Below are 288,358 nucleotides of genomic sequence, written 5' to 3' on the forward strand. Positions count from 1 at the left end.
CTTTTCCGCCTGCTCCAATTTAGTCCGCGCATAAATGTGACGCTTCAGGACTTGGGCATATTTCCCGATCAGTCCTCCGTACTTTGTGCGCGTCTCATTTCAGTCCCCTAGCCTTTAAATATCTCATGTTTCGGCCCCGAATTATTTTATTTGTTTGCGATTCGCCCTCAAATTTTAGTTTAGTCTTCAAATTTAATCCCTTATTTGTTTTTTTAGTTATTTTATCATTAAATTAGTTATTTAATATTATTATTACTATTATTACTACAATTATTATTGTTATCTATTTATTTATATTTATAGTTAAAATTTCGGTACATACATATTTTCATGCGCCTACTTTATATATGCATTTCATTATTTTTATATTCTATAATTTTACATACTTATATATTTATATACATATTTTCATTTTTATATATGTATACACGTACATATTCTCTATTTTATTTTAAATATTTTTATATATTTCATATTTTCTACATGCATATATATGTACTTATCTATTTATATATTTAATTCATATACTTATACATGTATACATATTTACATATATTTTTACATTTAATAATCTCACAATACGTATACATACATAGATTTTTTTCATATTTTCATAATTTTGTGTACATTCATGTATATACGTTCTTTACATCTACTCATTATTTATTTATTTATCTTCATTTTCATTATTATTTACATTTAATAATCTTATTTCCTTTGCTATTATTCGTGTTGTTTTTATACCATCATACTCATTATTGTTTTGCTATGCATATTAACACCAAACATCAAAAAGAAAATTTTTCTAAATGAGGCAATATTTCGCGTTTGGAAAATCGAGAAAACGTGCCCTAACGTGCTGGGTTTCGATTTCTTGTTCGACTAAATAGCCAAATATCCTCTTAAAGCTTCAAAGTATGGCTTCAATAAACTATAAGGTGATCTTGGTTTCGATGGTATAGAGTATCGTGTCCTAACGTGCTGGATGTGATATTCCTTCGGAATAAGGAAGTCTTATATTTCGATTCACCTTATCAGAGTTTCTTTTAAGGATCGTATTTTTAAAATTCTTCAAATTTTCAATTTTTGGCACTAAGACACTGATTAATCAACTAGGTACCAATTTTGGGCGTATCGAGGGTGCTAATCCTTCCTCGTACGTAATCGACTCCCGAACCCATTTTTCTGATTTCCGTAGACCAAAATCGTTGTTTAATAAAATCTAAATCGTTTATTAAAAACAACCATTTTACGAGGTGACCCGATCACACCTCATGAAAAAGGATTGGTGGCGACTCCCATTTTTAGTTTTATTTTCGAAATCCAAATTGACCCCGTTTTCAACCAAAAATGGTGTCAACACTCTACATATATCCTCAAATCTAGTTTATCATGAAAGAACCAAAACCATTGAGGTTGATTATCACTTTATTTCAGAAGAAAAATTTGGATAACTCAATCTTTGCGAATTATGTGAAGACAGAAGAGCAACTTGTTGATTTGATCACAAAGGCGCTGAATGAGAATCATATTAACTACTTATGTAACAAGATGAACATGATCAACATATATATGCTCTAGCTTGAGGAGGAGTGTTACATATTCTTAGGCTTAATTCTAGGATTTTATTTTATTTCATTATTTAGACTATGTAAACTTAAATACAAACAAGCTAACCCTAGAGATGAAATACAAGTAACTTCTTCCATTAGTTTATTCTTATATATGTTATTTTCTTTGTTTTTTTTATTACAATTTCTAAAAAAGCAATTCTAATTGAAAATATTAATAAGGAAGTGGCTTCAATTTACATGTAATTAAGCTCCTTGGACAAGCAAATTAAACTAAACCAGAAGAGTTGAGCTCTTCCTTACAAAGGTGACCTTCTTGCTCGTCGGACTTGAATAGGCTTTAAATTTTTTTATTAGAAAATGAGAGATATAAGAGTTAACCGGATGGGCTGATGGTTTGTTTGTTAATATTTGTAATACCTTAAACTCGGCCTAGATGGAAAGACCAAGTCTAGGATGTCAAACAAACTTTTCAGAAAACAGATGCACTTAAAGCCAGTTTAATCAATACATAGATAAGTCTTAAAACCATTAACCATTCAACATGATTCAATCTTAAGACTTAAAGTCGGAAAACAATAACAATTTTAAACACATACACATATATATTTAAAATAGGACTATTAGATGACCAAGTCCTGCGTCCTCCGACCGCTTAATTTTGGAAGGTTCCTGAAATTCGTTCAGTGTAGTTAGTACGTTGCAACTTGATGTGGAATACAAATACTCAACGTATGTAAAATAACTCAGATATCATTAAGAATTCATATAGCACACTTGGTCTTATTCGATCAGATTAATAATTCACAATAGTTTCGGATACCGAGTAGTTTAGATACACAGTAGATCAGATACAGAAATAGATTCAGATGTAAATATAGATACAGACACAATTATCCTACCCCCATTTGTTACACACCATTTTCGACTAACCCAACACACCTGTAGGTATATAATACCCATCCAACCCTACACACCTTATAGTGTTGGCACAACACGTTGTAATGTTTACAGTCTCACTAGCAGGTTAGATATAATTTCGGGTGGTTTGACCACCAAATCAATACAGAACACTTCCTTTAATTCATAATTTCGGCCCTATGCAAATGTAGAGAACAAACGACCAATATATATATTCTTATACAGATACAATCATACAGTTCCAATATAAGAGAAGGTTGAAATTCTTATGAATTGTTTCATACAGGTATGTAGAACCAATTTATAATCATAATAAAGCAGATCATACAGTCTAGCTTAGTTTATACATATCCTAAACACGACTTACACCCGCTTTGTACAGAAATCATTGCATTAATAAAAATTTGGCGATTCAGGCTCACATGCCCATGTGGGTGCCCGTATGACTTCATACGGCCTGGCACACGATTGTGTGGCTGCCCGTATGCCCCTATTCACCAAGTCAATGAGTTACATAGTCTGGGCACACGCTCGTGTGTTGCTCATGTACCTCACACGATCCGGCACACACCTATGTTCCTTGCCTGTATGTCCCTAACACATAAATAATGAGTCACAATGTCTGGACACACGCCTATGTGCCAGCTTATGTGACCACTGCACCATAACATCTCACACACAACCTACCACACACCCGTGTAACTTGTCTGTGTGTCATAAATCCAAAGTAAGTCAATTACACGATCCACCACACGGTTTTCCACATGCCCGTTTGGTAGTTCATGTGCTGTCAATTGTCCCATTTTCGACGACAAAAAACATAGAGAAAAAGGGTTTCGATACCCTACCTAAAATAATGACGACCTAGAAGATATCCTAAGACTCCCAAAGCCTAGAAACCAAATCCAATTACTCAATTAACGGAGATTCAAAGGAATTTGCTAAATTAAAACAACAATCAACGTCTGAAACTTCAACATACAAACTCAAAATAAAGAAAACTTGCTTACCGAAAGTTCAACAGCGCACACTCGAGTTCTAGACGATGAGAGAAGCATTAGACGTCTCTTGACCTTTCCCTAACTTTTCGTAACCATGAGCAAACAAAGTAAAACAAAACTGATCAACACCTTCACTTAGAGATTTCAAAGAAAATTTTCAATTCATACGTAACAACCAAAATTACTACGGTTTAATCTTACCTTTAAGCATCGAAACAACCAACAGAACGATATGATTCAACAATTAACCCAACGAAATGTTATACGAAGGGAAATTCTAGAACAATGACAAAAAGAAGAAGAAAATAAAAATAAAAAGAACAGTGAAGGCCGAAAAGAAAAAAGAGGAAGTTAAACATATAAAGAATTCATTTAAAATTCTAAGATCGGTATTTACAGAGAAGTGAAAAAATAATACTATTTGCAAGCATAGAAACTTGAACACAAGACTAAATGGAATATAGATGTTTAACCATCAAACCAATAGACTCATTCTTGAAATATTAACGCACATAATTTAACTTATGTGACATATGCAAGTCAAAAATTCAATTAAAGCAAAACTTCAAAAAAATGTGACTTGAACCTTAGACCTTCAATGAGCAACCAAAGCACATTACCACAAAAACACTCACATTTTCATTGATATAACCTAATAAGAAAACTCACATTTTTGAGGCGTTACAATATTCTACTCTTTTGATGGTTTATTTTATGGTTGATTAATAAAATTCTTATATTTGGTATGTACTTAACTAAGTAATTAATGCTTTTATGCTAGTGTTTGGATGATATTTTTTTTTCTTATTGATGTTATGATATTTGTTGTATTAATCATTGAATTCATAGTTTAATTTCATAGCTATTGATTGGTTGGTTGATTAAGTTTTTAAAGGGACATCGTTCTGAAGACTGGCTTACTTTGCTTGAAATTACTATTGTGTTTTTGGTAAAAAATGTCAAAAGACGAGAATGCATGTTTCAGTTCCATTTAGAATTGGATGGTTATGCAACTTACCGTATATATGTCAAATTATGAAAAAAAAGTAAGTATTATTTCTTACATCTCCTTGAGAATTTTAAGCAGTAATTATATGAATTTAATCATGTTGATATTGAGTCATGCAAAGACTTTATTTGAAGACTTTATATTCGATCCAGTTATCATATTTAAAGAGATTTGGTTTTTTCTTTTTATAAAAGTGCAAATGGAGAAGATCTCTACCTATTTGATTCCACATAGAAGGCTAATTGACGCACAATTCAAATATCTTGTTTACACAAGTTAAAGATTACAAGTCTACAATACCTATTTAAAGAAGACTTGTTTATTTTACTACATAATCAAAGAGGACTTATTTTATTCATTGAAAGGAACATGTTTTAGTGCTTCTAAACAAATTGTTTTAATGATCATTTTGTACCTAAGCTTTCAAGGGGAAAGTCTTAGTGGGGAGTGTGATCTTAGTTGATGTATAGGTGTAAGGTTGCAACTTGGTGAATGAGTTGAAGTTAAATCACAACTTGCACTTTCTAAATAAGACACAACAAGCATAAAAAAGGTTTTGAACCGTGTAATCAATTACTGTGTCCATCTATACCTTTTACTCTTTTAGTTCTTACTCTAATTGCAACTTAACTTACAATTCACAAGACACTCAACACTAACAAAAATAATTTAACTATGCATATAATCTTTTAATTTTACGTTTATTTTGAAATATATATGATAAATTTTATTAATTAATATAAAATATAATTCTCTCCACATAAAATTATATCAACATTAATACTTAATAAAAAGGTTTCATGTTTATTATTAATTTCAAATTATTAATATTAAAGATAAAAATATATACAATAATTACAATTATATTTATGTTATTAATAATGTTTTCATTATTAGTATCATACTAATTATAATTTAAATAAACTTTAAATTCATATTAAATTATAATTATTATTTTAAATAATTACTATTTAATTAGGTTTAAAATTATATACAAATTAAAAAAATTAACATTATATATAGATGTATTAGCAATCATTTCATTCAATAAAAATTACTTTTTACTATTATTTAATAGGTTTTATTTTTATCATAAAAAATTGATTGTTATTATTATTTAATATGTTAAGCTTTTATTATTGTTTATTATTTGATACTTTTATTATTTAATATCTAATAATACTTTGAAATACGTCTATTTTGTGTGCTAAGAAACATACACGTGAAGATTGAAATATTAGTAAGCCGCAATAATTTTTTCTCTATCTTCTTAACCTTTGCCACATGAAGAAATTTTTTGATACATTAGGTCACAATCCAAAATTTTTGGTTTAATTATTCTTTTGTCTCTATATTTTTACACATTTAAAATTTAATTTCTTTATTTGTAATCTTAAAAATTTATTCCTTTTACTTTGTTAAATTGGATTAAGTGACATTTTTAACTTAAAAAATGCTCACATGACAAATATTACACAAGTGCAAGACCAGATAAGCAAATAAGACTAATTTAGAGATATTAAATTTCTAGAATTAAAAGTTGAGAAATTAAATTTAAAATATACAAAAAGTATAGGGGTTGGAAGCACAATTAGACTAATTTAGCCCCATGTATTTGACATGGATATAATTAAATTAGCTTAAGCTAATTTGACTATGGACTATCTTCTGTAATCATCATCTAATAGTAATTTAGAGATGGTCTATGTGGTCGACTATATCTACCCATTTCAAATGGCTTAAGAATTATTTACTATTTTGGTCCAATCATGGCCATCTTAGTAAATTATTCTATGGAGTTAAGAAAGTTTGACGTTTTTTTTTCTTAATTGGAAAAAAAGAGAGAGAAAAGTAAAAATAAGAAAAATGAATGGAGAAATTTATAATTTATATTTAGAAAAAGCTTTTTTCAATAAATACAAATTTTTAAAAAAAAGAACTACTCCTATTATAAGTTTTGGTTATATCTGCTATTTTTGATATAATACCAAGAACTACTCATAAACCCTCCCTAACCAATAAATAGGAGTATAATGTGCTTCAGCGTATTCAACCTACGTCCTCCTACATTGACAACAATGCCTATGCCAATCGAGTTAAGCCACAATTGGCAAATGTTAGTAATTTTAACAATACAACTTTAATAAAAAACCGCGTTACTTAATATTTGATATTTAAGTTTTTTTATCCTATTTGTCTGCTTGAATTATTGTTTTAGTCTTATTTTATCAAACAAAAATATTTTTAATAAGAACGTGACACTTGGCACAATTTTTTATTGGATGTAGGTAATTTTTAAGGGTAAAATGAGACGAAAATTATGGTATAAGCAGGAGTGAAGTGGAAAATATTTTTCGAGGATCGGGTTAGAATTATGATTTTACAAGAAAGCTAAAATCAATTTAAATACTTTGAAAATTTTCAACTTGGAAATGCTTTTCCTGGTAAATAACATGTTTGTTGTTGCAAAGTGAACCCAAAATCAGAGTTTGTGGGCATGAAAAGTTGAAACAAATTCAAACTGTGAGTCAACTGTATTGAATGTTAGATTTATTTTTTTTTATTTTCCAATAAAGAAAGGTAAGTTCAACACATTTTATAAATGAAAAATACATTAGACATGGTTTCAAAATTTCCTTCTCAATTGTGGATGTTGAAGTCGACAAATCAGTCCACTGATTTTTCTTTTTTAATTTTAGTAGAGAGCATAGCAGCCATTATGTGATTTATATAAGAATAATTAGGAAAAGGAAAAGGTAAAGCAGCCCATGCACCGTCAAAAAACAGCAAAATATTTTTTTACTTGCTAATTGTATTATGATTACTAATATAATTTGAATTTTGAACAAATTAATATGTTATAATACATCAATTTTTTTTACAAATTTAATTCAAACCTAGTTATTTTAAAGAAAATTGAACACTCAATCAATAGATATAATTTGGGATTCTTTAATAATATTTTTTAATCAATTAGAATATGATTCAAAGGTAAGAAAGTTGTATGGAAATTTTTGAAGTTTTAAGTTCAAATTCTATTATGTGAGATTCTTTTTCCCGATTTATTGTGATTTTTTAGTGGTATGTTTAAATATATACTTATTATTATATCTAGTTACTAATTCAATAGTTTTTTTTTTGAAATTATTGATTATATTGATTGTAAGTGTAACTTCTAAAATAAATAATTTTTTTCTACATAAACAACCATGATTTTAGGATTTAAATTGAGGGGAGATAATCTTATATCCAATAACTAAATATTAGGTTATGATTTTTGTTATAAATAATCACTTTATATAAGGAATCTCGTCAGGTTAACCAATTTGATTAAGGAAGGATTTACCCATATAAAAGCTCTCCTAACTGAAGAATCCTAAATGTTTTCCATGTGGACCATCATCAAATCACACCAAAATCTACTTGAAAATTCTTCCTCTTATATCTAAGCCCATTGGCAATAAAGTTCCTATAACTTTACCACCAACTTTCTAAGTTCTAATTAAGTTACATCCTATTACATCATAATAAAGCACTATAATCTAACTACTAAACCTACATAGTAGGACACTTATTTAGAAGGATCTAAACCAAGCTCCTTCTCTATATAAACCTCATCCATCACTAAGAAGCTTACAAGCTACTATTCAACTATTGATACTTTATCGAAACCTCTCCAAAATTGTCTAAACACTCTTAAATCACTAATGATGGTTCTTTGCACACCGTGTGAACTGCCTCCAACACCACATTTTGTATCAACAATTGGCGTTGTCTATCGAAACTAAAGAAAAAAACCATGTATCCAACCAATGATAACAACCCCAAAATGTAGAATCAAGACACCCCAATAGGCTTTCAACAACAATACAACCTTGTCGCTTCTTCTATGTAATTCATTGTCTTTAACCAACATCAACAAGAAGACAAAGGGTACCAAACTAGGCCACCATACAACCAATATGGTTACTATGATGGTTACTCTTATAACAACACTTATTATTTTGGTTACCACCAACTTTTTAAGCAAAACTACATGCATCCTCATCCCAAATATTACTTTCACCACCAAAACTATCCACTGCTATTGTCACAGGAAAACCCCACAATGCAAAACAACTTAAACTTACAACAATATTCAGAGTTGCAAGTCCAAATTAAATTCCTTCAAATACAACTCCAACATCAACAAGAGATAATAAAAAAAGAAAATGCTTTGTCTATTCAAGATCTTAGAGTAAACCAAACCCCCTTAAACCAGCTAACACTAAGGAAGAAAGATGTTAGCTACTCTAGGTTAGGCCGTTGACTTAATTAGAAGAAGGAGAATAGGTCAACTAGGTAAAATATGAAGAACACCAACTTTTAGTGGTTGCTCCCCAAAACTAGAATGTGTCCTTAGAGGGTCAAATATGTTAGCTCCAAAAATACTAAGAGTAGGGCTAGATTGGTGTTTAAAAATTCTCAAATAAAATCTAAAACAATTGAAAATAAATAGACACAATGATTCAGCCTCAATTGCCTACCTCCATTACCTTAGGTCCTTTTGATAATGATTTTCCCAACTCTTTCTTTTAGAATATATACTTTTCATTTAAAAGGTATAACCTTTACAAGTACCTATCTTTTACAAAGGCTAAAATAGAAACCTTTCCCCTTGTCTTTTACAATGACTAACATGTTGGAAAAATTCCGTTTGAAAATGATTTTCCTGTACAATAGAAAAATAAAATTTTGAAAACTAAGCCGAGTTGTGATATTTATAGCAATAAACTCTTTACTGAAATCATACTTGTGTTTTTTTAATAGATAGATCCTTTTCGCTCCTGACTTTCAACTGAACGGTCTTCTCCGTTATTCTCATACTATGAACTACTTCGAGTGTGGGCTCGAACTAATTAGAATCAAATATAGAACCATAAATATTTTCTTTACTTTCAGTGGGAAGAAAAATGCTCTTTTTAATAAAAACTGGTAGGATTGTTATTCCAGAAAATATAATTTATACTTAGAAAATAAATTCTCACTATTTTCGGGAAGAATAACAATATCTCAAAGTTGTATATTTAGCCCTATTAGTGCAATCTATTTATAGGGAGAATAAGTGAAACCCTTGTTGAATTGTAAAGTTTATTTCAATAGAAAAACTAAATCCCAGTCTAAATAGGATTAACGGGGCGGTAACCCCAGTTAAATAAACAAGGGTTTGCCATCCTATGTATCAATATGAGAGGCTTTGAGGCCTCTCCTGTATTTAATTTAATTATAAGTGTTTCTTAGAGTTTTAACCCAATATTTTTTAATTTTCAGATCATTTCCATTTAGAGAAAACTACATTAATTTTTAAATGCTTTTCATTTCTCTAACTTTACCCTTTCTAACCATTTTAATGGTTTCTATTTGATTGGACACATGTGATTAGGACTCAAATGATTTATAATTAAGTTCTAACTTTTCGTCTATTAATTATAAACTTTGTAACACCTTCCCTTGACTCGATCACTGGATCCAGGTACAGGCGTCATAGTTGAATCAGGTTATTTTGCATACTTTAAATTTACTAACTGTAAAAAAAATATGTTATATCTCTTATTTACTTAACAGCCTGTACAATAGTCTATAACATTTAAAGTAAATATTTACTATCTTAAATCCAGTCTCTAAAGAAGCTATCAAATTACAACATGTTTGTCCCCTTGGTAAAGTCTCTAAAGCTACCTTCATTTTATGTGCATGACTCTACTCTATTAAATCCTGGATTCCACCTGATTTGGCTTGGCTCCTCCCTGAGTTCCTTAGTTTACAATTCTTGCAACCACAAATCCAACGTTTGTAAGTTCGAAAGTACTTAGTGAATTTCTTATTTACACTAAATACACCCTACATTGTCAGGGTTTCAGTAAATGATATTAAAATTTAAATAAACTCATTGCTCGTTTTGGGAAAATGTCTCTTAATCCATCAATGCAGTATTTATTTTATTCTCGTTCCTAACCTTTAGCGGATAGATCGTTGAGAAATTACTTACTAGCCATACTATCATATTTCCTTGATTGTTTCTCCGAATGTTTCGCCATTCTCGTGGATTCTATCATTTCTTTTACTTATATTCGATGTGTATTCATCTTTCTATCATGTACTTATAAGGTAGTTCCTTAAGCCTACCTTCCCAAAAGTTCTTGAGGATATTTCCCTTAGCAATCATTCCAGATTAGAATAGTCCATGAAGAACTCTTTCCTCATCAGAATCTTGTCGACTTACTGACTTTCTGTCCACTGGAAAACTAACATGGTCCCACGCCACCCAGGCGGACTTACTTAGTTTAAGTAGTGATCAGATTAATTTTCCATAATCCACTTCAGCCACATGTCATTACCTCTAATCGTAACACGCCTATCTATTACAACCATTATGACTTATAATATTCAGCCACTATCGTTAAGTGATCATTTGGGTTCACGATTTCTTTCTCATACTGTATCCCCACATAACTAGTTATTTGATAGATACTTCCTCAATATTTTTCTCCTTTAAGAGAAATAATCTTGACAAACACTTCTGTTATCCCGTGTATCCTTCTTTATCAATGGGTTCTAATCACCTCTTCCCTTTTTAGGGACTAATCGATGCACATATGATACACCACTATTCTATACAGATTCTCTAAGCGCCCTCGGCGTTCCTTAGTGGCAGATCCTTATCCACGATCTTTGGTTAAACTATTTTTTATTCGCTTGAATATTAGGCACAACTGGTACGTCAACTTCCATGACTACTTCTTAATTAACATCTTTATGCCCCACTGGGTTACATGACTGCTATTCCCACAGTCCTTTCGCATTGCGATAGGTACCAAATAGCTCAAATTTTACCAAAAATAGAATCCACGTCCCAATGAGTAATCTTCTTCACTGCAACGTTGGTCGACAATGAGTCATGTCACAACATCGAGTGGCCTGAGGCCACAACATGAAAAATTGTTTGGCGACATATTGATGTCACGATGTCATCTCTAAGATTTTAAAACTTTACAATTTGGTCTTATTTCATACTTGGGTCAACAACAGAGCTTTCGCAAGCTCGATTAAGACTTAAATTTGATTATGTATCATAATGTAAATTTGGCAGTGGTTGCTCTGGCAACGAATATAGCATCCCGTGGCTCAGACCCCGCGAATGGGTCGAACAAGGGATGTTAAATAAATCTTTTCCTCCAAATCATCATGAAGGAAAATAGTTTTTACATCCATTTGTTCAACCTCTAAACCCTTTTTCTTTTTGTCGTAACCTTCAACAACCAATCTAGCTTTATATTGTGGAGTTGAATTCTCTTGTTTCAACCTATAAATCCATGATTTCTCAAAGCTCTGTTACTCTTTAGCAATTTCATCAACTTAAAGGTATGGTTGTCATACAAGGACTGAAGTTCATCCTCTATAGCTTCAACCCACTTATCTTTGCATTCACTCTCCATAGCCTCTTCATATAGTTTGTACCCAAGCTCATCATGATCATTACAAATGAAGATACATTGTCGATTTTTTGTATCCAATTTAGATTTCTTATATTTTGAAACATGAACAAATTCCTTACAACTGAACACACACAAGTGATTATATGACACATCTTTGCCAAACCAAACGTTATCTGGCACATCACCTTGCAAAGGAACATTAAGAGACAAATTAATCACATGTGTAACTATAAAAAGATTCACCCCAAAAAGATCAAGGCAACTTTGCATCTGAAAGCAAACATCTGACTCCCTCAATCAATGTTTGGTTCATTCTATCTGTCAACTCATTCAATTGTGGCATCTTTGACGATGTCTTCTATTGTCTGATTCCTTGTAACCAACAATAAACATCAAATGGTCCTTTTTACTCACCACCATTATCAATAAAGATGAGTTTTAACTTCTTCCCATTTTCTCTCTCAGTTGAAGCTTTAAATTGCTTAAACATATAAAATTCATGGTTCTTTCTTTTAAAAGTATAGACCCAAAGCTTCATTAAACAGTCATCAACTAAAGTCACAAAGTAAAGTGCACCATTATGTGACCTAACCTTCAACCAACCTCAAACGTCGAAATGAACTAACTAGCAAATTTGACTTTCTTGAAGAAGGATAACGCTTAAACGAAACTCTTTTTTGCTTCCCAGCTACATAATTAACACAATTCTTCAGCATAGCATTCTTTAAACCCAAAAGTTTATTCTTTTTAACCAAACAATTAAACCCTTTCTCGCTCATCTGACTAAGTTGTCTATGCCACAACTTCGTTGAGCCATTATTTTCTGTCATGTTTACCATACCTTAGGAAGTCAAAGCCTGCATAAAAAAAAGGTTGAAATCTTTTGCCCTTGAGCCACAACCAATGAGGTTTTAATTAATTTCCACTGACCCACATTAAAAGTGTTATAAAAACCATTATCATCGAGCTTTCCTGCATAAATCAAATTCAAATGAATATCTGATACATGTCTAACATCTTTAAGTGTCAAGTTGGTTTCATTATTAATGACCAAGCTAACATCTCCCATGCCAACAACTTGTACCAAGCCATCATTACCCATCTTCAACACCCTAAAGTCACTAGAAGTATAAGATGTGAAGAACTCCTTTTGTGACGTAACATGAAGCAAATCACTATTGTCTATCACCCAAATAGTCTCATCACATGCTAGGTTGATCAAATTTTCATTACCAATGATTAACAAATCATCAGTAATAACGACAGTAATATGTTCAAATTTCTTATTGTCCTTTCTCTCTTGTTTATTACCACCATCTCTGTTCTCTCGTTTCTGCTTGTAGCAACACCTTTTGATATGGTCTTTCTTACAGCAATGATGGCATTCAAGATTTTTTTATCTCGATCTCGACTTACTTTGACTTTTGTCTCTACCCTTTTCACCTTTGTCTTTGCTTCTCCCCCTATTTTCAGTAACTAGAACCTTGGATTGTAATGAAAAACCTTAAGACCTTCTTCTCACCTCTTCATTCAACACGCCACTGTTAACAATTTCCATTGTCATAAAACCCTTCGGAGCATCAATAATAAACAAAATTCAATATTTCCTAAGAGTCCGATAAAGTAGTAAGCAACCAAAGCCTCGTAATATCATAATCAAATTTAATTCCCATATCAAGTAGTTGAGCCAACAAACATTGAAATTTAATTCCCATATCAAGTTAATGTCATCATTCTTTTAAGCATAAGCAACTTGTTGTTTTAGACTTTGAAGCATATATGTTTTCAAGTTTGTTCCACCGCGTGTCTACATGTGTCTTTTGGTCAATGTGGTTATAGAAATTCTCTTCAACAAATTGTCGAATAAAACTGTACACCTACTGATGCTCAAATTCCCACTCTTCATCAGTTTTTGACTTGGGTTTTCAAGTAGCAAAAACAGGAAGATGCAAAGCTTTAACAAACATAAGATCTTTCATTTTGTTCCGCCAAAGTTGATAATTTGTGTCATTCAACATAATCATGTTACTACTGCTAATGTCCATTATTATCAAACTCGAGAACCAAGCTTTGATACCATTTTGTTGGGACGAAACCAAACTCGATGAAACAACGCGAAAGCAGAACCAGTGTTCTTTCACTCTCAATAAATCAATTCAATATTTATGACAATCCCAATAACATAATATATCAACAATCAATACAAATAAACCACAATATCGCAAGCAAAAATAATAAATCAAGATACAATTTTTATGTGAAAAACCCCTTTAAAGTAAAGGGTAAAAACCAAAGGACTTGGAAAGTCCACCAAAAATTCCAATATAATCAAATTCTTGATATAAGATCACAACCAAGCCACAACATAGAATGCAGAACTCAAAGAAAGCTCTCAATAAATAATCTCAAGCAAATTTAAGAGAAAAATTTAGAAGTTTACCAAAAAGAAGCTAACTTTGAAAGTCAAAATCCCAAAGTTATAGTACTCCAAACGAAAATTTAGACCATACACATTAAAGATTTTCAAGTCTACTAGTTATTATATATATAACAACGCCAACAGACACTAGAGGTGTTCATGGGCTGGGCTACCCGGCCTGGCCCAAAGGCCCCCCAAAATGTGGGAGGTTTTGGGCAAAAATATAGGCCCGAAAACTAGGCTTGAACAAAAAAATAAGGCCCATTTAAAAAATGAGCCGGGCCTTGAGTAAGATATTTTCAGCCCAAGCCCGGGCTGGCCCGGCCCGAATTCACTATATAAACCTCGTCCATCACTAAGAAGTTACAAACTACTATTCAACTATCGATACTTTATCGAAACCTCTCCAAAATTATCCAAACACTCTTAAATCACTAATGATGGTTCTTTGCATATTGTGTGAACTGCCTCCAACATCACATTTTGTATCAATAATTGACATTGTCTATCGAAACTGAAGCAAAAAACCATGTCTCCAACCGATGATAACAACCTCAAAATGTAGAATCAAGACACCCCGACAGACTTTCAACAACAATACAATCTTGTCGCTTCTTCTATGTCATTTATTGTCTTTAACCAACATCAACAAGAAGACAAAGGGTACCAAACTAGGCCACCATACAACCAATATGGTTACTATAATGGTTACTCTTATAACAACACTTATTATTTTGGTTACCACCAACTTTTTAAGCAAAACTACATGCATCCTCATCCAAAATATTACTTTTGCCGCCAAAACTGTCCACTGCTACCGTCACAGGAAAACCCTACAATACAAAACAATTTAAACTTACAACAATATTCAGAGTTGCAAGTCCAAATTAAATTCCTTAAAATACAACTCCAACATCAACAATAGATAATAAAAAAAATGCTTTGTCTATTCAAGATCTTAGAGCAAACCAAACCCCCTTAAACCACCTAACACTAAAGAAGAAAGATGTTAGCTCCTCTATGTTAGGCCGTTGACTTAATTAAAAGAAGGAGAATAGGTCAACTAGGTAAAACATAAAGAACACCAACTTTTAGTGGTTGCTCCCCAAAACTAGAATGTGTCCTTAGAGGGTCAAATATGTTAGCTCCAAAAATACTAAGAGTAGGGCTAGATTGGTGTTTAAAAATTCTCAAATGAAATCTAAAACAATTACAAATAAATAGACACATTGATTCAGCCTCAATTGCCTACCTCCATTACCTTAGGTCCTTTTGATAATGATTTTCCCCAACTCTTTCTTTTAGAATATATACTTTTCATTTAAAAGGTATAACCTTTACAAGTACCTATCTTTTACAAACGCTAAAATAGAAACCTTTCCCCTTATCTTTTACATTGACTAACATGTTGGAAAAATTCCGTTTGAAAATGATTTTCTTGTATAGTGGAAAAATAAAATTTTGAAAACTGAGCCGAGTTGTGATATTTATAGCAATAAACTCTTTATTGAAATCATACTTGTGTTTTTTAATAGATAGATCCTTCTCGTTCCCGACTTTCAACTGAATGGTCTTCTTCGTTATTCTCATACTATGAAGTATTTCGAGTGTGGGCTCGAACGAATTCGAATCAAATATAGAACCATAAATATTTTCTTTACTTTAAGTGGGATGACAAATGCTCTTTTTAATACAAACTGGTAGGATTGTTATTCCGGAAAATGTAATTTATAATTAGAAAATAAATTCTCACTCTTTTCGGGAAGAATAACAATATCTCAAAGTTGTATATTAAGCCCTACTATTGCAATCTGTTTATAGGGAGAAGAAATGAAACCCTTATTGAATTGTAAAGTTTATTTCAATAGAAAAACTAAATCCTAGTCTAAATAGGATTAACGGGGCGGTAACCCTAGTTAAATAAACTAGGGTTTGCCATTCCATGTAATAATATGAGAAGCTTTGAGGCCTTTCCCGTATTTAATTTAATTATAAGTGTTTCCTAGAGTTTTAACCCAATATTTTTTAATTTTTAGATCATTTCCATTTAGAGAAAACTACATTAATTTCTAAATGCTTTTCATTTCTCTAACTTTACCCTTTCTAACCATTTTAATGGTTTCTATTTGACTGGACACATGTCATTAGAACTCAAATGATTTATAATTAAGTTCCGAATTTTCGTCTATTAATTATAAACTTTGTAACCCATTCCCTTGACCCGATCACTGGATCCAGGTATAGGCGTCATAGTTGAATTAGTTTATTTTGCATACCTTAAATTTACTAACTGTAAAAAAAATGTTATATCTCTTATTTACTTAAAAGCCTGTACAATAGTCTATAACATTTAAAGTAAAGATTTACTGTCTTAAATCTAGTCTCTAAAGATGCTATTTGATTACAACATGTTCGTCCCCTTGGTAAAGTCTCTAAAGCTACCTTCGTCTTATGTGCATGACTCTACTCTATTAAATCCTCGATTCCACCCGATTTGGCTTGGCTTCTCCCTGAGTTCCTTAGTTCACAATTTTTGCAACCACAAATCCAACGTTTGTAAGTTCGAATGTACTTAGTGAATTTATTATTTACACTAAATACACCCCACCTTGTTGAGATTTCAAAAAATGATATTAAAATTTAAATAAACTCACTGCTCGTTTTGGGAAAATGTATCTTAATCCATCAATGCAGTATTTATTTTATTCTCGTTCCTATCCTTTGGCAGATAAATCGTTGAGAAATTACTTACCAGTCATACTATCATCTTTCCTTGTTTGTTTCTCCAAATGTTTGGCCATTTTTGTGGATTCTATCATTTCTTTTACTTATATTTGATGTGTATTCATCTTTCCATCATGTACTTATAAGGTAGTTCCTTAAGCCTACTTGCCCAAAAGTTCTTGAGGATATTTCCCTTAGCATTTATTCCAGATTAGAATAGTCCATGGAGAACTCTTTTCTCATCATAATCTCGTATGACTTACTGACTTTCTGTCCACTGGCAAACTAACATGGTCCCACGCCACCCAGGCGAACTTGCTTAGTTTAAGTAGTGATCAGATTAATTTTTCATAAACCACTTCAGCCATATGTCATTACCTCTAATCGTAACATGCCTATCTATTACAACCATTATGGCTTATAATATTCAGCCACTGTCGTTAAGTGACCATTTGGGTTCACGATTTCTTTCTTATACTGTATCCCTATATAACTAGTCATTTGACTGATACTTCCTCATTATTTTTCTCCTTTAAGAGAAATAATCTTGATAAACACTTCTGTTATCCCGTGTATCCTTCTTTATCAATGGGTTCTAATCACCTCTCCCTTGCTTAGGGACTAATCGATGCACATATGATACACCACTATTCTATACAGATTCTCTGAGCACCCTCGGCGTTCATTAATGGCAGATCCTTATCCACGATCTTTGGTTAATCCATTTTTATTCCCTTGAATATTAGGCACAATTGGTACGTCAACTTCCATGACTACTTCCTAATTAACACCCTTATACCCCACTGGGTTACATGGCTACTATTCCCGCAGTCCTTTCTCATTTCCGTTATGTTCTCATTCATTGGCAGATTCCTTCGACCGTTACAAATCTATACTTCTATTTTCCTTTCAATCCTTTTTCTTTGTTTGCAAGTTTTCCCACAATTATCATTCTAAACGAACACTCGTGTTTACTATCCCAACGAATTACTCTATGTTTAGTGTCCCAATAGATATGTATGTGGCATATGAAATAGAATATTTGGATATGGAATTGGTATTAAAAAAAGTTAGTATATGCTTAATTGTTGACATGTATGCATTGGTAATGATGTGATATGTCTAATGGCTAAATAGATGTTATAAGTTTATATGAATTAGATTGTGGTAATTTGCACTTGGAATAGTGTGTATTAGAAGTCTTTCGATGTAGGTATGGTTAACCATTTATGCTATAGTTGATGAATTGTGAGGTAGCATTGGGATAGGTACCAAATAGCTCAAATTTTACCAAAAATAGATCCACGTCCCAATGAGTAATCTTCCTCACTGCAACGTTGGTCAATAGTGAGTCACGTCACAACATCGAGTGGCCTGAGGCCACGACTGACAAATTGTTTGGTGACATTCTGATGTCACGATGTCAGCTCTAAGATTTTAAAACTTTACAATTTGGTCTTATTTCATGCTTGGGTCAACAACAGAGCTTTCGCAAGCTTGATTAAGACTTAGATTTGATTATGTATCAGAATGTAAATGTGTTTAAAACCTAGTTGCTTGTTTAAATGATTATTTTTCTGTAAATTTGGTAGTGGTTGCTCTGGCAACTAATATAGCATCCCGTGGCTTAGACCCCGCGAACGGGTCGAACAAGGGGTGTTAAATAATTCTTTTCCTCTAGATTACCATGATGGAAAAAAAATTTTACATTCATTTGTTCAACCTCTAAATCATAATAAGCCACCAAACACAAAATATTTCTGATAGTGGACATCTTCACAACTTAGAAAATATTTCCTCAGAGTCAATCCCTTTTTCTTTTTACCGTAACCCTCAACAACCAATCTAGTTTTGTATTGTGGAGTTGAATTCTCTTGCTTCAACCTATAAATCCATGATTTCTTAAAGCTCTGTTACCCTTTAGCAATTTCATCAATTCAAACATATAGTTGTCATACAAGGACTGAAGTTCATCCTTTATAGCTTTAACCCATTTATCTTTGCATTCACTCTCCATAGCCTCTTCATACAGTTTGTACCCAAGCTCATCATGATCATTACCAATGAAGATACATTGTTGATTTTTTGTATCCAACTTAGATCTCTCATCTTTTGGAACATGAACAAATTCTTTACAACCGAACACACGCAAGTAATCATATGACACATCTTTGCCAAACCAAACCGTATCTGGCACATCACCTTACAAAGGAACATTAGGAGACATTAATCACATGTGCAACTATATAAAAAACTTCACCCCAGAAAGATCGAGGTAACTTTGTATCTGAAAGCAAACATCTGACTCTCTCAATCAATGTTTGGTTCATTCTATCTGTCAACTCATTCAACTGTGGCATCTTTGACGATGTCTTCTAATGTCTGATTCCTTGTAACCAACAACAAACATCAAATGGTCCTCTGTACTCACCACTATATCAATAAAGATGTGTTTTAACTTCTTCCCAGTCTCTCTCTCAGTTGAAGCTTTAAATTGCTTAAACAGATAAAGTTCATGGTTCTTTCTTTTAAAAGTATAAACCCAAAGCTTCCTTAAACAGTCATCAACGAAAGTCACAAAGTAAAGTGCACCATTATGTGACCTAACCTTCAACTAACCTCAAACGTCGAAATGAACTAACTAGCAAATTTGACTTTCTCGAAGAAGGATAACGCTTAAACGAAACTTTTTTTTGCTTCCCAGCTACATAATTAACACAATTCTTCTGCATAGGGTTCTTTAAACCCAAAAGTTTATTCTTCTTGACCAAACAATTAAACCCTTTTCTCGCTCATGTGACTAAGTTGTCTATGCCACAACTCCATTGAGCCATTATTTTCTGTCATTTTCACCATACCTCAGGAAGTCGAAGCCTGCATCAAAAGAAATGTTGAACTCTTTTGCCCTTGAGCTACAACCAAGGAGGTTTTAATCAATTTCCACTGACTCTCACTAAAAGTGTTACAAAAACCATCATCATCGAGTTTTCCTGCATAAATCAAATTCAAACGAATATCTGATATACGTCTAACATCTTTAAGTGTCAAGTTGGTTCCATTATTAATGACCAAGCTACCATCTCCCATGCCAACAACTTGTACCAAGCCATCATTACCCATCTTCAACACGCTAAAATCACTAGAAGTATAAGATGTGAAGAACTCCTTTCATGACGTAACATGAAGCAAATCACTAGTGTCTATCACCCAACTAGTCTTATCGCATGCTAGGTTGATCAAATTTTTATTACCAAGAATTAAAAAATCATCAGTAATAGCGACAATAATATGTTCAAATTTCTTATTATCCCTTCTCTCTTGTTTATTACCACCACCTCTATTCTCTCGTTTCCACTTGTAGCAACACTTTTTGATATGGTCTTTCTTACCGCAAGAATGGCATTCAAGATTATTTTATCTCGATCTCGACTTGCTTCGACTTTTATCTTTACTCTTTTCACCTTTTTCTTTGCTTCTCCCTCTATTTTCGGTAACTACAACCTCGGATTGTATAAAAAACCTTAAGACCTTCTTCTTACCTCTTCATTCAACACGCCACTGTTAATAATTTCCATTGTCATAAAACCCTTCGGAGCACCATTAATAAACAAAACTCAATATTTCCTAAGAGTCCGATAAAGTAGCAAGCAACCAAAGCCTTGTAATCTCATAATCAAATTTAATTCCCATATCAAGTAGTTGAGCCAAAAAACATTGAAACTCATTCAAGTGGTTGGCTATAGAAGCGATTTCCTTGTAAGTTAATGTCATCATTCTTTTAAGCATAAGCAACTTGTTGTTGTTAGACTTCGAAGCATATATGTTTTCAAGCTTGTTCCATCGCATGTCTACATGTGTCTTTTGGTCAATGTGGTTATAGAAATTCTCTTCAACAAATTGTCGAATAAAACTGTACACCTAGTAATGCTCAAATTCCCACTTCTCATCAGTTTTTGACTAGGGTTTTCGAGTAGCAAAAACAGGAAGATGCAAAGCTTTAACAAATATAAGATCTTTCATTTTGTTCCGCCAAAGTTGATAATTTGTGTCATTCAACAGAATCATGTTACTACTGCTAATTTCCATTATTATCGAACTTGAGAACCAAGCTTTGATACCATTTTGTTGGGACGAAACCAAACTCGACGAAACCAAACTCGATGAAACAACGCATGCTATGTTGCTACTATTTTGTTGTTATTGTTTGGATATTGTATAAAACTTATTTTATTGTTAATTTTGTTATTATTTTAAAGGCATTTGTTAATTATTATTATTTTAGAGACATTTACTTGTTAATTGCATCTATCTTAGTGTTATTTAAGTCTACATATTTTTTAAATTTTATTTTCAATTTGTTGGGAAATATTTATTTTGATAGTTCTAGTATTTTTGATGTATTATATATATTTAAAAATAATATATAAAATTAATACGGGCAGGTCGAGCCGGGGCTGAATTTTAGTGTTTTTATCTGGGTCGGGTTTGGGCAAAATTTTAGGCCCGTTTTTTGGGTCTGGCACCTTCCGAGCACAAAAAATAGCATGATTTTTTAGTTGAGCCTGGCCCGAACTCAGCCCGGCCCATGAACACCTCTAACGGACACCAAATAGACCTGCAATCGGAAAAAAATATGACGACTAATCTACGTAAAAATATATTTTTCCTTCCATTTTTCTTTTTTAACTTGCAGCACACAAACACTATTTTTTTTATTCAGCAACCTCACAAACTTACAAAGATTGTGGGCCTTGCCACACATAGTGGGACATATGGAGCCCACACCCAACAACCTCCAAGATCACTTTTTTTTTTCAACAATTAAAAAAAGAGTTTTTCTTAAACACAGTCATAAATGTAAGTCCCTAAATCTTAGAATAGACCGTAGTTTCTACCCAAATATTGAGGGCTTATATTGAGGAAGAATTGATCCGATATGGCCATATATTATAGCCAACGAATAGGATACGTATAAAACAAGGTCCATTTCTTCATCGAGATGTATTTAAAAAAAATAGAAATGTAAGTATTTAAACTTTTTCTATAAACAATTTTTTAGGAGTATGATCCAATAATTTTCACTTGAATAATTTTGATAGGTTGCATCAATAATGGTAAACACAAGATGACAACAACTTTTATTAAATATCTCAAGGATAGTGTTTATAAGAATATGTATGTTACAATTTGACTTTACTTGGCCTAGTGTCTTAAGCCTGTAATTTTTTTAAGGTTTAGAAAATGATAGCCTAATGTCTCACTTTGTCAACCATAGACTTCAGTGCATGCATGCTCCATATGTGGAACAGTTTTTACCTATTTCGTCAAATACAAGTGTTAAGTCCATTTTTTTCATGCAATACATGTGAGACTTCATCAAGTTTAGGTGAATTTTGTATGATTATTGACACTGTAAAAAAGAAATTCTTATTTAAAAATACACTTGTAGATAGTAGTGAGTAGGTTTGAATCTGCAAAGGTTAATGATAATTTTATATTTTTTAAATAAAAATAAACAAAATAAAGATAAGGGGGATTGTTTTAGAAAATTAAATTTAAAACTTAGCAAAGAAAACAATAGTTATAAGTTGAGGAAAAATCAGTAATATGAAGTTCAAGCCAAAGGTAAAAATCTCGTTTGACTCATGAGCTTGATCAATAATGCAAGGATCGATGTTTTTTCATAACTTGGTTATAGTTATCGACGAACGTCTAACAACCAATCTCTTTTTACCTTCTCGATAATCAAGACGAACATCATTAATTATTTCACTTATTGATAAATAACCTTATAACTAACGCTTAAGATTTAATCTAGTGATAGCAATAAAAATGAAACAGACCTAAGTTTAATCAACAAAAAATGTTTATTTAAGTTAGATTGAATGCCCATAAAACATAAAATACATATCTCCATTATATCCAACCATATCAAAAGTACTAGAATAAATTAAACAATTACAGATTTAAGAATAATAATACTTAAGCCATATATACTAATCAATTAAATATTTATAATTGAATCAGAAGACAAGCAAATATTTAAAAGCAAAGAAAAATATGAAAAGCAATTATGTCTCACAAATTATTTAGATCAAATTTCGAAGTTAATTATATTAGAAAAGTAATTAAACTCTTCACTTATGTTTTATCTTACTTTTTTGCAGCTCTCATCACCTCAACAATACACATTACTATTATTTTTAGTAATATATCTCACAAATTATATATAAATTTTATTTTAATGTACAATTTAATTCAAGAATTTTAATTTGATACAATTATGTATATGAAACTTTAATTGTGATTTAAACGTACACAATAAATTTTGATTTTGATTTAATATAATAATTTGTATATATAATATATCAACGTAAAATAATACTAATTTAATTAATTTATATATAATTTTGATATTTTTGAATAGTAAAACTTATCCAACAACGCGTTAAAAAAATATGACAAAAGTTGGCTACCACGTGTCTTTATATTATATGTTCCCTTCATACAACTTTCTTCCAGGAACCTTCCAAACAAATTGATAAATTGTCGACATGACAGCACATGAATTAGACCAAATTCCTATTTGGTCACATTTTTTTTGCCGTATATATATTTTGTTGTATTACGGTGGTATTTGAAATATTTTATTATTTATATAAATTTTTTATATATGAATTATTTATATTAAATAAATTTTTAAATATTATGTTTTTTTATCCTATAATATTTAATGTCTATGCCTTATTTATATTAATAATTACTAATATTTAGTATTTATGTTCATAGGCAATTTTACTTTACTGAAAAAGATTATATGAAATAGTGACATCATATTATTTGTATCTTTTTTTCTATAATTTAATGTTATATTAATATTTTCATCCTGAATTTTAAGATAAAAATACTGATATTACATTAAACTATTAAAAAATACAAATAATATAACATCACTGTTTGATTTAATTTTTTCCCGAATTTATTAGTTTTTAACACAAACTTTTGAAAAAAGCCAAACAATTCCTAAATATGGATACTTGAGTTCAATTAAGTAATCATATTCCCAAATTAGCATGTTTCTAATCTAGGATATGAATGCTTGCTAGCTTCAATCCCACCAAACCTATTATCACAAAAGAGGAAAAACAATTTAAAACCATCTTCTTTTTTCGGCTATCACTTGACAAAAATGAATGTAAATTCTATAATTTTGACAAAATTATATAATATCAACATAATAAATTTAATAATTATATCCCATTTTTAATTTATACGAGATTATGGTATTGTGACAATATGAGTGAGAAAAACATATAATAAATACTTATTAAATGTTTATATAAAAATCAAATAAAATTTTAACTGAAATAATAAATTGAAAGTTTGATGTTTATAGTGTTCTTAATTTAAATATCAGTCTATTTAATTTTTTTTAATTTATGAAAATGTAAAAGGATAAAAAATACTATCATAAAAATATAGTTTTGTAAAAAAAAAGAAAAATTGATAGTTTTCTATCTGAATTAAAACTTAATTGATGGGTGACATCAATTTAATCGATTATTTAAATAATAGTATAAATATATGTACATAAAATTTTGACATGTAATGATTTAAAAATATATAAAATATGATATTTTGCCATGTTTATGAGACATTACATTTAATAATATATTCTTATCATATCTACTCTTTTTATATAATACTTAAAATCATCTATAGTCTCTCTCCAACTCTTAAATAAGAGAATAATGGGCTTTAACGCACTCGAACCTACATCCTTCTATACTAACAATAATTTTAATGCTAATTAAGTTAAAATTCAACTTGCTCGTGTTTACATAATTATTTATTAACGACGATGATGTATTGTAGGCGTGTTTCAAACCTTTTTAGCAGTCGAAATTCTGGAATATGAGAAGTTAGGCAATCACCTAATAAGGAATTCGTATTTAATTAATTGCTTTAAAAGGCAATAGGTGCCTAATCTAAAAAAAAATCAATATTTAATTAGTCAATGTTCTTTATGTGGTCATTTCTGGTCAGTTTCTGGGTTGACTATAAAACAATTTTTAATTAATTCCAAATCAACTGGCTTAGACTTAATTTTTAATAAGAATGGGAAAATTGTATTTCATCATCTAACTAAGCAACTAAGTATAATAAATCACAAATTCTTTTCTTTTTTTTACAATTATTATTATAGATTTAAGGCATAATGATTTATTTGACTCTCTAAATTTATGAAAAAGTCATTTCAACCCTCAATTTAAATTTTGTTTCTTTTAACTATTAAACTTGTATTGTTTGTCAAATCACTCTTGAAATAGATGGAAAAGTTAACGCATATTAACTTTATTGATATGATATCCACGCGATAATCTATGTGTATGCTATGTAAGCAATTAATTAAATTTTTTAAAATTAAGATTAAAAATATATATTTTTATACTTTTAATCATTTTTAATTTTTAAAATATTTTTTATTTGTTTTATTTTAAATATTTTGAATAACTCACATAAGTATACTGATGAATTTATGCATTATACCCTTTAATTACCTTTTATTAGAGAACCCCGTCATCAAACTCTGAATAATGCTCAATTTGCACCCACAAATTGGATCTTAATTAGCCTTTTCCAATGTGCTAAAAAACAAGGTGGGCAAATTGATAATAGGTGTAGGAGTCCATGTATAGATATTGTAGCTTAGATTTTTTGTTTATTTGTTTGGTTAGGGATAGTGAAAGATATTGTTTAAATTCGAAGGCCTATAGCAATAAATATCTAGCTTAAATTATTTGTCATTATAGCAATGGTTAGTTAATAAATAAATTTGTGATAATTCAAAGATTATATGGGTTCAGATTTTATTATTTAATTTTATATTTTACGCTAAATTGTGAATTTAGTATTTGTATTCAGTTTGATCAAATTTATTTCTTATATTTTATTAACTGATCAATTTTAGTCCTAATCAAAAGATAATAATTAAATTTTTTTAGTTAATTTTTTTAGAAAAAAAAAAGAGAAAAAAGAGTGCGATTTAAAACCCAAATTCGATGCAAAAACTTCTTGCATGCTCCTATGAAATATCATGCAATTGTGGCTACAAATGTATGGCACAAATACAAGACATACAAGATAAAAGCAATGACTGAAACCTGCCTGGCTTGGTTTGGTTTGGTTTGGTTTGGGTGCATTTGATACAGCCATGAGGAGAAAGTAACATGGCATTTTTCCACGTTTGGCCTTGGCTTTGCCTGCCCAGTTTTGTCCACCAGCACCCCCTACATTTGGCTGGCTATTCTAGCTAACACATTCATGGAATTAAATAGCTAATATTTAGTTGGAATTGGAATTTCATTTCCGATAAAACATACATTGTTGCATAAATTATAAGTTTTGTTGATGGAATTCAGGTTGGGAACAGAGTTTATCTATTCATATTGTTTAGGATAAGATGAAGGGTTGATAATACGGATGATCAAAGTATGATGGAGAAAAATGGGTTCTCTTGCAATAGAGAGGAAACCCCTTTTCCTTAGCCCTTTTAGCATACATACATAGAGTTTTTTTTTGACCCATGCAATGGTATAAAATATATTTATGTATAAAAAGTTTGAAATTTAAGTTTAAGTATAAATAAGGGGAGTTTGGTTTCGGAAGTGTTTTTTAAAAGATTGATTTTAAAATAGTATTTTTGAGAAGAACTATGAGAAATTGTCATAAAAAAAAGCGTGGTTTAGTAATTTCAAGTATTTAGCATTGATTTCAAAAATTAAAGTGAAAAGTTAAAATTTTTATTTTAAACTTTGCTTTTCCAAAGGGGGACATAAGGTCGAATTTTAAAAATGACATTGATGGGGAGAGGCAACATCAAATATTGATCGTAAAATGAACATTGAGAATGAAATATATATATTAATTTAACTAATTTATACATAAAACATATATTTTAAATCCATTTTTAGGGCTTTTTTAGAAGTAACCTAAAATTTTTGATTAATTATGAAAATGACCCAACTTAAAAATCATGTACGTAAATAACCCAATTTCTACAGTACTTGTTGGTGTTGCCAGACGCATCAGCGACACCGGCTCCCCATCGTTGACCAATGATTGCATTAGAAAAATAATTTTTAGTGGTGCCACTAGATAAATTGGTTGTACTGGACTAAAATGTGATTATATAAAACCTTTGGGGACCTGATGAAGTAATTACCCTTTAGATTGGCTAAAAAAAGGGTGTTCTCAGCATGGCGGCAACAAATTAAATATAACTTTTGGTCTATTTGCATGTTAAGTCTGTTCCTTTTTTAAATTAAATTTAAATAGCCCTTAAAAATAGAAGAATAAAAAAAATAAACCCTTCTTTTTTAAAAAAAAAAACAAAAGTTTTAAAATTATATAAAAAATTATTTAAATTACCTAAATATAATCCTAAAACAATTTCTCAAGTTTATCTAAATTTAAACATTTTAAATTCATTCCTAGCATATTTGAAATTGGATAAACTTGAGGAAATTTTTCAGGGATATATTTGGATAATTTAAATAAGAATTTTATATATTTTTTAAGTTTATTGTTTTTAAAAAATAAAAAAATAAGAAGGGTTTATTTTTATTATTCTTATATTTTTCACGATTATTTAAATTTAATTTAAAAAAAAGGACAAACTTAACATGCAAATATACTAAAAATTTGGAAAGCATTCCACCATACTCTCTAGGCTGCACCTTTTCTTATCCAATCTAAAAGGGCAATTGCTTCATCAGGTCCCCAAAAATTTTATATAATCACAATTCAAAAAATAAAATTTTTAAAAACTGATGATTGCTCAATGATGACGGGATGGTGCCACCAATAAGAATAGCAACACCGACGTGCACTATAAGAAACAAGTCATTTTCGTAATTAATCAATTTTTTAGTCAGTTTAAAAAATCACATTTTTAGTAATTAATAAATTATTTTTAAATTTTATGATACATGAAATATTTTATAATTTTAAATATAATAATAAATAATATTTAAATAATCTAATATGATAATACATCAAATTTAATATAATGATACATAAAATATAAATTAATCTAATTTTTAAATATATTTTAAATAATTAATAAAAATATTGCAAAAACTAAAACTACGTAAATTTTAATTTTTATGTTTGGATGAAAAGGCAAAGAGGTGAAAAGGGCCTTTTAAATCGCACTTTCAACTAAAAAATTAGGTGTTCGACATTGCCATTAGGATTGATAAGAGAATCAAACTTATTTTTATTGGAAAAATAATCTTAATTGAGCTCAAATAATTCAATATTTATATGATTTGATTTTATGCACTTACACCCTATTTGAGATCCTACTAAAAGTTAGGCCTAAAGGGCTATCAAGCCACTAAATTGCAAAAGAAAAAAAAAAAGAAGATTAAAAGACAACAAAAACTTTTCTAATTCTATTCATCCTAATCCCCTTTCTTGATTTTATGCATAACAATGCAGAAAAGGGTTAATCTAATTCTCTAATTTTTTAGTGACCCCAATTCTCATGAGGGCCAAATAAGCAATCAATCGGTACATAACAAGCATAATAGCCAATGCAACGGCAGACACAACTTGCCCATTGAGGCCAACAGATTTTATACCTTGAAAATCACCAATCAAGCAAGTCTTCGAATGATCACCACAAGGGTATGTTTCATTTGGCTTGTATTGAGACCCCAACAAGAGTTTGTATGTGTGATGGCTAATGGACATGTATTTGATCCATGCTATGAATGGTGGGACATGTTGGATGTAGTAACCCCCGGCAAGGAAGAAAGTGAGCATGATGACCGAACCCAGAATGGTGGCCGATTTTAAGTCCATAACCATGGCACCAAGGGCTAGTCCTAGGCCTTGTGAGACTAGGACACTAAAAAGAAGTACAAATAATGTGTGGAAGAAATTGGTTGCTGTGGGTTTAAGCCCTGCCATCCAATATGTTATGGTGAGGAAAACTGTGGGAAGAATAAGTTCCATAGGGAGATCAGCTGTGATCCTTGAAATGAAATACGAAGAGAGCCGATATGTGCCCGAAGATCGTTCTTTTTCGAGCATCATACGTTCTCGAGGGAAGGTGAATATGGCTTGAAATAGAGGGTAAAAACCCCAAAATCCTGAAGTAAAGAAGAGGAGTCCAATCTGCATGTTTGCAAATCTCGATATCAGCATAATAGAGGGACTAAACCATAATTAGACCAATAACTTGCACACATTAAATTACCTGGTCTTGCAAGTGAGAAATATCAATTTTCCACCATAATAAACCTGAAAGCACAGCTACAATAAGGACCTCAGCAATGTTCAAACCAGAGAATGATTCATGTTTCCTTTCTTTTACACCCCTTTGAAGCAATACAATGAATTGTTGCCACCAAGTTGTGGGCCACATTGCAAGCTTCTTGTTTTCCAATTCATCAGGAGCTGGTTCATTGCTTATATCTTGAAGCTCTTCCTTTAGTTTGTCTGCAATTTTCATCCCATAAGCACCAATCAATGTTTTCTTCACCAGGGTTTGCTCCTTCATTGACTCATTTGGTGAATCACCTACAATGAAAATACGTCACATTGGGGTTCTTTAATTAAAGTTAGTACTCGTGTTCAATATTCATATACGATATTTGAATATGAGAATATAATATATATATTTTACACTCACATCTAAATCTAAGTAATATAGGACTAATATTAATTACTGAAAATGGTCATACATAGGTAAATATATCATAAAAGTACTTATATTAAAAGTCAAATTATATTTTATCTCTTTTACTAAAAAAATAAATAAATTAATTTCTGTACTATTTACTTTTTAATTTAATGTATAAAGACTAATTTACTTTTTTTAGATAAAAAAATAAAATACAATCTAAATTCTATTACAAAACTTGCACAATACTTTTACCTAAAACTTATTAAAACAAAGTTAAGTGAATTTAATATTTAGAATTTAGGGATGCATTTTACTTTTGTTGGGAATTGAAATCATTTTCCAAGGCATTAAAGATTTCCCACGCATTTCCTAGATTGTTTATCAAAACATTAAACCGACATTGGTATTTGGAATTCATTAAAATAAATAGACTGACTCAAAAGAGAAAAAGCCTTAATTATGGTCATACTTATTAATTACAAAATTCAATTTGGTTTCAATGCAATATAAGGAAATTAACGAAGATTCATGCAAAAGATCAAAAAAACATACCGTTTGCAAGATCGAGAAGGAAATCTGAAGGGTTCATAGCAACTGATGGTACATATCCAATGCTTGAAAAATAATCCATGGTAGCCGATCCTTGTCCAAAATACAAAGGGTTGCCATCACATAACAGCAAAACCTTATGAAACATGTAAAATATCCTACTCGATGGTTGGTGTATCGTTAGCACAACTGTTCTTCCACCTTCAGTAAGCTCCAACAATGTAGAGACGATCCGTTGAGCCGTGGTCGAATCCAGACCCGACGTTGGCTCGTCTAAGAACAACAAGCTCGGGTTTATAAGCATTTCTTGACCTATACTAACCCTTTTACGTTCCCCACCAGAAACACCTCTCAAGAATGGTTCACCAATGATGCTATTTTTGCACTTTGTTAGTCCGAGTTGATCGATCACTGCTTCAGCATGCATGATCTTGTCTTGTTTGGTGAAACTATTCGGTAATCGAAGTAGAGCGGTGAAAATGAGGGTTTCGGTCACGGTTAAATGAGGGTAAAGGACATCATCTTGAGTTACGAATCCGGTTTTTCGCTTCATTGAATTGCTGAACGGCTTGCCATTGTAAGTTATGGTGCCATTTAGGTGACCTCCTAGACGACCTCCCAATGCTGTTAATAGAGTTGTTTTCCCACTACCTGATGGACCAAGCATGGCTAACATTTCCCCTGGTTGAACCATCCCACTGATCCCATTTAAGATCACTTTATTATCATCAGAACTCGGATTTTTTTCGAATAATTTACCTACTTTCCGTAATTTGATCGTATACACCACATCGATGAACTGCAAAATATTGAATCAAAAATAAAATGAGAAACACTACAAAGACAATAGGTGCCGATTCTATCAAAAGCCATGATGGGTTCACAGAGTAAAAGTGCTTCAGGTTGTTTAAACAAGCAAAAGCCATCCCTAAAGTGCAAGAGCATGCCCCCATTGTTGCTGAAAAGCAAGCAAGACTCAAATTCAAGATTCTCCATGCTAGACTCAAATTCAAGATTCTCCATCTTTAAACAAATAAAGGTCATGACAAGACTCGAACCCAAAATAGAAGATATCCTAAATATTACGCATACCTTTAGAACAACCTGTTGATTTGTAACCTTAAATATTGCGTTGGCTTTGAACTGATCTTCAGGCCGAGTTTCAGCTGCTTCAATATCCGACACTTCCTCCATTGTTACCAATCCAATCAATACTTCACTATATAAACAGAAAAAGAAAAAGGCTTATAATCTTTTATGCTTTTCAATTCACATTCAAGCATTAAAACTATATATATACATACACACGAAAAGGAGAGGTTCAAAAAATTTGCATGTTTGATGAACAAAAAAAAACAAAGATAAATCGAATAAAAAAAGAACTTGATATGAATGCAAAGAAAGTGAAGATAGGTTAGTGCATTATGGGTCATAGATGATTTGCTTTTGGGGTTTACCTGTAAAACAATTCTGCCTTTTTAGTGTCCTTCATCCTTTTAACTTGTTTAACATATTTATAAGTGTTTGAGACGGGTAAATTACTTCCACTTTTATCATAATTTCCGAAATTTAATTAAACTGTTTTAATTAAAGTTCTAGCTTATATAGCAATATGAAACTAACTTTAGGATATATTCTATGTCAATACAATAATTATAAACTAAGTTTAAACTTTTACGCATATACAAACATTCCATTATAATATTATTAATATAAAAAAAATAACAAGTAATGAATTATAAGTAAATAAACTTTAGAGGTTGATTATGTAACATTCATCAAATTTGAGAAATACAATGTCTTATCTATAATCTATAAATTCGGAGAAATTTTTTAAGGGGTTAATATATTTTTTTATGTTCATTATATTTTAAATTTTTTATTATTTATCAAATTTATGAATAAAAAATTAATTTTAATAAAATATTTGATTAAATAAAGTTACTTGATAACTTATTTATATGATTCTATTAAAAGACTTTTATTAAATGAATTTATATAATAAATAAAGTATGTTTTATATTAAATTACTTTATATTTAATATATATATATATAAAGCTACTTTATATTTAAACAATTATATTTTCATTAACCACAAACGTAAAAAGAAAAAAAAATATCACTTTTGTTTCAAATAGCCAAATTTTCCAATTATATTAATTATGTTGATTAATTATTATCTCGAATAATATTATTTTGTATTAATTATATGAATTAAAACAATGTTGCAAATTGAATATGATAAAAATGATGTAATTACCAGGGGCGAAGTCAGAACAAATTTTTAGGGAGGGCGAATGAAATTTTAATTTTTATAGTCTATATCTTTATAATTTTTAAAGGATTAAATCAAATTTTTATAATTTTAGGGGGGACAAAGTACAATTTTACCTTTACCAATTTAAAATTTTAAAAAACTTTCAAGGGCCTACATAAAAATTTTTCATTTTAGGGGGTACAGGACCTCTACCAGCCCCCTTGTATCCGCCACTAGTAATTACCATTTAATTTTTTACAATTATATTTTTTTAAGTTAATTATTGTAATTAAAAATGTATTATTTGAAAAATTAATAAAATTAAACATAAAATGACATGTAACCATTATAAACTAGTATAATAGTGAAGAGTATAGCTAGGAAACCAAAACTTTTAGAGTAAAATTAGTGTATAATTATGACAAGTTAGTTATTAAAGAAAAAAAAATACTATTTTTGTTAGAAAGGAACGAATTATCAGTAAGCTCATTAATTTGATAGAAATTATAGACAGGACTGAAAAAGAAAAATAAGTTGTGGCATTTGAAACCTAATTTTTATCCCTCTTTCGCTACCTATTTTCATATGTTTTTAAAAAAAAATAAAAAATTTATAGCTAAGCTTTCATTGCTGGAAATCAGTTTAACTTCTTATATCAAAGATTGCTTTAATCAAAATTTTTGATGAGTTTTTTTTTCTTAGGCCAAGAAAAATTCTTAATGATAAATCAATCAAGAAGGGAAGCGTAAAAGAAAAATTCCTTATCAAATTAAAAAATAATACATAAATATAAAAAAAAAATTAAATTGGCAATTAACAAATTGCAATCAACAAACACTTAGTGTTATTTCCAGCAAAATTCTTCAAATTAGGGAATATAATTTAATTTGGTTCTCAAACTTCAAAATATTCTAATTGAATCCTCAAAATATGAGGCTTCGTTTATTTCATGTAAAAGATTTTACTGAAAATATTTTCATTGTTTTCCTACATTTGTTTGGTGGAGAATGAGTTACCAAAAGTATGTCATTTTCCAAGACACGTTAGAATGAAGTTTTTCTTTTGAAAAAAATGTCTTACGCTTTGTAATCTCGTAAGATATTTTTCAACATTTACTTCTCTAAGCCCTTACCCTCAAAACATCTTAGATTGGCTTTTGATCAAGAACCATTATTGACGTTGGTTCTTCTCCCTCTCCGAAAACAAGAACTCAGGCGAGATATATTTGACTTTGGATTTATGGGTTTTTTTTTTTCCATTTCCAATTTCTTTTCTTGATTTTCCATTTTCATCTCATTCCTTACTTTACTATATTCATTTTCTTTCCTTTAGCTTTGATGGGTTTCCATCTTATGTAGAATATCTTTGATATCTTATTGTTTCTAGTTAAAAGCTCACCTTGAACCTCTTTTTCCTTTTATTTTTGTTTTTCTCCTTTGTCTAATATACCTAAAAATTATTCTATTTGATTTTTACCACCTTTTTTAAGCTCAATTTTCTTTTTAAGGGATGTTGCATTTTCTTACAATACATTTTGTCTCTCGAGTAAATCAAGGTAGATCTTTATGCTATATGTCATTTATGCTTCTAGATTAAGAACAATTTATAATGGTAGAAACTTTCATTAGGCATCCTTTTTAAAGTGGAAGCTTTTTAGTTTTCAATTGTTGTTTTATACGCATTGTTAGTCACATTATACATACCTTAGATGCTTAGTTGTCAAAGGGATGTTCCACTGTAGTTATGTTTCCATGGTATCATAGGCTTTGGATTATTCAGAATATAACAATTTTTTTTCCAAGAAGACCATTTGGAGCAATCATCATAACTTGGAAAGAAGTGAACATCACTTGTGAACTTCATTATAATAAACACATTCTTTTGGAATGAAGAAAAAAAAAAACTTGGTGAAATATTAGGGGTTGCGCCATAGAGGTAGAGGCTAGCACATTGAACATACCTTTTCTTTAAAAAAAAAAATTAGGTGAAATATTATGTTAGAAAAAGCATCCTAATCATATAGGATATCAACATATGCATTAGTTTGATGACATGGTAAGATAAGAAATAGTCATAGTAACTAAGTTATAAAGTAAATTATGGTTAAAAGTTCACTATCTTTAATCCACCTTCAAGAAAGCCATTACGTGAAAAAGGAACTTGAGTTACTATGATGAAGATACTATAAATAGAAAACCAAGAATTAGAAAATATAAATATGACATCCATCTTTTGATTGAGGGCATTCATAAAACTAATAGAAAACCAAGAATTAGAAAATATAAATATGGCATCCATCTTTTGAATGAGAGCATTCATAAAACTAACATATGATATTTTTCAGTATTAGCCAACTAACATTTTTGATCGTGCATTTTACTTTATGACCTGTATTGCATCTTCTTCTTCTTTTTTTTGTATTATTGAATTTTTTTTTGTCTGTTAATACCATAAATACCATAAGTACATATTGAATTTACCGGATCTGAATATAGGATGTCACTATAGGGTTGAATTTTTTTTTGTCTGTTAATACCATAAGTACGTAAACTATGTAAGCACTTAACAAAAATTTTAAAATGGGTAAAGATTTTACTGAACATACTTCTTACTTATTTATTTTTATTATAATTCAAAGATTTGGAAGGTAAACATATGTTTAATTACAACTAATCAACACAACCAGAATTATGGGCGACACAGGACATCAAAGAAAAGAAAGATGATGAAGAAAATAGAACAAAAAAAAAACAAAGGAAAAAAGAAAAGAAATGGAAAAGAAAACACGAAACTTTTGGGTATGATAAAGCCTTACCACCAAATCAACAAACTCATTCTTGTTAACAATTGAACAAAAATGATATATAAGCTAGATTTTCAAAGTCAGGGGTTGGAACAAAAATAACAAAAATTCAAGGGAAATGATTTGAACATAGGACCTCACACACACATCCAAAACACTTAACCACTGAAACAAGTCAAATTATTTTACACAACCCCTGCATCCTTAAATAAAAACAAGGCATGTCCACTTTGGATTCACTAAGCCCAATTCCTATTAACCTAATTTTTGGGATGTGACATATTTCATGTCCACTTATCCAACTTTAAGTATGGTGTATAATTGCACAACCTTACTTACATTAAATCATACCAAAACATATTCCAAACATTGCATTTAACTATTTCCCAATCAATCAATCCAATATAACTTAATTTGGCCTCAAAACTTATCAATCTAACTTAATCAAATTTAACCTAATCAATTATACATTTGGCCATTCAATATCATCGTTTAAATATACCATTTCATACTCATCATGCCGTTCACACAACTTATTCCATTTAACCAAAAGCATATCATATCAACAAGCTTTACTATATTGCAAATCATACCTAACATAGATTCAAGTTATGTCACCTACGTACATGCCACATAAATGAGCCTTTAAATAATTGAAAGACTATCAAATCAATAATCAGATAGTGTGAGCTTATCGATGATCTGATAGACACATTCCTCAAGTCAGCAATTTACAAAGAAAAAGTGAGACAACAGAGTAAGCATATTGAATGCTTAGTAAGCCCATATGAAATTTACTTATCTTACCTTCACATTTCAACAATTAAGCAATTAAAACACATTGGAATAGAGAATTGTGATCCTTTGGCATCCTTATACTTTCATATGCAATTCAAAAAATACATCCACTAGGTTAGTTCATTTACATGTCATGAATTTATAACACAATCATATACATATGTAACAATTCATCTTATATCATATACTAACCAAATCATATTCAATTTGCAAGCATATATAATTCCATTCGTATTCAATCATTTCGACCATTTCATTTCCATTTATTTACCATTTTCTCACTTGAAAGAACCTTAGTAAGCCGAAATAGGATATAAAAGATTATAATGCTCACACAAGCTGACATTTATAACTCAAGAATTTGAAACAAATGTTAGATTTCAAATCACCATGTAAATCATTGATCGTATTCATATTTGACCCTAATGGCATACCATATGCATCCTAATCCTTTACTCAATTCACACGAGCATTATTATTGTAATCGTATCATTTCAATACCTGTAACAACATATATATATATCATTCTATCATATGAACATTTCATTTTCATGCAGTACCTTGTACCTATTCGTAATCACCATATATTTCATACCTTATGATTTGGTCCATTTGATGCCAAAAATCAATCTATTCTCATTTATATAACTAATGAACTAATCAGATACAATTAAAGAAAAACATTACTAAAATAGGAAGTTCCATATGAACTTATCTGGTTAAAAAAGCAATGAAATCTTTAAGGACCATTCAACAAATTTACCTTTTCCCCGATTATCTTCAGTTTGGTTCATTTCTCGATCCATACAATAATTAAATTTAATTTATCAATTCCAAACATCTTATATCATCCTATTATATGCACGTATCAATTCAATTTTATTATTTGAGGGCCCCCTAAATTTTTGTATTTTATTCAATTTAGTCCTTAAAACTGAAATTGCCATAACTTTCAAATTTGAGCTTCGATTTCAAAACTGATCTCAATTACATCCTTATAGGATCCTACTATCAATAATTATAGGAATTTATCATCAATTTTGAAATTTATACACTTTAGTCCCTATGTTCAAAAACTAGCATTTGAACTTTACAAACTAGTCTTTTTTCACTTCTAAGCTTAAAATCTAACAATTTAGTGCCAATTTATTCAAGCATTCATCAATGAAAACTTTGAGAAACTTTAAAAATTTTACAAATTGGTACATGGGCTAGCTAAATCAAGCTCTCACGACCTCAAAAACATAAAATTACAAAAAAAAAGGAAGACTAAATTGAACTCACCTATTAATCACTGAAAGTTTGAGCTTCCCAAACCCTATTTTTTTCTCTTTTTCTTGTGAAGAAGAAATTGAACATGAACATGAAAAATGTTTTGTTTATTTTATTTTATTTTGTCTTTTATACTTGTTTAATAATTAACTAATCAAGATTAACTTAATTAATTATAATTATTTAACCTTAAGCATGCTTAGTTCAACGTTGGTGGATTACAATTCACATCCACCACTCAATGTCAAATCAAAAAGTGCCAAATTGCTCAATTGGTCCTTTAGTTATAAAAAAATCCATAACGATAAATTTTTATCACTTTTACAATTTAATCGTTATACCTTAATTAACTATTAATATGACAAAATTATAGAACCAAACTTTAATAAAATTTAATACCAACCTAGTAAATATTAAATAATAATATTTATGAACTCAAACATCAGAAATGAGGTTCTAAAACCATTTAAAAACGGGTTGTTACATGTATTTTGGTTCAAAGAGTTAATGCATGGATTTGGTTAGTTGATTATGGCTTGTAAAAAGATTTAATTTTGGTTTTAAATGGTATGATATGCTGAAATATTTATGGCCTTGATGAAATAGGTATAAATGTATATAAATTGAATGTATTTCAATAGGTATTAAACTCACAAGTGATTTACTATTTGCATTTTGTTGAGTAAGACATTAAAGTACATGAACTGAAGTTAGAGTGTTACATATGTTAGCTAAATATGAATTGATTAGCTAAATACGAATTGATTGTTTTTAGATATTGTTAGGAAGAAAATTGGAGGTCGATGTGTATTAAAATTACAGAAGCAGTATGTGACGTCGTGACGTTGCTCGAACATCATCACGATGAGATTTGAATACCATGTCACGGTGCAACGTCGAAATTTGGTCATTGCAACGAGGGTAGACACTATGTTGCTGTAACAGCCCGGTTTAGACCCTAGTCGAAATAGTAGTTTCGGGACCACAAATCCAAGTCAAAAAATATCTTAATATTATTTTAAGTGCTTATTATATTTGAATTAGTATGTGTGAAAATTCCGTACAAAAATTTAATCGTTTGTGTGCTTAATTTGATAAAAGGACCTAATCGCGTAAAATGTAAAAGTTGTCTGTTGTTTGTTAAAGTGCCTTTTTGTTATGTCTTTTTAAATGAGAGGTCCTTGTTATGTTATTAGACCATTGATATATTAAATGGACATTTTTGGACATTCATTATAAGTTTAAATGTTTATTTTATTAAGGGCAAAATTGGTATTTGGTAATTTAAGCTATATTAAATAAAAGAAAAACATGGATTAGTGATATATTCATCTATTTGGCCGAATATATCAAATAAAAAGAAAGAAAAATACAAGCTTAGGGTTTGACTAAGAGATTTGGTGATTAAGGTATGTGTTTTGATTCGTTTTTGATGATTTCTATGTTTTTGTGATCGTTGCTTTGTGTTTTACTAAGCCCATGCCTCAATTTTTGATTTTGTTGATGATTTTGAGTTATGCCATTGATGTAACTATGATTTTTATGAAGTTTGATGATAGTATATGAAAGCTTGATGTTGGGTTAATATGTTTTGTCTTTGAATTTTTGATAAATTTGAGTAATTAGGACTAAATTGTAAAAATGATATTTTTAGGGACTAAAATGTAAAATAAATGAAATATGTGGGCTTATATGAACACTATGAAAATTCGACTAAGCTTGTGTAAAAGAGAATTTTGTGTATTTTGTGATTTTATGAATTAGGGACTAAAGTGTTAAAATATGAAAATGTGAGGGTTAATTTGTAAAATGCCCTAATTATGTGTTTTTGGATTGAATTGAATGAATTTTTGAATAAAAGAGTTAAATTTGAATATATATAGATCAAGAACCAAAGAAAAAAGAATTAGACCGGGGAAAGTCGAAAGTCGTCAAATAGCCGATTTCGTTCATTCGAATCTGTGCGAAGTAGGTCAATAGAAAAATAAATGTGTTTTGAATTGAATTATTATTGTTTATATGATCTTGAACAATGATGAATGATTATATGAGTTGAGTTTGAGATATTCGAGAAAGTGTCGACAAAGTTTCGACGTCCGAAAAGTCCCGTACGAACCATAGGAATAGTTAGGATACATGTGTCAACTTATTCAATTGACGGTAGTCGATACACATCCTCATTGTACCATCCTTCTTCTTTACGAACAGAACAGATGCTCCCCACGGAGACACACTGGGACGAATAAACCCAAGATCTAACAGCTCCTGAATTTGAGCCTTAAGTTCTGTCAGCTCATTCGGTGCCATTCGGTAAGGGGCGATAGACACCGGAGCTGTGCCAGGAATCAACTTAATCCCAAATTCTACCTTACGGCTTGGAGGCAATCCTGATAATACCTCTGAAAAAACATCTGGAAAGTCCCTCACCGTTCGGATGTCCTTAACCGAAGAGTTCTCAGAATCAGCAACACTGATATACGCCAAGTACGCCTCGCGCCCCTTCCTTACCAACTTTTCTTCCACTAATGCAGATATCACATTAGTCAGATAATCTCATCGTTCCCCAACCACGACTATCTCAGTATCATCCTCGGTCCTCAGAACAACCCCTTTTCTAGCACAATCTAGACTTACACGATGGTTCACCAATCAGTCCATACCCAGAATTAAGTTGAACTCCCCAAACGGAAGTTCCATCAGATCAGCCAGGAATATAATCCCTTGGACTTCCAACGGAACGTCTTTGAATAGTTTGCTAACCCTAATAGACTGCACCAATAGACTCACCACTAAAATCTCACTAGAAGCGCTCTCATACGGTATTCCCAAAGTCCTAGACACAGAACATGCAACGTAGGAATGTGTAGAGCCTATGTCTATCAGAGCAACATAAGGTACATTAAGAATTAAGAACATACCCGTGATGACGTCTAGAGCATTTCCATCATCACGACGACGTGAAGCATACACAATCGCAGGTTTCCTTGCCTCAGTCGACCCAGCACCTCGGCCTGGTGTTCTCTGTCCTCGACCTATACTGTTATCACCCCTAACTTGACCTCGGCCCTTAGGTGGCTGCTGAACTACCCTCGGTGGCTGTGTAGTCTCAGTAGCCAAAGCTTGCATCTGATTAGTCCTCAATGGACAGTCTTTAACACGATGCTCAGAAGACCCACATCTAAAACAAGCTCCAGTAGACCTCCAACATTCGCCCGGATGGAGTCTATTACAAAGCTGACAAATCTCCACCCCAGCAGGTGCAACAGTAGGCCCAACTCTCACGGACCCATCAGATCTGGCCTTTTTCCTAGGCCTTACCCCAGCATTCGAAGACTCTACATCCCTTTTAGCCTTCCCTCTATCACGGTTCTGGCACTCAACGCGCTTAACCTCCTCCACAATCTTGGCCTTCTCGACCAACACGGCAAACTCACGCTCCCTCTGCGGAGCTATTAGGACCCTCAAGTTATCCCTAAGGCCGTCCTCAAAATGAACACAGTGCTCATACTCAATCACCACCATGCCTTGTGCATAACGGCTCAGCTTCAGAAAGTCAGCCTCATACTTGGCCACTGAACGATCTCCCTGAGTAAGATTCAAGAACTCACGCCTCCTAGCGTCGATGTAACTGGACTCTACATATTTACTCTAGAAAGTCGTCTTAAACAAATCTCATGTCAGACTATCAAGCTGAGTGCCATCCCTAACCGTCAGCCACCACTGATATGCTTCATCGCGAAGCAATGAAACAACCCCCTTGAGCTTCTACTCGGCAGTAAAATCCAGATTATCCATAATACACTCCGTGGCCTCCACCCAGTACTCAACCACATTAGGAGCAACTCCAGTAATGCCCCTGAATACCTCAGCCCCATTGGATCGGAGTCGTTCCGTAATTGTTCCATGGCCTCCAGATCCAGCATTAGCCCCAACAACCCTCTCCAGGATTCGCAGTATGGCCTGAGACAATGCATCGTCTCCAACTGCACGGTCCTGAGACTCAGCACCAGTCTTAGTAACAGATGACACCGGTGTCTCACTAGTGTCCAGAGTAGGGATCGTATCAGATGCAAAGGACTCAGCTCAAATCCTTCTACGGCCTCTACCTCGGCCTCCAATACCCCATCCACGAGTACCACGTGTGCTCATCGTAATTTCAAATTAATCTGTATTAAAAATTTTATGCAAGTCAGTTTACAGTTTCGATAGTTGTTATCGGGTATTTTATGCTGAAAAGTTATCAGAGTACTCAGAGTCTGTTATCACAAATCGTAGTTTACTACGGTTTCCAATTTACACTACCTAGAGTGTTTCAGTAAGCATACTACCTACAGTAGTTTCACAGCAAACATTAGTATTTACAAACAGGAATTCAGTATATTCTAAGCATGCTTTCAAACAATTTTATACAAAGTTTTAAAAACTTATAAGATCGACGCCGGAGACTCGATGAACCACATATTTAATCAGAGTATTTGAAAACATTCGAAAGTGTTTCTTTAAAACCAATTTTGGAACCCAAAATTTATAGCCGAGTTTTAAACCTGGCTCTGATACCACTAAATGTATTACCCTCAAACCCGGCCTAGACGCTATGGCTGAATCTGGCGGTGACACATGTGAGTGTTTTTTTAAAAAACCTTAGCAAGTTAAAAACCGTCTAATTTGTTATCTTTACTTAAGTTGTGAAATCTCAATTCCAAATATTAAGTGAAAACATTTCATTAACGCTGAAGCTAAAACATCATTAATTCATAAATCAATAATTTAACAATTTAAAATTCCAAAACAACCCAAGGCTAGTTCGAGTCCAAATACATATTAATCCCAAAATAAATATTTAAATAAAGCAGACAAAATAAAGTATTACTCAAAAATCCGTAAATGTCTACCAGTGGTCACCATCGAGCCCTCCATCACACCGATCCATCTACTATTGAGGATTACCTGACAATACAATAAAATAAACAAAGGGTTATTTTTTGCAAACTCAGTGTGTACATCCCCACAAACACATGCATACAAACAGATAACAGAATACAGTTATTTGACCTTAGCCATACAGATATCGCATGCATAACAGATCAGATATTAGAAATATCATGTCCACTAACCCTGCACACCATCTCCGTCCAACCCATCACACCATGTGGGGATAAAATTGACCCACCCAACCCTACACATCAAGTATGGGGATATAATCGACCCATCCAACCCTACACACCAACTGGTACCATAAAAACAATACATAACAAATATACGTAGCATGGCTACCAGATAACAAGCTAATCGCCTCTCAGACTTCCTTCTTTTCGCAACAATCCCAACCCAATGCAATGCAACACAAATATTATGGCATGCTTATATGCAGATATCAGATCATACGTCATGTCAGAATAGATATACGAAATCAGGCAGATATACATGCTGGTATTATCATACTTCCGCATACAATGTAGTAGTCAAATAGAGTATAAGGTCTAAGTAACACTTACATCCCTTACAGTCAGGTCACAGTCAACTTAGGCGACCTGTGCAACTTTATAGAACATTTCAAACAAATTGGGCTCACACGCCCGTGTGCCCTGCCCGTGTGGTCCACACACTCATGTGGCTCACATGGCCCAGGCTGGCCTTGCCCGTGTGGATCACACGGCCTGGCCCAAACTTCCATACGCCCGTGTAGACCACATGGCCTCACCAGTCTCATACGCTCGAGTCCGTCGCGCTCGTGTGGCGTGCACACAGCCTAGCTCGTCAGTGACACACCCATGTGGCGTCAACAGGCCACTTTTTGACTTTTGTCAAAACTCATTTTCTGCGTAATCGGAGTACATACCTGGTTCATTTTCGCTGCTAATCCAACCATGAGCATTCCAAAACCTAAAATTGACAAAACCGAGCCCAATATCAATCACTTAAATCGACTTCCTTAAGAACTGCCAAATCTTGAAAGAGAGATCTACTTACCTTCAATGAATACGGCGATTCCTCGTTGTTTAAGACCCCGATTAATGACCCACAGAACCTTGAATATCCCCTAAGTAGCAAACAAAACCCTCTTAAACGATCTCCAAATAAAATCACGCAACTTAATAAAACGATACTTACCGAATCGAAAGAACCGCTAGCAATACACCCAAGCTTATTGAAAAAGAAGAAAAACAAAGAAGAAGGGGAATAAGAGAAGAGAATTTTCGACATCAAGGGGAATTTAGGGAAAAGAAAAAAGAAAAGACTGCCGAGAATCAAAAGAATGAAATAAGCCCTAATCTTCCCTAAAGCCCCCAACTCAGAATTCTGATAAAGCCCAACTCTTAGCCAAAACTTCCAGCAAAATAATTCCAAAGCCACTGCAAGGATTTGAACTCAGGACCTTGAGCACCCTGACACTTCTCTTAACCATTAGACCAACAGGCCCATTCTATTAAATTTTACCAACAATTCCTTAAAAGCCCACTGACCTAAAGTCAGGCTTTATTCAAATAAAAAACCAAAATTTAGCCCAAGTTAAAGCTTGAACTTGGGACCCCCCCAAACACACCCCAGAGCACATAACCACCTAAACCAACAAATCTTTTAAGCCAAAATATCACAAAACAAGAGTTCAAATACTTCCATGCTTAGCCATCACAAAAGCCGAAACTATAGAAATTTAGGGCGTTACATAAATACTTAGACATTATATTAATTTGATCCTAATTCTAAGCAATTCAATCAATTTAACCATCCAAATTTACAAATTCTATCAATTTGATCCTTAAACAAATATAATTATTCAAACACATATAATTAAATACTGATAAACTTATATGTAAATATGCGATTTTGATAAACCAAAAAACTCAAACCCCCCTAAAACTTAATAAACCTGTGATTTTTATAAACTTCATTCATGATCGTGCTAATAGCATCATGAATAAAACCCAATTTTTCCTATGAAACCTAACAAATAATTAACAAATAAAACAAAATAAAAACTTCCTATAAGTGTTTTTCAAATCATCATCTTTTGCATTCTTGTCAACTTGAAGAATTGTATAATATCCGCACCCATCTCTAAGCATAAAATTTATTGTAAAATTCATTTCATCTAATTTGTTTACAATTTATTTAGAAAGAGATTTTAGTTTTCCGGGTTTTCATTTTTTCTAACTTGAATTTTAGATTTTTTTATTTGTATAATATTTTTAATTTTTTAAATACATATATGTTTATCATTTATAATTTATTTCATATTTTTTAAAAATATATAATTTTTATATATTTTCTTTTACATTTTTAAACATTTTTATAAAAAAAAAGATTATGACATCTTTGGTGCTATGTGTCACAACAAAATAGTGCCATGTGTCCTATATTTAACATCGTTACAACAAAAATTACTAAAACCCTTGAAGGAATGAAAATTCGGGTACCAACTTAGGACAAAAAAATCATATGTACCAACTCGGGAGAAGGTGTCAAGTTCGGGGGAAGGGGTAAATGCATATTTGAGCCTTAGAATTATAAATAAATATAAACACATATAATATTATTTATATAAATATAAATAAATAATATTATTTTTGTATTTTTCATAATATATAATTTATTTTTAATTATGTGTTTTAGGTTCTAATTAATAGATATTAAATTTGATTATAATAAATCATCTCTTTCACAAACTTAAATATTAAAATAATGTGAAAATTAATTTTTTTTTAATGATGAAATAACGAATTATAGGAATGAAATCTTGTTATAAAATTTTAGTACTCAAAAATGAAATTTTTATGATGAAGATAGAGTAGAAAAAAATGGATAGTTTTTTTATAATTCTTGCATTTGGAGAAGAAAGAGTAAAAAAGAAAAAGAAACTTTTACAATTCAAGTTCTTGTTTTACACATTTAAAAATATATATATATATATATATACTGTAACACTCTAAACCTAGCCTAGACTTTATGGCTAGATCTAAAAAAATTACTGCAATTTATTTGACAAACTCATAATCCATTTGATTTGTAAATAAAATATAGCTCATGCTAAGTAAAAATTCAATTTGTTTGGGAAAATATCTTCCTTACCTATTACGATGAAATTGTTACTTACCTATACTTTCAAAACATTTAAGTTTGCAATGGAATTCTCGATCTAATTCGAGTTTTGAAGAATACAATTTGTTGTTAGAAAACCGTGATTTTGCAAATAAAGTGAAAGTCATAAGGATTATGTTAAACCAATTAAGAACGGAAAAATAACAAAATAAAATCCAAACCTTTAAAATAATTCGAAAAACAACCAAATTAAATACAAATAGTTTAAAGTTATGCAACAGTAATAAGTAACCAAGCTCCCGTCGCACTGACTCACCTAAATCTTAGGATTACTTGAGAATCAAACAAACTGAGAATGAGCTTACAAGCTCAGTGTGTAACAACTTATAATGAAATCAACAGATATGAATTCAGACATGCTTTCATATTTCAACAGACATATTTCATATATGGAATCAGAATTGGAACATAACAGATGCAGATATACAATCCTACCCCCATCCGCTATACACCATCTCTGACCATCCTTACATACCATATAGGGTATTAAATACTCATTCAGCCCTACACACCGCTTAGTAATTGTATATTACTTTTAAGAATGTTTGTAGTTTAGCTGCCAAATCATTAGGCAATAATTCGCCCGAACAAATATATATGTGGTTGAGCCACTATATACGGCAAATAGATTAAATTGCCCACACCTCTTTCATAACCAAATATCCCATCCTAGATGCACATGCAGAACTAACAAATGTTATAAATGTATATGATATACATGCTTTTAAACAGACTCAGATCATGCATAGCAAATAATAGATCAGATCATTTTACATAATATAGATCATACCTAACAAAATACAAATAAAAGCTAACATATAACTCATTAATCATGCGTAAATAACTCATATTTTGTGCTAACAGAACATCAAAAGTCATGGTTTATAACCTAATTTGTATCATTCAAACCCTACGAGAGTCCAACATTTGACTCGTACAACAAATACGGCCCTAAGAAAAAAATTCAGAATTTGGGTCCATACGCCACTGTGGTCCATGCGGCCTACTTGGCCAACCCGTGCATCCCACACGGCCTGGCACACGATCTCACACATGTTCGTGTGGCCCACATAGCCCAATTGGCCTAGACAATGTGGTTCACACAGTCTAGCACATGGCCTACCACACGGTCTGGCACACGACCGTGTGGCTTCAATAGTTTCAAATTTCAGCTTTCGTCGTTCACTATTTTCTCGGCTAGAATTCATCGCCAATGACCATAAACATTTACAAACTTATTCATTGGTATAAATACAAGTCAAAGACACATCAAGACATAAGAGATGAACATCCGAGCATAGAAATCAAGAGAAAAACTTTCAATTATTTTTTTTTCATTTACTCTTGTATTTATATTCATTGAGAGCTTATTATAATATATTTTCTTACCCCAAATCTTTGTATTTAAAGCTCTAATTTGTAGAGATTAGCAGAGAACTCTTTTTTTGGAGGGTGTGCGTTTAGTTTCTGGGTTTCTTTTTTCCCTGTTTTTAATGGATCTTAATTTTTGTAGTAAAGTTTTGATGGTGAACTCAAAACATGGTGAATTGAACAGTTGTCTTCTTTTCTTTTCTTTTTCTCTCTTTTAGTCTCTGATTTTTTACCATTATTTTACGTTAAAAATTTAGTATGAGTTTAACAATTTTATTTTGGGCAGGACTTGTACAATCTTTTAGTCTCATATTTTGGATCGGGTCTAAATTTAAAATTAGGCTCAGCTCAGCCCATGATTAACTCTAGTTTAGACTTATCCATGATCAGACCTCAGTTCGAATTTTAAAAAATTTTAAGGCTTAAGCTTGACATGGCCCAACCTGCCCAAATAACCCATATCACTATTTAAAAATAATAAAATATTTAATATTAATATTTTATACTTAATTTTAAATAAAAATATTAAAAATATATAATTTAAGATCAGGCCAAACCGACCCAAAAGCAAAAAGAAAAAAATTGTTGACCGAAGTCAACCTAAGCCAGAGCAAGTTGACTAGGTTGTGTGGCCACTTGGTCCATGGACATATGTACATGAGTAGTCCTTATTAGGTGAGTAAAATTTGATTCAAGTTGAAAAAATTAAAAAAAATAATTGAATTTCTAGAATCGAGTAATTTGAGTTCTTAGTTCGAGTAGAGTTGAATTATTCAATTCAAATAACTCAAATAATTTGAATAACAGATTGATATAAATACCCTTTGGTTCCTGTTAATTTTAAAAATGAACAAATTGATCTCTCTCAACAAAAATTACATATAAAAATTAAAATAATTTTCAAATATTTAAAATAATTTTTAAAATTCAAAATATTTATAAAATTTTCAAAATTTACTTTTTAAAAATTATAAAAATATTTTAAAATATATAAAGAAAATAAAAAATCAAAAAAAAATTTAAAACAATAATTTTAAGGACATAAATAAGTTAATTAATGATTCAAGTTTATCATACTAAAGTATCTTTCATTTTTTTTTTGCTTTAAAAAGGTTTTTTAATATATATGGTTTCAAATTTATGTGCTCTAACATGTAATTAATTATACGATAACAATATTTTAATTTGACATGTTTAATTTTTTAATTTAACTTGAACAATTTCAATTGATTCGACTCGACATGAATTTTATTTCACTCAATTCGATTCGAAAAAATTTCAAATCGAGCTAGGTTGATAAAATAGGATACGTCAACTCGAAATTTTTTTACTCAATTCAACTCGATTCGATAGAATGCTCATCCATAACTCTTATCTTAAGTAGGGATTGTAACACCCCCTACCCATATCTATTGCCGAAATAGGGTACGAGGCATTACCGGAGTTTACTAAATATTTTCAGATAATTCTGAGTCATTTATTATTCATATTTTGAAAATAATCATAACGTCTCTCTATTGGGCCCTCGAAGCCCAAAACATACATTAGAAACCAACCAGAATAAAATCGGGATCATAAAAAAAAATTGATTGAATGAAGTCAATTAGAAAAAAAAACATAATTTATATGAATTTAAGATTATACTATAATATGTTTGTTAAATAAATAATTGTTTAATTATTTATTTATTAAGAATTATCCGTAATTTGTCTAATTTATTTGGTAATGCCCCGTAACCCTATTCCGGCTACAGTTGTGGGTATCAGAGCTACGGTTTAGTCGGTTCTTGGACCAAGTATAGTATATGTGAAGTCTAGAAATACATGCCATTATAAAACCTGTGATAGTGTGATATCTCTTGACCTTGACGAGAATTGTTTTACTAATAGATAGAAATGTTTCCAACTAAGCTACTTCCAACAATGATAAAAGTGATATTTGAGTATTTGATAGAAAAAGGGGATTGCCTATGATGAGTAAAGATTTATATAGGTATGAAATGAATGTTTTAATGAATATATTGACGATAAAAGTCGTGTTATGTGTGTATATATGAAAGCTAAAGTTTAAGGCTTTATGTCCTCTGTCCCCCCTCATAAGTATAGTTTATTATAATGAAATTTACCAGATTTGTAACGTCCCCTAACCCTATACCGTTGCCGGAACAGGGTTACGAGACATTACCAGCCAGTACAATCCAATTCCGGTCATTAATTAAAATAAATATTCACACTCATCCTAATTTTAAGATGTCGTCCCTTTAATGGGCCCTTATGGTCCAATATGAACAGTAAATTTAATTTGGAACTAATTTAGAATCACTACGAATTTTCAATAAATTTCAAAATTCATACTATATACCGTTGCCAACAATAATTTACTTATTTCATCAATACTTTTACAACCTAAATGACTCTCATTAAACATCCTAGGTACATGCCATTATCAATACTCAACATACTTTACCTCATTGAATTCGGGATCGGCCTGGGATGCTGATTCAACAGTCTAGCCTTAACTTAACCTGCGCACGGAAACAAATCGTACGCTGAGTATACACTCAGTGGTATTTCTATAATCTGAACACTTAAACAATTATAAAACTTATTATTTTATATATATATCGAACTATTCAAACTCAGTGAGTATTCAAACATTCACTTTCCAACCAATGTTTTGGTTTACTTTAAATTTCAAATCATTTATTAATTTCAATAGCAATTAATCAATCAGTAATGTTCATTAACAATCAGAATAATTATTTATTCAGTAACAGTCAGTTATTCGGTAACAATCAATTATTCAATAATAACCAGTTATTCAGTATCGATCAATTGATCGGTTATCCAGTAATAGTCAATTATTTAGTAAAATCAGGTATTCAGTAACAACTAAGTTATTCAGTAACAGTCATTCATTCAGTGACAATCAGTTATTCAGTAATGATCAATTATTCAGTAATATTCAGTTATTCAGTAACAGTCTAATATCCAGTAACAGTCAATTATCCGGTAACAGTTAATTATTCAGTAATAATCAGTTATTTTATACCTTTATTTACCCCTATTAACATGACTCGGACTTAGACGGATACACGGATCCAACCAACACACCAGTATGGCACATAGTGCCTCATCGGCCGAAGCCGGAACAGTAACAGTAACAGTAACAGTAGCAGTACGGTACACAGAGCACCTCATCGGAACAAATTCGAAACAGTAACAGTAACGGTAACAGTAACAATATCCGACACACAAAGTGCTGAATCGGTAACAGTAACGGTAACAGTAATAGTAGTCGGTACATAAGTGACTGATTAGTAAGCCGGCAAAACCCGTACTCTTCCATATCCTATGGCATGCCAGCTATATCCGACTAGTCCGACTAGTTAATAGGGTATTTAATTCATTTTTCAGTTTTCAATTAATTCATATTTTAATCAATTAACTATATATTTTCAATTCAATATAATTCAATTCACTTTTCACTAATAAATATTTAATTTCACAATAATCACAATTTTCTATCAATTTCATCACACTTTCAACTACATATATTTTCCAATATAACAAATATTTATTATTCAATTTTCACATCAATATTCATTTCAATTCAAACATTCATATATATATATATATATTCATAAATCAATTCAATATAATCAATATTCAATCCAATTCAAATAATCATCTCAAAACACCTACTACATATATATTAAATAATAAATCCAACAATTTAAGTATTAAATTCGGATTATAGAAATACAAACCATAGTTTCTGAGCTAACTCCCGTTGACTTTGTCTTGTCCTTTCTTAGCCGAGATTTCCGGTACCACATTGACTACGAAAGTAATACAATTCATAATCATTAATACATTACTAATTTATATCTTGAGTTACAGAATTCTAAATTAAGATCCACTAATTTCTCCTGAAACTAGACTCACAAATCTTCTTACCATAAAATTTTCAGAATTTTTCGTTTAGCCATTAAGTACAATTTATTCTTTAAATTCACCCCTATTCTACTGTCTGACAGTTTCAACCCTTCTTCACTAAAAGTTAATTATCTCACAGTACAGAACTCGGATAATATTCCCGTTGATTTCTCCTGAAAATAGACTCATTATGGATTATAAACATGTAACTTTAAGCCTCTAATTATTTTTCTTCAATTTTTTGTGATTTTCCAAACTTAGAACAGGGGAACCCGAATTCATTCTGACCTTGTCTCACAAAATTCATTATATCTCATAATTTACAATTCACTTGCTTATACCGTTTCTTCTATAAGAAACTAGACTCAATAAGCTTTAATTCCATATTTTATTCATCCTCTAATTAAATTTCTAAAATTTTTGGTGATTTTTCAAACTTAGACTACTGCTGCTGTCCAAAATAGTCTTAGTGCAAAATGTTGATTTTCTACTTTTAATTTCAATTTAATCCTAACTAAATTCACTTACTTTTCTATCTTAATTCATACTTTATTTCTACTCAATTTTTAACCAAAATTAGACATAATTATCTATTTTTCATCATAAAACCATAATTTCAAAATTCTTTCAATTTAGTCCTTAAAGCATAAAACTTATGAATCACTTTACAATTCAATCCTTATTTCATTTCTAACTTGAATTTCTATCAATTTATCCCTTAATTCATCATTTTACTCAACATGAACATTATCTAGAAATCTAATAACTTTCAAAATATCAACTTAATTTCATCAAAATCTTGTTCCAAAGCTTCTAAAACATCAAAATTAAGTAAAAAGGGCTAAATTGACTTACCAATTAAACTTTCAAACCTTGAAATCTAAAATTTCCCTTTTCTCCCTTTCTTTCTTTTCTTTCCTTCCTTGCTCTCTGTTTCGTTTCATTCTGTTTCTTTTCTATCTCTTTTTTTTTTCATTTCTTTTTCTTTTGTTTTACTTTATATATATATAATATGTTAACTTAATAAATATCTAATTAATATCAAATATTTATTTTACATTTGTATCCATTTATTATCTACACACTTGTCATAATTTAATATATTTATTACATAAAAATCTTATAATATAATTATTTAATTAATAAATATCTTTTATAAATAATAAATATCTACTAATAATTAAATATACATATTACAAATGTATGTATTCAATTTATTACACATGTATTTTATAATTACCACACATTTGTCACTATTTTAATTTATTTCATAATATAATATAATATTAATATTAATTAATAATTATAGCAATAATTTAATATTTAAATAAATATCTATTTATTATCAAATACTTGTATTACAAATGTGTATATTTTTATTTCTACACTTATATGAAATTATTTTCATACACTTGTCTTTCTTTTATTTATTTATCATATAATATCAATTTAATAATAATAAATACATTAATACTTACTTAAGTAATAAATATAATATCAATTTAATAATAATATCAAATACATGTATTACAAATGTATGTACATTATTTATCACACATGTATTTTATTTTTATCACACACTTGGCACTCACTTTGGCTTATTTGCTTATTTAATCCCCTCAATTTTCTTTATTCTATAATTAAATTTTCACACTTCATTCAATTTAATCATTTTATCCATTTATCCTTAATTAAGCTAAATTTACTTCATTAAACTCTAATTAACCACTCGACTAACTTCATAAATATTTTTAATAATTATTTACTAATCCATTTTTCAGAAACGGAGACCCGAAAATATATTTTTCTGATAACCTTAAAATTCGGGTCATTACAAGATTTATATTTATTAAGTTTACAAGTGTGAAATTGAAGAGTTTAATGGTTAAATGATTACTAATGCAGTTAGAGTTGTGAATGAGTTAATAAGTAAAGATGATTGTGATTGAGATACTGGATAATTTTTCTAGAAATTATTCTGAATACATAATATCACTATTAAGAAGAAAGTTATTCTTGAGCAATCGATTTATGATGATATAGTATATGCAGAATGAATTAATTGAGAATTACTTCTGAATTAGTTTCTTTAGTGAACCTAATAATATGAAGTTATTGATGATTTTAATAATCAGTTAAAACAACGATGAAAGGGAGAAGATATCTGAATGTAGCAGTTATAATTGTATATCTTATTACAATTCTTTTTGGATATCTTATATGTTTGCTATTTACAGAGGTATATATATAAATGTTCATTTTTAAATGTGATTCTTATTATATAAACAGAGTGGTTAATTATGATATTAGACGGAATTATTGAAAGTCTGGTTGGTTCATGAACAGTATTGCTCTATTGTTCTTTGGCTTCTAATTAATTATGTTTAAAAGAAGACTTGAATGATCTGATAAATGTTCGTAAAGTTTTAACCAGATAAGAGTTCTGTCGACCAAAGCATCAATTCTGGTTAGTTTGAATCGAGTAAGAAATTTGTGATCTATAGTAAAATACTATTGAATGAGTTAAATTGTGCTTTGATACAGTAAAATAAAGAAATATTTGAACCTCTCTACTGGTGGAATTTCGAGGACGAAATTTATTAAGGGGGAGAGAAATGTAATAACCTGAATTTTACGGTTATCGGAAAAGTGTATTTTCGAGTCGCCGTTACTAAAAAATGGATCCGTAAATATTTATCAAAAATATTTTAAAAAGTTAATTGAGTGGTTAATTAGAGTTTAATTAAGTGAATTTAGCTTAACTAAGGATAATTGGATAAAAAGATTAAATTGAATAAAGTGTAAAAGTTTAATTATAGATTAAAAGAAAATAAAAAGGACCAAAATGGCAATTATGCCATTTAGCATAAGTGAGGCGGCATATGAAGTAAAAATCTAAGATTTTTACTTAGATTTTAATTATAATATATATATTTATTAGTAATAAATGATATTAAATTAATTTATTATAATTATATTATAAGATATTTATATGATAAATAAATTAGTATAAAGACAAATGTATAGTAAATAAAATATACAAGTGTATGGATAAAAATACATACATTTGTAATACATGTATTAGATATTAAATAAATATTTATTATTTTATAAAAGATATTTATTAATTAAATCATTATATTATAAGATTTTATATGATAAATATATTAAATAATGACAAATGTATGGTTATAAATGAATACAAATGTACTAATAATATACACATGAATAAATAAATACTACTTATTATTTAAGTATAAATACATATGTGTATATATATATATAAAAAGAAATAAAGAGCAAACGAAACAAAGCAAACGAAAGAAAAAGAGAAAAGAAAGAAGAGAAAAGAAAGAAGAAAAGGGAAATTCAAAGTGTGAAGCTTGAAAGTTTAATAGGTAAGTCAATTTAGCTCTTTTTACTTAATTTTGATGTTTTAGAAGCTTTGGAATAAGATTTTGATGAAATTAAGTTGATATTTTGAAAGTTATTAGATTTCTAGATAATGTTCATGTTGAGTAAAATGATGAAATAAGGGTTAAGTTGATAGAAATTCAAGTTAGAAATGAAATAAGGATTGAATTGTAAAGTAATTCATAAGTTTTATGTTGAAGGGCTAATTTGAGGAAATTTCGAAACTAGTTAAATAAGCTGAAAATTTAGTAGTTAAATTTGAGTTGGGATGGAACTTGAATAGAAATAGAGTATGAATTAAGTTAGTAAAGTGAATGAATTAGTTAGGACCTAATTGAAAAAGGTGTAAAAGTTGCTAAAAGGATTAAATAGCTCAATTGTCAAATGAGGAAGGACCTAAAGTGCAAATAACCCCAAAGGAGATATTTTGAGCGGCAATAGCTGAGAAAATCAGGAAAAAGGTGAAATAAGGGCAAAATTGGAAAATTACCAAAATTAGCTAAATAAAAATGGGACTAAATTGGAATATCTAGAATTCTCTTCATTTTCCCTTATTTTCAATAGCTTAAAAACAGTCATGGAAGAGGGTTCAAGCTGGTTTTCATTATCTAGCTACATGTAAGTTTAATTCTTGCTTTCTCCTTTAAATTTCTATGTTTTTGGACTTTTACAATTGGGTCCTACTTACTTTTTCATTAGTTTTTAATTTCATGGCTAATTTTTAAAGCTATTATGGATGAGTGCTGGAAGCATATGATGAATAAACATAGAATTGAAGCTTTAATTTTGATATATGATAATTTTATCAAGTAAAATTAATGGAAATTGATTTTAGGACTTAACTGTGAAAATATTTGGAATTAAAGTCTAGTGCTGAAATTATGATTTCCAAAAGTTGTAAAGTAGTTTAAAGTGATAGAATAAAGTGTAAATTGAGAAAAATTAGCTCAATTGAGAGGCTAATTGAGTAGGGATGAAATTGTTATTTATTAAAGCTTAAGGGAAAAATGGTAATAAACAGCTTGCACTAAAACAATATTGGACAGCAGCAGTAGACTAACTTTGAAAAATCACCATAAATTGTAAAAATCAAATTAGAAGATGAAAAAAGTATGAAATTAAAACTTATCGAGTCTAGTTTCTCATAGAAGAAACGGTGTAAATAATGGATTTGTAAATCATGAGATATAATGAATTTTGTGAGACAAAGTGAGAATGAATTCGGGTCCCCCTGCTCTGACTTTGGAAAATCATCAAAAATTGGATAAAAATAATTAGGGGCTTAAATTTATATGTTTAAAATCCTTAATGAACCTATTTTCAAGGTAATCAAACGGAAACATCGTCCAAATCTTGTACAAGGAGATAATGAATTTCTCGTTTTAATCCTCGATAGCTTTCTCCTTCCCTTTGTGCGCCGATGTCTTGGGTTCTTTGTTAACTACGAAAATAATAATAATTTATAATCATCAATACAACACAATTCAATTTAATTCATGAGCCTAAACATGCAAATTTAACCATTTTTTTTGTACATATAATTCCACTATTTACTTAAGATCCGCTAATTTTTCCTGAAATTAGACTCACAAATCTTCTTACCATAAAATTTCTAGAATTTTTGGTTTAGCCAATAAGTACAGTTTATTCTTTAAATTTGTCTCTGTTCTGCTGTCAAACAGTTTCGACCATTCTTCACTAAAAATTAATTATCTCATTGTGCAAGATTGGGACGATGTTTCTGTTTGATTATTTTGAAAATAGGTTCATTAAGGATTTTAAACATATAAATTTAAGCCATTAATTATTTTTATCCAATTTTTGATGATTTTCCAAAGTCAAAACAGGGGGACCCGAATTCATTCTAACTCTGTCTCACAAAATTCATTATATCTCATGATTTACAAATTCATTGCTTACACCGTTTCTTCTATGAGAAACTAGACCAATAAGTTTTAATTTCATACTTTTTTCATCTTCTAATTCGATTTTTACAATTTATGATGATTTTTCAAAGTTAGTCTACTACTGCTGTCCAATATTGTTTTAGTGCAACCCTTAAGCTTTAATAAGCTTAATAAGCTGTTTATTACCATTTTCCCTTAAGCTTTAATAAATAACAATTTCGTCCCTACTCAATTAGCCTCTCAACTGAGCTAATTTTTCTTAATTTACACTTTATTCTATCACTTTAAACTACTTTACAACTTTTGGAAATCATAATTTCAGCACTAGACTTTAATTCCAAACATTTTCACAATTAGGTCCTAAAATCAATTTCCATTAATTTTACTTGATAAAATTATCATATATCAAAATTAAAGCTTCAATTCTATGTTTATTCATCATATGATTCCAGCACTCATCCATAATAGCTTTAAAAATTAGCCATGAAATTAAAAACTAATGAAAAAGTAAGTTGGACCCAATTGTAAAAGTCCAAAAACATAGAAATTTAAAGGAGAAAGCAAGAATTAAACTTACATGTAGCTAGATAATGAAAACCAGCTTGAACCCTCTTCCATGAATATTTTTAAGCTATTGAAAATAAAGAAAAATGAAGAGAATTCTAGATATTCCAATTTAGTCCCATTTTTATTTAGCTAATTTTGGTAATTTTCCAATTTTGCCCTTATTTGACCTTTTTCCTGATTTTCTCAGCTATTGCCGCTCAAAATATCTCCTTTGGGATTATTTGCACTTTAGGTCCTTCCTCATTTGACAATTGAGCTATTTAATCCTTTTAGCAACTTTTACACGTTTTTCAATGAGGTCCCAACTAATTCATTCACTTTACTAACTTAATTCATACTCTATTTCTATTCAAGTTCCATCCCAACTCAAATTTAACTACTAAATTTTTAACTTATTTAACTAGTTTCAAAATTTCCTCAAATTAGCCCTTCAACATAAAACTTATGAATTACTTTACAATTCAATCCTTATTTCATTTGTAACTTGAATTTCTATCAATTTAACCCTTATTTCATCATTTTACTCAACATGAACATTATCTAGAAATCTAATAACTTTCAAAATATCAACTTAATTTCATCAAAATCTGATTCCAAAGCTTCTAAAACATCAAAATTAAGTAAAAAGAGCTAAATTGACTTACCTATTAAACTTCCAAGCTTCACACCTTCAATTTTCCCTTTTCTTCTTTCTTTTCTCTTTTTCTTTCTTTCCTTCCCCTGCTTTCTGTTTCGTTTGCTTTGTTTCTTCATTTCTATCCTTTTTTCTTTCTTTATTTCTTTTTATATATATATATACACATATGTATTTATACTTAAATAATAAGTAGTATTTATTTATTCATGTGTATATTATTAGTACATTTGTATTCATCTATAACCATACATTTGTCATTATTTAATATATTTATCATATAAAATCTTATAATATAATTATTTAATTAATAAATATCTTTTATAAAATAATAATATCTAATACATGTATTACAAATGTATGTATTTTTATCCATACACTTGTATAGTTTATTTATTATATATTTGTCTTTATACTAATTTATTTATCATATAAATATCTTATAATATAATTATAATAAATTAATTTAATATCATTTATTACTAATAAGTATATATATTATAATTAAAATCTAAGTAAAAATCTTTATATGCCGCCTCACTTATGCTAAATGGCATAATTTCCATTTTGGTACTTTTTATTTTCTTTTAATCTATAATTAAACTTTTACACTTTATTCAATTTAATCTTTTTATCCAATTATCCTTAGCTCAGCTAAATTCACTTAATTAAACTCTAATTAACCACTCAATTAACTTTTTAAATATTTTTGATAACTATTTACGGATCCATTTTTTAGTAACGGAGACTCGAAAATACACTTTTTCAATAACCGTAAAATTCGGGTTATTACATTGGAGAAAGCTATCGAGGATTAAAAAGAGAAATTCACGGTTTGTATTACTATAATTCAAATTAATTTTTATTAGATGTTTTATATAAATTCTATATTTATTAAGTGAGTTATAAGGTAAGTATTGATATTTGAGTTGAATGAAAATTGAATTGACTGGTGAATGTGTATGTATAATTGAATTGTAAATTTATTTGAATGTGAAAATTGTAATTGAAAAGTGATCTTGGATTGGAAATGAAAGTGAATTGAGAATTGAAATACCCTATTAACTAGTCGGGCTAAGTTGGATATAATTGGCATGCCATAGGATCTGGAAGTGTACGGGATTTGCCGGCTTTACTAATCAGGCACTTTATGTGTCATATTTTAGGCACCTCGTGTGTCGTATCAACCACCTCGTGTGTCGTTTTAGGCACTTTATGTGTTGTATTCTGATCAGGTACTATGTATCGTTTTAGGCACAATGTGCCGTACTGGTGTGTTTGGGTTGGAATCCGTGTATCCGTCAAAGTCCGGGTTTGTTAATAGGGTGAACATCTAAAATGAGAAATTTAAAATAAATTGATTGATTATATTATTGAAATATTGAAAGAAATGAGAAAGTTGAATTACTAATTGAAATGAAGATTGAAAATGAAAGGCATGAATTTAATATTCATGTAGTGATTGAAATTGTTTCATGTGATATGTGATGAAAATTGAAGAATAGTTAAAAATTGTATTGTTATTATTAATTAATGAAGTTTAAGAATGAATTGATATTTGAGAAATTGGATAGTTACATGTTCGGTAATTATAATTCTTTATTGCTATAATAATTTGAATTATGGTAATACCACTGAGTATAGAAAACTCAGCATGCGGTTGTTTCCGTGCGCAGGTTAATAGGAGTCTATTGTCCCTGTCCAACATCCAAACGATCCTGACTCCAGCAAAAAGATTTTTTGTGATGATTTTTTCCTTAATTGGAAGTGGCATGTACTAGGTGTTGTATAGGTTACATTCATATGCTTGTAATGTTGGTTGTAAGAATGGTATACCATATTTTGTTATTATTTTGATAAAATGGTAAAGATTATATTATATAATTTGGTATTAAGTTAGAATGAAAAATGAATGAAGTTATTAGTTAATTTTGATTAATATTATGAATGTTTAGTTATTAAATTACTATGTTAATGAATTGGTTATGATTTAGGTGTATTTAGATTTAAATTGTTTTTTTATTGTGCCATTGGTCTTGGATTAGTTGGTTTCTGGTTTGAACTTGCAGGGGGTTTTATGTAAAAATAAGAAGAAATGCTGTGAAAATTTTTATTAAATTTTTTTAATGAATGAAGTCAATTAGAAATAAAAACATAATTTATATGAATTTATGATTATACTATAATATGTTTGTTAAATAAATAATTGTTTAATTATTTATTTATTAAGAATTATCCGTAATTTGTCTGATTTATCTGGTAATACCCCGTAACCCTGTTCCGGCGACGGTTTAGGGTTGAAGGGTATTACAGGAATGACAAAACTCAAACTATCCTATGGATTCCGAATCGGTCCATTCCATATGGAGTGATATTTTTATGTTGAAAAGTGAATGAGGGCGGGGCGAAGTGAATTTTTTCTTTTAGACAATGAGTATGGAAAAATTAAGGTAATTGTTTGCCTCGTCCCACTCCACTCCACCATAGAAAATTACTATTTTACCTTTTGTATATATAACTATTAAAAGGATAAAAATAGAATAATATATAATAGAATAATTCATATATTTTATATTTAAATAGTTTTAAAAAAAATAATATTTAAATATTTACTTAACTTTAAAAATATTAAAAACAAATAATAAAAATTAAATTAAAATAAAGCGAAATATAATAAAAATGCATACATCTAACATCCATAAATATAATATTCATTTCAAGATTATAAAATGGTAGATGAAATTAGGTTGAATTTAGTAACATTTACTCGTTGCGGTTGCCTAACTCATTTGAAATGTCTTCAATAGGGTACAGATGCTGCTTCGCGCAACCCAATAAGTTTTAAAGCTACAAGAAATGCAGTTAGGTGGCGTTACCTAACCATGTAAATAAGTGATTGGCCAAAATTTTTAAGGTTACTGCACAACAGTAGTAAACTTTAGTGTTTAAATTATACTTATTACCATTTAAAATCACTTTCAAGTTGAAATCCTAGGAATATGAATAATCTAATCCAATCTTTCAGGTTTAGGCTATTAATGCCCTCGCTTGGTCACAAGCAATGCTCCTTGACTCATTAGAGGGTAATCAATATTCAATCATAGGAAATCTAGAAAATAAATTTTTAAAATGTGTATGCATTAATTTATAATTTTATAATTTTTAATAGAAATAAATAAAATTTATTTTATATATATTTTCTAAGGTCAAAGTTACAGTTTTCCAATTTCGGGAACCAGGCCCCTGCCTGCTTAATCCTCCAAATTTCCCACCGAATATTTTGTTTCGTTTGAAAGACGAGTAGTTTAGAATGTTTGGTTGTTGACGTTGTCTATATTTCGAAAACCTACAGCTACAAACTTGACAATAACCTTTGGATAACACCAAAATGTAAGTCTTCAAAACCAAGAGAAGAAACTGTAAAGCAGTAGTAATGCAAATGCTTAGACACTCAAATATAAGTAGCAAACTAACCTATGGGTTATTTGGCTGATTTTGAAGGGTTCATGGTGTATTTTGGTGCGTGTCTGTTAAGAATCCGAGTTGTTGTCCCGTGGTATTAGCTTCTCTGTCTTGCTGGTTGCGATTGGGCAGTTGTGACGTCTATAATCAAGTGATTCAAGGAAACCGTTAGCTTCATTTTACTTGGAGAAGACAAAGAAGCTATTGTTGTGCTGGACTTGTTCTTGCTTTTTCTCTTTGTATGGTGTGGTTTATGGTTTGTATTATGAGTTTTATATGAATAGAACTTTGAATTTGGTGAGAAAATTAAGAATGAGCTTGGGAGGAGCAGAAGTGTTGATGGCAATAGCAGGGTTGTGGGCAGTGGTTTTGAGGCCATTGATGATAAGGTATGCCGTAGAGATGAGTCAAATGATTGGAATTTCCGTTAGGAGATTTTTCAGTAATCCTCTTTCCCCTTCCGTATCGTTTTTTTATTGGTACTGATATAGAAATTCTATGAAATGAGCACAATATGAGACACCATTTTTTGCTAGCCAAGAAGTTAGATGAGTAGTAGACTTTGGTTTAAGCTTATCATAATTGAAATTGTTAGACTGTAACCCTTTTGTCTCCTTTCTCTAATTTCAAATCCAAATTCCCATCAATAATTAATTATCTTTTGTTTTTTGTTCTTTGTATTAATTATATTGTGCACTTAATGATCAACTTAGTTAAATTTTTAAAAAAAGTTTTAAGTTATTTTTTTTCCTAAAATAGGCAACTACTCAGATTTGATTTTTTTTTATTTAAGTTGGTTCTTGAATTTGATATATGTTTTTATATTAGGGTCTAAACTTTTTTTTTTCAAGTCAGTCCTTTATATTCCCTTAAAAACCTTTAAGTTCAAACTCTAATATGAAAACAATTGTCTAATTCATACCCAAATATGAAAACAATTACTAAGTTCATAAATTAATTTGGACAAAACAATGTTCAGATCTTATTGTGGGAGTTGTTGCCAATCTTATGCCCCAAATAGTGATTTAATTCATTAATATATATATATTAAACACACACTAATCCTATTGTATCTATACTATATATATTAAATATTTGATTAGGTTGATGTTGCCCATCAATCAAATTTCAACTCAATTAGTAAATTACTAAATATTCAAATATTTTACAAAATAACAAATATATTATTAAGGCTTTTTTTATCTTTTTATAAATATATATAGTTTTAAAAATCTAGAATAATACATATATATATATATATAACATAATTAAAACTCAAAGCCTTATAATCTTCAATATTCTAACTTAATTATTTCAATTAAACATCAAAAGTTTTTAAGTGAATTTTTTATAGATATATTTCCTACATGATTATTTTTTATCGACATTGTGTAATTTAGTACTCAAAATGTGGATGAAAAATAAAAAATAATATAAAAATTATTTAAGTAATATTTTTTTTAAAAAAATAATTGATAAAATAATAAAAAATGCAAATTATATGCAAGAGCACCATGAAAGAATTATTTATTACATATGTATTGCAATAGTTAATACAAATTTAAACTTGAAATTAAAAAGATCTTGTAAAAAAATAAGACTGTTAAAATAAGTCTGATTCGCCCAAAAAAATTGATTGAATTATCAAAAATTTGTAGCGTGAAGTGCAATTAGAGATCCATTTCAATTTTTTTGGGTATCTAGATTAATATTTTCAATTAAAATGATTTATGGTTGGCTTGGTTGGACCAAAAAATGAAGCATCCAGGCTCCGTTTAGAAAAAACTCAATTGGTAATACATTTATTTACAAATTCAAAATAGAAATAAGAACGATTTCAAACTATTAATCAATCGAATAATATGAGAAATACGTTGAATATTTGGCTGAAAACATGAAAGAAAAAAGAATTAAATTAAAATAAAAAAGGAAATGAAATCATAGCAAAAAGATGTGGTATTGGGTCATTTGTCTTATATGCGCAAATCAAAATCGGGTGGATCTTTACTTGGAGTAGAGCATAAACCTAAAAAATAAATGAATAAAAAATTGATGAAACCCATTCAAGAACAAGAAAATGACATCGTGATTTGGATTGAATCCCAATGAAAAAAAATAGATCAATGAAAAGTTTGTGCGATAAGTCTAGCGAATTTTTTTCTATATTATAGATTATAGGAAAACGGGCCAGAACTTATTTTTCTTTAATTTCATTCTGAATTTCACTTTATTTAAAAAAGTAAGAAAAAACCCCTTCATTAGAAATTAGAACTTAGAAAAGGCACACTAGAAAAAACAAGGATGGCTAGAATCTACACATTGATTTTTTTTCGCAATTTTTGTTGAACTATATGCATCAAAAAGGTGCCTCTATGGCTACTAAGGGATACAATTTTATCCTAATCAACCGAATTTTATCGAAAAAAATTACTTTTTTTAGGCCAAGAGGTTGATAGCGAGATTTTGAATCAACTTATTAGTCTTATGGCATATCTCAGTATAGAGAATGATACCAAAGATCTGTATTTGTTTATAAACTCTCCTGACAAATGGGTAATACCCGGAGTAGCTATTTATGATACTATGCAATTTGTGCAACCAGATGTGCATAAATATGCATGGGATTGGCTGCTTCAATGTGATCTTTTCTCCTGGCCGGAGGAGAAATTGCCAAACATCTAGCATCCCCTCACGCTTGATGCCAATGAGTTTTATTTTATTTGATGGAAAGAAAAAAGAAGACTATGCCTTCACCATATGAAATATGAATTAGTAAGTAATAATACCATGACACTTCGAATTTGATATGAATTTTTTCTTTCTTTTTTATTTTTTCAAAACACTAGATTATGTATAGAAAGAGTAGTATGAGAGAAAGGGCATTTTCAATTTTTTCTTAGCTGTCATAGGCCCATCTTAGCGTCACAATTTTTTTTTTCTTTTCACACCAGAGGCTATTAACAATATTTATGTTATAAGATAAAATAGTACGAAAAAAAAAGATTATCTTTCTCTTTTTTTTGAAAAAATGGGATTGCTGAATCATAGACAAAATAAATATATAAAGCAACGAAGCCGTCATAGTATTTTTGAACTTTTTTTTAAAAAAAAGGGTTATAATTGGATTATTTAGTGATCTAAGTCTAATAGACGCTCTCTATATCCTTTTTTTTTCTTTTTTTTGATGAAAGAATAAAGAGAATTCTATTGTAAAGCCATATGCAATGCACAAAAAATGCATGTACAATTGTTCAATTCTATCTTTTTTTTTCTTATTATTCTTTAGCTATTTTCAACTATTCTTCTCAACTCATTATGTGAGTTAGAAGAACCTTTTATTATGTTATATCATCAAGGTAATGATCTATCAACGTGCTAGTTCTTTTTATGAGGCACAAATAGAGAATTTATGCTAGAAGCAAAAGAACTATTGAAACTTTGCGAAAGCCTCACAAGGGTTTATGTACAAAGAACGGGCAAGCCCCTATGGGTTGTATCCGAAGATATGGAAAGAGATGTTTTTATGTCAGCAACAAAAGCCCAAGCTCATGGAATTGTGGATCTTGTAACAGTTAAATAAGTTAAATAACAAATAGCAATAGCAATGATTTAACACAAATCCACAATTTAATTAAGATTGATTTAATCCCTCTTCTTCCTTTCCTTCTTAACTTAAGCCTAAGGGGTTAATATTTTATTAATCTATTAAATAGAAAAAGAAGTAATTCAGGATTATCTAGTTAGGATCGATCTAAACTAGTCTATTATTTATATGATTCAGAAGGCTATGGCTAAATATTACAAACTGAACTAGTTTATCGCTAACTTATATAGTAAAACATGCGCAAAAAATAATACTCCTACCAGTGAAGCATAAGTGCATAGGATTAACTCTTATCAAATTTGTGGAAATGATCTCATCTAAAGTATAATATTTTTTTATACAAAGCCTAATTTTACTCATAATCTTCCCCATTCTTTTAATAAGAGGAAGAGTCACGGTTAAACGCGTTTAAACACGTCATTCTAATTGTTGCAATAGTAACGATGCCAACTAAATTAAAGCTATATAATATTTAAATTGCCTATATAATTCTACTAATATATCACTTTTATTTTATTTAAATATAATAGACTGGAAAAATATTAATGTAATAAATATATTTATTAAAAATATATATAAAAATTAAATCAACCTTTAGTTGAAATTATAAAATTAAAGGTACGTACAAATATTATCATTTGTGATTTTTTGTTAGCCTATAAAAAAGTAGAAACATCGTTAATAATATAATTTATTTAATTGAATGGTTTTTAGTCATTTCCTAAATGAGTTTATGTTTGATTGATTTATGACACTAATTTAATCAATGATTTAAATATAAATCCATATTTTCTTCTCGAAGAATGTTGAACATGATTTGAAGGTGAATATTAGTGGTGGTCTTGGATTTTCTCATGTGGACAACTTGGGAAATATCTTGGGGTTCCGCTGTTGCACCAGAGAGTTACGAATGAGACCTTTCAGTATATTGTTGATAATAAGAGGAAAAAACTAGCAGAATGGAAGTCTAAATTGTTTTCTCTAGCCGATTGAATTACGTTGGCTAAAGGAGTTTTAGCTACTATTCCTATCTATGCTATGCAGTCAAAAAAAATTCCTAAGGGTGTGTGTCATGAGATGGAAAAGATAATCTGTAACTTCGTTTGAGGAAATACAGAGGAGAAGAAAGGATTGAATCTAGTGAATTGGGACTATTTGTGCAAAGAAATGAAGAATGGTGGTCTTGGATTCAAGAAATTTGACTGTCTGAACAATGCTTTTCTCATGAAAATTGGATTTAGTCTTGTTAAAAAAACTGATCATCTTTGGGTGCAAGTGCTTAGAGTAAAATATAGATGGAAAGGTAAATTGCCTATTTCTTTATATGAAGGAAACACCTCATGTCTGTGGAAGAGAGCGTGTGGATTTTGGAGTATGGTCCGGGATAGTGTAATATGGAATATCGGAAATGGTGCAAGTGTTGATATTTGGAGGGATAACTGGATTAAAGATTGGGGCCCCCTGATTAACAGTTGTACAAAGCCCAAATGCATTCTTAAGCAGCATGTCCCTGTGAAGGATTTTGTTTCACCGAGTGGGGATTGGAATTGGCCTATATTTAACTCGGTTCTACCACGCCCAATCATCCTAAGCATCTCAGCTTATAAGCCTCCATCAGTTCATGATCCTGTTGACTCTATAGGTTGGGTTCATGACAAAAAAGGTGTGTTTTCGGTGAAATCTGCCTACGCTACAAATTGTGGGATGGAATTGAGTAAGAGTGATGGAATTTGACATCAGATTTGGCACATTCTGGTTCCTCAAAAGCTGCGTGTTTTCATTTGGCTTGCACTTTTAGATAGAATTCTAACCAATGAAAACAGAGTGAGAAGACAATTAGCTACTGATGCAAGCTGCATGATTTGTGGAAGTTCGTTGGAAAATATTGACCATGTGCTGCGATTTTGTACCCTAGTTGTGGCAATATGGATTTATGTTATTAAGGTCGAAATGAGATGGGAATTTTTCAATTTCAATTTTAAAGATTGGTTGGGAAAAAATCTCACTAATCTTGAATATTTCACTTGTGAGTCAAGCGGGTGGTTATCACTAATTATGGTTATCACTTGTGAAAAGTTGTTGGATGAGAGACAATTTTCCTATGGCTAACCATAGAGGAGCATAAAAGGTGATTCTCATAAAGACATAAGATGGAAACCATTAAAAGATGGATGGAAAAATGTGAATACTAACAGTACTGTGTGCAAGTTTTCAAGAAGTGCTACTGCATGAGGAATAACCCGTGATCAGGATAGAGTATGGATTGCAGGATTCACAAGAAACATTGGAAGTTTTTCGGTGCTCATGCCTTATAACCAAGTTGCATCAAATCACATAACCAACCTAACAAGGGAAACCATCTACATGACCTTAATAGCTGCCTTCCAACCAAAAGAGGATATGTAACCTATGAACTTCCCCCTTGAATATCTCATTGAAGGTCAATCAAGGAAGAATAACTACTCACGCTTATACCTCTCTCTAAGTTTTCAACTCTTATTTTTCCCATTAGAATCTCTACTATACTCTCAACCCATCGAGTGAACCATCTCTCTAGCCTCTTTTAAGTTTAGTCAATCAACAATTAGTGCAATGAGAAAATAACATGTATCACTCCATCGTTGGTATTAGTACCAACGAAGATGAAGATCAAAGACAAACCCTAACCCTAGCCTCAAATTCAAACAACTTAGGACCATTCCCAATCATCCTACAAGCAACAGACCAGCTACCCTATGACTAGTACAACCCCTACAGTCAATATTATCCATATGATGTGGCGTATTCAAACTACCTGCAACACCCTCTTACCCGTACCCAGGACCGAGATAAGGTACGAGGCATTACCGGACGAACATACAAACATCCAACAAAAATGCGAGTTATAAAATTTCAATTCCATCATTTTGTCCCTTATATGGGCTTACGAAGCCCGAAGCATACATTTGAAGTGGTCTAGGACTGAACCGGGAACGTATGAAAAAATTAAGAAAATTTTTGTGCTCTGGCCTCACACTCTCGTGTGTGTGGAACACGCCCGTGTCCCTAGCCCATGTGGGATCCTGAAATTTATTTAATTCTGTTCAAGGTGCAGTGGTTTTCACACGACCTAGACACACGCCCGTGTTGTCACCCGTGTTCAAAAACCTGGACATTTTGTTTATGACGTCATATTCATTTAGGGGCACACGGCCAAAGCACACGCCCGTGTGGTCTGCAAGTGTGCCACACACGGATGAGATGCATGGCCGTGTCTCCAACTCGTGTAATTACTACAAAGCATGCAACATGGAAATTTTGGGTTGCAGGGGACACACGGCTGAATGACACACCCGTGTGGGCTATCCGTGTGTCACACACGATTTAGACACCTATCCATGTGTCTATTCATGTGGACCATTTGGAGGCTATATTCCAAGCCATTGGTCACCCAAGATCCTTCATGTACTCCAACATGCTTAACATCCTACTATCTAGCATAGACCACAATCACATACATTATTTGGCATGCAATCAAGAGATAATTATAAGAAAACACTCCAATTAACTATATGGACCAATTCACTTGGCCATATACAAAATAATCATACCAATTAGGGAACCATTACTTTGGGCTAGCCACATGACATGGCACATATACAAAATAACAATCCCTATAGATGCCATGACTCAAAATAATCAAATGTATTATACCCAAAGTTTAGTTGATAGTGTGACCCAAGCCCGAACGTTCTCGATCCTTTGAGCTAGCTTGACGAACCTAAAAGAAATAGAAAAGGGAGGAGTAAGTTATGAAGCTTAGTAAGTACACATACAATTAAAGTAAATCTTAATTAAACCATATAATATTATTTACACCTTTGTCACTTTTTCATACCTTTCATCAAACATGTGATCTAAATTTTCTTTATAAGCATAATACATAAAAAAACATATATTGCCATGGATGATCGTAGCCGTAGAAATACACAGATTAAACACATACCTTTGCTTCCCTGTACACATATGCATTTTACTTAGTTTACGTTCGAACCTTGTATACATTACCTGTTGAACATTTGGAATAACGGATAGGATACTTGGATATAAACGCACCGAAGTGCCATAATCATGACATAGCACGCCTCTCAATGGGACTACATATGAGCACTCGAACCTAGCATGCATCACATTACCACGCCTCTCAACAGGGCTATATAAGCTCCCAGACCTGGCGTGTACCACATAATTACATGCCTCTCAACGAGGCTACACAAGCTCCCAGACCTAGCATGTATCATGTCATCAAATGAGCTCATACTAACATAGCTATCCTAGTGACATGTCACTTGTATCCTTACCTATTCCTAAGTTCAAACGAGATTTTCAGACTTACGTCTCTTTGTCAAACATTCTTGGAATGTTGGCCTTATAACATATGACCTTATCATATACAAATGCTAACATGGCAACACTTATAACATAAGAATAAAACATCAAAACATATTATAGCAACAAGGTAACCAAATAATATATTAATTACCCATATGTGATTTAAACATTTAAAACATTAATTAAGGTATTTTTTGTACATGTACTTACCTCGGTACAAAATATTCAAAATAGTGCCTATGCCTCGTACACTTTGTTCTTGCCTTTATCAAGACTCGGTTCTCGTCTTTCTTGATCTATCATAACAAATTTAGCTCATTAACTCATACATTACTCAAATCGACCCTAAATTCATGCTTTGATAAAATTAACCTTTTTACCCTAAAACTTTCACTTATTTACAAATTAGTCCTTAGGCTCGTCTGAAGAAATGCAAGTGATTTTTCGGTTGCCCAAGCCTAGCCGAATACCTCTTGTACTTAAAGCAGCCCATACTTTCCTTCATTTTCACATTTTTCTACCCATTTTCATAACTTTTACAAATAAGTTCTTTTTAAGGTTTCCACGTAAAATCTCTTAACAAAAGTTGTTCTCTATACCTTAAACTATCATATTCTTCCATAATCCACCAAAATACATCTAACTCATGCATGGGTAATTTTCTAAAAATAAACTCTAGCATGAAATATGAGTAGAAATGAAGAGAGCAAGTTGCAAGGATGTAAAAAATACAAATAACATTAAAAATAGGGCTAGGATTGACTTACTATCAAGCTTGAAAGTTGAAGAAACCCTAGCTATGGTACCTTTGAATTTTTGGCAGAAACATGAGAAAGATGACCTAATTTTTAGCTCTTTTTCCCTTTTTAATTCATTTAATATCTAAATGACCAAAATGCCCTTACTCATTAAACTTACAAAAAATTCCATAGATGTCCATATTTGTCTAAAAATTTAGAAATTTGGAAAATTTCTCTTCAGGACCTTCTAATTCATATTTCAAAACATTTTCTTACAAATTGCACCTAAAACCCAAGTTTTGCATCGTATTCAATTTAGTCCTTATTTTGTAATTGGACACTTTATTCTAAAAGTTTCCTCATGAAACTTTACCACATACATAATCTTATATTATAAATCTCATAATGATCAAAATCTAAATATTTTAACGTCAAATTTATGGTCTTGAAACCATTATTCCAACTAGACCATATTTTGGGATGTTACACTACCCACCACCTAGGTAGTACACCACTTACCCAAACCAACAATTGCATTCACTTCCCCTTAAAGCTCACATTTATTCTACCCTTAAGGAATAGGCTTCCCAAAACCCCCAAAATCAATTCCTAAATTTTCAAAAAATATGCAAAAGAAATTGAAAAGTTTTAAATAACAAAATTTGACTCAACATATCACCAATAATAGTAAACCGTTTTCAAATCGGGTTTTTTCCAACAATTGGCATCATAGCCAAGTTGTGCTATGTTTATGGTGTAAACCAAGACTGAATCCCTCTCTTCATCTTATTTGACTAATATTTGATAAGGTATGACATTCTTGTAATTATTCTCATGTTTTTGGAAATGTATGTGAATGAATGTGATATTCTATATATTTGTTATATAATTATTATTTTTTACCAAGGTTGTGGTTCTTAAAAAATAGATCGTAGACTTGGTTCTTACGAAATAGATCGTAGACTATCATCTCTATATAGGATTATTTTTTATTTTTAGAATTCTTGTAAGAAGGTAATGGGCATAGGACATAAATGTAATTTTTCCAAAAGAAGAGTCCATGACAAGGAGAAGATAGAGCAATGGCAATCGAAGACACAAAGAATGTCTTGTGATGAAAAGTCATGTAATTTTTTTGTTTTCATTTATTTTCTAGAAATAGAACCATGGAAACCTTGGCTGGTAATTTTATTTTATTACTCATCTCTAATAATTTTTTATGATATAATTGTGATATATATGTATGAGATGATCCACAGTTGATCTATCAAAGATAATAAGTGTGGTAATGAGAAAATACACGTGTTGTATTGTTTCATTCACTTCTTTAGGCTATTCGATTACTGTGAGAAGTGTGGTAATGATAGGGTGCATGTCTAAGATTGGATCTGGCAAGGAAAGACTTGGTTTTTAAGTGGTCAAATACGACACACCTTTCTTTCCTGAGAACTTACCTAGTGCACGGTTCACATTCACTTCTTCAATTTTTTCCTTAAAAGAAAAATTGTAGAGACTCAAAATTGTTTGATTGACTCTTGTGAATAATTGAATGTGAATATTATAAAATTTTCATAGCATGTCATGCATACATGAGATAAGCATGTCATATAGTTTAGGAAAGAATATCACATATACTTGTCATGCATATATTGATCATACATGATTGAAACCTGAAATTAAAAGCCTTGCATGTTTTTTAAAATATTGATTGAGAGAAGGTCCCTAAACAAGACCTACAACCTCAATCAATGGTCTCTTGTGATGGCATGAAATGGACTTGCCACAAGGTAGACATTGTCATGTGGATTTCACTGATGAGACTTCTTGAAAGTAAGCAGAATTTTCTTATGATCATATGATAGTTGGATTGGGCCCTTGTGGTAGGTATTATCATACGATACATTAAGAAATTCTATCTTCAAAGAGGACAACTAGTTGTAGTATGCTACTTGGTGAGATTGTCCCAAGATGACTCATTTGTGGTGCATGATGCGATAGGTGTTGAGTTGATGGTTATACACTTAAGATCATCTAGTTAAGTAACTCCCCAATGAGCTATGCTTAAGTTAGAATGATGGTCAAACATTACACGATTATTAGTACATGTGAATGCCTAAGGAATTAGGTTCATGTACTACCTGGATGGAAATCCATGTTCTTACTAGTTGATCATGAAGAGGAGAGGTCTATTGAATCCCTGTAGAGAAACACAAGACAACCTAAAACAACCAAATTTGGCTGAAGAGGAGAGAGACACACATTGGCTTAGTTTTAGGTTTAGTTTTCTCTTAGTTTTTTTGTATGTTTTCTAGGGCTTTCAATTTCTTTTCTTCTTTATTAGTTTAGAGTTTATTTTTCTTCATTTACTTCTTGTTCTTGATGTTCTTAGTGTTAGTTAAGTTAGTCATCACTGTAGTTTAGGTTTATTTGCATTTTCAGTCCCTGTACCTTGATTGTAAGACATTTCTAGCTTTAGTAAAAAGATAAATAATCTAAAAGAAAATAAAAGAATTAAATCTTATTTTTTAAAATTTTATATGATGTGACAATTTATTATTGACTAGAATTCTTTTTAATAGATATAACATTTTGGTGTAAAATGGTTAATGGAAGAATAATGTATGCATCACTTGTGAGCCAAAAAAAAAAGGTTTAAATACCAACTTGGGAAATAGAGTATTGTTTAGGTAGTAATTTGTGGGTTAAGTATTTTTTTCTTATAAATAGACTTAATGATTTGGCTACTGAAGGTACCAACTTGGGAGAAAAAATAATTTAAGTGCCACTTATGATGAAAAAATTAAATATTAAAATAGAAAAAATAACATAATTTAGGTACAATTTTTGAGTTAAACCTCTAACTTATATTAGTCTTATTTGTAGATAACACAAATGCTAGTTCTCAATCATATATAATTGCCAAAATCAAAGTAAAATGGAACCATTAATGTATATTTATTACGAAATAAAACCAAAACAATTTGTATTATGAAGGGAAGAGGTTTGAACTTTGAATATGATATTACTAAAAGGATAACCACGAACTCTAAATATGAAAAATAAAATGGACATGAAAGTACTAAAAAACCAAAATCAAATTGAAATTTTACCAAAAAAATGGATTCATTATGCATTGGAGTAATTGCCAAAACAAATGCCAATTTTCTAATCATCAAAATTATTAGGAAATTGAAAAAAAAATCTTATTAACCTCAATCTTATTGCAATTAGGTTGACATATGATTCTACAAAAGAACCAAAATTTAACATCAATGCTTGTTATTTCAATTACAAAGTATACAAGTAAAATAAAAAAATTAACAAAAGAAAGAATCTTTAGGCTTATGCAAGGACTAATGCAGATGTAAATAATGAATAAAAAGATTAATATCAAAGAGCCATTGGAGTATTCCTTGAGCTCTTAATCAGCTTTTGCTCGCTTTCCATCTCAATCAAGCTTTCGATAACAATTTCGGAAGCATTTTTCACGACATCAGACAAATTCCTACATAAAATTGAGACCAAAAAAAAAGTTAGTAATAAGATTTCAGAAAGTTTATGAAATTAATCAAGGAAAAAAGATTAAATTTGATTATAAATTGAAGAGTCTCACCCTTTTGAAGAGTCGAACGTGAGTCCTACGGTATATTTAGCTTCCTCAAGAGCCAAATTGAACCTTTCTAAATCTTTCGAAGGAACATTGCCATTGTTCACAATACGGAGTTCCGAAGGTTTAATGTCGCAAAAGATTGGAATAACCTTCTTCTTGGACTCCATGAATAGAGCCAATTCATGAAGACAAAAGTAGGATTTGCAATAATTAGGCGAGAAAACCGAGACCCCGATCTTACAATTCCGTGTCGCGTTGTCGATGTTGTCGAACAACTTATCTCTGGGTTTCATGTTCTTGTTGTCCAAGAAAGGTTGTAGGTTTAGCCATGAAAGGTGGTCGTAGAGTAAGGTGGCTATAGTTCTCTTGGTGTCGATCCCTCTATGGTTAATGAAAACATCACAAGCATTTTTGCTTTCCATAAAGGGATTCACCATCTTGGTCTTCATCGGTGTTTGGCGAGCAAGAAAATTTCGGTGGAGATTCATTATGGCAGCGGAGGAATAACGTTGCATATGCATGGTTTTGGATGAAGAAGGAAAATGGAAAACCCTGAACTTTTTTTTTTCTTTTGTATATCAACTTTCGTTTTCGGTGGCTTCTCTCTTAAGAATGTTGATCTCTATGATGCTCTATATATAAGGAGTCTCTAAGTGAATGATTTTGGCCCCACTATTTTAGAATATTGTTTTCAAGCTTTATTTTTAATCAAAACTAATTTTGAAAAAGAAAATGTTGATGTTGAAATTTAAAAGTTAAAGTTATTGAATTCTCTTTACAAGTATTTCTTTTATAGAATAAATATTTTTATCAATAATTTTTTCTTAATTTTTAAATTAAAAAAAAAGAGTTTAAACTTACATCTTTCTAAATTTTAATTTAAAATATAAGATAAAAATCTAAATTCAAATTTATTTTCAAGTTTCTCTACAGTTGAATTGAAAGGAGAATATACAGGAGGAGGAAATGGGTATCAACCTTGACCAAATCTAAGCTGAAAGATCTTGGAAATTTTCATGTACCTTCAAACAAGTTACGTTGCACTTCTTTTTGGGCATATTTTATGCTTTAAATACCAAAAAGAGGGCGACAATTTGACGACAAACAGTCTACTTTTTTTACCATATCTTGAAAAAGAAAGTCCAAAAAAACACATGTGAAATCAGTACTAGTCTGCTTTGACTATTTGGTCAAACAAAGGTATTTATCTAATATACTATAAAAATAAATATTTAATATTTGGTGTTTTAATTTGATTTTTTTCTAATGTAATCTTTTATGATATTTTTTAATATTTGTATTAAACAAAAGTTATATGTTTTGGTGTCTAAAGATAATTGTGTTAATATTTTAGTGTTTAATTCAGGTTTTAAGGTTGATTTTGATGAAAATTAATTGATAATATTTTAGATTTGAATTTTCATGATTTTGTTAATTAAATTAGTGTTAATTGCGAATTTATTTAATTTAATGTTTAATTTTCAAATACAATCTAGTGGATGGAATTTAATTCGAGTTTTAGAGTTAACTAGAAGAAAATTAATTACAAATATTATTAGCTAATTATAAATTTTTAAAAAATCAACTCTAAAATCCGAATTAAACATTAAAAAGGTAACACTATTATCTTCAAGTACCAAAATGTATAACTTTTGTCAAATACAAGTACCACATTAGATAAAAAAACTATGGAAGAAAAACCCAGATAACACATTTAAAAAGAGTGTCAAATTCAAGTACCAGCGTATGTATTAAGCCAACATGATATGATATAAATATTAAATAAATAGTGAATATTTCTTTTGGGAGGGACATTATGTCTAAAGAGAGACATAAATAAAGGCTTACCATTCACTCCCCATAGATTTAAACCTGGGTAAATTCTATAACCACCAAATCACAGATCGAATATGAAAAGTTTATAAATATGTGAATATCAAAATTCATTTAATATAAATTATTTATATATAAATATAAAATACTTTAAATACAATTAAAAGTATATAAATATATAGAAGGAATTTCACAGTAGGAAAAGGGTTACTTCACTCATATTTGAGGACTTGGGTTTTGACAAGCACCGATCAAAACTAAGAAGAAGAATCATTATTTAAATAGAAAGAAAATGGAAGGAAAAGGAATAAGGAGGACTTGTATTTTCTTTATTTCAGAAAAGAACAAATAGTATGGTCGACGAACATTAGGCCACCGCGCCCTTAATTTGACTACATATATTTTTTGTTGTTAACTATCAAATTATAAATTAGGGGTGTTCAATCGGTTAATCGATCGGCTAATCGACCTTAATTAGCATTAATCGAATTAATCAAATTTTTTAAACATTTAACTATTAATCGAATCGAAATTTTTTCAAAAAAATTAACCGAACCGAATTTTTTTATTATTTTCATCAATTAACCTAATTAATCAGGATTTTTTTTTGTTAAAACAAGTATAAAATATATAAAAAATTAAACGAATAAACCGAATATAATATATGTAAAATGTATATAAAAATATAAATTTTCGGTTAATTCGGTTAATTAACTGATTTTAAACTGAATTAACCGTTAACCGAACTTCTAAAAAATTATTTCGATTAACCAACTAATTAACCGAATTAATTCAATCCGATTGGTTAAATCGGTTTTACCCGAAATTTGCACACCCCTAGTATAAATCATAATTTAAATATATATTTTCTATTTTTATTTATTTGCTAACTATTTCTTTTTCAAAATAATTAATTACTTTATTTTCTTCTCTTTTTTTTTCCTCTTTTATTATTGCTAAGATTCTTTTTCTCTTATCAAAGCTAATTAAGTAACTTTCAATATTTTTAATCTTATAGTAATGTTTAAGATTTTTATGTATTGTTTTTTTTATGTTAATAATTTATGTTATATAGATTTTTACACATTTATATATTCCTTTTGTCTTTGTTCATTTTATATATATATATATATTAAGATTTGATATTTTTTGAGTCCAACACTATAGTTAAATTATCACTTTGATACCTATAAAATATTTTATCAATTTAGACCCTGTGTTATTATTTTGTCATACCCCTTACCCCACTCCAATTTTAGTTAAAAATTTGTTAGAAGTTTTGTTTTTATCATTTTGTAACCAATGACATGCTGCCATGTGTCAAGAAAAAGTAAAAATAATACTTACTTTTTTATAAAAAATTTAGAAAAATTAAAAATCATTAAAAATAAAAAAGACCCCAAAATATCTCAAAGAAAATTATAAAAACTAAAAAAGGGTTAATAGCACACATCCCCTAAACTATGGATCTCATTCTAAATTGGTCCCTAAACTTCAAAACATTCTAATTACATCCTCAAACTATGATATTATATCAACCAGATCCTTCCATTATTGAAACAATTTAATTAACCTTTAAATGACATATAAAATCTTATGTGATGTGATTTAAAATGATTTTTTTAAAGTAAAATGTTGCCACATAACTTTTAAAATTAAAAACTAAAAACAAAGTAAAATAAAAAGAAAGAAAGAGAGATTGAATGGTAGTTTCTATAAAAGCTTCGAAAACCTCAAAACCAATATTCTTTACAACTCTATTTTTACAATATTCATTTTTCTTTAAATTTTTCATTTTAAATTATGTCACATAAGACCAAATGTCTCATTTAATGTCAAATTAACAATTTTAGTAACGGAAGGACCTTATTGATATAACATCGATAATTTGAAGATGTAATTACAATGCTTTTAAGTTTGAGGACCACTTTAGAATGAGAAATATATTTTGGGGATGCTTCATGCAATTATCACTAAAAAATCATAATTTATTTTTGAAAATTATAAAAAATATTTTAAATTAACAGATAAATTAGAGAATAATTATTTTTAAATTCCTAAAAAATTACTTCATCCAATCAAATGTTGCCACATGTAAAAAACTCAAAATTCCTTAAATATATATAATTCATAAAAATTGCAAAAGCTTTCTTTTAAAAAATTAAAATTTAAAACAAACAATTATTTTATAAAAAGCTTTTCTTGATACGTGACAACCTTTCATTGGTTACAAAATGATAAAATGGACTTTTAACAGTTTTTTAATGAAAAATCAAATTTGGGTAATAGACTGATAATACAGGGACTAAACTAATTAAAATTTTGTACAAATGTCAAAGTGACAATTTAACTATAGTACAAAAGCCAAAAAAGTATTTAATCATTTTTCTAAGATGTTATTTCATCATTTCATATCCAAAATTATCAAATAAATAGAGCTAATAGTTAATCTCTAGGAGTATCTCATACAAAATCTTAATATATTCATTCTACTTTTATTAAAGGCTTAATATATCAAAAAGTTCTCTTCACCTCCACCTTTCTCACCCTTGACCCTAACACCCCATACCCGACCCAATCGTTGGGTGTGAGCTACAGGATGCTACATTCGTTGCCGAAGCAACTACAATTAAATACAATTCAATTTAACCATATATACACACTACTAATTATATTACTCATTTACAATATATTATACAATCATTTTTAGGCCTTATATAAGTTTACGAAAGCTTTTAAGATGATTCGAGGTCGAATAAGGACCAATTTGTAAAGTTTTCAAATTATCAGGACATCGCCACTTCGGGGTTCCTCGTCGAACGTAACTCACTGATTTGATCTTGTTGCGACGTTGAGAGTACGTCGTCACGACGTAACTCACTATTTCCAAAAGGGCCATATGGTACCAAGTTAAAACACCTGAAACAATTGTGTAAAAGCCTCAATTCAACCATTTCAAATGACATACCAATTCCATACATGCCAAAGTATACCAAAATCTTGATTCAAGTTAATGTTAATTGACCAAACTTACACTCTGACCATTTTTATACAAAATCGGCTAAAAACCTAGGTACATACTATTTCTCGAAACGAAAGGAACTATAACCAAAGTAAAATCTGAAGTATATAAATTGCGCCCAATGCTCATCGATATAACCAAAGTAAACGGTATGCCCAACACTCATGGGAACATCTAAAGAAATATAACGCTATCGACTTATAATCGAAATATAACCTGCACACAATCTATCCAACAACGTGCCAACTATATTTGACTCTGCCCAAACAGTTAATAAAGTATCAATGTTCCAACTGCATTATACAATGCAATTCATATATCATTTCACATTCAATAGCATAGCCTCATTTCAATTAATTATCAATTCATAAATATCTCATATCACATAGCATGTTTCATTCCATTTTCATATCACATATAATGTATTATTTATATCATAATATTTTCTATTTCATTCAATCTAGTCTAATCTCCCAATATTCAATACAAATCAATTCATACGACAAGCATAAGTTTACCTCGATAGTCAACCACGCATTCAATATGTATATGCATATAAATATAATGATCTCGAATCATAAAATTACAACTCAAATTCTCTTGTCACTTGTCAAAAACTCTCAATTTTTCTTTGCCTCTTGACAACCCGACATCTTCTTTAGCTACGTTCAAAAATTCAATAAATAAAATAATATCATATTCCATTCAATTCACATTCAAATATAATATCATATTTCGAACTCTCTGGAGAAGAAGAGGATGTAGATGAAGAAAGCTCTGCATGTTGCAGTCGTTGAGCAAATTGAAGTCTGAAAATAGTGAAATTGGGAAATTTTTAAGCTTTTCAACCATTTTGTGCTAGAGATTTTGAGAAAATGAGAACTAGAACTCCTAATAAGTTTCTATAAATTTGGTTCTGGATTTAAGGTTGAATACCTTCAAATTAATTGATGAATGATTGTCATGTTTAACTGTCAGGACGAAAGAGGCTCTAGTAGCTGAACAAGCTAAGTTGACTAGTTTAAGGAAGCAAGATGAGTCTCTGCACTTGACTTTTGGGTGGTTGTTGGTGTTGTGTTGTTAGCTTAAACCACATTCTTGATTACTTTGAGCTGTGTTTTAAAGCATGGTTGTTTATAAATATAGAGGTTAAGTAAGTTGTACATGCATAGGTTTGCAAGCATATTTGTTGAATGTAATATGATTGCGAATAGACAATTAGATACATGACGAATCATAGGTGATAGTCACTAGCTCATTGAATCGTATGTAATATACGATTATATTATATGTGGAGCATGGAGGTAATTTATTTTGACGAGGTAGAGGAAGTTAGGAAGAATCAGCGGAGTTGGAGGAATTAGCAGATGGATGGGGGAAATGGAATTTTCGTTAAATTTCACAATCTGGTGTTGTTAGGTGCAAACTGTGATGTACGAAGATCCAGGACTTGTGAATGGACACCGCGGTGTTTGATCATCAAGGTTAAATGTGAGATGGAATGGTGTTAACTGGCTTGCTAGAATAAAATTTTGACGACGGTTATTGAATGATCCTTCAAAGCCACTGCAGTTAGTAGGCTCTATAGAGTGACATCACAATGGTGGTAAGGTCCTACAAGGCGCCATCTCAAAAAAGGTTTAATGAGCAAGACCATAGCTCGACTATGACAACCAGTGTAGTCCGCTAAGACAGTAGACACGTGGTAATCTGTTCGGACAGTAAACATGTGGTAATTTGTCAGGACAGTAAACACGGAATAGTCCGTCGAGACAGTAAACACAGGGTAGCCCTCCGCAACAGTAAACACGAGGTAGTTTGTCAGGACAGTAAACTCGGAGTAGTCTTCCGTAATAGTAAACTTAGGGTAGTCCGTCGGGATAGTAAACATGGGGTAGTCCACTAGGACATTAAACATGGGGTACACTGTGTGAGACCATAGCTGGGCTATGGCGTCAAATAAAGTAAGGTAGGAGGGTGAATCAGGAAACATACAAGGCAAAGAAAGAAGGGTCGTTCTAAGGCTAGTGTGGAAAACAACATAGTTGAATAGTTATAAAACATCTAAAATTGTGAGTAAACGGATTAGTAAGAGAATTTGCCATATTATAAAGAGGAGAATAGCTGGTAGAAATACCTGAAGATGCGGGTAAGGTTGCTAGGATATCCGCCAAATTGTGACGGAAAAAGTCGTAGCTCTCTAGTAGTTAAGCATGTAATATAACGTCAAGTATGATAGGTGAGACAATAAAGTAAGACCTAAGCTAATGGTTTTGGAGCAGTAAGTCCACTAGTGGCTTATTGAGAAAGAAAGGGATAGGGTAAGACCTTATGGGTCTACCATTGGTGTGGACCGCCAGGAATACTTGGATGGAAAAGTCTATTAGAAGGACTAGAAATAAATGGGGCAATTACAAGAAGTCTGGACCCAAGAGAGTAAAAACTCTAGGGGTTTCCTTTTTGGATATGAGTCCACCAGGAAATGTGGGGGTTCTAACCCATTCAGTCAACTGACTTCTTGAGTCCACAACTAAGATGGGGTTCCGATCAAAAAGTTAGGAGGGTCACTCGACCCGTGTTAGCATCTACGAGAAATTTGTGATGAGGCATATTCTATTGAGCTCAATGGAGCTTGAGATGACGTCAGACAGAATTAAGACCTATAAGGAAAAATGTTTGAAAATGGTTTAGTGAGCAGTAATGCCTCAAATAGTATGTTCGGAGGAAAACAAGTCAATGGCTATGATAAAGGAGATGTCGGATCCTCTTACGGATTTCAGGGAGTTTATAGTTTGTCTCTTAAATTTTATAACCCTAAATTTTCTAATAAAATATTCCATAAAAATAAAAGCGCAGGATCTCACTAAGTTCTCTTGAACTTATAAAGTTCACTGCTGGTATGCAGGGTAAATGATGACTCAGGGATCGAGTGCAGGGCCTAAGCTAGACACTGCTAGATTCCAGTAATGGCACACTAGTTGTTTCATGTATACAAAGGGGCACCCTTAGAGGTCACGCCTCGAGGATTAAGTCAAATAAGTCTGTGTTAGAATCTAAGCTTTAAATCTATAAACATCTATTAAAAGTATTAAAGGAATAAAGTTGTAAGAATTTGTTACTCGCATGATATGAAGCTTAGTAGAAATAAAATTTTGAGATTTGTCTGAGTACGTATTTAAATCAGATTAGAAACATGTTTAGATATTTGGGTTGAATTGTGGCATTTGGTACCCAGACCTAGCGATCGGGTCGGGTATTGGGTGTTATAGCCATAGTCGTTGCTGTAACACCCCCTACTCGTATCCATTGCCGGAATAGGGTACGAGGCATTACCAGAGTTTACTGAACATTTTCAGATAATTCTGAGTCATTTATTATTCATATTTTAGAAATAATCATAACGTCTCTCTATTGGGCCCTCGAAGCCCCAAACATACATTAGAAAACAACCGGAATTAAATCGGGATTATAAAAAAATCGCAAAATCTTAAATTTTATTTTCATCTAAGTACTTACTATTTCAATGCTCCTTATAATTAAACATGTTACCGTTCAATCAATAGTTTGGCACTTGTCTAAGCGTCAAACAACATCATTGTTAGTATACTTGCACACATTTCATCTAAATTCAACATTGATATACTTATTTTCTCTACATATCGCACTTGAGTTTAATAATAGTCTCAACTTACATAATTTCCTTGTATCAACATATCAAAGATAATCATATATGTACATGTCATGAAACATATCATGCTCTTACCGTTTCTTCATAAGCATATATCATTCATTTCATTATATCAATATTTCATGCTCCATCATTTCCATATATTTTATGTATATTTATTCCAGTAATAGTTTATATCAAACTTGACATAAATTATATTCCATGTACTTATACTTATTTCGTTTATTTATCTTCATAATTATTTCATACAACTATTTTGTACATATATTTCCATATGGCCAGTTCTTGTAAACATTTCACACAACCATTTCATATAACCATTCGTCATCTGATAAGTATTACCTGAATATCAATTGTTCAATAGATGTCATAGCATCTCCCATCCACAGTCTTATTTATCTTTGACATGATGCCATAGTGTCTTTCAACTATGGTCTTACTCATTCATTTTCTGTCACGTTGCCATAGTATCTTTCAACCATGGTCATACACATTTCATATCATGTTGCCATAGTGTCTTTCAACTATGGTCTTACACATTTCATATCACGTTGCCATGGTATCTTTCAACCATGGTCTTATACATTTCATATCAGGTTGTCATGGTATCTTTCAACCATGGTCTTACACATTTCATATCAGAGAGCACACTCCCGCGAACCTCATCCTTACAGTGGGATTACCAGTCCAGGCTAAATCCCCTGCAATGACAATTACTCTAATGAGCTTGGATCTGAATTACCAGTCCAGGCTAAATTCAGACCCTAATTTGGATTACCCGTCCAGGCTAAATCCATTTTACACGTATTCTTCGGGAGGGCTGTATCAGAATAGGATCACCCGTCCGGGCTAGATCCTTTTACCGTCAATTCCTTTTTAGAGATCCATCGAATTTTCCTTTCATTCAGCCGGGCTTTATTTTCAATTTATATCGAGTATTAGCAATATTTCATCAATTATCATGAATTGAACATTCAAATCATATTTTCATCATATAACCACATATTTCAAGTATTTAAAATACAATTCAAGTTACACAAACTTACCTCATTGCTTGTTGTGTTTATAATTTCATTAATCCGATATCTTTTATTTTCCACGATCAAGTCTCATTTTTGAGTCGTCTGGATCTTTATAAATAAATTTGATCATCATTTTCATTCATTTCATATCTAATGCATTTAATTAATGCTCTAGGAAAATTACCATTTTACCCTTAAACTTTTAATTAATGACGATTTCATCCTTAGGGTCAGGAAAATAAAATTATTGCAATTTAATCCTTATTTCTAGATATTATTCTCATACATATTGATAACAATCCATGAATTCTATAAAATATCAGAATTTTCCATAATTTCAACACTTTTCAATTTAATCCCTAAAACATGTTTTCCCCCGATCTTGAACTAAATTAATAATTTCATTTAATTTTGTAATTTAAATAATAAAATAATCCATTTCATGCAATTTGGTCATTTCTGATATTTTTACAAAATTACCCATAAAGTTTTACTTTTATTCAATTTAGTCCCTGAGCCTAAAACATGCAAATTAGCCATGCTAGATGAATATTCATACATATTTTTCCTCCTCCTCCTCTCCATTCCACATCCTTAGTGTATATAACACACTTGTAAGTAACATTATCTATAATTTTTATTATTTACTTTTATGAATATTCAAGCTGTCCATCTGTGTCATAGTCACTAAATTATTTATAACTCGAGCTACTGAACTCCAAATTAAGATCCGTTAATTTTTCATGAAACTAGACTCATATATATTCTTAACATAAAATTTTCAGAATTTTTAGTTTAGCCATTAGGTACAGTTTATTCTTTAAATTCACCTCTATTCTGCTGTCTGACAGTTCCGACCCTTCTTCACTAAAAATGAATTATCTCACAGTACAGAACTCGGATAATATTCCCGTTGATTTCTTATGAAAATTTACTCATTATGAATTCTAAAAATATACTTTAAGCCTCTAATTATTTTTCTTCAATTTTTGGTGATTTTTCAAAGTCAGAACAGGGGAACCCGAATTCATTCTGACCTTGTCTCACAAAATTTAGTATATCTCATAATTTACAATTCAATTGCTTACACCGTTTCTTTTATAAGAAACTAGACTCAATAAGCTTTAATTCCATATTTTATTAATCCTATAATTCAATTTATAAAATTTTTGGTGATTTTTAAAACTTAGACTACTGCTGCTGTCCAAAATAGTCTTAGTGCAAAATGTTAATTTTCTACTTTTAATTTCAATTTAATCCTAACTAAATTCACTTACTTTTCTATCTTAATTCATACTTTATTTCTACTCAATTTTTAACTAAACTCATACTTAACTATTAAATTTCCAGCATATTTTCCTAATTTTGAAATTTCATCAATTTAGTCCCTACAACATAAAACTTATGAATTAATTTACAATTCAATCCTTATTTCATTTCTAACTTGAATTCCTATCAATCTAACCCCTAATTCATCTTTTATTTCAACATGAACAATATTTAAAAATCTAATAACTTTCAAAATATTCACTTAATTTCATCAAAACCTTGTCCCAAGGCTTCCAAAACATCAAAATTAAGTAAAAAGGGCTAAATTGACTTACCTATTTAACTTTCAAGCCTTGAAATCCCAATTTTTCTCTTTTTCCTTCTTTCCTTTTTTTCCTTCTTTCTTTCCCCTGCTCTCTGTTTCGTTTCATCCTTTCTTTCTTTTTCTATTCTTTTTTTTTTATTTCTTTTACTTTATATATATAATAGCTATAATAAAATATCTATTTAATATCCAATATCTATTTTACATTTGTATACACATATATTATTACATTTGTCTTTCTTTAATCTATTTATTATATAAATATCTTTTATTTAATAATATATAATTTAATAATATACTTATATAATAAGTAAATATACATGTATTTTACAAATATATGTATATTAGTATCACACATGTCACTATACATACCATACATTTGTCAAATTTTTATTTATTTATCATATAATATTAATTTAATAATAATAAATACATTAATATTTACTTAAATAATAAGCAAATAATTTTATTTTTGCCATACACTTGGCACTTTTTTTGGGTTATTTCTTATTTAGTCATTTTAATTTTCTTTATTCTATAATTAAACTTTCACACCTCATTCAATTTAATCCTTTTATCTAATTATCCTTTATTTAAGCTAATTTGCTTCATTAAACTTTAATTAATCACTCTCTTAACTTCGTAAATATTTTTAATAAATATTTATAAATCTATTTTTCAGAAACGGAGACCCGAAAATGCACTTTTTTGATAACTGTAAAAATTCAGGTCATTACAGTGGTCGTGGGGTTGTCGTTGTTGTCACTACTGGATTGTCGCCAGCCTCCACCGACCACTGCCATTGACCACCATTATCAATTAATCCTAGATGCGTCTCGATTCTTCGGGATTTGTCAAAAAATTTGGTTACATAATACTTATGTTCGTTTCCGGCTCACATGAATTACCAAAAAATATATATATAATTCCTACTGGATATGATAGTCCATGATCTAATTATAAATCTTGAAAAAGTATTAAAATAATAATTACAACCACTTTAATTACTAGGAATCACAACTTTGATAAAATTACTTTATCATATAAATAATAATAAAAAAATAGATCCACTTACACCCAAAACATGTTAATATTTATAAGAATGTCACATCTCATAAAAAAATAATCAAACATGAAGAAGAGAGAAAATTACAATACCGATTTGTATTATAAACATAATACAACTTGGCTTAGATACCAATTTTTGGAAAAGAAATTTGTTTAAAAATGGTTTTCTATCACAATGAAAAAAATGAAAACTTAAAAATTGAGTCAGTTTGTGATATTTGTAGTAGGCCAATTTTGGCCCACTAATACCAAACCCATTTCCCCCTCTTACAACCCAAACCCGATTGATCCATTTCAATACACTAAAACCCCTGCCCAAACCTTAGCCCAACTACCCAAAACCCAACACTTGACCCAGGCCCAGAAGCCCAAACTCCAGACTTAGGGTTTCAGAAACCTTAGCCTACTCAGCCGCAACCCTCCCCACTTGTACTTAGCCCCATACACTGCTCCACTATAGCAGCCCCATACCCCCACGCGTCTGACACCATCTGCCGCTGCATGCTCCTCCTCCACCACCAGCTCCTCCATACCCTGCAAAGACAGAAGCAGACCAAACAGAATAGGACAAAAGATAAACAATATTTTCCTAGTTTTGTAGTCGGCTATAAAGCTGAGAAATAAGCATTTGTAAAAGGGGGGATTTTTGCGATGAAAACAAAGATTTTCTTTCAATATTAACAGATTGAATACAAGAACCATTCGAAATATACATATACAATCAGGGGCTCTAACACCAAATCGGAGAATCAAATCTAAAACCTAAGGTGACTTTTTTTTTCTTTTTTTCTTTACTATTTTGAGTTTGTTTTTTACATAAAAATACTAAAAAATATCAAAACATAAAAACATATGTATTATTAAGCAAAAAAAAAAGAAATTTTACCTTTCCGGCCACCGCGTGCGGTGCCCGGCGCCGGCGCCGGCGAGCCTCCGGTGGCCGTCCGGTGACCGGCCCCTGGCCGGAGCTCTCCCCTTTCCCCGCTCCCTCTTTTCTCTCCCTCCTCTTCCCCTTTTTTTTCTTTCTTCTGTTTCAAAAGAAAAAAATAAAAATTTTTAACTTATATAGGGGACCAAAACGGTGCGTTTTGGTCCCCCCTTTAACCAATAAAACGACACCGTTTCAAGGGTGGGTCGGGTCGACCCGACCCGCCCCAGCAAGGATCCGCGTGTTTTTAAGAGCGGAAGGGCTATTTGTGCAATCAGCCCTTCTGCATTTTTGGTGTTTTAAACTAGGTTTATGTTTGTTTCTAAATTGACCCCAGAATTTTGCTCAGTTTTTAATTTAACCCCCGTATATGCGCAGCGTTTTAGAAAGTTTGAAATTTTGCACTTTTAATACCCCATGGTTTTACCCGCATTCAAATAGGTCCTTTCCCCTTTAATTTTTTTTTAAAATTCGCCCCAAAGCTTTGTTTTTAGTTCATTTTTGGTCCTTTTTTTGTTTCCTTATTTAATATGATTATTGTTATTTCCAATATTATAGTATTATTATTATTATTACTATATATTAGTATACATTTTTCTTTTACATGTGAATATTGTATATATTTATATATAATATTATTTTTAATTATTGTATTTTAACATTATTATTATATTATATATACTTCTTCGTGTTTTATTATTATTATTAGTATTATTATCATTATTCATATTAGCATACATATGTTATTATATATATACACATTTCATATAGTATTATCTTTTTTACTATTATATTTATTATTATATTCATTGTTAATACATCTATTTTTTATACATGTATACATACCCTTTTTGTAATATTATTTTTTACACCTATATGTATATATTTTATTTTATTGTTGCTAGTTATGTACTTTTTTACTATCTTATACGTACTTCAAACACTATACGTATAGTATATTTCTAACACTACTACTATTTATATAAATATTTTACGTATATACTCTTAATTATCTTCATATGTGTATTCATTGTATCCTTGTTACGTTCTCGTATTCAATGCTAACATTGCATTTGATCTTGCATGCATGGTTATTATTTTCTAATATTATGGTTATGTTTGTTATTCGTTTCAAATGTATCAAGTCGTTTCATTTGCTTATTTTCATTTCGTATCAATTATGTCTTGCATTCTCTTGAAAATTACGTTCCGGTGTTCTAATTAATTTCAATAGTCAAGGCAATATATCGATTTAACATTAAGTCATCAAGTTCATCGCTATGTTGGGTGAACGTCAATTGACTCGTGTTAAAGCGATATACCCTTCTAAAAGAAAAAACGGAATAAACTAAAGTTTCTTTTTTTTAATCGGATCACGACTAAATTTTACATTGAACCGTATTTTTGAAAATTAAGACAACATGTGTTTATGAGATACCAATTTTTGGGCGTCGCGAGGGTGCTAATACCTTCCTTGCGCGTAACCGACTCCCGAACCCTAATTTTCCTCTGGCTTTTAACATAGACCTAAATTCAGCCTTCCTTTTGTTTTAAAAAAAAAGAAGTCTAACAGGTGTCCGGTCACACCTAGTAAAAAGGATCGGTGGCGACTCCCTCTTTATTTTAAAATCGAACTTCAGTTTCCAAACTTTTTCACTAGATCGCCACAATTAGCGACCCCGGAACCAATTTTTACGTCGCTACAGCTGGCGACTCCACTGGGGAAAGCCTTGTTGAGAGTCGTGTCTGGAATTAAACACATTTTGTCAAAATTTTCAAATTTCCTTGTTCAAAGTAAATATTTGGTCATGATCCGAAAAATCTCGTTTTCAAAATTCATGCATTTGTATCGTGCTATAAATATTTCTTCTAACTTGCTTATTTGGTTGTTTTTCAGTTTTTAATTTTTATGGTTTTCATTTTGGTTTAGTTTCTTTAAATAAAACGTAAAGGTTTACAAGTTTCTCCCCACACACCGTGCACGTGCATTTTTGTTGCATAACATGAGCTCTATACCCGGGCTCCATCCCTGTTAAGAGAAAGTAAACGCTACGCCTTCGTGAGTTAACTCGTTCTTCTGCACAGGCTAGTGAATACTTTCGGGTTACATATGACTTATGCTTTCGTGAGTTAACTTGTCCTTCCGCATAGGCATAAGTAAATGTAATCCCTCGAATTGATCTCGTAAGCCTGTGATAGGCTATGACCGAGGCTCCGTGTTAATCTTAGCAGATGATAGTACGGGCAATTCGAGTACCTATCTAGAACCAAAACCGCATATAATGAACCATACGAGCTATCCAATTAGAGCCATGCCGAACCTCTGTCCGCTTATAGTCATCAAAATAAGTACACGGGAAAATGCATTTTGCCTTTCATTTACACTGTTTATGCAAAATAATTAGATTGGGTAGTTTAATTTGTTTTGCAAATTATATTTGTCGTGTTTACTAACCAAGTTTGTTTGTTTTCACTTTTATTTTCATCATGCATCATAGGCATCATATTAAGAAGGTGTTGACTAAAGGTTGGTTGCCAAAAAACGGGTTTCTGATGGAGGAGTCAATTACACAAATAACCGAGAAGAGTGCCGTGGTTCGGGACTGGTCTCTAAAAATTCAGAAAGAAAAGGGGGATAGTCTAGTGGAAGGGTGTGTCGCCAATTTGCCCGAACATATAACTATAAATGTTCGCCAAAATAACTTCGAAGATTTGGTTTGAATTTGGAATCAGTGGGATTCAGACACTAGAGACATTTTCACTGAGAGGTATGGAGATATAGCTCACCTGATCACCATCCGTGTAGACGAACAGTTGATTCAAGCCATGGTTCGGTTCTGGGACCCAGCTTATCAGTGTTTCACCTTCAATCAAGAAGACATGACTCCAACCATAGAAGAGTATGCTGCTTTACTCCGCATCGACAATGTACAATTCGGCAAAATATATGTGAAGGAGCCTAAGCCGATGACCTTCAAGAAAAAGTTAGTGAGACTGACAGACATGACTGATGCATGGGCCGAAAAACAGATAAAGAAGAAGAATGAAACCATTTGCATTCCATGGTCCTCCCTACGAGATTTGGCTCTGAACCATCCCAACATGCTGAAAAGGGTAAATCTATTCGCTTTGGCCATTTACGGTTTGGTCATTTTCCCAAAAGTTCTCGGACATCTCGAAGTTGCAGTAGTTGATTTCTTCGAAAGGTTAAAACAAGGAATCAACCCTGTCCCGACCATCCTAGCCGAGACCTTCAGGTCCCTGAGTAGTTGTCGAAGAAAAGGGGAGGGACGATTTATCGGATGCGCGCAGTTGCTCAATGTTTGGATTTTGAGTCACTTCTGGAAGGTAGAGCGCACTCTGTTTCATATGTTTTCTAAAACATTCTCCCCGCTAGAAGCTTACCTCAATAAAGAATGGCCGAAGGAAGTCACCGAGCAATATTGGGTATCAGTTTTTCAGAATCTTCACGCCGAGAATATAACATGGAGAGCACCCTGGATCCGTCCTTCAGTTCTGCTATACAAATGTGGAAGCCAAGATTGGGTACCTTTACTCGGGTTATGGGGAGGAGTTGGATATGCTCCGCTATTAGTCCAAAGGCAATTTTCTTCGCGACAATTCCTCTCCGCAACTGGAGGATTAGCACAGTTCGAGTTCGCTTTCGCGGGTGAAGGATATATGAACAGAGTCCGAGACACTGCAAAGTATTGGAAGGAAATTCATTTCATGGAATTAGCTTTGTATGTTGATACCCTTACCCAAGATTACGACATATGGAGGAAGCAACGGGTAAATAGTCAGCAAATCTCATCAACAAACTACACCATCCAGAATCCTTTCTCGGAGGAAACGCCGTCTGAGCTAGAAATGGCAAGACAAGAATTCGAACGAGAAAAGGCCAAGATGTCTCGGGACCTTAGTGCCCTTCAAGAAGAAAACTATCAACTAAAGATTGAGGTTCAGGTTGAAAGGTCCAGGACTGAAAAAGTACAAAGAGAAGCTGAGATTGTGAGAAACGACTTAAGGGACCTTCATTTGGAAAACAAGAAATTAAGAAACACTATAAAGAATAGCGGGTTGGGCAAGTCGACAACAGAATAGAAGGAAGAAATTAGCAATATCAAGGGAGGAATGGAGTTTTGGAAGGGAAAAGAAAAGAAAGAGGAGGAAAAGGCTGCGCGTGCTGTGATAGAGTTAAGAAGGAAGAACGCTGAGTATGAAATAGTGACTGCAAAATTGGCGAATAGTCAGTCTGAACATCAAGAATTAAAAAGGTAAACACAAGATCTAGAAAATATGCTGCAATCTCGTCAACAACAATTAGATAACCTCTTGAAGGCTCTAGAAGAAAAGAGTGAGCAGTACGATAGGGACATTCAAAGAAAAAGAAATGCAACTTGACTTCTTGATCAATGAAATTCGTAAAGCGGCTATGCAAGTTGTTCAATTATTAGATGAAGCCAAAGTTCTCAGTTGCCAATTCCCTCCGAGCCAAAGATCGAGCATATCAGAGTTTTTAGAGCAAGTGAAGAAACAAGGCAATGTGGCTAGGAAATTTGTGTAACTGTTGGAAAAATGAAAACTTTGTGTAATAGACTATGTTGATAAATGAAATGCCTAAATATCGGGCTATCTTGAAATCAACACCAATTTCTTGCATTTCATTCATGACTGACATTCATTTGACATTCATGCATTTATTCATGCATCAATTCATTCATTGCATATCCCATACTCGTTCGCTGAGGTTAAAACGTACAATTCGCAGTTGCAAGACTTCAAGACTGGAACCACGTCATCCGTATAAAACGCGCCGACAAGCTAGAGTAATGGAGAATGAATTCAATAAGAGAATTGAAAGGATGGAAAGGGCTCAAAAGGAGTTACAAGAGCAACTGGCCAAATCGCAACAAGAGACGATAGACCTAATGGTGAGATCTCGAGAGGAATCGCTCGAGCAAAGAGATCAGATGGCTAAAATGATGGAGATGATGACAACTTTGGTCAAAGGAAAAGGACCCATGCAGAACTCTGATGTTATGGAACCTCGGTCAAGAATTCACCATGATCAGGATCCACTCTATCCCCCGGGATTCACTCCATCGCCCGCATATACAATACAAAGAGGGTATACTCAAGAGGAACCCACTGGCTTGGAACATCGACCTATGCCACCTGCTCCACCCACTAATTTGGGGCAAGGAATGTTAGCGTCGAACCCAGGGGCTAGTCCTGCTAATCCACTAGTTATAGATCTGGATGACCCAGCAGAGGTAGCCAAGTTGAAATTGGATAACCATGACGCAAAATATAGGAGTCTAGAGGAAAGACTCAAAGCAATAGAAGGCACTGAAGTCTTCTCCGCACTAGGTGCCAAGGAACTCAGATTGGTACCTGATCTAATTTTGCCTCCGAAGTTCAAAGTGCCTGATTTTGAGAAGTATGATGGGACAAGGTGCCCAAAAGCACATCTCATTATGTTCTGTCGAAAAATGACCGGTTATGTGAACGAGGATAAACTACTCATACATTGCTTTCAAGATAGTCTAACAGGGTCAGCTCTTCGGTGGTACAATCAACTTAGTAGAGAAAAGATTCGATCTTGGAAGGACTTGGAGTCAGCATTTTGCGAGCAGTACAAGCATGTATCGGATATGGTGCCAGACCGTATGACCTTGCAAATGATGGAGAAAAAGCCATCAGAGACCTTTAGACAGTATGCGCAGAGATGGAGAGACGTCTCAGCTCAAGTGGAACCCCTACTAACAAAAACGGAGATAACCGTTCTCTTTATCAATAGTTTAAAGGCACCGTTTTATGACAAATTAGTGGGAAGGGCCACGAAAGATTTCGCGGATATTGTAATATCCGGTGAACTCATAGAGAATGCCGTCAAGAGCGGTAGAATGGAAGGATCAGAAGGCTCAAGAAAAGCAGCACCCTTAAGGAAGAAAGAGCCAGAAGCCCACATGGTGGGAACTGGGAGTCGTTACATTCCCAATTCGTATCCTAACCAACCCCGACCTCGAAATTATCCACCCCTGAATTCCTATTATCCCCCTCAAACCCCTTACTACCAAGCACCACATCCGTCCTACCCTGTATACGCCACGAACAACCAAAGACCCGTCACCACTTTCCCACAAAACACGGTACCCGCCCAAAGCCAATCAAGGCATAATCCTGAAAGACCGCAATTTACCCCCATCCCTGTGTCGTATGGGGAATTGTACCCAAAACTTTTAGAAAAACAGCTAATTTCTCCCCATTACATGGCACCCCTTAAACCTCCATACCCAAAGTGGTACGATCCAAACGCTAGTTGTGCATACCATGCAAGGAACCAAGGGCACTCTACTGAGAACTGTCTCACTTTCAAAAGGAGAGTTCAAGGACTCATTGACGCGGGTATCCTACGATTCGATAGTGCCAGTAACACCACGGGGAACCCGTTCCCTAACCATACCGAAAGGAATGTGAGCACAGTGGGGAAAGAGGATGAATGGAAGGTCAGAAGATGTGTGGCAGAAATAAGGACGCCTCTGCAGAAAATCTGGGAGATACTGGTTAAGAAAGGATTGCTCTGTCACTCTGATAGAGTTTTTGGAGAAGAAGGTCAAAGTTTTTGCAATTTTCATGGGATTGTTGGGCACGACATTCAGTCATGCGAGGACTTTAAAAGGTTACTTCAAGACCGGATGGATAATAAGGAGATCAAGGTCCTTAACAAGAGTGAAGATGCCAACGAAAGAAAAGTATGCGTCTCTGATAGCCAATCATCAGGGCCCCCTTATAGTGTTGATCGACCGTTAGTAATTTATTACGACGCGATGAGAGAGCCATTGAAACCACAGATGGTAATTGAAGTACCATCTCCTTTCCCGTATAAGGACAACAAAACAGTACCGTGGAAATATGATGTTAATATCGTTACACCGGAAGTTGAAAAGTCCAAAGCCATAACTGAAGATGTTGGGGAGGTAGGTCATTTTACTCGAAGTGGACGATGCTATTCTAAAGAAGTTGAACCGGTAAAGAAAAGTAGCGACTCGAAGCAAAAAGGGAAAGCAGTGATGTACGAGGTCGAAGTCGAGCAAGAAATTCCACCCGTGCAAGAAACTAAAAAGTCTGTGAATGAGGAAGAAGCTCAAGAATTCTTGAAATTTATTAAGCACAGCGAATATAGTATGGTGGAACAATTGAGCAAGCAGCCAGCACGAATCTCAGTTCTATCTCTACTGTTAAATTCAGAGCCACACCGGAACGCTTTATTGAAGGTGTTAAATCAAGCTTATGTGGCCAACAACATATCTGTCGAAAAGCTTGATAGGTGGGTAAACAATCTGAATACGGACAATTTCATCTCTTTTAGTGATGATGAGATACCGCCAAATGGTTGAGGCTCGGTGAAAGCGTTGCATATCACGACCCGCTGCAAGGGCTACATAATACCGAACGTACTCATCGATAATGGGTCAGCGATAAATGTTATGCCATTGGCTACACTTTCTAGAATACCAATGGATTTGTCCTACTTAAAGCCCTGTCATTCCATGGTAAGGGCATTCGACGGGACGAAGCGCAAAGTCATGGGAAAGATCGAAATCCCTTTGGAAGTGGGCCCCTACATCTATGAGGTCGAATTCCAAGTCATGGACATTACACCCTCTTATAACTGCCTTTTGGGAAGACCTTGGATTCATTCTGCTGGAGCAGTCCCATCATCCCTCCATCAAAAGGTGAAATTCATCATGGATGGCTGTTTGGTCACAGTCGAGGGCGAAGAAGACATCGTCGCATCTATCTCTACTGATGCGCCATACCTGGAAGTAAGCAAGGGCGCAGTGGAATGTTCCTTTCGATCCATTGAATTCATTAATGCCACTTTCGTCGCTGAGGGAAATAGAATTCCGATGCCAAAACTGTCGAGAAATACCAGAATGGGTGTCAAGTTGACCGTAGGAAGGGGAGCTCGTGCGAGAAGAGGTTTAGGGAGACATCTGCAAGGAATAAGTGAGGGCTTTAAAGCCAGTGCACCACAAGGCCTGATACGGTTTGGGGTTCCAGCCTGACATGCACCAAAGAAGAAGACAGTGGAAGAAGGATCAAGAGAGAAGAATTGCAAGAACTTTGGCCCGAGAACCAGAATGGGAACCAATAGAGTACCCTCCTTTGTCAAAAACATTTACATCTGCGGGAATGATGTACCCTGGACAAGATGATCCACGAAACATGCTGGGATTAATTGAAAGGGATTTTCAGAATGTCAGTATAAATGTTATTGACAAAGAAGCTGGTTCAAGTAAAGATGTCTCGAGGATACGCCCTTGCCCTCCTGGTTTCATGTTGAACAATTGGATTGCTGAGAAGCTTCTTGTAGTTTATAAGCCTTCAGAGTAATGCTAAACATCAACCTTCTATTGTGTCCTTAGATATAATAGAATTCTTTTGTAAGAGTTTGCATTCGCTCTTTATCATTTAAATGAATATCAATGAAGATGCATTTTGTCACGATTTTTCGCATTATCACTAATTTCATAATCATTTTCTCATTTCATAGCCTATCCTTACATTTGCCTCATTGCCATGACATAACATTTGTTTGTTGTTTCCAATACTTGGATGCCCCCTATAGTTTCCTTTTCCATTCAACTTTCAGGTGCTCAGATATTGACGACATGAATAAGCCCGTTACGAATCTTGAAATTGATTTTGAGAAGGCTGTTTGCTTAGGAGAATTTGAAGCCGAAGAAAATGCTGAAGATTATGTCTCGTCTCCTGAATTGTTAAGAATGGTGGAACAAGAGGATAAACAGGTTCTACCTCATGAAGAATCTGTGGAAACAATAAATTTGGGCACTGAAGAGAGGAAACAAGAAGTGAAGATTGGGACTTCTATTTCAGAAAGTACTAGGCATAGTTTGATCACTTTACTCCGCGAATACAAAGATGTTTTCGCGTGGTCATACCAGGACATGCCAGGGCTAGATGAAGATTTAGTGGTCCATAAGCTCCCATTAAAGCCAGAATGCAAGCCCATCCAGCAAAAATTAAGACGGATGAGGCCCGAAATGCTGTTGAAAATAAAAGAGGAAGTCAAGAAGCAATTTGACGCTGGCTTTCTACAAGCCTCCAAATATCCAGAATGGGTGGCTAACATAGTCCCGGTACCAAAGAAAGATGGAAAAGTACGAATGTGCGTGGATTACCGTGACCTGAATCGAGCAAGCCCAAAAGATAATTTTCCCTTGCCACATATTGACACGTTGGTGGACAACACAACAAAACATTCATTGTTTTCTTTCATGGATGGATTCTCGGGGTATAATCAGATCAAGATGGCCCTTGAGGATATGGAGAAAACTACCTTCATAACAATGTGGGGAACGTTCTGCTACAAGGTGATGCCATTCGGGTTAAAGAATGCTGGGGCAACATATCAGAGGGCTATGGTGACGTTATTCCATGACATGATGCATAAAGAAATAGAGGTCTACGTCGATGATATGATTGCTAAATCTCGAGGAGAAGAAGAGCATGTAATGAACCTCAAGAAGTTGTTCGAAAGGCTGAGAAAGTTTCAGCTAAAGCTTAATCCCACCAAATGTACATTCGGGGCTACTTCGGGAAAGTTGCTAGGCTTCATTGTCAGTGAAAGGGGTATCGAAGTTGATCCAGATAAAATAAAAGCCATCCAAGAATTACCACCTCCGCGCACGCAAAAGGAAGTTAGAGGATTTTTAGGGAGATTAAATTACATCGCCCGATTTATCACTCAACTTACCAACCAATGCGACCCAATCTTTCGGCTTCTTCGAAAACATAACCCGGGAGAATGGAACGAGGAATGCCAAGTGACCTTTGATAAGATAAAATAATATTTGTCCAGTCCTCCAGTGCTAGTACCGCCAACTCCAGGAAGACTATTAATTTTGTATCTGACAGTGTTCGAAAGTTCAATGGGTTGCGTACTGGGACAACATGACGAGTCAGGAAAGAAAGAAAAGGTGATCTACTACCTCAGCAAAAAGTTCACTGAATATGAGGCAAAATATTCGTCCATTGAGAAATATTGTTGCGCTCTGGTTTGGGTAGCTCGGAGACTCAGACAATATATGTTGTATCACACGACATGGCTAATTTCAAAGCTGGACCCAATAAAATACATGATGGAATCGCCGGCACTATCAGGAAGAATGGCACGATGGCAGATCCTCCTTTCGAAATATGACATTGCCTATGTAAGTCAGAAGTCGATAAAAGGGAGCGCAATAGCTGACTTCTTAGCAACTCGAACGACAGAGGAATATGAGCCTTTAAGATTTGATTTCCCAGAAGAAGACTTAATATGCATCACAAAAATAGAATCCGAGTCATCAAAAGAGAAGTCATGGAAGATGTGCTTTGATGGTGCGTCAAATGCTTTAGGGCATGGAATTGGAGCAATCCTGGTATCACCAGACGGGAATCATTATCCGTTCACTGCAAGACTGAACTTCTTCTATACCAATAATATCGCAGAATATGAGGCCTGTATCATGGGGCTTCGTGCAGCTATCGAAAGAAACATCGAGATCTTAGAGGTGTACGGGGACTCAGCCCTAGTGATTTACCAAATCCGTGGAGAATGGGAAGTGAGGGACTCAAAATTGATTAAGTACAGCGATTTAGTGGCTGGATTGATCAAGGAATTCAAAGAAATAACTTTTCATTACTTCCCACGAGAAGAGAACCAACTGGCTGATGCCTAGCCACTTTGGCTTCAATGTTCAAAGCAAGTAGAGAAGCAGAAATAATGCCCCTCAAAATGAGCATATACGAGGTCCCTGCACACTGTTGTAGCATTGAGAAAGAAGTAGACGGACGGCCTTGGTTCCATGATATCTTAGAATATATCAAGAATCAAAGGTATCCCGAACAAGCGAATGAGAACGATAAAAGAACAATTAGAAGAATGGCAGCGGGATTTGTTCTTGATGGGGATATCCTGTATAAAAGAGGAAAGGATCAGATGCTTTTGAGATGTGTGGATGATGTTGAAGCCAGAAAAATACTTGAAGAGGTCCATGAGGGAATTTGCGGAACGCACGCCAATGGTTTCAATATGGCCAGAAAGATCATGAGACTCGGTTATTATTGGCTGACAATGGAAAGTGACTGCATCAATTTTGCCAGAAAATGCCACAAATGTCAAATCTACGGCGATAAAATTCATGTAGCCCCTTCACCCCTTCATGTCATGACTTTTCCGTGGCCTTTTTCTATGTGGGGCATGGATGTCATAGGGCCAATTTCTCCAAAAGCTTCAAATGGACATCGATTCATTTTTGTGGTTATCGATTACTTCACAAAATGGATTGAAGCCGCTTCGTTTGCCAATGTGACGAAGACTGCAGTGTGCAAGTTTTTGAAAAAAGAAATCATTTGCCGATATGGTTTGCCTGAAAGAATCATCTCAGATAATGCCACGAATCTGAACAATAAGATGATGAAAGAAGTGTGCGAGCAGTTCCAAATAAAGCATCATAATTCCTCGCCCTATCGCCCAAAGATGAACGGGGCTGTTGAAGCAGCTAACAAGAACATTAAGAGGATCATTGGGAAAATGACTGAGACATATAAAGATTGGCACGAGAAACTTCCATTTGCTTTGTTTGCATATCGTACATCTGTGCGAACATCTACGGGAGCAACTCCTTTCTCTCTAGTCTATGGAATGGAAGCTGTGCTACCTATCGAGGTTGAGATCCCCTCTCTGCGAGTATTGATGGAATCAAAGTTAGAAGAAGCAGAATGGGTTCGAGCTCGATATGATCAGTTGAACCTCATTGAAGAAAAACGTCTAAGGGCAATTTGTCATGGGCAAATGTACCAAAAGAGAATGATCGCAGCCCATGACAAGAAGGTATGACCAAGAGAGTTCCATGAAGGAGAACTCGTTCTGAGAAAGATTCTCCCAATATAAAAAGACTTGCGAGGAAAATGGGCACCAAATTGGGAAGGACCATACGTTGTAAAAAAGGCATTCTCGGGAGGAGCTTTGATCCTTACCGAGATGGATGGGAAGGAGTTACCGAATCTGATGAATTCAGATACGGTGAAGAAATATTATGCTTAAGATGAAAACCCGAAAAGGGCATCTTAAAAAAAAGAAGAAAAAAAAGGAAAAAGGGATCAGGGCGAAAACCCGAAAAGGGCGTCTTGATTAGTACAAAAAGATCAGGATGAAAACCCGAGAGGGCGTCCTAATGAAACAAACCTGGCGGTCGAACGATAAGTCAAGTAGTGAGACTACAGTATTTGAAGCACTTCTGAAAGCTCGAAATTTTCTACGCAAGAAGCCATGCTCGAAAAGATTATTGATTGAGGAACGTGGAAGAGTTCATGTGTTGAATATCTAGAGCATTTGTATCCGTTGAATACGACCTTTTCTTTCTTTTTGACATTTTTACTCTCATTGGTTAACTTTCTTTGTTTTCCGCATTTGAAATAAAGGAATATGAGATATCCTTTTTGTCCCTACCTGACCATTTTCATGCATCTCATTATGTGTTTATTTAATGATAAATAGTGAAATGACATACTCTAAACAAAAGAAATGTCAAGCATTACCCGGATAAGAATTTGATAAGTACAAGATCTTCAAAGCAAGAACAAAGTTTAACCAAGGGCAAAAGGGTGATATCTGAGAAACGTCGATTACTCGTAAAGCTCGAAGACAGGTATGAGGCCTGAAGAGAAGGTCGAGAATCAAAGCAATGAACACAGATCCTCAACAATCATGGTGAAAATGACATACGACCAATATGCTTAAGGAGCACTGCATAATCATGTAGGCATAAAGGCATTTAAGACAAACATGTGCATATCATGATGATATCATGCATGGCATATACAGGTAATCCAGTAAAGCAAGAAATCTTGAATGAGAGTCACACTGAATCAAAGGAAAAAATACCCGAGTTCTACCAAAGGACTGGTTTTGGTATTTTGATGTTTAATATTCATGCTTTCCAAGGAAAATCAACTCATATTGCGAGAGATGAGTTGAGCCTCAAGACACATTGAGGTATTTTTAATTTTTTAAAAAAATCAACTCATATTGGGAGAAGTGAGTTGAGCCTCGGGGCACGCCGAGGTATTTTTAGTTTATGTTTTAAATTGACTCATATTGCGAGAAGTGAGTTAAGCCTTTTAATTTTTGTTTTTCAAAATCAACTTATATTGCTAGAGGTGAGTTGAGCCTCAGGACACGCTGAGGTAATTTCAATTTCTGTTGTCAAAAAAATCAACTCATATTGCGAGAAATGAGTTGAGCCTCAGGACACGCTGAGGTAATTTCAATTTTTGTTTTTCAAAATCAACTCATATTGCTAGAGGTGAGTTGAGCCTCAGGACACGCTGAGGTAATTTTAATTTCTGTTGTAAAAAAAATCAACTCATATTGCGAGAAATGAGTTGAGCCTCAGGACACGCTGAGGTAATTTCAATTTTTGTTTTTCAAAATCAACTCATATTGCTAGAGGTGAGTTGAGCCTCAGGACACGCTGAGGTAATTTCAATTTCTGTTGTCAAAAAAAATCAACTCATATTGCGAGAAATGAGTTGAGCCTCAGGACACGCTGAGGTAATTTCAATTTCTGTGGTAAAAAAAAATCAACTCATATTGCGAGAAATGAGTTGAGCCTCAGGACACGCTGAGGTAATTTCAATTTTTGTTTTTCAAAATCAACTCATACTGCTAGAGGTGAGTTGAGCCTCAGGACACGCTGAGGTAATTTCAATTTCTGTTGTCAAAAAAATCAACTCATATTGCGAGAGGTGAGTTGAGCCTCAAGACACATTGAGGTATTTTCAATTTCTGCTTTTCAAGAAAATCAACTCATATTGCGAGAGGTGAGTTGAGCCTCAAGACACGTTGAGGTATTTTCAATTCCTGTTCAATTTATGTTTTTCAAAAATCAACTCATATTGCGAGAGGTGAGTTGAGCCTCGGGGCACGCCGAGGTATTTTCAAATTCTACTTTCAAAAAAATCAACTCATATTGCGAAAGGTGAGTTGAGCCTTGGCTCACGTGTTGAGTCATTTTCAATTTCTGTTTTTATGTCTGTTTTCTAAATCAACTCATATTGCAAGAGGTGAGTTGAGCCTCGGGGCACGCTGAGGTATTTTCAATTACTGTTTGGCAAAAACCAACTCATACTGTGAGAGGTGAGTTGAGCCTCAGGACATGCTGAGGTATTTTCCATTTCTGTTTTTCAATTTATGTTTTCAAAAATCAATTCATATTGCTAGAGGTGAATGGAGCCTCAGGTCATACGCCGAGGTATTTTCAATAGATGTTTTTTTCCAATTCCTGCTTCTCAAAAAAAAATTTTAACTCATATTGCGAGAAATGAGTTGAGCCTCAAGACACGTTGAGGTATTTTCAAGTTCTGCTTTTCAAAAAAAAATCAACTCATATTGCGAGAGGTGAGTTGAGCCTCGGCTCTCACGCTGAGGTATTTTCAATTTTTCGTTTTTTCAATTTATGCTTTTCAAATTCTACTTTTCCAAAATCGGCTCATATTGCAAGAGGTGAGTTGAGCCTCGGGGCACGCTGAGGTATTTTCAATTTTTGTGTTTTAATTTCAACTCATATTACGAGAGGTGAGTTGAGCCTCGGGACACACGCCGAGGTATTTTCAATTAAGCCTTTTGATTTTCTTTCAAAAAAAAATCAACTCATATTGCGAAAAGTGAGTTGAGCCTCAGTTCACATGTTGAGATATCTTTAGTTTTTGTTTTTAATGTCTGTTTTTAAAAAGTCAATTCATATTGCGAGAAATGAGTTGGGCTCAAGATCACATGCCGAGTAAGAATAAAGATTGAAGTTGATGAAAGACACCAGACTTGGTCTCCCTGAAGCTATAGTGGAACCGGTCAAAAGTTGCAAGTCTTGTCTCCCTAAGGTCGCAGTGGAACTGATCGAGGATATCAAATCTTGTCTCGCTAGAGTTACAAAAGAGAAGATCACGAATCTCATCTCACTGAAGTAATAAAAGAGCAGATTGAAACTGTAGATCTTATCTTTATGAAGCTACATGGAAGCAGATCAAAGCCACAAATCTCATATCCTTGAAGTTACATTGGAGTAGATCGAAGCTACAAGGCATATGTCAGAAGATGTAGTGGATTGAATCTAAAGCTGTAAGATGCAATGGACTGGAAGAAGACTATCTGAACAAGAAGAGCACCAATGAAGTCAAGACTCGCAAGATAGGGCAAAATTGGCCTTTCTTTGTGCCTTTGCTCTATTCTCGTTACACGACAATGAGCAAAGAGGGGCAGCTGTAGTAGGCCAATTTTGGCCCACTAATACCAAGCCCATTTCCCCCTCTTACAACCCAAACCCGATTGATCCATTTCAATACACTAAAACCCCTGCCCAAACCTTAGCCCAACTACCCAAAACCCAACACTTGACCCAGGCCCAGAAGCCCAAACTCCAGACTTAGGGTTTCAGAAACCTTAGCCTACTCAGCCACAACCCTCCCCACTTGTACTTAGCCCCATACACTGCTCCACTATAGCAGCCCCATACCCCCACGCGTCTGACACCATCTGCCGCTGCATGCTCCTCCTCCACCACCAGCTCCTCCATACCCTGCAAAGACAGAAGCAGACCAAACAGAATAGGACAAAAGATAAACAATATTTTCCTAGTTTTGTAGTCGGCTATAAAGCTGAGAAATAAGCATTTGTAAAAGGGGGGATTTTTGCGATGAAAACAAAGATTTTCTTTCAATATTAACAGATTGAATACAAGAACCATTCGAAATATACATATACAATCAGGGGCTCTAACACCAAATCGGAGAATCAAATCTAAAACCTAAGGTGACTTTTTTTTTTCTTTTTTCTTTACTGTTTTGAGTTTGTTTTTTACATAAAAATACTAAAAAATATCAAAACATAAAAACATATGTATTATTAAGCAAAAAAAAGAAATTTTACCTTTCCGGCCACCGCGTGCGGTGCCCGGCGCCGGCGCCGGCGAGCCTCCGGTGGCCGTCCGGTGACCGGCCCCTGGCCGGAGCTCTCCCCTTTCCCCGCTCCCTCTTTTCTCTCCCTCCTCTTCCCCTTTTTTTTCTTTCTTCTGTTTCAAATGAAAAAAATAAAAATTTTTAACTTATATAGGGGACCAAAACGGTGCGTTTTGGTCCCCCCTTTAACCAATAAAACGACGCCGTTTCAAGGGTGGGTCGGGGCGACTCGACCCGCCCCAGCAAGGATCCGCGTGTTTTTAAGAGCGGAAGGGCTATTTGCACAATCAGCCCTTCCGCATTTTTGGTGTTTTAAACTAGGTTTATGTTTGTTTCTGAATTGACCCCAGAATTTTGCTCAGTCTTTAATTTAACCCCCGTATATGCGCAGTGTTTTAGAAAGTTTGAAATTTTGCACTTTTAATACCCCATGGTTTTACCCGCATTCAAATAGGTCCTTTCCCCTTTAATTTTTTTTTAAAATTCGCCCCAAAGCTTTGTTTTTAGTTCATTTTTGGTCCTTTTTTTGTTTCCTTATTTAATATGATTATTGTTATTTCCAATATTATAGTATTATTATTATTACTATATATTAGTATACATTTTTCTTTTACATGTGAATACTGTATATATTCATATATAATATTATTTTTAATTATTGTATTTTAACATTATTATTATATTATATATACTTCTTCGTGTTTTATTATTATTAGTATTATTATCATTATTCATATTAGCATACATATGTTATTATATATATACACATTTCATATAGTATTATCTTTTTTACTATTATATTTATTATTATATTCATTGTTAATACATCTATTTTTTATACATGTATACATACCCTTTTTGTAATATTATTTTTTACACCTATATGTATATATTTTATTTTATTGTTGCTAGTTATGTACTTTTTTACTATCTTATACGTACTTCAAACACTATACATATAGTATATTTCTAACACTACTACTATTTATATAAATATTTTACGTATATACTCTTAATTATCTTCATATGTGTATTCATTGTATCCTTGTTACGTTCTCGTATTCAATGCTAACATTGCATTTGATCTTGCATGCACGGTTATTATTTTCTAATATTATGGTTATGTTTGTTATTCGTTTCAAATGTATCAAGTCGTTTCATTTGCTTATTTTCATTTCGTATCAATTATGTCTTGCATTCTCTTGAAAATTACGTTCCGGTTTTCTAATTAATTTCAATAGTCAAGGCAATATATCGATTTAACATTAAGTCATCAAGTTCATCGCTATGTTGGGTGAACGTCAATTGACTCGTGTTAAAGCGATATACCATTCTAAAAGAAAAAACAGAATAAACTAAAGTTTCTTGTTTTTTAATCGGATCACGACTAAATTTTACATTGAACCGTATTTTTGAAAATTAAGACAACATGTGTTTATGAGATACCAATTTTTGGGCGTCGCGAGGGTGCTAATACCTTCCTTGCGCGTAACCGACTCCCGAACCCTAATTTTCCTCTGGCTTTTAACGTAGACCTAAATTCAGCCTTCCTTTTGTTTTAAAAAAAAAGAAGTCTAACAGGTGTCCGGTCACACCTAGTAAAAAGGATCGGTGGCGACTCCCTCTTTATTTTAAAATCGAACTTCAGTTTCCAAACTTTTTCACTAGATCGCCACAATTAGCGACCCCGGAACCAATTTTTACGTCGCTACAATATTTATAACAATAATTTTTTTCTAAAAAGTACTTGTGTTTTGAGCGAGATGGATCCTAGAGTTCTCAGGTTTCAACCGAGTGACATTCTACATTATTCTCGTACCACGAATCGTTTTGAGTGTGGGCTCGAACAATTACGAATCAAATACAGAACCAAAAATTTTTTTACTTTTAGTAGGAAAGCAAATCTCTCTCTTATGGAAACCGGTAGAATTGTTATTCCGAGAAAATAAAATTTAAATTTAGAAAATAAATTATCACTATTTTGGGATAGAGTAACAATATCTTACAGTGTGTTTTTATCCCTACCAGTGCCATCTATTTATAGGGATAGATAGAAGAACCCTAGTTGAATTAGTAAAATACAAATAATACTTATCTGATAGAAAAACTAGTCCATTAGTTCAACTAGGAGAGAGAGGGTAATATTAGGCTTCTTATGTATTGGGTCCAATTATATATGCTTCATGGGCTTTTAACTCAACACTTTATAATTTAATCCAACCCAATACAAGTTTTTCTATTTCCCAAAATAATTATTATTTTTTAATTTAATTTAAACAAATTAATTTACCAATTAAATAATTTTTTAACTTCGTTATAGTCATGATAACTTTACCATACAAAATTTATGAGAAAATATATTGAATTTTCATATTCAATGGATTCACAATGACCAATTAATTTAATTCTATTTTTTAACTTCAATTATTTAATTAAATATTAATTCGTAAAACTTAAATTAAATCTCAAGTCATTTCCATACTTAGTGAGAAGTCATATTAATTTCTGAATGTAACTCATGACTCTAACTTTATCATTTCTATCCATTTTTGTTCATTTGATTCAAGATACAATTCATTTTTGGTTCCAACAAGCTAGTGAAGGGACCGATTGTGTAATATCCTGATTTTGGGCCTAGTCGGAATAGCGGTTTCGTGACCACAAAATCCGAGACCTAGCTATGATACCAGCAAATGTAACGCCCCGTACCCGAGACCGTCGTCGGAGTCGAACACGAGGTGTTAACAGACTTAATTCATTACTTAAACAGCTCAAACAATTTATTTTTAAAATTTTCAATCAAGCTAGCAATCTGCAATATAGTCGCTTAAAAATTCATATCTCGAGTTCCAAAACTCTAAATCCAATTCCATAAATTTTCCCTGAAACTAGACTCATATATCTATTTACTAAATTTTTTCTAGAATTTTTGGTCAAGCAAATTAGTACAGTTTATTAGTTAAAGTCTCCCCTGTTTCAGGGTTCGACTGCTCTGACCTCTGTGTATTACGAATTAGATATCTCCCTGTACAGAGTTTCAATGACTATTCCATTTGTTTCTAATAAAACTAGACTCAATAAGAAATCTTTACATATAAATCATGACTTATAATTATCTTTTAACAATTTATGGTGAATTTCCAAAGTCAAAAAAGGGGATCCAGAAATCGCTCTGGACCTGTTTCACAAAAATTTAAACATCTCATAAAATATAACTCATATACCTGTTTTGTTCCATCCATATGAAAATAGACTCATAATTATTCAATTCCATATTTTATTCACCATCTAATTGTATCTCTACTATTTTTAATGATTTTTCAAACTCACATCACTGCTGCTGTCTGAATCTATTTTATGGTAAATTTTACCTATTTCATGGTTTCCATGAATTAGCTAGCAATTTAGCATACATAACACCAAATATGATCATGATTAGCCATTCCAATGGCTAATCATTACCAAGTATTTCCATACCACTCAATAACCATATCATAAGACCATATATACAAAATGATTATAATGCTATACATGCCATACTCAAAATATGCAAGCCATTATGCCAAGATGGTATACGGATATAGTGTGAGCATGCCTCCGACCGTTCCCGATTTCCGAGCTGGCTTGTCAACACTACAAGGAATGAAAAGGAGGGAGTAAGCATAAATGCTTAGTAAGCTCACATGCAAATAGCAAGTAACACAACTATATACGCAAACATAAAACATCATTTGCATAATCATCACCGAGACATTCATATCACATTTTCATTTATCATCTTACCATATTGTTGTTATATCGAGTTTTCAACCCGAGGTTAAGTACATACCTGTTCAAAGTATTCATTTCACAACACTTACCAATACGTCCCTTTCATCTCGAGTATTCCTCCATTTGAGTAGAATTTTACCCGTTGAACACATCGGAATATAATTCGGATACATGGAAAGTTTGCACATAAGTGCCACATATGTAGCCAAGCTACTATGTAACCCGCCCATAAGCGAACTCGGACTCAACTCAACGAGCTCGGGCGTTCGCATCCATGAGTGAACTCGGACTCAACTCAACGAGTTCGGATGCCTAGTTACATCTCACGAACTCGGACTCAACTCAACGAGTTCGGACATTGCATCCATAAGTGAACTCGGACTCAACTCAACGAGTTCGGATGCTCAACCATCCTAGTGACATGTCACTTGTATCCTAATCTATTCCTAAGGTTCAAACGGGCGTTTTCCTCGATCACACATCTTTGCCATCTTCCACAGAATATCGAAATTGATACTTCGGTGATAGTTCATACTCATCAAGTAATTCACATAATTACATATTATTCAACAATAACCACAAAGCATAATATTTCATGATAATAATCAGCATCATATCATATAAACAACATTAAATTGCTTAAAATGACAATTATGTTACTACATTTACACATGAACTTACCTCGTATGCGAAAATGGCTACTTTTACCATTTCGTCCACAACTTGGTATTTTCCCCATTTTAGCTCGAATTTTAGTTTTCCTTGCTAATCAAGCTTGGAAGCTTGAAAAACCCTAGCCATGGTTTCTCCTTGCTATATTCGGCCATGGGGTTGAAGATGAGAGAAATTGGCTTTTAATTTTGTATTTTAATTGATTTTACCCCTAAATGACCAACATGCCCTTACTACTAAACTTTCCAAAAATTCCATCCATGTCCAATTTTTGTCCATAGACTTAGAAATTGGTAAAATTGCTATTTAAGACCTCCTAATTAATATTTCAAAACAATTTCATACTAGAAACTTCTAGAATGCAAGTTTTACAAATTATTCGATTTAGTCCCTAATTTCAATTTAAGCACTTTATGCATAAAATTTCTTCACGAAATTTTAACACAATCATGCAATCATATCATAGACCTTAAAATAATCATAAAATAATTATTTCTGTCTCGGATTTTATGGTCACGAAACTGCTATTCCGACTAGGCCCAAAATCAGGATATTACAGATTGGACATATGTAATTAGGGCTTAAACAGTGTATAATTAAGCTCCAACTTTTCACCTATCAATTATAAACTCATTTAGTCACAAAGTCATTCCACTATAGTATCACGACTGAGCTCTCCCCAACTACATACCATTACCAAAGCTACTCGATCAATGCTCGTCCAATGACCTTGTCATAATTGTATCACCCTCATAAGATATCCTTAACCTATTTGGGATAAATCCGTTCTCCCAATATGATCCTTTTTTATTTCATGGTAACTATTACATTTTCCTTCATGAAAAGTCAATTACTATCAAATAGTAATTAAGCCATTCATCACAAAGACAAATGACTCGTGAGTACGTTTACTTTTCATCTATCATGTAATGCCAATAAGAGGATATCATTTACTCACTTCTTGGTCTATGGATTCCACTATTGTGAATGATGTTACATACTGCATAAGTCATATACCAATGCATTAGCTTTTTGGTTCCTTATCTCCTTGAACTCAGACTTTTACTTATGTCAAAGTATATGAGTCACACATACATAGTCAATCATGTACTCAGGATTAAGGTATGCCACATTATGAACGTCACAAGTGAATAAATCTATAAATAGATTCAAGATCTATTTTACTTGGGTCTTGTCCAATGTACTGTCAGTCCAGTCAGTCACATCTATGTATCTATCTTCTAGGAGTCATTGCTCTAATGCCCAAGACAAAGCATTTCCCCAATTGGGCTTGATAGATGTCATATTAATGTTTCAATCGGTTTGCTCATTTCCAATTAGATTAAAGATGTGTTTAGGTTCATCTACTAATACAAGATGTCTTTTTGTATTACGATTTGACCATGTAATACCGCTTAATATTAGTTAAATATGAGATAATTAGTGAGCTAATATTTGCTTCTATTTTACTTTGCGTGCAAAAACCATTGTGGACAATATACCAAGGGTATATTTTATTAACTTATGGCATATTTTAACTTTTTGAAAGTTTAGAATTTAGTCTTTATACTTTTATTTCTAGAAATTTAATCCATTTATTTTTCAGATTTCAAAATTAAAGTCTAACTATTAAATTTATTTTTATTAAATTCAGATTAATTACAACGTCATTTTTCTAATTACATGGCTACCAAGTGAGTATTTTTTAAATTTCAAAATGTCACACCAACAAATTTAAAAAAAAAATTAACAATGTTAACAATTGGACTTGAATTTTAAAATTTGAAAAGTAAAGGGATTAAATTCATAGAAATAAAAGTATAGGAACTAAATTTTAAATTTTCAAAAAGTACAATGACACATCATATATTTTAGACAAAAATAATGATATGTATATATAGAGGGGCGTAGCCAGGGGGGCTGGCATGGGCCCCGGCCCCCCCTAAAATGTATTATTATATTTTAGGCCCTTAAAAGTTTTTAAAAATTTTAAATTAGTAAAGGTAAAATTGCACTTTGGCCCCCCTAAAATTATAAAAATTTGATTTAATCCTTTACAAATTATAAAGATATAAACTATAGAAAATTAAAATTTTATCTGGCCCCCCTAAAAAAATTTTCTGGCTTCGCCCCTGTTTATATATGTATAATTGTATATATGCTTTTAGCTATTGAAAATTTATAAAATTTTAAGTAAATAAATGGTAAAATTATAATTTAGTCTCACAAAAAAATATAATAGCATATTTTCCCCTAAACTTTGGCCAATTTTCTAACGTGATACTTATACTTTCAAAATGCCTGTATTTGTATCCGAACTTTTGCACCATTAACCAATCTAGTACCTCTGACGATGTTAATTCTAACATGGCAGGGCGTGTGGCCCTCAAAAATTGCAACATGTATCGCCTATTTCAGCCAGGGGCCGGATATGAAACATACCATTAAGTATTTTTACTAAAAATTAAAAATAAAAGAAATAATTGCTTTTTACTTCAAATAGTTATGATTTCTTTTGCAGACACATTGTTGACTTTCTTCTTCCTTCTTTACTTATGGCATTATTTTATTGTATATATTTAAATCAGAAAATTTGTCATTGTCTTCTTCCCGTAGAATACTATTGTTGGTGGATTTGTGTGTTTCTGTAAAATAAATGGATGGAGGAAGATATAGGTGTAGGAAATCTAGTATCTCAACCTCAAATTCATTTACAACAAGTCAGTCAAGGAAAACCAAGTGTTATTGTAGTGTCCAAGCCCCGATTTGTGTTTCACAAATTCTATGCGTGAGGTAATGTCTTCTGCTTTAGTTTGTATTTACTTGATGAATTCAACGTTAATTGTTTGAAACAGGGAAATGTCTTTTTTTAGGGTTTAGGGTGTCAATTTTTTCAATTTGACCAAATTGAAAAGAACAACCAAACACCCATACTTTTAGCGGCAATTGTTTTAGCAGAGAAAATAAAAAGAATAATTATCTATCAACTTTTTTAGAATTGAATCGGTAATTGAATTGGTTAAACTATCAATTTATTGGTCTAATTAATTCAATCGATCCATTTAGTTCAATTAAACTAAATCATTACAAAAATGATTTAATCGGTTCATATTGTTTCCGATCCGATCCAATTAGTTTGACCAGCCAACCCATTTCTATTCAAACAACAATGCTATTCACTTCTTCTTTTACTTAAAATATATAATCTATTGGTCGAGTGTTCACCTTCCTTAAAAATAACTTGAGTTTGAAACATCATTCTATATATATATATGATTAAGCCCTAAAACTATATATCATCTTATATCTTACAATTAAGGAGGAAAAAAATTAATTTAATATTTAGGTTACGTTTTATTTGTTGAATATAAAAATTTAATTTAATTTGAACAATTTTTAATACATGCCACTTTCATCACATGAGAAACAATCAATATATTAAAAATATTTCAAAAATAAAAAATTCAATCACAAATTTTTTTAGAAAATACAAATGTAATAAAATAAAGAATGAAAAATATTTAAAATTAAAAAGTTTCATTTTTTGAATTTTAAAAAATAAAATAAAACATATATATTCTAAAATTCATGAAATTTCAAAAACTGCATAAATATTTAAAAAAATATGTAAAAAACAGAATATGCAAATTGTTTAAAAAAATTCAAAGAATTATACTTTTTAACATTTTATATTTAAAATTCATAGAAACTAAAACTTTTTGGTTTTTGAATTTTTTAAAAACTAAAAATCATAATTTTTGGAAAAAAATACTTCAAACAAAATAAAAATACGAAACTATTTCTAAAAATCTGGGAAAAGTAAAAATTAAAAAAATCAAATAATTATATTTTAAAAAATAGGAAATTTTGAAAATCAAATTAATTTTTTTCTTTTAAATATCACATTTTAAGATGAAATATAATTCAAGGATAAAATAGTATATTTGCCCAAGATAAAGATTATTATTATTATTATTTAGTGACAACAGTTTTTGGGCCTTCAAGCAGTGATTGATTTCTATAAAAATAAGAGAATGTTCTCATATGATAACTTGTCCTAATCATAGCCCCATATATTTCGGCCTAATACTACATTTATAGAATGAATAAGTTGCTTAATTTCACTTTTATATATGTAAATATTATATATATTTTTTCCAAATATATTTTCCCCAAAAATGCTTAAGTGATAGTTGCGATTAATTATTTGTAATTGGGTTAATGGTATGGATGGCCCTGTACTTTGGGGTTTGATCTAGCGTGGTATCTAAAGTTTCAAAATGTTCAATTAAGTATTTGTACTTTATTTTCGTTAACCGATGTTGTAACACTTCATACTAGGCTCGATCGTTGAGTTCAAGTTATGGGATGTCACATTCATTATCGAAGCAACTATGATCACACTAACAAATCAAATAAACAATTTACGCATGTCATTAAGCTCAATTCATATTTACAATATGTTATATAATTAAAATTGGGATTTAGACGAGTTTACGAAAACTCCTTCAATAAACTAAGATCATATGAGGAATAAAATGTGAAATATTCAAAACTAGGGTCTGAAGTTGCAATGTCACCTACTATTTCCCAAGTAGCCAACTGGTACCAACTCATATTAGCCTAATAAATTAGCCTATAACATATTCAAACCATTTGAGCATAATACACATTCTAAACACTTCATATACCACCAATCTTATGACATTACTAACCAAATTAACAAATTCACCATTCACAAACTAAACCAAACCATCATGATTTCAAAATGACCATTACATTACACAACAGACTCAAACCTTAGGTACATTTCATATAACAAAATATAAGAAACTATACAAACGTTACTAAGTCAAAAGTTGCAGATCGGTTGCTAGATTATTCCTCTAGTTTTCGAGATCTGCAAATATCTGCACACGGAATAAATAAATTTTACGTTGAGCGATAAAACTTAATGGTACTTTCATGATTCAAGTCAATAAAAACAAAAATATTAACATAAAAAGTACATAATCATTATATGACCAAGTTTCAACCATTTCATTTACTATTCATGTATAATGTCAAAATTATGCACATTCTCATTTTACAAACCATATGCATATTTCATATATATGAATAAATACATACCAATTTCATCAACATTCCATAGCCCTTATTTTACTCTTGTCATCCTAGGTTGCTCGGCAACGATGACTTTTAGAATTCGAATGTTCTACCATCTTGGGTGGCTAGGTAATGATGGTTCTCACGATTTAGATTTTCTACCATCCTAGATGGCCCAACAACAATGGCTTTCACTATTTGTATATTCTACCATCTCGAATGTCTCAACAAAAATTCTAAAATTTTTTATTTAAAAAAATATATAAATAATCTAAATAATATATAAAGAAAGTTAAAATTTTGAAAATTTTCTAAAACAATAATTTTGGGGTCTAAATAAGTTAATTAATTATTCAAGTTTGTCATATTAAAGTTTCTTATTTATTATTATTTTGCTTTAAAAAAGTTTTCAAATATATATGGTTTCAAATTTATATACTCTCTAACATTAAAATAGTTATATTGTAACAAGAATTTAATTAAACATTTTATATTTTTTTAATTTAACTCAAACAATTTCACTCGATTCTACTTAAATTGAATTTCATTTCACTCGACTCGATTTAAAAAATTTTCAAATCGAGTTAAGATGATAAAATAGGACTTATTAACTCAATTAACTTAAATTTTTTTCACTCGATTCGATGGAACACTCATCCCTAGTTTTGACCACTCAACTTTTAAAACGTATGTAATAGCCATTACTAATTGTTACATTGGTGCCACTCATTTATTATCTCACATTAAAATGATGACGTGATACATTAATTTAAAGGGTTAAGAACTAATTTTATCCTTAAAATATAAATATATATGTTTTTCATATTTAAATTTTTTTAATAATTATTCTAAAAAATTTTAAAAATAAACTAAAATTATTAAAAATATAAAATGTATTATAAAGATTAAATAAAAAATTTATATTAATATTAAATAAAATAAAAACCCTCTCAACCGTCAATAAGGTCAAGGTGTTGCAATCTCTGAAAATCAATGTTGTAAGGGATGTAAGGAAATGGATACCTTGAGGCAAATATTTCAGGTTCTGGCATCTAGTAATGGCTAAAAGCCTCAAACGGATTAAGCGCCCCACTCCATTCTCGGGTAGAAACCTCTGTTTCGTGGTTATCGATTGCATAGTGAGATCGCTCAAGTTCTGTACATCTCTTGGCAACTCTTCAACAGTCGTACACCCATCAAGTATCAAAGTCTGCAAATTTTTTAGCAAGTAAAATTTGGGATTTCCTTAACTCTTTCATTCTTGGCGGTGGGGGGTGGGAAGGAGATGGAGGGGAAGGGGAGACAGTGGCGGAAAGGGAGAGGGACGACGGGGGGAAGACGGTGGGGGAGGGTTTATTTCATTTTATATTAATATAAATATTAAAAAATTTATATTGCATTTTATATTTTTATTATTTTTTAAAATATCATAATAATATTTTAAAATTATATTACTTGACCTTTTTTTCTTGACGAAAGTCAAGACATTACAATTTCTCAGCGGCCTAACACATGTTAACGATCCAACTTGGCAAAATATTATTGGTTAGAAGGAATAGAATGATTACCTGTATCCAGACTGTATTCAGTGCCGACGAAAGAAATCCTTGTTTCTAATGACAGATTTAATTTCGTCGGCAAGGATACGCAATCTCCATTTGCCGTCGTTTTAATCACGTGGTAGATCTAAAACTTTAAAAGGGGAAATATTTTTGTTTTCACGTGTCCAACAAACGAAAGGTTGATTTATGAGTTGTCGCCTTTCCGTGGTGAAAGCAATTAGTTCTCTTCACCGACACTCTCTTCGCCATCAATTTTGTCATGTTATTACGATGAAGACAATATTAAATATACAATCAATACTGTCTATAATAATAAATAAATAATTTTATATATCAATTTAAATTTAATGTAATTTACACATAAAATATTTTAATTATATACATAAAATTTTAATATTTATTTAATTATATTTATTTAAAGAAATAAATATAGTAATTTATTATTGATTGGATCTTAACTTAGTTAATATTGACATTATTGTCAAAATAAAAGAATATAATTTCGAGCGCGTTAAAGTGTATTTATCTTTTTATTTAAATCTCGTGGGGAGGTGATTATCTTAAAGAATTACTTTTTGTTAAATCTATATTTTGTAAAATAAAAAAATAGGTAAATTATACTCAAAGGTCACTAAATTATTAGTAAATTTATATTTTGGTTATTCAATTTCAACAATTTTAACAAGTTTTCATTTAAGTTGTTAGGTTGTAAAATCGCTATATGACATTCTCTATTTACACCAATTACACAAATCAAAAGCTCTTTCATTCCCCTTCTCTTCTACAATTAACTTTTTTTTTTATTAAATAGTTTTGAACGTTACAAATTTGTGAGTTAAAATCCAAATAATTTTCTTCTCTGATCTCTAATACTAACCATTAGGACTACTTAGATTTAGGATATTCTATTCTACGCACCAATGGGTATTGATTCACTGTACTGATAGTCGAATCATCTATTGGAGCTTACTAGATAAATTAAAAAAAAAACTTAACAGCTTAATGACTTAAATGAAATCTTTCGAATAGTTTAATAATTATTTTGTAATTTTTTAAAATTAAATAATTAAAACATAATAATCATCAAAATTCATTAAATTTTTGGAATGAGAAAAGATGTTTTCTAATTTAATTTAAAATTGAAAAACAAAACATACTTCTATTTTAGTGGGTATCAATTCTTCGTCATGAACAATGGAATCACCCTTTCCGTTTCGTGCAATACAAGCTGTAGATGTTGGTACCTCATGCTGCAAAATGTTGTACGCCCAGGGCTTCCAAAAAAGGCAGTTAATTATAGCGGGTATTTATTCCCTTTCTTGAACCCTCCTAAAATTCCCCTCCCAACTGCCTTTGCTTTCCCAATAAGCATCCCTTCAGTAATTTACAACCTATTTTTATTCTCTTAATAATAAATTTAGCATTTTAATTTTTTTTATTAATTTAGTTCTTATTTTTTAAATTAATTTTATATTTTATTTGGTTAAATTTTTTATAATTTTTAAATTATTTATCGATGTAATATATAAAAAAATAATATTATATCAACATAAAATACACGTGAATTATCATATATCTTGTCATACCAACATTGTTAAAAGAATTAAATTTTAATCAATATTTTTGTTAAAAAAATAATTTGACATTTTTAAAAAAATTAATAATCTAATTTAATTAAAAAAATAAGAATCAAATTGACAGAATATATAAATATTATGAACTAAATTTGTCATTATAATTTTTTTAAATATTAATATATAAAATCGAAATAAATAATTTTTTTTCTTTTTCTTTTGACAAAGAGGGTGAAAACACATTTTCAAAGTTAAGGTGATGTGTCAGTTTCTTATTGAAATTACATTTTTTAAAAAATACATATTTTTTCTTCAAATTTAATCATTTGCCTTGCTTGTTCAATAATATAGTGTTTTTTCTGTATATTTAGCTACAAGGGGAGTTTGAAGAAGAGAAAGAACAAAGCAAAAGGAAAAATAGAAGAAGCCTTTGTTTGGGGTTCTTCAACTTAGCTTTCCATATATTCATCCATGGCTTCTAAGCTTCTTTTGATTGCTGTATTTGTTCTTGATCTCATTGCTTTTGGTTTAGCTGTTGCAGCTGAGCAAAGAAGAAGCACTGTAAGTTTGCTAACTTTCCCCTTCACTTTCTTTTATGGATTTGGTTGTTTTGGTTCACAATTAGTTCATACGATTTCTGGGTATACTGAAAGTTTGCAACCTTTTTTTTCCTGGAAATCGAAGGAAAATGAAAGAAAGTGAGTCCTTTTGTTTGAAAAAAAGCGGTAAATCTTGATTTTAGCTTTCTGGGTTTTTTGTTTCATGTAAGAATTTTCTGGGAAAGAAAAGAAACACTGTATTCAAGCTTGATCTTTTGTGTGTCTGTATATATACACATACACATACACATACACATACACATACACATACACATACATATATATGTATTCTCTTTCTGCTAATCAAATAGTAACGGAAATTGATTTCATCATTTTTATAATTCTCAATTGTGTATGAACTTCACCAGATCTCAGCTGAATTTCTATAAAAATAGTAGATCTGAGTTTATGGTTTTTATCCTCTGTCACTAACTTAAAAAAGGTGCCTGGTCCCCTTGGTTAAATTGTGCAACTTTAACTTTAGCCGCACCAAAATGTTAATAATTCAATTTAATCCCTTTGTTAGATTGAAATTTTACATTTTTGCTCCTTTCAAAAAGTTAAAAAATCAATTAAGCCATTTTAATACAGAACTTTTATAAATTCTTTAGCTTTTTGAACCCCAAACTTTTATAAATTTACCCCATCACATTGGCTTTTCACCCCAGGGTCTAATGGAAGAACTAGTCTTTGCTAGATTTAGAAGCCAAACTGTTTCATCTTTTGAAACAATATTTTATGATCTAATCGGTGATGTTGACTAAATTATTGACAACCAAGCTTCAAGATCTTGCTTTTTGTTTATTGTACCCTATATGATAGTTTAATATAAAGTATGATAGCTGATCTTCTAACACCTTCTAGTATTCTAATAAATAATCAAAGGGTAAAAGTCTCATGAAGGTTCTTGTACTATGAGTCAGATTGTATTTTGCCTCTTCTACTTAAAAAATGGGCAAGTTAGTACCTGTACTTTAGATCAAAGAGTAAAATAGTTCTTCTGTTAAAGGTTTCATTCATTTCTACTGTTAAAAACTAGTCTTTGCACGTCAGCACGAGATACATGTGGCGTTTGCTATGTTAGTTGTTAACAATAAAAATGGATAAAAATTTCAACATGAAAGACCTGTTTGCTCTTTAATCTAACATATAGGAATTAGTATGCTTATTTTCTGAGTAGAGGAGACAAAATACAAGCTGATTCATAATATAAGGGCCTCCATGATACTTTTATCGGGATCAAAGGTATATATCCAACATGAGAAGAATTTTTTATTCCGCTTCAACTCAAAGCAGCTAACATTGGGTGCATGTTTAATGGCAGGCCAAGATTGTGCAGGATAATGAAATTCAATACAACTATTGTGTATATAACTCAGACATAGCAACTGGCTATGGTGTTGGTGCATTTTTGTTCCTCATGGCTAGCCAAGCCCTTATAATGGTTGCCAGCCGATGCTTTTGCTGTGGAAAGGCTTTGAACCCTAGTGGTTCAAGGGCTTGGGCAGTCATCCTTTTCATTGTTTGCTGGTATGTAACCAACTTTAGGTCAAATTTATGGTTTTTGCTTATTTGAATGGTTTCACTCATTCTTTGAATTGCATGTGTATGACAGGTTATTTTTCCTAATAGCCGAGATATGTTTGTTGGCGGGATCAGTACGGAATGCATACCACACAAAATACCGGACCATCTTCAGCGAGCAGCCACCGTCTTGTGAAACTTTGAGGAAGGGAGTGTTTGGTGCAGGGGCTGCCTTCATTTTCTTGACTGCTATTGTCAATAAGTTCTACTATATTTGCTATTCAAATGCTAGGGAAAACAGCTTCCGGCCATACGGTGGCGGCGGAGAGGCTGGTGTCGGCATGGGAGCCTACAAATAAGCTATGACCTCATGAACTCTATGCCATTGCCATCATTTTGCTTACTTCGTTGTCTGTTTTTTTTCTTTTCTTTTTTGACTTCCATTTCGTGTTCTTTAAGGTTTCGATATAGGAGATAGATCGTATTTCATATAATATTCATAAATTTTTTAATTTCATTTTCGTCCCCAGTCCAAGGTTCTGTAAAATTTTGTGAAGTTTCTTGTATACAATCAAATAACAAAAAGATTGGCATTTGTTTTCCAGCTCTTCATGCAATGCTGGTTATGTATTTTTGAATGAATGACATGATCTTTAATGGGGTTTGCTTGCTATTTGTTAAACAAATAAACCCAAGCCTGATTTAGAAGGCCCTTGTCTTCTCAATGGTCAAGTTTCAATTTTCGTCACAGTTTCAATTTTGGTTCCTATAGTAAGCTTCAATTTAAGATTTAATCTTTATACTTCAACTTCTTGGCATAATTTAGTACCTCAATTTTTACAATGTCATTGATTAGCATAAATGTTTTATTTTAATTAAAGTAAGGATATAATTCTTAAGAGTTAATACCATTAAAATTATCTATTAAAATCACGTCCATTAAAATGCTTTTTTTTGTTACATGGTTACTATTTGAGTATTTAAAAAAAAATTAAAATATCATTTCAATGAGTTCAACAAAAAAATTTAATGGTGCCAACAATTGGAGTTGAATTTTTAAATTAAAAAAAGAGGGATTAAATTCTTAAAAATTAAAGTAGGAAGACTAAATTCTAAATACTCAAAGAGTACAGAAACTTGAAATATATTTTAACTTTCAAATATTTTTCTATAATTTGATCAACAAACAATTAACTCAATTTGAAACGTGGTAGAGAACCATACTAGTTTAAACTAATTGTGACGTCTTTGTGTATTTTTCTTTTGTCACAAAGTATTTTAGATTTATATAACTTTTCACAAGTTCAATAATTTGTATTACATTAAGTTTGATATGTTCATATAATCGGTAAAAGTATCACTAAACTTCTTGTACTATATTTTAGATTGCATTATATCTCTTTTATTAAAAAAAAGAGAGTAAATTAGTCACAGTATATTAGATGAGTGAGCAAAACAGTTCTTCCGTTAAAATTTAGTGCTTATATATAATGTATAATAACAAATTTAGCTCTTAATCTTTACACATTTATTCAATTTGACTCCTACTATTTTCTTGGAAATAAATTGGAAAATTTTGAATCTAAAGAGGATGAAGGGTAAAAAAATAGTAACAAATTAAGAAAAATAATTAAGCCTTTTAAAATTTAAAAATTATTAAATAAATCATGAAAATTATAAAAAAATTATAAAAATCTTAAATTTATAAATTCTTTATTAAAAAAATAACAATACCAACTGCTAAAATCTAATGGTTATAAGATTTTTTTAAAAAATAGACCTCTATTTTTTTATTGAGCCAGTATTGTTATTTTTTAATGAAACTTTTATAATTTTAAAATTTTTTGAATTTTTTTTATAATTTTTATGTTTTTTAATAATTTTAAATTTTAGAAGGGTTTAATTTTTTCTTAAAATTTGTTACTATGGTCTTTTTTAGTCCTTTAGCCTTATTAGTTTGAAAATATTCTAATTTACTTCCGATAAAAGAGTGGGGTCAAATTGAATAAGTGTAAAGGTTGAAGGCTAAATTTATTATTATACTTTATATATAAATACCGAAATTAGCATTTGTGGTGCAACTTTAACAGAGAAACTATTTTGTTCACTCATCTAATATAGAAATTAATTTACCCATTTTTCCGATAAAAAAACTAAAATATAATCTATAATACAATACAGAAGGTTTTGTACTGCTTTTTACCTTATATATTTATATCATATTTATTTTTCTTTTCATTTTATATTATGTAATATTTCTACTATATTTTTTCCCCATATTATACCAACATTACTAGATATCTAATCATGCAAGTCACACATTACTCATTTCCAGACATGGCGGTAGCATGTTGTATCTATTTCATTCATTGTCGAACACCCCAGCTCACCTATCTACACTTTTACTTCAAAATATAAATCAATTTATTATTACCATTATATCAGAATAATATTATAAATTTAATTTTTGTATTTGTTATAAATTACATAATATATAAAAATAACATAATATAATATATTACACTTAGAAACAAACCCGACTAAATCTTTGAACATGAACCTGACCTATATTTTAATCAGGCTTAATTAATTATCCAAGTCCATTTTGCAGGTATAATATTTTTTACTTAAACTCTCTTAAATTTTAAATGAACTTTCGAACTTGAACGAGTAGTACTAATTAATTAAAATATCTAGTTACATATAGTAACTAGAAAATCCAAATCCAAATATCATCTGAATGTACACAAAACTAATTTTACGCTTATTTTTAATGACCTTGGTTCATTTTACTTTAACCAAAATTGAAACAATAATAACTAATGAATAAAATTATCTGATTCTTTGATATATTCTTCCAATAACATTTCAACTATATTTTTTTGGGTATTTTCATATCCGTTTTACGATTCAAGTTTGAAGTTCACGAAACATTTCAACTATAATTTGCCTATTATATTTTATTTATTTATTTAAAAAAAAAGTTATATTTATAATAATTTTACTATACTTTTTCTTTTATAATTTTGGTGAGATTTACCCCTAACCCATAAAAAATAGTAAGATGCTTTAATAAAAAAATATATTTCTTTTTTTTTTTCTATCACTTCGATCAAAAAAGAAAACGTATCCACTTATTGTTGTTTACCAATTTCAATTTATTTATTCGAAAATAAATAATGCATTAATTTACAAGAAAATGCATTAATTTATTATTAAATAAAATAGTATAAGGTTAAATAGTTGCATAATAAAAACAAAAAACAAAAGTAAATTTTATGAGGATAATTTAGTGCTTCTATAAATAGGTTTACATGTAACTAACAAGTCTACAATATCTAAAAAAAAAAAAAAACTCACTAAGCTGATTATTAGCAACAAAGTTTGACAAAACATTCTGTCAAGGATCCAGCTAACTCTAATATAATAGGTTAGCTTTGAATCAAGGTGAATCAATGTTCAACACTCCCCCTTCTTCAAAGCTACAACCAGCAAATTGTTCTTTGAAAAGGTCGTGTTTTGCTTGCGGATTCAATTTTGTAAAAATGTTGGCAACTTGCTCATTTGTATCGCAAGCCTTTTAAATAATTTTTCTGTAAAAATAAGGCTTCAAATAAAATGATAATAAATATTGATGTACTTGACTCTTACCATTAAAAGCTAGTTTTTTTTTTTTTGCCATATCAATCTTTTGTCATAAAATATCTCCTTTACACGTATCTGTTTTTAATTAAAATATGCAAGAATTCTCCTTAGCGAAACTACTCGACAAGCTGAAGATGTTGCAGATGTTGCAGCTACAGTATATATATATTTTAATTTGTTGAGAAATATTTATTTTAAATTTTTAATATTTTTGATGTATTATATTTAAAAAAAATTAATATGAGTGGGTTGGGCTCAATTTTAGCATTTTATTTAGATCGAGCTTAGACAAAATTTTAGACTCATTTTTCGGGTTAGGTCCAGGCCTAGCAAACGGATCTAAAATTTTAGTTGGGTTCGACCTAAACTCAGCCTGACTCATGGACACTTCTAATTCCACATGTATTGATACTGAAGTCTTTTTGTTTATATTTTTAAGAAGTTAGTTGCATTAAAGTAATAGAAAATAAAAAATTTAAACATATAATATGTAATAAAAAATATATAAATAATTTTTCACTCTAACTATCATAATTTTAGTTTTTAATTAATTTGGTACATGAATTGATTCTAAATTAAATTATTAGTGATGAATATTGCTTATTATGGATTTAAAAACTCAAAACAAATAATTAAAAATAAATAGAACACATAATAATCTCTTAATTAGTTTATAAAATAAAAAAATCATTATTAATGTAACAAAAAGGAAATTCAAATAACTCTCACATTTTTTTTTTGTTATGAAAAAATAAAGTTTCATAATTTTTTCTTATATAGTTATTGATTGAACAATTGGATTTTTCGAAACCATATTTTTTAACTCTAGATTTAATTTTTAATTTCAAGGACCAACTTCGAGGACTATTTTTATGTACCTTGAAAGAAATATCATATTGGCAACAACAAAAGTAAATCTAAAGTGTTTTTTTTTTTTAGGTTTTCCCATTTTCTTTAGCCAAAATTTTATTAATCAAAGAATTATAAAACATTATATTCAGAATAAAACTAATGAAAAAAAAAAGAGAAAGAAATAAAGTTTCAAGACAAATTCATTGGTATCAAGATTGGCTCGGAAAACGACTCATTAGCTGAAAGAGTTTTTTTTTTTTTGAATTTATTGAATTATATAGAATTAGGATTAAATTTATAGAGTATGTAAGTATTGAGGACTAAATGTGTTATTATACTAATTAAAAAAAGGCCTTTTGTTATCAATTAACAGTGGGTGACTAAAACAGGAATGCGGGCATAATTGGTTTACCATTTGTATAATTTACCTTTTTTTAATATTCTAGGGATGGAATTTTTAAATTTTATAAGGAAAGTTAAAAAATTATTATATTCCTTATTTATTTAGTTTTTTTTAAAATTTTTTAACCAATTAAAGACATTTAGTGGTTTCTTAAATTTACTTGTAGATTTTAAAAAGTTCATCCTAACTAAAATATGTAAGAAAAATATAAATCAACGAATAGCTACTTCTTGGATAAAATTTCAGCTACATGGACACAGGAAAGAATTGTGTACATTGGACACAATCCATGAATTGATATAGATTTTCTCAGTTGATATAATAATTTGAATCAAATTACATATATTTCAATTTTTTAATAAATTTTTAATAAATTATTGATTTGTACTAGTTGGACCAAACTTGCCACTCTCATTCCAGAAACATCGGCTCCCCCCTCCAAATTCAAACCCCTCCCTAATCCATTCCACTGTACCTGACCATAGACCACTCCCTATCCCTTTCAATCTTCCGATAAACCAGCCCATAACTAAAGGGGGTGGAACATCCTTGGTGGGTGGGGACAACTCCAAAATATCCCCATACTCAGGGACTAAAACATTATTAAAATGTTTCAGGAAATCCCAAACTCAATGCTCATTGGCTACATTGAATTGATGTGGCAGATAAGTTTACCCTCCTTAATTATCTTATCTTTTCATACCCGTCACTATTTAATATCTTTGCTCGTTTCCCACAATGAACGAACACTCACTTCTACTACTAAGCTCACCCTTCACTTTGGTCCACTACACAGCCATTTCAAAGTGGTACATACATGGCTCTACAAGCTGCTGCTTTGGTTCCAGCTACTTTCTCTGTACCAAAAGAGGTTTGTTTTCAGCTTTGTACTGAAGAACTGGTTCTTGTTTTTTTCTGATTCAATTTGGGGTTTTTGACATTTTGGGTTTCTAATTTGTAGGGAAAGTCTGGTGCTTCTTTCAAGGACTCATCTCTCTTTGGAGTGTCACTTTCTGATCACATCAAAGCTGACTTCACCTCTTCTGCTTTAAGATGCAAGGTTGGGATTCTGTGTTCTTTAAATTGGACAACTATGGTGTTTATGCTGTTTTTGTGCCTTTAATTGAGCCTTTTTCCTTTGTAGAGGGAATTCAACCATAGAACTGGGGCTGTTAGAGCCCAAACAACAGCCACTGCAACACCAGCAATCACCAGATCTACAGTGGATGGAAAGAAAACACTAAGAAAGGGTAGTGTGATCATCACTGGTGCCTCCTCTGGATTGGGTTTAGCCACTGCAAAGGCCTTGGCTGAAACTGGGAAATGGCATGTTATAATGGCTTGCAGGGACTTTCTCAAGGCTGAGAGAGCTGCTAAGTCTGCTGGAATGTCAAAAGAAAACTACACCATTATGCATTTAGACCTTGCCTCCGTCGACAGTGTCCGACAATTCGTCGATAGCTACAAGCGATCAGGCCGACCTCTTGATGTACTTGTTTGCAATGCTGCTGTTTATCAACCAACTGCCAAGGAACCCACTTTCACTGCTGAAGGATTTGAACTTAGTGTGGGGACTAATCACCTCGGTCACTTCCTTCTTTCGCGGTTATTGCTCGATGATTTGAAACAATCCGATTATCCATCGAAACGCCTCATCATCGTCGGTTCCATAACAGGTAATTTGCTATACAAATGTCATTCAAAATGAGCATTTTTGTATGAAATTGTGGTATTGGTGTACTAATATGGAATGAATCAGGAAACACAAATACATTGGCCGGTAATGTACCTCCGAAGGCAAACCTTGGGGATCTAAGAGGACTTGCAGGTGGACTAAATGGACTGAACAGCTCTGCCATGATTGATGGTGGAGATTTTGATGGTGCCAAAGCATACAAGGACAGCAAAGTCTGCAATATGCTCACTATGCAAGAATTCCATAGGCGTTTCCATGAGGAAACTGGCATTACATTCGCTTCATTGTACCCTGGTTGCATAGCTACCACCGGCTTGTTCAGGGAGCACATTCCTTTGTTCAGGCTCCTCTTCCCTCCATTCCAGAAGTACATCACCAAGGGGTTCGTCTCCGAAGAGGAAGCCGGTAAAAGACTCGCTCAGGTATAAACAAAGACTAAGATAGCGAATGCGAATGCGAATGCTCGGTTATGATCTTTTGTGCATTAACACAATTTCATTGCTTCTAATGCAGGTCGTGAGCGATCCTAGCTTGACGAAATCCGGTGTTTACTGGAGCTGGAACAAGGATTCGGCTTCATTCGAGAACCAGTTATCTCAAGAAGCTAGTGATCAAGATAAAGCACGCAAAATATGGGAGCTTAGTGAGAAACTCGTTGGCTTGGCCTAAATTTAGAGCCTTGAATGCTTTGCGGCAGAGCTTTGATAATGGCTTAAGGGTCTTATCTGATCCCATTGATGAGTGTAGATGACTTTGTGAGTTGCAGTTTGACAATAAAAAATTACTTAACCCGATTTGCAAGAATCTCAAATTTCTCTTCCATTATCAAATATGAGAATGAGCAAAAATAACCAAAATATCGATTAATTTATGATGTTATAGGGCTAGAAATATGTTAAAAGTACATCATAATCAATTCGCCTAATGTTAAATTTAACCCTTAATGTCTATATCTTTTGTCAATTTAGTCTTTATTATTATTTAGCTAGTTTTCACCGTCAACCTTTTAAAATTAATTAAATTTGACCATCAACCTTTTGAAAAGAGTCGGGAATGATATTTTCTAATGAAAATATTGACTATAATGTTAAATTTATAAACATAACAGTTCACATGACAATACACGTGTATTTCATACTGCTTTTTTTTTTAAAAATTTGTATGAACCTTGCTTTCCTTTTTTTTTTATTATGAATTTTTTATAGTTCTTTTCAGATTTTGATTTTTAATTTATGTGATGAAAGTGATATATAATACAAATAGTAATATGTCAGCATGAAGTATATGTAAACAGTTAAATGTGTTGTCATATTAATTTCATTAATAAATTGATATTTTTGTGAGTATTTTCGTTAAAAAAATGATTTGATATTTTTAAAAAATTTAATGACTAAATTTAGCTAAAAAAAATAATAATTAAGTTAACAGAAAATGTAAACGTTATTATTATGCCTACTCAATTTTAAAAAATTCAACCCAAAAACACCAATTTAATGAGGGTATTTTAAGCCTAATTTGCTCTCTCAAGATAATACTTTGCAACTTGTGCAACGGCTGCTAAGGATTGAATATTAGGCTTTGGATCCTTAGCTTGAAATTCTTTCTTGACAGCATATGCAATATCAGATTTTATGATATGCTTTTGCTCGGGGATTTTTCTATTATATCGAACCGAACCAGTTGAATCGAGCAACCAATCTCAAGGCATCCACCTTCTAAAGTTTGTGCCACTTTCACCCTCTTTTGATCATCAATCACATTGAATATCGCAGTATAACTTGAATTCCCTGATTCATATTGAAACAATCCATCATCAAGTTCATTAAAATGCATGAATTTTGATAAAAAGAAAAACCCGGTTTAAGTACCTGGAACAAAAGTGAGTTTAAGAACAGTTCCAACCCCACCATCACCTTTCAAAACTTGAATCCTTTGAATAACATGTTTAAGCTGTTGAGCAGCAAGTTTTGAGATCCCAAGGTGACTATAAAGTTCCCAAGTCAGATTTGCAGGCACATTCACTTCAACCTCATTGGTAAGATGCTTTAATTCCTCACAATTAACTCTAATGTAGCAACCAATGAGAAGAACAAAGAAAACAAAAGAAATTTCCTTCAACATTTTTCTTTTTGTTTTTAAACTTTAGGAATGATTCTATGATTTCTGTATTGCTAAAATTTACAGTGTTTAAATATAGAGGTATGAAATGAGTTATGTATATTCTAATAAATGATCGAGATAACGTTAAAATTCATGAATGCTGGATTAGTTTACCATTTATTGCTACATTTTCCATTTAAATACATGAAAAAGTTTAAGGAGGGGATTAATGTGCAAATTTGTTGGAATATTTTAATTTAATTGATATTTATCATTTTACTTTTGAGTTAAACATAAATTTATCATCGTATTTTAACTTCATCTTGAATTTTGTCACTAAAATTTTATTTTAGATTGAATTTTATTATTTAAATTTAATTTTAAAATATTTTGAAGATAAATTTAATAAAAAAAGTAATACTATAATTTAATACTTAAAAACAATAAATTAACATAGTATAAAAAATTAATAAAAATAATTATTTATAAAAATAAACTTAATCTTTTCTTTTAATTTTTTATTAAATAAAAATTCTATGTTAATTTATTATCTTTTGATATTATATAAATTAATTTATTATTAAATATTTAAATTTATTTTTTTAAATTTTATTTTCAAATCATCGAAATCATTATTAATTCATAAATTTTAATTAAAAATCCAGATTAGTGACAAAATTCAATAAAATTTAAAGTTTAGTGATAAAACTCATTCGTACAAAAGTTAGGTTGCAAATTTCATCATATCCTCAAAATATAATGATAAATATTAATTAAAATAAAATCCACCGGTAAATTTCGATGTTCATCAACAGTATGACGGCAAATTTACATTTAACCCTTTAAGAAATTATAATTAAATTAAATATTTTCTTTTATAATCTTTTATGTTAAGACAAAAAGGTTGCCTTAATAAGCAGAGTTTCTAGTTCATTTTGATAACTTTTGAGTAAAAAATTCATAAATGCTGGACTAGTTTCAAAATTTATCCATTTTGTTGCCATATCTATAAATTCTTCTTGATACTTCTCTATTAAGATTTTATATTGTTGAGTTACGGAGTTACGGTAAATGTGTCTAAGTTGCAAAGTACTACTTAAATTTTGTTTAGAAATTTGATTCAACTGACACTGATAGTACAGTAATAGAAATTTCTCGCATAGTCATTATTGGAGGTGTAAACGAGACAGTGATGTGGTTGAATTCTTGGCTTTAATCGATTTTTGGGAATATGTATTATTTTGGATACTGAATTATGGAGTATTCTACAAGGTGTGGAGACTACGCTTGATAGAGGATTTGATATTATAATTATTCTACGCTTGATAGAGGATTTGATATTATAATTATTCTTTCAGACAGTCTAACGGTGATACAAGCTATATAGGTTAGTTTGCAAAGGTCTTGCATTCTACATTGGTTAGGAGAATCCAACACTCAATGGTTAAAGTTGCGCATTGGTCGATTATCACGTTTCTAGAGAAGATAATAAAGAGGCTTATACTCTAACTAAAATGACTGTTGATAATGAAAGAGGCCTTCATTTATTTAAAACATCCTATGAGGGCTTGGGCATATCTTTAAGTAATAATTTTTTTTACAAAAGAAAGAACTCTCGAAAAATATTAACTATGCAATTAGATCTTCAGTTCTTTTATGTAAAACATTGATTTAAATGCCGTAAATTATTTGTTAAAAATAAATTAAAAAATTCAGTGAAAAATATTTTTTAACAATATAATATTGTTACAATAATTTTATCATTATATGTTTTGGTTAAAAGAATTGGTTAAAAAAATAATTTCTAGTAAAAATATAAAATTAAATTAAAAATGTTTAAAATAACATGTAGGGGTGAATTTGAATAAAATTATAATTCAAGGGACTTAAGGGACAAATTAAAAACCGTGTGCAGAGATTTTTATAATTTTATTTAATTTAATAAAGGAAATTTTTAATAATTGTTTTAAGCTTTGTTTTTTAAGAAAATTTTTAACAATTTACTTTATGAGTTTTAAAGCAGCTGTTATTAATAAATTGTAATATAAATAATATTTTATAAGTTTGATAAAAAAATATTTTCTAGGATTTAGCAATAAAAACTAATTGGTTTTATTTTGTTTTATTAAAATGTTATTAAAAGTAAAATATTTTTTTTCCAAGTCAAAAAGGTTAAGCCAAAATACCAAATGAAAGTGAATCGATTTTTTTTCATTCCCGAGGAAGTGCATATTTTATCCGAATCTTCTTCCATAATGGTACGGAACAATAGTATCATTGGAGTAGATACCCAAATCACTTTAAATACAAGAAGCCAAGTGGGCGGATTGGTCCGAGTGGAAAGAAAAAAAAAGGATTGAACTGAAAATTTTTTCGAGTAATATCTATTTTCCCGGAGAAAGAGATAAGATATCTCGACACAGTGGCATCTTGATACCACCAGGAACGGGCAAAACAAACTCTAAGGAATAAAAAAATTGAAAAATTGGATCTATGTCCAACGGATCACACCTACCAAGAAAAAGTATTTTGTTTTGGTTCGACCTGTAACCCCATATGAAATACCGGACAGTCTAAATTTAGCAACACTCTTCCCCCAGGATCCATTTCAGGAAAAAGATAATATGCAACTTCGAGCTGTCAATTATATCCTTTATGGAAATGACAAACCGACTTGGAGAATTTCTGACACAGGTATTCAACTAGTTCGGACTTGTTTAGTGTTGAGTTGGGACCAAGACAACAAAAGTTCTTTCGCCGAAGAGGTCTGTGCTTCCTTTGTTGAAGTAAGGACAAATGGTCTGATTCGAGATATCCTAAGAATCGACTTAGTGAAATCTCATATTTTTTATATCAGAAAAAGAAATGATCCGTCAGGTTCAGAATTGATTTCTGATAATAGGTCATATGTTTTAAAAATTGCTCGTTAACATATATTATTCGGGTGAGTATTTCGTACATTGATAATATACATTTTTATTTCACAAGTGTTTATAAAAAATTGATGTGTTTCTTTTTTTATTTTAAATATTTTACAATACCTCTATATAATGCTTGTTAACCCTTTGAACCTGATTATAAAGTCTGAAAATTCCACTGACAGTATATTAAATAATTTTTCATATTATTTTATTTTTAAAAAATAAACCATATTTTATAATAAAATAAATTTAAAAACTATTTATAAAAAGTGAAAATATTTAGTACACTGCTAGTGGAATTTAGGGTTGGATTGATGACAAGTGTATATAGGATATAGTAAAAAAAAGGGTAAACTACAAAAATAGTCACTTTTGTTTGCCTCAGGTTACATTTTAGTCACTTATGTTATTATTTTGTTACAAAGTAATCACTCTTCTGTTAAGTTCCATTATCTCCCTAACGGTAATCCTACATGGCAGTCCAACTAGATTTTATAGTCAATGAAAGTTGGTAATATTGTAAAGTTATTTTTAGTACTCGGTTTTATAACAAGCAAACACCCGGAACAAGAAAGTCCAAAATTCGCCCTCAACGTTTGCACATTTTTGCATGTAAGTCCTTATACAATTTACATTCGTAACCCGAAGGACGTATGAGTATATCTGTTAATACATACTTCATTCGGCTAAATTATATGTTAATAGTAAATCAAATGCATAATTTAGCCGGATGAAGTATGTATTAACAAATGAACTTAAAATCTAGTTGGACTGCCATGTAGGATTACCGTTAGGGAGATAACGGAACTTAACGGAAGAGTGATCACTTCATAACAAAATAATAACATAAGTGACTAAAATTTGACATTTCAAACATAAGTGACTAAAATGTAACCTGAGGCAAATAAAAGTGACTATTTTTGTAGTTTACCCTAAAAAAATTAAAAAGAAATATATAATAGAATGGAAAACTTGCTAAATTTATAACTATACTTGTGAAGTTAAAAAAATGCACTGTCAATATACTAAATAATTACACTTATAAAAATACCAATAGAAAAATATTATATGAGAAATCAATTTTTTTAATAAGCTAAATAAGAAATTAATTTAAAGGATTATTTTCATCAATAATTTGAGAAAATAATCTAACCCAACTACTTTTTGGAGTCAAGTAAATAGGGTAGTATTGAGATTTTAAAAGAATTCCAAGATGAAAATAGGTTTTTCATAATCTATTAAATTAAACTAAAGGTTAAGATGGTTAGATATATTTGGAGTCACTTAAGAATAAATAAAGGTAAAAGTGATATTTTATATAAATTAAAAAAATAAAATAGCTATGTTAAATTTTAATTTATTTGAAATAATTAATCAATTTCTTTAAAAAAAAACTCTTCACTATCTTTGCTAATGACTTGGAATAGGGGTATTTTTGAAAAATTCTAATTTTTTAAAAATAATTAAAAAAATCCCTATTAGAATAGTTTTATTAAGACAATATCATTGTCTATATTTTCAACTCATTTTTTAGGTTAAATATGATTAAAATAGTATTTTAAATTTAATTTCAAATAAAATAAAATAAGATAAAATATATATTTTTCGAAATTTATAATTTTTTTGATGGAACAAGCTGGAATTATTATTCATTGTGTGAAAACTAAACATGTCAAAATCTAAAACAAACTAGAAACTTAAAAACAAAATGCCTAAAAAACTGAACTACTCTTACCTAAAAAACAAATATTATCCCAACCTAATAAATAAGTTCTTTCAACACTGAAAAGACAAAACAATGAATGTGTAAGAGCCTCTTCCCAAAGTCATCTCCTTTCCAAAGAAACCAATGCACTTCCTTTAGGAACTGAATTGATTATCAATGAACCAGAAGCCCTATATACAAAACTATCATTTCACTCTCTTTTGATCCCTTTACAACCCTCTATCTTCCTTAAAGAAACGACATCTAGACAATAGCAAACCCGCGTTAGCCTACCACACCTAAGAAACCTAGGGTTCATCTGCCGGATTTACCTCCCAGAGATCCTTTTACACCTCATCTGCTGCAAAATTCGGCACTCCCCTAAGTAAATAAGTATTCCACTCCCTCCTTAATCCTTCTGTAGCCAAAAGATGTGCCATTTCATTACCTAGTCGTGGTGTATGCTTAAACACACATTTTCTAAAGTTCAAACACAAGGATTTTGAATCTTTAATATATGCACTAATAATCGATCCGTCTCTTCTATTTGCTTGAAGCTTCTTTACCGTTGTAAGGGTATCGCCGTCAATCACAACCTCTTGGTGTAACACCCCTAACCCGTATTTGTAACCGAATTAGGGTTATGAAACATTATCGTACAATCGAAAACCTTTAAACATAATATCATTCAAAAATTTTAACACATCCATTCGTACACATGCATACTATCCCTAAGTTGAGCCCTCGAAGCCTTAAAAATAGCTTAAAAACAATTCAGGACCAATTTGAATCAATTTAAAAAGATTTGGGAAAAACTGGCAAAAATTGAAACAGAGGATACACCAGTGTGCCTTACACGGTTGAGAGACATGCCTGTGTCTCAGGCAGTGTAACCTTCGAACTAGGGACAAATAACTTGTCCCAGCCCGTGTCTTCACCCGTGTAACTCTCTGAGTAGGGTCACACGGCCGTGTCACACGCCTGTGTGCCAAGCCATGTAACTCTCGAAGTTGCCCCATGCGCCTGTGTGTTGGACCGTGTGTTAGGCTGTGTAACTCACTGACTTGCATGCAAAAAACCATCAGGTGACACACGGTCATGTCGCAAGGCTATGTGCCTCACACGACTCACACGCATGTGTCTCAGGCCGTGTGAGCCCAAATTTACCCATTTCTTGCTCAATTTCACTCCCTTTTTGCATAGGTACCTACACACTTTCAAATACACATATGGGAAGTGCAAATCAACTTCAAACATTGTCAAACATATTCATGTATTCATTCTCAACTTGTAACCACAAATACATATGTCTCTTTAAACATACATTCCTTTCATTATAAGCATTAAGTTAACTTATAGCATAACAATTCATACTATAACATTTCAAACATATTTAAGTAACAAGTAAGAAATCACAAGTTGATCAAGTGCACAATATGTCACAACATTTTACTCACACTACAGCAAAATAGGTTTTTAGTGGCGTTTTGAATAAAAACGCCACAAAGAGTGAGCATTAGCGGCGTTTCTAAAAAACGCAGCTAAAGATCGATCTTTAGCGGCGTTTTTAATAAAAGCGCCACTATAGGTTCACATTTAGTGGCGCTTCAAGAAAAAACGCCGCAAAATTTACGCTAAACGCCGTCGTTTTAGTGGAGCTTCAATGGCATTAGCGGCGTTTGTACAAAAACGCCGCTATAGATCAGTACTAGTGGCGTTTTCAAAGAAGCGTCGCTAAAGGTATGCATATAGCGGCGTTTGTTAAAAAACGCCGCAAAATTTTTTTGCAAAACGCCATCGTCTTATATTGACCTTTTTAGTGGCGCTTTTATAAGAAACGCCGCTATATGTCTTATGTAAAGCTTTTAGTGGCGTTTTTATAGAAAACGCCGCAAAAAATTTTGTGAAACGATGTCTGTGCAGAGCTTTTAGTGGCACTTTTATAGAAAACGCCGCAAATTCTGATCTATAGTGGCGTTTTCTCTAAAAACGCCGTAAAAAATCTTTTCATCTTTTTTTTGTACTTTAAGTGGTTTATTTATGTTAAAATACAATTTATTTTTAATTAAATATTTATATTCTTCAGAAAAAATAATGACACGTAGGAAAAATTTGAATGTAAAAACATAGAAAAATATTTGTTAAAAATGATAAAATAATTTAAAATAATTTTAAAGATTTTTGGTATATGACTGATTGTTTTTTAATTTATATGTTAAATATTTTCTTATATAATTGTAAAAGAGATTGTATTAATTTTAAAATATTGAATTAATTATCATTATAGTTTAGGGTACTTTACGGTTTAGGGTATATGGTTAAGGGTTTAGGGTTTATGAGTTATTATTTTAAGGTTTAGGGATTATGGGGTTTAAGGGCTATGGTTTAAGTGTCAGGGGTTAGGGGTTTAGAGTTTATGTTTTATTATTTAGGGTTTATGGATTATGGATTAGGGATTATGGGTTTAGGGTTTTGATTAATTAGTATTTTTTAATTTATATATTAAATAATTTCTTATATAATTGTGAAAGAGATAGTGTTAATTTTAAAATATTAAATTAATTATCTTTATAGTTTAGGGTTTACTGTTTACAAATCAAGGTATATGGTTTATGGTTTTAGGGCTTATGAGTTACAACTTTAAGGGTTTGTGAATTATGGTTTAAGGGTTGGTGTTTAAGGTTTAGGGGTTAAGGGTTACGGGTTAGGGGCCAGTTTAGGGTTTAAAGGTTATGTGTAAGGTTTATGGTTTTAGGGTTTATGGTTTTAGAGTTTAGGGGTTGGGGTTGGGGTTTAGGGTTTAGGTTTTAGGGTTTAGTGTTAATAAATTATGGTTTATGGTTTAGGTTTATATGGTTAATGGTTACATGTTACAGGTCTGGGGTTTAGGGTTTATGTGAAGGGTTTAAAATTTTAGGGTTTAGGGATTAGAGGATTAGGGTTTAGATAAATTAGTATTTTTTAATTTATATATTAAATAATTTTTATTTAATTGTAAAAGATATAATATTAATTTTAATATCATAAAATATTAGAGTAGTGGTGTTTTTGAAAAAAAATGAAATTATTTAGATTAAATTTTTAGATTAAATTATTTAAAAGATAATAGATAAACTTTATATATTTAAATATTAGATTTAAAAAAATGATAACAACTAAAAATTAAATACAAAAAAAATGAATATAAAATGGAGGTTAGTGGCGTTTTTGAAAAAAATGCCACAAAAGCATTTATCTTTAACTAAAACGCTGTCGTTTTAATTGGAGCTGGAAGGGGATTAGTGGCGCTACCTTACAAACGCCGCAATATATGGGATTTAGCGGCACTTTTCCAAAGCGCCACAAACGTTTAAATTTTTGATGAAACGACGTCGTTTTCTTTTCTAACATTTTATCCTCCTCATACCCGACACTTAGCCATTTCCAGCGTTAATTTCCACCCTTTAACAGATTTCCCCTAATTCCCCTAATCCTTAAATTTTCCCCCAAATCCCTAAGCATCCAAAGCTCCTGAGGCTACCCGACCACTTACTCGTCGCCGTCTGCTGTCCTCACTGCTCCTGAGATTTCCCCCAAGTGCCTTTGGAATTTAGCAACCGAATTTTTTGGCACCAACTTTTTGCTCAACTACGTAACAAGTAAGTGTGTGCTTGTCTGTTTTCAGTTAATTTCTGTAAATCACCTACTTGTTTGTTTGTTTTCGATTATTCAAATGTGTTGTTTTTGATTGTCTGGGTCAGATGTAAACTTAGCTTAAGAGTATTCTATTTCATTCTATAGGCTGGGAAGGTGGATCATTGAAGAATTTGATGTGGGATATCCTCTAATTTTGTAATCTTGTTTTTAGGATTTTTCGTCAATTTCTCTTTTCATTAAGTATTTGATAGTTTTTGATCCGGTTTTCAGGAATATCTGTTTTTCTTTTTTTCGAAATCGTGTTTGGATCTTCGGGTTCGTGTTTGGTTTCTTGTTTTTGAATTGGTGGAGATTGGGTTAGTTTTATATTTAATGCTGCGATGTTTGACCTTTGAAAGCTAAGCTTTTACAATAAACTTTGTTTGAATTCGATGGACATTGCTCTTATTTTGCGATTTGAATATGATTTTCAAAAAAAAAAGTTATTTTCTTGATTTTTGGTGGGAGACGTTTTGGATTTGGTTTCCAGAAATGAGAAAGCCTGTGACTTTAACATGCTTCTTGTATAGATTGAAGCTCATTGTTTTTTGTTTGAATTTTGATAAAAGATTGTTTTGATTCTGAATATTTTACATTTTCATTTGCTTGAAGTTCAAATGTTGTTTTTTCTCTTATACGAAGTTTAATGGGAAAGCTACTAGGTTCTCTGTTGTGTTGTCTTTCTCATTTACTTGTGGTTCTCACTTCTTTGGTTTTATTTAGTTTACTGCTAATTTTAATCTTCATTTTGTTTTGCAAATGTTGAGAAATGATTGTGTTTGGATAATGTTTAGTTGCCATCTCTCTGGTACACATGCACAGTCAATCAGTCTTTTTGTCCATATCCATGTTTATATTTTTATATATCTTTATCTCTAGTTTGTAAATATTATATAAAAAAAGGTGCAATTTATCTGTCTCTTGTTTGAGTATTGGAGTTTAAGGCATGATTCCTGCATTTTGTTCTGGGAATTTTTAGGTTTATAGTGCTGAAATATAACAGTATGAAGCTAATTTATAAAGTCATGGTGCTTTCAATGTATTTGCATACTTTCTGAGTTACATGTCCAACAGTCCTTTCTATTTGAATCATGCAGAAAGATATAGATTTGTTTTTCACTTTGGAGGAGGGAGTTCAAGGAACTTTGGACTGCATTACCCTTGAATTTGGTCTGATCTGTAGGCTATTGTTCTGCTGAAGTATGTCTTATTTAGATGAGGCTGAAATATTTTTTTTCCGATCGGCACTGAAAAAATGAAGGGGGAAAATGTGATAATAGTAAAAGCAAGATAATCTGTTGTCTTTTCAAGTGGAAAGTGTTGTCAAAGTAGGAGAAGTGATGCTCACATTTGTGATGGTTGTAGTTAGCATCTTGTTTGTTCTTTTAGGTTGACTATTGGATTTCTTCAAAAACTCATCCTTTTTCCTAGATACGGAGGCTTTAGAATTGAGTTGAGTGGCACCTGACTTTTTTGTACATCGTTCCTTCTTTTCCTCTCTTTTTTTATTTTTCACTTTTCTTTTCTGCAGATAGAGCCAATCCCAAGTGGAAATCTGCCTCCTGGTTTTGATCCAAGTACTTGCCGCAGTGTGTGAGTGTTTGCCTAGATTTTTTTTACTTCTTTTTCCCCTTTCTCCATTTTTTTTTGTTTGTATATTGTGAGTCACTTATTTCCCCTTCTTGCTTAAGCACCTATCCTAGTCACTTCTGTGCTTATAACCGCATGAATTAGAGACACTTTCCTTCATGAGTCTGCTGATTGGATATGTTGCTATGACTCTCCGTGCAAAATTCTAAGGTAATGGCTCTTTTAATTGATAGTTAAATGGTTTTTGGAATGTGATAGATGCTTGTTCTTGCATCTTTTTAACAACTTTGAAAGTTACTTATATAGTTTTATTTATCTCTTCTTTTTCCTGTTTTTTCTTTAACTTTTAGTTTTTTTTATTTTTGAGAAACTACAGGTATGTGGGAAACATCCATTCACAAGTGACTGAACCACTACTCCAAGAGGTTTTTGCAAGTACTGGTCCTGTTGAAGGTTGCAAGCTTATCAGAAAGGAAAAGGTATTATTTTTAAGATTTTCCCTCTTCTTTTTTTCCCTTTATGAAAGCTGTAAGGGTGCACTATTTAACTTGAAGGTTGACTTGGAGCAGTTTATACACTAGTGATAGGACACAACCAAACTAAACTTTCTGGCAAACTATAAGTAGCTTATAATCATTAGTTCTCGAGTCAAACCCAAACCCAAATTTTAAACGTACATCATCAGTATAACAACAAATATTTGGTTGAGGCAATGTAATGTATTTTTTTAATGGAAGGGTTCCAAAAAATGAAATTCAAAACATCTTGTGGTAGAAAAGTAAGACAAACTAACCATAATTGTTACTTTGAAATCTTGTGTTATTAGTTGGATTTGACTATAATTTGATATACCAACGAGCTTTGTATAAAGAAAATGAAAACCCATAAAAAGCGAGTTTAAATATATTATTTTTCGGCTTTTTGTTCACTATATACAAGGTGATGCATTTTTTTCTAGGCTTTTGATTAGACATTTACGATCATACTTTTCTATTTTAGTGTTTTTCACATATTTTCAGACTAAAAAAAAAATTGACGATGGTAATGAAATTATTTTTTAAATTTTTATATATTTTTATTTTATTAAATCAATTGATTTATAAAAAATATTTATTTAAAACTTTCACTTTACTTTATGAGACAGGATAAGGGTGGGTTACTTTGAAACAAAATTAAAGTAAAAAAATATCGTTACAAAACTAAATTAAATATTAATTGACCTGAGAAATATTCTCTCAATAAAATAGTTTAATTCATTGATGTTGAAGTCATCATTTTTAGTTATAAATGTATATTATTGTTTTTTAAAGTTATTCTTTGAGAAAATTTAATTGATATTTTTTAGAAAAATAAAATAATTTTAATTAGTACATGATAATGATGCCATTACTATATACAAAATCATTTTGAATTTGGTCAAAATTTTACTATTAATCATTATATTTTGTATAAATTATTTAATTTAATATTTATATTTTAATGATTATTTTTATTATTTTTGTATTTTTTGAGTTGTTTAATTTTAATTTTGGGTTTTTTAGAAAATTTATATAATCTCTACGTTTATTTATAACCTTTCTTTAATTCTTAAAACGTAAAAAGAATATGTTTAAATGCACTTAAACTTGTATTCTCGAAATTGCTACAACACAATAATACCAATTAAATAAAAGTTGAATTCGATTTCTTTAGAAATTTGAAAATTTAATATTAAAAATAAATTAATATTGTGATATCAATGCCTAAAATAATCAATTCATGTGATTTTGATATTAATAAAAATGGACTATCTCACCACACGGATCCAACAACAAGGCTCGAAGTTGGAGAACAAAATTTATTCATGTGATTTTTTAAAATTTTTTTTAAAATTTATTTAATTAAAATATTTTTTTTAGCTTGGGAAATAATATTTATCTTAATGTTAAATATATATCATATAAAAACTTACAAAACTTACATAATACATAAATATGTATCATAAATATATATCATATAATAACTTACATAACTTATATACCTTACAAAATACATTAATATATATCATATCATAACTTACACAACTTACATAATACATAAATATATATCATATCATAACTTACATACCTTACATAAATGTATATCATAACATAACTTACATAACTTACAAAGCTTACTTAACTTACGTAATACATAAATATACACTTCAAAATCCCCCTGCCTGAATTAGTTTACACTTATTAGATAATTTATACTTGATATATATTATCTATTTTAGTAAATGCAATTTATTGTCAACTTTAGATTTCAAGAACTACGAAATGGATAGGAGTTGGATGAAATTGTCAAGGGTAAGCAATGCCTATCAAAATGGAGTACAAACTTTTCTAAATTTTGCATTTCAAAATGCAAGCCAAGAGAATATGATTCTTTGCCCGTGTAAGAAGTGTGGCAACATCAATTGGCATTTTCGTGAAGTTGTCTACGAGCATCTAATTGTTGATGGCTTTATTCGGGGGTATAAAAATGGATTTTCCATGGAGAGTGTACATCTAGTAGAACTTCTTCAATGATTAATTCAACTTATCCTTATACTGATTACCACCAGTATGTTAGACAAGATGACATGGAAGGTATGTTGCGGGATGCATTTAATATGCACAGTTATGGTGAGGAATCGTTTCTACCTAACTTTATTGCACCCGACGATTGTAATATTGGTGGAAATGTTTTTTGCGAACGGGAACAAGTGCACCTGATGAGGAGTCAAATGAAGAAGCGGCGAAGTTCTACAATTTACTTAACGAAATGAACGAAGAACTTTACGAGGGATCAAAATATTCGAAATTGTCCTTCTGTATTCGTCTATTTCACTTAAAATGTTTGGGAGGGTGGACCGGAAACTCTTTTAAAATGCTGCTAGAGTTTCTGAGAGAGATGTTTCCGTTTGCAAAAATCCCCCAGTCTTGTCAAGATATGAAGAGGCTAATAAAAGATTTGGGCCTTGGGTACGATAAAATTCATAGTTGCCCAAATGACTGCATGTTGTACTGGGTGATCAGAAGAACCAACAGTCTTGTCATGTTTGCGGTAAGTCTCGTTGGATGAATGGGACTACAGAAGATGTGAATGGGGATGATGGTGGGGCACATTTAAGAAAGAAGCTAGTGAAGGTTATGCGATATTTTCCCCTAATACCAAGACTTCAAAGGCTTTTCATGTCGTCAAAGACGGCCAATTCTATGAGGTGGCATAATGATCAATGAACCGATGATGGATTATTAAGGCATCCTGCTGATTCTTTAGCTTGGAAATCGTTTGACAGCAAATTTTCAAGCTTTGCAAGCGATCCTCGAAAAGTGAGGCTTAGGCTTGCAGCTGATGGCTTTAATCCTTTTAAAATCATGAGTACTTCGTACAGTACTTGGCCTGTAATGCTTGTTCCTTACAATTTGCCTCCATGGATTTGCATGAAGCAATCTTCATTTATTTTATCAATGATTATCCCTGGAGAGAAAGGTCCCGGAAATGATATTGACATCTATTTGCAGCCACTTATTGAAGAGTTAAAACAATTATGGTCGGGTGTTGAGACATATGATGTATTAAGAAAGGAAAACTTTAATTTACGTGCAGCTTTATTATGGACAATTAATGATTTCCCGGCTTATGCTAATTTATCGGGTTGAAGTACTAAAGGACGTTATGCATGTCCTTGTTGTGCGGCGCAAACTTGTTCGAAGTGGTTGTATAATGGGAAGGAGAGGTATTGTGTATTTCCAAACTCTTATATATAGTGTTTACTATATACGTAATAATAATTTCATTATGTAGGACCGTGAGCAAGTTAGAACAAGTAGCAGGCAAAAACAAAAATTCACGCACACAGCAGGGTCGAGAAGTTTTGCTTCTGTAGCTGAGGCTGATGTACTATGAATTTATTAATTCTTTCAAATATTAATTACTTTCTACTATTAAATAATATTTTTACTACTATATTGTAGGAAGTCAAATCTGGACAAAAAGTTGGACGCCTTCAACTTTTTCAGATTACGCATAGGAAGAAAGATTGATCTCCTATGACATCTGAAGCTGGAGAAATTATGGTATATTTACTTAATAATATTTGATTTATTCTAAATATTTATAATGTTTAATTATAATTGTTTAATTCAATTCATCATTACTAGTTTTAAATAATGTTAAGTTATGTTGCATTCCTTTTTATTATATATTTCGTTTTTAACTGTTTAATTGGTTTTTTAGGAGAAACTAAAGGAGAAGAAGGCGGAATATGAAGCAATTGCTTCGACTGATAGTTCTGTTAATCTTGAGAACATTGATAATAGAATTATCACTGAAGTTTTGGGTCCTGAAAAGTACGGTCGGGTTCGATTTCAAGGATCTGGTGTTACCCCGACTCAATATTTTGGATCCGGCTCCTAGCAATACATGCCTTCCGGAAGTCAAGCTCAAGCTGAAGTTCAGAGGTTAAGAGACCAGATAGCTCAGATGCAAGCGAACACGGTTGAGCAAATTGCTGAGGTTCAACGAAAATATGAAGAACTCCAGCAACAACTTAGAGCGGAGGCAGCAGAGAGGGAGGCAGCAGCAGCAGTGAGGGAGGCAGCGGCAGCAGCGATGGCAGCAGAGCAGAGCAGAGCAAAAAGTACAATGACCTCCAGTTACAGCTTCAGCAGATGTTGCAGATGTTTCAGCAATCGCAAAAGCCGTCATCTTAGACATTAGTTTTCTCATTGTAAGAATGTTTTTAACTTTGTCACGTTTAACATTATTGTAAGAATATTTTAAATTATACTTTATTTATTAATTATATCATATATCTTTCGTTAAATTTGAAGTATTATTTAGAATTAATGTTTTTGGTTGTGTTTTTATGCTAAATTTGCTGTTTTTGGCTGCATTCTATACTATATTTGTTGTATTTGGTTGGATTTTAATGCAAGAAGGGTTGGATATTGGTGAAAAAAATATATTGCAAATCTGCTATGGCTTTTATTGGCGCTTTTTTACAAACGCCGCTAAAAGCCATGACTTTTAGCGGCTCTTTTTTAACAAACGCCGCTAAAAGCCATGACTTTTAGCGGCGCTTTTTTAAATAAACGCCACTAATTTTTTTCGGCGTTGCCTTTAGCGACGTTTGTTGCGGCGTTTTAAAAAGCGTCGCTAAAGGCTAAAAAAAGCACCGCTAAAAGTCTATTTTCTTGTAGTGTCAAAAGCTAGACATTTGACATAACAATACATAAGGTTCTAGTACATGCCATATACCAAAATCGAGAAATTAAGTCTACCAAGATTCCCAGGTAGTGTGGTTCCTAACATAGACCCGATCTTCTTAGCTTTCAAAATGGGATCAACAAAATGAACAAATTTATAGGTAAGCTTAAATAAAACTTAGTAAGTTCATTTAGAAGTTCATAACCTTTCCCATCAAACATAGATTTAATCAACTTTAAGCATAGAGATTTCCATTATACGCAGTTTATAACAGTAATTACAACCAACTCATATACTCAGTGAGCATTGCTTGATTGAACTTTTCATCAGTATATCCGTAGGTTTCTATCATTTGAGCTTCACTCAGTATAATAGTAGAATTTGATCAATTAAACATCAGTTAGTATAACGTAAGATTTTCTCAGTTAAGCTCCATTCAGTATAACAGTACGGTTTGCTTGATTAAGCATACTTGCTCAGTCTTAGGAAATTGGCCTCATACTTTGCTACATATCTCTCACCTTATTTCAGCCCAATAAACTCCAACCTACGGGCTTTAATATACCTCGCCCCCACATACTTTTTTTGGAAGGTGCTCTAAAAGAAAGCCTAAGTCACAAGCTTAGGTTAAGTACCCCACTCAACAGACTACCACCATTGATATGCTTCACGAAGCAAATATACCGCAACCTTTAGTTTCTGCTCAGGGGTGCAGTCCAAATCATTCATAATTATCTTGGTGGCCTCCAACCAGTATTCAACCATAATAAGGGTAACCCCAGTGACATCCCTAAATAATTTTGCCCCATTAGATCGAAGTCGTTTAGTTACCGACCCTCGGCTCCCAGATCTGGTTTGTGCCCCAACAACTTTTTGCAGTACCTTTAGCATAGCTTGGGATAGTGCGTCTTCCCTCACATTCTAAGTTTGAGAGTCAATCTCAGCAGTAGGTGTCCCAATAGTCTCGCTGGTCTCTAAATTGGGCATTTTGCCCAAAGAAGATGGCTCAACTCAAGCTCTTCGACGGCGTCTGCCACGCCCTCAAGTACCACTTCCATGAGTTCCTCGTATACTCATTATGCTTAATTATCTGCAATTCATCATTTTATTCATTAGCTTAGGTTTATTATTAACAACCCTAAGTCTAAAGTTTTATCAGAGGTTTTTATAGAGTTGTCGCAATCTTTAACTAAAGTAGAGTAATCCTAGCATTACAGTGTTAATAATTTATCAAGTATAGCAAAAGTAGAAGTACTTACTTGGATCAGAGTCGGAGACTTGGATTCACCTTTTATAAACCAATTTATTAGAATCGAAAATAAAAATTATTTAAAACAAATTCCATAAAAATTTTGAGCCCAAAAAATCACAACCCAAGTTTTGAACCTAGGCTTTGATACCACCAAATGTAACACCCCAAACTTGGCCTAGATGTTATGACCGAATCTTGAAGAGTTACTTTAACTCGCTTGAAAACCTAGAAATTTTATTTTAAAATCGTGTGTTTTGACAATATTAATTTTAAGAAATCGTTTTCTAGTTTTTAGGAAAATACTTACTGGAAACTATTTATTTTACTTCAGAAGAACACTTAAGTGAATACTATATTTTGCAGCAGAAGCTTCTGTGTTAATAAGTTTTAAAACCATGTTTTAGTTGTAAAAACTAATGATTTTGTAGTTTTAAAATAAACTATTACTAAATCCAACCAGAAACATATCAAAACATAAATAAAGTCTAAAAACAATTACAATTCCAGAAAGTCTGAAAAGTCCATTAAAACACAGTTTTTTAATGAGAATCGTTTAAGAGTTCTCGCATGCCATTCGGTCCTAAATTTTCTGATTACCTAAAAGGATAAATACAAAAGGGTGAGCTAGTAAGCTCAGTGTGTAATTCAACCCAACCAACAGATAACAAACAGATACAGAATCAAATTCAATTACAGATACAGTTTTAGATGCATATGCAGATTCATAAACATATATATATCCTACCCCCATTTGTTGCACACCATCTCTGTCCATTTCTACACACCAATTAGGGTAACGAATACCCATTCAATCCCACACATCTATAAGTGAGCGTATGTCACTTTTCAGAATAGTGCAAACAAGCTACCAAATGTAATACGGGAAACTGCCAAATTCAAATATATGTGGTCAAACAACCAGAACAGATATATGTGGTTTTTACTACCAGATGAGGCAGATTATTAAACTGCCAACATTTCCTATCAATCATATTCCCACCCCAATACTCATGCACATACTAACAGATATTGAATGTATATAAGCCATACATGCTTTTCACATCAAAACATGCTAACAATTGATACATATACATTATCCATATCACATACAGTAGAAAAATATTAGATTTCTTGTTTTAAAGTCTTATTTATGTAGTACAGACCTTACAGAGTGGCAAAATATGAATCGCACATCAATACCCCCTAAGTAAAATTTTAAAAAAATGGGCTCACATGCCCGTGTGGCCTACACGGCCTAATTGGCCCAGCCCGTGTAATCCACACAACCTAACACATACTCATGTGGCCCACACGATCTGGCATACAATCATGTGGCTCACACAGCCTAGCACAGAGCCGTTTGACATCAACAATCCACTTTTTGGCTTTGCACCATTTGCTTTTGGGTTTTTTGTTACACACTTGATTTTTTTTATACCCGACACTACAACACACTTCTAGAACCTAAAACGACATTCCACACAAATTAGATAACAAGAATTACCAACTCCCAAATCACTAATTCAGCCCCAAACAACCATAATCAAACCTAACACAATAAAAATTCAGCCCCTAACGCGGCGTAAAGTCACTTACCCTCAAAGAAACCGCAACATAAGACACCCAATTTGTTTGTAGAACACTGAACGCTTCACGATCTTCTCCTAATAGCGCATCAAAACAATTAATTTCACAACTCACAAATTATCCCGACAACCTTCTTGCCAATCGACAAATATACATCAAAACGGAATCTTAAAACGAAATTAACCATAATTACTAGCAAAGCAACGCCAATAACAAGGAAAGAACAAGAAATCAAAAAATTGAGATTCAATGACCAAGAAAGCCGAATGTAAAAGAGGAAAGAAAGAAAAGAACAGAAGAGAAGAGAAAAGAAAAAAAATGAACGTGAGGGGAAAAAGTGAGAGACGTGAGGAAGGAGTGGGAGAATTTTGGAGAAACAAATATTTTAATAAATCCTATTATTATTTAAAAAAATCCTAACCAAACTAATTTTTTGATCATTTATCAAATTATTTAGAGTTCAAATTTAACCCTATCTCCAACACATAGGCGGCACAATGTAAAGGAAATTTTTGCACAAAGACTCGAACACAAAACCTCTAGGTAAGCTAAAGCCTTACCACTAAACCAAAAATCTCATTCTACCATTATTTGAGTGAAAAAAAAATATAAACCTAATATCCAAAGTTAGGATTTGGGAAAAAATGAACAAAATTTAAAGGAAAAATGATTCAAACCCAGAACCTCTCACACACTACTTACAACACTTAACCATTGAATCAAATTAATCATTTTGACAATTTTTAACAATTCAAAAACTATAATTTTAAGGGTTACATATTCTCCCATAAAAAAATTCTTTTTAAGTACTTTTAAGTGCCCACCGATACAAAGAGTTGGTAAAAAAAATCCATTAAACACCAAAATGATAATTGAATATGACTTTTGGGAAAACTGTCCATTTAAAAAACAGAGTACAAATGTATACTTAGACCTGATCATGGGCCGAGCCGGAAGGCCTGCCTGAAATGTGGGAGGCTTTGGACAAAAATATAAGGCCTGAAAAATGAGATTAGATAAAAAAAATAAGGCCCATTTAAAATATGGGCTAGGCCTTGGGTAAGGCATTTTTGGCTTGAGCCTGGCCTGGCCCGGCCCGTATCCACTGAAGGACAAAAAATATATTTTTTTTAATATTATTTTCTTGTTGTTTGCTCCCCCTATTTTGCTACCATTTTACTATTATGTTGCTACTATTTTGTTGTTATTGTTTGGATATTGTATAAAACTTATTTTATTGTTAATTTGGTTATTATTTTAATGACATTTATTAATTTTGTTATTATTTTAGAGACATTTGTTTGTTAAGTTGCATCTATCTTAGTGCTATTTAAGTAATGATATTTTTTAAAATTTATTTTCAATTTGTTGGGAAATATTTATTTTGATGTTTTTAGTACTTTTGATGTATTATATATTTTTTAAAATTATATAAAAAATAATATAAAAATTAATATGGGCGGGCCGAGTCGGGCCCGGGTTTTAGCATTTTTATCCGGATCGGCTTGGGCAAAATTTTAAGCCCATTTTTCGAGCCGAGCCAGGCTTAGCAAACAAGCCTAAATTTTTAGTTGAGCCCGACCCGACCCGACCTGACCTGACCCATGCTCACCTCTAAATATACTAAACCTATGCCATCAAAAGTTAGCGTTTGGTGTTATGATGGAAATGGGAAGGTTCCTTTGTCTACCTCATCCGTCTAGCCCTTCCACGTAAGTGATAGGAAAGTTGATTGTGATCCTTTGGTTGAACCAAAAAGAGTATGTCACAAAGCAATTCAACAGCCCTAGAAAACTAGAGCAATTAATTGCAACATAATATTTTCTTCCACCATCTTCACTTCCCGACAATGGTGTGTAAGCTATCTAGTCTACGGCTCTACGCAATGAAAACAACATGCCAGAAATCACATAATGAAATTTATGAGCCACAAATTAAACTCATAAAACCACTCAAAACAAAATTTATCCCCTCTCACTAATTGGCTACCTGACATATATAGTTGTTTCTTCTCCCAAGATCTCTCATATAACTCCCCTTTCGTTTAATTTGGCTGACCTTTAAGTTGTTTTACTCAGTTACTCAATTGCATGCTTGCTTATCGGTGGGTTCAATAAAAAAGCTTGAAGTGGAATTGGTTGGTGTTGATACATTGGGAAGGACAATGAAGATGGAAGATTTACAGCATTTTCTCTCACCTTTCAATTGTATATGATTTCACTGGTCATGCATCAATGTAATTATCCATCCAAAAGCCACGTCTCAACATATTAATTTCAAGACAGCAAAAGTTGGCCATACATCAACACATCAATGTAATTATCCATCCAAAAGCCACGTCTCAATATATTAATTTCAAGACAGCAAAAGTTGGCCATGCATCAACACAGTTGTCATTTCGGCTTCAACTATTGTTCAACTAAGACCACATTTGGGGATTTTTTAAAGTATAGGAACACAGTACTATTTCTTATTTTAGTTTCTTCGTTTGGTTTTATGTGCAATCTATTTGTCTTAATTCCATACACATATATAGAGAGAGGAGCATCCTCTTCTATAGGTGGTTTTAGATATTTTTATATTTTTTTTACCATTAATATTTTATTTTAATAATATAATCGTCATATTTTATGTTTCATTTATGTGTCAAATTTGAAAAAAAATATTTTTTACTATTTATAGAAATATAGACAGCATTTTAAATCGATAGTCAAAATATTTGATGAATTCAAAATTTTACATACATTATAGTACCAGATAAATTTTAACCATTACTGTAAACCTCTAAATCTTAAATCCTAAATATTAAAATTATATACCCATAAATCTAAGATTATATTTTTAGATTTAAGATTAGAATTATATTATTAATATAATTCTAAAAGTTAATTTAATAGTCATAGTAACCGATTCCATAGATCTATATAGTTTCGAAAAACAATTTATTTATTTTATTATTAATCAAGGATTTCGTATATAGCTAGAATGATGCTCACAAATTTCGACTACTAATTTAGTAAGAATTAATCGAATTGAAGCTATATCTTTATTTACTGAAATCGAAATATTTGTAAGATCGAGATCTCAATTTGTATCAATTAAACAAATTGTTAGAATTCCCAAAATAATGCATTCTTCTTATTGACTATTAGGTAACATTTTTCTAATTTTTATTATACAATATAGTTTCAGACTCGCACGCACGCACACACTACACTACCACACAAGTAAACTTATGAATTAAATCTTGGTCATGAGTACAAATGAACTCCTTCTCGTCCAATGGCTTGCTTCTCGAGTTTTTTTTTATTAGTTGTGCTGGCATGAGAGATAGAAAATGGAAAGAAAATTTTCTTTTCATACATTTCTTGGTATAGTTGAAAAATGAAATGAAATGTATAATTTTGAACTAACATACATCTTTCTTATTTTTTTTCTTCTCATCTTTCTAATTTAAAAATATTGATTTTTATGCATTAAGATGAAAAATAGTTATTTCTCCTTTTTTTTCCTCTCACTTTTCTTCTCAATCAAACACGCTCAAAATTTATTTTTCATCTACTTTTTCACTTTTCTCCTACCTCTTTATTTTTTCACCCGACTAAGCACACCCTAAACTCTCTTGAAAGTGTAAATATCTGCATATGTTGGTAAATTTTTTTTTACTCCAATAAGAAGTGTTTATAAATTAAAGAGGTGCTTTCTTAATTTTCAAATTGTGACATTTATTTAATTATTTCATTAGTAATCAAGTGATTCATTATATCAATTTATTATAAAAGGATAAATAACTATGATAAGTACAAAGGTTATAATCGATTTTATCAAATTTGTGCCCCAAAAGGGCAGTTTATTGACGGTAGCTTCTAGCTTTTTTCTTTGTGAATGCAGCTTCTAGCTACTTAAACACACTTATTTAAGAATCATTAATTGTTTCTCTCGAGATACTCCTTGGAAGCTTGTGTAATAGCTTCTATTTGGACGGTAGGCTTTGGATCTTTAGCTTCAAATTCTTTCTTGATAGCATATGAAACGATAGATTTTATGATGCATGAGTTTTGGGATTTCTCTATTATATCAAATTCAACGATTAGAACTGAGCAACCAAATGCTAGACAATCACCTTCCAAGCCTTTTGCCGCTTTCACCCTTTTTTGGTCATCAATCACAGTGAATTCCTCAGTATAACTTGAATTCCCTGCTTCATCTTCAACATTAGCCCAAACCATTCGAAAACAAAGAGTATTGATCAAAGGCAAAATTGAATTTCAAAGGGTATTTATGATCTCAAAGTAATAAAAATGAGAGTGTTGATCAAAGAAAAACTTGATTTTATAGAGTATTTAAAATCAGCTCAAGCACAAGAAAAAACAAGAAGAATATTGATAAAAGAAAAGCTTGGTTTTAAACAGTATCCTTGTGGTCAAGATTTGTTTAGAACAATTGTTAAAGTTTTTGTCCGGCATTTAAATATCACAAATTCAAATCTCATCATTCTCTTTCCTCTGATAAAAAATTCCATGACCTCAAACTATTAAAAAACATGATGTTAAAAGGGTATTTTATAGGGGTTTAAGTACCTGGAACGAAAGTGGTTTTGACAACAGTTCCGACCCCACCATCACCCTCCAAAACCTGAGTGTTTTGGACATTTGGAAGCTTACGAACAACAAGATTTATGAGGCCAAGGTTCCTATAAAGTTCCCAAGCTTCACATGCAGGCGCATTCACTTCAAGCTCCTTCGTAATATGCTTCAATTCCCGAGAATTAACCCCAACGTAGCAAGCAAACAAAACAAAGAAAACCAATGAGAATTGCTTCAGCATTTTTTTTGTCTTTGGAATTTTGCTAGCTTTAAACCTTGGAATGATTCTCTGGTTTCTCTATTTCTGCAATTTTCAGGGTCTATATAGAGCATAGAAATAGGTTAATACGTTCACTGAATGATATATTTAAAAATATCTAATCTATAAATCTATAATATATGGCTACCAATAAATCAAGGATTGAATAACGTTTCTTGTCTTTTAAAACTATCTAATCTATAAACCTTGTATTGCGTATTGCAGTCTTACTGAAATTCTTCATACTGGTTTTGGCTTTACTAGGGTGACAGGGTGGGGCCCCGATGCGTTTGTTATGGAATGTTTGGATAGAGCTTTCGTTAATACTGGCCAGTTAAATCTTTTCCTTTTCGTTAATACTTGCTGATTTTTCTTTCCCGGTTCGTTGAGTCAAGCACTTTAGGATCGAGAACTCGTGGTTGTTTGAGGAGGATTTTTCAAAGGTGATTAAGGATGATCAGTCGATGTGTCCATCTAGCAGCATCATTGATAAAAATGCTACATGTATTGACAAACTCAACTATCGAATAATCTAGAATTCAATTAACTAATCTAATATTCAATGTTTGCATTAGAGGTGTTTATGGGATGGGCCGGGCCGGGCCGGGCCGGGTCAGGCTCAACTAAAAAATCATGCTTATTTATTGAGTTCGGACCGGGTTGGATCCAAAAAATGGGTCTAAAATTTTGCCCAAGCCCGACCGGGATAAAAATACTAAACTCGGGCCCGGCCTGGCCCGCCCGTATTAATTTTTATATTATTTTTAAATATATATAATACATTAAAAATACTAAAAACATCAAAATAAATATTTTTCAACAAATTAAAAATAAATTTTAAAAAATATGTAGACTTAAATAATACTAAGATAGATGTAACTTAACAAGCAAATGCCTCTAAAATAATAAAAAAAATTAACAAATGCCTTTAAAATAATAACAAAATTAACAATAAAATAAGTTTTATACAATATCCAAACAATAACAACAAAATAGTAGTAAATAGTGAGAAAACAACAAGAAAATAACATTCAAAAATAAAAAAAAATGCAAATTTTTTTGTTCTTTAGTGAATTCGGGCTGGCCCGGGCTCGGGCTAAAAATATCTTACCTGAGGCCGGGCCCATTTTTTAAACAGGCCTTATTCTTTGTCCAAGCCCATTTTTCGGGCTTATATTTTTGTCCAAACCCTCCCACATTTTGAGCTGAAGTTTAGGTCGGGCCAGGTAGCCCAGCCCATGAACACCTCTTGTTTGCATACTCGTGCAATATATTAGATAGTTTTTTTTTTTGAAAATACTCTAGGACTTTCATTATAATTGGGGCTTAACTATCTGTTCAAACACATGCTTGAAAAACAAATTAAAGCAACCAAACCATCCTAAAAAAAATAACAAACCCAAAAAGAAAACAACATCTATAAAGACCAAAACAAACAACAACAAAAATAAATGCCAGCTAAGCCCCTCTTTAGATATCCCCAATGCTTAGCTTAGTCCGAAACGAATCTCTTCCTCTCCCTTAGGTAATCAAGCAAACAATCAGAATCCCAAGACTCCTCATTGCACACATTTCATCTTCTAAAAAAAGTCTTGAACCTTCAACAATTCTATGGCAGATCCTTCCTTCTATCATCCTCCGCCGCTACTGCTGATTTCGATACTCTTCCTTCCAGGTAGGCTGTCTCCTTTCAGTTCAAACCCTCCCTAGCCACCACATGTGCAACTCCATTTCCATTTCTTGATATTTTCTTAAAGCATTTAATAAACCTTTTTCTTAAAGATTTTATATTTGTAATATACGGGCTTATTTCTGATCTGTCTTCTTTTACGCTTTGGATCTTTCTGATGACACTGAAGGCATCGCCCTCGATCACTACCTGCCAATATCCAAGATCCAGCCCTTTCTGAACTGCCTGCAGACAAGCCAACGCCTGATCAACTGCAAACAAGGTTAGAGCGAGCATATTGACCATTGTCTTTGACCCCAAAATAACCCCCTTTAAATCCCGACTGACAATACCTATACCAAATATGTTTGACTATTTCTCAAAAGTGGTGTCAAAGTTTATTTTAACCTCAAATAAGTCCAACAGTCTCCATCGCTCCTTTATCTTTCGCTTAGGTATTTTATTGTTTACCCTATCTTAGTTGTTAAGATATGCCTTAGTAAACTGTATAGTTTCTAATGTTATTTGATGAAATCCCTTATGCGAGGCCTTATTCTGTCCCGTCCATATGGCCCAAATGTTATAGAAGATAAGCTTTCTTTGATGGAACGAGCTTCTGGTAAGTACTTCCCCTATCCACTGCTGAAAACTTTCTCCCATTACCCCCTGACTTCTTAGAACTTCTAGCTCACCCCAAACTACTTTAATTACAGGGAAATCTCTAAACGCATGTTCCAACATCTCTACTACACTTTTAAACCTTTGAAACACATCTGAGTTGCACACCCATCTAAATTTCAAGTTGCTAAAAGTCGGAATATAATTTTTGTAAACCCTCAAATTTGTAATTTTGATTTTCGTTGACAAGTTTGTTTGCCATAGGCTTTTTAGGACAGCTTTGTTTATAATGTCAATAGTATCGACATCTAGGCCAAATGTATCTTTCAATAGCCTTATGTCGCTCTTCATCGTATACTTTCCCGTTGGCTCCCCACTCCATACTCTACGATCATTTCTCAAATGTCTCGCTAGAGGAATTTGTAAGATAGCTTCTGTGTTTTCCCTTGTAAATAAAAAGGTAACAAGGTCTTCCTTCCACTGTCTTAGATTAGATTCAATCAATTCAACCACCTTAACTATATTGTGATATCTAATTGACTCCTGGATTTTTTGATCTTTAAACCCAGGGATACAAACATCCTGCTAGATGGATATACAATTACTGCTACCCACTCTTCAAGCCATTCCATCATTCAATAGTTTCTTCATCGCCTATACACTTCTCCAAGTATAAGAAGGGTAATTACCTAACTTTGAATTCATGAACTCAGCATTAGGGAAATATTTCTATTTCAAAGTTCTAGCTAATAACGAATTTAGGTAATTTATTAAACGCTAGCTTTTGTTTTGCAAGAAAGGCCAAATTAAACTTAGATAAACTCCTAAACCCCATTCCTCTATCCTCTTTAGTTCGCACAGTTTATTCCAATAGCATCAATGAATCCCCATTCCCCTAGAAACCTAGTCTATTCCTAATTAAATTCTAAAAGATAAATACAAATAAATAAAGATAATTAAAGATAAATAAAGATAAATGCTAAAAGTAAATCTAAATAATAATCTTTAATAATTATCCTAATATAATTAAAAATTAAATAGAGTCTTGTTTTTATAAAATCACTTCTTTGCACTTTCACCCTCTAAGTCTTCCATACTTTGCATTTCTGGCACCACTTTCCTATTTCACATGTTGGCCTATTTTATTTTTAAATTCACGCTTTTTGCCTCAAAATTTCTTTTTTGCCTTCAATTTAGTCTCTACAAGATAAAAATCATAAATAGCTCAAATTAGTAGGATCATACTCAAAATAAATATGTAATTAATACATAAAAATATATCGTTCTAGAGTATTATCAAATCCCTCCTACTTTGCCCATGCTTGCCTTCAAGTATGGTTCCTATCTACTGTGAAAATTAGAACTTTTGCCATGATTGAAATACCACTCCAAAGTTTTATAAAATGTAGGTATAATGCAAATGAAAAAAAAAAAGAGAACCTTTAGCTTGCTTTAAGTAAAACTGAAAAAATATTTCAATTAATACACACAAAAATTAAAACCGACTTGGATTATTTCATGAAAATTAGGTAATTTACTAAACTTACCAAGACACTTTATTTGTTTCCACTTTTAGTCTCCAAATGCAATTTTATTATTTCTTTTTTTTTTCATTTTCTAATATTATTTATTATTGCTTAAAAATACATCGAACTTTTTGATGCGAAGAGAGATGACAGCCAAGCATCACTCCCCGGTTACTCAGCCCAACATACTCCTAATTCATTATTTTTTTTAAGAACATATCAAACCTTTTGACGTGAAGAGGGATGACAGCGAAGCACTCTACCTCGGTTAAGCGAAGCACCCTACCTCGGTTACTTAGTACAACATGTTCTTAATAAAATTTATTTAATTCTGATTAGCAGAGTTACCTAACACGTCACACAACCTTTTGACGCGAAATAGGATGACAACCCAAGCGCCCTACCTTGGTTACTTAGTCAGTCACGTTTTAAGCTGTATTCATAACCACGGAAGCATCACAATTTATTATAATGAAACAAAATTTTAATTTGGAGGACTAGGAAAAACAATCAAGTGTAAAAAATAAGTTTCGGCAACTACTTAATAGTCATGAACAAAAATTCAGCATGCAATTTTCACTAACTGTCCTCTTTACATTTAGACTTGATCGATTTTACTATAAGCAAGATAGGGTTAACTCTATTAATCATAATTATTTAGCCTAAAAGAAATAAAACAGTGGAGATAAAATCAAACAAGTAAAATCATAACTAACTCAGTAGACAAGAATCATGCATGTAGCTCAAATAGTGGGCGAGTAATGGTCAAATTATTGAGTATGAAAAGAGGCAGAATATTGTAAAAAATAAATATGGGCAACAATAACAAAAACAACATATAAAATGACAGAAATAATGAGGAATGCCTCCTTCTACTTAAAACACATTGTCCTCAATGTGGAATAAAATAAATAAATAGGTGGAAGAAGAAAAGTTCAGAAGAACTCCCCATATAGTTACTGTCATTCACGCAAAGCAGCAATAAGATCAGCCATCTGCTGGCCAAGGGTGTCGAGTAGTGCCTCGATGTGCTCTAAACATTGCTCGATAGTCATGGGAGGTCGTTCTTGATTGGGTACGTCGTGTTGATTTTGTTGTCGAAAGATTCGTTCAGCTTGCGAAGAGCGGACACCTGGAGGGACAAAATGAAATGAAGAAGGGCTACTAAGAAGTAATCCAATCGAGTCGAGGCAGTGAGCATCTAATGGATCGACTTGGCAAGCAACATGTAAGTCTGAAATAGGAGCATTAGATCCATGTAAAAAAAATAACAGTTGTGTAATAAAAGAGCCTAAAATTAGAAAACGTTTTACATTTATAACATGTTCAAATTGAAGCGCATACTAATAGCCCAAATTTACTGGACGATCGGTGTATATACACCATAATAAGAATAATTCCATTTCGAGACAGTAGCAGGATCATCTCGTCGGCCTGAAAAATTATAAGCCAAGTAATGATGCATGTAACACAAAGTAGGGTTACGAAACCACAAATCTTTTGATGTTTTAAGGCTATACATGGTTTCGACATTATCTGTTAATAAAGCAAAGGCATCGATAGCCTTAAAGTCTACAGGAAAAGTACACAGGCTATTCTCATAATAGGTGGACATAGTATATTCCTCTGATACAAAAGCTAATGCAATATTAAAATCAATGATGGATAAACTATACGTGGTGCCAAGCAACTGAAATTTTATAATGCTCGGTGTGTCCAATGAAATGTGTTCATGCCACTGAAAATGAAAGGTGGAATAAAATTCCAAAACCAATTTGTAGTAAGCACAGTGAGTGATATCAAAATTTCCAACTGAACCAATATTGCAAAAATAATCTGTAACAATAGTTTCAATATTGAAAGTAGCCAAAACAGATATTGATAAGCATTTGCAAGGAACTATCTGTTTATGTCGTAGATGATCATACCTGTCTCGATCGGTAGCAGAAGTAAACATTAGATTACTGTGTAAACGGCACTCCGGCGGTAGGATATTGATGCGAGATTGGTAGGTTCAGCCACGGGTAGGTATTGGGCGTTGCTCGTTGGGATTATCAGAGGCGCCGGCGTGAGTGGACTGTTCGGGATTGTCGGGGTCAGAGTTGGAGGAGAGAGCAGCAGTTGATGGCATTGGTTGGGCCGAAAGGCGTGATGGCCATCGATGAGGCCGGCGTCACGACGTTTTCGGAGCCGAACATTGTGGTAGCATCGGGGCGTGTGAAGCAACTGGTGGTGGAAGGTAGAGAAGAGGCAGTTTCACATGTAGAGGAGAAGAGGGTGATGGTGCGTGGCCAGTATATAGATGATAGGGAGAGTGGTCAGCCTTGACGCATGGTGGGGACAAAGAGGGCGCGACTGTTGCGCGTAGTAAAAAAAGAGGAGGGGGACGGCATGGTCTGCGCGCGCAACGGAGAAAAAAAAAGATGACGTGGTCGGCGCGTGTGGCGAAAAAGAAGAAGATGATGTGGATAGGTCGTACGGCAGAGAGGAGGATGTGGAGGGCGTTTTGTAACACCCCTAAATTGTATCCATCGCCAGATTAGGTTTATGAAGAATTACAGATCAAATCAAAATTCAGAACAGACAATCTTTACAAATTATGCACCTTGTAATATAATTTAATAATAACCAACCTCTTATTCATTCAAGTCAAATTCATATATTTGAATCACATATTCAATCACACAATCATGCTTTATCGAACATTTTCTTATACAAACTATGCTTTAATATTTAACCATTTCCATACCATTTGGTTGTTCAGAAATTTGAAACCAAGCCATCAAATATCAAAACCAAATTGTATATGTTTCATAATTACAAATTTTGAACCATATGATCACCACTTTAATAGTATTCACATACATAAATTATGATTAAGCATATTTCATTACATATACAAGTGCATATCTCACACTATCCCTTTGTACATATCCATTTCATATGCTAAATATCATTCATATCATTTTTTGGGCATTTAAGTATGTATCAATATCAAATACTACTAAATGAACGAGTATAGCTTTTGAACATTATAATTTCATGCGCATTTTTGCCATAACCTTAATATCTAATTATAAACTCAATTTCCAGACCAAACCTATCAAATTTCATATGCTATACAGCATATTAAAATTTATATATACACAATTAATTCATTTTCCATCTATACGACTAGCAAATCAACCTAAAAATAATACCCCTTTCACTATAGCAAAATTGATCAATTTGAGCCTAAATAATAATTCAAACTTATCCATTTTTTTTATTTTTTTTGTTTTAGCATACAAAATTTTCATGTTTAAACCTGTATATCTAACCATTGAAATAAACAACTATTCGGACATTAATTTCAACCTCAATAAGTCATAACATTTCCATCACCCACATTTTAAACTAACAAATCAACATAACCAAAATTCAATCAAATATATATATCACTTTACCTTATTATCAAGCTAAAACATAACACTTTTTATACTTTCCAAAATGAACTACTTTCATGTCTAATTATTCATCCTCATTAACATTTCTTAATACCGAACCATATAACCAAGTACCACACACATATATATATACCATAAAGCATACTTCCATAATAACCTTAAGACTTGACCAAATGCACACAATATTAACATTTTAATCAAGCCATTTTCGCATGGCTATATATATATACAAATTTCAAAACCCAATATATCAAAACAAGCCTATACATGCCACATAACCAAATCTCAAAACATTCATTTACTGAAGCGAAAATTGGATAATGTGATGAGGTCTCCTACGACTTCCAACCTGAGCAAGTCATCGAAACTCTATAAACATAGGAAAAATACTCAGAGTAAGCTTTAAAAGCTTAGTAAGCCATAAGCAAATAAATAACTCAATAACAATATTAATTCAATTACCAAACCAATTCATACTATCATAATCACTTTTAATTTCAAACTTACAGTTTCATATAACACATATACTTTCATTTTGCCAAATATGCATACATCCAATATCAAAATATCATTCAAACTCAAAGCCATAATGTCATTATTTAACTGAATATACATAAACTCATATACATATATTCATGGGTCATTCCATAAATATTCTTATTTTATATTCTTAAGGCCGTACTTAATCATTTATATATGTTTGCATATAGGTCACAAATATAACATCACTATACATAACCTTTGGTCGAATGTAATATATCTATTATCAAGGTAACATTCAATTTTAAAACCATAGTACCATTCTATAATCAAATATATACACACTCATAAACATATATTCTTGAATCGAACTTTAATATCTCATACTTATACTTATCATGTACCCGAATATACTTCACAAATACACTTACATTTACATTAGCATCATGTAGTAAATTGCATCCCATATTAAATAACTAACTTACCTTATTCTGAATAGGTAATAAGCTATTACATACCTGATCACTTTAGTCTATTATAAACCTTCAATCACAACTTATCATTGCCCGTTGAACCATTCGGAATTGAATAGGATACTGGATAATTACACATATTGTACAATGCCAACGTCTCAGACGTGGTCTTACATGCTATCACATATCAATGCCACTGTCTCAGACAGAGTCTTACACGAAATAAATACGATGCTGATGTCCCAGACATAGTCTTACATGTAACCACATATATCGATGCCAATGTACTAGACGTGGTCTTACTCGCACATCACATATCGGAATCTTATGTCGTGACATATGTATCCTAGCTATTCTTAAGGTTCATACGGGACTTTCGGACGTCGTAACTTGATTGAATCGAACTCGAAAACATAGTTCGCAAGTATATACACATTCGACTATTATATATAAACTCATAAAATTCAAATAAAAAATTTCACATTCACATATATTCAAAATTTATAGCATTTATTTTCTTATAGACTTACCTCCGACAATAGTAATCAGGACGGGATGGATATTCGACAACTTTGGTTTTTCTCCTGATCCAAATCTGATTTATTTGGTTCTTGATCTGAACATATTCAAATTAAACTCATTCAAACATATTTACACTCATTTAGTCCAAAAACACATAAATAAGAAAATTATCATTTTACCCCTGACATTTCACACTTTTTACAATTTAGTCCAAGTTGCACAAAACACAAAACATGCAAAATTTGCACATACCATGCTTAGGCTGAAAGTTACTTGTGTTCATACAAGTCCATAAATTTCATTTATTTCACATTTTAGTCCCTCAATTTATTATTTTTACAAATTAGCCGTAATTATTCAAATTCATCAAAACTTCAAATATAAAACATGTTAATCTATCACATATCTTTTATTTTCCAATATCAAACAACAAAAATCACAAGCTTTCAACAATGGAAAAATACAAAATCATCATCAAATTCAAAAAATGAGACATGGGCTTTGTACATTACACTGTAACGATCTCAAAAACGTAAAAATTATCAAAAATCGAACAAAAACTAACCTTGAATCAATCTCCCAAAGCGCTGAATACCCTAAAGCTTATTTATTTTATTTTTTTCTCAAGTTTCGATCATGAAATAAAGATGAATGCATGATGCCTTTTATTATATGTTTTATTATAATAACATTTTTAACATTTTACGTTTTTAACCTTTATAATATAATTAGAAAACCATATAATGGTTGTCTTTACCGTCCATCACATTATATCATGGGCAAATTGCAACTTAAATACCCTATGTTATAAAGGCAACATCAATTCGGCCCTCACACAATTATCTAGTCACTTTTACATTTTACGCGATTAAGTCCTTTTTACTAAATCGGCACTCAAATGACAAAATTAAATCACGAAAATTTCTCACATATTAATTCATTACATAATAAACACTGAAAATAATATTAAAATATTTTTTGACTCAGATTTGTGGTCCCAAAACCATTGTTCCGACTAGGGTCTAAACCGGGCTATTACACGTTTTGTTGGCCAAGTCGACATGTTGAGGTGCCGAAAATCGACACGATGACTATTGACGGTAAAGGACGGTTCGATGGCAGCTCTTCTTCGGGTTTTCACCATGGTGTTGAAGAAATCTACGGTGGAGGTGGTAGAAAGGGGGTGCAGCGGCTGGTGGGGGTTTAAGTGTAAAATATAATAAGTTTTAGGGTTTGGGGGTGTATAAGAGGGATGTTTGGCTGAAGGGATAGGATGTTTGGCTGTAGGTTTTGGATATTCATGGGTAGGGGCACACTATTTCTAGTTGGAATAGGGATAGGATAAGGACTCTTTGCATGCCAATTTTTTATTTTTCTAATTTTTCTCCCTATTTTCATTGCAGTTTACCTATACAGAAGAAGATAAATTTATTAATATAAAAAATAAAGTAATAAATAATAAATTAAAGTAAAATGAAATGAAATAATAAATAATAAAATTAAAATTAGAAAAAAATAAAATTAAAAAATTTGGGTTGTCTCCCAACAAGTGCTTATTTAATGTCGCTAGCTTGTCGCCCCAACTAGTATTGGGTTTGTTCCAGTTGAATGGGCTTGAAAATTCTCCTTTTTTATTACATCCATCATATTTGGGTTAAATTGTCCTTACGCCTCTTTCTTTGATTTCATATTTTCCTCCAAGAAAATCTTATGTGTGCCTGTCAAGAGGTTAATCCTTTTTAAGTCGACAATGGTCTCATCATTCTTCAAAAATGCGCACTTGAGATGCTCAAAAAGTGGTTTTAATTTTAGATCTGGTGCCTGTACAACAGAAGGTAGAAGTTTACTATTCATAGGAGCCAATAATTCATTAACACATTCAAAATCATCAAACATAATTTTAGATTTATCTCCATAAGATGATCAAAAGTTTCTTCTACTAATAAGTCAATTATGCTGACATTATTTATGTCCAAGATTTTAGTCGGGTGACTAATAGCGCCATAAACATTAAACTTCATGATCTCTCTAGCACATCAATCTTAGTATTTTTAGTACTAAGGAAATGTTGCCCCAACAAGATGTTTGAAGACCCAAGAGCTTTATCCTCTTCCATTTTTATCACTTAAAAGTCCGCAGGAAAGATAAGTCCATTGACTTTCACTAATACGTCCTCAAGGACTCCTTCGGGATGCACAATAGACTTGTCTGCTAATTGAATTATAACACCTGTTTTCATCAAAAAACCCGTGTTAAGTGATTCATAAATAGAAAAAGGCATTACATTTATGGAGGCCCCTAAATCACACATAGCTTTTTTAATTCCTAAATGACCTATTTTGCATGGTATAGTGAACATGCCGCTATCTTTGTATTTTGCTGGCATCTTCCATTGTAATATTGCAGATACATTCTCACCAATGCTTACCCTTTCATTACCAGTTAATTTTCACTTGTTGGTGCAAATTTCTTTGAAGAATTTGGCATAACATGGAATTTGTCTGATAGCATCCAATAGTATTATGTTGATCTTGACATTTCTAAATGTTTCAAGGATCTCATTGTCTTATTTACATTTTTGACATTGATTCAATCGTCCTAGAAACAGAGATTGAATTTTAGGCAATGGAGGTTTCGTTCGGACCTGTTCATCATTTTCGGGCTTTTCCTAGGCAGAACCATTGCCAAGATTTCAGCCAAGAATTGGTTCCAGCTTTTTTCCACTTCGCAGCGTCACTACATTCGCATTTTGTCTCGGGTTCGGTTCTGTTTGTGACGATAGCTTCCCTTAAAAATTTATTTTCTCAATTGGTGTGGCTAATTCTCTTATAGATGCCTTGGTTTTTTGTTGAAAATCAAGCATATTAGCTACTAATTTATTGACCAAAGTTTCTAGAGAATTATCTGAATCTCGTGGCTGCTGTGGAAGCCAGTTTTAGTATGGCTAGTTATACCGTATATTGGCCCTTATAACTCAAGTTGGGATGGTCCCTCCATCTTGGGTTGTAGGTATTAGTGTAGGGGTTATATAGCCTTTGTGGTGGGCAAGGAAAATTTCCCACAACATCTAAATGAGCCATAATATCAGCATACAAACTAGGACATGCATCAGTTGTATGTTCAGGTGTAGCACATATTCTGCATAATCGGGTTGGTTTTACTTTTTTTGCAACAAGAAAGTTCACAATATTAGTAAGTCTATCGACTTTATCTTCTAAGGTTGAATTACTTAGCTGGCAATCCTTCTAGGGGGCTCAGGATTAGCTCGGAATTACTGAGTATTTTTAGCTATCGTGGATATCAGGTCTCTTGCTTGTTGAGGAGTCATGTTGACCAATGCTCCTCCACTGACGGCTTATGGGTTTCAAGCCTTCATAAAATTATTTGAGAAGAGATTGTTCTGTTATACCATGTTGTGGGCAGTTCGCACACAACTTCTTAAATCACTCCCAATAGTCGTAAAAAGACTCTGCTTCTTTTTTGCCTTATTTCAACGATCTCCCTTCTTAACTCAGTTGCACTCAATGCTGGAAAAAACCTGTTGAGAAACAAATGAGTAAGTTTAGCCTAAGTTTTAATAGATCTAATGGGTAAATAAAATAACCATTCCCTAACAGAATCTGCTAGGGAGAAAGGGAAAGCACGCATGTAACACCCTAAACCCGGCCTAGACGTTATGGCCGAATCTAGTGCGTCACATCAAACTATTTTTCAAATTTTATCTTTTCGGTGAAAATCCATTGCTAAATCTAAATTCCTTTATTATTAAACTAAAGTTCTCATCAAAACATTTACCAATTTGTTTGCCTTTGGTATATTACATCATTTAAAATCGTGGAAGTATTTTGAAAACTTTGTTGTTGGAAACTCGTGTTCCTTAGAAAAATCATGCCATTTTGAAATCTCGAGTTTTTCTTATACTAGCAGTTTAGTATAAGAAATCACAATCCAAATTAAAACTTAAAACCCACAAACAACCTTATTACATAAATTAAAAACCCAAAACGAAATCTAATTGCGATTAAAAGAAACAGAAACAGTAGTGTGGCCATCTCCGAGTCTCTCGCAGCTCCAAACCATCTAAGCTTAGGGATTACCTGCACAGTTAGAAACGGGGTCAGTTTACGAAAATCAGTGTGTAATCCCAATAACAAACAAACAGTGAATAACACAATATCAGTACAATCTGGGCCAAAGCCCTATTCAGTCTCGACATATACTGGGCTGAAGCCTTTCGTTTAACAGTTATTGGGCTGGAGCCTTTTCATAAATCATATCACTGGGCCGAAGCCTTTACTGTAAACGGTATGGCCCATAGGCTCATTTCAATATCACATGAAATACCAATGAATGTATGCAAGCCCATTTGGGGAGACTACTCAACCCACCATCCGCTACTCTCCACCCGTACCAACCAAGCTCTCAATGTGGGGGAATAACTCAACCCACCCAACCAAACGCTCCACTGGCAATATAGCTACTTTATCATATAACTGGAGACCTAGCCTCTTTTAATAACTGGGGCACAACCCTTTTTGATAAACTGGGGCAAAGCCCTTTTCGGTAAATTGGGGCATAGCCCTTTTAGCACTTCCTCCATTTACAAAACCCAACCCATGCAACATGTCATGTATGCAGAATGTCATGCCCATATTTGAATCAAACAATCACAGTCAAGTCATTCATATCACCAACATATATTCACAATCAAATCCGTCAACCACACATTCCAAGTCAGTCACTTGCCCACAAGGGCAAAACAGTTATTTAACACTTTAGGGGTAAAATGGTAATTTAACCCCACAAGGGTATCTCGGTAATTCTACCCTACAAGGGTATTTCGGTAATTCTACCCTACAAAGGTATTTTGGTAATTCTACCCTACAGGGGTATTTCGATAATTCTACCCTACAAGGGTATTTTAGTAATTCTACCCTACAAGGGTATTTCAGTAATTTCACAATCGAGGGTAAAACTGTAATTCTATAAATCGAGGGTAAAACGATAATTCTGTAAATCGAGCGTAAAACGGTAATTCTATAAATCGAGGGAAAACGGTAATTCTGTAAATCGAGGATAAAACAGTAATTCTATAAATCGAGGGTAAAACGGTAATTCTGTAAATCGAGGGTAAAACGATAATTCTATAAATTTAGGGTAAAACGGTAATTTTTTAAATCGAGGGTACTTTGGTAATTTTACAAGTCGAGGGCATTTCAATAATTGGTAAACTAAAATATTCTAAACAGGGATAACAATACAAATGGCCCTAAAGCCTATTCTTAGCCACATGGGCCCACACGCTCGTATGGCCCTTTTAACCCAAATCTAGCCACAGATATGAGATTCACCTAGCCTAGTCCAATATTTACTATACAATCAAACAACTTATCCAATTGGGCCCGTAGGCCCATTGGGCCGACATGGCCCATTTTGGCCTGAAGTAGGTATCCTACAACTAGAGTAGTGAGAAATACACACCTTATAGGAGACTAGAGTTAATCCGCGCTCCAAGCATTCTTAGCTGACGCCCAACCCAAACGAGCACGCCATAAAGCGAAAGGGATCAGCCAAGAAAGGTACCTTTACTCTCCTCGTGGTTCTCTCTATTTAAAGCCAGCTTCGCATCCACTCTTACGTTAGCTTCCCGATGTGGGATCCCTCCAACATCAGAGTTTAAATTCAACACCAACTCTTACCGCCCCCTATTAGCAAAATAAATGCGTTTTGATTGCCATGAGTTTCGAACCCTAGACCTCCTTGCCAACTCTATGATGCCACCTTGCCACTTCACCACAAGCTCTTTTTGTGTCATATTTTATCCCCAATTAATTATAAGGTCTAAAGGCCAAAGTCCAGCTTTCCTTAAAAAAACCAGAATAAATTGTAAGAGCCAAGACTTGAACCCAGGCTCCCTTGCAACCTTAATGACGCCACAACCACTTGACTACATGCTTCCTTGTGTCATTTATTTAACACAATAATTTAAAAGGCCATCATCCAACCAGGGTTTTATTCACTTAATACCAAAATTTTTGCTAAAGCCCAGGTTTGAACCCAAGATTTCTCCAACACTTCTCAAAGCCATTAACCACTAAAGTAAACATTTAATTGTGTCATTTCATTGCACAATTAAATACGTATATACAACCTCCTTACGGACCCACACTCAAGGCTCAATACTTCTAGGCCCAAATTCGGGGTGTTACAATTCTACCCCCTTAAAGAAATTTCGTCCTCGAAGTTTCCCACTCTCAGACTACACCATCACACTTCCGCTGTGCACTCTGATACTAATATTACTAACATACACCCAAAACATTTATCTATTGGAGCGGATAGATTTCTCATGCAAACAATATCTACATTTCCAGAACACACACCAAATAAATACTAAATCTAAATTCAAGTGTTACAGTTTACTCTAACTAGAGAGTTCCAGTATTGTGCTACTATATATAGTAGTTTCTTAATATAGTTTTTCAATCTATAATAGTAAACAGAGTTAGAGAACTTATAGATTTGGTGCTGGAGACTCGGTGTGTCACACTTCCAGTAACATCTTTTCAGAAACAAGTCAAGTTTTGTTAATAAATTTCAAAACAAAATTTTAGAAAAACCTTTTTCAAACCCCAATTTCGAAAAAACAGAAAAAAAAGGAAAAAAACAATAATTTTCTACTACCCATACCACAGTCGAGTTTTGTAACCTAGCTCTGATACCATTAAATGTAACACCCTAAACCCGACCTAGACATTATGGCCGAATCTGGTGCGTCACATCAAACCATTTTTCAAATTTGATCTTTCCGGTGAAAATCTATTAGTGAATCTAAATTCCTTTATTATTATTAAACTAAAGTTCTCATCAAAACATTTAACAATTTGTTTGCCTTTGGTATATTACCTCATTTAAAATCGCGGAAGCATTTTGAAAACTTTTTTGTTGGATACTCGTGTTCCTTAGAAAAATCATGCCATTTTTAAATCTCGAGTTTTTCCTAGACTAGCAGTTTAGTATAAGAAATCACAATCCAAATTAAAACTTAAAACCCACAAACGACCTTATTACATAAATTAAAAACCCAAAACGAAATCTAATTGCAATTAAAAGAAACAGAAACAGTAGTGTGGCCATCTCCGAGTCTCTCGCAGCTCCAAACCATCTAAGCTTAGGGATTACCTGCACAGTTAGAAATGGGGTCAGTTTACGAAAAATCAGTGTGTAATCCCAATAACAAACAAACAGTGAATAACACAATATCAGTACAATCTGGGCCAAAGCCCTATTCAGTCTTGACATATACTGGGCCGAAGCCTTTCGTTTAACGGTTATTGGGCTGGAGCCTTTTCATAAATCATATCACTGGGCCGAAGCCTTTACTGTAAACGGTATGGCCCATAGGCTCATTTCAATATCACATGAAATACCAATGAATGTATGCAAGCCCATTTGGGGAGACAACTCAACCCACCATCCGCTACTCGCCACCCGTACCAACCAAGCTCTCAATGTGGGGGAATAACTCAACCCACCCAACCAAACGCTCCACTGGCAATATAGCTACTTTATCATATAACTGGAGACCTGGCCTCTTTTAATAACTAGGGCACAGCCCTTTTTGATAAACTGGGGCAAAGCCCTTTTCGGTAAATTGGGGCATAGCCCTTTTAGCACTTCCTCCATTTATAAAACCCAACCCATGCAACATGTCATGTATGTAGAATGTCATGCCCATATTTGAATCAAACAATCACAGTCAAGTCATTCATATCACCAACATATATTCACAATCAAATCCGTCAACCACACATTCCAAGTCAGTCACTTGCCCACAAGGGTAAAATAGTTATTTAACACCCTAGGGGTAAAATGGTAATTTTACCCCACAAGAGTATCTCGGTAATTTTACCCTCCAGGGGTATTTTGGTAATTCTAGCCTACAAGGGTATTTTGGTAATTCTACCATACAGGGGTATTTCGGTAATTCTACCCTACAAGGTTATTTCAGTAATTCTACCTTTCATGGGTATTTCAGTAATTTCACAATTGAGGGTAAAACGATAATTCTGTAAATCGAGGGTAAAACAATAATTCTATAAATCGAAGGTAAAACGGTAATTCTATAAATCGAAGGTAAAATAGTAATTCTATAAATTGAAGGTAAAACGGTAATTCTGTAAATCGAGGGTAAAATGATAATTCTATAAATCGAGGGTAAAACAGTAATTTTGTAAATCGAGGGTACTTTGGTAATTTTACAAGTCGAGGGCATTTCAATAATTAGTAAACTAAAGTATTCTAAACAGGGATAACAATACGAATGGCCCTAAAGCCCATTCTCGGTCCAAATGGGCCCACACGCTCGTGTGGCCCTTTTAGCCCAAATCTAGCCACAGATATGAGATTCCCCTAGCCTAGTCCAATATTTACTATACAATCAAACAACTTATCCAATTGGGCCCGTAGGCCCATTGGGCCCACATGGCCCCTTTCGGCCTGAAGTAGTCATCCTACAGCTAGAGTAGTGAGAAATACACACCTGATAGGAGACTGGAGTTAATCCGCACTCCAAGCAGTCTTAGCCGATGCCCAACCCAAATGAGCATGCCATAAAGCGAAAGGGATCAGCCAAGAAAGGTACCTTTACTATCCTCGTGGTTCTCTCTATTTAAAGCCAGCTTCGCATCCATTCTTATGTTAGCTTTCCGATGTGGGATCCCTCCAACATCAGAGTTTAAATTCAAAACCAACTCTTGCCGCCCCCTGTTAGCAAAATAAATGCTCTTTGATTGCCATGAGTTTCAAACCCTGGACCTCCTTGCCAACTCTATGACGCCACCTTGCCACTTCACCACAGGCTCTTTTTGTGCCATATTTTATCCCCAATTAATTATAAGGTCTAAAGGCCAAAGTCCAGGTTCCCTTAAAAAAACCAGAATAAATTGTAAGAGCCAAGACTTGAGCCCAGGCTCCCTTGCAACCTTAATGACGCCACAACCACTTGACTACATGCTTCCTTGTGTCATTTATTTAACACAATAATTTAAAAGGCCATCATCCAACCAGGGTTTTATTCACTTAATACCAAAATTTTTGCTACAGCCCAAGTTTGAACCCAAGATTTCTCCAACACTTCTCAAAGCCATTAACCACTAAAGCAAACATTTAATTGTGTGATTTCATTGCACAATTAAATACCTATATACAACCTCTTTACGGACCCACACTCAAGGCTCAATACTTCTAGGCCCAAATTCGGGGTGTTACAACGCAATTTGATGTGATCTTCAGTTACCCCCTGAGGTTTCATGCTAAGACAAACCATATGAAACTTTTTAAGATGTTTGTGGGGATTTTCGTTTTGCAACCCACGAAAAGTTGGAAGTAATTGAATTAAACCTGACTTCAGCTCAAAATCAGTATCCATGGTAGGATACGCGATGCACAATGGCGGTTGTTCTGCCGGAGCTTCGGCCAGTCGCCGAATCGTTTGGGCCATTGGTTGATGTGCTGGATTCGGGTTTTCGTTAACCCTAGCGTTAAACACTTATTCTGGTGAGTTAGACCTCTATTTCTCCGCTTTCAAATGTTTGAGTAGGGTTTTCGTTAACCCTAGACTCAACTTCGTCGTCGATTTCGATTTCTGGTGGTAGGTTACTTTGAGTCCCAAGCACTCCTGACTGCTTTTTCCATAACTTTGTTTCCTTGTGATTGGATCTCATAGTCTTCTCTATTTTTGAATCAAACACAAGAGTACCTGGATTAGATCTGGTCATAAGAAACAAAGAAACAAGATTAGTACGTTACCAGTCCCTAGCAACGGCGCCAAAATTTGATGCGGTTGTTGAGAGCACCAAAAATATCCTATCCCTATAAAATAATGAAAAGAATAGTATAAGAGAAGTAGGCTCAAATCCTTAGGGACTAGATTTGCACAAGTTCTTGTTCCTTGAGATCTCGGACAGAGTTGTGCCCAAGAAAACCTGCGTACTTGGGAAAAAAAATAAAAAAACAGAATTAAAATTTTGATTGAATTGAAATTGCGTAAATTGAAATTAAAATTATAAATATAAGCAAAGTTGAGAAAATAGAGTTTTTGATGGAGAGATTCTAGCCTCCGGTTTTCTCGATCCTCCTTAGGCTTAATTTTCAGTTTTTAAATGATCATTCTCGAACAAAATAAGCCAGTTACAGTGGAAGAAGACGCCTACGACCACTAGTTCCACCTAGATTTTAAACTTACGATTTAGAGGAACCTGAATTTAGCCAACCTTCGCTTTTGTGGGACCGTCTTACACTAGATCATCACTTCTCAATGGTGAATGCCACGACATTTTGTCTCTTGGACTCGACAACCACTGACGCAGTAAGCTAACGAATCGACTGTGCAACCTTCCCAAAATATACAAAGCGGCCGCCTTTGCACAAGATGAAAAGATCATTTTTAAAGGGATATGGACGAAAGCGTCAGTCCTGTAGTGCGGAGAAGCGATGAATACTCGTTGAGAAGGCTAAGCGCGGATTCTAAGCCTCATGAACTCTTTTTGGGGAATTTTGACATCCTTTGGCTAAATAAATTTAATGGCTCATGCTTTTTAGGGAAAAAGAAATAAACTTAATGAAAATGGAATTTTATTTAATAAATGAAAGGAATAAAGGCTAAGCTTTTGGGGAGAGGGAGTGTTACAGAAAAGATGATTGAAATTTATGTCACTCCATCCGCTATTTATTGTACTAGGAAACCTAGTCTATTCCTAATTAAATTCTAAAATATAAATACAAATAAATAAAGATAATTAAAGATAAATAAAAATAAAGCTAAAATTAAATCTAAAAAATAATATTTAATAATTATCCTAATATAACTAAAAATTAACTAGAGTTTTGTTTTTATAAAATCACTTCTTTGCACTTTCGCCCTCCAAGTCTTCCATACTTTGCATTTTGGCACTTCTTTCCTACTTCTCATGTTGGCCCATTTTACCTTTAAATTCACGCTTTTTGCCCTAAAATTTTCTTTTTGCCTTCAATTTAGTCCCTATAAGATAAAAACCATAAATAGCTCAAATTAGTAGGATCATACTCAAAATAAATATGTAATTAATACATGAAAATATGTCGTTCTAGAGTATTATCATCCTCTCTTTCAAACCTTAAAAGGTCCATCGCTTCTGCTTCCCTATAACATTTGGGAGCCCCAAGTACTTCTTCGGATTCATCAAAAAATGCAACCTTGATAATTGAGGTACCAAATCCTTTACTTGCAAAGAATTATTTGAGCTAAAAATAGTGTCAATTTCTCCAAATGAATTCTCTGTCCTGAGTATTCTTCATACTTTTGCAAAGTCCTTTTTGTCTCATTTGCTCCCCTTTTCGTAGCTTTACTAAATAAGATATAGTCATCTACAAAGAGTAAATGAGTAATTCCAGAACCTCTTCTACTAAACTTGACACTATTTATTCACCCCTCCCCTTTTACCATTCTAATTGATGTCGATAGTCCCTTCCCATAAATAAAAAATAGATAAGACTTAGTTGGTCCCCTTGTCGGTTTGATTTTTTCTCCCATTCGTCCATTAAAGCATACTGAGTATGCATTGAAGAAATACATGTCATAATTAAATCTACCTACTCCCTCTCAAAACCCATTTTTAGCATAATATCGCACAAGAAACCCCACTCAACCATATTATAAGTCTTACTCATATCTAATTTGAGCGTAAAAGATCCTTTCTTCCTAATTCTCCTCTGCTTTGAAGTATGCAAAATCTCATAGGCCAATAGCACATTAACTGTTATCATTCTTCCTAAAATAAAAGCACTTTCTGCTTCGTTAATACAACTATTAAGTACTCTCCAAAAGTAGTTTGCCATGGTTTTTGAAATAATCTTATAGAGAACCAAATAGAGGCTATTAGACCTAAAATCCTTCAAACTATTTGGCCGAGAAATTTTTGGGATTAAAAAAAATAAGAGTAGAGTTAATGGTTTCTAATGAATTACCTCCATTTAGAACATTAAGATAGGGTTGCCCACTTTTTTATGCACAATGTGCCAAAACTTTTGGAAGAAAAGTGCTAAAAAACCATCCTCCCCGGTAGCCTTCAATGAAGTCATCTCTTTCAAAGCTATTTGGATCTCCTTAATTTTGTAGACCTTTTTTCAATTCTTGATTCATATCTACCATAATACATTTATTTGCTCCTTCCAAGCCACTCTCCAACCCCTTTCCCCTACTTGATTTGGATAATTTTTAAAAGTAATCATTCACGATCCCTACCATCTTATCCTTATCTGTAGTAACCGAATTATCCTCCTTTTTGAGTTCCTTAATATGGTTAATTAGACATCTTTGGGATACAAATCGGTGGAAAAAATTCGTATTGCGATCTCCCATCTTTAACCAGTTAGCCATTGATCCCTGCTTCCAATAAAGCTCTTCTTTATCTATCTCCATGTTAAGATCCAATTTCAAACCAATCAGGTTTTCCATTATCTCATCCCTGTTGTAACCTCCTAGACTCGACCTAGACGTTATGGCTGAATCTTGAAGGTCATATTGGTTATGAAAATGGCGCAGTAAAACGTTTAGAGGATTTCTCTTAAAAATTTCCTTGAAAAATCATTGTTAATACTTATTTTAAGTAAAACCGAATTTAGTTGATATCTTATCTTTAGTAAAACTTAAGTATTTTGATTGTTTATTGAAAACGTCGTAATTTATCTAAGACATTTCAGCGAACAAATTTCTAAATAAAAAATTCATTATTTATTTTGAAAATTTAAATTAATCATACAACTCGTAAAAAAATATAGTCTCGTAAATAGATGTGTCGAATTTTGAAAACACAATATTGAATATTGAAATTGTCTCTATTGAGCTAAAGTTTCGTCATAATTATGAAAATCCATCTTAAATTTTTTTCTCAAACTATTTAAACGTCAATTTTTTTAAATCCAAATCATGCAGAAAAATTCTCAAATCAACTCCGAGTCTCAAAACCCAAAACCAAACCAAAGTCCCAAAATTAAAGTCCATAATAAGTAAACACACCCCAAAATATCAAATACTAATAACAATAGAGTTAATTGAAAAATGACTGAAAGCATCTCCATAGTTGAGCCCGTCCTAACCTCGATTATCTAAAAATTAGAATTTAGAAGGAGTGAGCTTTAAAAAACCCAGTGTGGGTCTTCAGTAATAATATTCATAGAAGAAACTCAAATCAACATTAATTTAAACATATCATAGCATATAAATTATTCAATCACAAAATCTGATAGAGCAGAATGTATGATGACGATGTCAATTCCATGCTTTTCATAAAACGGTGTAGATTTTAGAAAACAGATCCTACCCAACTCCACTTCACATCATTAAGAGTTTCCCAGAAGTCATCCATCTAATATCACGCCAATAATGTGGACTAGCTACCAGATAGTGCAGTCGTGCTGCCAGAAACAGAATAGTGTTGTCGAACCACTAGATATTGTCAGTTTTACTGCCAAATACAGAATAATATGGACATGCCAGTAGAAATTTGCAGATTTACTACCAGATACTTCCTCCGTACATTTTTCCCACCCCATGCACGTGTTATGACAACAGAATAGATTTTTCAATAGCATGCTTTACATCCGAATCAAAATATCAGAATATGACATGCTTAACATGCGACCAGATCTCATTTTTTACACATAATTTCACAATGGCATAATTTACCATGCAAATAAGAATATCATAGTAGCTGTCCAAACCATTTTTAAATAGAGATTTGGAAAATGGGAATCTACTTTAAGAAAAACGAAAATGGGAGTCGCCACCAATCTTTTTAGATGTGATTGGATCACCTTATAAAATGTTTCATTTTAAAACATTAATTTTGGTCTACGAAAGTCGATAAAACAGATTCGGGAGTCGGTTACGTACGAGGAAGGGTTAGCACCCTCGTAACGCCTAAAAATTGGTACCTAATTGATTATCATGTATCTTTGATGTTGGAAATTTGAAAGTTTTAAGATACAAACTTCTTTAGAATATTTTGATTTTTAAAAAATTAAGGTTCACTTGTATCAATTGAATCAAAATATTTCATCCAATAAGTTAGGAGGCGATATTTTTAAGAAATTCGAAGATAAGCTAGCCCTTTTTAAAATCCCTATCTCAAAACGACAAAACACCATATCCAGTAAGTTAGGATACAACGCTTTGAAATTCCGAGATAGTTGCTCATATTTTAAAAACCTTAAAATCTTAGAAGGGTACTTTGACTATTCGAACACAATGAGAAAAGTCGCAACCCAGTAAGTTAGGGCACTACCTTTCTTGAAGTTTCCAAATACCAAGCATTGCCTTTTTATTTTTGAAAACTTTTGAAACTCATTTCTAATTAATGCATGAAGAGCCATATATACACATTATAACATGTAAGATTAAATATTATAATAATAGATAGCTAAGGCATGCATTTAGATAGTATGATAGTAATAATATAAAGGTCCTATACTAGATACATACATAAATATAACCAATCTTAGTTACATAATAACATACATATTAAAATATACATAGCATATATTGAAGACGAATAAGAAAAATATACGAACATACAAAGTAATAATTAATTAAAAAAACGATGCATGATATACAATTAAACATATAAATATATATACAAAACAAATGTGACAATATAAAAGAAATAATAATAATGTAGTAATATATATATCAAACAAACACTTAATAATATTATGAACTAGCACTTAATATATAGATGATATAAAATATAATAATATATAAAAAAAATTAATACGTATTGAAATATAAAAAAATGAGTAATTAAAATATATATATATAATTAAAATACAATATTTAATAATGCACGATAATAATATATATATGTCATAAAAAACTTAAATAAATATAATGAAATGTAATATGAAATATGTATAATAATAATAATGTAACAAATATTTTACATATAAAATATAATAAAATAAAAATAAAAAACAGAATAAATATATAAAATAAAATATATAATAAAAGAAATTTTTTTAAAAAAAATGATAATAATAATCTAATGAAGAATATATACTATTTTATATAACTAATAATTTTTTTTTTAAAAAATAAAAAATAAAAAGGATTAAAATTGAATTTAATTAAGAAATTTGGGGGTTAGTTTGCAAAATAATAAAAATTCTCGGCCTGATTGAAATGCGTATTAAATTCAGAGGACTCATTGGGAATTTAGCCCTAATCGCAAAACGACACCGTTTCCCTAATACCGTTTTAAAATCACTGTGAGGACTAAATTGAAACAAAATTAAAATGTTAGATTTAAATTAAAAATACATAAAAATAAATTATAAATATTAAAATTGCGAGAGGACCAATTGGGAAATTAACCCACTTTACGAAAACACGCGGATCTTCCCCGGGTAATCGGGTCAACACGCGGATCTTGAGTTTTGAAATGACGCCGTTTTATGCTTATTGAGTTAAACTAAAACGCCATCGTTTCATTTGGGTTATATAAGCCAAATTCTGAGCCTTAAGATCATTTTGCACCATGTTTAGAAAAAAAACAAGAGAAATCCTCTGAAACTCTTCCCAGCCCTCTGAGCTCCAGCCCTAGGCCGGTTTGCTCCGTTCATCGGACCTCCATACTCAGCTTCACGAGCCGTCACCAACTCCGTCACACACGGCGGTCGAGATTCGAAAAGCTTCACTTTTCTCGGTGAATCCAGAAGGTACTCCTTTCTCCTCTGTTTTTAATGTATTATATGAAGGTTGCTTACAATAAAGTAAAGAAAAATAAAATAAAAGTAGAAAGAGAACAATAGATCACCTTCGTTTCTCGTGAAATCTTTCTGATATATTATTGCAAAAATATTTGGTGTACAATATCTTTGTGGTGTTTTCCTCTCTGTGTGTGTATATCGTAAGTCTTTTTTACAGATTTGAGAAAAGGCTTTATAGCCTTAATATACTGCTTATTTTGGAAAGAAATCGAAAGATTTCTTTCCAAACTCTGTTCTAATCTATTTACTGCAATTTTGCTTTGATTTCTTTCCTTTTCCTGCAGGTGACCGCGAGGATCTCGCTCGATCACTAATGTCTGCGCGCTGATGGAGCCAAAGCCGGATCGTAGCGCGAGGAGATCTGACGATTCTGGCGTGATTTGAGCGTCGATGGTGGCACGATGTCTGATGGCAGAGTCAAGAAATCACGACGTTCTTGGTGGCAACGATTGGGCCGTTGAATCTACGCGAGATGAAGGGTCGCGTCGCTTAGAGTGCCTGAAGTTTCCAGAACTTCATTGCGGCGCTGAGTTCTCAGGAAACCCTAGGGTTCCCTTGTCTGTTTTTATAGCTTTGGGCCTTTTGGGCCCGTGTAAACCTGGGTCAAGGTGTTGGGTTATTTTTGGGGTGTAAATGGGTCTAGTAGGTTTAAGCTGTTTGGATTTGAGCTTTAGCACTGTAAACGGACTGTTTAAAAAATAAATGGACTTTATTTTTTTATTTTTTTATTTTAGTCTAAGGCCCGGGCGAATTTGGGCTATTACAGCTGCCCCTCTTTGCTCATTGCTGTGTAACAGGAATCGAGCAAAACTCATTGAAAGACCAAATTTGCCCAGCTTTATCAGATCAGGGTTCCTCAATCTGCTCCTTACAAACTCATGACTGTCATGTTAATATCTTCGATCTACTTTCCGTCGAATCACAGAGACGCCAAATCTGCTTCTTTGATTTGTTCCCTGACAATACAAAGATGTCAAACCATCTTATATTTGCTTCAGTGTAAACACGAGAAAGCCAAATCCGCGGTGTCTTCGATTTGCTCCTTGTGAACACAAGGATACCAAATCATCTTGGATCTGCTTTAGTAAAATCATCTGAAGGTTAGATCTGCTATGTATCTGTTATCTGTCAAAATGGAGATACCAAATCTGTTATCTTGGATCTGCTTTGGTGTGAGAACATCCGAAAGTCAAATATGCTATGTCTTCGATTTGTTCCTTGTAAACACAAGGATACCAAATCATCTTGGATCTGCTTCAGTAAAATCATCTGAAGGTTAGATTTGCTATGTATCTGCGCTCCGTCGAAATGGAGATTCCAGATCTGTTATCTTGGACCTGCTTTTGTGTGAGAACATCCGAAAGTCAAATCTGCTATGTCTTCGATTTGTTCCTTGTAAACACAAGAATGCCAAATCATCTTGGATCTGCTTCAATATAAACATCTAAAGGTTAGATTTGCTATATGTCTGCTCTCCGTCAAAATAGAGATGCCAGATCTGTTATCTTGGATCTGCTTTGGCGTGAGAACATCCGAAAGTCAGATCTGCTATGTCTTCAATTTGCTCCTCGTCGAAGATAGAGAAGCCAAATCTTGTTATTTTAGATCTGCTTCAGTGTAAACACGTGAAGACCAGATCTACTATGCTTTGGTCTTTTACCCTATCGCTTAGGGGGTTAAGACGCATCATCCATGACCTACATAACCTGTAGAATGCACATGTGCTCATGCCTGATGATTAGGATGCTATAATCAAAGTGAGTCAAATGCTCCTAATTAGACATATTATGATGCAAAATGTTATGAATATGACTCCTATTCCAGATGTCACCACTCATTCCTTCGCTTATCTTTACTTCTCTCAAAGTATTATTCCCACTCAGCCTATAGGCTTGTATCATTCTTCAAATGCTACGAGCCACTGAGAATATCTGTAAGATGATATTTTCTTAGAATCAAATCGTTTGATTTGTCCAATCATTTCGGACTGGAAGAAAGAATTTCCTCAAGTTCTTTCAACCCTCACTTACGTAAATTTCTCGAACCATTGTCTAGTTTTAGTTTCTTGTATCATCTAAAAATTTCGAGAGTAATGCGCAAAACTTCATTTGTGAAAACTATTTAGTTCATCTATCGCTATTTCAATGCAACATACTTTAAGAATAATGGAAGATGAATAAATCTTGAGAATAATTAGATTTGAATAAATTTGTCAAAAATACAAGGGAAATTAATCTTGAAACCTATCTTTGAGAAGAAATAGAATCTAAAGATAGCAAACAGGACAAAAGTTAGATGCCCTAGATATCACAGCTTTGAACGTCTATACACCAGCTCCATGAAGTCTTTCTTAAATTCAACATGTGTTTAAAAGATCCCAAGTACTTTGTTGATGCCCTGATATACAACGCGCTTCACTCTTTGTTGAATCAGATATAGCAAGATTACCGTGTGTTCTTCAAAATTTGAGCTGCCCTTTCGGGTTTTCAACTGAAAACCCCTTTGGTTACAAGGCACCCTTTGTGGGTTTTCACCTTGGCCTCTCCATTTTTTTTCAAAAACTCAAGGCGCCCTTTGCGGGTTTTCACCCTGAATTCTTCTCCTTTAGACAAAGTACTTTTTGACTGAGTCTGAATTCACTGGATTGGGCAAACTCTTCCCATCCATTTCAGCTAAGATCAATGCACCCCCAGAGAAAGCCTTTTTCACGACATACGACCCTTCCCAATTCGGATCCAATTTCCTCTAAAGTCCTTCTAAATGGGAAGGATCTTTTTCAACACAAGATCCCCCTCATGGAATTCTCTTGGTCGCACTTTCTTGTCGTAAGCCCGCATCATTCGCTTCTGATACATCTGACTATGACGAAGGCCTTTAGCCTCTTTTCTTCAATCAAGTTCAACTAATCATATCGCGATTGTATCCATTCAGCTTTATCCAACATTATTTCTGACAAGACTCGGAGAGACGGTATCTCTACTTCAATGGGTAACACTGCTTTCATCCCATAAACCAATGAGAAGGGAGTTGGCCCTGTAGAAGTTCTGACGGACGTTCGATAAGCTAAGAGTGCAAATGGTAATTTCTCATGCCAATCTCTATAAGTCTCAGTCATCTTCCCCACTATCCTCTTAATGTTCTTGTTGGCTGCTTCTACTGCCCATTCATTTTTGGGCGATACGGAGAAGAGTTATGATGCTTAATTTTGAACTGACTACAAACTTCTACTATCGTTCTGTTGTTCAAGTTCAATGCATTGTCTGATATAATTCTTTCAGGCATCCCATATCGACAAATGATCTCTTTCTTCAAGAATCGACCCACAGTTGACTTAGTAACATTTGCATAAGAAGCGACCTCTACCCATTTTGTGAAGTAGTCAATGACCACGAAGATAAACCGATGTCCATTCGAAGCTTTCGGTGATATTAGCCCAATGACATCCATACCCCACATGGAAAGGGGCTATGGAGAAGTCATAACATGTAGAGGTGAAGGTGGTACATGTATCTTGTCTCCATAAATCTGACATTTATGGCATTTCTTGGCGTAGTTGATACAATCCCCTTCCATGGTAGACCAATAATATCCAAATCTCATGATTTGACATTTGTCTAGCCATCATGAAACCATTAGCGTGTGTCCTACAAACACCCTCGTGAACTTCTTCCAAGATTAACTTAGCTTCTACGGCGTCAACACATCTCAACAGTACTTGGTCCTTTCTTCTTTTGTACAAGATGTCCCGTCCAAAACATAATCGCAAGCTAATCTCCTTAAAGTTCGTTTATCATTTTCAGTTGCTTGTTCTGGGTATTTACGATCTTTCACATATTGCAATATATCCTGATACCAAGGGTTATCATCCTTTTCTTCTTCCTCAATGTTACAACAGTGAGTTGGAGCCTCAAAGATACTCATCTGAATGAGTCTCATTCTTCCTCTTTATTCACTTTAATCATTGAAGCCAAAGTTGCTAGAGCATCTGCCATTTGGTTTTCGTCTTGTGGGATATAGTTGAAAGTGATGTCATCGAACTCCTCAAGTAACCCCAGAACTACCTTTCGATAATTAATCAATTTAGGATCCCTTGTCTCCCATTCTCCTCTAAGTTGGTAGATCACCAATGCAGAGTCTCCATATACTTCCATGGTTCTTATTCCTTGCTCTATAGCCGCTCAGAGTCCCATGATGCATGCTTCATACTTGGCCATATTGTTTGTGCAATCAAAATCTAGCTTGCATGTGAATGGATAACAATCACCATTTGGGGATTCCAAGACTGCCCCAATTCCATTTCCCACTGTATTAGATGCCCCATCAAAGCTCAACTTCTAAGGATGATCCTCTGTAGTTGTTACACACATCAACTCCTCATTTGGGAAATCAAAATTCAGTGGCTCGTAGTCTTCTAGCGCTCTGCTAGCGAGGAATTCTGCTATCGCGCTTCCTTTTATAGCCTTTTAACTCACATAGACTATATCAAATTCTGAAATTAGTATTTGCCATCTCGCCATTCTCCCATTCAACGCTGCTGACTCCATCATATATTTCAAAGGATCAAGTTTTGAAATAAGCCAAGTAGTATGATATAGCATATATTGTCTTAACCACCGAGTTGTCCAAATCAGAGCGTAACACAAGTTTTCGATAGGCGAGTATCTCATTTCACATTCGGTGAATTTCTTACTGAGGTAATCTATCGCCTTCTCCTTCCTTCCTGACTCATCATGTTGGCCAAGCACACATCCCATGAAATTGCTGAATACTGATAAGTACAGTATTAATGGTCTATCTGAACTGGGCAGAGATAACATCAGAGCATTCAACAAGTACTGTTTGACCTTTTCAAAAGCGTTCTAGCATTCCTCATCCCAAGTACCTTGATTGTGCTTTCTAAGGAGGCGAAAGATGGGATCACACTTCTAATTAGTTGTGAAATAAATCAAGCAATGTAATTCAGTCTTCCTAGAAATCCTCAAACTTTCCTCTGAGTTTGTGGTGGAGGTAATTCTCGTATGGCTCTGACCTTATCTGAGTCAACTTCAATTCCCTTTTCACTGACTACAAAGCCTAATAACTTTCCCGATCTAGCTCCAAAGGTACACTTTGCTGGATTGAGCTTCAACTGAAACTTTCTCAATCTCAAAAACAATATTCTCAAGACCTCAATGTGCTCTTTTTCTATTCGCGACTTGGCAATCATATCATTAACATACACCTCAATATCCTTATGCATCATGTCGTGGAACAAGTTCACCATGGCCCGCTGGTATGTTGCCCTTGCATTCTTCAACCCAAACGACATCACTTTGTAGCAAAAGGTACCCTACAAGGTTATGAAGGTAGTTTCATCCATGTCCTCTGGATGCATCTTTATCTGATTGTACCCTGAAAAACCATCCATGAAAGAGAACAACGAATATCCTGTCGTGTTGTCTACTAAAGTGTCGATGTGTGGCAAAGGAAAATTATCCTTTGGACTAGCTTTGTTCAGATCTCTGTAATCAACACACATTTGTACCTTCCCATCCTTCTTAGGAATAGACACAATGTTAGCTACCCATTCCGAGTACTTTACCTCTTGCAAGAAACCCGCATCGAATTGCTTCTTAACTTTGTCCTTTATTTTCAGAACAATATCTGGCCTCATTCTCCGCAACTTCTGTTGGACTGGCTTACAATCCTGTCTTGTTGGAAGATGATGCACCACAATATCGGTACTTAATCCTGGCATATCCTGATAGGACCATGTGAAGATATCATTGAATTCACGTAGCAACTCGATCAGTCCTTGCCTTGTGTCCTTGGCAATAAGTGTCCCAATTTTCACCTCATTCCCTTCCTCAAGGGCTACATTCTCTATTGCCTCTTTTTCATAGGGCATAATTTGTTTCTCCTCCTGTTTTACCATTCTCAACAGATCTGGAGATACATCACAATCCTGAACATCTTCAAAATCCTGAGATTCCTCTAAACACATGTCTTGCTCGCGAGAGAAATCAGGATTTGTAATATCAATGCTCATGTCATTGATATTTAGGGGCCTGTAAAGTATAAAGAATATACAAAGAATGAATGAATTTAAGAATGATTATTTATGTGCTATGAATGAAAGAATAAGAATTGCCAAAATTTAAAGGAATATTGGTTGATAAAAATGAAACAATACTCATTCAAATTGATAAAAGTTATGTTTTATTTAAATAATAATAGATGAACATAAGCCTATTTTCACAAATGTAATTTTATTACTATTAGGCTCTAGAGTAACAAGAATGTTTCGAGAATTACTCTGAAGAATTTCTAAAGACTACAGGAAGTTCCTCCACAGTCCAATTGTTCAGAGAGCTTCTCGATTCGTAAGGGCGAATGCCCTCAAGGTTCCTTTGCTCCGATCCTTCATTGTGTGCAGTATTAATCTGATGACTCTCTTCTACAAGTAATCCTCTTGATATGAAGGTTTTGGATATAGGAGGGAGTGTCATCGATTCCCACCCCACTTCTCTTCCATCTAAATGCGCCTTTCTCCTTTCTTGGCGCTTCTCGATATCCTTCCTCCTTTACTTATAGTCTGGCTTGAAGCCCAAACTAAAGCGGTCTTTCTTCTCAATCAACTTTTGGATTTGAGTCCCTCCTTGCAGATACTTTCCTAAACCTTTTCCTGGTAAGGCTCCCTTTCCTGCCATCATTTGTAGAGCCATCCTCGTAGCTCTTGCTATCCTTGGCACCGGTAGCTCACTTCCTTCCGAAATGAAAGTCGCATTTACAAATTCTAAAGAGCGAAAAGAACACTCAATAGATTCTTCGTTTGTCTCGGCATAAGGGGCTTTACTAGTGACTACGGCTATAATGTCCTCCTCCGCATTGATGGTTATTAACCGTCAATTGGTCACAAATTTCATTTTCTGGTGCAACGACGAGGGCACCACTCCTGCTGAGTGTATCCGTGTCCTGCCTAATAAGCAATTGTAGGAAGGCTTGATATCCATTACCAAGAAATTTACTTTATACATGTTCGGCCTGATTTTCAAAGGAATGTCAATTATTCCCATCACCTTCCTTTCTGTACCGTCGAAGGCTCTTACCACATTCTGACATGTCTTCATGTGAGAATCGTCAATGGGTAATCTGTTTAATGTAGACAATGGTAGAACATTTAAAGCCGATCCATTATCAACGAGCACGCTTGGGAATGTGTACCCCTTGCATCGAGTAGTAATATGCAAGGCCTTAGTTGACCCTCTGCCCCCTGTGGGATTTCATCATCATTAAAGTAGATGAAATTATCCGCGTTAATGTTGTTCACCAATCGGTTCAGCTTATTAACGGTTATATCATGGGTGACATATGTTTCGTTAAGCACCTTCATCAATGCTTCCCTATGCGCCTCAGAACTTAAAAGTAGAGCCAATACTGATATGCGAGTCGGTTGCTTACGCAACTGCTCGACCACGCTATACTCGCTATGTTTAAGGAACTTTAAAAATTCCTTAGTCTCCTCCTCCTTTACTGGCTCATTGATGGGTACTTCGGTTTCTTCCTCCTTCTCAACCTCGACAACTTTTGTTTTTGTGGGCTCCACTCTAACGCCCCCATATCATAACGCTTCCCACTCCGCGTGTGAGAACCTTCCACTTGCACGTCTTTAGATGCGTTGGCTATATTTTCTTCCTCTAGCACTGTCACACTACAGTCATAATTCCATGGTACTTTCTTGTTATCCTTGTAAGGGAAAGGAGTAGGTTTATGGATAATGACCTTGGGCACAGCTAGTGTCCCCACTTTATTATTCCCTGGCAGAGAGGTAATGATCCTTGACCGGCTGGTTCCTTTTTGTTCACCTTCCAGCACACTTATTTCTCTTTTATAAGAGCTACCTTCAAAAATTTGTAGCTCTTTATTATCTATAAAGCCTTGCACCAAGACGCTGAATTCTTCATAATTTTGGGTCTCATGACCTTCTTCTCCATGGAACTCACAGTAGTTCCCCATTTTTTCTCTTTCTTTCCCAGAGGTTATCATCCCTATCTTCATCATCTCTTCCCAAATCACCTTCATAGGCATCCTCACCTCAGCAACATTTTCCTTCATCCTTCTTTCACTAGCTTTGCCAATGGCATTTACTCATTGATTGTCATGATTTGGAAAAGGGTTTTCAGTATTTGGGGTACTATCAAATTTCACAACCCCCATCTTGATCAACCTCTCTACGGCCTTTTTGAATCTGATACAATTTTCAATTGAGTGCCCCGATATTCCGGCGTGGTACTCGCATCTGGCGTTTGCATCATACCATTTAGGATATGGAGGCTGTAATGGTTTCAAGTGGAAAGGAGTAATAGCATGTACATCGTATAAGCTTTGATAAAGCTCACGATATGTCACAGGGATAGGTGTGAATTGCATCCTCTCGTGCCTTATGCCCGATTCCTACCTTTGAGAACCCTGTTGCCCAACTGCAGCTACTTTGGGTTGACCAACTGTGATTGCCTTCGAGTTGAAGCTACCTGTATTATTCACCTCATTGTCTTTTCTCCTTGGGGCCGATCTTTTGGCCGCTTCCCCCTTAATTTTTCTACCTCTTATGGCGTTCTCAATCATCTCTCCCGCCATGACTATGTCCGCAAAACTTTTGGTAGTGCTTCCAATCATGTGAGTAATGAATGGAGCCTGCAGAGTGTTGATAAACAACATGGTGATCTCCTTCTCCAAAAATGGTGGCTGAACTTGCATAGCAACCTCTCTCGATCTTTAAGCATATTGCCTAAATTTCTCATTAGGCTTTTTCTCTATGTTTTGCAGTGTGATCCTATCCGGCGTCATGTCAGTCACATGATTGTACTGTTGCATGAAGCTTGTGCAAGATCCCTCCATGAATTTATTCGGGCCCGACTCAACTGATTGTACCACCTAGCTGCTGCTCCCACTAAGCTATCTTGGAAACAATGAATCAACAGTTGATCATTGTTCACATATCCGGTCATCCTCCTACAGAACATCGTAATGTGGGCCTCTGGGCAAGTAGTCCCGTTGTACTTTTCAAACTCCGGTATTTTGAATTTATGAGGAAGCACCAATTCTGGGACCAAACTCAAATCCTTAGCATCAACTCCATGATGCCCATCGGCACTCTCTAGAGCCTTAAATTTCTCCTCCAACCATCTACAACGTTCCTCCAACTGTTTTCCAACTTCGGCTCTCAAATCTTCCTTTTCAGCCACGTCCAAGTCAGGAATGAGAGGATTGGTAGAGTTGTCACCCAAATTGAATCCCGAACCAGTTGGGTTATTCATGTGGATCCCAGTATCAACCGGTCCATGTTGAGGCCTTATAGTGACAGACGGCCTCCTAGGAAGTGCCTCGGTTTGTGTAGGCCCATGGGGTGAGTAAAGCTTGGAGGATGATCCTCTTCCTCCTCGCCAGTGATTGCCATAAAAGCTTTTCCCTTATTAGTGGCCCTCAGCAACTGAGCCATCACAATCATATTCCTCTAAGCCTCTAGCATCTGCTCCCTCATGTCATTTTTCATCTTGGTCAACTGCTCTTGCAATTGGTCCTGCATGTCCTTTTATAGTTATTCAAACATTTGATCCATATTCCTAGATTTTGCACGAGTTCCATACTGATGCGTGGTTTCCAGATTTTCTTTTCTACTTCTCTCTGTAATTTTAACTACTTAGGATCTTTCTTATAACTTTGAATGCAAACGATGTGATGAAATGCTATGAGATGCAAATGCATGAATGCAAAAGGACATCGATTCTGATTCAATCTCATTTAGAAAACTTTATTTAGAAAAAGAATATCCTTACATATAAGAGGATTACAAATACGCTTTCGCTCTAATGCCCATAGTTTTAACTCTATCTAATAAAAGGGCTAACTCTCGTCCTTTATCCGATGATGACTCATACATCAAACTCAATACATCAACTCGTATTGCCAAGTCTTGCACGTGTTCAGCGACCTCTCGAATCTGGGCTACGGCTTCTCCAATGACGTAATCCCTTTCTCTGACCTATCCTCTAGACTGATGAAGCTCTCCCTTCAAATGATCTTCTTGTACCCCCAGCTGCTCAATTAGGAGCTTACTATCCTACAATGCTGATTCCAACTCCTCAACTTTGCCTTTTAATTTCTTTACCTCAACCGTAGAATCATGACTTCGATGCAGATGAAGGAATCACCGAGCTCAGTTACTTTAGTCTTCAAACCTTGATTTTCTTTTTCTAAGGTCAAATTCCACGATTGCATCTCTTGAAACTTCTTCTCCCAATATTCGGCTTTAGCTTTTTCCTCTTGGACCTCCTTCTGCCCCTGATCTGAAAACCTTCCTAGTCCTGCTTTTCTCAAAGCTACTTGTGCTCTTTTGTAATGTTCCTTTAAATCGTCTCGGTCCTCCTCGATCTTCTTTTTTTTTTCCTCTCTTTCTCGACCTCCATCTTTTGAACGTCGATGTCTAGGCTCAAGTACATCTTTTCTTCTTCGAGCTTTGCTATCCTCTTCTCGAACTCCAAGTTTTTTCTCTAGAACTCTTGCTTCATAATCTCTAACTCCAAGGGCATCACTTGCAAATATTCCTCTATCGGTCGAGCTCCTTCCACGCTTGCCTTAGGGATGTTATCATTAATCCTTCTACCTCTCCACTCGACGTACTCCAGAGTCGTAGCAGGGCTAACAACTACTCCCTTTAATCGACAAGTCTGGTTCCAAGCACTAGAGATCTCACTAACCTTCTTCTTGTAATCAGCTCCTCTATACAAGAACTCACTTTGAGCCAGTCTATGAGTTGCTGGTACGAATTGCCTCAATCCATGCTACCTCAATACCAGCAAAGGTGCATAACCGATGGCACCCCAAATTCCCAATAGAGGGACCCAATCAAAACTGCCGTATCGGTAAAGGATCTCACCAGGAATCATCCATAGAGCCCTCCACTCTACTTCTTTTGACTGTAGATTCTAAAGTAGCACTATCCAATTTTTTTCAAGAACATCAACTTTCCTAGTTGAAGCTGCTATGTCCTTCAACGGAGAGTAATCCTCGAATAAGACCCGACAAACCACCTTATTTATCAATCGGAAGTGACTGTAGAACCAAGCTAAAAGTAACTAAGCACAACCAACAAACCTGCCCGCGCTGGCCTTCTTACATGCATTCAAAGACCTGAATGTTTCCGCCAAAATCACAAGAACAGAAGTAACCCGTTTGCTAAGTCGATGGAAGAGATCCGTGGTCGCCTTGTCCACATATCCCAAGGCCTTGGGGAAAACCATCAATCTGTATAAGCTTAAGGCAACAATGTCTACCCTCTTCGCCTCGTCCGGATGTGTCTGGATCAGATATTTCAAAGCTCCCCACGGAATGCACTTAATTTCACCCTTTTCCTTAATTCTAACCATGATCCACTGCTCGTTCATCCTCGTAATAGTCATCAACTTCTTACCAAAGGTTGGGACATAAGCAGTTCAAGAATAAATCCTATCACACTGAAATCTAGGACACCGAAGTAAGGCTGTGTACTCCTCCACAGTAGGCACTAAATCTACCTCCCTAAAGGTAAAACAATTGTATACTGGATTCCAAGACTGAGCGAGAGCTCTAAACAAGTTCTCATCAACCTGAATATTAAACAAATAGGCAAATCTCCGTACTTACCGTAGAATGATTGCTTGGTCTCATTGCTCCACTGATCCCAAATCACCTTAAGCTCCTGCAGATTATTCTGTGTGACACTAATGAGAGTGTAGTCTGACAGCTCCAACACATATCCCGCAGTTATGTTATTCCCTTTTCCTAGCTGAGTTTGCTCAGACCATCTATGGACGTTAGCGTTGCCTTTCACTCTATCAAAAAGTTCGTTCTCCATAATAAAACTTTCTAACTTAGAAATTGACCGTGAATCGATACCTTTTAAATGCGAAATGACATGCAATGACAAAAAAGGAAACAATCAGTATCACATGATATTAATAAACTCAAGATTAATATGTGAGGGTAATATCTAAAGTATAATTCTAACTAAGCTGAGCTCTTACGATTTTTCTATTTGAGGTTTTAGTTCTAAAGTTGAAGTACCTGAACTAGCAGATTCCTCGATTCTCACCCATTATAGGCTCATTTGAACCGAGTTCAATTAAGGAGAATACATTTCCCTATGGCTACACGGAAATGAAAATCTCACTAAACCATAGGTACGGATGTATCCTGAAAGTGATCCACTATCCTGCACAGAGACGAAAACCTCACGAAGGCGTAGTTTCTCACTCCCACTTAAGGGTGTGACCACAACGGTCATGCAAATGCAATGCGTATCAGAATATAACAACACATGCAATAATACAAACACATGTAATGCAAAGAGGATTAAATTTTAAAATTTTTAATTTCTGACATTAAGACAAGAGATAATCAATTACACGGCTTGACTCTCTTATTAGTCCCCAGTGGAGTCGCCAAGCTGTCGAAACCATTTTTAAATTGAGTTTTGGAAAATGGGAATCGACTTTAAGAAAAACGAAAACGGGAGTCGCCAGCAATCTTTTTAGGTGTGATTGGATCACCTTATAAAATGTTTCATTTTAAAACATTAATTTTGGTCTACGAAAGTCGAGAAAACAGATTCGGGAGTCGGTTACGTACGAGGAAGGGTTAGCACCCTCGTAACGACCAAAAATTGGTACCTAATTGATTATCATGTATCTTTGATGTCGAAAATTTGAAAGTTTTAAGATACAAACCTTTTTAGAATATTTTGATTTTTAAAAAATTAAGGTTCATTTGTATCAATTGAATCAAAATATTTCATCCAATAAGTTAGGAGGCAATATTTTTAAGACATTCGAAGCTAAGCTAGCCCTTTTTAAAATCCCTATCTCAAAACGACAAAACACCATATCCAGTAAGTTAGGATACAACGCTTTGAAATTCTGAGATAGTTGCTCGTATTTTGAAAACCTTAAAATCTTAGAAGGGTACTTTGACTATTTGAACTCAACGAGAAAAGTCGCAACCCAGTAAGTTAGGGCACTACCTTTCTTGAAGTTTCCAAATACCAAGCATTGCCTTTTTATTTTTGAAAACTTTTGAAACTCATTTCTAATTAATGCATGAAGAGCCATATATACACATTATAACATGTAAGATTACATATTATAATAATAGATAGCTAAGGCATGCATTTAGATAGTATGATAGTAATAATATAAAGGTCCTATACTAGATACATACATAAATATAACCAATCTTAGTTACATAATAACATACATATTAAAATATACATAGCATATATTGAAGACGAATAAGAAAAATATACGAACATACAAAGTAATAATTAATTAAAAAAACGATGCATGATATACAATTAAACATATAAATATATATACAAAACAAATGTGACAATATAAAAGAAATAATAATAATGTAGTAATATATATATCAAACAAACACTTAATAATATTATGAACTAGCACTTAATATATAGATGATATAAAATATAATAATATATAAAAAAATTAATACGTATTGAAATATAAAAAAATGAGTAATTAAAATATATATATAATTAAAATACAATATTTAATAATGCACGATAATAATATATATATGTGATAAAAAACTTAAATAAATATAATGAAATGTAATATGAAATATGTATAATAATAATGTAACAAATATTTTACATATAAAATATAATAAAATAAAAATAAAAAAGAAATAAAAATAAAAAACAGAATAAATATATATATAATAAAATATATAATAAAAGATTTTTTTAAAAAAATGATAATAATAATCTAATGAAGAATATATACTATTTTATATAACTAATAATTTTTTAAAAAAAATAAAAAATAAAAAGAATTAAAATTGAATTTAATTAAGAAATTTGGGGGTTAGTTTGCAAAATAATAAAAATTCTCGGCCTGATTGAAATGCGTATTAAATTCAGAGGACTCCGTGGGCAATTTAGCTCTAATATCAAAACGACACCGTTTCCCTAATACCGTTTTAAAATCACTGTGAGGACTAAATTGAAACAAAATTAAAATGTTAGAGTTAAATTAAAAATAAATAAAAATAAAATTATAAATATTAAAATTGTGAGAGGACCAATTGGGAAATTAACCCACTTTACGAAAACACGCGGATTCTCCCCGGGTAATCGGGTCAATACGCGGATCCTGAGCTTTGAAACGATGCCGTTTTATGCTTATTGAGTTAAACTAAAATGCCATCATTTCATTTGGGCTATATAAGCCAAATTCTAAGCCTTAAGATCATTTTGCACTCGGTTTAGAAAAAAAAACGAGAGAAATCCTCTGAAACTCTTCCCAGCCCTCTGAGCTCCGGCCCTAGGCCGGTTTGCTCCAATCATCGGACCTCCATACTCAGCCTTACGCACCGTCACCAACTCTGCCACACACGGTGGTCGGGATCCGAAAAGCTTTGCTTTTCTCGGCGAATCCAGAAGGTACTCCTCTCTCCTCTGTTTTTAATGTATTATATGCAGGTTGCTTACAATAAAGTAAAGAAAAATAAAATAAAAGTAGAAAGAGAACAATAGATCACCTTCGTTTCTCGTGAAATCTTTCTGATATATTATTGCAAAAATATTTGGTGTACAATATCTTTGTGGTGTTTTTCTCTCTGTGTGTGTATATCGTAAGTCCTTTTTACAGATTTGAGAAAAGGCTTTATAGCCTTAATCTACTGCCTATTTTGGAAAGAAATCGAAAGATTTCTTTCCAAACTCTGTTCTAATCTATTTACTGCAATTTTGCTTTGATTTCTTTCCTTTTCCTGCAGGTGACCGCGAGGATCTCGCTCGATCACTAATGTCTGCGCGCTGATGGAGCCAACGCCGGATCGTAGCGCGAGGAGATCTGACGATTCTAGCGTGATTTACGCGTCGATGGTGGCGCGATGTCTGATGGCAGAGCCGAGAAATCACGACGCGCTTGGTGGCAACTATTGGGCCGTTGAATCTTGCCGAGATGAAGGGTCGCGTCGCTTAGAGTGCCCGAAGTTTCCAGAACTTCATTGCGGCACTGAGTTCTCAGGAAACCCTAGGGTTCCCTCGTCTGTTTTTACAGCTTTGGGCTTTTTGGGCCCCGTGTAAACCTGGGTCAAGGTGTTGGGTTATTTTTGGGGTGTAAATGGGTCCAATAGGTTTAGGCTGTTTGGATTTGGGCTTTAGCACTGTAAACGGACTGTTTAGAAAATAAATGGACTTTATTTTTTTATTTTAGTCTAAGGCCCGGGCGAATTTGGGCTATTACAGTAGGGAATGCTCAAGATGCAAATCCACAGATCAAATTTAGTAACATATATTATTTTCATATATATCAGAATATCATATTTTCATGAGCCATAAATCACATGACATGTGTAATGGAAATCACATATTAACATATTTCACAGAATCATCCAATAAACCAATCACATCACATATCTTAGAGTTTCAGGATTTACTTGTTATCCTCATTTATTAGTTTTTTCATCTATCCCTATGAATACACTTGTATTTGTAAATTTTCATCGATCTCTATGAATACACTTGTATTCGTAAATACACATATTTGAAGAATCAAATATCTATAAATATTACACTTAAAAATATCTTCATTATTATTATTTAATCATTAATATCGATTATTATCAATTAAGTCCCCACACCTTAGATTTGATGGAATATATCCCGATTCCACTTTGAAAGAGATGAATCCAGTTTCTTGAGTCACTATGTTTGATCATATGTACGTATTAGTATCGATCTAATGAATAAATAAAGACCCTTAATAATAAAATAGTGGTGATTTGGCAATACTTACACAAAAGTGTGATCAAATCGCACATTGCCACAAATAGGTGGTGATTTCAGGATTTTCGATTAACTCTTTAATAAGGCATGAAAAGGAGTGATTAGTATTATTCAAATCTAGAAATAATATTACGAGAACATAGTGTGAGCTAAAACCTTTCCTACTTATAGAAACAATAGAGGAGGAGGCTCGACGATAAATCCCAAAAAGTTGTTCAGAGGGAGGAATTTGGCTCTCTAAACACAAAATAGAATTGTTTTGAGAAATAATTCAAAAAAATGATCTTTAATAATTTAAAAATTAGATTCAAGAGTTTATGTATATGATTTTCGAAAAGAAGAGAAGAAAAATGAGAAAAATTAGCGGTGGCCAACGACGGTGGCGTGGCAGTGACGCGACGGTGGTGCAGCGACAACTACGTTGGAGATAGAAAGGTGTTGCGGCAATTATGTATAGTGGAGGAGAGGAAGAGATTAAAAGAGAATTGACTTCAAAAGTGTTAAAAAAAAGGACGAAAAAGCTAAAAGTCGGTAGAGGAAATGTGGTGAACTGGAAAATAGGGGAGGAGAGGAAAGAAATGGGAGTATCAAAATGAAAAATAGGGTTATGGGAGTGCTAGGGCCAGCCATGATTAGTCAAAGGCTTACTTTAAGTAAGTTTGAGGACAAAGGGAGTGAAAAGTGGATCGTGAACAAAAAGGGGGGTGAAAAGGGGGCGTTGGAAGGAAAGTTTGACTTAAACAAAAGGAAGGAGAATCTCTCCCTTTAGGGAAAGACTTGGATGGAAATAGGGAGCATTGACCTTTTAGAATGGTAAAAAATTGTGGCTAGTATGAGAAAAATAAATAAAATGGAGTGTAAGGGGATTCAAACATGAGACCTCTAGGATTTAATTAACACTCTTAACCACTTAACTACTAATTACCTTATGATACAAACTTATGCAGTTTAATAAATAAAAGCTAGGACGTGATATGTGCGATCCTAATCATTCAGCTCAGCGACCCTCATTTCCAACCCTCTTATCCTTCCCACCTTTTTCCTTTCAATCGATTAGTCCAACTTTGGAGACCCTTCCCCAAAGACACAAATCGATTAGGCACACCCCCACCTCTATTTTTCCACAAGCGCAAAATTTTGTCCTGACATGATTCCTCCAACAACCACTATTGTTTAAACCTAAACCTCTAACCTTTAATGTGATCTATCTCCAATAACATTCAGTAATGATTCGAAAAAAATATCCCAAATGTTTTACTTTATAAGTAGGGAAGAGAGTCCACCGATTTATATTTGTAACGTATTGGTCTAGACGCTCCTTGATATTATTCTATACTAAATTCCTTCATTCCCAAGTGAATCATTAACTTACAAACCCCAAATTCTTCAATTGAAAATGTTTTGAAGTTTCTCTAAATTCCTCCATTCTCCCTCTTTCTCTTACTACCTTCTTTTTTTCTCAAAAGAATAAAGAATCTCGTTAAAGTCCCCTAACCAATAATAGCAAGCTCTGATCTCATCCTAAAGCCTTCAAAAGGTTTCAAGTTTCCTCCTTCATGAGACCATCAAATGAACCATAAAAACCCATAAACCTGTACTTCTTATTAGCACACTCCTCATCCACTTCCACATCAATATGGTTAATTGAAAAACTCCTCAAAGACACATTGATTCCTTTCTTCCACCCTATACTTAGCCCACCCCTTGTACCTTCAACCGGTACATCGATTCCATTATGAAAACTACACTTACGTCGCATACATTTCATCTTCTTACAATTAATTTTAGTCTCTATTAAGAAGACCACTTGGGGATGATTGCCTTTCAGCACATGCTGAAACCTTCTATAAGCTTGAGGACTCCCTAATCCTTGAAAATTATGTGATAGGTCGTGTCTGACTAGACATGATATCTGTACTGAACTGAATGTATGTTCTGTTATTAGAATATTTGCATGTTATTTATGGTATGTTGCATTACATCGGGGTGGGTTCATGATATTTGGAGGAAGTATCTGAAAGGCTCTTAAGTCTTTTATCTGGCAGCTCAGCTACAAACTTCTGATTATGTGTCATATTTTGGTACAGCATGGTGTATAGGGATGGGTGGGTTGATTTAATCCCCACATGGTGTGTAGAACTGGATGGATATGGTGTGTAAAGGCTGGTGGGTAGGATTCTAATTTACTGTATCTGCACTCTGTATCTGATATGGGCCGAGGCCCTAATGTAATTCTGAGATTGTATCTGAATGGGCTCAGGCCCAGCCTATATCTGACTGTATTATAATGTGTATCTGTATGCATATTTTTGTGGGGATTACGCACTGAGTTCGCGAAAACTCACCCTTTTTGTTTAATCTGTACAGGTAATCCCCAGACATGATGGATCAGTGCAACGGAAGACTCGACGGTGGCCACATGCAAATTTTAGTCTATTTCCATTAAATTTTCAAATTTTAGTACTTAATTGGGGTTTTGATGTAAATTTTGGACTTTGGACTGTTTGGTTTTGAGTTTTGGATTCGTTAACTGTTTTACGGTTTTACCATGGCTGGACGGTAAAAACTCGATTTTGCTAAAAATAAAGGTTTCCTTCAACACGAACAGTTTTCCAAAAATAAACGTTTTCCAAAGCTTCCGCTAAAAAGATATGATTTTAGATATAACGGGGAAACATGAGTTTTACTTCAAACTAAGATAAAGGTTAATTTAACTGGAATAGTTTTAACTCGACAAACTCGTTTTCGACTTCTATTTCCTTGTGACATTGCCAGATTCGGCCATAATGTCTAGGCCGGGTTTGGGGTGTTACATATGGCTTTTTTTTCAACTGTTAAAAGAAAAAAAACTTAAACAAAACATAAAAAATTCAATATATAGCCTATTTGGGTGCTGGCTATCTGCCATCAACCCAAAAAAATCATTTTTTTAGTACAAGGGTGTCAGCAAATTAAAGGCCGTCACCAAATTTTTTTTCAAAAAATAACTAGGGTGCCGACCGCTAGAAACACAACACCAAAAAAATTCTTTTTTTTTTCTGACCAAAAAATACAATTTTTTTTACTGACATGGGTGCCAGTCGCCACAATGGAGACACAAAAAATTATTGAAAAAATTTTAAACTGCTTTTTTGCGGTGCGGGCCACCTAGACGTCAACAACTAATAAAAAATATTTTTTACTCAAATAATACCTGTATTTTACAAAATAAAATTGAAAAAATACATACGAGTGCCTACCATTACAGTGCCGACACCCAAAAAAAAATTTTAAACCACCCAACAATCATCAGGTAATGATTTTCATATGATTGACTTGGGTACTGGCCATGAGGGTGTCAACTTACACTATTCATTTCAGGTCTTTCCCATAATTGTTTTTGAAGTTGGGTCATTTTTGTAAATATTTTTTTAGGTTAGTTTGGTATATGTTACATTTTATAGATTTTTTTAACGATTTCTAGATCTAGGTTAGGTTCTATTGGGAATTGGAAATTGGGGCTTTTATAGATTTCTTCTCTCTATTTTTGGGTTGAGCCATTATAATCAGTTGAAAAAGGGTTGAGATGAAGAGGTAGAGACCCTGGTTATTACAGGAGAAGAAAGCCTAAACTTCTCTCTTTCCTTTTACTTTCACTTCTTTCTTATGCCTTCATATTGGCTCCTCACTTCTTTAGCTTTTCTTTCGCTTTATCTCATCTTTGTAAGCTATTCTTTTTCCTTTCCCGGGTTTCAATTAGTTGCCTCTGTTTTTTTTTCTCTCTGTTTATGCGTCTTGACTTCTCTCACATGTTTTTTAGTTGATTCTTTTGGTGTACAAAATGATAGCCTTGTTGGTGATATGGATGTAACTATTCCTCTTTGTTCTTCAATCTCTAATGGTTAGTAGTTAGAAATATTTTTTTTTTGCACCTTCTTGGTATAATCGAACAACCTATCATATTAGAAATTGGTTTATCTTCTTCTTCTTTTGCCCAGCTAGGGTTCTTAAATGGGGCTATTTAAATTACAGTAAACCCTCCAACATGGCCGATTAAATGACAACAAGGATCCCAACGTGGCCGATTAAATGACATGTCACTTTTCTGTTACGTCTGTAACGAAAAATAGTTAGTAAGACTGATTTGTTATTTTTTAAAAATTGAGTAACTGAATTAAAAGTCGAGTCACTATTCTATTATTAAGATCAGAGTTGAGTGACTATTGATATATTTTACTCTTAATTTAATTCCTAATTTTAAAGTTTCAACTTCAGCCCTATACAATTTTTTACTTTCATGCCTTAGAGTACTAGTTTTGAAGGTTTTATAAGTTATTTATTTAATTTGATAGAGTTGCACTACCCTCACTAGGGGTGACCAAAATTCGATTCGATTCGAAAAAATCGAAAAAAATTCGAATTTCGAATTATTCGAATCGAGTTAATCGAATTAATCAAATCAACTCGAATTTTTTTTCGAATTTCAAGTTCGAGTCGAGTTGAATTCTCAAATTCGAATAACTCGAATAATTCGAATAAACCGAATATAAACTATATTTTTTATTTTTTTTAAATTTTAAACTTTTACTAATTAATAAACCCAAACCCAATTACCCTAAGCCCAAATATTTTATTTTACCCCATTTTTTTCCCACCCCAACCCCAAGCCCGTTTGCCTATAAATTATTTTCCCAAAACCCAATTGGCCTCTTCCACCCCAAATCAATTCAAACCCCCATGCCAGCCAATTCCAATTATTTTTCTTATTCTTTGCAAACTCTATTTTTTTTGTATGAAACCCTAAAATTAAACTCTATTCAAACCCCATTTCCATTAAACTTTTATTGTGTTCTTTTTTTTGGGAGTGGTGTAGGTTTTTATTGTATTTTGGACTTTTGCTTATGTTTTTTTATTATAATGTTGTTGTTTGCTTCGACTCATGGTGTTTACTTTAACTTTTACTTATATTTTTTTATTATAATTTTGTTGTAATTTTTTGTTGTTTTTAGACTAATGTTGTTTATTTGGGTTGATATAGTGTTGCTTGTATTTATTCACTTATTTACTTTAATTTTTTGTTGTATGATCATATTTAAAAACTTTAAAGAAAATTATTTTTTTGAAAAATTACATAAAAATAAATAATGCTAGAGTCATTTTTTTAAACTTAATTCAAACAAATGTATTCGATTCGATTCGATTCGATTCGATTCGAATTCCATCTCACTCGACTCGATTCGAGAAAATTCCAAATAAAGTTAGGATGATAAAATAAGATTCGAAAACTCGATTAACTCGAAAATTTTTAATTCAATTCGATTCGATTCGATCGAATGCTCACCTCTAACCCTCACGGTCAGTCCACATGAGTCTAAAAGAACTTAAGGTCAATCACTATCATTTATTTTAAAATCTTAAATCCTAAATGCTAAAATTATATATCCTCACATTTAAAGAGTTATTCTTTTAAATTTAATATTAAACTTATATCATCAATATAATTCTAAAAATTAATTTAATAGGGTTTTATAAAAATATATATTTAACATTAATCTCATTATAAATTCTTATCATATTTGTTGTTTTTGGTACCATATCTAGAATTATCCATAGTCCCTCCCCAACTCTTAAATAGGAGGATAATGTGTTTCAATAAATTCGAACTGACCTCTTTTTACACTAACAATAATACTGATGTCAACCAAACTAAGACTCAATCGATAAAATTATTTTTTTAAAAAAATTAAAGAAATGTGAAATTTGCATGTTATTACTCATTGAATTCCACGGATGGTTTGAAACCTTTTTCCAATTTAATAAGATATATTTATGATATTTACCTCGATTAGAATAATTCAGTTTTCCTTTTATTTTGTTATTCGTCTCTATTCTAATTGTTGTTATTTGTTTATTTTTTGTTGTGTTTTAATTTTCTCACATATTTGCATAAATTAATATATTTTTGTCACCTTTTTGTATTTTATTTGAAGTTTTTTTTTAAATATTTCAAACGCATTTCAGTTTTTTTTTAAAGTTAGATATTTTAAAATATATATGATTGATAGGACTCCATTTCAATGTTTTATATCTAAAAAACAATTTTGCCAAAAAAGAAGAAAAAGATTGAATTGAGTATCTCATGCATAGTCACATTTAACGTTTCTTTTTTAAATCAATAAAAAGTAATTTATTTAGTATTTATGGTTACTTTTCTCATAATATTATTTCTAAAGGTGGAATCTAAATTCTCTCCCCATCAAAATGCATGTTGTTTACATTTGTTGACAATGCTTTTACAAAAAAAAAGGGGGCAGTTTATTTAAAAGGATAAAGAACTATGATCAAGTACATAGCTTTTAGCTACTTAAATACTCTTTATTTAACCATCATTAATTGTTTCTCTCAAGATATTCCTTGGAAAGTTGTATCATAGCTTCTAATTTTTGGATGGTAGGCTTTGGATCCTTGGCTTGAAATTCTTTCTTGACAGTATATGAAACGGTGTATTTTATGATGCTTGAGTTCTGGGATTTCTCTATTATTTCCAATCGAAGATTTAGAACTGAGCAACCAAATGCTAGACAATCACCTTCCAAGCCTTGTGCCACTTTCACCCTCTTTTGGTCATCAATCACGGTGAATTTCTCTGTATAACTTGAAATCCCTGCTTCATTTTGAACATTAGCTCAACCCATTAGAAAAACCAAGAGTATTGATCAAAGGCAAAATTGATTTTTAAAGGGTATTTCTTATCTCAAAGTATTAGATAATGCTCAACCTTCATCACTTATCTAATACAAACAAATAAAAACAAGAGTGTTGATAAAAGAAAACTTTGATTTTAGAGTATTTATAATCAGCTCAAGCATAAGAATAAACAAGAATATTGATCAAAGGAAAACTTTGGTTTTAAAAGGTAAGTATGGTCTACTCAAACCATTAAAAAGAACCAAGAATATTGCTCACGAAATCATCAGAAAATTTGATCAAGAAAAGCTAGGTTAATTTCAAAGGGTATCCATCATCGTCAAGACTTGTTTGGAGCTGCAGCAGTGATAGCTCAAACCATAAGGAAAACAAGAATATTGATGAAAGAAAAACTAGGTGTAAAAGGATATTTTATAGAGGTTTTAAGCAGGGATTTAAATTGCGGTCGCGGTCGCGGACATAACGGACGCTATTGCGGTCACTGCGGGTATCGCGATCGTGATTTTTTTCAAATTCGCACAACTTATTGTAAAACATAGTAATTATAATTATAATTATAAAAATTCACTTTTAATGATTTTAGAATGTTTTCTAGCACTTATAAATCTTTATTAATATGATATGAGAACACAACTTTATATATGAAGTCCATGTCATATTAAAAATTGTGTCCAAAAATTTATATATATATATTTAAATTTAATAAAGAAATTTTCAAATAATTATTTTAAGAAAAATTTTAACAATGGATAGGTGGATAAAAGCACAATTTACATGCCTATTTTCTAGTGGTTAAAATGGACGGTGGCTGCCCTTAATTAATGAGTAAAACAAGAGTCAAAGAAGAAACAAAACAGAGCAGCATGCCAATTGCCAATAAAGCCACAAACAAAAACAAAAACAGAAAAATTAAAAGAAAATGAAACGATTCTTTCTATTCCCTAACCCTAACCAGTAGCCTCCAAGGCTCCAAGCCTCCAACTCATCAGACTATCAACAAAAATGGCCGAATCTCTACTGCTGTTAAAACTTGAAAGTGTGAAAAACCAGGTAAAGGAATACTGGCTTAGAACTTAGAAGGGCTGAGAAAGAACTGGAAGAAACCTAGAAGTACTTCGAAGAGGAAATAGATGGGTTTGCTTTTCAGATTCAAGTCCTCGGCAGTTGGCTCGGCTCCTTGCTTTCATCTGCTGCTTGTTGTTTGCCCATATATAAGAAACAGAATTTCATATTTCTTTTTCTATTGGTTTTGAGTTTTGATTACTTTTTTTGTTTCTTTGACTTCTTTTTACTTTTTTTTTTATTGAAAGCTCTCTGATTTTGCACTTTGCAGGTGGGGGAATATATTCCCTTTTGTTTTTCACTGTTTCTGTCGATTTTTGTTTGAGGGGATGACTTTTTTTTTAAATTTACTGTAACGGAAAATAACGGGAATAGCGGCCCGTTATTGCCGCAATTGGCCGTTACCCGTTAAGTTGCGGCCGCGACCCACCGCTATTGGCGTGACTCCGCTTCACACCGCTATTTTCAGCAAAAGCGGTTTCGGATGGTGCCGGTACCGCTATATAACGGCCGCTATTCTGATATCGGCCCGCTATTTGAATCCCTGGTTTTAAGTACCTGGAACCAACGTTGTTTTCACCACTGTTCCTACCCCACCATCACCCTTCAAAACTGAACGCTTTGGACAACATTTTTAAGCTTACGAGCAACAAGATTTTTGAGGCCAAGGCTCCTACAAAGTTCCCAAACTTCACTTGCAGGCGCATTCACTTCAAACTCCTTCGTAATATGCTTCGATTCCCGAACATTAACCCCGACGTAGCAAGCTATCAGAACAAAGAAAACCAATGAGAATTGCTTCAACATTTGTTTTTTGCTTCTTTGCTTGCTTTAAACCTTGGAATGATTCTCTGGTTTCTCTGTTTCTGCGATTGAATGATATTAATCTACTTACCAACACTAAAATTGTAAATAATAAAGATATATTCATACTTGATAAATTTTAAAGTTGACTATTTAAAAGGTAATTTCACAATGTTTTTCTAATTTTCAACTATTAAATATTAAATAAATAATTTTTTAATTAAAATTAATATAACGTTTTGTTTGACTTTTTTTTAAGGTAAAACAAAATACTATATTAAATATTTTAGAAGGACTTATCTTTCAACTTCTGATTATTAAATAAAAGTTTCTCAAACTAAGGTGTTTTTTCTTTCTTATTTATATACGGGTTCATTGTATGTATAAACTAAAATATATTTAAATTTTTGGAATAAAACTTTTAAAAAATAAAAATTCCAATTTTTTTATTTTAATTTTACTTAAATAAAGTTTTAAATAAAATTTTTATTTAAATAAAGTACAATAAAAATATATTTAATTTATATACATTTTCAATTAAGAATATTGTAAAATGTTTTTAATATAATTTAAAAATTTATGTAAACTTTTGTAAAATAAGTTAATAGGTTAAATTCCACTTAATATCTTTTTGAGCAAGGGGTAAAGTAGCCCCTAATAATATTGTTATTATATCTATAAAAAAACATTAAGTTCATTATATAAGGTATAATTATAAAAAAAGGAAGAATGTGAGCTACAAGAAAAATTCCCACAGTTACCATAGTGACCGCATGTACAAGAGTCGAAATAGGAGTAGGCCGCTCCATGGCATCAAGCAACAATACATGAAGAGGAAATTGCACATATTTAACAATTGTACCGACAAATAATAAAGAGGCACATAAAGTAACAAATAAAAAATGAACCTCATTATTATAAATCAAGTTATTAAATATTTCGAATAAATCTTGAAATTTGAAACTTCCGATATCCAATACAAACCTAATATTCCTAATAATAAATTAAAATCACCTATCAGATTAATTACTAATGCTTTTTGACAAGCGTTTGTTGTAATGGAGCGTGTGAAACAAAAAACCTATAAATAGATAAGAACACATTTTAACTAATTCTTAAAAATATAAATTTGAATCAAATTCGAACTAGTAACTAATCTCAACATTGAAATATTGAACAAACTCATTTAAACAAAAAATCTCAAATATCCTTAATCATGAGACATATAATTGTCACTAAAAATAAGAACAAAAATTTCAACAGTAATGATTAATTTTGACATAATAGATGTAAGTGAATCAATAAAGTAGCCAAACTCAAAAAAATTGTTTTAAAATATATTTGTTAAATAATTTAAGAAATATTTTTTATTTTTTAAAAAAAATTGTTACATAAAAAAGTGGCATAGCTTAAAAAAATCAAAAAAACATGTTGGATGATTTATTATAAAAAATTAAAAAAAATAGTAAAAAGTTAGAGAATATAAAACAATTGAAAGGATTTATTATGAAATATAATTTGCAAAACACCATTAAAAACACCATTAAATATATTTTGTTAAAAATTTGAAATGCAAGAATCACATGTTTATAATGACGAAGTGCGAAGGGGAAATTTTTGACGGGTTAGACAAATTTAAGATTTGGGGAATGGTATTTTTTTATACCGCCAATGTTGCTGGGTGCAAATTGTGATGTGTGAAGCTCCGAGCCTTGCTAAGGGGACACTACGGTGTTCGAGCATTAAGGTTGAAAGTGGCGAAATGGAGGAATGGGCAGATAGATAGAGAAATGGAATTTCCATTAGATTTTGCAATCTAGTGTTGTTGAGTGCAAATTGTGATGTGCGAAGCTCCGGGCCATGCGGAGGGGACACTGTGATTTTCGAGCATCAAGGTTAAATATGAAATGGGATGATATTGACTAACTCGCCAAAACGACACCGTAACGATGGCTATTAGGTTCCATAGAGGAACACCATGATGGTGGTCAGCAGGCTCTATGGGACGACATTGCGACAATGGTAAGGTCCTTTGGGGCGACACCTAAAAAAGGTTTAAGTTGTAAAATCATAGCTCAGCTATGACAACCAAAAAAGTCTGCCAGAACATTAAACACGGGGAATAATGTGTAAGACCATGGCTTGGCCATGGCAACATAGAGGGTCCTTCAGGACACTAAACACTAGAAAGTCTACTAGGACAATAAACATAGGGTTATATGTGTGAAGTCCACATATCAGTATACTAGGAGACCTATAAAGTAGAATTGCAGTGTGACTGGTGTAATAAGTCACCAGACCAAATGAACTTAGTACATCTGGGGAACACAGACTAGCAGGATAATGAGAGAATTTTCCATAAGCATGCATGAGTGGAGCCAAAGAAGCTTCCCAATCTAGTTAGGGTGAAGGGAGGGAAAGACTCATTAGAAAATGAGGTAAATGTAATGTACGTCAATGATAGTCTACCAAGGATGACATGGATCTCACACTGTTAAATAGATACACAATTGGCTATAATGGGATACAGTTTTAATTTGTAAGTCAACAAAGAGGTAGTTAGAAGATTAGGAAAACTGGCCTAAGTCTTTATTGAAGGAAATGCTAGCTCAAGACTTAATAATCAATGAAGTCTGTCAGAAAATCATGAAAAGAAAAAGTCTACTGGGACAATGAACCAAGGTCTAACAAAGCATCTTAAAGAAACGGGCTGAAGAAGTGGGTACTATGAGGTTACATTGTGGGTACTAGTTTTAAAGGAAAAGAGAATGTTAGGAAATGATCGTATTTTGGTAAGAACCTACAGTTACAGTCATTATTTGGGAAAACATTGAGCGTCACCAATTAAGAGTAGTGAATACGAGTATTAGGGATGTGGGTCAATGATCAATGGTGTGAAACCCCAATGAGAAAACATGGTTATGGCCAGACCAAGGATCAGGTCTGCCTAGAGTTTGCTCAGAGAGAAAAGTGACATTGGCCTTGTTTACTAAATTTGTAAATCCTCCTACAAAAATAGGGAGTTAAATTTTGAGCCAGGAATTTAAGTTTCTTAATATTTATAATGCCTTGCATGAATTTATTTTAAAGATCTTACTAAGTTCTTCTGAACTTATAAAAATTTACTGCGTGGGTGCAGGGTAGATAAAGACCATATATCCAAAGGATGGGCCAAACCGGACCCCACTAGTGTTAGAGTAGGGCAAAGAGGTTGTTTCATGTATATAGAAAGGCACTATTAGAGGCCATGCCTCAGGGGATTAGTTGGATAAACTTATCTTATAACCTCATCGCAAAGTTGTAAACATCTGTTAGGAAATTTTGTAAAGACTTAAAACACATATGATAAAGTATATATTAGAAGTCAAACTTTTAAATTTGATACTGTTGAAGTGTGAAAATTTTATAAGATTTGAAACGTTGTTAAGTTATTCGGGTTAATATAACACCTAGTATTCGAACTGGTCAATCGGGTCAGGTATAGGGTGTTACAAATTTAGTGGTATTAGAGTTTTGGTTTAGTCAATCATTTGGAAATAGGAAGTTACGTGAATGCCTCTATATAAATGTTAGGTTAGGTCTAATTAGTTCCTCAGGTTAGTATAAAATTCAAGTGAATTATTAAAAATTGAGACAATTGTGAGAGATGATATAAACCGGAATCAGGCATGCAAAAAAAATGTGGAAGAAAATGTCACATCCTATATTTTATGATTGTTGGCGCAAGAATCAGAATAGGGAAGGAAGTGGTCTAGTGGTTTAATACTTCTTAGCTATCCTAGTGGTCCTAAGTTCAAGTCCCTTTGTTCACACATTTTCATTTATTTATTTTTACATTTTTCCATGTGTTTATTAAGCTTGTCGCCCACCCTATGGCTTCCATGATTAGGAGGAAGGATTGGGCCAATTCATCAGAGACTCCATAAGGCCATGCTTTATTGGCAGACTTTACTATTTCGGGGTCCGCACCCAATGCTAAATCTGTTGATTTATAGCCATTAGGGCTTTGCTCTTTTAGACAGTAATAAAAAACATTCCCTACTGTTAAGAGTTTGTCCAATTTTAGGGGATGCCCCATCCTTAAGCGATTGTATTATAACCTGGAGAGGTTGAAAAAGATTGGTTTTCACTGAAGAAAAAAAGTCTCATGAGGGATAGACCACCTACTGGGAAAGCCAAAACTATTATCGAGCTTTTTCCTCACCGTATGAACTTTTGGCAGTCTGAGTGGAAACTCGAAGAGGAACTTTGAATTATAGATTCGTGACTCTCAAAAGTGTAGAAGTGGACCATTCTAGCTGAGATCCCTTAGGGAATAACCTCTAATTGGTAAAAGTGCTGAAATACGCCAAGGAATAGTGGCTCCCAGTGTTTGCTCTAGTCAAAGAAGTAAGCCACCAGAGTCGACCAAGTACCAGTAAGTTGCCTAGCTACAATCCCGCGGTCCTTCAAAAAAGTAAAAAATAATAGATGTAAAAGGAGGCTAAACACATTGCGGCAGTCACTCAACCGTAATTCTCCTTCCACCACTTCAAAATTGTAAGCAAAATTGGGCAATTTGATTCCTTTGACTGATAAATGTTTGAACATATCCTCGTGAGTAGTCGTACATTTGAAATATGTTGACTTTATGGACGTTCCAGTTCTGTAACTGGATGGCCTAAGCTAATTTGCTAAAAAAGGCTTATGGCTACCTTAACCCCTCTGATCCCAACCATTGTAGTCCATTCTCCTCCCTTCTGATGATGGCCTAATTTTGGGCATGTCGAGATTGCAGTATAATATGGAGAAGAGGTAATGGGGTGAAGAAAAGATTACCTGGAAGATGGGAAATCTTGTTAGAATGATAGACCCTAGAGAGGGGAAACTTGGGAAGAAGAGAGGGAGGGAAAAGGAAAAATAGTTGAAACTTTTTTAAGAAAACTAAATCGGCAAGAAATTTTTTTGAAGGAAACCTAATATTTGAAGAAAAAAATTACCTTATCCTTATGACTTGATTTTAAATATCCAAATGTCTGTGAGAAGTTAGGTTCCAAGTTACCAGAGATGGTTCAAGTCTCCCAATCGGTGTTTGACACACATTGACCTCGGGTAGGGTTTTCATAAATAGCGATAACCAAAAAGAGTAGAAATGTTCGCTAGAACTGGTTGTCTACCGAATGTCTTCCATATAATTCATGTTGATTTAGGAACCACCCACCAGCTTCGTGGTGAAGTCAATGATTCGCTAGGATTGACACAGGACCATACTTATGTAGCTGATTGCCTTTTATGAATGAGATCAAACCTGTCGTGTGGACTAAACAGTTTCATAAAGAATTTGTAAGTGAAAGGTCGGCACTAAAGCATTCAGGAAAAATAAAGGTGTCCACAACTATGTTATGAAGAAGATTAAGTAAAGTAGTTGGAGTCTGCCTCTAAGAGTAAGCACGAGAGGAAATTTCGAGGACAAAATTTTCTTTAAGGGTAGAGGAGTTGTCACACCCAGATATCTTGAAGAACCCAAATAGGAAATAAATATAGGGCCAAATTGAAAGTATGGTAAATTGGTGAGCTCAACGAGGAAATTTAGGAAAATTTGTGAATCGTCGAGCAAATAATTGAGTTCTAATTTTGGTTTAGTTAGTTCTTGGTTCCATAGTGGGAGACAAAATGATTAATAATGAATGGTTGAAATGGTTGGCGAAGATTGAGCCAAAGGAGTATATATATAGGTGTGTGTGGAGACAAAATTTTCTCAATTCTGTTTACAAATTTATCTCTCCATAGTATCATCTTCTTTAGTCACTCTGAAGAAGAAGTAGAGAATATAGTTGAAGGAAGCTCTGCATGTCGCAGCAATCGTGTGAATTAAAGTCTAGTAGTAGAGAAATTGAGGAACTGGCAAGTTTCCTTACCTCTTTGTACTTGTGGATTGAAAAAAGAAGTAACATAAGAACTCTTAAAAGCTTCTGTATAATTATGAATTTTGGATTTTTAAGGGTTGTACACCTTTAGCTTAACCGATAAGTGGTTGTCGTGCTTCACTGCCAGGAAAAAAGAGTTTTTGGCATTTGGACAAGCTAACCTATCAAGCATAAAGAAGCAAGGTAAGCTTTTGTACTCTACTTTTTAGGTGATCTATGGTGCTATGCAACACCTTATACCCAGCCCAGTCGCTGAGCCTTAGTAACGGGGCGCTACACCACCGTTACAACATCACCGATTACATTTCATCTCATAGCATGCAAACATCATCAAATTTGAACATTCACAGAAATTCCATGTAAGAATACCCTAGGCGACACTAAATCAAGCTAAACATACATTAAACGAACTTGTAACAGGATAGAAGCATACCTTAAGACCACTTAACAAAAATTCCAGAAAGATCACGTAGGTATCGATAATCATTCAATGGTATCGATATTTCTTATAGATGGTATCAATGCCGCTTAGAAAATTGGTACCAAATCAATATTTTGTTTCTTTGCAAAAATTAAAACCAGCAAACTTTTGATACCCTTTCAAGAAGTATCAATAATTTGGCCTCGAGTATCTATACTTGAGACATGGTATAGATACCTAATTTGCATTACTGACTTTTTGCACATTCTAAATATCATGGAGGTATCGATACTAAATACTCGATTATCGATACCTCTACACAAAACAACAGTAATATTTTTAAAATAATGTGTTCAACACAATCATACACTTACTAAATCATCATGCATTTATGGCATCAAAACTCGACATCAAAAATATCAAAATTTGTAGTTTTATGCAACATCAATAACTGAGACCAAACCACATATTCAACTAGAAACAACATCCGTAATTTATAAGAGAAATAATAATGAGCAATCGTCTAAGCATCATTGTAATAACAACCAACTAAACTACCACATTGCCTTATTCCCACAGTTCAAAATAATGATAATAATAACACCTATTCAAATACTAGTCTAGCTTGGATCAACCCTTTGGAAACTTTCTGTACCGCTCACACCACAACGTTAATAGACTGCAAAGGTTTAAAAAGAAGTGGGTAAGCTTAAACAAACTCAGTGAATGATTAGAATATCCATTAAATAGGCATGCATTCATACGTTAACCGAAAACGATCAAAGCTCAACTACATATGCATTATATCGAGAGAACATATTAACATATTCAAATCTTACTAATCAACACATTTAACTTATCTTTCCCTATGTTCATGCATACATCACATATCGTAATATCACATTTTAGAAAATCATATTTAGCGACAGTTTGACACTTGAGGCTGTGAAACATAAAAGTAGGCTCTACCACCAAACATTGGATGCATGGATCTCCAATACACCAACTAATTCGTAAAATCGCACATATCTCAAAAGAGTAGCATGTAGCTAACTCTCTCTAACACACCAACTTATTCTGGTGAATAGAGCTTAGTCACATTTCCTTATCTCTCCAAATCTGTCTCGGGCCTTAACGGCCCCAAAACACAACATATATGTGAGTACTCACAATCCTATGGCATGCAAACTATATCTAATGGTCTCATAAAGTAACAAGGCCAAAGTATCTACAATAAACCACATAATTACTTGTTGTTTTATGCACTTTTTCACTATATATTCACATTATAAACATAATATAAGCACTTTCATTTGGCATGTACAACATGCTAACAATTAACACTTTTATAACAACCATCACAAGCTTATTTCACTTATTGTAGTATCACATCTTAACTCACATTTCCACAACACATAATCACATGTTTCACAAATTAAACAAAGGTATAAGAAAGCTTACACTCAAAACTTAAAGTAAGGGTTTAGGCTACAGTTAAGTTCCTAATTAACACTATGACATTCATCTACAAGTAGCGATTCCAAACACTCACCGATCGCGCTTTCGCCTAGTCGCCAAAAGCTTAAACTAGCTTTTCCTTGCCTTTTGCTTTACTCATTGAAAGTTCTAGTGATTCTAAAACTTCAACAAAATAAATCACACCACAATCACAATAAACATCCAGCCAAAGACTCATCAAAATCAACTAAAAACACAAGCCTAAGCTAGATCCTTATGAAACTAAAATTTCAATAAGCTTGGTCGAAACATAAAAATCTTAACACTTACTCATTTCTATTAAAACTATACAGAGTTATGGTTTTATAATTTTTGACATGCTATGGCAGTTCTCACAAAAATTCATTAAAATTTTAGAATTCTTTAGCTAAACTTTAAAGAGAGTTTCAAAACCTTATAATCACGTCAACACTAATTGAAAAACACTTTGAAATCTCATTTTTATTCAAAATCACAAAATCCACCACTAACGACCCAGTTTTTGACATTTATTTAAACATTCGATTCAATAGGTAAAACTCTAATTTAAAGGTTAGATAACATTAAAAAATAATAAGAAATCAAAACATTAGCTTAATTGAATAAGAAACGATTGTTTAATTGAAAATTTGAGAAATCTAAAAGTTTGAGAGATGATGAAATCAATGGTGTTTTTCACGGTTTTTATGGAATTCTATCGAGGTTTCAAGTTATGAGAATGAAAGAAATCAAAGGGATGAAGTTTGGAAGCCAAATTGGAAGATTAGTGCTTAGAAAACTTAAGGCAGGACACAAAACAAAGTGAAGGGAAAACTATTGTGAAAAGCCTGTAGGTGGGGGGTAGACCTAATCATGACGGCCCGGCCCGAAGGCCTGCCTGGAATTTGGGAGGGTTTGGGCAAAAATATAGGCCCGAAAAATGGGCTTGGGCAAAAAAAAAGCCCGTTTAAAAAATGGGCCAGGCCTTAGGTAAGGCATCTTTGGCCCAAGCCCGGCCCGGCTCGGCCCGAATACAATAAAATAAAAAAAATTAATAGTATTTTCTTGTTGTTTTCTCCCTATTTTGCTACCATTTTACTATTATGTTGCTACTATTTTGTTTTTATTCTTTCGATATTGTATAAATTTATTTTATTGTTAAATTTTTTTATTATTTTAAAGACATTTGTTAATTTTATTATTATTTTAGAGACATTTGATTGTTAAGTTGCATCTATCTTAGTGTTATTTAAGTATATATATTTTTTAAAATTTATTTTCAATTTGTTAGAAAATATTTATTTTGATATTTTTAGTATTTTTGATGCATTATATATATTTTAAATTATATAAAAATAATATAAAAATTAATATGGGCGGGCTGGGTCGGGCCCGAGTTTTAGTATTTTTATTCGGGTCGAGCTTGGGCAAAATTTTAGGCCCATTTTTCGAGCCAGGCTGGGCCTAAGCCTAGCAAACGGGCCTAAAATTTTAGTTGAGCCCGGCCCGGCCCAGCCCATGATCACCTCTAGTGGGGGAATATTAGGATGATTTTAACATTTTGGGCTATTTGCTTTTGCACAACTCCTAACTTCAACCTTTTTTCAAAACAGTCCCTATTTAAAAATTAAAGATCTTTTCAACCTTATTTTCAAAAATTGAGTTAATTATCTAAAAGTCATAGATGAAGACATTTTTGGTTTACCATGCTACGAAATTTCTAAGCACACTCGATCTACAATTCTTAAATTACCCTCAAAATTATTAGGCTCGATTTTGGGGTGTGACATGCTATGCTTCTAGACATAAATACCTCATTTTCTATTATGTATTGTGATTGTGAATGAAAAGTGTTGAATGAGTATGCTATGAGTGCATAAACTAATAGTAATGAAAAGTGTTGAATGAGTATGCTATGAGTGCATAGACTAATAGTAGCATATGAATGTTGTAAGAATGATTGATGCTTGTCTATGGTTACTTCTTGATGTTTGAATATTTGCTGTATTGTGTGTAAGTATATAGTGTCATAGTATGTGCGAAATGTATGAATCGTATGTTTACAATGGTGAAGTGCGCAGGAAAAATTTTGATGGGTTAAACAAAGTTAGAATTTGGGAAATGGTATTTTTGTATACCGCAATATGATATTGCTGGGTGTGCAAAGCTCCAGGCCTTGTGGAAGGGACACTGCGGTGTTCGAGCATCAAGGTTAAATATAAAATGAAATGATATTGACTGGATCACTAGAACAACACCGTAATGATAGTTAACTCTCTATGGGGTGACACCGAACTGGCGGTGAGGTTCTTTAGGGCGACACCTCAAAAAGGTTTAAAGTGTAAGACCATAACTCAGCTATGGCAACAAACTGAGTACGCCAGGAGATTAAACATGAGGAATAATATGTAAGACCATGGCTCGGCTATGGCAACATAGAGGATCCGTCAGGGCACTAAATATGGGGAAATTCACCAGAATGATAAACATAGGGTTATATGTGTAAAGTCCGTAGATCAGTATAACAGGAGACCTGCCAAGGTATAAACTAGAGTTGCAATGTGACTGGTGCAATAAGTCACCAAATCGAAGAACTTAATATGTTTGGGAAACACAGACTAGCGGGATAGTGAGAGAATTCACAATAAGTGAGCATGAATAGAGCCAAAGAAGTGTCCAAATCCAGTTAGGGTGAAAGGAGGGAGAGACTCCATAGATAATAAGGTAAATGCAATGTATATCAATGAGAGTTTGCCAGGGAAGTTGCGGATCCTACATTGTTAAGCAAACATAAAACAGGCTATAATGGGATACAATATTAATTTGTAAGTTAACAAAGATATAGCTGGAAGATTGGGTAAACCGACTCGAGTCTTCATGGGAGAAAATGTCAGGTCAAGGCTGAATAATCAATAAAGTCCACCAAAGAATCATGAAAAGTAGAAGTCCGTCGAGACCATGAACATCGGTCTAACAGAGCATCTCAAAGAAATGGGCTGAAGAAGTGGGTACTATGGGGTTACACTATAGGACCTAATTCCCCAAGGAAAAGAAAATGTTAGAAAGGGATCGTATTCTAGTAAGGACCCGCAATTACAGTCATTTTTTAGGTAAACACTGAGCATCACCAATTAGGAGTAATGAATACGAGTATTAAGGATGTGAATCAATGATCAATAGGGTGAGACCCTAATGAGAAAACATGGTTATGGCCAGACCAGAGATAAGGTTAGCCCAAAGTCAACTTAGGGAGGTCCTGTATTCAAATCCCTTCACGAGCGTGGGAGTTTATTTTTATTCGTTTGACCGAGAGAGTTTCAGTCAAATAGAAACTCCATGGAAGTTATCAAGAGCGGGGTAGTGGAGAGAATTAAGGGATTTGGGGATATCTGATTAGTTTTGTTTTCCTCTTCCTTTCAGAAAAGAAATTAACATCTTTGTTTCTCTATGCTTCTTTTTCCTTCATTTCTTTCTTGCCTTTCAATATTCAATTCTTTCTTTTTTGCAGTGGTAATTTCGTGGTGCCTTGTTTCGTGGATGTCGTGCGTTTTGGTAAGTGAGGTTGAGGTTTATTCGAACGGTAGGGTTTATTCTTAATGGTTTTTTTAAAAGAATAGTAATTCATTAAGATAGGTATATGTAGGAATTAATGGGGAACCATCCGTTAGAGCTCTGACGATTTAGAACGTGTTAGTAGTGGTAGTCGTTGGCTGTAAGTGAGTTTCGTATTATTTCCTTTGTATCGAATTTGTTAGTAAATACCCTAAATCATTGATGGGTACTTTATTTTAAGCATTTGGAAGGCTTGAGATTGTCTTTGCAACGAAACGATACCAGGTACGTACCCGAAATGCAAAAAAATGAGATTCGACGAAAGTCAAAAAACCCCACAGTCGACGCCACACAGGCGTGTGGTTGTCCATGTGGTAGGCCGTGTACGACAACACGACTGTGTAGTCGACAAAGCCATGGCCATATGGTGGCTGAAGTGTGGTTGTGTAGGCTACACGGGCTAAACCGAATTGGGCCATGTGGGCTACACGAGCGTATGAGTCCACACGGGTAATCTATACAGGTGTAAGGGAATTTGGGCCAGGCTGTGTGATCTTTACGGGCCAAGGCCAATCTGGACATGTGGGCCACACGGGCGTGTGGGTCTACACGGGCAGACCACATGGGCTTGTAGGCCCATTTAGCTAAAATGTTTCCTAGGGTTGCACGGGTCACCTAAGTCGACTGTGAACCTACTGTAGGGTCGGTAAGCGCTATTTAGACCCTAAATCATGTGACCGGAATATATAATGGATGTTTACTTATCCGTATGTATGACTGATAACTGAATTTTAGCATGTAATCATGTATTTCTGTATGTCTGCATTGAGCATGTTTGGTTGCATCTACATTGGGGTGGGATGATTGATTATTGGAGGAAGTGTACTGAAAGGCTTCCATGCCTATTATCTGGCAGCTCAGCTGTAATATTATTGATATGTGCCGCATTTGGTACGACTTGGTGTGTAGGGCTAGGTGGGTGTTTTAAACCCCACATGGCGTGTAGGGACGGTCGGAGATGGTGTGTAAAGGCTAATGGGTAGGATACTGATTTCTGTTACTGTATGCATACTGTATCTGAGATGGGCTAAGGCCCTAATTTAAATCTAAAACTGTATCTGAATGGGCTAAGGCCTAAACTGTATCTGAATCTGTAATGGGCTTAGGCCCCAGACTGTATTTGACTAATAACTGTTGCTTGATTGCATGCATGTCTTCTGTGGGGATTACACACTGAGTTTACGTAAACTCACCCCTTTTTGTTTATCTGTACAGGTAATCCCCAAACCTAAACGTAAACTCAACAGTGGCCACATGCCTATTGAATTGTTTTTAATTCATTTATGGTTTTTATTTCTTATTTGTTTTCTGGGGTATTTTTGATGTAATTTGGGACTTTTTAACTGTTTGCCTTTGATTTGGATTTTAACTGTTTTCATGGACTTTTGAACTACAACGAAAACTCGGTTCTATTAAACACAACGTTTTTCCTAAACGCGAATGGTTTTCTTTAAATATCACGATTTTAAAAGCTTCTACTACAAAATATGTTTTTAAACAAATCAAATTAACAAGAAAAAATTTTGAAATTGAGGAGAGATAAATAGAAGCCAATAAACGGAAACAGTTTTATCTTGATAAATTCAATTTCAAATCCCATTCCATGTGACATCGCCAAATTCAGCCATAACGTCTAGGCCGGGTTTGGGGTGTTACAGATCAACATTAGTAGGTAATTGAGTTAATTAATAAATCTAGAAGGCTTGTGATTAATGGACATAAAACTTGAATGGTGCATGTTTAGCTCCTTTGATGTTAAATTTGTAATGGTATAGACATATATTTTTACCGTGCATAATATTTAGGAATGGTACTTGCAATTGTAATCTTGATGTTAACTTGGCATAGAAAAATGTTAAATTAATTAAAAGAATGAATGTAGCGACTTCAAGAGAAGCCTATAACTTGTAGATTCCATATTAGTAAACTATTATTTTGTCGCAACATTGGTACAACATCGCTACCTATAGTTACATATTAGGTGGAAATAATTGTTCTAGCTCTTCATCTCATTACTATTAATTTGTGTTACTGTTTTTAAATTGATTAGCATATTTAGTTAAATTGAATCATATTTGTATTTACTTCTCAATTTTCCATTTTTTAAAATTTGCAATTATAGGTTTAAAATCAGTCCCTGTGGAGATAACTCTAATATTTACTACTATATTACTTGTGAGCAACAGTGTACATTTACACATCATAAGAAAATTTACGACACATATATATTACTTTGAATTTTTTTTTTCAAATATTCCAATTCAAAATCATATACATGTATATTGTCATTAGAATATTGAAGGAGAAAAGGAGATAATTAATTTGAACTTGTGCCATTGAGATACAAGGAGCTTTAACCATGACCCTAAATAAATCTTGGCATATATATATATTTCTTAAATTACTTTTAAGCTAAATTTTTGCTAAGTCAAAATTGAAAATTTTCAAAAGTATTTAATGTATTTATTTAGTTTAGTATAATTAAATTATCTTAAATGACTTTTAATTTGATTTAATTGTGAATATTAAAACTTCAACTTAAAGCCTATACAAAATTTTTCTTCCATTAGAGTACTAGCTTTGAAGATTTGTTAGTTTTTCCATAATTTGATTAAAAATGAAGAAATAAAAATAGAAAATTAACAATGGAGGAAAAAAATTTGGAAGCAAAACAAATAAAAGACATCAAATTACAAAAAGAAAAAAACTAAAAATAATTTAAAATTTATAAAAGAAGAAAACGTGTATATTTTATCTATTAAAAGTTTTAATTTGTTAAGTAATTTAATTAAATTTAAATTAAGTTCAGGAAGATATTAAATATGATTGAGTGTAAAATAATATTTATATATATTTAAAAATTGATGATCTAATTTTTTTATAATTGGTACCTAAAAATTATATATTTTAAGATGATCTTAATATAATTTATTATCTAATTTTATTTTTATTTTTTTAAATATACCACGGCTTGCACTACCCTTATTAACATAATATTCAGTAAAAATAATTTAATTTTTTTTAATTTAATGTCAATCACAACCATTCATTCCTTTCTTCTTTTTTAATTTAAGATATTTAGTAAACCAATTTAATATTTTTTAGATTTAAGATTAGACTATACTACTAATATAATTCTAAAAATTAATTTAATAGTTTTTATAAAATTTTATAACCCTAAATCTTATATCTTAAAATTTTAGACCTTAAATTCTAAATTTAAATCCTAAATTAAAAAATTATTTACAAAAAAATTGAAAATAAAAGAAAATATTTTGTATGCATTTCAGTATGCTTTTTTTGTATTATTTATTTGGGATAAATATCAAAAGTATAAATAAATTTTGATCTAATGTGCATTATCATAAGTAAACTTTGATTTGTATCATGTTACGTTGGTATATTGTATACAAAAATAATTTTATTAATCTAATATGAAAATAAATGTATATATTTGTTTCTTTAAATCAAAGTTTTATGTATATATATAAATCGTAATTCAAATTTCATATATATAATTACACCAAATTAAAATTCATAATTCAAATTGTGAACCAAAATTGATGTTTATTTCTTTTAAAGATTAATTTTGTTACTGTTATCTTGAATATATTTTGGAATGATTTCTTCTATCGATAAATATTATTTGTAATTTCCAAATTGTTATTATAATTAAAAATCTAATAATTCATTTGAAACTTAATTAAAACTTTAATACGTTGCTATATGTTCAAAGTAATTAATTTTTCAAAGGTAATATTTTAATATAGTGGGGACTCATTATTAATAGCTACAAAGTTTTATTTATACCAATTTATTAATTTTGTTTTATATAAAATATAGTGTAATATGCAATAATCTTACTTAAATTAATAATTCTAAGTTTATGTACCTATATCCAACAATTTTTATGTTTAGTTAATGTAATTAACATTAAAAGATTTGATGATGCTTGAGTTCTGGGATTTCTCTATTATTTCAAATTCAATGATTTGAACTGAGCAACCAATATCTAGACAATCGCCTTCCAAGCCTTTTGTCTCTTTCACCCTCTTTTGGTCATCAATCACAGTAAATTTATCTGTATAACTTGAATTCTCTGCTTCATATTGAAACGACCCATCATCAGTTTCAACCAGTAAAAATATGAAAATTGATCAAAGAATACTTAATTTTTAAACTTGGAATAGTGGTTAAAACTTTTCGTTTCACACTTAAATGACACGAATTCAGTCCACTCATCTCCTACCCTTATAGAGATAAAAGGAAGTATACATCATCAACTTAATCCATTAGAGAAGGGTATATATGATAGGCTTAACAATTAAAAAAAAAAAGAAACAATCTTGATTAAGAAAAGCTTGGTTTTAAAGGGTATTTATCGTCAAGATTTATTTAGAGCTATGATTATAGTTTTTGTCTAACACCTAAATTATACTGATTCAAATCTTGTCATCCCTTTTTCTCTTCTCAAGATTGTAATCATAAAAATAATTCCATCGTGAGCTCAATCCATTTGAGAAACTAGTGAACAAAAACTTGGTGTTAAAGGGTTTTTTTTTTTATAGAGGTTGAAGTACCTGGAACGAAAGTGGTTTTGACAACAGTTCCGACCCCACCATCACCCTTCAAAACCTGAAGACTTTGGACAACATTTTTAAGCTCATTTGCGGCAAGCTCTAAGAGCCTAAGGTTCCTATAAAGTTCCCAAACTTCACTTGCAGGCATATTCACTTCAAGCTCATTCGTAATATGCTTCAAAATAAAACGCTAATTTCAATAATTATTATTTTTAACTTCTATATTTTGCTTCTTCTTTTTTTAACTATCTTTTCTTTCTACAGAATTTCTGCCCAAAAAAGGTAATTTATTGAGGGTATAGCTTCTAGCTAACACTCTTTATTTAACCATCATTAATTGTTTCACTCAAGGTACTTCTTGGAAGCTTGCAAAATAGCTTCTACGGCTTGGATGTTAGGCTTTGGATCCTTGGCTTGAAATTCTTTCTTGACAGCATACGAAACGATAGATTTTATGATGCTTGAGTTCTGGTATTTCTCTATTATTCCAAATTGAATTATTTGAACTGAGCAACCAATTGCTAGACAATCACCTTCCAAGCCTTTTGTCACTTTCACCCTCTTTTGGTCATCCATCACAGTGATTTTCTCTGTATAACTTGAATTCCCTGCTCCATATTGAAACAACCCATCATCAGTTCCAACCAGTAAAAATAATAAATTTGATCAAAGAAAATTTGGTTTTTCAAGGGTATTACTGGTCAGCTCAAACCATGAGAGAAACAAGAATATTGATCAAGGAAAAACTTTGTTTTAAAAGGTAAGTATGATCAGTTCAAACCATTAGAAAACAAGAACTTTTATCAAGAAAAGCTTGATTTTAAATGGTGTTCATCATCGTCAAGATTTCCTTGAAGCTGTGGTTAAAAGTTTTCGCCTGACACGAATTTAGGCTCCACATCTCCTAGTCCTTCCAATATTATAGAAATAAAAAAAATCCATCATCAGCTTAATCCTTTAGAGAAAGGTATATATGATAAGCTCAATCAATAACAAAAAAAAAAAACAAAAAAAAAACGAAAACAAAAACAAAATTTTTTATCAAGAAAAGTTTGGTTTTAAAGGCATTCATCGTCAAAATTTGTTTAGGGATGTGGTTAGAGTTTCCGTTTAAAACCTAGTTCAAATATTATTATCCCTTTCCTCTTCTCAATATTTTATAATCATAAAAAAAATTCCATCGTGAGCTCAATCCATTAGAGAAACAAGATACTAGTCAACAAAAACTTGGTGTTAAAGGGTATTTTATAGAGGTTTAAGTACCTGGAACGAAAGTGAGTTTGACAACAGTTCCGACCCCACCGTCACCCTTCAAAACCTCAGTGCTTTGGAAAATATTTGTAAGCTTACGATCAATAAGATCTAGGAGGCCAAGCTTCCTATAAAGTGTGAAAAATGTTCTCAATATAAAATTATTCTCTCATATAAAATCAAAAGCTTACAAACTATTTATAGGCTATAGTTTACCATTTAAAACAACAAAAATTGAAAATATTAAAATCTAATAATAACCATAAACCAATGACTCTTGACCTTTCATTTTCCTAAACAAAAAACTACTAATTTAAACCCATTAAAAAACAATATAACTCTTGACCTTTCAACTCTTGACCTTTCACTTACATGACTCTTAACTTTCATTTAAGTTTATTTAACAAAACTCCCCTGTAAACTTAAATGCTTCTGCCATCCTTCATGCCGATTAATTTCTTGTAGTTGTCGAAGAGTATCATCGGTAGCGGTTTTGTAAAGATATCCGCGACTTGGTCCCGACTTGCCACGTGCACTAATTTCACACTTCCTTCCTTTACATGATCTCGGATGAAATGAAAACGAATGTCAATGTGTTTGCTTCTCTCATGATTCACTGGGTTCCTTACCTACTCAATCGCTGATTTATTGTCAACTCGTATCTCAGTTGCACCAAGTTGTTGTTGCTCCAACTCACCCAACAAATTTCTGAGCCATATAGCGTGACACACACACCAAGATGCTGCCACATATTCAGCTTCACATGTCGATAGTGTCACGATTGGTTGCTTCTTTGAAAGCCAAGCAAATGCTGTGTTACCCATAAAGAACACATATCCCGATGTACTTTTCCGATCATCTAAGTCTCCGCACCAATCACTGTCGGAATACCCAATCAACTTGTAATCTTCCATATTTGAATAAAATAACCCGTGTGACACCTTTCCTTGAATGTACCGTAGGATTCGCTTCAACGCCTTCCAATGTGAATAAACCGGCTCCTCCATGAACCGACTTACAATGCCAACACTTAGCGAAATGCCAGGCCTTGTGCAAGTGAGATAGCGAAGGCTTCCCACCAAACTTCGGTATTTACTTGCGTCGACTCGTTCTCCTCCATCGAATTTCGAGAGTTTTACACCTGGTTCCATTGGTGTTGATACCGAGTTGCAATGTGTCATCTTGTACTTCTTCAAAATTTCCTTTGCATATGCCTCCTGTGACACAAAAATACCTGTCCTTTCTTGTCGAACCTCCAAACCAAGGAAAAATTTCATTAAACCCAAATCTGTCATCTCGAATTCTTGTGTCATTTTGCTCTTAAAATCCAGTATCATCTTACCATTGTTCCCCATAAAAATGAGGTCATCGACATAAAGAGCAACAAATAACATATTACCTCCATTCTTCTTCACGTAGAGGGCATGTTCATAAGGATATTGTTTGAACCCATTCTCCTTGAAGTATGTATCGATACGAGTATTCCATGCCCGCAGTGCTTGCTTCAACCCGTAAAGTGCCTTCTTTAATTTCAGCACCTTTTTCTCCTCTCCATTTTTCATGTACCCGGGTGGTTGTTCGATGTAGACTTCTTCTTCGAGCACACCATTCAAGAATGCCGACTTGACATCCATTTGAAATATTGGCCATTTAAATTGTGCCGCTTGTGCAATGAGCAGCCGGATTGTCTCCATTCTTACAACAGGAGCAAATACCTCATCATAATCGATCCCCTCCTTTTGCTTATATCCCTTTGCAACAAGTCGCGCCTTGTACCGTTCTAACTCGCCTTGAGCATTCATCTTTCTTTTGAACACCCACTTCACACCAATGGGTTGACTTCCTTTCGGCAATTCTGTTAACTCCCATGTGTTGTTGCGGTCAATTGCTTTAATCTCCTCATCCATAGCAGTTTGCCACTTCTTGTCCCGTGCAGCCTCTTCAAAACTTATAATCTCGGAATCTGCCAAAAGACATACAATATGTACCTCATTTGTTGAATCATACAAATCTTGCAAACTTCGCATTTTTGGTTGTTGCGGTTCATCTTCATCATCGGTAGTTTCAGGATTTGTCGGTATGATTGTTGGTGTAGCGATTGATGATCCTCCATCTTTGGTGATAACCTCCGTTGAGTTATTCCAATCCCACTCGCTTGCTTCATTGAATCGTACATCACGACTTACCACAACCTTCTTACTTATCGGGTCGAGTAGCTTGTATCCTTTTGTTTTCTCATCATACCCAATAAAAATAAACATTTTGCTTTTGTCTTCGAGCTTCGTTCTTCGCTGATCCGGCACATGTGCATAGGCCTCACTACCGAATACTTTAAGATGAGAAATTGATGGTTTTTGTCCGCTCCAAGCTTCTTGTGGTGTTTGATCATCCAACTTCGCATGTGGACATCGATTTTGCACATAGATGGCACATTGCACGGCTTCCGCCCAAAATTCCTTCGGCATCTTCTTGCTCTTGAGCATTGATCGAACCATGTCGAGAATAGTCCGATTCTTCCTCTCGGCCACACCATTTTGTTGGGGAGAGTACGGTGCGGTTAGGAATCGTCTTATGCCTTGCTCCTCACAATACTCCATGAAAGCCGTCGAAGTATACTCACCACCTCTATCAGATCGTACAGATTTGATGTGTCTACCAGTTGTTTTTTCCACCATCACTTTGAACTTTTTGAACACCTCCAATGCCTCGGATTTTTCTTTAAGAAAATAAACCCAAGTTTTTCGTGAGAAATCATCGATAAAAGAAATGAAATACCTTTTACCGCTAAAAGATTCAGGGGTGATTGGTCCACATATGTGAGTATGAATCAATTCGAGAAGTTGCTTAGCCTGATATTCTGCCTTATTTTGAAACGAAGTTCTCGCATGCTTACCGAGCACACATTCTTCACAAAATTTTCCCTCACAGTCCATGTCTGGTAGCCCATGCACCAAATTCTTCTTTTCCAACTTGTTTAGACCACCATAATGTAGATGGCCAAAACGGAGATGCCATAGCAACGCCTTGTCTTCAACATCAACTCGCAAACATTTTCCTCGAACACTTCTCAGATTCAACCTGAACATGCGATTTCTCTCCATTTCAACTCGAGCGACCAAACACCCTTCCTTATCTCTCAAGTGTAACACCCGATCTTTCATAAGCACCGAATAACCTTTTTCCATGAGTTGCCCCATACTCAAAATGTTGTTCTTGAGGTCTGGTACGTAATACACATCATGGATTGACCCAATTAACCCATCATTTTGTAAATAACAAATGGTACCTTGGCCTTTTACCTCAACCTTCGACGCATCTCCAAATGACACATGTCCCGTTTCAACCTTTTGCATCTCTTTGAATAGGTGCTTGAGCCCACACATATGGTTGCTTGCACCCGTGTCAAGGTACCACACCATGTTGTTGTTGGTGTTGACTTCGTTGTGTGCCATCAAGAGAAAACCTTCTTTTGCCTCCTCATTTTCCGTGGTTAGGTTGGTTGTCTCTTCCACCTTTTTCGAGAAGCGACATTCTTTCGTGAAGTGTCCCGCCTTACCACAATTGCAACAGTTATCAGAGTTACAATCCTTCGCATAGTGACCATATTTGCCACACTTGTAGCACTCGACATTGGAATAATTCGACCATCCGCCTCTTCTACGACCACGTCTTCTTCCCCGCCAATTTTGTTGGTTTGAATGCTCCTTCTCTTCATAATTCCCTTCTTGACCACGACCTTTTCCACCACGACCATTTCCTCGATCTCCACGACCACGGCCTCTACCTCGAAAGCTTTGAGAATAGAGAACTTTTTCGTCTTTGATTGATGCCTTGGTTTGAAGGGCTTGCTCGAGTGTCTCCTCTTTCTTCTTCTTCTTACGTTGTTCATGTGCCTCGAGAGAACCGGCGAGTTCATCGACTGTAAGCGTTGCTAGATCTTTTGACTCTTCTATGGCACATACGACATTTTCGAAACTGTCAGTTAACGATCTCAAAATCTTCTCCACAACTCGTGCATCAGTTATCGCTTCTCCATTTCGGTTGAGTTGGTTCACCACGGTTTGAACACGCGTGATGTAGTCGGAGACACCTTCTGATTCCTTCATCTTCATGCCTTCCAGCTCGCCACGAAGAGTTTGAAGTCGGACTTGTTTAACTCGGTCGGCTCCTTTGTACACCTTTGCTAAAATGTCCCACGCTTCTTTTGAAGTTGTCGCACTTGCAATCTTCTCAAAGCCCGACTCATCAACGGCTCGAAATAACATGTACAATGCCGCCTTATCTTTCGACCGCATTTCTTTCAACGCCTTGTTTTGAGCCGCCGTATATCCCGCAGTAGTTGTCGGTTCTACGAAACCTTCTTGGACCACCTCCCAACCATCTTGAGACCCGAGAAGAGCTTTCATTTGGATGCTCTAATTCTCATAGTTCACTTTTGTTAGTCGAGGCAATGGCACATTACTAGTCACACTCTCCATAGCTCAGATACCAAATTGTGGAAAATGTTCTCAATATAAAATTGTTCTCTCATATAAAATCAAAAGCTTACAAACTATTTATAGGCTATAGTTTACCATTTAAAACAACAAAAATTGAAAATATTAAAATCTAATAATAACCATAAACCAATGACTCTTGACCTTTCATTTTCCTAAACAAAAAACTACTAATTTAAACCCATTAAAAAACAATATAACTCTTGACCTTTCAACTCTTGACCTTTCACTTACATGACTCTTAACTTTCATTTAAGTTTATTTAACATAAAGCTCCCAAGCTTCACTTGCAGGCGCATTCACTTCAGGCTCCCTCGTAATATGCTTCAATTCCCGAGAATTAACCCCATTGTAGCAAGCTAACAGAACAAAGAAAACCAATGAGAATTGTTTGAGCATTCTTTTTCTTTGGAATTTTGCTTGCTTTAAACCTTGGAATGATTCTCTGGTTTTTCTATTTCTGCAAATTTCAGGGTTTATATAGAGCATAGAAAAGGTTAATATGTTCACTGAATGATACATTTATAAATCTCTAACCTATAATCTATAAATCCATAAAATATAAAAAGTACTTTCTTCAAGTGAGCATAATACTTTTCCAACTAGATGCAAAACTCTTGGATTTTATAATTTTTAAAATTAAATATTTAAATTGTAGTTAATTTTATTCTTATTTTTTAAAATAATCAATTTTATACTTATTAAATTAAAATATGGGTTATATTATGAATATATTTTTATTATAAAATGGATATATATTAGGATAAGTAGGATAAGAAGTTTGATGTTGATGAATAAAATATATATTTCTCTAGTAGTTAATTATTTATTTTATAACACGTTATAACGCAAAAGATGCTAAGGAAAGTACTTGAACTTGCACCAACTACATAAGGTACAACAATTCAACTACATCAATTCTTCATAAATATTTTTGCATTGCTCAAAAGGCGTTTGGTTCGCCAAATATAATATTACAGTATGTAATCTTACATCTCGAAATAAGATTATAGTATTTGGATTTCAACATCCCGACCATCCTTGAATCTCACATTACAACCATCACATAATATAGGGTGTAATCTGGTCATGATGTAACACCCATCACCCGAATCCGGCTCCGGGATAGCGTTCGAGGCATTACCAAAACTTTTCATTTAAAACATACTGAATCGACTCACCAGGTTTAACTTAGATCTGAAACTTCCAAGAATTCACATCTAGGCTCTTAAATGGGCCTTCAAGGCCCTAAACATACATAGAGATGATTCGGGATAGGACCGGAAACATTCAATAACTTAAGAAAACTTTCTTATTTAAAAGTGTCACACACCCGTGTATGAGGGGCCGTGTGGTCACCCACGCCCGTGTGGTCTAGGACACATCCATGCCTTTAACTTGTGGGCAACACTGACTTTTAGGCACGGCCAAGACACACGCCCGTGTGCTCACCCCGTGTCCAGAACTTGAGCATTCTGTTAAATTAACATGGCCCAGACATACGCCCGTGTGTCCTACCCGTGTACTAATTTGACTTAAAGTTTTAGATGCAGGGGACACACGGCCATAGCACACGCCCATGGAGATGGGCCGTGTGTCACGCACGGCCTAGACACACGCCCGTGTGTCTAACCATGTGAACCTTAATAGGCTATTTTCCAAGCCTTTAGTCACCCTTTTCTACTTCTTTTTCTTAAAAGATACCAAATTCAAAGTAAAACATGATTATACACTTGTAAATGATCTTGATGAAGTTAGTTGTATAGAAACCTCATATCATTGGTTTCATACAAAAAGGTTATTTCCCATCTAGTATTTATTGGATCTTATGTTATTGTAGCACATTCAAAATTTGGCTCGTTTTTGAACTCATTGCCACTTGTAGCAACCCATCATAATAGAGCATAAACATGCATATAAAGGAAGGTCATAGCCTACTTTCAAATATGTCAATTTCCATGGCCTTATACAAAAAGATGAATGCATCTTTACATGCCTTCATTTGGCAATTCAAATGAAACATATGACAAAATCTTCAAAACCATATACATGCCATTAACAAAATAGAAGTGTCTTTATACCAAAGCTTGACTAGTTGATAGTGTGTTGCTTCTCCAATTTTCTTCCAATCCTTATGAGTCATCGAGCTCTATAAAATAGGGAAAAGAGAAGGGGTAAGCATTTTCATGCTTAGTAAGCTCGAATAATTAGAAAATAAACTTACCGAGTAATTAGCATACATCCCTACTTAATTCATGAAATCATCCATTATGAAATGATTTCCTATCACATGCACTCAATCAATGAGTTAGTCACATAATCATGTATAATGTAATTTAACTAGATGAGCTTATCATTCAACATTTCATTCATATATGTATATCCCATGTCAATCTTGTTGAGTTTCTAGGAAATCTCGATGGAATATCCATTATCTGTCAATTCATACGGATGATCATTCCATATATGCACTCCTGCGAACCTCACATCATATGGCGGGATTACCAGTCCAGGCTAAATCCCTCATTTTATAAACTCATAAGGTGATGTCGGGATTACCAGTCCAGGCTAAATCCCTTGTTACAACAAACACCCATAATGAGCTCAGATCTGAATTACCAGTCCAGGCTAAATTTAGACCCTAATCGGATTACCCGTCTAGGCTAAATCTGTAATGCACATATATTCTTCGGGAGGCTCGATCATTCAAGGAACACCCGTCCAGGCTAGATCCTTTTCATAATTGAGATCAACGGATTACCCGTCCGGGCTAAATCCTTACTGCAACACATGCAGGATCTCATTACACATATCAATCGGGGTTTATCCATCCAATTCCCTTTGTCAACCTCAACCGAGACATCTTTCACATGTTACTATCAAATATGCATTTCAATGATGTTTTATGCTAATAATAAATACAATCATCATGCATTCATAAATCATTCAATTATGCATATTAGGGGTTTACTTTAAGTTATCCGAACTTACCTGGTATTCTTTTCGGAGTTGTGTTTCGGTTATTCCGAAACCTTGCGTTTACCACGATCGACCTCCAGAATTTGTTCCTCGGGGTCTATAACAGAAAAATTAACTCATTAATACCCCACATTATACATTTCAAGTTTAATATCTACCCCTGATCCAAATGACCGTTCTGCCCCTGGCCTTTGATATTTTTACGATTTAGTCCCTAGGCTCGTATAATGAAACACATGCAATTTCTATCTTACCCATGCCTAACCAAACATTTTTCTCTCTTATAGCAACCCACATTTTTCATTATTTTCCTCATTTCTACCATACATTTACATCTTTTGCAAAATAGTCTCTATAAGGGTTTCTCATGAAAACCAACTTGGAAAAGATGTTTAACACACATTTATCTTTCATATTCCTCCATAATCCATCAAAATACCAATAACTCATGCATGGGTAAATTTTTGAACATAAACCTTAGCATGAAATATGGGTAGAAATGGAAAGAGCAAGCTACCGGGATTTCAAAAATACAGAGAACATGAAAAACAGGGCTTGGGAGCACTTACTATTGAGCTTGAAAATTGAAGAAACCCTAGCTATGGTGTCCTCCAAATTTCGGCAGCTATGGGAAGAAGATGAGCATATTTTTGCTCTATTTTTCCCTTTTTATTTCATTAAAAAGCCTATTGACCAAAATGTTCTCATGCCCTCTCTTTAAAATTTCATCCATGCAAGCCTATTTTTTTCCAAAAATTTAGAATTTGGAAAATTACTCTCCAAGACCTTCTAATTTATAATCTAAAGCAATTTCATACAAATTGCTTCTAGAATCCAAGTTTTGCAATTTATTCAATTTAGTCTCTAACTTTCAATTGGACACCTTATACTTAGAATTTCTTCGTGAAACTTTAACACATGTATATACTCATATACTAGGCCTCATAATAATCATAAGATAAATATTTTGATTTCAAATTTGTGGTCCCGAAACCACTATTTCGCTTAGGCCCTATTTCGGGATGTTACATATGACCTCTTTCTTAGGTAATCTAAAATTGTAAGTGGAATCTCAATTTTAAGACAAAATTACCCTCTATTTTATTATATTTATCAAGACAACCAAAATCTCTTTTATGTCATAAGTTTGGAAACTAAAATTCCTATCTTTCTCCTCCCAATTTTAACTTTGCACTTTCGTGGACATTCACCCTCGTCTCAGCAAGGTAAGTTAATTTTTTTCAATTTCTAGTTGTGTTTTTATATTACTTTATGGTTTATTGCATTGAGAGATTTTTTATTATTTATTTATTAATATTTTTTATAGGCTTCATGTTTGTTGATTGTTGTAGGTGTTTTCAATTTATGTTGTACGCTTCATGTTTGTTGAAATCTTATGTGGTTGATTGTTATAGGTTTTTTCTTAATTTTTTAAAGTTATCTCGATTATTATAAATCCTTGTTTAATTAATTAAGAAGAATATATAAAGGGATAAGTAGAAAGAGGAGACCTTGCCAATGACCACTATCACCATCTCTTCCTCAGTGTTGTATTGTTTGTAAGTTCCAATTAACTTTAAAATTTTCAAATCCCAATTTTTTTTGTTACGAGTTTAATTTATTTTAACGAAAATGTAATTGTTCTTACTTGTTTAATTTTAATTGTGTTTTTATTTTCTCACATGTTTGCATAATTTAATATATTTTTGTCTCGTGGTGAGCAAAATTTGATTCGATTAGGAAAAATTGAAAAAAATTTGAATTTCGAGTTAACCAAATTAAGTTTTCGAGTAAACTCAAATAAGCAATTTGAGTTTTGAGTTCGAGTCGAGTTGAATTTTAAAACTCGATTAATTCGAATAATAGATTGGTGTAAATACCTTTTTAGTCCCTGTCAACTTTGAAAATGAACAAATTGGTCTCTCTCTCAACAAAAAATACAAAAATTCTAATATATACATATATATAAACTATATAAAGAAAGTTAAAATTTTAAAAAAATCTAAAATAATAATTTTGGTGATCTAAATAAGTTAATTAATTATTCAAGTTTATCATACTTAAGTATCTTATTTTTTATTTTATTTTGTTTTGAAAAAGTTTTCAAATATTGTAACATCCCTGACCTGGCCTAGGAGTTTCGACTAAATCAAAGGCATTACATTGATCACCGAAGTGATCCTAGAAAGTTATTCTTTTACTTGAGTTGGATTGTATGAAAATCGGTCTTTTATTTTTAAGAAAAAACATTTGTTAATTAAACTGCCTTAACTTAGCAATTTAATATTATTAATGTGAAGTTTTGAGAAAAACAATTAAGGTTTAAAGAAAATTTCCAAAATTTTTAAATATTTTGTAAAGTAGAAGAAAACATTCTTAAAAATAATAATTTTCTAAATCAATTAGCATGCAATAATCAAAGTATTAACTAACTATCATGCTTAAAAATGAACTAAACTAAATAATTTTAAACCACAATTATAAAAGCGATAAATAATTAATAGCTTATAACCCGATAAACAAACCATTAAAATGATTAAGGAAAACTTTAAAGGAAACTTTAAAATAATAACAAAAGAAAAACGAGATGCTAGTCTAAGGTTTCTTTCGATGCCATTCCGAGTCCTAGTTTATTATGTTACCTGAAAAATAAGGAAAAAGGGGGAGTAAACTTATGACAGCTCAGTGTGAGTATAATTTTTTAAACGATTGTACAAACAGTAAAGCATTTAATTTATAGCAACATAACAATTAAGCATAATGTAAGGAACATTTAGTAAACCAATACGTGTACAAATTATGTTCATGATGCGATGCAATTATGAATTTTAAATTTTCACTCATCTTTCCTATCCGCCATCGAGCATCGCTTGACACTCCAAAACTCATATCGATAACTGACCATCTCAGATTTATTTTCCAGTGATGATGGTCGTTCACCTATCATCCGTGACGATGACTTTTACTAAAATAACTTACCATCCCAATTGTTTGGTTTGATGACATTTTAAACAATCATCCCAGTTTGCCCGGTTTCGACAACATTGTCGCCTATTTCATGTAGTACTGTCTTTTGATGTGTGTTGCTCTTGCGAATTTTTCATTTGAATTTGTTATGATTTTGGTTAATTACTCGTGTGAATTGTTAATCTAGGTACCAGAATACTCGATTGTTAATTCTACATTGTAGAGAAACCTGAAAAATAACGAATGACGAAAGCCAAAATTAGGGTCTGTCATTGCCACACAGTTGTGTGCCAAGCCGTGTGGTAGGTCGTGTGCAACACATGGCCATGTAATAGGTCATTTTAGGCTGTGTGGGCCCAAAATTCAAAATTTTTCCCTATGGTCGTACATGTCGTCCTGACCTACTGTGGACCTTCCGTGGGGTCAATATGTGATTGTATGAACTATAAAGCATGAATTATGTTAAACTGTTAGTATGGAACTTAATGTAAATAACGTTTAATATGTATGATATGTTATGTATAAAGCATGTTTTGCATTTGTTACACGAGCATGTATGATATGTAAATTCTGGCATTTGTTATTTCTATTTATATCTGATTATGGGGTGGGACATGTACTATGTGGAGGAAGTGTTTTGTGTGAGACAATATCTCGCCATTATACTAGCAACACTGCTACGATTATTTTGAAAAGTGTCGTATGGATACTAAGCAGTGTGTAGGACTAGGTGGATGTTTTATACCCCACATTGTGTGTTGGGATGATCAGAGCTAGTGTGCAGGGATGGGGGTAGGATTATATATATCTGCATCTGTACTACTTTTATCTGATTTTGATTCTGTACAAGATATATGTCTGTATCTGTTCTGCCATGTAAATAAATATGAAATTTTGTTTTCTTATGAGTTACACACTGAGTTATAAAAACTTACTCTCTGTTTGTTTGATAATTTCAGGTAACTCTCAGGCTTAGGCGAGTCGGTGCGACGGGAGCTTGGTTATGCCCATTCTTTCGTAAACTAATTAAACTTATTTAAAATTCTTGGTTTGAGAGTTTTGTGAATTTTGGACTCTCGGGACATTTGAGATTATCTTTTATTTGGACTTTATTTTGGAGTTTTTGGACTTTATTTTGGAGTTTTCGCATGAAATTTGATAAAACAATTTTTTGAAAAACGGTTATTTTCTACGATCAACTGTTTTTAAGAAAACAAACTCGGTTTTCCAAAACATAACGATTAAGGAATTTCTGCTGCAAGATAATCTATTTATTTAGATAATGTAAACAAACAATGATTTTAATTAAATAAGTACGTCAACACATTTTTTTTTAAATGAAACGATTTTTAAATACCATTAGTTTATGTGTTTTCCAAAATAGTCGAGAACTGGATTTATAACTACACACTTTTACGTAGCATCTCCAGATCAACCATAACGTCTAAGTTAGGTTTAGGGTGTTATACACTTGTTGGTGTCTGGAGTTAGATAGGTATTTAATACCTTATTTGGTGTGTAGGGATAGACGAAGATGGTGTGTAGCGGATGGGGTTAGGATCTGATTATGCATCTGAATATGCATCTGCATCTGGATATGTCTATGATTCTGAAAATCCATGTAATTATGTATTTGATTAAGAAAACATATGCGATTCTGTCTTTGGCCGTGCATTTGATAATGTATCTGTTAATTCATGAATCTAAATTGTTGCTTGGAATATGTTACACACTGAGCTCGTAAGCTCACTTTCTGTTTATTTTCCTCTCAGGTAACCATGTAACACCTTGGATTTTGGGGTTAGAAGTTTTAAGGCTTGAAGTAAAGGTCAGTGAGTAGGTTGAGCAATTAGGTTTGTAGTCGCGTTTTAATATTACAATGAGCCTACTGGTTCGGTGGTTGGATATGTGTTAGTTTACCTTTGGGTTCTAGGTTCAAGTCCCCATGTACGATTTGGGGAATTTGTTTTATTTTTTGTTTCTTTTAAGTTTTAAATTTTTATTTATTTTTATTTTTATTTTAATTTGGGAAAAAAGAAGTTCTCAAAAAAAAAAGCACATTCTTTTCATCTTCCTGGACGTTTTCTTTATTTTTCTTTTGTTTCCCAATTTCGAGATTTTTCTTTCTTAGGGGAGAGAATAGTTGCTTCTTCCGTTTATCAATCCTTTTCTTCTGTTCCTTAAATTAACTCTGGGTTTATCATCGTCATTGTCAATTGATTGTTCTCGAGTGTTCTTTTGATTGGTTTCGAAACTGGTTTAATTTATATGTTAATTGAGGTTTCTAAATCGGCTTGGTGGAGCGAATCGAACGATTTCAGGTGCTTCTTATCTGTCTAAGGTGTGTGTTCTAAAACTGTTCAAATTCGGTATTGAATCGTATGCTTTTCGGTATAATTCTGAGTTATCAAGGGTTAGGGAACCGTTTTGGCAAAAAAAGCATGTTATGCAGCCTATTTCGATGTGGTTTTGTGACCACACGGGTGGCCACGTGGGCGTGTCCCGCACACGGAGACCACGCAGCTGTGTGAAGTTGAAAATTAAGGTTTTGGGGCAAATTTTGGTGCCACACAGTTGTGTGGCTTCGATTTGGGGATTTTTAGTCGACTTTCACACTGGCATGTGAGATTTCCACAAGGCCGTGTCTACTCTGCATTTAATTTTGGCATTCAGACAGAGAGCTACCCGAGCTGTTCACACGGCCATTTCACTCTGTCACATGGGCGAGTGTCATCGCTACACAGTCTTGTGCTTATTTTCACACGGGCGTATGCTTCTTCACACGACCATGTGCTTCTTCAACACAGGCATGTAAACCTTCACACAGCTAGACACTTCCACATGGCCGAGGCACACGACTGTGTGGCCCTGTTTCCTAGATTTTTGCTCTGTATCAATTTTTAACTAGCTTAATATTTTTGTGTATTTTGACCCTCGGTTCAGCTTTAGTAGTTGTGTTTGGACTCAGTAACAACTTGGATTCAAGTATGTGGTTGTGGTTGTGTTTGTGTAAGATAAGTTTAGTTAATCAGAAAATGTGCTAATGTGAGATACTTTCTTGTTCGTATATTTTTAATGTGTACAAGTGTATTAACTTGAATTTGATCGACTAAGTATGAATCATTTTTTCTGTAAGTTTGTTAGTGACCTGTTTGCATACATACATTTGCATAAAATTCTAGGTTTTGGTTGCAAAGAGAAGACTGATTCGGGTAGTTTTAATTGCAATCTTTTGTATAGCGGTTTACCGTACTATACTAACTATATACCAGCTCATCAGTATACCTTTACTCAAGTGGCTTAGTTCCACTTTACATGGTGTGTAAGGTGGATGAACCTTTAATGGTTCTATGAGTTGTGCAGGGTGGACAAGCCCTCTGTAGCCCTTATGTAGTGTGCAGGGGGGACGAAGAAGTGTTTGGTTGGTTGGGTGGGATTTCTGATTGTCGCATATTTTATGCATATGAATTTATGTCTGTTTGTATGATCATTAGCACACTAATAAATGCGTTGAATAGTCTGTTGCGATTGGGTACATGTGTGTTTGGAATGATAATATAAATGTTTTCGGTTTGTTAATGATAATTTTCAGTTTATCGGATTGCCGTCTAAGGAATTTGTATGTGATTTGTAAACATATGCTTTAGTGAACTATATGTTGAATTACACAATCTTTTGCTTTTGTCTGTTTCGAACTCACACTGAGCTCGTGTAGCTCACCCCTTAGTTTTTCCCCTTTCAGGTATTCTCGTGTTCTGAAGCTGGACTCGGCATATCGAAAGTCTCGAAAATGATAATTTTTTAGTTAATCTATTAAAATTTTTCTACAAATCCTAAATTATTAAACTGTTTTGGACTGTAACTGTTTATGGGGACTGTGGTATAAGTTTTACTTCTAGATTTTTGTAAATTTTTATTTTGGGACTGAATTTTAGAAACTGCAGAATTATACTTTCGAATGATTTTAACGTAATTCAAATTTTCTTTTTTGAATCCTAAATGGTTAAACGGTTTAGTTCAATTTTAGCAAACGGTTTAGATCACTTCGGTGATAAATATAACCTCCGAGATCCAGGCAAAACTTCTAAATCAGGTTTTGAGATGTTACAAACTAACAAACTTAAACGGGTCGGTGTAATATGAGCTTGGGTTAATTTTTGTTTTTTTTTTTGTTTTTTGGCTAACATAAAGTTTGTTCTTAATTGGACTGTTTAGCCTTTGTGAGTACTGATGATTGGTTTGGATTTTTATTTGACGTTTTGGACTGTTTTTCTTTTTATACTTAGAATATTTATTTTCAAACTACAATGTGTTGTATTTGAAAATCAAAACCCCGATTTTTAATTTAAAGAATTCTGTTACCAAAATTTAAGTGATCGTAAGTGTTTTTCTGGAATTAAAATATTTTACGTAATTAAGTATTTTCTCTTAAGAACTGAAAATATTAATATCAAAGTTTTGTTTTATATTGTGTTTTTGAACTTTAAATTTTGGGTTCAAAATGAACGTGTGTAATTCTTCATAATTCGATCATAACGTCACCGGATATGAGATGTTACACTTATAATTTTTTCTCCTATATTAATTAGGAATTTTTCACATAAAATTTATGTTTATTTATTCACATTTTTATTTTCTTAAATTATTAATTGCAATTTTGCTCTATTCAACTATGGTATTCGCACACAATTCGTAAACTATATTATTGCGATGTGGATTTGAGATGTGGACACCTAATGATGTTCAATAGTTAAAATACAATTTGTATAATTTCTTTCATTTTTTTTACTATCCATGTTGATTTTAATGTTGTTTTTTGACCTAAAATTATGAGAAATATGAATCTTTTTATGATTAATTTCATATTTATATGCTAAAAAGTTTTATTTACACCAATTTATTAATATTTCTTTTATATATAACAATATACTTTTATATTCTATAAAATATAGTTTAATATGCAATAATCTTACTTAAATTAGTAATTCTAAGTTTATGCACCTATATGCAACAGTTTTTGTGTTTAATTAATGTTCAAAGATTATGACTATTAAATTATTTTTAAACCCTACACAATTTTTGGTTATTTTTAGAAAGTTATATATTATTTATAAAGGGAGGAATTCACTTATAAAGGGTAAAAACTAAAGTAAACATGGCTATTTATATGACTAATATTTTAACGATTCAACCGTTATATTTCATAGTTTGTTCATGTAGATTATGCATGTTAAATTTGATGTATCTTAATTATTTATTCTATGTAAAAAAATACTACCATTAAATATATATTAATATATAGAGTATTTTAAATTGATATTATATAGATATCAGTTCGGTTCAGTTTAGTTTGAAAATTTACATGCATGGTAAGGACAATATAATTGATAAACTCAACGGTTGAATTATTAAAATATTAATCATATAAATAATTACAGAAATATATAAAACTACTTTACTCTTTACTGTGTCTAAGTAAATCCCACTCCATATTATTATATTATTAATAATTCATAATTCATATTTATTCAAATATAATTCATAATTTATTTGTATGCCATATTAAAATATATAACCTTTTAAATAAGCTAGATACAAAATAAAATACTACAATAATTATTATTTTTAAAAAAAAAATTTCCTCCTGCAGAATTTCTGCCCAAAAAAAGCAATTTATGTAGGGTCTAGCTTCTTGCTAACACTTATTATTTAACCATCATTAATTGTTTCTCTCAAGGAACTTCTTGGAAATTTGTACAATAGCTTCTACGAGTTCGATGCTAGGCTTTGGATCCTTGGCTTGAAATTCTTCCTTGACAGCATATGAAATGGTAGATTTTATGATGCTTGAGTTCTGGGATTTCTCTATTATTTCAAATTCAACGATTTGAACTGAGCAACCAATAGCTAGACAATCGCCTTCCAAGCCTTGTGTCTCTTTCACCCTCCTTTGGTCATCAATCACAGTGAATTTCTCTGTATAACTTGAATTCCCTGCTTCATAAGGAAACAACCCATCATCAGTTCCAACCAGTAAAAACAATAAATTTGATCAAAGAAAACTTGGTTTTTCAAGGGTATTAATGATCAGCTCAAATCATTAGAAAACCAATAGTATTGATCAAAGAAAAACATGATTCTATAGAGTATTTATAATCAGATCAAACCATGAGAGAAACATGAATATTGGTCAAGGCAAAACTTAGTTTTAAAAGGTAAGTATGATCAGCTCAAACCTTTAAAAGAAACAAGAATACTATTCAAGAAATACTTGGTTTTTAAAAGGGTATACATGATAAGCTCGAATCATTAAAAAATAAGAATATTTATCAAGAAAAACTTGATTTAAAATGGTGTTCGTCATCAAACTTTTCGTTTCATATTTAAATCACATGAATTTAAACTCTCTCACACTTCTAATATTATAAAAATATATATATATCCCTCATCAGCTTAATCCATTAGAGAAGGGTATATATGACAAGCTCAAACAATAAAAAAAAAACGAGGATTTTGATTAAGAAAAGCTTGGTCTTAAAGCGTACTCTTCGTCAAGATTTGTTTAGAGCTGTAGCTAGAGTTTTAAATCTTGTCATTCCTTTTCCCTTCCCGATATTGTAATCATAAAAAAAAAATATTCCATCGTGAGCTCAATCAATTAGCGAAACAAGAATACTAGTCAACAAAAACTTGGTGTTAAAGGGTATTTTATAGAGGTTTAAGTACCTGGAACGAAAGTGACTTTGATTACAGTTCCGACCCCTCCATCACCCTCCAAAACGTCAAGTCTTTGGATAACATTTTTAAGCTCTTGTGCAACAAGCTCTGAGATCCCAAGGTTCCTATAAAGTTCCCAAGCTTCACTTGCAGGCGCATTCACTTCATCCTCATTCGTAATATGCTTCAATTCCTGAGAATTAACCCGATTGTAGCAAGCTAACAGAACAGAGAAAACCAATGAGAATTGCTTCATCATTTTTTTTTCTTTGGAATTTTGCTTGCTTTAAACCTTGGAATGATTCTCTGGTTTCTCTATTTCTGCAATTTTCAGGGTTTATATAGAGCATAGAATAGGTTAATACGTTCACTGAATGATACATTTATAAATCTGCAAGCCTAAACCCTAAAACATAAAAAAGTTCTTTCTCCAGGTGGGCATAATATTTCGATAATTAAAAATAACGTGGGCATAACATTTTCCAGTTAAATTCAACACTCTTGGATTTTTATGATTTTTAAAATCAAATATTTAAATTATAATTAGTTTCATTCTTATTAAATTAAATTAAAATATGAGTGACTATATAGTTGGATATTATTTTTATTATTGAATTATCGAACGTAATTAAAGACAATGTTGGGCTGTAGCGAGAGAAGAGAAAGTCGAGAATCGTAGACAAGAAACGGAAATCCGGTTTGTACTTTTATGATTTGAGATCAATACATTTATATGCATATACATGTTGATTGCACGATTAACTATCGAGGTAAGCTTATGCTTGTCGTACGGATTGATTCGTGTTAAATGCTAATATGTCGAGAATTGAATTGAGATATGCATAGTGCAAACAAGCATAATATGAAATTGACAATGGCATATTATGTGAATTGATGATGAAATGAAATGAGATATTATGTGTGGATTGGTTATAACATGTAATTGAACCATTTGTATCGTATTAACTATTTAGGCAGAGTCAAATATAGGTAGCATTCCATAGGATTAGATTGAGTACGAGTTATACTTTGGTTATATGCCGATGATCGCTGGGTGCAACGTGTACTTCGAGCATTTCGATGAAGCACGGGGTGCCAGATTGGTATGTTGGTCAACAATCAGTGTATCCATCTCAAGCCCAAATTAGGTTAATAAGGATTATAAAGAATGAACTCAATAAATGAGATTGAATTGAAGTGGTGATATGAAATTGTTTATATATATCCATAAATGTGAAATGTGAAATGTGATTAAAAGCAATATGTGAAAGATCATGTGAGCTGGTTAAAAACGAGCCCTGGGGTCGAATCGAATATAAAATAGTCAATAGATTCGAGAGAGAGGATGGAATCGTAAAATGAATGATCAACGGAAATTGTAATGAAATTGAGATTGATTATTATATTGGTATATACATGTACACTTCAAATGGTAATGGAAATGTGTGTATGTGTCACACCTAGAAAAGTCAAAGCTTAAGTTATAATAGTGACTTTGGGTACCAAATTAAAAAACTTATAAATCGAACAAGCTCTAATGCAAAAATGAGGGATTTGCAAACTAGTTGTGTAAAGCCCCAACAATTTTAGTTTTGAACTGTTAGAATTTGTCAAAGTGATTAATTAGGTTTAGTGGTTAAGTATTGTGAGTAGTGTGTGAGGGGTGTTGGGTTTGAATCATTTTCCCATTAAATTTTGTTAATTTTTTCTCAACCCTGACTTTGGATATTAGAGTTATATATTATTTCGCTCAATTAATCATAGAATGAGCTTGTTGGTTCAGTGGCAAGGCTTTAACTTACCATTTGGTCTTATGTTTGAAACCTTGCTCGTGCAAAAAAGAATATTTTTTGCTTCTCCCTTAGTGTGCCGCCCATGTGCCTAGTGTTTGGGTCAAATTCAAACTTTGGTCAAAATTGTAAGTTAGCAAAAAATATGAAAGGTTAGGATTTTATTTTTTAAACTTTATTATATTTTATTATTGAGATAATTCCCAGAAAATCTCTCTTCCACTCCCTCACTTTGTCATTTCACTTTTCTCATTTTTCTCTCACGTTGGTTTTTTGTTCTCATTGCTTTCTTTCTTTCACTTGTTACAGTAAAGAATAACCTTATACCGATTATTTCATGTTTTTTTTAGATTTTCTTATTTGTTTGTGTTCCTTTTGAATTTTCATTGACACTCCTATTTCATGGTGTTGTTTACGCATTTGAGGGAGTTCAGAAGGTTTCGTTTTGTTGTGGTATATCATTGTTGAGATTAGGAAGTAAGTTTTTGGTTTAACTGTTTTGGTCCTACTAGGAAGAGATTGTGAAACGAGCGAATTTCCATTGGAAAATTAAGGATTTTTTATCTACCGCTACTATTTTGGGTAAGTAACCGGTTGCCGAAAGATTGATTTCCGTTTTGTTAAGGCTTTGGTAGCGGTTGTGGCCAAATTAGTAGTTTAAAATTTGGTGTTTCATTGCTAGGATTGTCAGTTTTAATCGTCGTTTTAGGTTTTGGGATCCTCGTAGTTGTGTCAGCATCCAAAAATGAACAAGTGTGTAACGAAAAACTCAAAAAAACAATGAACAGTGCGATACCGAAAAGTGGGTTGTCAACGCATGACCGTGTGAGCCACATAGGTGTGTGATAGGCCGTGTGGGCCACACGGCCTAGGCCAGTTTGGCCGTGTAAGCCATACAGACGTGTGGGCCCATTTTATGAAACTTTTACCTGGGGTTGTATTAATGTGCAATTCGTATCTAGCCACTCCGAATGTAACACCCCTAACCCGTATCCGCTGCTAGAACAGGGTTTCAGAGCATTACTGCCATTTGCAGATCACTTAAAAAAATTAAAATACTTACCGATTCAGTGCATCATATAAAATAAATATATTACCATTCAATCAACAGTTTGGCACTTGTATAAGCATCAAACAACAACATTGTTAGTATACTTGCACATATATCATATAAATTCAACATTGATATATCTATTTTCTCGACATGTCGCACTTGAGTTTAATAATAGTCTCAATTACATAATTTCCTTGTATCAACATATCAAAGATAATCATATATGTACATGTCATGAAACATATCATGCTCTTACCGTTTCTTCACAAGCATATATCATTCATTTCATTACATCAATATTTTATGCTTCATCATTTCCATATATTTTATGTATATTTATTCTGGTAATAGCTTATATCAAACTTAACATAAATTATATTCCATGTACTTATACTTATTTTGTTTATCCATTTTCATAATTATTTCATACAACGCTTTTGTATATATATTTCCATATGACCAATTCTTGTAAATATTTCACACAACCATTTCATATAACCATTCGTCATCTGATACATTTTACCTGAATATCAATTGTTCAACAGATGTTATAGCGTCTCCCATCCACGGTCTTATTTATCTTTGACGTGATGCCATAGTGTCTTTCAACTATGGTTTTACTCATTTTCTGTCATGTTTCCATGGTATCTTTCAACCATGGTCTTATTCTTTTCATGTCACGTTGCCATGGTATCTTTCAACCATGGTCTTACACATCTCATATCAGGTTGCCATGGTATCTTTCAACCATGGTCTTACACATTTCATATCAGGTTGTCATGGTATCTTTCAACCATGGTCTTACACACAGGTTGCCATGGTATCTTTCAACCATGGTCTTACACATTTCATATCAGAGAGCACACTCCTGCGAACCTCATCCTTACAGGGGGATTACCAGTCCAGGCTAAATCCCCTGTAATATAAACTCCTAGAGTATTGTCGGGATTACCAGTCCAGGCTAAATCCCCTGCAACGACAATTACTCTAATGAGCTTGGATCTGAATTACCAGTCCAGGCTAAATTCAGACCCTAATTCGGATTACCCGTCCGGGCTAAATCTATTTTACACATATTCTTCGGGAGGGCTATATCAGGATAGGATCACCCGTCCGGGCTAGATCCTTTTTACCGTCAATTCCTTTTCAGAGATCCATCGAATTTTCCTTTCATTCAACCGGGATTTCTTCTCCTTTTATCAAATTTATCAATGTTTCATAAATTTTCATACAATGAACATTCAAATCATATTCACATAAATAACATACTATCTCAAGCATTTAAGAATATAATTCAAGTTATACGAACTTACCTCATTGCTTGTTTGTGTTTATAATTTCATTAATCTGATATCTTTTCTTTTCCACGATCAAGTCTCATATTTGAGTCGTCCGGATCTTTATAAATAAATTTGATCATCATTTTCATTCATTTCATATTCTAATGCATTTAATTAATGCTCTAGGCAAAATTACCATTTTGCCCCTAAACTTTTAATTAATGACGATTTCATCCTTAGGGTCAGGAAAATAAAATTCTTGCAATTTAATCCTTATTTCCAGCTATTATTCTCATATATATTGATAACAATCCATGAATTCTATAAAATATCAGAATTTTTCATAATTTCAACACTTTTCAATTTAATCCCTAAAACATGTTTTCCCCCGATCTTGAACTAAATTAATAATTTCATTCAATTTTGTAATTTAAATAATAAAATAATCCATTTCATGCAATTTGGTCATTTCTGACATGTTTACAAAATTTCCCATAAAGTTTTAATTTTATTCAATTTAGTCCCTGAGCCTAAAATATGCAAATTAGCCATGCTAGATGAATATTCATACATATTTTTCCTCCTCCTCCTCTCCATTCCACATCCTTAATGTAGATAACACACTTGTAAGTAACATTATCCATAATTTTTATTATTTACTTTTATGAATATTCAAGTTATCTATCTGCATCATAGTCACTAAATTATTTATATCTGGATCTATAGAACTCCAAATTAATATCCGATAATTTTACCTAAATCTAGACTCATATATATTCTTACCACAAAAATTTCATAATTTTTGGTTTAGCCAATAAGTACAGTTTATTCTTTAAAGTTACCCCTGTTCTGCTGTCTGACAGTTCTGACCGCTCTTCACCAAAAATTAATTATCTCCTCATACAGGATTCAAATGATGTTCTTGTTTGTTTATCTTAAAAATAGACTCATTCAGAATTTTATAAATATAAATTTAAGCCCCTAATTATTTTTATTCAATTTTTTATCATTTTTCAAAGTCAGAACAGGGGAACCCGAATTCATTCTGACCTTATCTCACAAAATTCATTATATCTCAAAATTTAAAAATTCATTTCTTACACTATTTATTCTATGAGAAACTATACTCAATAAGCTTTAATTCCATATTTTTTTCATCTTCTAATTCGATTTCTACAATTTATGGTGATTTTTCAAAGTTAGTCTACTGCTGCTGTCCAAACTGTTTTTGTGCAAGCTATTAATTACCATGTTATAACACCCTTATTTTCTTTTTCTACACCATTTCTCATCACTTTCTCTTATTTTCTCTTCACTAACATATCAAAAACATAGGACCTTATGTAAGAAAACTCTACTATAACATTATTTCCATGCTTTGTCAATAATAACAAACTTAAAAACATATTGAAATATTGATATACTTACCTTGTTCTATTGATACTAATGTTCTATTGATACTAATCTTTAACTTGATTTTCTCTCTCCTCCAGCTTCTATTTCTTGAATCCAACTTGATATTCTAACTCCCCATGCTCTCCTTAACATTTTTGTCTCCTGGTAGCAATGGAAATTCATTTGATTTTTGGGTGAAAATGGTGAATTTTTGGTAAAAGGACCAAATTGTAAAGAAAGTAAAACTTTCTTTCTTCCTCTCTTTCTCTCACGTTAGTGCATGGGAAAATATGGGTGAGAATTTCTCTTCTTTCTTTCTTTATATACTAATAAAATAATAAAATATCTTATTAAAGTATTAATAAAATAATATTTATCTAATTAAATAATTATAAAATATCAAAATACCTCTAGCATCATTATTACTCTCTAGATTTCTATATCTTCCAATTGACCATTTTGCCCTTCATTATCTTTTAAAATTTCATCCTTGAGTCATCATTTAATTTGGTAAAATTACAATTTAGTCCCTCATAGTTCTTCATCTATTCAATTTGGTCCTAATTCATCCATTTTCCTTAGTTTCTAGATCATTCCACTCTTAATTTATTTACACTATTGGTCCTTCAACTTCTTCATATTTACACTTTAACCCCTCAAATTATGAATATTTACTCTTGTGCAACAAAACTTTTCTCACTTTTACAATTTAGTCCTTTCTTGAATTAATATATCATAATATACTTCTCAATATTTACATAACTCAAAATTTCCCTTTTTGTCACTTTATTTCCTTATTTTACTATATCAAGGATAATATCTTACTGTAAAAATTTTCAGGGTATTACACCGAAGGGTCCGTACTGTATAAAAATGACTCTGAAACATTAAATTTGATATACTGCTACTATATGTGATATAGTTATTGTATGTGTTTAAATTACTAGAATATCTATTATGTGAATTTGCATCTAATCTATAAACTGATAATTTTAATAGCATGTTTTGATGTGAAAAGCATGCATGACAAATATGCATTTATTATCTGTTACTATGTGCATGAGCATTGGGATAGGAATATGATTTATGGAGAAAGTGTTGGCACATTAATAATTTGCCTTTTCTAGTGGTTTGACCACATATATTTGAATCTGGTGGTTTACTACATTACATTTGGCAACTTGTCTATACTATTTTGAAAAGTGACATACACTCACTTATAGGTGTATGGGTTTAGATGGATATTCGATACCTTATCTGGTGTGTAAGGATGGACAGAGATGGTGTGTAGCAGATGGTGGTAGGATTTATATCTATTTCTGAATTTAAATATGTATCTGTAAATACGTCTGCTTCTGAATTCGAAAGTGCATCTGACTTTGTATCTGAATTGCAACTGTATGCATATCTATTATTATGTTTGTATCTTATTTGTTTGTTGGGTTAAGTTATACACTGAGCTCTTTAGCTCACCCCTTTGTTTGCATTCTCTCAGGTAATCAGCAAACATGGGATCGGACAACGTGTGGGAACTCGAGATTTGATTCTTGAATAAAACTATTTTAAGCAAATTTTTGAGTTTAATTTTAGACTTTTCCGGGCTGTTTTAGACTATGAATTATTTTTTAACTTTATTTTCATTTTGAATTGTTTAATCGGATTTAGTAAATATTATGTTTCTAACTACAAAATTATTTGTTGCACAAATGAAGTCATGATTTTCAAAATAACTTTAACTTGGAATTTTCGCTGCAAAAGGAAGTGATCACTTAAATGTTTTCTGTAATAATATAAATAGTTTTATGAGTATTTTCCCTAAAAACTAGAAAATGATTTAACAGGTTAACATTGTTTTACTAAACAAATTTAAATTTTGGTTTTAAAACGAACATGTGAGATTTCGTAGGATTTGCCCGTAACGTCTAGGTCAAGTATGGGGTGTTACAAGTTGTGGAAAGGTTAGATTTCAAACTTTAGTTTGATTATGCTTGAACTAAAGATTTCTTAGTGGGTGACATGATGATTATAGGTATGTACACTTGGCTTTTGAATTTGATATCGGTGAAGGAAGTGCAAGAGTATTATATAAGGGAGGGACTATAACACCCTATACCCGGCCTAGACAATAAGGCTAAATTTGGGAAGCTACCTCTAATATTTCTCAAAACACAATATCAAAATTTAAGTCTTTAAGCCAATCTAGTAGAAATTAGCAATTGCAGAGCATAATACATAACTTATGCTCTTAAAATACCTTATGTTTTGAAATTATTGAAAGTAAGCTAACAAAGCTAATAACACTAAAACAAATAACGGGTATGATTGAGCTCACGATCCGCCGAACTGATCAAGTCTGTGATTTACCTGTAATTCAGTCAGTAGAAGAAATAAGTTAGAGATTTCCTAAAAAAATAATTATATATTCAACAGATTTAGGTTAGAACTGATAAGGTCCTAATATTTGATTCCTGAGTCAGATCCAGAAAGTAGATCATTCAGTTTAACAGATTATAGCAGTTCAAACATATGGTAAGACAAGCTACTCTCAAAGACAAAACATATAAGAATATATGTAGTTTTCCTATTTCCTACCCGCTACACATCATCTCCGACCAACCCAACACACCAATTAGGATATTAGATACTCATCTAACCCTACACACCACACATGTTGATATGACACGTTCCAATAGTTGCAGACTAACTGCCTAATCAGAATATAAATACTAGTGGTTTAACCACCGTCTCAGAATAGAATACTTCCTCCTTTACTCAATCCGACCCGATGCAAATACAGGTTCAAATAATAGTTAATATAGAGTCGTACACGACCACTCAGATACAATTATTGTCCATACCAAATAATTCATTATCAGTAACAGTTACCATATACAATTTACAACAAATCTCTCAATATTCAGTCTCAGATCACGAAATCATAGCTTATATAGTTTAATTCAGTACACACGAACCCTACAGAAAACCTGCAATCGTTTCAAATGACGCATACTACTCCAGGGAAAAATCTAATTTTTGGGTCATACGTTCGTGTGGTTTCACATGGCCTAAATGGCTGGCCCGTGTGGCTCCATACAGCCTGGCACACGCCCATGTGCATGCCCGTGTGTCTCACAAGGCCTAACACACACCCATGTCGTTTGCCCATGTAGTCCTAAATCGTAAAAAGTGAGTCACACGGCTTGGACATACGCCTGTGTCCCTAGCCAGTCTAAACTGTGCACTAAACATTCCCCACACACAGTCTAAACCCACACATGTAACTCTAGCCCGTGCGCCTCTAATTCATGAACAATGAGTTGCACTTTCTACCACACAGTCGTATGGTGTACATGGCCTACCACACGGCCTGACACACGGTAGTGTGGGGTTGACAGCCATGTTTTCCAGCATCTGAAATTCATAAAAGCACGGGTTTTTGTTACGCACCTGAAGTAGTTTAGATGTAGAAACAACGCAGAGAAATCTTGAAGTCTAAATTAGTCAACTAGAATCAATCAATAAACTAAAACAATGAAATTTGTACAATTTAGCACTTATTGAACTATGTCAAAAACTTTGATAGGAAACCTCTAACGAAACCAAAACTTACTAACGAATCAACGACACTCGCTTGAATTAACATGTTGGGAAATGCTACTTCCAACATGCACGCTTAAAACAAAGAAACCAGGATTGCTTAACGAAGAAACTTCAACCCACTAACACAAAACTATTTTGATAGTATGAAACCGTTGATTCTTAGAATTCACAACAGAACTACACAATTAACATCATGTGTACTTACTCAACCAGAACAGTAGATAAGGAACAGGAAGTTCGACGACCGATAAAAAAATAAAAGAGAAACAAGAAAAATAAAAAAAAAGAAAAGAAAAAGAAATTGAGGAAGGAAGAGAAGAAAAGGAAATGTTAAAATTTAATGTTTTAATCACCAATCAAAATTTTGACAATAAGCAAAAATATTCTCTACTGCATACGCCAAAACTCGAACACAAGACCCGAAATTATATTGAAGCTTAACCATTGAACCACTAGGTTCATCGTTGACATAAATTTACACAGAATTAAGCTTAAGTGAACAATTCAAATATAGAGGTTAGTTTAGAATAAAATAGCAAAGCTTTCTAAAGACGTGACTCGAACTCTTGACCTCGAACATATAAGTAGAGTAAAAAACCATAGAAACAGAGATTCATTTACACTAGCATTTCTTAGTCAAACATTAAAATTTTAGGGTGTTACAGAGACTTTGTTCTCTGATCTTTTTCTAGAAGGAAGAAGGGTTAAAGAGTTTCATTCATGGAAGGAAGAGACTGAAGTGTAAGACTAAGAAACTGGAAATTTTTTTAGCTGGTAAACTTCCTAACCTCTCCGTATTAATGAATTTATAGAAAGGGAAGAAAGTTAAGGAATTCAGTTATCCATTAATTTTGTTCTTTTTTGGATACGATAATCATTTCAATGGTCGTTGCATGCTAAAAAATTATGGTTCTTATGATGATAAATTATCTTTGTTGGAAATTTTGAAATGGTTGTTATGTTTTGTAAGCTGAAGGCTCAGGTAGCAAGGGAAAAACTAAGTAGATGGACTTGGTGTCAACTTCCAAGTGAGTTCCAAAACTGAGGCCTTAAATTGATGTTTACTTTTTAAGTATTGTGTGTTGGTATGTTAACTTCTATTCTGAAAATTATGAAATATTCATGGAGATCCATCTTCTGTTTATGATTGAAACACCCCCTTAATTACTTATTCTTTTATCTAGGCAGAATTCTCTGATATGTAGATATGAAAATACATGACTTGTTGTAAGTTTATCCATGTATAGTAAATGAAATGTTGGGGTAATATGTATTGTGCATGAAAAATAGTATTGGTTGAGTGCTTGTGTATGAAATGCATGCGTTTGAATGACATGAAGACTAATGGGGGTTTTCAAAGTATGATTGAGATAGAAGGAGAAAAGAATATGATATATTACACCTTTTTTCCTCCAGTATGTAATGTGAATGCAAATCGAGATTGGTAAATGACCCCGAGCTTGTGAGGGAACACTTATATGTTCAAATTAACAAGGAGGATTTTCAGAGGTTCGACGAACTATACATAAAATGAATATTAATGGTTTTTGACTTTGTAGAGGTTTAGTTGGACTGTACGGAGAAAGGTGCGTACTAGTATATGAAAGCCCTTTATGGGAGGGTATGAAAGCCCTTAAGAGTAATATTAGACTCTGCGGAGTGTAAGGCTTTAAGCTGTATATGTGAAATGCAAGTTCGTGGCAATAACACGATCAGGGAGGTTTGCCAGACTCGCCTATATGGAAAAATCTAGGGAGGTCCGCCAAATTGATTTCGCATGTGAATTCGTTTCTATATTAGGAATATCTTTTAGGAATTTGCATCTTATTAATCTGCACATGAAAGATATGACAGTCAGCCAGATTCACCTACTTGATAGAAGTTATGCACTAGGGTCTTGCCCTGTGAAAGTCTGCAAATAGTTAGTACATACAAATATGCATCTTTCGTGGTTTCGTGTATATGTCCACAGATATGTTTCCGCAAAATATTTAGTCCATTTTCATAAGTCCATCAAGGATGAGATCGTTTCCTTGTAATCTATTTCTATGTGTGAACTGAAAGGTATGACCTATCTAATTATACAAGCCATATGTGAGATATGGCAATCCACTAGGTTCATCTATTTGATCTATATGAGATTATACTCTTTATTATTCCGTAATTGGTGATATGTTCATTCAAAAATGCATCTTTCTAAAACCCTGTGCAAAAAGTATATGTATCCACATTATAGCTAATCATCTATGAACTCACCTCGTTATGAGGGTCATCTTTATGAATCCATCCATAAGCTCCGTAGGGAAGAATCTGCAAGAGTTACTTTTCAAAAAAGTAATTTCTTAGGAGTTCACAAAGACAACCATTAAAGAAAGAATCCACGAGTATAATTCATCGTACCGTCAAATGTCCATAAATTTGTATTTATGATTATAAGTCTATGAAAGCTCATAAGTAGAAGTCTTACATGTACAAGACTGTATAGTCCGAAGGTGAAATCTCCTAATCGCAAGTCATTGTAATAGATCTAATGGAGTCGAGCAAGCAGTATTGTTTCTCCAATACACACAATGTAGCACCCCAAACCTAACTCAGACGTTATGGCCGAATCTGGCGTGTTACATTGAAGTGTTTTAGCGAAAATCGTGTTTTCATTGAAAATACTTCTTAAACAAAAGAAACCTTAATTAAATAAAAAAAACACACCTTTCAGTTGCGAAAGCCTTGTTTAAAATATTTGATTTAAGAAAACTTATCATTTAAAAATTAAGTTACAGAAACGTAGAAAACATACTATAATTTAGGAAACCCATGTTCAACTTCTCGTAATTACAATGAAAATAATAATAATTCAAGTAATAATAGCATAATGAAAACCTTATTACAATATGGTCTGAAACATACTTAATAAAATAAAACTTATAAGCTTAAAAAAAGTCCAAATTTGTCTTGCTAGCTGGCCACCCAGAGTCCTTCTATACATCGAACCGTCTACTGAGCATCACTTAAAAATAAAATAAAAGAGGGGGTGAGTTTTCGAAAACTCAGTGTGTACAACCCTCGAAGAAAATCAAGCATACAAAAAAAATCAAACATGCAATGCAATCCCATCCAAGTTATCCATCCGCTACACACCAGCTCCGTCCACTGTCACACCATGTGGGGATATAAATATCGACCCACCTACCCCATACACCAGTGGTAGCCCAGTTGCAGAACTACCTTCATTTACATATTGGGCTTTAAAAGCCGTCAGTGGATCCACGATTGTCAGGCAACCATGCGATCCTCATATACTTCGTCCGGTCCATAGTTCCTACCCCAAATGCAACCTAAGCAGAACATCATATGTATGCATGTCATGTCCACAAAACTTACATTTAACACCTAGGGGTATTTTGGTCATTTTTACCCTTAGGGGCATTTCGGTAATTTTTCCTTAATTACGGTTTTCACTTACCTTGGCCCATGAACAAGCCCCGCGAGCTAAGGTGAATGAATACTATGCACCAAGTAGGATTCCAGAGAAGAGGAGGTGGGTCATTAAAACCGCTTAAGTACCAAACTCCCCCTAGATCCAATCCTAGACATGCATATACCCGTTGCCACACCTTAAACCTATGAATTTTCGACGGTCTCAATTAAATTAATTAAGTTTTATGTAGACATCACATATTAGGCCCAATACCTCTACATACATGCATATAGCCCACTAGGCTCAATCTCATTCATATGGCCTATCTGGCCCAATTCATACTCTTATGGCCCACTACGCCCAATTCACATTCATATGGCCCATTAGGCCCAAATCATAGTATACTCATGCTCACATACAAATTTTCTAACACATAGCATCACTTATCAATCTTTGCCTATTATGGGCCCGATAGCCCATCAGGCCCATTTAGCCCATTCCGGCCCATTTGGCCAATTCTCAACCCAAGTCCACGAAATTGCCCGTGGGACTCAAGCAACCTATCGGTTTCCTCTCCACGAGTGTTTGCGCACTCGTGTTACTACCGTAGCCCAACTTTCGGCTTTTCGACATTTCTACTTTTGGGTATTTCGGCTTTTGCCGTTCCATTGTGTGTGTGCAATGTATGTATACACCTGGTAGGCAAGCGTGCTGCGATTTCCTTAATCCAAACCTACAATCGATATCACTTAAAAATTAATCTCACATACTTATCGAATATTTTACCAAAAGCTGGAATCTCACATTAACCTTACCTTGATCGATAAGTATAACTGCCCCTTCACTAACCACAATCAACTCCTAGATCTGCACCAATCGTAACTATTAAAACCAAAATAATAGGTGACTCGTATCCAACACAAGCCCCCTTACCTTACTATGGCTATTCGGCCAACCTTAGCCAATGAATGAGGAATACTTACCAAAACCGCAACACCTAAGGAGCAATTCGGCAATGAGCTAAGATCCGAGATCCAATACTAATTCCTTACCACAGTTGTTTAGAAAGAGTGAGGGACAATATTTGATACTTAGCAAAGAAACCGATTGGAAGAACAATACTTACACTAGATTTGACCGAAGTAGAAGGAGTAGTGATTGCACCAAGGGTATTCAGCCAAAGAGGTTCGGCCCTTTACGATTTTGTATGGAAAAAGAGGGTTATTTGGCTCCAAGGAAAAAGAAAGAAAAGTCAGCAATGAGGTAGAGGAAGAATAGAATTCGACATAAGGAAGAAGAAAAAGAAAAGAAAGGCAGAGGGTTTTCGGCTTTTAGAGAAAAGAGTTTCTGGTAATAGGGTGAAGAAAATTTGGCATTAGCTTCATACCCTAGCATTCGGCACCTATTTATAAGCCTTATAGCCGAATTTTCCCATGCCCAATTCCCCATTCGGCTCCATCACTTCTCCCTTCTCATCTCCTCGTTTTTCTCCCTGATAACCCCTTAATCTTTTCCTTAATTTTCTCTCCTGAACACTTTCCTTGGAGTCCACTTTCACGCCACTTCCATCCTTTTAGAAGGCCAAAATTAAACTTCTAAAAACACTAAGCTAGGATCCGAACCTTGGACCTCCTTACTAGCTATTAACGCCACCTCCCTAAGTGGTGTCACTTAGCCACTCCTCTACAAGGTCTTTTTGATACTATTTTCCCCTAACTTTATTTAAAAGCCCAACTACTTGCCAGCCTTGATTCTTTTATTATCTAAACTATAATTTCATTTATTCCTAGGTTCAAACTCAAACCTTAATTAAGACCTACTATAACTATCACATGGCTAGGAAAATAAAACACAATTTTTATCAAAACTGAAAACAAAGAAAGTTCGGGATTTCAGGATTTTTGGGTTTCGGGATTTTTGGGGGCGTTACACATAAGTGAATAAGCGATGGTGTAATTTAAGATATTGTGCCAAGTACAAGATGAGCCAAATTTGTGCAATGTCCAGACTACGCCAATATGATTGGCAGACCGTCCTAGTACAGACAAAGTCAACATGAAATCTAAATCATAAAATACAATTTTTTCAACGTGATGTTGAAATAAAGTATGGACAACTCCCTAAGTTCATTTGAACTTATGTATGTGTTATCATGTATTGCAGGTAAAAATAGGAACTCAAGGATCCAAGAAAAGACAAGGCCAGAATCTGTCGTGCTCAGGCGGACTTACTTCTTAGTTGTAATATGCATACAATAGGGCGGCCTAGAGGCGGAACCTCAGGATCAAAGTCAAATTTGTATTTAAGTATGGTTTAAATTTTATTTTCAAGACTAAGAAAATATCTCACTATGGTAATTATATAATTGAAATAAGTTCATGTATGTGGCAAAGTTAATTAGCTAATCATGTTTAAATAATACTTTTTAAGTGAATGTAAATATTGGAATATATATTAAAAAATGTGTTAGATAAATTTGAATTGGGAATGTAACACCTTGTAGTCTGAATCCGACGATCGGGTCGGGTATCGGGTGTTATAGTATGTCATTGTTAATAGAAAGCATGGCATGAAGTACTTATATTGATAGCCAATTAAGATGATTTTTGAAATTGGTATATGAGTAATGAATATGTAAATCGAAATGGTTGAAACTTAAACTTGTATTGGTTGATTTCTTATTATGATTGTGCTCATTTTATGACTTGAATAATAGAAGTACCATTAAGTTTTATTGTTTAGGGTACGGTTTGTTTATTTTTGTGCACAGGTATTAGTTGATCTTGAATCCCCAAGAAGTGATTCAACATCAAATCCGAAGCCCTCAACTCAGCAAAGTTTGTATAGTTCCTTATGTTTTTCGATATATGACATGTACCTAAAGTCGAGTCAATTTTGTATTGTATATTGTTTTTTGGAACTTCGAATTGGCAAGTGTCATTTGAAACTTATGCACATGAATTTTTAAGTTGTCATATACATATATGTTATAAGGTTCAAATGGTTGAAAGGTAGAAATTTTCATGTGTATTGTGGTTGGTCTTGAGTTTTGAATAGTTAGATTGATGAATTGGATAATAAAGATATATCTATGGTAGTATATGACATGTTTGAAAGTATTATTTTATGTTTAGCTGAGTTAGATACGAAATTGACCATTTTTCTAGGTCATTGTGAATTAGTACCATATGGATGTTTGAAACTAATGAGTGACGTCACAACATCAGACCCTCAATGTCAACAGGATACCCTTTTGATCTCACTGCTTGGTACAAGTCTACTTAACAATATACCCTTTCGGTCTCACCTATTTGAAAATTCTATTAGGGTCATCAATCCCAGTATACTAAGTTTTCTTGCATAAATAGTTAATTTTAGATGATTATTTACTTGATCAATTAACCATATTAAACAACTAAATCATGCTAGATATGTGTGAAAGCATAAACTTATTCTACTATTCATAAAAACATTCAATTTATAAAGTTAATGAAATATATATAAAAAAGGAATAAGAAAATAGAATGTTAACATATATCTGAAGATAAAAGCGTGTGTCCGGAATATTCTTCGCTCCCGATTGTCTAGCTTCGGATCAAAATCTTTCGATTAAATGAACATAAAGATAAAACTAAATAAAAACTGAAACTAAAATAAAATCTGTAAACTCTAGGTAATCTCTCTAAATCTACATATATATATTTATCAGGGATACAATGACCCTTTTATATAAGCTACAATTGAGAAACTAAAGTGCCTAAAATATCGTTATAGTACTCATAGTTCAACTGTGAAAGGAAGCTTAATTTCACTATAAAAACGCGACTACTTAAGTCAAGATTTTAACTCGATGTTGCGGCATTGGTGACACCCACCCTCAATGCCACGACGTCAAATTTATTTTGAACCTAGTATGTTTGTCTTTGGTGTCATGACATTGGTGTTTTGGTGTCGTCACATTGATAGCAATTTCAGCATGAATGTACATCTTTAGTTCCCGATTTGACCTACATGACCATGCAACATTATTTAAGTATAAAAATATCATAAAAACTATAAGAAAATGTAAATTATTACTTTGGATGTGAAAACATTAATAAGTACTAAAATAACTTCATTTAACTTATTAAACAGGCTAAAATTATGTGAAACGGGATGTAAATAACATTGTAAATCGTGGAAGATCAATTACTTTGGCTCAACTTACAAATAATTGGTTCAATAGTGATCACATTTCGAAGTTCAAATATATTACTCTTGATGAGTACTCATATGTTATTTAAACTAACACATATATCCCTTTTTAAGGTCTTTTTCTCATTTGTCCAAATACAAGTCAAGTATTATATTTCATTAGCAACGAAACTAGAAATTTTAATCTCAAAACATTATTATATAGTTCATATTCTTATGAATTGATCTATTATTTTCCTTTATTGTTATACACAGAATCATCTGGTTTAATTAGCATATCAGAAGATCCTTTTATGTTACAAATCTTTGGAACATAATATCAAAACATATTTATTATAGTTTGTTCATTTATTCAACTTATTTTCAACTTATTTGCTTATAACATTTAATGTATTCAACTTTAGTTCAAATATAATAATTTATATTTATAGACAAATCTCAATTTTAATTCATTTTGCCCTTAGTAAATTCTAGTACATGGCCAAATCCGGATATGTCAAAAAGAATGGTTTTGAAAACTAAGTTGTTTCGATAACTATTCACTTTTATATCCCATATTCCCTCATGTTTATTACTGAAAACATCATTTAAATAGTTCATTTGCCAAAACACTTATTGCAATGGAAGTTTTAATAAAACTAATACATTTTAGAAATTCGAATCGTATTTTTAGAAAAACCTCTTTTTTGGCGTAAAATCTGTCGATCTCATGAAATAATTTAATCTAGGCATGCAGGTTATCAACAGTTTAAAACCATACAGTCCAGAGAGTCCCAAAAATTACAAACTCTCAAATGAAAACCAAAATCATAAATATCCAAGTTTAAACAGTTTACGGTCGAGTGGTCACCGCTGAGTCTCTACCACATTGATCCGCCTAAGTCTATGGATTACCTGACAAAACAGACAAACAGATGTGAGTTTATGTAAACTCAGTTTGTAACCCAACTGAGTTAGGCATGCAAACATACAACATCATATACACAATCAGAAATAGATACACTTAGTTTCAGTTTCAGATTTAGATATCATATTCAGATTCAGATTCAGATAGCAGATATGCCAAAATCCTACCCCCCATCCTGTACACACCAACTCCGACCATCTCATCACAACATGTAAGGTTAAAAACCCCTACCCATCCCTACACACCACATTGTGCCATTAAGACACATATCAAATAATATGCAACCAAGCTGCTAGAATATAGGCGGTATACGCCATACAGAACACTTCCTCCATATATATACAAATCCCACCCCAATCAAATATACAGAATTATCAGATACAGTATAACAGATTAAACATGACCAGCATGCTTATATACAGATACAGTATTGATAGGCATACATTTAGTATACTACTCAGATCAGTCTATCAGAATATCATAGCATACAAACTAGGGTTTAGTTAGCCTTTACTGTCCCTACAGTAGGCCCACAGTCGATCAGAGCGACCTGTGCGACTCTAGGGAAAATTTCAGAATTATGGGTCACATGCCTGTGTGGGCCTACACGCCCATTTTGGCCTTGCCTGTGTGGCCCACACGGCCTAGCCCCAAAATCCACACGCCCGTGTGACATACCCGTGTGGGCCCACACACCCGTGTGACATGCCTGTGTGGGCCCACACGCTCGTGTGGCACACACGCCCAACTTGGCCTAGCCCGTGTAGCCCACACGATCATATTCAAGTCACCCCACTGCCGTGTGCTGCGCACAACCATACCTTCGTCGACCACACGGTAGTGTCTCACACACGACCATCCACACGGGCGTGTGGTCGCCCGTGTGGCGTCGACAGAATCGTTTTTGACTTTTTCCAAAGTATTATATTTTGCATTTCTAGTACACACCTGGTATCGTTTTGATGCGAAAACACCCCCGAACCACACAACACCTAAGATTGACCAACAAAACACTGAACTAAATGCTTACATCGATTTTGAACCGATTCCCCAAATGACTCCAACTACGGTTCTACGAGAGAAAGGTCTCATTTTTCATGATTTACTGCCAAAAAGCCCAGAATCATATTAACGAAAGGATCAATTTTGGTAATAACGATTAAAGAACTTACCCCCAAATCGAATAAATCCATAATCCTCACTTACCAACCACTCGAAGTACTTGGAAATTAATATGTTGTGATTTGAAACGAACAGCGTTGGTAGATCAAAGAGAAGGTAAGAATTTGTTTGGAAGGGAAGAAAATCCAGAAAAAAAAAATGTTAGAACTCGGAAAAAGGAATTTTAGGGAGAAACAAAGAAATGATTATCAGAAATTCTATCCCACTAACCACATAATCATAACCACCCACACCAAAACTCTCTCACAAAACCGAGCAAAAAATAATTACCTACGCTTACGCAAGAATTCAAACATAGGACCTCTAACACAACACACCCCCTTATCACTCGAACTAGCAGGCTCATTCTAATATGGATTTACAAAAAATTTTATATAAGCCCACTCAACATGGGTAAGGCTTAGATCCAAAAATAACCAAAATTTGCTAAAGGTAGGGCTTGAACTTGGGACCTCTCATACACACCCAGAACACTTAACCACTAAAGAATATACGTAGTTATGTCAGATATTTACAGAAATAGAAACAAATTTATCAGGGCGTTACAGGACTCCTCCACCACTCCAATTAGCACTGAAGTGTTAAACTGTAAAAAAAAAACATAAAACATCCCTCCACCATAACAAAGAGCTCTTAAGAGCATAAACTACACCATACCAAGATGCACATAATCACACTATAACCCTTAATTGGTATACCAGTCATATTTTAACATTTCACTAAACTTACTAGGACACTTATATTCACAATTAGCATATTTCAATCAAGGTTATTGCCATATTTATCAATAAAGAAAAGGCATGTTCAGAGATTTATTAGACAGCATATTGTTAAAATCACATATGGACACCTTAAGTGTCTGACATATACACACTTATCACATAAGGGCACTTTAAGTGCATTCACATATATACATGAGTAGCAGTCACAAAATTATTTATTTTTCAATTCATGAAATTCAAAATCAATATCCATTTAATGTTTTAGAAACTAGACTTACTAATCAATTACCACAAAAAAAAATTTAAAATTTTACCAAGAATGAATAAAATATTATATTTTCTTAAGTTGTTATTATACTCCTAGGTAGTTTAGACCTTCCTTAGCTTAAACTTGTTTATCTTTTAATTAAAAAATTGTATGGAATTATCATTTTTTTTATTAGAAACTTGGCTCAATAAGATTTTAAAACATATAAATATCATATTCTAATTCATTTTTATAGAATTTTTAATAATTTAATTCTCAAAGCCAAAACACGGGATGCCGCCAACAGTTTTGACATTTCCTCACTAAAACAGATTTTCTCATAATGTAAAATTAAAATATAAGTGTTGTTTGTTCCACTAAAAACTAGGCTCACTAAGCTTTCCGGCCATATGTAGCTCAACTTTTAATTCAATTTCTGTAATTGTTGGTGAATTTTCAAAGTTACACCAGCACTGTTGTCCAAAATTGTTGAAATGTAATGCTTATAATAAAATTATTCAAGTGACAAATTAAACACATTTACCTAATTAATATCACATTCCATATTTATTCATATGTACCAAATCATATTCATTAATCATTTCATGTCAACCAAATTGTCATTCACATTATTAATTCATACAAAAGTTATGATTAAGGTAACTTAACAAACCATTATTCCTAACACATTTAATCCATGGAAAGTAAATATATTCACTTTCATACTCAACTTCAAATTTAACACATCATTTTCACCAAATTCCTAACATATTATTATAGAAAATGTATGAGAATACAATGGTACTTATATTTTTAATGCATTAAAATTCAATATCAAGCTTTCCTACACTTGTGGTAAAAGGAAGGTTTTGTATGAGGGGCAACAACCCTAGTAGAAAATACAAGGGCGTGTTGCCCTACTACTCTAGTTGGAGTAAGATTCTATTTCTATTTAAATAGTAGCATTTATCAATGACTTATTCAATCAAAACTCTTGTATTTCTCTTTATAAATAGAGAGAGCACCAATTAAGCTATTAACACATAATTTTCATAAATCGTTATTTTGCTAGAAATTAGTGGAAATTTATTTACTAAGAATAAATTTTATTATCAAACAATTATGAATTTTACCGGTATATAGAGAGAACTTACTTTCCTATTGAAATTAAGCAAATTGTTTCTTTTCTGTGTTTTGGTTTGTGTTGCTCAAGGCACACTTGACGCAATTTGTGGTTCAAAGATAACAGATAAGGACATTCGGTTGAAAGTCATAATCAACTTGTGTCTGCCTCGCATAAAGCACGGGTATAATTCTAGTTAGAGTTTATTACTATAAATATAATAAAAATGCTCAGTTTTAGAAAAACAAAATTAAACTTCCACTTTACCTGAAGTAACTATTTTCTAAACTAATTTTTCCAACATTAAGTGGGTCCAATCACTTGACCCCTTGTCCCTTTACTTTTTTGTCTCATGTATAGAGGGGCTTAACTACTTAACTAATCGAGCTAAAATTAAAGGGGAGCTTCATAGTATTTTTCTATCTGTCAGGGTGATTGCCTCCTCGACATACGTATGTCCAAACTTATAAATATGCAGTTTAAATACAAAATTGAAGTGCGGTGCCTACAAGTGAACATGTCAAATTGAAATATAGTTAGTTTACAATGAAATACTTGAAAAATATTCTAAGGATTATACCCAATGGATTGTTATATTGGAGAAAATTGTTATTAAATTAATTATTTGAAAATAATTACTAATCTAATCAAGTCACGAATTAGTAGTGTAACTTCAACATAAACTTTTAATTAATTGAATTACAACTAAAATAAAACCTAAGTTAATATTATCGGAACTTCCTATTCCTAGATTCGATGAGGCGAGCTACTTATCTTAGAGTCAATTGAATTACTTAATTATTAACTAAGCTAATAACTACCCTTAGTTGAAGTATTTAGGACCCTTAACTAGAAATACTCATTCAGTCTCATCTTCGGTAAGAGTTATTACCTAAGATACCCTTTCAGTCTCACTTAGGTAAACGGATACCCTTTCGGTCTCACCGCTTAGCACAAATCTACTAAAGGTTTACCCAACAGGATGCCCTTTCAGTCTCACCTATCTAGATTTTTTACTAGGGTCATCAATCCTAGTATACTAAGTTCTTTAACAAACCTGAATAAATACCTAATTTCAGATAATTACTTGCTTAATCGATTAATCAGTTAACTAATTGATTCATGTGAGATATATATAAAAGCGTAAGTCTATTCTAATATTCATACAAACATTCAATTAACAGGATTAATGAAAGATATATAAATAAAAGAATGTGAAAAAAAATGCTTATTGATGAATTAATTTAACAACATGAATCTAAAACATTCTTTGCTCGGCTCAGAGAGAAAAAAGTGGCATTGGCTTTGTCAACTAAATTCACAAATCCTCCTACAAAAACAAAAAGTTAAATTCTTAAGATTTATGACACCTTGCATGAATTTATTTTACAAATCTTATTAAGATCTTTTAAACTTATAAAAATTTACTATGTGGGTGTAGGGTAAATAAAGACTATATATCCAGAGAATGGACCCAGCCAGACCCCACCAGTATTGGAGTTGGGCAAGGAGGTTGTTTCATGTATATAAAAGGGCACCCTTATAGGCCACGCCTTAAGGGATTAGTTGGTTAAACCTATATTATAGTCTTATCGCAAAGTTGTAAACGTCTGTTAGGAAATTTTGTAAAGAATTAAAACACATACGGTAGAATCTATAATAGAAGTCAAACTTTGAAATTTAATATTGTTTAAGTGTGAAAATTTTATTAGGTTTGAAATGTTGTTAAGTTATTTAGGTTGATGTGACACCTAGTACCCGAACTAATCACTTGGGTCAGGTATAGGGTGTTACAAGTTTTATTCTGGTATAAGCATCATATTGATAACTATAGGATATTGAGTTATTTTATTACTTTTTAAGCTTATATTTCATTCAAGTTAAAAGTGATTGGGAATGTTTTAGTAGCCATTTTAAATATATTTTGTTTAGTAGTTAATATTTGAAGTTTTTAGTTTAATAACGTATTTATATGCTAAAAATATGAATTTTTATCCTTGAAGGTGGTTGGTGGAACATTGAAGATGTGGAAAAAAGAAAGTGTTGAAGTTCACCTAGCGACATTCAATGCTGTAGCAATGTCACAACATCATACTGACAGGAACAAGTTAGGAACTTCATATTTAAGGAGCACCATGTCAGCTTTTGGGCTTAAAATATCTCTCAATTAAGTGTTGATAACAACCAAGGACCGGAAAGATAGGCTAGGCAAGAATATGAAAGTCCAAATCGCTTACAAGAGGACAAAGATAGAAAAGAAAAATGGTTGACCTATTTTACTATGCTTTAAGAGATATAAATATTATAATTTGGAGCAAAGAAAGAGAGCCACCAGGTTCAAAATAGGAATTTACAAAGCAAGTGCGTCAAAAAATAAGCAGAGAAGAGGAGGAAGAATAAGACGCGAACAATTTACGGAGAACCACCGACATTCGACTCAACATCTCTTCGCCTTTCTCTTTATCTATTATTTCATTTTTCTATTGTGTGAAACCATGGCTGCAATTTGTTTGATTGATTTTTCTTTGACGACTATGCGCTAAATGTTATTAACTAGAATAACTATGGAATCCTAATAATGTAACAGCCCAATTTCAGTGAAATTGGAATAGTGGTTTTAGGACCACAAATCCGAGTCCGAAAAATGAAATTATTTAAATTTCATAAAATGATAGGTATTATGATAGGAATATTGCATGAAAATTTTTATAGAAAAATTTTATCAAATATGTGTCTAATTGCAAAAAGGACTAAACTGAATAAAATGTCAAAGTTGAATTCTAGTAAGTTATAAGGATTAATAGCTATAGAATTAAAAGTGAGAAGTCCTTATATGGCAATTAGACCATTGATGAAAAATATGTAGATATTTTTAATGAGTCATCCTTGGAAAAATTGAAAAAGGTTAAGGACTAAATTGGAAATTGAATTAAATAAAGTATGATAAATGATTAAATAGAATTAAACCCGTTTTATATCTTCTTCTTCTTCATAAAATACATGGAATCCCTAGGAGAGAGAAAGGAAATTTCTCAAGCTTAAATTGGTAAGTTCTATGTCCTGTTTTTAGTGATTTTTATATTTTGAGATGGGAAAGCTTAATTTCTTTATTTGGGTGATTAAATTGAAAGAAAACCAAAGTTTAGAAAATTACCCATGGATTAATATGCTGAAAATTGAAATTTTTTGATAGAAAATGAAAGATTATTGATAGATGAATCACTTTTACAAAGTGATTTTTTGTGAAAGCATGTGTAAGGACTAAATTGTAAAGTAGTGAAATTCTTGGAAAAATTCTGAAATTTATGAAATACATGTGCTGTAAACGTTATGTTGGAATTTTGAATAAGTTAGAAATAAGGAGTAAATTGCATGAATTTTGATTTCCGAGCCTAGGGATGAAACTAGAATTAATTAAAAGTTTAGGGACAAAATGATACTTTTGCCTAAAATGTGAAATGGGCTTGATTGAATGTAAAAATCATAGAATTGATGATTAAATTTATTTATATAGATCCGAAAATGTCGAACAAAGAAAAAGATCGAGGGAAAGAAAAAGTCTCGGATTAGTAAATACGATCAATTGTCAAGGTAAGTTTGTATAACTAAATTAAGCTTGTAAATGTGTTGAATTGATTGTTGAATATTGTGAATCATTATTTGTAACTGATATGTACATGTAATAAACCAATGTTGATTTGTGATTTACTTGTAAATGATGAAATAATACATGAATCCATTTGAATATTGATTTCCGATTGGACAGGTGATTACCGTGTATATGAGATCCTGCATATGTTGCAGTAAAGGTTGTTCCGAAAGGATAATCCTTTGATCTCATCATGAAAAGGAATGTGACCCGAAAGGGTAGTATTGAAAAGGAAAGGTATACTTTGTGTATACCACTTAAAAAGGAAAAGTACACTATATGTGTACACTTGAAAAGGTTATGTGCACTTCGTGTGTACCACTTGAAAAGGGAATGTGCACCTCAAGTGTACAACTAGAAAAAGACAGGTCCATTGGAAATTCAAAGATTCAACGAAAATGTATTAACAAATGAAATAAGAAGAAATGACATAATGAGCTCATCTATGCATAATAATGTTTTTGTACTAACCAATTTGGTTGAATGATTCTATATAGGCCATATTTGCTAGTTTGCTAAATTGATGGATAAATTGCCTTATGTGTGATTAAATTGTTATATATGAATGGTAAGCGTAGTTTAGTTATATGAACTTACTAAGCATTAATGCTTACTAGGTTTATATTTTTCCTGTTTTATATTTTTCAAAGCTCGTGAAGGTTGGAACTGGGTCGGAGCTATCATCACACTATCAATTCCTTCATTTTGGTAGAAATGATAAATCTATTTTGTTATAATGTATAAGCTTTTGTGGCCAAATAACAACTTAATATTTTGGTTTGTAATCAAGTCATTAGAGTGATTAGTAGAGCATGTTTAAGATTGATATGTTGTGGATTAATATAAAAAACATGTTGTTTTGAATGTTAGAAATTTGTTGAATTGGTTGGTATATACTTGTAAGTTTTCATGCAGGAAAATGGTTAAGTTTGCGTGAGAAATAGGGCTAGGAAATGGTCTTATTTCGTCCACACGGGTAAGACACACGGTTTGTGTCTAGGTCATGTGTGACACACGGACAGCCCACGGGCGTGTGAAATGACCGTGTGTCCCCTGCATCCTTAAATATGAAGTCAGGATAGTACACGGGCAAAAGACACAGCCGTGTGTCTTGGTCGTGTGAAGGACACGGGTTTCAAGCATGGTCATGTGTCAAAAACATGTGAAAATGGCTTAAAAATGGTGAAAAATCAGTGTTCTACACGGCCTAGCCACATGGGCGTGTGCCCAGGCCGTGCGCCCCTTTGATACTTAAGAAATTGCAAGTCAGAATTTCACACGAGCTGGCCACACGGCCATGGGATCCCCACGGGCTGGCCACACGGCCATGTCCCAAGCCACACGGGCGTGTGTCCCTATCTTCAAGGATAAATTTCCAAAGTTGCCAGTTTAGTCCCGAACCACTTCCAAAGCATGTACTGGACCCCGTAGGCCCATATTAGGGACTTTTTGATGAAATTTGAAAAGTTTTGATTTAAATGCAAATTTATTACTCGGTTTTATACAAATGCTAATGTATAAGTTTGGTAATGCCTCGTAACCCTATTCTGGTGACGGATACACGTTAGGGGTGTTACAAATAATGAGATTATTGGTACTTTGCTAAGAATGCTTGATGTAATTTGATGTTTATTCATCCAAGTGATTTTCATGTCTAATGTTTAGTATTGCTTGATCAACATTAGTAGGTAATTGAATTAATTACTAAATTTGAGACGGTTGTGATTAATGGAAATAAAACTTGAATGGTGCATGTTTAACTTCTTTGAAGTTAAATTTGTAACAATATAGACATATATTGTTACCGTGCATAATATTGTAGGAATGACTTGCAATTGTAATCTTGATGTTAACTTGACATAGACATATGTTAAATTTATATTTTTATTTAATTTCCAATATGCCGTTTGTTAATTTTGTAGTTATAGGTTTAAAATCAGTCTTTGAGGAGACGATAATTCTAATATTCACTACTATATAACTTGTGAACAACTGTGTACACTTACACATCATAAAAAAATTTGTGACATATATATATTACTTTGAATTTATTTTTTTTCAAATATTCCATTTCAAAATCATATGCATATATATTATCATTACAATATTGAGGGAGAGAAAGAGATAATTGATTTGAACTTGTGTCATTGACGTTTATATAATATTTTTATTATATTTTTAAAATTACTTCTACGTTAAGCTAAATTTTTGCAAAGTCAAAATTACATATTTTCAAAAATATTTAATGTGTTTATTTGGTTTGGTAATACAGATAAGTTACAATTAAATTATCTTAAATGACTTTTAATTTAATTTAATTCTTAATTTTAAAGCTTCAACTTCAACCCTATACAATTTTTTTCCCATTAGAGTATTATCTTTGAAGATTTATTTTCCATAATTTTATGAAATAATTTTTATTATAATCATCTGAATATATATTTTTTAGATATCAATAAAATAATATCATATCATTAATTTCTAAAAACTATAAAAGTTGAAAATGCTTAAATCAATAATTAATTAAAAAAACTAATAAAAAAACATAAGCAAAAATTGGGAAAAAAAACTGAAAAATACCTAAAAATAAAAGCATTAGCAGAGAATTAAAAATTGAAAAAGTACTATTTATATGGAATTTTATTAAAAATTAAGAATTAAAAATAGAAAATTAAAAATGGAGGAAAAAATTTGGGACATCAAATTAAGAAAAACTAAAATATTTTAAAAATTATAAAAGAAAAACGTGTATATTTATTTATTAAAAACTTTAATTTGTTAAGTAATTTAATTAAACTTAAATTAAGTTAGGGAATATATTAAATATGATTAAGTATATAATTATATTTATATACTTTTAAAAATTGATGATGTGGCTCTATTTTATTGGTGCCTAAAAATTATATATATTATAAAATCACCCTAATATAATTTATTTTTTAATTTAATTTAATTTTTTTAAAATATATCGCGGCTTGCACTAACCTTATTAATATAATATTGAGTAAAACTAATTTAATTTTTTTTAAAAAAATTAATGCTAATCACAATCATTCATTCCATTTTTTTTAATTTAAGAGATTTAGTAAACCTAATTTAATATTTTTTAGATTTAAGATTAGACAATATTACTAATATAAATCTGAAAATTAATTTAATAGTTTTTATAAGATTTTATAACCCTATATCTTATATCCTAAATTTTTAGACTCTAAATTATAAATAATTACAAAAATATGTTGACTGAAAATAAATTAATATATTTATTTCTTTAAATGTATAAGATTAAATCAAAATTAAAATTTTATGATATTTGAATCACAATAAAATCTTTTTTATAATAATTACATCAAATTAAAGTTCATGTATAATTTTAAATTTTATCTCATTGTAAATTAAATTAAATCTACGTGCAAGTATAATCTATTTAAAAATTTAACTATTATTGTATGAACTGATTGAATTTTAGCTCGATTGGCATTGACATTATTTTCAATATGAGAGAACGTAAGTTCGAGTGCGATAAAATACATTATCCTCCTATTAAGGGAATTTATAGATTAATATTAAAAAACTATTTTACAAATAGTATTTTTTATTTGATAAAGAAATCAATTTGTATGGCACGTTATATAGAAACAAAACTATCATTAATGTAAGACTAGAATATAGTCTACTCTAACTTTAGTTTTCAATATAAATTCGGTCGAATTTGATTGAATCATAAATTTGATTTGATTCAAACTTAATTAATTTTTATTTAAAAATAATCGAACACAAAATAGTTTGAATTTAAGGTGATGTAAATAAATAATTTAAATTTACCAAATCAAAATAATAAAAATTTAAAATAATTTAAATTTATAATTATCTAATCCAAAAATTTTCGATATCAAATTTGAATAGTCCTAACTCAAAACAAACGAATTATATTGGAAATAACTCAAACTAGAAAGTAACCAGAACTAAAATGAGTGGAATTCAAAATCAAGCAAATCAGTTCCTCTACATTATATTAAGAGTAATTTAATTTTTTCTATTAAAAATTTCATCTATTTGTACAGTTAAAAATTAACACAAAATATCCCAATAATAACATATAGCGTACCATGTGTATTTGATATTGACTTATATAAACTAATTTTAACAATGATAAAATATAAAAACTAATTTTTTTTTCACTAGGGCAGGCAATGCAATAACTCTTAGCGTGGATGATACTTTTATCCCAAAATTTAAAACTCAAACACCAAACCCACCAAAACAGCACTTTGCTTTCGGTCTACATGAACTTCAATCCTTTACAATTTGGACATGGATATTCATTCAATCATGGACGTCCTCAAGTCCTAGACTAGCCCATTTAGGAAAAGCAATTAGGGTTTGAATAGGGTTTATCTGACCCTGAATCTTCCCTTTTTTCAGCAGCCAACAACCCAAAAGTAGCTTCATCAAATTCCCTCATAATGGGGAAGAAACGAAAACACAGCGAAACCCAGACAGCAGAACCAACAAAGAAAGATGAAGGAGCTCCAGAGAGACCAACAAGGACTCTTTTGGGTTGGAAAGTCAAGGACGAAGCTAAGCAACAAACTCAGTCTAACACGGATTCTTCCCAATTTTTTAGAAACAAAGCGAAAGTTATGGTAACATGTTCACGCCGTATTAATTACAGGTTAGTTTAAAAATAATAATTCTTTGCCTTAAATGTTTGGTTGATTTTGTTTCTGACTTGGGTTGAGTGGGTTTTTGTAGGTATAGGCATTTGATGTTGAATTTGGTTTCAGTTTTGCCTCATTGCAAGAAAGATAACAAGGTTGAATCAAGGAGTAGCAAAGGAGCTACCTTGAATGAACTTATTGAGTGAAGGGGTTGTTCTTCTTGTTTGTTTTTTGATTATTAAATGTCTAATAATAACTCATTTTAAATGGTGCTTATTCCAGTGTAGGAAACATCAAGATCTTTATATGTGGATGGCAAGATCTCCTAGTGGTCAATCTGTGAAATTTTTGGTTAATGCTGGTAATGATTTTCTGATTTGATTTCTTAAAAAAAATGCTCTATCATGACTTTGATCATATTACATAATTATGTTCTTTTGATGTTGTTTACATTTTCTTTAGTTCTTGTATTTCTTGTGTTTTGAAAGAAGTTTGTTCTGTTTTTTTTCAGTGCATACTATGGAAGAATTGAAGCTCACTGGTCCTTTTTTGACTTTCTCGAGTAATTTCGAAAAAGATGCTCATTGGAAGCTTCTGAAGGAGATGATCATACAGGTATATTGATGTTTTTTATTACTACAGATGCAAATTCTCTCTGTTAATACTTGATATGAATGATAGACAATTTTTTACGATTAAGGTGGACCATTACTCTTTTCAAGTCTGTCCTTTATTAATGCTTTTACTTCCTGACTAGCGGAACAATGTGAAGATTGTTCGATATAACAGTTGACCGTACTGAGTAGTGAAAATGAGAATACTCCATGACACTTTATTTTCTATTGTTTTTGTGTCAGATATTTGGAACTCTGAAGGAGCACCGGAAATCTAAACTGTATCATGATCACATCTTTGTTTTCTCTATTGTCGATGACCACATATGGTTCCGCAATTACCAAGTTCGTGAAGTGGTATACTTTGTGTAGTTCATGCATTAATTAACTTTTCATATCACTTTTAATACTGCTGTTTCCTAATGTAGATATCTGTTCCTCATAATGAATCTGACAAAATGGCTCGAGGGGGACTCAATAAAATGACCTTAATTGAGGTATGCATTGGTTTCTGTTGATATGATTATGTTGTAATTTAATACTCCGTACTAGGGCCGTGCAGGTTGGTCCGAGATTTTGTTTGAATCCGATCAAGATATTCATTGGCAGCTTCAAGGGTCCAACACTATATGAGAATCCTTTCTACGTATCGCCTAACCAGGTTAGAGGATTTTACATTAATCATAATTTTTATGGTGCAAATAATGTATGGGTAATGATAATTTTATGGATTTACTCATTATTGCTGTCGAAACCATTCTTTTGAAAACGGGGATCGACTTTGTTTGAAAGTGAAAATTAAAACGAGAGTCGCCACCAATCTTTTATCAGGTGTGATCGGATCACATTTGTTTTAATAAATCAATTTTAGTTTACTAAAACTGGGCCTTTGGTCTACGAAACTTGAGAGAATGAGTTCGGGAGTCAGTTACGTGCGAGGAAGGATTAGCACCCTCGACACGCCCAAAAAATTGGTACCAAATTGATTAGTTAGTGTCTTAATGTCGAAAATTAAAAATCGGGAAGGGACTTGAAATACGATATTTTCTATTAATACTGATTTTAAAATTCTTGAATTAGCTTAAATCGATTTGTTTAGAGATTTCCTTATCTCGAGATATCGGAGTATCACATCCCGTAAGTTAAGACACAATACCATGAATTCTCGAGCACAAGGTCGTCTTTTAATTTAAATTGGAAATCCGTGCATTTTAAAATTCAAAAGGATATTTAGCTATTTAGAACCAACAAGAGAACCTAAACCTTGTAAGTTATGGCACAATTCTTCGATGTTCCAAAATGCGAAACATTGCCTTATTTATAGAAATTAGTAAAAATATGAATAAAAATCATTAAAGTAATGAACAACAGAATGATATAAAATAGGCGGGAGATAAAAATAAACGAGTTGGAAATACATTGAAACAAATAATAAATATGACAACAATATTAAAACAATAACAATGCATGCAATATATTAAACGTACTAATAGTATCCAATGTGAAATAAAAACAACGAATATATATAATAAAGATATTAAGAGTATGTACGTAAAATATATATATATTTATAAATAGTAATATTGTTAGAAATATACTATATATAGTGTTTGAAGTATATACATAAAATAGTAAAAATATAACTAGTAATGTTAAGATATATATAATATATACATATCTATGAAATAGATATAAAAAAAAATGTACATAATATAGTGTAAAAAATATATACATAATATAATTAAAATATATACATAAGATAACATGTAGGAAAAAATATATATAAATAATATAGTATTAAAGATATATACATAAAATAGTATAATATATATATACGTAATGTAGAATTTAGAATATACCTAATATATTAAAAGAATATATATATAATATAATATTAAAAATATAATAATAATAATAAAAAAGAGAAGGAGAGAGTGGGTGATTTTCGGCCACCGTCTGGTCACCGGACCGCCGCCGGCCACCGTCGGTGCTACCTACACGGCAGTCGGACTTCAAAAAAAAACTTTCGGTAAAAATAAGAAAGCTTCTTCCTTTTATTTTTACTTTCGTATAAAAGAAACAAAATAAAACTGAAAAGGAAAACAATAAGCAAACAAAGAACTTAAAACGAGAATAGACCAAGAAACCTCTTTTGCTTTGATATTTGATTTATCTCCAAAAAAATTAACCTCTTCAAAAACTAGCCTTTACAATAACTTTTCTCCTTGATTACTCTCAAAAAAACTCTCAAAAATCCTTTACAATAACTTTCTCCGCCAAAACTTCTCCCTCCCCTCAACAGTGACCAAACAACCATCTATGATGAACTTTACTTTTTGATGGAGAGAGGATGGAACTGCTCCAGCAGAATGGATCCAGGGCCTTCCCAGAAGGCAGTTGTACGAGGGTGTGATGTCCATGACTTGGAACTCGACATTGTAAATGTAAGGGCCTACTTCTAAAGGGATATCAATCTTTCCCATAACTTCACGCATTGTCCCATCGAATGCCCTTACCGTGGAATTACAGGGCCTTAAATAGGACAGATCTATCGGAATTCTGGAAAGCGTGGCCAAAGGCATGATATTGAGTGCCGAGCCATTATCGATAAGCACATTCGGTATTATGTAGCCCTTACAACGCGTCGTAACATGTAGTGTTTTCACGGAGCCTCTACCATTGGGTGGTATTTCGTCATCATTAAAAGAAATGAAATTATCCGCATTTAAGTTGTTTTCCTATTTGTCCAGCTTTTCCACGAATATATTGTTTGCCACGTAAGCTTGATTCAACACCTTCAGCAAAGCATTTCGGTGTGACTCTGAATTTAGCAGCAGAGATAAAATCGAGATTCGTGCTGGTTGCTTATTCAATTGTTCCACCACATTGTATTTACTGTGTTTGATAAATTTCAAGAACTTTTGTGCTTCCTTCTCATCCATAGGCTTTTTAGTTTCTTGCACAGGTAAAATTTCTTGCTTGACTTCGGCCTCATGCATCACTGCTTTCCCTTTTTGCTTCCAGTCACTGTTCTTCTTCACTGGTTCGACCTCTTTCGAATAACATCTTCCACTTCGGGTAAAATGACCTACCTCTCCAACGTCTCCAATTATGACTTTAAGCTTTTCATCTTCCGGTGTGACGATATTGATGTCATATTTCCATGGTCCATGGTACGGCTTTGTCGTCCTTATACGAGAAAAGAGACAGTACTTCGATTATCATTTTTGGTTTCACCGGCTCTTTCGTCGCGTCGTAATAAATTACTAACGGTCGATCCGTGCTATAAGGAAGACCTGATGAATGGTTGTCAGAGGTGCATACTTCTCTTTTGTTGGTCTCTTCCCTCTTGTTAAGGACCTTAATCTCCTTATTATCCATCCGATCTTAAAGCAATCTTTTAAATTCTTCACACGACTGAATATCGTGTCCTACAATTCTATAGAAATTGCAAAAACTTTGACATTCTTCTTCGAGAATTCTATCGGGGTGACAAAGCAATCCTTTCTTAACCAGTACCTCTCAAATTTTCTACAGAGGCGTCCTTATTTTCGAAACATGTCCTTATTTCCGAAACATATCTTTTGACTTTCCATTCGTCCTCTTTCCCCACTGTGCTCATATTCCCTTCAGCATGGTTAGGGAACGGGTTCTCAGTTGCGTTACTGGTACTATCGAATCGTAGGATACCCGTGTCAATGAGTCCTTGAACTCTCCTCTTAAAGGCTAGGTAATTTTTCGTGGAATGCCCCTGGTTCAACGCGTGGTATGCACAACTAGCGTTTGGATCGTACCACTTTGGGTATGGAGGTTTAAGGGGTGCCATGTAATGGGGAGAAATCAGTTGTTTCTCCAAAAGTTTTGGGTACAATTCCCCATACGACACAGGGATAGGAGTAAATTGTGGTCTCTCGGGATTAAGCCTTACTGGTCTTGGTTCGTTTCTAGGCTGGCTTTGAGCGGGTACCGTGTTTTGTGAGGAATGTGGTGACGGGTTTTTGGTTGTTCGTGGCGTATATGGGGTAGGAAGGAGGTGGTGCTTGGTAGTAAGGGGTTTGAGGGGGATAATAGAAATTTGGAGGTGGATAACTTCGAGGTCGGGGTTGGTTTGGATATGGATTAGGGGCATAACGGCTTTCTATTCCCACATGTGGGCTTCTGGTTCTTTCTTTTTCATGGGCACTGTCCTTTTTGAACCTTCTGGACCTTTCATTCTACCGCTCTTGACGGCGTTCTCTATAAGTTACCGAATATTACAATATCCGCGAAGTCCTTCGTGGTGCTTCCTACTAGTTCGTCATAAAACGACGTCTTTAAGGTGTTGATAAAAAGGACGGTTATCTCCGTTTTTGTTAGTGGGGGTTCCACTTGGGCTGAGACGTCCCTCTATCTCTGCGCATACTGTCTAAAAATTTCTGACGGCTTTTTCTTCATCATTTGTAAAGCCATCCGATCAGGCACCATATCTGATACATGTTTATACTGCTCACAGAATGCCGACGCCAAGTCTTTCCAAAATCGGATCATTTCCTTACTGAGCTGGTTGTACCACTGAAGAGCCGATCCTACTAGATTATCTTGAAAATAATATACAAGTAGCTTATCTCCATTCACGTAACCGGTCATTTTTTGGTAAAACATTACAAGATGTGCTTTTCGACATCTTGTCCCATCGTATTTTTCGAAATTAGGCACCTTGAACTTCGGAGGCAGGATTAGGTTAGGTACCAAACTGAGTTTTTTAGCACCTAGTACCGAGAAGGCTTCAGTGCCTTCTATTGCCTTGAGTCTTTCTTCCAAACTCCTATACTTCTCTTGAGCCTCGTGTGCCTTCTATTGCCTTGAGTCTTTCTTCCAAACTCCTATACTTCTTTTGAGCCTCGTGATCATCTATTTTCAACTTGGCTATTTCGACTGGATCATCTAAATTTAGAACTACAGGATTGGCAGGGGTTGCTCCGGGATTTGACATAAATGTTTCTTGTCCTAGATGAGCAAATGGCATAGGTCGTTGTTCCAAGCCTGTGGATTCCCCTTGAGTATACCCTCTTTGTGTTACGTGGGCATGTAATGGAGTGAATCTTGAGGGATAGAGTGGATCCTGGTCATGATTAATTCTTGATTGAGGTTTCATACTGTCGGGGTTCTGCATAGGTCCTTTTCCTTTGACCAAAATTGATATCATCTCCATTATTCTAGCCATTTGATCCTTTTGTTCAAGTGATTCCTCTCGAGATCTTACTATCAAATCTCTCGTTTCTTGCTGTGACTTAGCCAGTTGTTCTTGTAATTCCTTCTGGACTCTTTTCATCCTTTCGATTCTTTCATTGAACTCAGCCTCCATTGCTCTAGCTTGTCGATGCGTTTTATACGAATGGCGTGGTTCCAGATTTGAAGTGTTGCAACTGCGAATTATATGATTCTAACCTTAGCGAATGATTATGGGATATGTATATGTAATGAATGGATGAATGGATGCAAAAAGAGGCGTTAATTCCAATTCAATTTCATTAGAAGAACTTTACTATAAGAAAATTTTCTTTACATAGAACGGATGATTACATATACGACTTCGCCCTAATGCCCAAAGTCTTAACTTTCCTAAAAAGCCAAGCTAAGCTTCAGCCTCGGTCTGATTCCGACTCGTACTTTAAGCTTAATATATCAGCCTGAACTGCCAAGGTTTGCAAGTGATCAGCTATCTCCCGAACCTGAGCTATAGCTTCGCCCATGACATAATCTCTATCTCTAATCTGGTTTTGAGAGTGGTGAAGCTGTTCTCTGTAATGGAGAGCCATTTGATACGCTCCACTGATGGTCTTAAGGCAGTATCGATCAAGGCAGTTTATACTGGTGACATAAGGGTTGGCACAATGTGAGTTCCCCTATATATACAACAATTATAAAAAGAGGGTTCGCGAGATATCAGATGCATGGAACCAAACTCAAAGAATGAAAGGGTTCACTGCAGGCCCGATGACGACCCCCGAGTATGAATGGTGGTGGGGTAGGAGAGTCAATGATAACATTTTTAGGCAGAATCAAAGGAACACACAACCGATAAAGGAGCATTTACGGGTCATCCCATCCGAGTTAGAGATCATTAAGCAAGATTTTGAGAAAAGAAACTCAGAGTTAGGGAAGAAGATAGAACAGCTAGAAAAAGATAAAATGAAGTTGGGGTTAGACGTCGATATCCACAAGCTAGAGGCCAAGAAGTTAAGGAAAGGAAAGAATAAGGCTGAGGAAGATTTAGATAGTCTGAAAACCGATTACAAGAAGCTTCGTATAACAATAAAAACGTCGGAGCAATGGCATCAAGAGATTAAGGAGGAAAAGACTAGAGCCGACCATTGGGAGAAAAGATTTCAAGATGCCCGAGTACGAGAGGACATTCTGAAGAGTTTGTTAGAAACCCAAAATGAAAAGGAGAAGTTACGAGCTCGGGTGGCTGAATTGGAAAGATTACTTCAGCAACATCATAGCCATAATTCGATAATTAAGCTAAAGGCTAGTCTGAGCGAGATCGACTTTGTTTGAAAGTGAAAATTAAAACGGGAGTCGCCACCAATCTTTTATCAGGTGATCGGATCACCTTTGTTTTAATAAATCAATTTTAGTTTACAAAAACAGGGCCTTTGGTCTACGAAACTTGAGAGAATGAGTTCGGGAGTCGGTTATGTGCGAGGAAGGATTAGCACCCTCGATACGCCCAAAAAATTGGTACCGAATTGATTAGTTAGTGTCTTAATGTCGAAAATTAAAAATCAGGAAGGAACTTGAAATACGATCTTTTCTATTAATACTGATTTTAAAATTCTTGAATTAGCTTAAATCGATTTGTTTAAAGATTTCCTTATCTCGAGATATCGGAGTATCACATCCCGTAAGTTAGGACACAATACCATGAATTCCCGAGCACAAGGTCGTCTTTTAATTTAAATTGGAAATCCGTGCATTTTAAAATTCAAAAGGATATTTAGCTATTTAGAACCAACAAGAGAACCGAAACCTCGTAAGTTAGGGCACAATTCTTCGATATTCCAAAATGCGAAACATTGCCTTATTTATTGAAATTAGTAAAAACATGAATAAAAATCTTTAAAGTAATGAACAACAGAATGATATAAAATAGGCGGGAGACAAAAATAAACGAGTTGGAAATACATTGAAACAAATAATAAATATGACAACAATATTAAAACGATAACAATGCATGCGATATATTAAACGTAATAATAGTATCCAATGTGAAATAAAAACAACGAATATATACATAATAAAGATATTAAGAGTATGTACGTAAAATATATATAAATATTTATAAATAGTAATAGTGTTAGAAATATACTATATATAGTGTTTGAAGTATATATAGAAAATAGTGAAAATATAACTAGTAATGTACATAATATAGTATAAAAAATACATACATAATATAATTAAAATATATACATAAAATAACATGTGGAAAAAATATATATATATAAATAATATAGTATTAAAGATATATACATAAAATAGTATAATATATATACGTAATATAGAATTTAGAATATACCTAATATATTAAAAGAATATATATAATATAATATTAAAAGATATAATAATAACAAAAAAAGAGAGGGAGAGAATGGGTGATTTTCGGCCACAAGGTCGGCCACCGTTCGGTCACTGGACTGCCGTCGGCCATCGTCGGGTGCCACCGTACACGGCAGCCGGACCTCAAAAAAAAATCGGTAAAAATGAGAAAGCTTCCTCCTTTTATTTTTACTTTCGTATAAAAGAAATAAAATAAAACTAAAAGGAAAACAATAAGCAAACAAAGAACTTAAAACGAGAATAGACCAAGAAACCTTTTTTGCTTTGATATTTGATTAATCTCCAAAAAAACTAGCCTCTCCAAAAACTAGCCTTTACAAAAACTCTTCTCCTTGATTACTCTAAAAAAAACTCAAAAATCCTTTACAATAATTGCCACTTATGTTTTTTCCGTTCCCAACATTTGCAGATCCGAGCATTGGAGAAAAAGCAGAAGGCCGGGAAGTATGCTAAGAAAGTTAAAGCTAAGATAAGGAGGAAAATGCATGAGCTATCTAATTGACATGCTGTCGTTATGATGTCAAAAATAAATAGCCTTAATCTCGATAAAATGATTGAAATAAGTAGAATAGTGAGAGTAAGGGTCGATTCCACAGGGACTAGGAGTTTGATAATTTTCTTGCTTTTAACTTTGCTTAGGCGTGATGAGTAAAGGGAGGAGTAGAAGAAGGGTTTGTTTGAAGTGAAGTAAATGATTGAAATTAAACAAGTAAATTAAAAAGATTGAAATTGAAATCAAGAGATAAAAGTCAGCCTTGGGCTAAAGACCTTGCCACGATTTAAATCGATCCTCGAATGGGATTTTACCTCTAGGCACATGCCGGTTACAGCCTATAGGGCCCAACCCCTATAACTTTTTTCTCTCAAGTGAATCGAGAATCTAAAATCAATTTTTAGATCTTAATTCTTTAAGAGCTAATAGCGTCAATCGCTTATTAATTCAATGCTTTGAAAATCTGGAAAAACCCGACTCGAATTCTGTCGTCTCAAATAAGAATCTAACCTGATTTCAGTTTCCCTTAGCGGACCGCCGCTAAGCGTGTTCACAGGAAGTCGAAGTGCCACAGGCCGATCCTTCCTCCCAACTGTTAATCGAAACCGAATTTTATTCCAACGTGCACTTTTTGAAATCAAACCGATTTGATTATAAAAGGATGGTCGATTACCAATCATTGATTCCAAAAAACTGAAAATGTAATCCTCGAGGGTATGAAGTGCTTTTCGATTCTCACGACTTAGAACCGAGTCATCGCTTTAGCCTTTGGCTTTGGAAAACTTAGCTAAGCATGGTAGAGACCATACTTAGCATTTTAAGAAAATAAAGCAAATACTAAATCAAAAAGAGAAATTTATTAAAACTAGAAAGAAACAAAGAGGTTAATAAATGCAAAGTGAAGAATGCTCATGGATCCGTCCCCCTCTTGAGGCTTACCTCAATGGGGTATTTATAGTCCTCAAAAATTCTAAAATGTAGCATTCAAAATTAAGAGTAAAAATCCTAAATAAACAAATAAATATAAATCTTAATCCTAATTTGAATTTAAATGGGCGGTTAAGTCTCTTTCTTCATGCCAAATGTCTTTTAGAAATGGCTGACTGGGCACCACGTCAGCGACATCATGCTCCAAGTCATGCCCAGTAATTCGGCCATGTATCAAAAAAATTCGAAATTGCTCAATTTCGTCGACTTAAGCTCAATTTCTGCAATTCAATGTCCTAAATCAAAAAGGAATGAAAAATGCCAAGTTAGCAACTCAAAATAGCTAATAAAGGAGTAATCAACCACGAAATAATGTATAATTTAAACACTAATCACTAATCCATTGGAGCCAGATGAATTTGCAGATATGTGGAGGGATTAATGTTCCTCAAGATCTTTTTTTCTCTGGAAGTGAAAAGGATCGGTGTTCGGCAAAAGCATTTCATGTCCGGAAAAAGCATTTCGTGTCTGATGCGAAATTGCGGAGCCTGGTTTGGCATTCTAAGTTTTCATTTTTGTCATTGAGGTTTTGATTCCATTAATGGATGTGTTATAGAAAGTTATTGATATTGAGGTATTTGTAATCCAGAAATGTTGACCATGATTGACTTATTGTGGAACATTAACATGGATTTATTTCAATATCATTAATATGAAAATGATAGGTAAAAGTTGTATGTAGGTCTTATAATTGCCTTTTTTGCCATAAATAAGTCAAAGACCAAATCAATCCCTATTTCAATTATTAAATGATGACATGGTTGACAAAGCATGTAAGCAACGATGATATACTGCATGTACCTTATATTGATTGCCATGTCAGTAAATATTTAAAAATTAAATTAAATAAATTTTTGTTTTTAAAAATCACTACAAAAGAAATCCGAACAAATTTAGTAATTATTTGAAAAATCATGTATAATATGCATTTGGACAATTGTTTGCCTATGATAAACAATTGTTTCCCTTTATCCTAAACATAGATTTTTAAATAAATATTAAAAATTATTTATTTGCAATATTTTTTAATATTTGATGAGATACATATGGCATGACGTATGTCACTGCCTACTTGTTCGATTAGTCATATTATCACTTAATAGTAGAAATGGATATAATTTTTAATGAATGATTAATTTACTCTTTAATTTAATGTTTTACTCATTTTTTGAATAAATGAAATAAAATACAATCCGACTCTTAGTATAAAAACTTCTTTGGTACTTTCACAAAAAAAATGATAATATATTTGCAACTTCAAAAACGATAATAACATGATGCTTTGGATTAGTTTTAAAAAATAAATTGTGGTTGATGTGTAGTATTTTGGTTTTTAAAAATTTGTTTAATAGAGTGAGCCATGAAGATGCTAAATGATAGATCTAAAAATTGTTTCAAATAAATTTTGGTGTAATTTTTACTACTTTAGATGTAAAATATTTATTCTTATATTAGAAAATTTTTAAATAAATTATAAATTAAAAAATTTCAATTCAATTTTAATAATTGTGATTTTTTAAAAAAAAAATTGTTATCAACTTGAACATGAATTACATACAATCAAGGGGGATTTGGTTAGGTCTGTGATAGATTTCAAGGGTAATGTGAGATTCTTACATAATAGTATCACGTTTGGTTTGCAAATATTATCTTGATGTGCTAATTTTACATTTTCAATAGTGTTAACATTTTGAAATTGTAGATACTCGTTTTTTTGTTATTAACACTTTTATCAATAGTAGTGTAAAGAAATGTCATCCATTGCAGAATCACTCCATGTTAAAAAATGTCTTGGAGAGCATAGCTTGGAGGCTTAGAAGAATGCTAGTTCTTAACCTTTATATGGAGTACAAGTGTTTTCCCCTCCCTCTCCTAGTCAATCAAATTGTATATTTACACTTAAGTTTGCAAGTAGCATTCTCATTGCCAAAATGAATTACATGAGTGTAACTTCCATAAAGCTACTATTATATCCACTATCTTCATAATTTCTCTCCCATTTACTCACTACAAGTAACATGAATGTTATTTCATTAACACTCATTACCCATAATTTGTAACAAGTTCTTGTAAATTAATCTACATCTCTCCCACGTCTTACAAAATATGCCACTTGTTGTATAACTATTCTTTGCGTATATTTTAGGAAGGCTATACATAAAAGATCTAAAGTTTCATTTGAGGACTTCTTTTTTGGATCCCATTACTCTTTACAACTTGCTTTCTACAATCACAACAACCATCGTGATTTTGATGTTTATAAATATTATGAATATTTTGATGTTTTATTTATTTTTTCTCTATTGCTATTGGTTTTATAAAATACTTGACATAAAATAACAATGATAACTGCGTGGTCAATGATTAAGAAAGAAGAATCCAATAGGCATATGTTTGGTCTTGGTTGGGCTTGAGAAAATTTTATTTTTTTCAGAATTTTTGTTTAAGAAGAAGAAGGTTAGAAAATTTTGGAAGTATTATGTGGTTATGAAATAAATAATAAAGAAAGTAAAAGAACAAGTAAAATAGGAGAGCAAAAGAGAACGTATTTTTATTCATCAATAAGGATGTTTACAATGCTTATCCAAATTAAGTTTATATTTATAGACATAGAAAGTATAAATAAACCTCTACTTGTAATGACTATTAGAGTTCTAAAGTACATTAAGCGACAATTTGATGATCGATATGGTAGATTGATTCCCATTGACGAGTTGAAGAACATATCTTAGATCCAAGTCGAACTGACGGTTAATGTTAGAGATCAAATGAAAAAATTGTTTGGATTATGATTCACAAATTGGTGATATTCAAAGTTGTTTCATGAAAAAAAATATTAAATTGTAGAAAATGAGAATAAGAGCGTTGGATTAGTGCAAGAGTTGCGAATAAAGAAAAATATACAACTATTTCAACAACCAATAATTAAAATAATTTTTTTGAATAATAAAGTAATATTGTATAACTTGTTAGAAGCTGTTTGACGAAAATTTAGTAATATAACGAATGGATTGAGCAGTTTATGATTGATGGGTTGGGGCATCATATAGTACAAAATCATCACGTATGAGCACTGAACCATCCTCGGCTGCGATAATTCACCGCCACCATTTGTAAAAAAACAAATAAGAGTTCAACTGAGGCAACTTAAATGGCCCGCCCATTCCCCATTTCATGTGGTGGGCTCAACGGGGACACTATGTTTTTTGCTTCTTTATTTCTTTTCAAATATGATCATCTTGGTACGAGGTAGGGATGAAAATTTCAACAACAATATCAATTAGAAATTCTTTTTTGTTTCCTAATAATTGTTTTTGTTTTCCTTTAATCATGGTTATTTTGGGATATACGTTCGAGTCCAAACTCTAATATTTAAAAGGTTAAATCACTATTTGTTTGAATTTGACAATTATTAAGTTTAAATTTTTTTGTTCAAATTAGACATTAAATTTAATAATTGTTTCCATATTGAAGTTGAGGGTTGTTAATTGTCAACTTTTCATTTGTGATTTTAATGGGAGTGATTAAAATGATTGAAATTATGTAACGTCCGTATTTAAATTGTAAACTTTTTATTTTTTTATAGTTGAATAAATAACTCTAAATTTTAACCTTATATTTAATTAAACTTATTAACGAATATTAAATGTAGTGATAAAATATATTGTATTTCTAAAGATAAAACAAAAAAAACAATTACAAACTTAAAATATATACAATAAAACAAGCATGACAATCTTCACTCGAAATGAATGGCTTGAAATTCCCAACAGATAATGTCGAATATTTTTCAAAAAAAAAAAAACCAAACAACAAAACAAAAAAAGATGTTGTAATAATCCAAACAAAGATTCGCAACAGACATTTATAAAATCTTAAATTCCATGTTTTGTTGTTGATGTTTTACTGACAAATATGACCGATAAGCTACCTCTCCTCTCACTAAATCTCCCGTATTTTCTTTTCTATATTTTCTTTGATTTACTTTCAGATATAAATAAATAAATAAATATTGTTGTAAGCTAATTACACTGTTTTTGTTGACTTATCTTCTTCACATGTGAAACGTACGGATCTTGACAGTTCATTAATCTCTGGATAGTCATGTGCACTTGTCGGTTGGTATTTGTCGTTTCTCTTCTCTACTTTTATGCTTCAATCCAATTATCCAACGTCAGATATTAGAATTTTGTGGAAATATTATTGAGTAAAACTGAGAATCTTATGTTATTAATTAAATTTTATTTGAAATTTTAAATTTCAATAAAAAAAGAGTCAAATTAAGTCCTCTTCTTCATTAGTTTTAGAATTTTAAGTGTTTTTTCATCTTAAAAATAATGAAAATTACTTGATTTCTATAGTCAAAAACGTAAAAATTGAGATTTAAGTGTTTTTGTTTTTACATTTACGGGTGAAAGTCATCAAAATATTTTTATTTATATTAATGATATAAAAATATATAAAAAATTAGATTAATTTATATTTTATGTATCATTTTATTAAATTCTTTAAATATAATTTATTATTATGTATCATTAATTTTATAAATAATTTATATTAATTATTTAAAAGATGTTTAAGTTTTATATTTTATGTACCATTATATTATATTATTTAAAATATTTAAAAGCATTTTTATTTAAAAATTAATTTGGATTTAAATACAGAATTCTTGGTCTCTTCTTTATTCTTTTTATTATTTTATAGAACAACTGATTAGTAATGGAAACTCCAGAAAGAATGTCTGGGCAATTGTTGTTTTTTTAATTAAGCAATAAATAAATAAATCAACCAACATTAACTGAAACCATGAATTAATATTATGTTAAGCTGCACAGCTTTTTGGTTAAATTTATTAAAAATAAATCCCTAGAAACAAAATTTCAAAAAGAAATCACGTGAAAATATATATATTATTAAAACGTCTTGAAATCATGTGCCCACTTGAATTGAAAAAGATGGAATTGCTAAAATTAGTAAATTACAATCTATTGGATGAGATCACAAATAAAGGACTTCTCTTTTTATATATATATATATATATATATATTAAAAAACAAAGAAATAGCATATTAAATTGAAGACCAAACTGAAATGGGTTTTGGAGAGGTAAATTTTAGATATATGTCAGGTTTTTTAAAGAAAATTAGGATTTTATGTAGATTTTTTAAGAAAATAGGTTAATTTTAAAGTTTGAGTGCAGTGATAAGATATATATAACTCTCAATAGAGAACACATATTCAAATCTTGGAAATGATATTATTAAGAGGGGCCATTACGAACTTTAAATATGAATCGTAAAACGGATATGAAAATTAAAAATAAAAATATAATATATATTGTAGTACTGAACTTAACAACAATAAACAACTTAATTAGCACATTTTTTAGGTACAAATTGATCCAATTTGAAGGAATATTCCAAGTTTGGGTTCCATAAAAAAAATAAAGAGAAATATTCTGTCAAAGGGAGGAAAGGGCTTCGGTTCACAGATCGACAAATTTCAGTGAAGAAAAGGGAGGCCACGATGAGGAAAAACCGTTGACAGAAAACTAGCTCGATTGGCAGGGGTGTAACTAGGGGGCTGGCGAGAGCCTTGCCTCCCTAAATGAAAAAAATTCTATTTAGGTATCTTTAAAATTTTTAAATTTTTATATTAGTAAAAGTAAAATTGTACTTTGGCCATCTTAAAAGATCAACCAGTAGCGAGAGAAGGGGTCGCTTCTTCCTTGAATTGAAGAGTTTGTTCAAAAAATTCATCTATCTGATTGATGAGCCAAAAGACAATTCATGATTCAGACGACTAGTAAAAATACAAAAGAATAAACAAATTGAGTTCATGGATTTACCTAAGTCAAGTTTTGGACCAATAAAAGAAAATATTTTTTTTATATTTGAAACCAATTAATTATAAGGGGCAGTGCACAAGAAATCAAATCATACATAAAAAATCGAATCCCCCAACACTCTCATAATATAAGGTGTTCGTAAATGGTTGAAGTAGTTGAATAGGAGGATTGGTATGACTATAGCCCTTGATAAATTTACCAAAGATGAAAATGATTTATTTGATATTATGGATGGACCATTTCATTTTTGTAGGTTGGTCCGGCCTATTGCTCTTTCCTTGTACCTATTTCGCTTTAGGGGTTGGTTTATAGGTACAACCTTTTGTAATTTCGTGATATACTCATGGATTGATCAGTTCCTATTTGGAAGGTTGCAATTTATTAACCGTCGCAATTTCTATCCCTGCTAATAATTTATCACATAAAAATTTAATTTAATCTTTTAAAAATTATAAAAATTTAAGTTATTAAAACGATAAAATTATAATTTTATTATCGTAAAAATTATAATTTAAGTTTAGTTTCCCAAAAGGTTTTGAATTCGCCTCCATAAATGGGATAAGCATGGATAGAGATGGGAGTAGATTTTCATTTCGATTTTAAGGTTTTTTTAATAAAAATAATATTAAAAATTAATTAATTATAAAAATAGGGTTGGTAACAAATTAATTATGAAAATGGTTTGAGATAGGAAAAAAATGGGATTGAGATCGAATTTTATGGCTTCGTTCACACACATTGTCTTTGTTTATTTTCGTGGTTTAATCTATTTATCATATTTATACAGTGGATAATAGGATGGAATCTTTTAAGACAATAAATAAAAACCCATTATTTCCAACACAAAATCAAGCACGTTAGACCAAAAATCTGTCTTCTAACATGTTAATGTTTGAAAGTAAAATTTAAGCTTTTCCTGTTTTCCATGTTCTGATAAACAGCTTTTTCCTCATTTTCGTACAAGGAGACCAACCATGATATCATAAGTTGGCCCTCAATTTGTTTTAAAAGAAAATTTTAATTGATTTAATATAACTTTATTTTAATGCAAGGTCGGAGTCAAAGAAGTCGGTAAGGCTTGGTCTCTTTAAAATAGAAAAATATAATAATTTTTTTTTTAAATTTAACAATAATTTCATTAGAGATTTTTATTATATCAACTATTTTTAATAAAATATTTAAAACTATTTATAATTTCTCTCAACCCTTAAATAGGAGGATAATATGTTTCAGCGTATTCGAACTCACGTCCTCCTATACCAACAATAATACTAATACCAATTGAACTAAAATTCAATTATCACATTGGTCAACTTTTGATTCTTCAACAAAGCATTAATTACAAGTATTACTATTCATAATTTTAATATATTTGATTAATTTTCAAGTATGAAAAGAAAATTTTAATGTCATTTATTTTATTTTGATTTAATCATCAAAAGGCGCAATCGAATCATTTATTTCTTTTGGACATATGCGCAATTGAATCATGTGTTTTACAATGTGAGTTGCATGCATAAAGAAAGCAAAGCAATACAGTTTCTTTTGCAATGCCTAGCCTTGAAAGGACAATCTAGGCACAGAAAATTAAGCTTGGCAACATGATACTTTCAACTAAATAGCAAGACAAAAAAGGACCTATTATTATTATTATTATTATTATTATTATTATTTTGGTTCTTGATGGAAGCCAACAAAAAAGCATCTCGCAACCAAGATCCTTTATATTCCATAACATGATTGCAAGGTTTTTTTTATTAATAAATATATCAAATTTTTTATTTTATTACAAAAATATAACATCTTGCATGTTACTGTAATAAGTTATAACTATTACTCTTTATATATTAAGCACTATTTGGATCAATTGGGCCGTTGGGCCACACGAGCATGTGAGATTATGTGTCAAGTCGTGCAAGTCACATGGGCTAGCTAAGTAGGCCTTGTGGGCCACACAGGCATGTGGACCCAAATTTTGAATTTTTTCCAAGGGCCTATTTAAGGTACGAGTCGAATGTAGGCCTTCTGTAGCGTCCGTATGATACAAATTAGGCTATAAATCATGATTTCTGATCTTCTGTTAGCGTTAAATACAATTTATGTATGCATGATTAATAAATTATATGCTGAGTATGATCTGTGTTAGTTTAAGTATGATCTATTATTTCCTAACCATGATCTGATTCTTCCATAAAAAGCATGTATGCCATATACATTTCTAATATCTGTTAGTTTTTCATGTGCATTAAGGTGAGAAATATGTTTATGGAAGAACTGTGGGCAGTGAATCTATCTGTCGTAATTTGGTGGCTCAACCACATATATATATATATTTGTTTCTGGTGAATTACAGCCTAATGATTTGGCAGCTAGACTGCAAATATTCTGAAAAGTGACATCCAGTCACTTAGCGGTGTGTAGGGTTGGATGGGTATTTAATACTCTATATGGTGTGTAGGGATGCTCGAAGATGGTGTATAGTAGCGGACAGGGGTAGGATCATTAATCTGCATCTAATATGTTCTGGTTTTGTTCTGTTTGTGAAATATGTCTGGTTGAAATCTGAAAGCATGCTTGAAATCGTATTTGTTGATTTTATTATAAGTTACAAACTAAGCTTGTAAGCTCATTTCTTGTTTGTTTGATTCTCAGGTAATCCTTATACTTAGACGGGTCAGTGAAACAGGAGCTCGGTTGTTTATTACTATTGCGAATCTTTGATTTATTCGTATTTAATTTGGTTGCTCATGGACTATTTTTGGATTGTTTTTAAAGTCTGAATTTTATTTTTTGTTTTTAATTGTTTAAATGATTTCCTGATGATATACATTTTATGTGCAAAATGTTGGATTTTCAACAACAAACCGCATTTTCCAAAATTGAACTTGATTAAGGATTCTGCTACAAACTTAAAGGTTTTTTTTTAAAGTATAGATAATCAACAAATTTACCGAATTTGTAAAGAAAGGTATTACCCTAACAATTGGACTTTTACTTAGCAAAAGTTAGCATCATTTTTACAACTCTCAAACAGTTTCTGTGTTTTCAAATGAATCGTAGTAAATTCTCCCGATCTGGCCATAATATCTAGGCCGAGTTTGGGGTGTTACAATTTATTCCCTATCCCAATTAGGTCCTAGTTCAATTAAAATTTATTTTTTTTCAAATTAGACCTCAAAATTAAATTCTTTTCGAAGCTAGTTAATAAAATAAAAACCCGATTATGTTACTTTAATACTTTAATTAATCATTTACGATATCTAACACAAACCTTTAATTTAAAAACTAGATTCTAGTAACCCGATTTTCGGGATGTGACATTGGTCGTGTTCGATGTACTATCAATCCAGCCAGTTACATCTATGTCTCTATCGTCTAAGAGTTATCTGATGGTCAAGAAAAAACATCTTCTCAATTGGACTTGATAGATGACGTTAGCCGTGTGCATGGGCCGGGTCGGGCTGGGTTCGGCCGAGCCCAACTAAAATTTTAGGCCAATTTGCTAGGCCCAAGTCCAGCCCGGCCCGAAAAATGGGCCTAAAATTTTACCCAAGCCCGGCCCGAATAAAAATGTTAAAACCAGAGCCCGACCCGGCCCGCCCATATTATTTTTTATATAATTTTAAAATATATATAAACCATCAAAAATACTAAAAACATCAAAATATATATTTCTCAACAAATTGAAAATAAATTTTAAAAAATATGTATACTTAAATAACACTAAAATAGATGCAATTTAACAAGCAAATGCCTCTAGAATAATAACAAAATTAGGAAATGTCTTTAAAATAATAATAAAATTAATAATAAAATAAGTTTTATATAATATCCAAACAATAACAACAAAATAGTAGCAACATAATAGTAAAATAGTAGCAAAATAGGGAAAAAAATAATAAGAAAATAATATTAAAAAAACATATTTTTTTTTCATTTAGTGAATTCGGGCCGGGCCAGGCCGGGCCTGGGCCAAAAATACCTTACCCGAGGCACGGCCTGTTTTTTAAACGGGCCTTATTTTTTTGACCAAGTCCATTTTTTGGGCCTATATTTTTTCCCAAACCCTCCCACATTTCGAGCGGGCCTTCGAGCAGGGTCGGGTGGCCCGGCCCATGCACACCTCTAGATGACGTGCTATTCTTTCAATTGGTTTGCTTATTTTCTATTAGACTAAGGGCATGTTTAGGCTCATCTACTAATACAATTTGTATTTCCATACTACGATCTGACCACGTAATACTGCTTAGTATTAGTTAACTAATAGAAATCTAGTGACCTAATGTTTGCTTCCATTTTGCTTTGCATGAAAAAACCATTGAGGACAATATACAATGGGTATTAATGTAATTTATGGATAATTTTATTAAACAATTTGTTCAAAAAAATACAAGTGTACATAAATGAAAATACTACGCTTAGAGCACCAGATCCAACAATCTCCCACCAGCCTTGGTGAAATAAATGAGTCATGTTTCGCACTCCTATGCCCTTTATATGTTTTTTTTTTTCAAAACTCTTTATCTAGTAGAGTCTTGGTAAACAAATCCGTAGGGTTTGTCCTCAAAAGTGTTATTTGATTGTATCAATTATTTTGTCAATCAATACTGTCTCCCTTACAATACTTTCTATCAATGTGTTTTTGTTCTCATGTGGTTTCTGGTATCCTTTGTGTTAGCTATTGCCACATTATTATCATAATACAATGTGATAGCTTTTACATACTAGGAACATCTTCAAGATCTGTATAGAAATTTCGAAGTCATATTACTTTTTTTGTAGCCTCAAAAGTAACCACATATTCAGACTCCATAATGGAGTTAGCAATATAACTCTACTTGACACTTTTTCACACTATAAACCCGTCGCCTAGGACAAAAACATAGCCTGATTTTGATTTCCTCGAATCTCTACATGTTTGGAAGTTAGAATCAATATATCCAATAGGAATAAGATTTCCTTCAGACTACACAAGCATATAATCCATTGTTCTCTATAAATACTTAAATATATACTTAATTGCTGTCATAGGCCGGGATTCGCTTGATATCAATTCACTAATTTTGCTACAAAACAAATATCTAAATATATAAAACTTCGAAAATTGCAACGCAACATAGCAACATACTCAATTAACTTCAACACTTACATTTCGCATTAATTTTAAAAAATTATATCAAACTTTCAAAAAGTAAACATGAAATCAATACATTAAATGGTGGTTTCAACTTCAACCTAACACATGGGCAGAAAATTATCATGGCAATAGACATGTAAAAAAGGTGAAATCACCATATTAGGTGGCGATTTCACCATGGCTTTGACAAACAAGATGTGGTAGAAAATTGTCATGATACACATGTCACAAAAGTGAAATCACCACATTAGGGGTTGGTTTTAGCATTCTTGTGACACATTGCAAGTTAGGTTGAACCCGCCACTTAACACAATTGTTTTAGTTTTACTTATGAAATTTTGATGTAATTTTGTAAAAAATATTAAAAACATTACATTTAATAAAATAATAATTTTTTATATATTTATTAAAAAAACTTAATATCAAAGTAATTATTTTGAAATATTTATTTTTGCTTTTCTTTTCTTTTTCAAAAATTAAATCTTAAATCATTACATTCATCATGAGAATCAAAGAAGATAATACGAAATAGATTCTTCACAATACTACACATTTCATTCAAATAAAAATAATGTCAAGTAATTTTTTAATAAAAAGACTCCTAAAAAAAAGTCATTCTAATTGTAAGAAGCATTAGTAAATTGTTGACATTAATATTTATCATTTAATTTGGTTATTCTTAGTCCTCGTACTTTTTAAAATTTAAAATTTCAGTCCCAACTAAACGATAATTATTAAATTGATTAAGTTAATTTTTTAATTATACCTATGTTAACTTATTATTTTCACGTATTACTAACTGAAAATCCAATTAATGGATGAAGTCTATTTAGAGAATATAGACTAAATCTACAATTGTATGCATAATAAATGACTAATAATTAAATTTAACCAAATAAACTTAATTACTATGGATCAGAACTCGAATTTTAAAATTAAAAGACTACAATGATTAGAATTGATTAACTATCTTTGAAATCAGTTAATTGTAATTCAATAACTTTGTTGCCAATGCCAGGCTACCATGTACCTTTACGAATGGCTCAAAGCATAAAAGAGATGGTTGAGATGGAAACATCAATTTTAATAATTAATGAAGAAAGAGGAGAGAAAGAAATTACTTTCTAATCTGTGGATTCTTTTCCTACAACATTGATACCATAGTACCTTGGGTCCCCACCAATTGGTTGAAAGTCTTACATGGGCTAAGCATTGAAGTAACTGAACAGTTCACACATGCATTTGAAGTTGATTTCTTCAGTTTGTTGTCATTAATTATTAAGAAAATAAATGAATTTGGTTTTGGTGGTGTTTTGACTTTGATATAATAAAATTTAATATTATTTAGAATAAATTATAAAATAATAGTAACTTAAATTTAGTTTAAATTTTTTTAGAAGTTATGAAATATTACATTTTAGTAATTAATAATATTGATTTAAAATGGTTTAGTTACTCATTAGTTAAAATTTGTTACAACTTTAATGGAGAAGTGATATGGCATGTTAACTCAAGGGTTAATATCTTATTTGACCCTTGAGCTATAGCTAAAATATTTAATTTGACATTTTATATTTTTTAACAATAATTCTAAAATAAAAATATCGAATGATCAAAATGTAACTCTTCATAGTTCAATGAAAAAAAATTTAACCAAAGTTGAGTGATTAGTTTTGCAGTTTACCCTATTATTTATTATAGGTATATGAAAAAGTTATTTTACAGTATATTTGTTTTAGGAGTATCTCAACACCCACGAGTGTCGAATTTAGTATAAATTGAGTGAATATTCTTTTTCCTTTATCCCATAAATGTTAAGGTCATTAAAAAACCATATTTTGATAAAAACTTTGCTAAAAATCTAAGTTGATAAATAATTTTAAAAAAAACTATGTTAATAAAGTAAATTGGCCTGATGATCAAAAGTGTTTATTGCTTTAGTTGTGACTTGTGTTCGAGTTGCGTTAATCACTGTTTGTAATTCACCAAAAAATTAGTTTTAAATTATAAAAAAATTATTGATTTGATCAAATGATTTATAAGTATTAATATTTTGACCAATTTTCTAGCTTTGCTAATGGTTTTGGTTGCAATTTATGATGACCCAAGGCAAAAGTGGGTTATCTGCCTTGCTTAGGATTCCGGTCGCTTCGGTTGAATTTATTATTTACACTGTATTTAAGTTTAATTATCTATCTATATTATATTAAAGCATTTTATTAAATTTATGTTACTTTTATATTAATTCAGTTATAAATTATAAAAATATCTTTTTTTAATTATAATTTATATTACTATAATAATACTTTTATATTTTTATACTTTTATATCATCTTTTCACTAATTCAATCATAAAATTACAAAATATTTCTTTTTAAAATTATAATTATATCATTGTAATGGCAGTTTATTTTTACTTTTATATTATCTTTAAATAAAAAAATTAAAAATTACAAATCCGATGATCAAACATGTATTTATTATCACTTCACCTATATTCAATAATATGATAAAATATAATAATTTTTTATAAATATTAATTTAAGTTTTAAAAATTCATGATAATTTCTTTACCTTTTTCTTTATAAATGAGAAATTCATCAAATCAAAAAAAGAAAAAAGAAGAAGCATATTTGACAAACCAAAAAAAAAAAAGGCTAATGGCCAAACATCTCTTAATTAAATGGTCACACCCTCTTCATTACAAATAATTAGGTGTCAAATTCAACTTCCCCTTTCTTAATCTATTAAAAGGAAGCAAAGGGAATAATTTTGCATTTTTTTTATTTTTCCACATTTTGAACTTTATTTTTTTTTGAAAGGATGATCAGAAATAATGATGAAAATAATTAACAATATTAAAGAACACATTATCTAACAAGTTGATTAAAGAAGTTGTGGATTCTTACTTAATTGGGCAAATATTTGAAATAAGATTCATTACATGCGTGAACTATATTATATTATACATATATGCATATCTTTAATGGAAGTTAATGTGTCAATTAAGTCACTATTTTTTGCATTTCTTCCTATGTTGTTGAGATAAAAAAATTATTTCTCAAAATATAATGATATGAGTTTATTGGAACTTTGGAAGTGATTCATGTATCAATAGTTTCGTGAAAAAGGAAAATGTAAAATAAATTTCATTGTTGTTATTAACATGATTTCATGAATATTAAAAAGTAAAAAAATTAACGAAAAATGTAAGAATGATTTATTCAAGAGTCGAGTTATTCGTCAACCTTAAAGGTTGGTATGAGATTTGAGAGGATTTGAGTAAAAGCATTAGACACTAATAGGCACTAACAATAAGTTTAGGCAAAAAATTAAACTTTTTTAAAATATGGGTAGATTTGAGTTTTAATGGCTTGATTTGTTTTTCAATCTTAAAAAATATTCAAGTTGTTCATGTTTAAAATTTAATTAAAACAACTGATTAAATCTTAACTCAATTAGCATCGACATTGTTGTTAGTGCAGGAGGAGGTGGGTTTGAGTGCACTGAAGTGCATTATCCTCCTATTTAAGAGTTGGAAAGGGGCTATGAGTAATTTTAGGCTTTGTATAAAAAAATTTAACTAAAACAAAAAATATATAAAATTAGTAAATATTAAATAAAAGTGTTTTTTTATAAAAAAAATAAAGAATAACTTAGGTGGACCTAAATGAACTTGAGTTGATCATTTACAAATATGAACGGATTTTTGAGAGTCATATTTTGGGTCGAGTTGGGTTTGGACTACCATGTATAATATTAATATCAAACATGGACCCAATTTAAACTCAACCCAAACCCGATCTAAACCGATCCATAAATATTTTTTTAATCAATAAATATTAAAATTTTTATTTTAATTATAGATCATAATTTAATTTTATAACTTCAAATATTAAAAAAAACAATTTAAAAATTCCACAAGTGAGATTGAATTAATGAAAATTTTATATAAGATTTAGTAAAAAAAATATAAAAATAAAACCCATAACATATCTATAACTTTACTTGTAAAATTTTAAAAAAAATACATTAACAGTTAGGGATTAAATTAAAGCAAAAACAAAATGATGGCCACAGTAAAAAAAACACACCTTAAATAATTATATGAAGATTATTTATTCAACATTTTTAATGGCGCAATTAGGGATTAAATTAAAGCAAGTAGGGTCCTGAATAATCATCTCAACAATATATATATATATATATATAAAGAAACTCTTGAATTATTGTAATGTATGAAATGTTCCTCTTCTTCAAAAGGCCATATGTTTTTTTATTTCTTCTTAAGTTCTTCACCCAATGTTGAAAAGGAATATAACTCAAGAATATGGTTGGATGTGGCCACTTATTGGATATTGTTGCAAAAACAAATGATTTCATTGGCTAAACATTTAAAATGCAAAGAAAAGGTATAGTGATAATATTGAATTGTCCTTTTGTAGTATTGAAAGGAAGTGATTATGAATGGAACACACTTTGAAAATGTGTTGTACTATCTAAGCATTAGGATGCCATTATGATAATCAAATCATGATGTTGATGATAAACATTAAATATGTTGGATTATGATATGATTTTTAATTTTTTTATTAAGTACAGGTTAATCAAAAGTTTATTTCATTGTTAACTTTTTTATATTAATATTAATATATATTTATAATTAATTTTAAATAAAATATTTAATAAATAATAAAGTTGGAGTCTACCATACTAAGTAGAGGTTAATGTTCAATCGAATCGAGTGAAATTTTTTGAGTTAATCGGGTTCATGAGTTTGAATTATTTTGTAATTTTTGTTGAGAGAGATAACAATTTGCTCATTTTCAAAGTTGATAAGGATAAAAAAGTATTTACACCAATATGTTATTTGAATTATTAGAGTTATTCTAATTGTAAAATTCAACTAGACTCGAACTCGAAACTCGGATCTAATTATTCGAGTTGACTCAAATAATCCGAATAACTCGATTTAGTTAACTCGAAATTTCATTTTTTTTTAACTTTTTTCGAATCGAATCGAATATTGCTCCCCTTTAATACCAAACTATCTACAAAAGATGTATTAAACTATTATAACAATTATTTTTAATTCAATTAAATAATTTTTAATTGATAATATATGAAGAAAGATTTGTATGAACAATCTATATAGCTTTCATTTAAATACTGTCACCTAGTAAAAAAAATTTAAATCAACCATTTATAATAAAAACAATTTGATTATTATAGATGATATCTAATAATAGTCTGTTTGTTTTTTTCTTCATTTAAAATATAATTGCCTAATTTAAATGAAGATATATTGATGTGACATAATTGTTTCGTATAAATTATAATCATTTCTCGATATTATATATTTACTTGTTAAATAAACAAATACTAAATATGATAAAAATGAGAGACTCGGGGAAAATTAAACAAATATTAGAAGCAACTTGTAATACAATATATAGGAGTAAATATAATAAAATAAAACCTATAAGCAATACAAATCTCTTCACCTAACTATACATATTTATATATAAGTCGTTTTTAAAGGTGGTTAAGTTTTAGTTCGATTGGCATGAACATTATTGTCGATGTAGGAGGACGTAAGTTGAAGTGTGCTGAAGTACATTATTTTTCTATTTATGAGTTGATGAGGAGCTATGGATAGTTCTAGATATTGTGTCAAAAAGAGAAGATATGATCATAACTTATAATGCGATTATTCGAAAAAGAAAAACTATAAAAAATAGACATCAAATAAACAAGTAATTTGTTTTCATCCCATTACTAATTATTTCTAATTGTGGTCAGCTTGAATAGCCAAAGATAAAATTTGGGGTTTCAAGTAAGTTGTATATATTACCATATAGTATGTAGAAGCCCAAATTGCCTGGGCCGATTATATCAAAACCCAACCAAACCTCTAAACCCACTAAAACCCTTAACTCATGACCCATTTACATCTACCCAAACCCATTACAAAACCCAAATATTAAACCCAATTCAAAAGCCCATTAAGCCCCCTCCCAAAAAACTTAACCCAAAAAAAAACCTAACCCCCAAAAAAAAACCAAGAAACCCTAGCCACCTAGCCACTTTCCCACTTGCCCCATTTTTCCTCCCATTTTTGATATCCATTGTCTACCACCATCACCTACAAAATAGAAAAAGAAATAATAGAAAATCATGTAAAAGATGGCTATAAAAAGCCATTCAAAAATCATGTAAAGAGGAGGGATTTTTACAAAGATTGAAAAAGGAGACAAACACAAAAATCCCTTCAAATTTTGAACATAAAAAAAACATCAATAAAAAGGTTGCATCTTTTTCTTTTTTCCTCTTCTTTCGAATCTTTTTTTTCTTTTTTTTGTGTTGTTTTTTTTTCTTTCTTTATATATACATATATTGTTAAAAAAATTACCTTTTTCGGCCACCGTGGGCGGTGGC

General features: G+C 32.5%; 8 protein-coding genes and 2 long non-coding RNA genes across 18 annotated transcripts; 4 read left to right on the top strand and 6 right to left on the bottom strand.

Moving 5' to 3' along the window:
• Positions 1-28,422: 28,422 nt before the first annotated feature.
• Positions 28,423-31,905, bottom strand: LOC107943254 (ABC transporter G family member 9). 2 transcript variants are annotated; one of them, XM_041110803.1, is made up of 5 exons: positions 31,824-31,905; positions 31,459-31,585; positions 30,370-31,165; positions 29,389-29,711; positions 28,423-29,306 (listed from the first exon to the last, which is right to left on the bottom strand). In XM_041110803.1, the coding sequence occupies exons 1-5, from the start codon at positions 31,856-31,858 to the stop codon at positions 28,638-28,640; spliced, it is 1,950 nt and encodes a 649-aa protein (XP_040966737.1). In that variant the 5' UTR covers positions 31,859-31,905; the 3' UTR covers positions 28,423-28,637. The 2 variants fall into 2 exon arrangements, with proteins under 2 accessions (XP_040966737.1, XP_016732491.1); XM_016877002.2 differs by lacking the exon at positions 31,824-31,905 and adding an exon at positions 31,671-31,810.
• A 41,090-nt stretch (positions 31,906-72,995) lies between these two features.
• On the bottom strand, positions 72,996-73,736 carry LOC107947937 (TIR-only protein). The gene is made up of 2 exons (XM_016882435.2): positions 73,219-73,736; positions 72,996-73,110 (listed from the first exon to the last, which is right to left on the bottom strand). The coding sequence occupies exons 1-2, from the start codon at positions 73,734-73,736 to the stop codon at positions 72,996-72,998; spliced, it is 633 nt and encodes a 210-aa protein (XP_016737924.1).
• Positions 73,737-111,582: 37,846 nt separating this feature from the next.
• LOC107949333 (uncharacterized) lies at positions 111,583-113,318 on the bottom strand. Its single transcript, XR_001697708.2, has 2 exons — positions 112,972-113,318; positions 111,583-111,752 (listed from the first exon to the last, which is right to left on the bottom strand). It is a non-coding gene; the product is annotated as an uncharacterized lncRNA (long non-coding RNA).
• A 1,992-nt stretch (positions 113,319-115,310) lies between these two features.
• Positions 115,311-117,811, top strand: LOC107948640 (uncharacterized). Its single transcript, XM_016883262.2, has 3 exons — positions 115,311-115,645; positions 117,008-117,213; positions 117,299-117,811. Exons 1-3 carry the CDS (start codon positions 115,556-115,558, stop codon positions 117,564-117,566), a joined length of 564 nt encoding a protein of 187 aa, XP_016738751.1. The 5' UTR covers positions 115,311-115,555; the 3' UTR covers positions 117,567-117,811.
• A 4,769-nt stretch (positions 117,812-122,580) lies between these two features.
• Positions 122,581-124,597, top strand: LOC107948638 (protochlorophyllide reductase, chloroplastic). Its single transcript, XM_016883261.2, has 5 exons — positions 122,581-122,978; positions 123,069-123,167; positions 123,252-123,783; positions 123,867-124,225; positions 124,317-124,597. Exons 1-5 carry the CDS (start codon positions 122,925-122,927, stop codon positions 124,470-124,472), a joined length of 1,200 nt encoding a protein of 399 aa, XP_016738750.1. The 5' UTR covers positions 122,581-122,924; the 3' UTR covers positions 124,473-124,597.
• Positions 124,598-125,313: 716 nt separating this feature from the next.
• LOC107947936 (norbelladine synthase) lies at positions 125,314-127,070 on the bottom strand. The gene is made up of 4 exons (XM_016882434.1): positions 127,033-127,070; positions 125,672-125,868; positions 125,481-125,590; positions 125,314-125,406 (listed from the first exon to the last, which is right to left on the bottom strand). The coding sequence occupies exons 1-4, from the start codon at positions 127,068-127,070 to the stop codon at positions 125,314-125,316; spliced, it is 438 nt and encodes a 145-aa protein (XP_016737923.1).
• Positions 127,071-147,603: 20,533 nt separating this feature from the next.
• On the bottom strand, positions 147,604-215,031 carry LOC107948637 (norbelladine synthase). Of its 2 annotated transcripts, XM_041110804.1 has the most exons (3): positions 214,871-215,031; positions 213,608-214,215; positions 147,604-148,048 (listed from the first exon to the last, which is right to left on the bottom strand). In XM_041110804.1, the coding sequence occupies exons 2-3, from the start codon at positions 213,753-213,755 to the stop codon at positions 147,777-147,779; spliced, it is 420 nt and encodes a 139-aa protein (XP_040966738.1). In that variant the 5' UTR covers positions 213,756-214,215; positions 214,871-215,031; the 3' UTR covers positions 147,604-147,776. The 2 variants fall into 2 exon arrangements, with proteins under 2 accessions (XP_040966738.1, XP_016738749.1); XM_016883260.2 differs by lacking the exons at positions 213,608-214,215; positions 214,871-215,031 and adding an exon at positions 148,431-149,001.
• Positions 150,063-153,829, top strand: LOC107948636 (uncharacterized). Of its 3 annotated transcripts, none has more exons than XR_001697509.2 (3): positions 150,064-150,370; positions 150,555-151,442; positions 151,552-153,829. It is a non-coding gene; the product is annotated as an uncharacterized lncRNA (long non-coding RNA). The 3 variants fall into 3 exon arrangements; XR_001697510.2 differs by having other exon boundaries at positions 150,065-150,370; positions 150,555-150,983; positions 151,078-153,829; XR_001697508.2 differs by having other exon boundaries at positions 150,063-150,370; positions 150,555-153,829.
• A 15,739-nt stretch (positions 215,032-230,770) lies between the features above and the next one.
• Positions 230,771-232,374, bottom strand: LOC107949330 (norbelladine synthase). 2 transcript variants are annotated; one of them, XM_016884039.2, is made up of 2 exons: positions 232,027-232,374; positions 230,771-231,294 (listed from the first exon to the last, which is right to left on the bottom strand). In XM_016884039.2, the coding sequence occupies exons 1-2, from the start codon at positions 232,274-232,276 to the stop codon at positions 231,020-231,022; spliced, it is 525 nt and encodes a 174-aa protein (XP_016739528.2). In that variant the 5' UTR covers positions 232,277-232,374; the 3' UTR covers positions 230,771-231,019. The 2 variants fall into 2 exon arrangements, with proteins under 2 accessions (XP_016739528.2, XP_040966739.1); XM_041110805.1 differs by having other exon boundaries at positions 230,771-231,297; positions 232,027-232,351.
• A 28,402-nt stretch (positions 232,375-260,776) lies between these two features.
• On the top strand, positions 260,777-273,007 carry LOC107948635 (ribosome biogenesis protein BRX1 homolog 2). Of its 4 annotated transcripts, none has more exons than XM_041110806.1 (7): positions 260,777-261,250; positions 261,524-261,597; positions 261,748-261,851; positions 262,094-262,207; positions 262,279-262,347; positions 262,413-262,511; positions 272,700-273,007. In XM_041110806.1, exons 1-7 carry the CDS (start codon positions 261,042-261,044, stop codon positions 272,865-272,867), a joined length of 837 nt encoding a protein of 278 aa, XP_040966740.1. In that variant the 5' UTR covers positions 260,777-261,041; the 3' UTR covers positions 272,868-273,007. The 4 variants fall into 4 exon arrangements, with proteins under 4 accessions (XP_040966740.1, XP_040966741.1, XP_016738748.2 ...); XM_041110807.1 differs by having other exon boundaries at positions 260,780-261,250; positions 262,094-262,195; positions 272,700-272,997; XM_016883259.2 differs by lacking the exon at positions 272,700-273,007 and adding an exon at positions 269,862-270,364 and having other exon boundaries at positions 260,786-261,250.
• The last annotated feature ends 15,351 nt before the right edge of the window (positions 273,008-288,358 follow it).

This window comes from Gossypium hirsutum, chromosome A04 (genome assembly GCF_007990345.1).
Source record: "Gossypium hirsutum isolate 1008001.06 chromosome A04, Gossypium_hirsutum_v2.1, whole genome shotgun sequence".
Taxonomy (NCBI): Eukaryota; Viridiplantae; Streptophyta; class Magnoliopsida; order Malvales; family Malvaceae; genus Gossypium; species Gossypium hirsutum.

Coding starts and splice junctions, on each gene's coding strand:
- LOC107943254 (XM_041110803.1), bottom strand. CDS start 31,858: ATGAAGGACACTAAAAAGGCAGAATTGTTTTACAG. Junction 31,166..31,458: donor ATCAACAGGTTGTTCTAAAG/GTATGCGTAATA, acceptor AATATTTTGCAG/TTCATCGATGTGGTGTATAC. Junction 29,712..30,369: donor CCTTCTCGATCTTGCAAACG/GTATGTTTTTTT, acceptor TTTTCATTGTAG/GTGATTCACCAAATGAGTCA.
- LOC107948638 (XM_016883261.2), top strand. CDS start 122,925: ATGGCTCTACAAGCTGCTGCTTTGGTTCCAGCTACTTTCTCTGTACCA. Junction 122,979..123,068: donor CTTTCTCTGTACCAAAAGAG/GTTTGTTTTCAG, acceptor TCTAATTTGTAG/GGAAAGTCTGGTGCTTCTTT. Junction 123,784..123,866: donor CATCGTCGGTTCCATAACAG/GTAATTTGCTAT, acceptor GGAATGAATCAG/GAAACACAAATACATTGGCC.
- LOC107947937 (XM_016882435.2), bottom strand. CDS start 73,736: ATGCATATGCAACGTTATTCCTCCGCTGCCATAATGAATCTCCACCGA. Junction 73,111..73,218: donor ACGTTCGACTCTTCAAAAGG/GTGAGACTCTTC, acceptor AATTTTATGTAG/GAATTTGTCTGATGTCGTGA.
- LOC107948637 (XM_016883260.2), bottom strand. CDS start 148,677: ATGCTGAAGCAATTCTCATTGGTTTTCTTTGTTTTGTTTGCTTGCTAC. Junction 148,049..148,430: donor CAAAACCACTTTCGTTCCAG/GTACTTAAACCC, acceptor AAGATGAAGCAG/GGAATTCAAGTTATACTGAG.
- LOC107948640 (XM_016883262.2), top strand. CDS start 115,556: ATGGCTTCTAAGCTTCTTTTGATTGCTGTATTTGTTCTTGATCTCATT. Junction 115,646..117,007: donor CTGAGCAAAGAAGAAGCACT/GTAAGTTTGCTA, acceptor GTTTAATGGCAG/GCCAAGATTGTGCAGGATAA. Junction 117,214..117,298: donor ATCCTTTTCATTGTTTGCTG/GTATGTAACCAA, acceptor TGTGTATGACAG/GTTATTTTTCCTAATAGCCG.
- LOC107947936 (XM_016882434.1), bottom strand. CDS start 127,070: ATGACTATGCGAGAAATTTCTATTACTGTACTATCAGT. Junction 125,591..125,671: donor TAAACTCACTTTTGTTCCAG/GTACTTAAACCG, acceptor AATATGAATCAG/GGAATTCAAGTTATACTGCG. Junction 125,407..125,480: donor TTGGTTGCTCGATTCAACTG/GTTCGGTTCGAT, acceptor TATGCTGTCAAG/AAAGAATTTCAAGCTAAGGA.
- LOC107949330 (XM_041110805.1), bottom strand. CDS start 232,276: ATGATGAAGCAATTCTCATTGGTTTTCTCTGTTCTGTTAGCTTGCTAC. Junction 231,298..232,026: donor CAAAGTCACTTTCGTTCCAG/GTACTTAAACCT, acceptor TTCCTTATGAAG/CAGGGAATTCAAGTTATACA.
- LOC107948635 (XM_041110806.1), top strand. CDS start 261,042: ATGGGGAAGAAACGAAAACACAGCGAAACCCAGACAGCAGAACCAACA. Junction 261,251..261,523: donor TCACGCCGTATTAATTACAG/GTTAGTTTAAAA, acceptor ATTCCAGTGTAG/GAAACATCAAGATCTTTATA. Junction 262,512..272,699: donor TCTACGTATCGCCTAACCAG/GTTAGAGGATTT, acceptor CATCCATTGCAG/AATCACTCCATGTTAAAAAA.